This window comes from Pleurodeles waltl, chromosome 10 (genome assembly GCF_031143425.1).
Source record: "Pleurodeles waltl isolate 20211129_DDA chromosome 10, aPleWal1.hap1.20221129, whole genome shotgun sequence".
In the NCBI taxonomy this organism is placed as follows: domain Eukaryota; kingdom Metazoa; phylum Chordata; class Amphibia; order Caudata; family Salamandridae; genus Pleurodeles; species Pleurodeles waltl.
In genome coordinates, this window is record NC_090449.1 from 157,092,274 (window position 1) to 157,380,631 (window position 288,358).

Here is a 288,358-nt window from a genome sequence, read left to right on the forward strand (position 1 = left end):
TGACGTCAGAGTGTGCTGCGCTAGGATATGGTGATTAGTAAGAAGAGTCGCAAGCAGATTGGCAGCTGTCCGTAAGAGGCAATTGGTTGAGTAAGTGGGTGAAAGGAATCTTTTGAGTAAAAGTAATTTCATTGTTGAATCAAAATATTGACAATAGACAAAATTAAGTTTTTCAAAGTGTTTAGAAGTGCCATGAAGGGTGATTCTTACATTAAGGCATCAGTGGTGGAGCCAACCCCACCAGAAAATTCTCTGGCATATATTGTGATGGAGGAGCGAGGTGTCGCACCATGTCTTTGGTTGTAACAGTGGTGCAAGATGACAAAGAAGTTGGGAGCTTTAGCATTTCCAGAGCATGGAACGTTTAATTTGAGAATTTTGGATGAATTGTGAATGACATTATATGAGACAAAGCCATTAGCAAGACCAGCACAGTCTGAGGCTTTAGCGGTTTGGGAGCTAGTAGCCAGACAGCAACAAGAGATGAAATTGAAGAGGAGAATAAAGAAGGTGGAAAAGTCATTGGCAGAAGCCAGGTGGGATTGGGAGCAGAAAAGGTGGAGAACAGAGACACTACAGGGAATTAAATTATTTCCTGCAATCACAGAAGAAGATGAATCGGAGAAAGAAGATACTGCCAAGGTTGATGAGAGTACAGGGAGAAAGAAAAAGGGAAAGCCCAATGTAGACGATGAAGATTCGGATGTTGAGGATCTTATTACACAGCTGTTGAGGGATCGACCTCTGCCATATGCGACCCATCCAGGGGGTCCAAGTACTAGTTCTGCCGATGACGTCAGTCCATTTCAAACTGTGAAAGTCCCAAAAATGAGAGGATTTATTCCAAATGTTCAGAACCGAGTGCAACATTTTCAACCCATGTAGCAGGTGCAAGTCCCGCGGGCACAACTAACACAGTTGCAACCAATAGAGCAGCAGGTTCCTATGGTACGTAGACAGCAAATGCAGATACCTCAAGCCCCGATGGAACAGCAACAGATGATGCTTACTCAGCAGGTCACAGGTCAGAGACAAGACAGAAATAATAACACAGTACACCAATTTCCCTTCCATAGTGAGGATACATTAAACAAAGAATGGATGAGTGACAGTTCGGATGAAGGACTGTGTCTGCTTGCAGCATCCCTAGAAGTAGATCAGAGAGGACCTTTTGTGAAAGGGAAGGTGATGGGTTACAAGGTCTAATTTTTTGTGGATACGGGAGCTACATGCTGTACAGTCAGAAGTGCAAAAGTTCAAAATGTACCTCTTTCAGGCAGGACAGTTCAAGTTGTGGGAGTAGAGAACAGACAGTTAACAAATCCAATCACAGATCCAATGCAGGTTGAGATTGGTAACTTTCAGGGACTACACAGATTTGTAGTCTGTGACTTGAGTCCAGTATCCCTACTGGGCAGGGACTTACTGTGCAAGACAAAATTCTCCATTAGTTGCTCAAACACTGGGATTGAGGTACAAACTAATAGTGATGATGAAGAAGAACAGGTGTCTGAGACAATGGTCAACAATGTTAATGAGGAATACCCATTGATTGAGTTTTCCCCAATGTTTACTGTGAAAGAATTGCATGCAGATCTACAAGGAACAGTGCAGGAGAATGTGTGGGATTTGAAAGGAAAAGAAATGGGTTTGATTAAAGGAGTAGAACCGATTAAGATCACTTTGAAGCCAAACGTAGTATTCCCGCAACTTCCACAGTATAACATGGCACAGGATGTCCTAATGAAAGTGGCACAAATAATTGGAGATTTTCTGAAACAGGGGTTTTTGAAAGAAGTGTTGAGCAGTCCATGTAATTCACCGATAATGGGCCTAAAGAAGCCGTGTGGAGAAGTGTGCATTGTACAGGATTTGCGAAAAATTAACGATTTGGTGATCAAGTGTTGTCCAGTGGTGCCAAATCCAGCAGTGATACTGTTTCAGATTCCTTGCGATGCAGAGTGGTTCACAGTGGTTGACTTGTCATAAGCTTTCTTTTCTGTGCCTCTTCATGGGGATAGTCAGTTTCTTTTTAGTTTCAAATTCCTAGACAGAGTATACAGCTGGTGCATGCTTCCACAAGGGTATACAGAGTCACCATCACTGTTTAATCAGATCCTGAAAGAGAATCTGCAGTCGTTGGAATTACCATACCATTCAACTCTAGTGCAATATATTGATGATGTGCTGATTGCATCCAGGATAATGGATGAGTGTAAGTACTACTCGATTGCCCTGTTAAATCATTTGGGAAAATTTGGACATAAGATGTCACCTATAAAACTGCAGTATTATCAGAAATCAGTGAAATACCTGGGACACCAGATTGAGAAAGGATCAAGGAGAATCTCCAGGGAAAGAATTACCATGATTCCGCAGAGAAGTCCCCCGACTTCACAAAGAGATGTCAGAATGTTTCTGGGAATGGTAGGGTATTGTCGACAATGGATTCCAAATTTTGCTGAGATTGCCAAACTATGACAGCAGTTGACTCATAAGGAAGTTACAGATCCCATTACCCTAGATGAGACTCAGATGAAGGCGTTCACTGAACTGAGAGAGAGTTTGTGCAGAGCTCCAGCGTTGGGAATGCCTGATTACACAAAGCCATTCATATTGATTTGCCATGAATGTGATGCGTGTTCTTTGTCTGTTCTAACACAGGTCCATGGAGGTGCTTATCGCCCAGTAGCCTATTTTTCAGCTACCTTGGACCCAGTCGCAGCAGCTTTACCAGGTTGTCTGCATGCAGTAGCCGCAGTTGGTCAAAGTCTTTCTCAATGTGAGGGGGTAGTCAGGGGATACCCTTTGACGGTAATGGTACCACACTCTGTTGAAATCCTACTGACAAGGACGAAAACGCGGTATTTGACTAATGCAAGAGTGACAAGGTATGAGACAAGCATTTTGGGTACCCCGAATGTAACATTGAAAAGATGTACAGTGTTGAATCCAGCAACATTGCTTCCAAGTGATACTGTTGAAATTTAAAAAGAGGAAGACATCGAGCATGATTGTCTCGAGGTAACTGAACTGTGTACAAAACCAAGGCCTGATATTAGAGACACACGATTGGAGGAAAATGGCCACATTGTCTTTGTTGATGGTTCATGTCTCAAAGATGGTACAGGGACTCTAAGAGCAGGATATGCAGTATGTACAATCACAGGCACATTAGAAGCTTCTTGGCTTCGAGGTGCATATTCTGCACAAGTGGCAGAATTGGTAGCTCTTACTAGAGCATGCCATGTTACTGCAAGACTAAGAGTCACAATCTATACAGACAGCCAATATGGATTTGAAATTGTTCATGATTTTGGTCAATTGTGGTCACAAAGAGGTTTCCCGACCTCTACTGGTACACCAGTGAGAAATGGCGACAAAATAAAAGAGTTGTTATACGCAATACAGTTACCTGAAGAGATTGCAGTGGTAAAACGCAGTGCACATCAAAAGACACAGGATTACATTTAATTGGGAAATGGAAATGCGGATAAAGTCACAAGGTTTTGCGCATTGAACTGTATTTCTTTTAAAGGCAAGTGGGAACTGATGCCTGAAGAAGATAATACCTGCACAAATTTTGCATTAAAAGTGATTGATACATTGGAAGAATCGAAATCATTGCAGGACAATGCAGACAAAGAAGAAAAACAACTTTGGGTTAAATTAAAATGTGTTCAAAGACCTGATAAAATGTGGGTTTCTGAAGAGGGTCAGGTGGCCTTGCCTAATAGTTTATTGTCTCAGATGGCCCGTTATTATCCTGGGCAGGTACATATTGGAATGGATGCCATGGTTAGATTGTTCAAGATTGATTGGTTCAATCCTAATTTCAGGCAAGCAGCATAGGCAGTATGTCATCGATGCATAGTTTGTCAGCAACTGAACATGGGAAAAGGGACAGTGGTGAATTTGAGCCACATTGGAAGAGCAGGAGGTCCATTCAGCAGAATGCAATTGGATTTCATTGAAATGCCTGCATGTGGAGGTCTAGAGTACGTGTTGATGATTGTGTGTGTCTTTAGTCAATGGATTGAAGCATACCCCACAAGATGATATGTCAGTATCACAGTGGTGAAGCTGTTGCTTAGAGAGTTAATACCATGTTTTGAATTTCCAATCTCTTCAGAATCAGATAGGGGAACTCACTTCAATAACAAAGTGATTAAACTATTATGTGCAGCACTAAACATTGAGCAGAAGTTACATTGTAGCTATCACCCTGAAGCATCGGGACTAGTAGAACAAATGAATGGTACTTTGAAATCAAAAATTGCCAATATGTGTGCCGCTACCAATCTGAAATGGCCAGACGCATTACCTTTGGTGTTGATGTCAATAAGAAACACACCTGACAGGAAAATAGGGCTGTCACCTCATGAAATCCTCATGGGCAGAGCAATGAGATTGCCAGCAGTTCCAGCAAATGCACTTGTCAATATTACAGATGATATGGTGTTGGACTACTGCAAGGGTCTGGCTGATGTGGTTTGCTCTTTCTCTCAGCAGGTGCAGGCCACCACCCTGCCACCCATCCATGACCCGGGTCACAATCTGAGAGCCGGAGACTGGGTCATCATCAAAAAGCATGTCCGCAAGACCTGTTTGGAACTGTGCTGGAAGGGTCCTTACCAGGTGGTGCTAACAACAACGACAGCAGTGAAGTGTGCAGGACTCCCAAACTGGATACACGCAAGTCATACAAAGAGAGTGGTGTGTCCACAAGAGCATGAATGTAACTACACTTGAATCAGAACAAGAGCCAACAGAACCTGAAGTTGAACCTGAACTTGTGGAAGATGGGTCTATCACCCCTGTAAGAGACAAGAGTGAAGAATTACAGGAGGGTGTGCAAGAGCCTATATCAACGGATACAACAGGAGACCCTAGCTCAGCGGAGGTTCTCTCAGAAGCAGACAATGCTGAAAAGCAGATAGAGCAAGTGCCGGACCAACAGGGTGAAAGAGTTGAGACGGATCAAAGTCAAGGTGATTCGACTCCTCCTGAGCCTGTTCAAGGTCCATCAAGAAAAACCACCATAGAGAAGGAAAAGGAGAAAAATCCAATCTTGAGAAGAATACTAACAGAAGGAACGAGAAAAGGAGATAATTGGCCTGAATGACAGATTGGGAAGAAGAAGGAATTGTTTAAATAGAAGAAGAAGTGGATACTACGAGAAAGGAAGAACTGAGTGAAGGAGAATTAGGTGGGGAACGAAGGTCGAAAAGAAAGAGAATAGCAAGTCAAAGATATGCAGGTCCTGAGTGGGCATATGCAGCTACCAATGAATGGCAACACAAGTTTATGTCCTTTTGCTTTGATAGAGAAGTTCTGAGTCAGTATTTTGATGTAACCTGAAGGTGGTAGAAGAACTGAATTGTTGTGCTGATCTAAGGAACTAAGAAAGTAATTGTTGAAATAAATCCAAAAGAGACATTAATAACCTGATGTGACAAATGAAAACCCAGTTGTGACAAGCTGCTAATTGATTTTGACAAAAGGAAAAGGGTTCCTTGATGTGAAACTGAACTGTGAGAAATCATTTTTTCTTCATTTTTAGATTTTTTGTGCTGGATTTACCTAAGAGTTACTTCTGCTTTCTGATTCTTTATAGATCATGGCTGAGTTAATTAATCAAGTTAGAAAAGTTAGGTATTGTAGATATTTGAGTGTCGGAGTGGCAGTTATATGTGGAATAGTGTTTGTTATAATGAATGTGGGAATGTCTATTCTTGATATGAAAAGGGCTACTATTGTTTCTGTTCCTGACACTACTACACTAACAGCTTTAGAAAGGTTTAGGTTAGATGAGAAATACTTGCATGATTATACTAATGCTCATGGAGAGTGTTCTTCTAATGTTTTCTATCGCTTGTTGAGTGAGTATGTTGAGACAAAGGATGCGAGGAATTGTCTTGTGTGTACGCAAATTCCTTTCTCAGTAGAAGAAGGAGTTACGTACCATAGTTTACCGTTAACATATGGCATAAGCTGTAGTTTGCTGCTAACAAGATTCTATAACCAAGAGTATATACAATACTTTTACTCTAATTACGCCTAAGTGTTTTCATTCGTTCGTATTATTAGATATTTGAGTAAAGTAGCTAAAGAACATGATATAGTACTAGCTAGAGGTTTCTTTGAGCCAACATTAATGTTTGGGACCACCCACGCGCACAAGAATAACCTAACATGTTTGCTTACACCTTTAGAAAAGAGCTTTATAGGCCATACTGACAACAGGAGAAAGGCATTGAAGGAAAAGATAGAGAAGGGATTAGAGAAAAGAACCTATAAGAATGATTATACTTACACTGCTATTAAAACACAAGGAAAGTTAGCTCTAGATGCATTACATGTAGGGAAGCTTTGTATATATAGGCCAAAATCACGCACTGGCACTTTATTTGTGGGAGCGAGTGAATGTAGGCATGTGTTCTTGTTTCAGAGCAAATTGACTTTTATACTGAATGGTCAGGACCCTGTGATTCTTGGGATCTATTATATTTGTGGACTGAATGCTTATTACCTTCTTCCTAGAGGATGCTATGGGACATGCTATTTGGGGATAGTTTTCCCTGAAATTTATCAGATAGATGATCTAAAGAAGTTTCCGAAAGTGACTGAATTACATCACAAGGGACAGAGAAGGGGAACCTCTTCTGCAATTGTGGGAAATATTTTTGGTGCAGTAATTCCTTCTGTAGGAGTTATTTTGAATGGAATAAATATACGAAAGTTGTCTATTGTTGTGGATAACATGCTGACAAATTTTGGCAATACTCCTGTTAGATACTGAATTAGCTGCAGATAGAGCTATGACGGTTCAAAATAGGCTTGCTTTAGACATACTTTTAGCAAAAGACAGCAGAGTCTGTAGGATGATGAATGCTAGGCATTGTTGATCGTGCATACCTAACAATGATAAAGAGATAAGGGACTTAGGGCCAGATGTAGGAAGCCTTTTGCGCCTCGCAAACGGCGAAAAACGCAGTTTGCGAGGGGCAAAAGGACAAACGCGATGCACAACCGCAAATTGCGAGTCGGTACCGACTCGCAATTTGAGGCTGCGACTCGCAAATAGGAAGGGGTGTTCCCTTCCTATTTGCGACCGAATCGCCATGCTGAGTTGCTTTGGGACCGCGAAAGCGGTCGCAAACCAACTCGCAGTTACCATCCACTTGAAGTGGATGGTAACTCATTCGCAAAAGGGAAGGGGTCCCCATGGGATCCTTTCCCCTTTGTGAATGCCAATAATAAAAAAAAATTCAGAGCAGGCAGTGGTCCTATGGACCATTGTCTACTCTGAAAAAACCGAAACCAAATGGTTTTGGAATTTTTTCTTTTTGCAGCTCGTTTTCCTTTAAAGAAAACGGGCTGCAAAACGAAGAAAAAAAAACTGCTTTATTCAAAAAGCAGTCACGGACATGGTGGTCTGCTGTCTCCAGCAGGCCACCATCACTGTGAGTGCCTGGACTCGCTATGGGGTCGCAAACTGCGACCCACCTCATTAATATTCATGAGGTGGGTCTTTGCGACCCCATAGCGAGTCGCAGAAGGTGTCTGAGACACCTTTCTGCAAGCACGTTTGCGAGTTGCAATTTGCGAGTCGCTAACAAATACTTACCTACATCTGGCCCTTACTCACTAACTTAACTAATTCAAGTAAGGATTTGAAGGAGTTGAAGGAACCAGAGGTTTGGGAGAAGGTTGGAAAATGATTTGCTTCGGTAGGCAATTGGTTTAGTCAAATTTGGAATGGAGTATTATTGAAAATTGTACAGCGAATGTTAATTGTGATTGTTTGTATATTAGGATTATGGGGCAAATGCAAATTATGGCAAAAGATAAAATTAAGGAGATCTAAAAATAATCAGAGGAGGGAAGAACCACCCAGGGGAAGAATCTATAGAGGAAATTTGAGAAGAAGGCAAAATACATCCGAGACGGAACTGTAAAATGTTGGTAAAGAAAGGTGTGATGACATATTTAGTCATCAGAGGAAGGACTGCTGAAGCAGATGTGCTAATTAGAAAATTATTAATGATTTTTTACGTGTTTTGAATAATGAAAAGTTTGTAGAGAAAGTAATCGCAGAGAAAATGATGTGCACGTTTGAAAATGTGCCCCCCGGGCATGTCAGCCATTTATATGATATTGTATTAAAATAACTGAAACTGTGTGAAATTATGAGAATGTATAAGAATAATGTAGTAATATGTCACATCAAAATGTATAACCTATGTTTTGCATTAACTTGTAGTGCTAACTTAACTGAATTTAAGGCCTAGTCTTCCTAGGCCTCACACACGAAGAGCTGAAATAATAAACGCGCTTCAAGAAGCTGAATGTATTACCCGTCCTTGATCCTCCCGATGTTAAACTGGCTTAGCTAGAATTTTCTTCAATGTACCGGCGGACAGGAGATGATGAAGACAATTTGATACAATTATGTGTAGAGTAGGCTAAATGTACTTTCCCAGGACTTGAACAATGGAGGCACTGACTGAAGAGGAACATGCAACATTTTCACTACCTGAAGAGCCGGATGATGAGGACATCATATAGTGGACCAATCTGCGTCTTGTGAAAGGACTGATATTAAAGGTTGTAGGTTTGGTAAACAAATATTATAGGTCAAAGTCATATCTGCTGACTGACTGACCAATTGGGAATTAAGGGGATGGACTGGGAGACCCTAATAAAAAGTCATGACAAGGGGATAAGATTTCAGATGCGAGGGGAGAATTGATGACGTCAGGGGACGCTGTTCGAGATTCTGTCGGGCTTAAACTCTTGAGCGCCTGATGCGTAGCTGATCGATTGGAGACCTGAAGACGAAGACTGACTTTGTTGCTGATTCATTCTGTGGATAAGTAGCTATGAAAATGTGACTGACTAGCTTGTGCCTTTCCTTCTAAGTACCAACTGCACTGTTTTTATAGATCTTTCACTTAGAAAGATGTTTTCCAAATTCATGTCTTCCTAAATTGTTTTGCATGAAGCTCCACATGCTAATGCTAATCTTGGTTTGCTAGGCTTCCTAGGGGTGACGTTGACAGTGACAATTGACTTACAAACTAATTGCTGAACTCTGCTTTTGATGGCTTATGTTAAAGCATTCGAGCATATGATTTATTAAGTTTTGATTAGATCATGTTATTGATGTCCATTAATGAACGAATTTTAAACTGATTGAATAAAGTTTGATCTAAAAGGATGATTTAGTATCGTAACCAATAGGGAAATAAAATTGTTTAACTCTTTACCGAGTTGTGGTTATCCATGAATAGATGAGTTTAGATGTGGTCAATTAAATATTGAAGATTGGTTATGTCAATTACTGATTTTAGTAGTCACTACATGACTAGGATACTCCATGCGATCCAAAAGGTTCATCGACCTATAGGCGTCCCCTTGTAAGTTTACTTACTAACAACCAGGTCCGCTAGCAAGAGTCTTTCCTGTATACAACAAAAGCCACATACATTTGGAATTTTGTACAATGTGGGTTCATTATGCATCACTTCTCTGCTGAATTCCCTAATCATACGCCAAACTCACTTGGGGAATTCTACTTTTTCAAGCAGTGCCCCAAAATACTTATAATACATACATACAATACACAAAGAGGTGTGAATGTTATTCTCTGTAGTTCTTTGTATGTTCTAATATAGGGTATTAGCCCCTGCCGAGGGAGTTACTGGTTGTTAAATGCCTTCTACTCAAATTAGAGACCTGAACTGCCGGCAACGACATTTAGGGCCTGATTTAGATATTTGTGGACAGGTTACTCAGTGACAGATATCCCATCCGCTGAAAACTAAATTCCAAGTAATATAATGAGATTTAGATTTCGGCAGATGGAATATCCGTCACCAATTTGACTGAGGAACCCTTCCACAGATAACTAAATCAGGCCCATAGTGAGATTTAGGACTTTTAATAAAAGGAATAGGACATCGAGAAGGGCTATAATCCTACGCAAACATTCAAAAATACAGAGGGTGAAATACTGCTAAGAAAAGTATACCAGTCCCCGGAGCTAGCATTGTTTCCAAAAGGTTCAGAGATTCAGTGTTCTAATATGCTATTAATTATTCAAGAACAAGCACCCTCTGGCTGAATCTACCTCTCCCCTTTCTTCTGCCAAGCAGAGGAATGCATTCAAGAAAACACATAGGGGGTCATTCTGACCCCGCCCGCCTGGAGGGAACCGCCGAATGACCGCACCGCGGTCAAAAGACCGTGGCGGCCATTCTGGCTTTCCCTCTGGGCCGGCGGGCGACCGCCAGAAGGCCGCCCGCCGGCCCAGCGGGAAACCCCCCTCAACAATGAAGCCGGCTCCGAATGGAGCTGGCTGAGTTGTAGGGGTGCGACGGGTGCAGTGGCACCCGTCACGATTTTCAGTGTCTGCAAAGCAGACACTGAAAATCTTTATGTGGCCCTGTTAGGGGGCCCCACGACACCCGTTCCCGCCATCCTGTTCCTGGCGGTAAAAACCGCCAGGAACAGGATGGCGGGAAGGGGGTCGGACCGCGGCTTTACCGCCGCGGTCAGAATGGCCCAGGAAGCACCGCTAGCCTGTTGGCGGTGCTTCCGCGGTCCCCGGGTCGGAATGACCCCCATAGAGTTGTTAATAGGGCCTCCCTTGAGGCAACGGATCAGAGCCTTCAAACATTTTACCCCAAAGAAAAGTACCCAATGAAAAATGTAAATACGTGACAGCAGTTTGAAGTTATGGTCACACACATATTTTGAAATTAAACAAAAATCTATTTTTCTAATGAAATAATTGGTAAAGGAGTGTATTTGTTGTGTGAAAAGACCTAAGACCTACTTTTCCGGCTTTGCTGACTAACTCACTGAGATAAAACACAAAGATGCAGGGAGCCCAGGTGTACATACAGTTACGGCTGCAGATCGGGACAGAAGAATTATGGTGATTCTGGGGATCAGTGACCCAATGCATCCACTCAAGGAAACTGCGTTTGACCATAGGGTCACAGGTTTCAATCCTGGAGGATCCACTCGGTCTTTCATCTTTCAAAGTTTTCCACTGACATTGGTAAAAATAAATATCTGTCCTTCATTGCCAAAATGTCCCAAGAGTTTTACTTGCAATTTAGAAATGTACATGTTATGCTGGCCAACCTGAAGCACTGGCCTTCCAACACTCCCCAACTCGATTGCTTTCGCATTACAGCTCCCTTCCACCAACTCCTAAACTGCCCCTAGGTTTGCCCCAGTTTTCCAAGTTGGGATATGACCTTCCATACACTGCTCAGAGAGAAGTGCTTATACAACCCTGGGTTTTGTTCTTCGACTCAGTCTCTTATTGTGCGATTGGGGCTGGTGAACTTTCAGACAGGTGGGTACATGGATCCTGCACAAATTACCAAAGATGAACAAGCATAGCTGGTGAGCCCGATGGCCTGGGAGAATCAAGTATGAGGGAAGAACAGCTTTATTAATTTATGTATTTATTTAAGACAAAAGCACACATATTACTATTTTTTGAAGAATGTTTCTTCAAGGTCACAGTTGTTACAAGTCGTTTTAAAGAGGCACTCATAAAATAGTACAATAATTCCTGATCTGCTGAGCAATTTGGTTCCTTCCTCCTAGGTTGTAGATGGGAGCGGCTTCTCCATCTTGACAATGTAAAACATATATTGGGATTAAACAGAGCTTTCACAGCACTATTTTACAAAGAAGTTGGCTTCAAACCACACGTTCAGGATGTGTTATCTGACACAGCTTCCTATCATTTTCATGAAGTATAAAGCATTTACTATCATTTCTACCTTCCACTTCTTTCCATTTAACCATATTGGCTCTAATTATTACTAGTAGCAAACGATTACCGAAAACCTAGTTAGAAAATAAGTGATTAAAACAATATGTTACACAGCTCTCTCAGTCTCAAGCCTTAGACAGCAGGTTTATCCCTCGCATTAGACAATTATTCCACGCTGAAGACTCAAGTGTGAGTGTCTTCGTAATTAACAAACCCTCTACAAACACCTGTTTGTTCAGGGATGGCGATTACATGTTGGTGGGAGTAACCACAGAACGCAATTACAATGTGTGATAAAACCTTAATTCTTCAGGTCAAACTTGCAAAAATGAACTATCAGAATTAGTCCCAGTAAATAAGTGCACATAAACATTTTGATGTGGAAAGCACTAAAATCCAATTCACATGTTGACCGCCAGATTTATTGCTACATTTATGTGATGCTATTAATTGTGTTTGACCAATGACTTTGTGTTTCACCACTGCGCATATTAGTTGCTCAATGTTCACCAGTAGTACATTATATGTTTTGTTCAGTTTAGTCGCCTATTGGCTTTGACATGGCATTAGCCATTACATTTTGTATTCAGTTCAGCCGCCTATTGGCTTTGACTTGGCATTAGCCATTACATCCTGTATTCAGTTTAGCTGCCTATTGGCTTTGACATGATATTAGACATTACATTTGATATTCAGCTTAGCTGCCTATTGGCTTTGACATGACATTAGACATTACATTTGATATTTAGGTTAACTGCCTATTGGCTTTAACGTGGAGTTAGACATTGCAGTTGAGACATTGCAAAGATGTCTGTGTTTTTTCCAAGCTGTGTTTTTCCACAAGATGAACCAAGCTGTTTTCTTCACACCAGACCTTAGCTGATAAGAGCACGTAGATTTTGTGCTTACCTCGTAATCCAGTCTGAGAGTGGAATGGCTCAGAGAACTGGCCATTCTCCAAGGTCGTTCAGATCTCACACTGAGTTTGCTTTTAAGGATGACTCTGGGCTACAGTGAGTTAGATTCGAATCTGCTTGACTTCAGGCTGGAGCTAGACGTCAGTTGCCAGTCTCCCGTTTGGGTAGATAATCTCTTTCTCGCAGTTGACCGGAGTCATCATCTTGCAGACCCCAGAAAGATGAAGCTGAATATAGGCCCTACTTGCCCATACAGTGATGAATTTTGACTTTTATGCTTTGCTATACCATAATCATGCATATATTTGCTGTGTACATTGCAACTGAGAAGTACAGTGATATATTTTGCTTTCATTGCTGTGACTACTCTTTTGAACGTGTGCTTGAAATCTACTAATTTTGTCTCTCAAGAACTTGTGGGTGGGGGAGAATTAACAACAATAAAGGTCTTCTTTGAACTCAGAAGTGCATTCCAGAGAGGTTCAGTAAGCTCCGGTAGGAGATATGTAGGAAAGCAGAACATTATGGCGTAGTCAGCAGTCTTAAGAGTCAAATTGGAGATTTATGTGTGCACAATTTAAAAGTGTAATTGTTTTTTTGTTGTTTAGAGAATTACAGAAGCACGGCAGACCATGTTTGAAAATACATGTGTAGTTAAACTGCCTGATGGTGCTGTGAGAAACATGTTTTCTTGCTGTGATAAAGCATATTTATAAAATGTGCCTTTTGAAAGCAATGATGTTCCTTTTGTTCTTTACAGAAGGGTTTGGATACTTTTATCTGCTTACAGAAAAATGCAGGAGAGATGTAGGTAGTTAGAACATGAAAATAAGAATTAACGTGAGCAAATTAGCCAGAACACATTAATGCAAGATAATGCTGAAATCTATAAAACTGCTGTTTTAGAAGAATCTGTCTTTTGCCATTCCAGTAATGAGGGGGTTAAGACAGCTGTGAGCCAGTCTGAGCCTCGGTGTGTACCGGATTTTTTGGCAGTTGAAGTGCATTCCTTAACTGATAACACAGAGAACAGAGCTCAGGATGTGATTTACGAGGTACCATCGCAAAATGTGCAGTTACTGCCACAAGTAAAACAAAAGATTTTTGAGTTTCTTACTGTTTGCACTAAGCAAGAGACACCGAGTTTCATTAGCTTGTTTGATTTTTGGAAACAGTATAGCCCTCATCTGAGTGAAATCTTAACACTTTGGTATAAAGCCACTAGGAAAAAATATAAGTAGCTGCGCGCTTGTGATTTGGCAAATGAAATAATGCAGATGTAATGGGTTCTTTACCTCCAGGTGGAAGGGATATTGGAATAACTCTATAGACGCAGGTTTGAGTGGACAAGAGATTTATTTATAATTCATTATGGCTGTCTTTTTAGTTCTTATGTCTCAGGTCGGCTTTTAATTATATTCCTCCGGGTTCTTTCCTCTCTCTCTGACAGGGTTTTCAGTTGAGATTCCGGTGTGGCCTGTTCCCGAAACAAAGGAGGTCCAGTCTTTTCCCTCGTGGCAGCAGCCCAGGTTTCCCCAAAACAAAAGAAGAGCGGGGAAACAGCTAAGTGTAGAGGTAAGGCAGGGGGCTGAATAGAGTTAATAGGTTGGTGGGAGGGGAGGGAGGTGTGGGGTAGTGGTGGGATGTCTTTCTTGCACAGTGTGTCACCTTCCTGTGAGTCTCCTAGTTTCTTTTCTCTCTCTTTACTTTTTATCTTTTTTCTTATGACGGGCTTCCCCTTACAGTGAGGTTGTGGGGGGTTCAGTATGTTTCCCCTTCTTTATAAGATCTCCCCTCCTCGCTCCCCGTCTTCCCCTCCCTTGGTTTCTTTCCCCTTAACCAAGCCGGCCAGAAACCCCAGGAGAGGTACGAACGTACCTGTGGGTGCCACGCCCCTCCGGGGACGTGGCTGGCCCCTTCGTGATCTCCCGACTGCTCTCCGGGAATGGCGGGAGGCGCCCCTTGGCCTCCTTTCTTCTCCGGCGTTCCTCCTGCGGCGTCAGGTGTTTCTTTTCCTTCGGTCAGCGTCTCTCTGGTCTCTTCCTGCTCTCCCACGATCTTCACCTCGTCCGTCTTCTCTTTTTCTGTCCGACGAGACGCCTTTTGCGTCTGACGTCACCCCTCTGGGACTCTCTCGAGTGCCCCCGGGGTATATCGATACGGGCTCCGTCAGCGCGCATGTACCGGCGTCGACGGATGCCCGGTTACAGCAGACTTTAGGTTTTCATGCAGTGCAAGAGGGAAACACTGATTTACATGTAAATCAGGGACAGGGGTAGAAAAGAGTGCCCTTAGCTAGGATCATACACTGGATCTGGTACATGCAAGACATGGCTAGAGTCACTACAGCCCTACTTGAACAGGTGCCACAAGCCCCTTTTCAGGATGTGGAGAGGGTGCAGGGAGTACCACAGGTAAAAGAGTCACCAGTGAAATTGAGTGCACCATTTAAATTCGTGTCCCCTGAGGATAAAAAGTGTGTTTGTTTGACTAATGATTCATTGACTGAAATGTTGTTTTCTAGCACAGGAGAAGGAACAGTGTTGTACAATGTGTGTCAGACTTTAAAGCAAGAGCTGCGTGAGATGTGTCATTTTTACACTGATTCTTGGTTCATTGCCAATGCTTTCGCCGTTTGGTTTTCCACATGGCTTGTACATAACTGGTTCAATTCCCTTGCGGATGTTAAAGTGAAAAATTCTGAGTCTGAAGTGTCCACCCAGAATTTTGACTTAGTGTGGATGGCTAAGTGGGTGTACCAGAAATGTGAACAGCTAGGAGAAAAAGCCACTTACAGGTGGGCAGAGATGAGAGGGATGCACATTCCCCTAGATTTGATAAAAACTGTGCAGCATGCACAAGAGAAATCTGTCCCACAAGCAGTCACAGAGCAGTTGGGGAGAGGAAAGTTACCCGGACAGATATGGCAAATTGATCAGGTTTTAGGGGGAGTGACTGCTGCAGATTACCAAGGAGAAATGCAAATTATGCTGATAACTAGAAAATAATCTGATTCATTCATACAAATTGGAGACAGAATGGCCCAACTTGTCAAAAATGCAGTGAATGGAGGTTTGGTAAAGAATGAGTCTGCCCCAGCCCTTCTGACAGTGCAAGAAAAGGGAAGCTGTGGTGCAGCAGATAAAAACCTCAGTGCTGAGGTGTGGGTTGAAGCCCCAGATGACCCTCCAGAACCTGCAGAATCATAAAAAAGGGCCCTAAAAACGTCCTGCTGATTATAATACAGGGAAAGGAAGAGGAAGGGCACATTTCAGATGACAACTGGTATTTGCAAGAAAAGTCATACTTTTTTCTTTTGCAGATCCTACCACGTTTCGCCACTGTCCCTGAGTGTGCTGTGTGGTCTCCCTTCGGGTGTGTGCGTGAAGGGGCGGGGAAGGGACCGAACCCCCAACCTGAACCTGACTGAGTAAAGTGCAAGGACCATGGATCCATTTTGCGCAACTGGCGCCTTCAGTTCAAGTTCAACTTGTTTGATTACATTCTTCCACTGGAACTAAGCAACCTTAACAGTTAACTGTCTGTGTTTTTTTTGTGTGGAACTCTGACTTTCACTTACATTCCTGCAAACCTTTCAGGTGGACCGTGCACCTTTACATGAGTAGAACTCATGCTACATCAAATTGCTATTTTAGAGACACTTTTCTGTGTAGATGTATCTGATGTGAAAGGTTATGAGATCAATATGTTATGCCACTTCCATTGCTTTACAGTGATTGCTTTTATCATTCAAATCTGATTTGCTTATAATGTTTTTTGTTGATATTATTATTATTTTTTTTTTTTTTAAATAAGAGGTATGTGAAACAAAAATTCATTGGTCATAGGGTGGAATGTGATGCTATTAATTGTGTTTGACCAATGACTTTGTGTTTCACCACTGCGCATATTAGTAGCTCAATGTTCACCAGTAGCACATTATGGGGGTTATTACAACTTTGGAGGAGGTGTTAATCCATCCCAAAAGTGACGGTAAAGTGACAGATATACCACCAGCCGTATTACGAGTCCATTATATCCTATGGAACTCGTAATACGGCTCGTGGTATATCCGTCACATTTGGGACGGATTAACACCTCCTCCAAAGTTGTAATAACCCCCTATATGTTTTGTTCAGTTGAGTCGCCTATTGGCTTTGACATGGCATTAGCCATTACATTTTGTATTCAGTTCAGCCGCCTATTGGCTTTGACAGGGCATTAGCCATTACATTCTGTATTCAGTTTAGCTGCCTATTGGCTTTGGCATGATATTAGACATTACATTTGATATTCAGCTTAGCTGCCTATTGGCTTTGGCATGACATTAGACAATACATTTGATATTTAGGTTAGCTGTCTATTGGCTTTAACGTGGAGTTAGACATTGCAGTTGAGACATTGCAGAGATGTCTGTGTTTTTTCCAAGCTATTTTCTTCACACCAGACCTTAGCTGATAAGACCACGTAGATTTTGTGTTTACCTCGCAATCCAGTCTGAGAGCGGAATGGCTCAGAGAACTGGCCATTCTCCAAGGTCGTTCAGATCTCCCACTGAGTTTGCTTTTAAGGATGACTCTGGGCTACAGTGAGTTAGATTCGAATCTGCTTGACTTCAGGCTGGAGCTAGACGTCAGTTGCCAGTCTCCCGTTTGGGTAGATAATCTCTTTCTCGCAGTTGACCGGAGTCATCAACTTGCAGACCCCAGAAAGATAAAGCTGAATATAGGCCCTACTTGCCCATACGGTGATGAATTTTGACTTTTATGCTTTGCTATACTATAATCATACATATATTTGCTGTGTACATTGCAACTGAGAAGTACTGTGATATATTTTGCTTTCATTGCTGCGACTACTCTTTTGAACGTGTGCTTGAAATCTACTAATTTTGTCTCTCAAGAACTTGTGGGTGGGGGTGAATTACAACAATAAAGGTCTTCTTTGAACTCAGAAGTGCATTCCAGAGAGGTTCTGTAAGCTCCGGTAGGAGATTTGTAGGAAAGCAGAACAATTTATTATAGGGCTATTTATCCCGCCTATTCAGTTCAGTTCTAAACCGTGGATTATTGATTTTTAACAGGTGCAATAAATGTTACCTACCCATCCACATCACTCGTAATTCAGCCTTTGGACAGAAGGGCTAGGTTACTCAGATCTAAGAAGCATGTGCTGTAGACAGCAGATGAGATCAGGAAATACTTCCACATGATACATGAAATAACAGCGAGAAAGGGCCCTTTGTGCCCAGAGACAGCACGAGGAATAGGAAATATAAAAAAGGTGGCAGTTATAGAACATTCTGAGGGCATCAAGATACATGATAGATGTTTCATCTGCCAACCTTGTGGTTCCTCTATGCTATTTAAGATTGGGGAACAGCAGGACTTCTGCTGAGAGAGCCTCATCAAGTTCTTCTGGCAGAATCCCTTGGCCCATCGCTCCATCTGCCCCAGGACCACCCAGTCACAGTGGCAGTAGCACCACTCTGTTCAGGGAGCGGTAACCATAACTGGATTTCCTTGCCCACAGTAGGCATGCAAGACATGGTGGTCCTAGAAAGGGAAATCAAACGGTCATGACGCACAGGGAGAAGACTTACTTTGTGTCCACACAATTTATGTTTGTATTTCTTAAACAAGAAATCAGAAAAAGTCCCAGTAAATAAGTGGACATACGGTTTTTGATGTGGAAAGCACTAAAATCCAATTCACATGTTGACCACCACTTTTATTGCTACATTTATTATAGAGCTAGCTATCCCGCCTATTCAGTTCAGTTCTAAACCGTGGATTACTGATTTTTAACAGGTGCAATAAATGTTACCTACCCATCCACAGCACTCGTAATTTAGGCTTTGGACAGAAGAGCTAGGTTACTCAGATCCCAGAAGCACATGCACACAAGTATCACTGATCAAAAGATGAAGAGGGACAGAAAATACACAACAGCAAATGGTGGTTTTAACATCAACTTTGTTTGCTGATACCATAGGTAGACTGAACCAGGAGGAGGAGATAGCTTGGTGAACTTGCAGACAAAAAGCACTTTGTCAGTGCATGAATAAAGAATTCGACAAACCTTGCCACCCTATGCACTATCACAATTATATATGGGAGGACCATGAGTGGAAGGGCCCATGGGATCACCCCTGCCTGCAATAGGTTGTCAAATGGTTGCCTAATGACATCAACTGTTATATCTTGTAGGAGGCTGGCCTGGTTTGTAGTGGGTACCAATGGTACTTACACCTTATACCAGGTCCAGTTATCTCTTATTAGTAGAGTGTAGAAGTGTTCTAGCAGCTTAGGCTGATAGTGGTAGCTATAGCAGAGCAGCCAAGGTTGATCTAGGAGACATGCAAAGCTCCTGCAAATCACCTATTTCATATAGGTACAATATCATAAGAAAGACAATACTCAGAGTTACTAAAAATAAAGGGACTTTATTTTAGTGACAATGTACCAAAAATATCTCAGTGGATATACTCCCTTGGGAGGTAAGTAACATACACAAAATATACACAAATAACCAAATCAGGTAAGTAAAACAGTCAGAAAGTAGTGCAAACACTGTAGAACACAATAGAATGCAATAGGCCTAGGGGCAACACAAACCATATACTAAGTAAGTGGAATGCGAACCACAAATGCACCCCTAGGCAAGTGTAGTGTGTAGAGGGTCGCTGGGAGTGTCAGTAAACACCATGGGTATAGAGGAGACCCCACCCCAGGACCCAGGAAAGCAGGAGTAAAGTACTACTATTTCCCCCAAAACACACTGAAGTCTTGATAAAGGATTTTGCAAGGACCACACAAGACTGCAAAGCACTGAAGATGGATTCCTGGACCTGAAGACCTGTAAAGGAAGGGGACCACGTCCAAGAGTTGCTAAAGTGTCCAGGAGGGGCAGGAGCCCACTAAACCCTGGATGAAGGTGCAAAATGGCTGTCTCTGGTTGGAAGAAGTTGCTGGTTTTGCACCAACAGAGTGAGGTAGCAGGTTCTGCTTTGTGCAGAAGATGTCCCACAATGTGCTGGCAGATGCAGGGTGGCTTCCTTGGCAAAGTACCGCAAACAAGCCTTGCTACATGCAAGAGTCGTGGTTGAAGAAAAAGGGTGCTGCCCGGGATCAGGAAGGACCAGGATCTCGCCACTCAGGAGGGGAGACAGAGGGGGCCATCAGCAATGTAGAGAGCCCACTGGAAGGAGGGAAGCACCCGTAGGAGTCCTTGAACACAGGTTCAAGAAGACTGAACACAATGGTCATCTCAACACTGCACAAAGAGGTCCCACGACGCAAGAGTTCAACTCAGAGAGCTGAGCATCGCAGGATGGAGTGCTGGGGATCTAGGCTCGGCTGTGCATGCAGGATTTCTTGGAAATGTGCATAGAAGCCCTTGTAGCTGCAGATCACACAGTGCACGTTGATACTGTGTGGGGAGGGGAGGCAAGGACTTACCTCCTCCAAATTCGTACAGTTGGACCTCTGGACAGCCTGGGTCACTTGGGTCCACCACCTGTGTTCCAGGAACCACGCTTGTCAGGATGAGAGGTGACCCAGAGTACCTGTGAGGCTGTAGTTTGGTGCCTGCTGGAGCAGGGGGAAGACTCCTTCAACCCACGGGAGATTTCTTCGTGGCTTCCAGTGCAGGGTGAAGGCAGACAGCCCTCAGAGCATGCACCACCAGGAAACAGTTGAGGAAGCCGGCAGGATTAGGCGCTACAATGTCGCTGGTAGTCTTCTGGCTACTTTGTTGCAGTTTTGCAGGCGTCATGGAGCAGTCAGTGGTCGATCCTTGGCAGAAGTCTAAGAGAGAAGTGCAGTGGAGCCCTGGAGGATTCTTGCAAGTTGAAAATCTGAATAGATGCACACAGGAGAGACCCTAAATAGCCCTGAAAGGAGGATAGGCTACCTACCCAGGTATCCATCTATCAGAAGGGGTCTCTGACATCACCTGCTGGCTGTGGCCACTCAGAGGCCTCCAGAGTGTCCCCACACATCTGAAAACAAGGTGGCAGAGGTCTGAGACACACTGGAGGAGCTCTGGGCACCACCCCTGGGGTGGTGATGGACAGGGGAGTGGTCACTCCCCTTTCCTTTGTCCAGTTTCACACCAGAGCAGGGACTGGGATTCCCTAAACCAGTGTAGACTGGCTTGTGCCCTTCAAGGCATTTCCAGAGGCTCTGGGAGACTACCCCTCCCAAGCCTGTAACACCTATTTCCAAAGGGAGAGGGTGCAACACCCTCCTCCCAAAGGAATTACACTGTTCTGCCTTCCTGGGACTGAGCTGCTCAGACCCCAGGAGGGCAGAACCCTGTCTGTGGGATGGCAGCAACTGTAGCTGGAGAGAAAACTCCAGAGAGCTGGCATGGCAGTACTGGGGTCCATAGTGGAGCCCCCAGGATGCATGGAATTGGCTCCCCAATACTAGATTTGGACTGGGGGACAATTCCATGATCTTAGACATGTTACATGGCCATATTCGGAGTTACCATTGTGAAGCTACATATAGGTATTGACCTATATGTAGTGCACGCATGTAATGGTGTCCCCGCACTCACAAAGTCCGGGGAAATGGCCCTGAACTATGTGGGGCACCTTTACTAGTGCAAGGGTGCCCTCACACTTAGTAACTTTGCACCTAACCTTCAGCAAGTGAAGGTTAGACATATAGGTACTTATGAGTTACTTAAGTGCAGTGAAAATGGCTGTGAAATAACATCCTGTGTAAGGGTTTGTCTGAGCTCCCTATGGGTGGCAAAAGTAATGCTGCAGCCCATAAGGATCTCTTGGAACTCCAATGCCCTGGGTACCTAGGTACCATATACTAGGGACTTATAAGGGGGGTCCAGTATGCCAATTAGGATTGGCAATTGCCTATAGTGACAAATGTAAAGGCTGGGAGAGCATGAGTACTGAGGTTCTGATTAGCAGAGCCTCGGTGACACAGTTAGGCACTACACAGGAGTACACATTTAGGCCACAAACTATGAGCACTGGGATCCTGGGCAGCGGATCTCCGTGAGACAGGCAAAAACATACTGCCACACATGTAAAATTGGGGGTAACATGCCAAGAAAGATGGTACTTTCCTACACCCCCCCTCCCCCCAAACAAGGGACAATAAAGCTAACCTTGTCCAGATGAGTCTTCATTGTCTAAGTAGAAATATCTGGAGAGTCCATCTGCATTGGAGTGGGTACTCCCAGGTCTATGTTCCACTGTATAATCCATTCCCTGTAGGGAGATGGACCACCTCAACAATTTAGGGTTTTCAACTTTCATTTGTTTAAGGCATAATAGAGGTTTGTGGTCTGTTTGAAAAATAAAGTGAGTCCCAAAGAGGTATGGTCTCAACTTCTTTAAGGCCCAGACCACAGCAAAGGCCTCCCTCTCTATGGCAGATCAACGGTTTTCTCTAGGGGTCAACAACCTGATGATGAATGCAACATGTTGATCCTGGCCTCTGTGTTTAGCTGTGATAGGGCTGCCGCTACTCCTAATTCAGAAGCATCAGTTTGTAATATGAATGTTTTGGAGTAATAAAGGCTTTTGAGAACAGATGCAGAGCATGTGTCCTGTTTGAACTCATCAAAAGCCTTTTGACAGCTAGCTGTCCATAATACCTTTTTAGGCATTTCCTTTGATGTGAGGTCATTAAGAGGGGCTGCTATGGTGCCATAATTCTTGATGAACCTCCTGTAATACCGAGTGATGCCTAGGAAGGCTCTTACCTGGGTCTGAGTTGTAGGGGGAGTCCATTCCATAATGGTTTGGATCTGCCCCTGCAGTGGTGCAATTTGTTCTCCACCTACGAGGTGGCCCCGATAAACCACTTTCCCCTGCTCTATCTGGCACTTTGAGGCCTTGATAGTGAGGCCTGCCTGTAGCAGGGCCTCTAAACCTTTCCATAGGTGGACCACGTGACCATCCCAGGTGGAGCTAAAGACAGCAATATCATCTAGATATGCTGCACTAAAGGCTTCCTATCCTTGGAGGACTGCATTCACCAACCTCTGAAAAGTGGCAGGTGCATTTTTCAATCAGAAGGGCATAACTGTGAACTGTGACTCCAATGGTTGAAAATGCTGTGATTGGTTTTGCATCTTCTGATAATTTAATCTGCCAATACCCTGCAGTTAAATCAAAAGTGCTTAGATACCTGGCAGAAGCCAGTGTATCTATTAGCTCATCTGCCCATCAGTTTGTGTTACTTGATTGAGACCCCTATAGTCCACAAAAAACTGCATTTCTTTCTTTCCTTCTTTACTATGTGGTTAGGGGACAAGCACCACTGGGCTGACCCAAGGGCTTTTAGAGGGCTCAATCACTCCAAGGTCTAACATTTTCTGTACCTCTTGTTTGATACAGTCTCTGACATGGTGAAACTGAACTGTGAGAAATCATTTTTTCTTCATTTTTAGATTTTTTGTGCTGGATTTACCTAAGAGTTACTTCTGCTTTCTGATCCTTTATAGATCATGGCTGAGTTAATTAATCAAGTTAGAAAAGTTAGGTATTGTAGATATTTGAGTGTCGGAGTGGCAGTTATATGTGGAATAGTGTTTGTTATAATGAATGTGGGAATGTCTATTCTTGATATGAAAAGGGCTACTATTGTTTCGGTTCCTGACACTACTACACTAACAGCTTTAGAAAGGTTTAGGTTAGATGAGAAATACTTGCATGATTATACTAATGCTCAGAGAGAGTGTTCTTCTAATGTTTTCTATCGCTTGTTGAGTGAGTATGTTGAGACAAAGGATGCGAGGAATTGTCTTGTGTGTACGCAAATTCCTTTCTCAGTAGAAGAAGGAGTTACGTACCATAGTTTACCGTTAACATATGGCATAAGCTGTAGTTTGCTGCTAACAAGATTCTATAACCAAGAGTATATACAATACTTTTACTCTAATTACGCCTAAGTGTTTTCATTCGTTCATATTATTAGATATTTGAGTAAAGTAGCTAAAGAACATGATATAGTACTAGCTAGAGGTTTCTTTGAGCCAACATTAATGTTTGGGACCACCCACGCGCACAAGAATAACCTAACATGTTTGCTTACACCTTTAGAAAAGAGCTTTATAGGCCATACTGACAACAGGAGAAAGGCATTGAAGGAAAAGATAGAGAAGGGATTAGAGAAAAGAACCTATAAGAATGATTATACTTACACTGCTATTAAAACACAAGGAAAGTTAGCTCTAGATGCATTACATGTAGGGAAGCTTTGTATATATAGGCCAAAATCACGCACTGACACTTTATTTGTGGGAGCGAGTGAATGTAGGCATGTGTTCTTGTTTCAGAGCAAATTGACTTTTATACTGAATGGTCAGGACCCTGTGATTCTTGGGATCTATTATATTTGTGGACTGAATGCTTATTACCTTCTTCCTAGAGGATGCTATGGGACATGCTATTTGGGGATAGTTTTCCCTGAAATTTATCAGATAGATGATCTAAAGAAGTTTCCGAAAGTGACTGAATTACATCACAAGGGACAGAGAAGGGGAACCTCTTCTGCAATTGTGGGAAATATTTTTGGTGCAGTAATTCCTTCTGTAGGAGTTATTTTGAATGGAATAAATATACGAAAGTTGTCTATTGTTGTGGATAACATGCTGACAAATTTTGGCAATACTCCTGTTAGATACTGAATTAGCTGCAGATAGAGCTATGACGGTTCAAAATAGGCTTGCTTTAGACATACTTTTAGCAAAAGACAGCAGAGTCTGTAGGATGATGAATGCTAGGCATTGTTGTTCGTCCATACCTAACAATGATAAAGAGATAAGGGACTTAGGGCCAGATGTAGGAAGCCTTTTGCGCCTCGCAAACGGCGAAAAACGCAGTTTGCGAGGGGCAAAAGGACAAACGCGATGCACAACCGCAAATTGCGAGTCGGTACCGACTCGCAATTTGAGGCTGCGACTCGCAAATAGGAAGGGGTGTTCCCTTCCTATTTGCGACCGAATCGCCATGCTGAGTTGCTTTGGGACCGCGAAAGCGGTCGCAAACCAACTCGCAGTTACCATCCACTTGAAGTGGATGGTAACTCATTCGCAAAAGGGAAGGGGTCCCCATGGGACCCTTTCCCCTTTGTGAATGCCAATAATAAAAAAAAATTCAGAGCAGGCAGTGGTCCTATGGACCATTGTCTACTCTGAAAAAACCGAAACCAAATGGTTTTGGAATTTTTTCTTTTTGCAGCTCGTTTTCCTTTAAAGAAAACGGGCTGCAAAACGAAGAAAAAAAAACTGCTTTATTCAAAAAGCAGTCACGGACATGGTGGTCTGCTGTCTCCAGCAGGCCACCATCACTGTGAGTGCCTGGACTCGCTATGGGGTCGCAAACTGCGACCCACCTCATTAATATTCATGAGGTGGGTCTTTGCGACCCCATAGCGAGTCGCAGAAGGTGTCTGAGACACCTTTCTGCAAGCACGTTTGCGAGTTGCAATTTGCGAGTCGCTAACAAATACTTACCTACATCTGGCCCTTACTCACTAACTTAACTAATTCAAGTAAGGATTTGAAGGAGTTGAAGGAACCAGAGGTTTGGGAGAAGGTTGGAAAATGATTTGCTTCGGTAGGCAATTGGTTTATTCAAATTTGGAATGGAGTATTATTGAAAATTGTACAGCGAATGTTAATTGTGATTGTTTGTATATTAGGATTATGGGGCAAATGCAAATTATGGCAAAAGATAAAATTAAGGAGATCTAAAAATAATCAGAGGAGGGAAGAACCACCCAGGGGAAGAATCTATAGAGGAAATTTGAGAAGAAGGCAAAATACATCCGAGACGGAACTGTAAAATGTTGGTAAAGAAAGGTGTGATGACATAGTCATCAGAGGAAGGACTGCTGAAGCAGATGTGCTAATTAGAAAATTATTAATGATTTTTTACGTGTTTTGAATAATGAAAAGTTTGTAGAGAAAGTAATCGCAGAGAAAATGATGTGCACGTTTGAAAATGTGCCCCCCGGGCATGTCAGCCATTTATATGATATTGTATTAAAATAACTGAAACTGTGTGAAATTATGAGAATGTATAAGAATAATGTAGTAATATGTCACATCAAAATGTATAACCTATGTTTTGCATTAACTTGTAGTGCTAACTTAACTGAATTTAAGGCCTAGTCTTCCTAGGCCTCACACACGAAGAGCTGAAATAATAAACGCGCTTCAAGAAGCTGAATGTATTACCCGTCCTTGATCCTCCCGATGTTAAACTGGCTTAGCTAGAATTTTCTTCAATGTACCGGCGGACAGGAGATGATGAAGACAATTTGATACAATTATGTGTAGAGTAGGCTAAATGTACTTTCCCAGGACTTGAACAATGGAGGCACTGACTGAAGAGGAACATGCAACATTTTCACTACCTGAAGAGCCGGATGATGAGGACATCATATAGTGGACCAATCTGCGTCTTGTGAAAGGACTGATATTAAAGGTTGTAGGTTTGGTAAACAAATATTATAGGTCAAAGTCATATCTGCTGACTGACTGACCAATTGGGAATTAAGGGGATGGACTGGGAGACCCTAATAAAAAGTCATGACAAGGGGATAAGATTTCAGATGCGAGGGGAGAATTGATGACGTCAGGGGACGCTGTTCAAGATTCTGTCGGGCTTAAACTCTTGAGCGCCTGATGCGTAGCTGATCGATTGGAGACCTGAAGACGAAGACTGACTTTGTTGCTGATTAATTCTGTGGATAAGTAGCTATGAAAATGTGACTGACTAGCTTGTGCCTTTCCTTCTAAGTACCAACTGCGCTGTTTTTATAGATTTTTCACTTAGAAAGATGTTTTCCAAATTCATGTCTTCCTAAATTGTTTTGCATGAAGCTCCACATGCTAATGCTAATCTTGGTTTGCTAGGCTTCCTAGGGGTGACGTTGACAGTGACAATTGACTTACAAACTAATTGCTGAACTCTGCTTTTGATGGCTTATGTTAAAGCATTCGAGCATATGATTTATTAAGTTTTGATTAGATCATGTTATTGATGTCCATTAATGAACGAATTTTGAGCTGATTGAATAAAGTTTGATCTAACAGGATGATTTAGTATCGTAACCAATAGGGAAATAAAATTGTTTAACTCTTTACCGAGTTGTGGTTATCCATGAATAGATGAGTTTAGATGTGGTCAATTAAATATTGAAGATTGGTTATGTCAATTACTGATTTTAGTAGTCACTTCATGACTAGGATACTCCATGCGATCCAAAAGGTTCATCGACCTATAGGCGTCCCCTTGTAAGTTTACTTACTAACAACCAGGTCCGCTAGCAAGAGTCTTTCCTGTATACAACAAAAGCCACATACATTTGGAATTTTGTACAATGTGGGTTCATTATGCATCACTTCTCTGCTGAATTCCCTAATCATACACCAAACTCACTTGGGGAATTCTACTTTTTCAAGCAGTGCCCCAAAATACTTATAATACATACATACAATACACAAAGAGGTGTGAATGTTATTCTCTGTAGTTCTTTGTATGTTCTAATATAGGGTATTAGCCCCTGCCGAGGGATTTACTGGTTGTTAAATGCCTTCTACTCAAATTAGAGACCTGAACTGCCGGCAACGACATTTAGGGCCTGATTTAGATATTTGTGGACAGGTTACTCAGTGACAGATATCCCATCCGCTGAAAACTAAATTCCAAGTAATATAATGAGATTTAGATTTTGGCAGATGGAATATCCGTCACCAATTTGACTGAGTAACCCTTCCACAGATAACTAAATCAGGCCCATAGTGAGATTTAGGACTTTTAATAAAAGGAATAGGACATCGAGAAGGGCTATAATCCTACGCAAACATTAAAAAATACAGAGGGTGAAATACTGCTAAGAAAAGTATACCAGTCCCCGGAGCTAGCATTGTTTCCAAAAGGTTCAGAGATTCAGTGTTCTAATATGCTATTAATTATTCAAGAACAAGCACCCTCTGGCTGAATCTACCTCTCCCCTTTCTTCTGCCAAGCAGAGGAATGCATTCAAGAAAACACATAGGGGGTCATTCTGACCCCGCCCGCCTGGAGGGAACCGCCGAATGACCGCACCGTGGTCAAAAGACCGTGGCGGCCATTCTGGCTTTCCCGCTGGGCGGGCGGGCGACCGCCAGAAGGCCGCTCGCCGGCCCAGCGGGAAACCCCCCTCAACAATGAAGCCGGCTCCGAATGGAGCTGGCGGAGTTGTAGGGGGTGCGACGGGTGCAGTCACGATTTTCAGTGTCTGCAGAGCAGACACTGAAAATCTTTATGTGGCCCTGTTAGGGGGCCCCACGACACCCGTTCCCGCCATCCTGTTCCTGGCGGTAAAAACCGCCAGGAACAGGATGGCGGGAAGGGGGTCGGACCGCGGCTTTACCGCCGCGGTCAGAATGGCCCAGGAAGCACCGCTAGCCTGTTGGCGGTGCTTCCGCGGTCCCCGGGTCGGAATGACCCCCATAGAGTTGTTAATAGGGCCTCCCTTGAGGCAGCGGATCAGAGCCTTCAAACATTTTACCCCAAAGAAAAGTACCCAATGAAAAATGTAAATACGTGACAGCAGTTTGAAGTTATGGTCACACACATATTTTGAAATTAAACAAAAATCTATTTTTCTAATGAAATAATTGGTAAAGGAGTGTATTTGTTGTGTGAAAAGACCTAAGACCTACTTTTCCGGCTTTGCTGACTAACTCACTGAGATAAAACACAAAGATGCAGGGAGCCCAGGTGTACATACAGTTAGGAAGCAACGGCTGCAGATCGGGACAGAAGAATTATGGTGATTCTGGGGATCAGTGACCCAATGTCAGAATGGCCCAGGAAGCACCGCTAGCCTGTTGGCGGTGCTTCCGCGGTCCCTGGGTCGGAATGACCCCCATATAGTTGTTAATAGGGCCTCCCTTGAGGCAGCGGATCACAGCCTTCAAACATTTTACCCCAAAGAAAAGTACCCAATGAAAAATGTAAATACGTGACAGCAGTTTGAAGTTATGGTCACACACATATTTTGAAATTAAACAAAAATCTATTTTTCTAATGAAATAATTGGTAAAGGAGTGTATTTGTTGTGTGAAAAGACCTAAGACCTACTTTTCCGGCTTTGCTGACTAACTCACTGAGATAAAACACAAAGATGCAGGGAGCCCAGGTGTACATACAGTTAGGAAGCAACGGCTGCAGATCGGGACAGAAGAATTATGGTGATTCTGGGGATCAGTGACCCAATGCATCCACTCAAGGAAACTGCGTTTGACCATAGGGTCACAGGTTTCAATCCTGGAGGATCCACTCGGTCTTTCATCTTTCAAAGTTTTCCACTGACATTGGTAAAAATAAATATCTGTCCTTCATTGCCAAAATGTCCCAAGAGTTTTACCTGCAATTTAGAAATGTACATGTTATGCTGGCTAACCTGAAGCACTGGCCTTCCAACACTCCCCAACTCGATTGCTTTCGCATTACAGCTCCCTTCCACCAACTCCTAAACTGCCCCTAGGTTTGCCCCAGTTTTCCAAGTTGGGATATGACCTTCCATACACTGCTCAGAGAGAAGTGCTTATACAACCCTGGGTTTTGTTCTTCGACTCAGTCTCTTATTGTGCGATTGGGGCAGGTGAACTTTCAGACAGGTGGGTACATGGATCCTGCACAAATTACCAAAGATGAACAAGCATAGCTGGTGAGCCCGATGGCCTGGGAAAATCAAGTATGAGGGAAGAACAGCTTTATTAATTTATGTATTTATTTAAGACAAAAGCACACATATTACTATTTTTTTAAGAATGTTTCTTCAAGGTCACAGTTGTTACAAGTCGTTTTAAAGAGGCACTCATAAAATAGTACAATAATTCCTGATCTGCTGAGCAATTTGGTTCCTTCCTCCTAGGTTGTAGATGGGAGCGGCTTCTCCATCTTGACAATGTAAAACATATATTGGGATTAAACAGAGCTTTCACAGCACTATTTTACAAAGAAGTTGGCTTCAAACCACACGTTCAGGATGTGTTATCTGACACAGCTTCCTATCATTTTCATGAAGTATAAAGCATTTACTATCATTTCTACCTTCCACTTCTTTCCATTTAACCATATTGGCTCTAATTATTACTAGTAGCAAACGATTACCGAAAACCTAGTTAGCAAATAAGTGATTAAAACAATATGTTACACAGCTCTCTCAGTCTCAAGCCTTAGACAGCAGGTTTATCCCTCGCATTAGACAATTATTCCACGCTGAAGACTCAAGTGTGAGTGTCTTCGTAATTAACAAACCCTCTACAAACACCTGTTTGTTCAGGAATGGCGATTACATGTTGGTGGGAGTAACCACAGAACGCAATTACAATGTGTGATAAAACCTTAATTCTTCAGGTCAAACTTGCAAAAATGAACTATCAGAATTAGTCCCAGTAAATAAGTGCACATAAACATTTTGATGTGGAAAGCACTAAAATCCAATTCACATGTTGACCGCCAGATTTATTGCTACATTTATGTGATGCTATTAATTGTGTTTGACCAATGACTTTGTGTTTCACCACTGCGCATATTAGTTGCTCAATGTTCACCAGTAGTACATTATATGTTTTGTTCAGTTTAGTCGCCTATTGGCTTTGACATGGCATTAGCCATTACATTTTGTATTCAGTTCAGCCGCCTATTGGCTTTGACTTGGCATTAGCCATTACATCCTGTATTCAGTTTAGCTGCCTATTGGCTTTGACATGATATTAGACATTACATTTGATATTCAGCTTAGCTGCCTATTGGCTTTGACATGACATTAGACATTACATTTGATATTTAGGTTAACTGCCTATTGGCTTTAACGTGGAGTTAGACATTGCAGTTGAGACATTGCAGAGATGTCTGTGTTTTTTCCAAGCTGTGTTTTTCCACAAGCTGAACCAAGCTGTTTTCTTCACACCAGACCTTAGCTGATAAGAGCACGTAGATTTTGTGTTTACCTCGCAATCCAGTCTGAGAGTGGAATGGCTCAGAGAACTGGCCATTCTCCAAGGTCGTTCAGATCTCACACTGAGTTTGCTTTTAAGGATGACTCTGGGCTACAGTGAGTTAGATTCGAATCTGCTTGACTTCAGGCTGGAGCTAGACGTCAGTTGCCAGTCTCCCGTTTGGGTAGATAATCTCTTTCTCGCAGTTGACCGGAGTCATCATCTTGCAGACCCCAGAAAGATGAAGCTGAATATAGGCCCTACTTGCCCATACAGTGATGAATTTTGACTTTTATGCTTTGCTATACCATAATCATGCATATATTTGCTGTGTACATTGTAACTGAGAAGTACAGTGATATATTTTGCTTTCATTGCTGTGACTACTCTTTTGAACGTGTGCTTGAAATCTACTAATTTTGTCTCTCAAGAACTTGTGGGTGGGGGAGAATTAACAACAATAAAGGTCTTCTTTGAACTCAGAAGTGCATTCCAGAGAGGTTCTGTAAGCTCCGGTAGGAGATATGTAGGAAAGCAGAACATTATGGCGTAGTCAGCAGTCTTAAGAGTCAAATTGGAGATTTATGTGTGCACAATTTAAAAGTGTAATTGTTTTTTTGTTGTTTAGAGAATTACAGAAGCACGGCAGACCATGTTTGAAAATACATGTGTACTTAAACTGCCTGATGGTGCTGTGAGAAACATGTTTTCTTGCTGTGATAAAGCATATTTATAAAATGTGCCTTTTGAAAGCAATGATGTTCCTTTTGTTCTTTACAGAAGGGTTTGGATACTTTTATCTGCTTACAGAAAAATGCAGGAGAGATGTAGGTAGTTAGAACATGAAAATAAGAATTAACGTGAGCAAATTAGCCAGAACACATTAATGCAAGATAATGCTGAAATCTATAAAACTGCTGTTTTAGAAGAATCTGTCTTTTGCCATTCCAGTAATGAGGGGGTTAAGACAGCTGTGAGCCAGTCTGAGCCTCCGTGTGTACCGGGTTTTTTGGCAGTTGAAGTGCATTCCTTAACTGATAACACAGAGAACAGAGCTCAGGATGTGATTTACGAGGTACCATCGCAAAATGTGCAGTTACTGCCACAAGTAAAACAAAAGATTTTTGAGTTTCTTACTGTTTGCACTAAGCAAGAGACACCGAGTTTCATTAGCTTGTTTGATTTTTGGAAACAGTATAGCCCTCATCTGAGTGAAATCTTAACACTTTGGTATAAAGTCACTAGGAAAAAATATAAGCAGCTGCGCGCTTGTGATTTGGCAAATGAAATAATGCAGATGTAATGGGTTCTTTACCTCCAGGTGGAAGGGATATTGGAATAACTCTATAGACGCAGGTTTGAGTGGACAAGAGATTTATTTATAATTCATTATGGCTGTCTTTTTAGTTCTTATGTCTCAGGTCGGCTTTTAATTATATTCCTCCGGGTTCTTTCCTCTCTCTCTGAGAGGGTTTTCAGTTGAGATTCCGGTGTGGCCTGTTCCCGAAACGAAGGAGGTCCAGTCTTTTCCCTCGTGGCAGCAGCCCAGGTTTCCCCAAAACAAAAGAAGAGCGGGGAAACAGCTAAGTGTAGAGGTAAGGCAGGGGGCTGAATAGAGTTAATAGGTTGGTGGGAGGGGAGGGAGGTGTGGGGTAGTGGTGGGATGTCTTTCTTGCACAGTGTGTCACCTTCCTGTGAGTCTCCTAGTTTCTTTTCTCTCTCTTTACTTTTTATCTTTTTTCTTATGACGGGCTTCCCCTTACAGTGAGGTTGTGGGGGGTTCAGTATGTTTCCCCTTCTTTATAAGATCTCCCCTCCTCGCTCCCCGTCTTCCCCTCCCTTGGTTTCTTTCCCCTTAACCAAGCCGGCCAGAAACCCCAGGAGAGGTACGAACGTACCTGTGGGTGCCACGCCCCTCCGGGGACGTGGCTGGCCCCTTCGTGATCTCCCGACTGCTCTCCGGGAATGGCGGGAGGCGCCCCTTGGCCTCCTTTCTTCTCCGGCGTTCCTCCTGCGGCGTCGCGCCTTTCTCCGACGTCCTGTAGCTCAGGTGTTTCTTTTCCTTCGGTCAGCGTCTCTCTGGTCTCTTCCTGCTCTCTCCCACGATCTTCACCTCGTCCGTCTTCTCTTTTTCTGTCCGACGAGATGCCTTTTGCGTCTGACGTCACCCCTCCGGGACTCTCTCGAGTGCCCCCGGGGTATATCGATACGGGCTCCCTCAGCGCGCATGTACCGGCGTCGACGGATGCCCGGTTACAGCAGACTTTAGGTTTTCATGCAGTGCAAGAGGGAAACACTGATTTACATGTAAATCAGGGACAGGGGAAGAAAAGAGTGCCCTTAACTAGGATCATACACTGGATCTGGTACATGCAAGACATGGCTAGAGTCACTACAGCCCTACTTGAACAGGTGCCACAAGCCCCTTTTCACGATGTGGAGAGGGTGCAGGGAGTACCACAGGTAAAAGAGTCACCAGTGAAATTGAGTGCACCATTTAAATTCGTGTCCCCTGAGGATAAAAAGTATGTTTGTTTGACTAATGATTCATTGACTGAAATGTTGTTTTCTAGCACAGGAGAAGGAACAGTGTTGTACAATGTGTGTCAGACTTTAAAGCAAGAGCTGCGTGAGATGTGTCATTTTTACACTGATTCTTGGTTCATTAAAGGATTTTGCAAGGACCACACAAGACTGCAAATCACTGAAGACGGATTCCTGGACCTAAAGACCTGTAAAGGAAGGGGACTATGTCCAAGAGTCACTAAGGTGTCCGGGGGGGGGGAAGGAACCCACTAAACCCCGGATGAAGGTGCAAAATGGCTGCCTCCGGTTGGAAGAAGTTGTTGGTTCTGCACCAATGGAGTGAGGTAGGAGGTTCTGAAGATGTCCCAGTACGTGCTGGCAGATGCAGGGTGGTTTCCTTGGCAAAGTACCGCAAACAAGCCTTGCTACACACAAGAGTCGTGGTTGAAGGAAAAGGGTGCTGCCCGGGCCCAGGACCAGGATGTCGCCACTCAGGAGGGGAGACAGAGGTGGCCCTCAGCAACGTAGAGAGCCCACTGGAAGGAGGGAAGCAACCGCAGTAGTCCTTGAACACGGGTGCAAGAAGACTGAACATGGCGGTGGTCCCAACACTGCACAAAGAGGTCCCACAATGCCGGAGGTCAACTCAGGGAGCTGAGCATCGCAGGACAGAGTGCTGGGGACCTAGGCTCGGCTGTGCATGCAGGATTTCTTGGAAATGTGCAGCAAAGCCCTTGTAGCTGCAGATCACACGGTGCACGGTGATACTGTCTGGGGAGGGGAGGCAAGGACTTACATCCTCCAAATTCAGACAGTTGGACATCTGGACAGTCGGGGTCACTTGGGTCCACCACCTGTGTTCCAGGGACCACGCTCGTCAGGATGAGAGGGGACCCAGAGTACCGGTGAGGCTGTAGTTTGGTGCCTGCTGGAGCAGGGGGAACACTCCGTCAACCCACAGAGATTTCTTCGTGGCTTCTAGTGCAGGGTGAAAGCAGACAGCCCTCAGAGCATGATCGAGAAAGCCGGCACGATTAGGCGCTACAATGTCGCTCGTAGTCTTCTGGCTACTTTGTTGCAGTTTTGCAGGCGTCCTGGAGCAGTCAGTGGTCGATCCTTGGCAGAAGTCGAAGAGAGAAGTGCAGAGGAGCCTTGGTGGATTCTTGCAAGTCAAAAATCTGAAGAGAAGCCCACAGGAGAGACCCTAAATAGCCCTCAGAAGAGGCTTGGCTACCTACCCAGGTATGCACCTATCAGGAGAGGTCTCTGACGTCACCTGCTGGCACTGGCCACTCAGAGGCCTCCAGAGTGTCCCACACTGAAGGAGCTCTGGGCACCACCCCTGGGGTGGTGATGGACAGGGCAGTGGTCACTCCCCTTTCCTTTGTCCAGTTTCTTGCCAGAGCAGGGACTGAGGTTCCCTAAACCGGTGTAGACTAGCTTATGCAAGGAGGGCACTATCTGTGCCCTTCAAAGCATTTCCAGATGCTCTGGGAGGCTACCCCTCCGAAGCCTGTAACACCTATTTCCAAAGGGAGAGGGTGTAACACCCTTCTCCCAAAGGAAATACATTGTTCCGCCTTCCTGGGACTGAGCTGCTCAGACCCCAGGAGGGCGGAACCTGGTCTGTGGGGTGGCAGCAACTGTAGCTGCAGAAAAAAAAACAGAGAGCTGGGTTGGCAGTACTGGGGGAACCATAGTGGAGCCCCCAGGATACATGGAATTGGCTCCCCAATTCTAGATTTGGACTGGGGGGACAATTCCATGATCTTAGACATGTTACATGCCCATATTCGGATTTACCATTGTGAAGCTACATATAGGTATCGACCTATATGTACTGCACTCGTGTAATTGCGTCTCTGCACTCACAAAGTCTGGGGAAATGGCCCTGAACTATGTGGGGGCACCTTTGCTAGTGAAAGTGTGCCCTCACACTTAGTTACTTTGCACCTAACCTTCAGCAAGTTAAGGTTAGACATATAGGTGACTTATAAGTAACTTAAGTGCAGTGAAAATGGCTGTGAGATAGCGTATGCTTTATTGCACGCAGGCTGCAATGGCAATCCTGAGTAAGGGTTTGTCTGAGCTCCCTATGGGTGGCAAAGTAATGGTGCAGCCCATAAGGATCTCTTGGAACCCCAATGCCCTGGGTACCTAGGCACCATACACTAGGGACTTATAAGAGGGGTCCAGTATGCCAATTAGAATTGGTAATTGTAGACACTAGCCTATAGTGACAAATTTAAAGGCAGAGGGAGCATGAGCACTGAGGTTCTGATTAGCAGAGCCTCGGTGACACAGTTAGGAACTACACAGGCATACACATTTAGGCCACAAACTATGAGCACTGGGGTCCTGGCTAGACATACTGACATACATGTAAAATTGGGGGTAACATGCCAAGAAAGATGGTACTTTCCTACATATCTTGCTTACAGAAGAAAAGAAGGACCTCTGTGAGTGACTTTACAGTTATACGGATCGAAGTCTTTTTTAAGCAGTGTTTGCATTGTATATGCCATTAGAAAGGACAGAGGGCTACATAAGAAATTGAATTTGGAAATGTGTGTTAATGAACATAAACCAATTTTTTGGGGGGGAAAAAAAACTTTTTATAGGGGATACAGAGCATGCTATTTTATAGGAATGGCTGCCACCGAAGAAAGAAATGTTAAGCACACAGCCTTGACTATGTTAGAACCTGAACTGGAAGTGGCTGCTGGGGCCATGATTGAAAAATACAATGATGGTGTGGGGTACTGTCCTTGCTCAGTAAGGTGAATGTCAGGATTCTCAAATTGGAGCATAAAATAGAAAAGCAAGATCAATCAATGTGTACACTTTGTAAACTTGTTCATTGTTCAAACCCATGACAAATGTGATGAATCCATTTTAGTTTCCCACTGTGACACAGGCGTTTAGCTTAGCCTTTGGCTTGCAGGCCTGTTGCACCCGTCACCTAGTAACCTTTTACCTATTTAGTATGCTCTATTTTATTCTATTTATCTTATTATTTCTTCTAGCTTACTGCCAATACTTACATTTTATGAGAAAGGTTTTGATGTAAATTATCAGTGCCATTCTGAGAAGGTGTCATTATCGGTGTCATGATCAGTGATGTAAGTAGGTATTATCATCACATCCCTTTCTCACTTACATGGAACAGGAACGTAATGTCCACTTGTTTGGGATTGTTTATGAAATTGCTGGCACAAATCTGCCATATTATCATTTGTTTAGGTACATACCTGCGCCAGGGATCCTACATTATCTGTATAAATACAACTCACACAGACAAGGCCATCAGAGGGTTTCCTTCCAGATGCCATCTATGCTGCACTTCACCTTGCTGCAAAACTCAGTCTTTGTGTCACCACAGAGTCCGACCTGGAGGCCTCATTCCAAGGTAACAAGGGTTGGGGGGCACTTCTCGTGGGCATGGTTCTGACAGATTAGGTTTATCACACCTATCTCTCATTCAGGTAGAGATTAGGGTTTCTTGGTTAGAAATTTTATATTTCATATTTATTGCAAGATGTTGGGGGGTTTATATTCAAACTCTCATCTTCACAGTTCTGCTGTTATTATTATTAATTATCCTAATCATTGCAACTCATGGATTTTATCATAGATTGCAGTCTTTTCAATGCATATATTAGAGACTCTCCTGCATCTCCTTCATTGTCTATGTGTGTATGAGACTTATTGCCAGCAAGAGACAAGGGTAACTTCCATTATACCATGACTCCCCTGAGAAGTTGCAATCTAGAGTCCATGCATAAGTCTGCCAGAAATCACCTTTCCTGTCTGAGTTTGGGTGAGGGACTGCTTGTGATCCGGAAGGGTTGGGCAGACAGTTGCGACTTGTTGTAGGAGTGACTCAGTTGCCTACAAACAAAACTGCTGTCTCCCCTAAACCAGCAGTCTAGCTAAGGAACAAGAGTCCAACTATGACAATGTGTCATTAAGTCCAGCACCATAGAGATAGACTTTTATACTTGTCTCAGTCTTCCTAAAGTTATAAAATGATGACCCACTAACTCTGTTTTACATTTCTTTTAGTCGAGTTGATAGTGATGCATAATCCTTTGATTGATCCTGTAGTTGGAGTGGCACCTTCTGTGAAGTTCTGTCTTCTCTGTTAGTGTGCTAACCTGCTACTAATACCACCTACCACCCCTTTATGAGTTGTGATGCCATCTTGGGAAAAGCCCCGCAGTTCGAAGAAGAGGATTCCCTGGCTTCATCTCTTCAGGTAAGAAAAGAACTATGGATTGAAGTAGTTAACTTGTTTAGTTAGTAATTTAACTCCTACTAAAAAAGATGCTGTCTTACCCGTCTATGTGTATCTAGGTTTTTTAGGCAAAATAGCCAATGACAATCATCCACTAGTGATCAATATAGTTCAGTTGCAGAGGGCAACAGAGCAAGGGTAACAGTATAAGTAAATGACATACACTTTTTTTTATCAGATTTAAAAATCATGCTACACTAAAAGACACCTGTGCAAACTAAAAAAACAAAAATAAACATTTGACTAAGGGATAACTAAAGTAAAATGAATGAATTTTTACAAATAGAACAACACCCACCTCTCCACCCACAACAGGCCCATGCCTCCCCCCAAAAAATTGCCCTGTCACCAAAAAGTCCAACTAAACCCCGTCCCAACTCCCTCCCCACTCTCTCCACCCACAAGTCTCCCAAAACAATTTTTTTTTTTTTAAAAGTCAGAAGAGGGTGCATCCCGAGTAGGGTTTAGATATCACTGAGGGCCACCTCAATGCATGCCACCCAGCAGTCCAGTAGCATAATCTGTTGTAGGACTCAGCGTTGGAATATGCAGTCCTGGGCCTGGCGTGAGGAGGGGGGGCAGAAGTGGTGCAACTGGGACGGGTTGGCTGCTGGCTGCAATGGTGTTGACAGCACCGCTGGGAGGCTGGAAGTGGTGGTGGCTGGCTGAAGGAGCTATGGCAGGCGGCCATAAGTGCTGTCTCAGCCTTAACCTCCTCCTCCTGGAGGGATACCGGCCACCGATATTCGTTCCCGATGCCCTGCAGTCTCTGTTGCCAAAGCTGTGCTGCTATCTCCTGGCGAGTTGGATGATGATGTCCACCAGGAGTAGCTCTAGGAGGAAAGAAAAAGGAAAATTACAAATCATAAACTGTGCTGTGTTAAAAAAAAAAAAATTCAAGTGCAGAGGCACAGTAGCAATAAGTTGCTGGTCCCTTAGGGCCATTGATGTGGCAGACTATTAACGATGAGTTACAGGGCCATTTTTTTACCCATAGATGCCCCACTCTAGTTGAGTTGATGTCCGAATGTCAAAAGGGTAACATTTGAACTGGCATGAATAAATTTAGGAAGCCATGACTTATTATTAACTCATACATAAATGTGGCGCATTCCAAAAGGAATTTTGTTTTGGAAAAAAGAAAGGTCTGAGGTACTAGGAGGTGACAGAGGTGCAAGGAAAACAGCTTTTTAAGCGTGAATGCATCAATAACTTTGTAAATGCTGCATTAACTGAAGGAGAGGCACACATAACACTATTGATTCAACTACAGGGAGTTAATAGAGAAAACTGAAAATTAAAATACCCCCACTTTGAACCATAACTTTGATAACATGCAAATCAAGCAAACAAATGAGGTGAACAGCAGGCACGTACGTCTCCCATATTTCTTCTTGATCTAAGCAAATAAACACTCATCTTTTCATTTTACTCATCTATTCACCCTTTGATACCCATCATTTGATTAAAGCTTGCGCTCTCTCATCCAGTCTTTCACTATTCCAATCCAGGCATCAATATTTATCCACTTGTCCATCCATCGACTGACCTATCCAGTATCCATCCTTTCACTACTCTGCTTTCACATATCTGTCTGGCATTCACCCATGTATCGTTCATTACCAATCCATCCACCGATTCCTCATCCGAGCATACTTATTCACCCTTCCTTCACCCCCTGAGGCATCCTTTCACCCTTTTCCCCTTGCATCTATCTTTACCCACCCATGCATCTCCTATCACTCACCTATGCATCTTTCTTTTCCTTTCACCCACACACCTTTTCACTCACATACCATTTCACCCATTCTTTTCTTTTAGCTGTCCATCCTTTGCTTTTCTATCAAGCCATCATTTTTAGCCTTCATTCAATCATTATGATGAGCTTTTGTTTGCTGATGTGCAGAGAGAAGAGGACATTAGGATTAAGGACTCAATCCTCACTGCAGCTGTGCAACCAGGTTCTGCACAAGCAACACCCTTGCAGTGAGTATATTAGTAACTGTCAATGAGCAAGAGCAATATGACTTACCAGCGCCCATCCCTGCTGATGCCGGTTCTCCCCTTCCGACCGCATCCAGCACACTGGTGCTTCCGCTGGCCCCGTCACTGGTGGTCGGTGCGGCTGGAAAAAAAGTTACAGAATTTAGTTCCAACAAAATTAATACAGCAACAATAGATCATTACAGTTCGGTCTTCTTCTATTATTCACTATAGGAATTTTATTGGTTGGTAGAAAAGCAAGATAGACAAATCATCAACTGCAGACATTTCCTAATGGAGGGGCAGAGTTCAGCGAAGCCACTGAAGTGCAATAAAGGGGTGGAATACTCTTGTCAATCCTATGATGAACTCTTGGTTGGCAAATGCAATGGGCATGAGCAAGGCAAAGAAAAGCTTTACAAACATGTAGAAAAGCTGACTTGGGCATGCAATCTTGTCAGTAGGGCCCTTGTCCTAAAAATCTGTCCTCTTAGTATTAAGTACCAGTCCGCCAGATATATAAGGGGAGAAAGGAAAGCTAAGTTTGGTAAATAGAAACAAAGCAGAAGAAAGCTAATACAGACTGCAGACAGGAGGAAGTCAGGTACAGAAGAAACACGGACATAAATAGATAAATGCAGTGATAACAAGAATATAGAAAACTTTGAATAGAACGAAAATAAGTACAAAAAAGTTGACAGAAACAGTAAAACTAAAAGAATAATTATTTGAAATGAGGAGAGATGTAAAATAAATATGAAAGTAGGGAAATAAAAATAATATAATAGGGAGACTTGCTGGGGCAGCTGATCCTCCAGCGTCCTCACTGGTGGTGGTACTGGAAGTACTGGTAACCTCTCCTTCCGGACCCAGTGCACATTGTTTCCTTCTTCTTCTCGTTAATTGCTGAGGTAAGAAATAAAGAAGATAAAAATAAAAGATTAGTGGTGCAGTTAATCTCCCCAAAAATATTTTTTGACAAGCGGGAGCAAATACAGTAACGTGCTTTTCTATATCAGGCTGCCTAGTACGATGGACTAAATTCAAGCTGACCTATTAGTTTTACTTTCCTAATTCCTACACCGAAGCCCTACTCCAAATTTCCTAAACTACAAGCCCACGAACCAGCCAGCACACCCTCTCCAACAGCAATCAACGCTTCTGAAGGGGGTAACCCGAACTAGGCCTGCTGTCAGCATGGAGAGGAGGAGGCGTTGCACAAAATAACTAGTGCCGCCACCTCTTTCTCACTTGAGATGGGTGAGGCTGCACCCCATGGAGGTGCCACTGCCCACAAAGTAGGCATCTGCTACCATCTACCATGGTGCTGGGTGGGTTGGGGTGAACAGATAAGAGAGTGAAGGAAGGCAGAAATAGGAAAAATAAACAAAAAGATAAAATTTCAGACAAAACAGGAAATGTTTGTTTTTTTCAAGTAAAAATGTTCATTCAATATAAGAGAGGCTAATAAAATAAATAAAATTTTGGGGGGAGATAGTTTAGGAGGGTGGAGGAGTAAATGGATAAAAAGGGATGGAAAAACATGGCCAGCACCATAAGCAGAGGGAAAAACAAGATGACAGCATCCTTGCAAACCCTGTGGTGCCATTCATGTGTGATTTTCGAGTGAATACGTGTGTCACGTTGCGTTTGACGTCAAACGCAATGCAAATGGGTGCAACAGAGAACTCCGCCCGCTCGCAGAACTCCTTGTAACGCATTGCAGTATTTTTGAAACTTCATGGAGTTCTGCGTAGCTCAACTCCACACCGACCCCTAATCCACATCTCTGAGGAGGTAGCTCATGATCTGCAGTGGCAGTTGAAAGACTACAGTTTGTCCTGAGCAGGCCACTTGCCTTCCCACTTTCTTGTTCTGTGGAGTGGCCTCTTCGTGACATCTAAGAAGGTCCCAAGTTAGTACTTAGCATCCTAAGGAACCTTTGTTCATGCTCCATGTCTGAGTATGATGAAAGGCGAGAGATAAGTAATGGATGTCATAGCAAAAGTGTGGCTTTGTCTGCAGTGCATGGGAACACTGGTATCAAAAACCTTCAGATCCAGTCTGACGTCTGGAAGATATTCCAAAGTGAGCCATCACTGGGTAGAAAGAGTGTACACCAGAAAGAGCATTACCGAAGATAAGCAACTTGTTGATTGAGCCTGGAGCAAAAATTGAGAGTGAACGGAAACACAACAAGGGGTCAACTAAGCCAAAGCCCATGTCGTTATTACCGAATTATTAATTGGACAGCTCAGGCAATAAAAGTTAATTGCCTCATAAAATATTAATAGGTGGTATTGTTTAATGCAAAATTGCATTGTATTTGTCTTTTGTTGTTTCTGTGTTCTATGACTAATTGGTATAGTTATTTATCCAAGGCTGAACTAGCCCTGTGGGTGTCAGACCTGATGATCACAATCAGATGTCTCTAGCCAGAACTTAAATCATCAAGTAGCCTTATCAAATTAATCAAACTCATTGCATCCACATTGAAATTATGAAAGTCTGCCTTGCCCCTTCTGCGGGCAGTGTCACTCTTTAGCCTACAGATTACACATTGATCTGTGCTTATGGACAGCTACATAGTTGATAATAGAACTATACTCAAGACTTCCCTCAGTTTATCTGTTCACAGAGTCTATAACATTGAAAGTTTAGGGTTAAAATGGTTGCTGCTTCCAGTTTTAGCATTCGTCATATATCAGGTTACAGTGCACAAACCACACAGCACATTCTCAGCAAAAGCAAAAAGAACTTCGATAATGATTTCAGCTTGACCTGCACTGTTCTGCAATGGGATCTAACCCTTGATTCTTGGATGGGCCTCCAGAAAACCGGCAGCTTTGAGAGCATCGGGGAGTACTTGACACATACCACAAACGTGGATATCCATATGTGCAGGTACCACACATGCATGCATCCGCATCAGCCACAAACACAGCATAAACAACATCCACACATACACTGTAGGGCAAACCAGGACTGTTTCTTTTTTTGGTATAGAACATGACTACACAAGACTCCAAAGAGTTTTATCTAAAGCGAATACTGCATAAGGCGTTTTCAGCACATCTGATGATATAATAAGTAACTGCAAATAGAAGCCAGGAGTAGCCCCCTGTGAAAGCCACAACTCCAGCTAGAGATTTAAAATGAAAACTTGTAAACCAGTATGTACCATCTTAAAATGCTGAGATGCACATGCTGGCGCCCAAGATAGCACACTGGCAATCAAGGGTTAGTTATGTAGAATCCAGGAGTAGCATGTTTTTATTTGTGGCTGCAACTGTGACCTCAGCTGGAAGGAGGCCCTATGCCACAGATCTAGAGTAATGTTGTACACTGTTGAACTCAATATTTAGAAACTAAAGAATTATTTCAGAACTTTGAAGTTTATCGGGTCAACATGTTAACAAGTCATCCAGGATTTATCTTTGTATTTTTGGGCTTCTAGTTTCATTGGTTCCATTATGCATTCAGAACTTCCAGGACCAGAATGCAAATTAGATATTGGAGTGGAATAGCTAATGAGCCTTGAAAGCTTGTGAGCACTTTTATCGTTTTAATTTAATAATGTTAACCCACACTTTCAAATGGATTGAAGAGAATATATTTGGGAGCTTGGAGACTAGTCCCATATCCCATGTAGCAGCACAAACCAAACGTAAACAAGGACCCTTAAATCTGCAGCCCAGTAAGTGGGTCCTTGTGTTGGAAACATCACCTTCCCTCAACCATGGCTGACTTTACTTTGGCTATGATTCGAAGGAACCTCCACCCATTACATGCAGCCTTAGCTTCCGCTGCTGCTCTACACCTTTTTCAGTTGCTTCAGGGGTGAACCGGGCGTGTTCTGCCTGCTTTTGTGAATGATGGCAGAACGTGGCACGCTATCAATTAGCAAAACCCCTTCTTAGTCTTGAGTCCTTTCTTCTTCCTGTGAGTCAGGCGGTAAAGGCAGTAAAGCATTACTGCTGACGTGTTGCAATCTACTGGTGAACTTGTCAAATCCTCACACTTTCAACATACTCAGTCATCCTTCTGAAGCCAATACATTCACTGGCATCTAATTAAATAACATGATCTCATACGGAGCTCTCTGAAATGGAAAGATGGCAGATAAACTTTATTTCAAAAACTTTATTAACAGTGGATGTTAAAAAACATGCATTGAGCAAATGGAGTGATGAAGGTCAACTGTGCCTCTGAGGACTCAATCTGTGCTTTCACAGACACTGGCAGAAAGCCCTAAAGTATGCATGTCTCATAAATATTAAGGAAGCTGTTAGAAAAGAGCCTTTGGTTGGCAGTCAGGCTGCCCCTTGTCCAAGCAAGGACCCTCACTCTAGTCAGGGTAAAAGGAGAATCACACTCAGTTAACCCACGCTCACCCCCTTGGTAGTTTGGCACGAGCGGACAGGCTTAACTCAGAGACAATGTGTTAAGTATTTGTACCAACACATACAGTAACACAGTGAACCACTACAGAATAACACAACCCAAGTTTCGAAAAATAGTAATTATTTTATCTAAATAAACAGGACCAAATACGATAAAAATCCACCATACACCATTAAAAATATGATTTTAGCACTTAAGAACACAAAAATAGTGCCTAGAGGCACAAATGCTGCAATTTGATACCAAGCGGCGTTGTGACAGAGTCGTTTCCTACAATGCGACTCCACTGGCGGCGCTTACGGAATCGTACGACCCCAGGTACAGTACCTTGTAAACCAAGTAGAAAACAGGCCGGTGCACGGAGTCAGGGCACAAGGTGTCACTGGATCCGATGCGGCACTGGTTCCGGTGCTACAGGGCAGAGAAGCAAAGGCATTGCACAGTGGTGTTTGGTCCGTACTGAAGAGCGGGGGTGAGGCAGTGTCGGTTCTGAGGTGTCAGTCCCTTGGTTCCGGCAGATATGAAGTCTGGTGAAGTCAGGATGCTGCGGGGTGACCTCACGGGGTCGCGATGACGTCACGGAGCTGCAGGTGCTGCAATGGCATTGGGTGTCACAGACATCGGACTATGACACCCTGATCTCTGCGAATTTGTGCGGGGTCAGTGGCAACTCAAAGCCTGCGGAGTCGTTGGGGTTGTCGTGCTTCTGCATGGTCCACTGCTTCGAGGCAGGCGTCGTTAGACAGGTTTTCTCCAGAAATTCACTTCAAGGGGCCCAGGAACTGGAATGGCACCCTCTGTCAAGATAGACTTCAGAGCATGCAGACCCAGAACTGGATGGTGAAGCCTTTGCTCTCCCTGAGGCTTCAAAACAGGAAGCAAGTTCTACTCAAAAACCTTGGAAATACATCTCAAGCAGGAATGCACAACAAAGCCCCTTGCACAGGGAGAAGCAGCAACTGTCGGATAGCCCAACAAAGCACAGTCACAGGCCAGGGCAGAACTTCTTCTCAGCTCTTCAGCTCTTCTCCAGGCAGAGGTTCCTCTTGAATCCTTAAAGTAATCTAAAGTTTGGGGATTTTGGGTCCAATACGTATACCCCTTTCTGCCTTAGAAGTTGCCCAACTCCAAATAAAAATCTCACAAAATCCTGCCTTGCCCAGGCCAGTCCACAGACACACAACAGGGGGTTGGAGACTGCATTTTGTGAGGGCAGGCATAGCACATTCAGGTATGAGTGACCACTCCTACCTCCACTCTAGCACAGATGGCTCATCGGGATATGCAGGCTACACCCCAGCACCCTTTGTGTCACTGCCCAACTGTCAAGCTGACCCAGACAGGGAATCCACAAACAGGCATAGTTATAGAATGGTTTAAGCGAGAAAATGCCTACTTTCTAAAGGTGGCATTTTCAAACCAACATTCTAAAAACCAACTTCACTGAAAGATGTATTTTCCAATTGTGATTTCAGAGACCCCAAACTCCTTATTTTTTATCTGCTCTGAAAGGGAATCTGCGATTTAATAATATTTAAAGGCAGCCCCCATGTTAACCTATGTGAGAGATAGGCCTCGCACAGTGAAAACCGAATTTGGTAGTATTTCACTGTTCGGACATGCAAAACACATCAGTACATGCCCCACATTTAACATATATTGCACCCTGCCCCTTGGGCTACCTAGGGCCTACCTTAGGGGTGGCACACATGTATAAAAAGGGAAGGTTTGGGCCTGGCAAGTGGGTACACTTGCCAAGTCGAACTGGCAGCTTAAATAAAACTGCAGACACAGACACTGCAGTGGCAGGTCTGAGACATGTTTACAAGGCTACTCAGGTGGGTGGCACACCAATGGCTGCAGGCCCAATAGTAGCATTTGATTTACAGGCCCTGGGCACCTCTAGTGCACTTTACTAGGGACTTATTAGTAAATCAAATATGCCAATCATGGAAAAGCCAAGCGCACATATAATTTCACATAAGAAGCGTTTGCGCTTTAGCACTGGTCAGGAGTGGTAAAGTGCTCAGAGTCCAGCACACAGAAAAAACCTGGGAAGTAGAGGAAAAAAGTTGGGGGAGACCACGCCAATGATGCCAAGTCTAACATAAGCATATTTGTGACCGTCGGAATTGGCGTTTTGCACGGCGACGTAGTGAAAAATGAACTATTGTCGTAAAACAATCTGTGAGCACCAAACACTGACTGCATTGTGACTCTGCTTTGTAAATCATGCTCTTGCTATTTTACTCAGTACGAGAAGTTCCAAGGTACTTATTTTAAAAAACACCCTTCCTGAATGCATTTTAGCAATGTAAGAGGTCATGTGATCAGTTTCCAGCCAAAGCTCTTTAGCGCTGATTTGTTTTTTTGTCTGAAGACATTAAAATACCTGCCTACTCCCCTTGTCCTAAGGAACATCTGGGGCATTTCCCAGAGGTCAAAATGTTGGGTCTGTGATGTGACAGAGGACTGCATTGAAGCTAGCAGGGGGGTTTGGGGGTAAGTTAAGTGTAGGAGAAGCAAAGCATATTCATCTAGTGGCTGAATTGCACAATATGAAACCAGAAAACCTTGAATTAATCCCAGCTTCCCCACTTTAATAAATTGTGTGATCATAGGCGATTGTTTTATTTCACTTTCCCTCCTTTTTCTTCACATATGACAGGACCTCGAAATACATGGCTTCAAGATGTGTGCTTTAGAAATCCTTCACCTGTGTTTGATTTAATAAACTATAATGGTTTTTATGTTTATTAAAAACCCAGGCCACCCATAGAGCACACATAAGAAATAACTTGCCTTTTAGTTCGCTGTTGGCATTGTCATTAGTGATGGGGAAAGAATGTATGTTTCTAAATTCAAGCTTGAAAACGTTCACTTTTAAAAAAAAATCTCAGTAAAAAGGTTCTGTATGTTAATGAAATACACTTGTGGCATTTTGAAGAGACTTTATCATATTTTCAATCGTTTGCTGCAAGCTGGCCTTAAAAATGTAGGTGTTCCTAAAGTTAAATGGTGCAGGACACTGGTTACTTCCTTCCTCTGAGTTCAATTTACCTGACGTTGACCTTTAAATAAATGCTTGCACGTTTAGATAACATATTTTTAATGTTAGTGGTGAGTAGAGCATACAGCAGCCCAGTGCTGTTGTTGACCAGCTAGGGGGCTGCATGTAAAGGTTAGAAGAGTGGCATGAGCCCCAGGGCTGTACTTTGAGTATCACTGATCTGGGGAAATAGGACTGGAGCAGCTTGGAGGTTAATAGAAGGTCGCCATAAGTCAATCAAACTTAGGGGCAGATTTAAGTGAAGTGGTGCCACTTTCCTTGCACCCCTTAGAGCCCCACTACAGCCACCATTTGTGCGCCATATTCAAATTACGGCGCACCATGGCGCAGGGTAGGGGGTAATAGCTTCAGAGTTCCTGACGCTAATGATGTACTGTTCAGGGTTAACGCCAAATTTGTGGTGCTATCCCTGAACAGTACATAGGGCCCATTGAAAACAATGGCATGCCCCCTTTTAACGCCTGTTCTGAGTAGGCGTTAAAAATGCTGAAAAATATATTGCAACAAAATCTTTTAGATTTTTTTGGATCATTTCCCCCCCCCCAACGGGGGAACACCTCCCTTGCACACAATATGCCTGATGCAGGCATAATGTGGTGCATGGGGTTACAAAGTGGCTCAATGTATGTATTGCGCCAATTTGCAAATGTGGCACTGCAATTTTGGCCTCATTTTGCCACATTAGCAAAAAAAATGGCACTAATGTAGCGCAAGGAGGCACTAGGATCTCTTAAATATGCCCTCACTATTTTCCATCTATAATGTAATTAAATAAGCTAAGGTGATCAGGAATTTCCTAAAGGAACCTGAATAATACATATGTCCCAATCTAATGGACACAAGGACAAAGAGTGAAAAGCCAAATTTGAACAAAAATAATTTGGAAAAAAGGCATCAAGGGCAAAAGGAAGATAACTAAAGAATCTAAAAATTGGGAAACAAGGAAGGTGTCAGCATATAAGAAGCTTGGACAAGAGTCTTTTTAGGGAATCCAGTGGTAGCCGAAGCCACATTCAGCAAGCATGGGGAAAGGGAATTAGAGGTCTGTACCTCTCAAAGTCTAAGGGAATCTGTGTTCACAGTTGTCAGAATAGTTCTTCTCCAAGGACAGAATGGGTCTGCCTCAACCATAAGTGAAAGTCCTAATTACAAACAGTTTCTTGGGTTACGCCTCCTTTGACCAGGAAAATTGCAGTTCCATCTTCTCTTCATCTCATGGGTATACTGTAACATCCACATTTTTTCTCGAGACAGTTCTGGGAAAGTAAATGTCCTTGGTTTTCCATATGACTTTGTAACATGATAAAAAATTAGAAAGTCACATTGCTTTTCAGTCTCTGGGCGTACCTTTCAAGGCTACTTTCTCAAGCTCTCTATGAATAAAACAATGGCATATCTGTTTCCAAACCAGCATTTCCCTGTATTAAATATCTAAAAGGAATGACTGATTACTTAAAATGGAAAACAGTTTCTCACATTCAGGTGAGTATTGTTATTGAGGCCTAGTTCATAGAGAAAGAGCTTCATGCATATTTAATTCAAATTATTCACAAAATGTAATCCCAAATTTATCAGTCCAAACTCCATGTTACAGTAAAATGCAAAGCGAAATAAATTGTTAACACATATGTTGGACCTGGCCCTTTTTGCAGCTTTATCCCCAAATGTTTTGCCTTCTTCTTCCTATTTTTTCTGACCCTGTTTTTGTTGGCGATCCACGCATCAGAGCATTGTAGCTGATAATCTGTGCAACGCCTGTCTTACAGCTGAAGAAATCGACACAGCACCTGTTTTGTGGTGGAAGATGACACAGTGCCTGTTCCACCACAGCTCCATCATCGCAGCGTGTGTGGATTTTCCACACATTGTCCCTGGGCATCACTTTCCTATTGACCCTGTACCACAGTAAGGAACTGAGGCAGAGTGACCAGGAACTGACATATTGTCTCTTCTGCGAGGAGCAAACTGACGCATCACCTCCCCTGCCATTAAGGAACCAATGCATCGCCTCTCCTGCGAGGAGAGAATTGAGTCATCATGTTCCCTGCCAGTAAGGAACCAACACATCACATCCCCTGCGCAGTAAGGAACCTACGTATTGCTTTGCTTTTCCAGCAGCTCACCTCTCCTGATTCGCGCATCGTCTTTGTTCTTGACGCATCCCAGGTATTGTGTGTAAAAAAGATACACCCATTGATTCCTATTGCTTAAGACTCATTTAAACCTTCAAAAAGTTATATCTTTACTTGGGGATGTTGGATTTGTTTCGTTTTGGTCTTGTTTTATTCAGATAAATATTAGCTATTTTTCCAAACTGGTCTGGCCTCTTCACTTTGGTACTGTGTGTATGTATGTGTGTGTGTGTGTGTGTGTGTGGGTCGTAGGTGTGTGTGTGTGTACAAATACTTTACATTGCCTCTGCGATCAGCCTGACTGCTATGCCAAGCTATCAAGAGGGTGAACAGGAGGTTATCTTAACTGTGTGGCTCCCTTACACTGACTAGAGTGAGGGTCCCTACATGGGCAGGATGCAAACCACTGCCAACTAGAGACCTAATTTCTAACACTGGGGATCAGCGGTGAAGATTGGACTCGTATTTGTACTTGACATATAGGTAGTCATTATGACCCCTGCAGTGAGCGGTAATGTGGCAGCAGCACCGCCACATTATGAGAATGGCGGGTTTGCTGCAGCCAACCCGCCACTTCACCACTCAGACCACCATGGTGGTAGCAGCCACCAGGCCAGAGATATCAATATCCAGCCCGGCAGCCGCCATAGTACAGCCGGCGGCATTTTGAGTCAGCCTACCACCATAGTTTTCATGGCGTTAGTAACGTCACGGAAACCATGGCGGGAGGCCCTACCAATGACAGGGAATTCCTTCCCTGTCACTAGTAGGCGGATCACCCACCCCCCCAAACACTCCTCAGACACCCCCCTCCATCCTCGCTCCCCCTATACACGCACTCACCCGCAGACATGCACCATGCATACACCCACTCACTCACACTGGCATACACGCATTCACACACGCATACATCCAGTCATGCTCACACACATTCATACACATATTCACACTGACGTGCAGACACGCACTCACATTACCATTCTTACACGCATTCAGACACGCATACACCCATGCAAACAACACTACACACACAGACGCATTCACGCACACACTCACACATTCATGCACCCAACCCCAACCCCACACACACACACAACACCCCTCTCCCCTGTCGGGAACCCAACTTACCTTCTTCCAAGTGGTCTTCTGGCAGGGAACATGATGGGGTGCTGCTACCTACAGCAGAACACCGCCAGGCCGCATCACAGGTCATGATTCAGCTGGCAGCGGTCTACTGGCACGGGGGTGCTGGTGGTAGCAGCGCTACCTTACCACCATCCGCCAGTATGATCACTGCAGGATTTCCACCCTTCTTGTACCATCCGTTTGGTTGTGGTCATAATCTGCCGGAAGGCTGGTAGCTGCGTTGACGTTCTTTTGGCAGCTGTCACCGCGGCAGTAGGCAGTTTTTACCACCAAGGACATAATTAGGGCCATAGTTATTGTTGTGCACTACTTCCATATTGTAGATCATTATGTACCAAAATACTTTTTTTCCTTTTTCTCTCAATTGGTAATTTTTAAGGTCGAGCCTGCGAGTGCATGCTGTAGCATATATGTCTCACTTGCAAGACTGTTCTGTTTAGTACAGGTCTTGGAGCCCCCCTGTCGCTCACCATTTGTTGGTTTGTGTGGCACTCTTCTTTATAGTCTTGTAATTTGTCAAGGCACGCCTGGCATCACTTCCATTTCTCCATGTGGAGCAGGGATCATGCACTAATTGATGCAACTTAATTAGTGCCTGTCTGCTGCTCCCAACGTGATCGAGGGACTATTTGTTGTTTTTAACTTCGAGTGCCCCGCAATCAGAAGGCTTTTGACTGGCAAAAACGTGCCAAGCAGGTACAAAATTGCAAAGTTTTATTTTTTAAAGCCAACTTTATTTTATTTTGTCAAGTTCTCCTTTCTCAGCTTCTTTGTATGTTTTCGTTTGTTTTTGCTCATGGGCTCTGTTGTCAAAAGATGCTAATTAACTTGTTCAAAATATGCGAGACCTATTGCATTGCAAATTACTCTGGGGAAAACTTGGAGGGGGGAGATCCTTCTGGAAGTGTAAAGGATGTAAGGCCTTGGAACTTCCTGGAGGATACCAATCCAGAATTCCAAGAGGGCAGTGGCCCTGAGGAAAGAGCAGAGGAGGGGAAAACAACTTGGCAGCGGCTCCAGAAGAGCAGAGGATAGAGAGGAAGGCCAGCGAGAGGGAATCCCCCTGCTGGATCCACTGCTAGAAGTTGTGTTTCCTCCCCACTCTGTCCCCTGAGGAGTTTAAAGACAGACAGGCTGAGAGCAACCTGCAACTGCAACTGGATGAACCACATGCAGAGGAAAGAGGAGCTGCGGCTGACATAGCCTTAGCAAAGGAGAGGAGGGCCTTAGCCCAGGAAAAGGAAATTATTTTAGCTCATGAGCTGAAGTTAAGAGCTGTACTTGGAAGCCAGAAGGGCTGAGTTCAGCTCAGATGGTGGCAACAAAAGTAACATGTCTAGTAGTGAAGAACAGGTCCACATACCCAGAGACTTGGTTTCGAAAGAGGGAGGGTGACATACACTAGTGGGCCCAGGCATCTGAGGTAGCTTCAGAAGTGCACATGGTCTTTGAGGCGTATTGGGGAACTGGCATGAGGGGTCATATTCCTGGTTGTGGGAGGGACACTCTACTGGCTATAGAAGGGAGTGACAGGAAGAGGTGTACCCCCACTGAGGAAGCTCTAGTTAGGGAGGATTGAGTCACCCCAGAGGAGGGTCGGTTGAGTTTAGGGGCAGTCAGGCACTGTCTCACCAGATCGGGATGATGTACTTTTTCAAGGCACTGGATGGTCAGGTAAAGGGTAGTATGGTTAACACATGTGAGTGGCCATACAATTTGATTGCTGGAGAGCATATGTTCAGTCACAGTTTTCCAGAGCTCCACCTGATGGAGTGTGAGTTCTCTGATCCCATGGAGCTTGCACTTTAGGTAGACCTCTGGGTGAGTGCCAGAGTGTCTGAGATGGCAATGGGGAGTGATCCCAAGGAGGATGGCTCAGGTTTTCCCCTTCAGAATGGTGAGGGGTTGCAGTGACACAGAGAGAACCCAGGGTACTAGCCTTGGAGCAGGGTCCCAAATCATTCCCATGAGTAGGAGAAGTGGGCATAGCACTAGGGTACCCAATGCTTAGCCCCAGTGCTTGGATTGTTCTCAGAGGGGGCACAGGCAGGGAGACCTGGTCTGCAGCAGATGACCATCCACTGATAGGAGTCCCATAGTGTCCGGAGAACTTGGGGGGGAACTGATACAAGCGTTCCACCAGTTCTGGTGTGGGAGCACCACTCCAGAGAGGGGGGTGCAGAAGTCTACATGGCTTGATGCTCTTTCACATGTACAGGGGTGTGGAGAGCAGTGCCAGGCAGACTCTCACACAACACATGAGGAATGTGTTTGCCTTGGGTGTGGTTGTACTTCCCTGGAAGTCCTGTCTTGCCAGGCACATGCTCAGCATAAGGGTAGGTGCCCTTGGTTTGGGGACCAGTTCCAGGTTAGCACCCCTGAGCTGGCGGGAAAATTGTGCAGGACGGATGCCACAAGAACCCTGACAGTTCTGGATTCGCGAGGTACCACACCCAAAAGGTATAGAGTCCTGAGAAGGGGAAAAAGGGGGGAACGGACTCACCCCAACTCTTGTCCAGCCTAGAGGAACAGACCCTGGGCTGGAGGACCAGTCTCAGGATACCACCCCTGATCTGGTGGGAGGGAGAGTGGACAATGGGTGCCAGGCACCGGGGGCTACCACCTCCCATGCTGAGAAACCATAGAGGTTTTTTTTAACACTTTTATTTTTTGGGCATTTCAGAGTAAGTAATCAAATCACATTCCGACTTTTCCAACCAGTGTGTACATATAGCAGTAATAGAAGAATCTCTACTCAGGGTCCCACAGCACTCTGGTCATGGTATATCGTCTATTGCAATCATACAATCCCTTTATAGGAGCACCCCACTAGCAGGGTGTTGGTTGAGAATAATGTTTCCAGGATAAAATGTTAGAAACAATGGTCAGGTTAGGGTTAAGGTAGAGATGAACATGTAATATAGTTTTACAGATTGTTATTACATCTCGTCAGCACATGCCAAGAGTGTGGAACTAATCAACTTTAAAACTAGTAACTGGTAACTTGCCCGTGGTATATATATGTTTTCGACCAAAGTGACAGCACTAAAACTATGTTGCACCGTCCATGTGTCGCCCAAATGCTCCAGGGGGGTAGTCCTATGGGTGGAGGGTGGGTGACTGAATCATGGTGACCATACGCCCACCCCACCAAAACCTTTGGCCTCTATGGAATCGCCCTTCTGCCAGGTCAACCCTATCGGGCTATCTCAACACTCCCTATGTCACTCCCGGAGTCTGACTCTCCTCCTGTAATTGAGATCTCTCAACTATCTATCACCTCTGTCCACAGTGGGGCAATCGGTCTGCGCCTTATCCCCCTACTCTCCTCAGGGCCCTCTCCTCTGCTCTGGCCCATCTTATCACATCCATTATCCATGCAGCAAAGCTGGGCCCCTGTTGTGTTTCCAAGCCATCAACACCCTTCACTTAGCCAGCACTAAGGCCAGGTCTACAAATCTGTTACCAATTTTCTTGGGGTGTGGTCTGTTAAACAATCCTAACAAGCATGTCTCCATTGTGTTCTCAAGTCACCTATTCAGCACAAGATTAACATTTTTGATTGACCCCTTCCCAGAATTCTTGCAGCTTTGGTCATCCCCATGTCATATGGCCAAATCCTACGTCGGGCAGGAGGCAGCGGGGGTAGCCTATCTCCTCATCTCCATATATGAGCCTAAGCCGGTGTGGAGTAAGATTAATCCTGTGAATATAGTTATACTGTATGTACTTTAGTTGTGTGTTTCGGGAGACTGAGGGTGCGTACCCTAGAATCTTGCTCCAGTCTGTGTCTGTGTCCATAAGAGACTTGTTTAGTTCTGTCTCCCACCTGGTCCGGAGGGCGTCCAGTGGTCTATGCACCATTCCCATCAATGCTCTATAGAGCCATGAGACCAAGTGAAAACCCTCTCCAATGTACAACATAATCTGAAGAATCCTGTGTGTAGGTGGTTCACCCTCCGCATCACTCCAAAGGTCCCGTATAGCCCCCACCACTGCCTCAAAAGTCAGAAATTGCCCCCTGAGCCGAAAGATCATCAAACGGGATCAGCATTTCCTGGCAATATATCTGACCTAGAGTATGTATTCCTACAGCCATCCAGTGATAAAGCTGACTTTTTATAAAACAGGAAGACGGATCACTGTGAGGGATCCCCACCAGAGGGGTAGCCGGTGCGTAGGGGACCATAGTTTTTGTTTTTCTAAGTACTCTCTGCCAATTGGTTAGGGCTGTTGCTAGTAATATACCCAGCATGGGGCCCCGCAGGTTTGGTTTAAGCATCCTGGCTAATAGTCTATTACAGTTTGGGTCTCCCTCATCGGCTGCCAGCTCCGAAAGCCCCACCTGAGTGAGCCAAAATGTAGGCAATTGGAGCTCAAAATCAGGTACTCCAACCCCTCCGCCTCAGGGGGTAGGCGGAGAGTGGCCAAGGCTACCCGCTGATGCCCACCATCCCACAGCAATTCCCTAAGGAGTGCATCTAGTGAATGAATCCAGGAGGCTGGGAGTGCAATGGGCAGGTTGGTAAAGAAATAAAGCAACCTGGGGAGCATCACCATCTTAATGAGGGAGATGCGTGCCATAGTAGGCAAGCAGAGGGAGCACCAAAAAGTGACGGTGAATCGCAGTGCTGGATGCGCTTTCCCCATATTGCCCTCCCGGATAACTTGCAGCTCATGGTAGGCCTGAAAACACAAGTAGCGGAATGAGAGGCAAGAGTCCGGGTGGCCCACCCCACGGACCATCAGGAAGATGTAGTTCTTCCTTTGGTTTAGATGGAGGCCTGAGCAGTTGCCAACGTCATCTAATAATCCAAACTCTCGTGGCAACATCGCCGGCCCATTCCTGAGATAAATAAGAAGGTCATCCACATATAGGGAGACTATGTGAAACTGTCCGCGCATGCATATTCCCCATTCTTGGCCCATTTCCCTGAGAGCAAATAACAATGGCGAGAGCGGACACCCCAGTTGGGTACCTCTATATATGTTATAGTTGTGAGAGAACATCTGCCCTGTCTTAACACGTGCGGTAGGGTGCGTATAAAGTAGCCTGACCCAGTTGCCCCAAGCACTCCCAAGCCCCATCCTCGACATGGTTACCCCTAGGAAGTCCCAGCTCACAGTGTCAAAGGCCTTCTTGAGATTCACCAACACAATCATTGCCATCGGATCTGAAGGGTGGAGATCGTTGTGGAGCAGGGAGTATAGTCTACGGATGTTTTTAGATGTGCTACGGTGGGAATAAAACCATTCTGATCTTCATGTATGAGGTTACTCATATGAGGTAGCAATCTAGTGGCGAGGGCTTTGCTGAGGATCTTGTAATCAGTGTTAAGCATAGACAAGGGCAGAATGCCGGTAACCCTCCTGTCACCCTGCTTGAATTTGGGTAATGGGATCACCATGGCTTCCCGGGTCGTGGCCGGTAATGTCATGGTGTCATAGGCTTCAGCATACATCTCTATGACCCGCGGTGGCAGAATTCCACAGCCCAGTTTATAGAACTCTGGTGGCAAACCATCAGTGCTCGGAGTCTTACCTGTCGCTAATGTTTTAATGGCTGACTTGACTTCTTCCACTGACAGACACGCCCCCAGTGGGTCCCTGTCCATGACAGACAGAATACTCCAGGGTAGTATGGCCAAGAAATCCCCCCTTTTGTCAGACTTGTCCACCTGTAAGGAACCATACAGAGATGTGTGGTAGGTCATGAATTCATCGTTTATCTGGGTGGGCGAGAATAATATAGCACCCTCCATGGTAGTCTGTCGGGTGATTAGCGTCCTCAGGCTCCTGGACATACTAGCCAGGCCAGTAACCTTCTCGCCTTCCCAACTTCTTCATGTACTCCAGCTATTTATTTCTTGTAGTCATGACATTGAAGGCGTTCCAGTACAACATTATATTGCTCATGGGTCTCCAGCAACTTCGCCTGTGTTTCTGGGGTATTGTCAAGGTCATTGTCATGCTGGTGCAGGCTGTCCTCTAGTCGTGTGATGTCCCGCTTAAGGTCTTGCCTAATACCCACAGTTTGTCCTAAGCAATGCCCCTGTATGACCACTTTTAGGGCCTCCCACTCGATACACCTACTAGATGCTGACCCAGGATTCATTGCCAAGTATTCAGACAATCTACTGATCAACACCTCCTGATAGGTGTCATCCTCCAACGTAGCGGAGTGCAAATGCCATGTCGGGACAGGCTGCGAGGCTCTGACATTTTTAAAGAGATCAATAGTGGGCTGTGATTAGATATGGTCCGGCCTAAGTATTCCGCTTGCGTCAACATTCCACTAAGGGAGGCAGAGCAGAGGATTCAGTCTATTCTCGTGTGCGCTCGGTAAAGGTGTGAGTAATATGAGTAGTCCCTACCAAGTGGGTTCTGTAGGCACCAGATGCCCACCATATCCCATTGGGATATCCAGGTCGACCTAACCGTTGCCACCCTAACTGTTGCCGTACCTCGCAGCAGTGGGGTCAATCGGTCTAGAAGGGGGTCTAAGACTCCATTAAAGCCCCCTCCAATAAGGAATGGAACGTCAATAAGTTGCAACAGTCGGGCAGACAGGGAGTGCAGAAATTGGATCTGGTTTTGGTTCGGGTCATAAACGCTTCCTAGTACTAGTGGTTTGCCATAGAGATGGCCCTCCACCAATACATAGTAACCATCTATGTCCAAGTCTAGTGTGGAGGCCTCAAAGGGTACCCCCCTTTTAACCCAGATTGCTGCTCCCCTTGCAAAGGCTGAATATGTAGTTGCGAACAGTTGTTCATGCCAAAGCCTGCGGAGGCAGTCTGTCTGTACCTGGGTGGGGTGTGATTCATGCAGCATGACAATATGTATCCCCCTGTGTTTCATGTATGAAATAATTTTATGGTGTTTTGCCATCGAGCCCATGCCCCGAATGTTCCAAGACATTATTTTAAAGGGGAGATGTGTGGCAGCCATTCCATCTAAGGATATCATCAGGTAACATAGTCCTCGCCCCTCCACGGCTCCCCACATGGCACCTTAATAATGTGTTGTGCTCCCCAAAGTGACCACAGGCTAGAACAGGCAGAGCAAACAAACTCCAACTCTCCTTCCCTAGAGCAGCCCAGCAACCGCTATCCACCCAAACCATAGAAACCAATATGTAAATGTGTATTGTCATCATCCTAACTGGATTGTCCAGCGGGTGATCTGGGGGCAGACACCAGGAACATTAGGGCCATCTGTCAGAGCACAAGTCAGCCCACATCCTCAATTCAATAGCCAGTCATGAGAGAAGGTAGGGCCCTGTGCTCTCAAGCAATGTCATCCGATGTCTGGGGTGTTACGGGAGAAGTCCCTCCATTGGGCTAACAACAGAGTCTTCGTCAGTGGATTCTCCCATGTCCAAGGGGTCCGGCCCAGACCCGATTCCTTGTTTGAGATTCTCGCCTCTGCCAGGGAGGCCGATGCCTGAAGTGCTACCTTCTTTCCTCGGTGTGCCTGTTGCTGTGTGGGCTTTGTCACCTGCTTATTGTCCGCAGGATCCAGTGTGTGCCTTCTCTTACCACGTCGCTGTTGCGGCCTGTGTTCCATGAGCTGGGCTCTGTCTGTGACTGCGCAGTACTTCTCGAGCCAGGCCCATGCTCCATCTGTTTCTTGGAAGAAGTGGGTGTTGTCCTCCAACATGATCTTCAGCTTAGAGGGGAACATCAAGGAGTACCTGAGTCCCTCTTTGCGTAAAGCCTGTTTCTCCCCCATGAAGATGGCTTGTTTGGACTGAACCGCCATTGTGAAGTCCAGAAATAGGGTGGCCCAGCCACCCCCAACCTCAAACGGGCCTGCTTCACGCGCTCTTTGCAGTAACAGGTCGCGGTCCTTATAGTGTAGGAGTTTTGCTATTATTGTTCGAGGTGGCCTCCCCGGCTCTGGTCGACAGCCCGGGACTTGATGCGCTTTTTCCAGCTCAAAAAATGGTATGAGGGGTCTCTCGCCCATTATCGATCACAGCCAGGATTCCAGGTAAGTCAATGCGTCATGCCCCTCCACCCATTCTGGTATGTCCACAATACGCACCTTATTGCGCCGGCGGCCGGCCTTCTGCATCTTCAGTGAGATGCTTGAGTTTTTGGATCTGTTTGGTGAGGTGGGCAACTTGGGACCTGATTGCTTGGTGTGCAGGCTGTAATTCCTCCAAGGCCACCTCTGTGTCTTTCACCCTGTCAGACAGCTTGTAATGGCCCGTACGTAGATGGCTCAGTTCAGCGGACACCTAGCCCATCTCTTGGCTCAGAGTCAATTTAGTAGCCTCAATCGCTCTGAGGATTCTGTTCCGGGTGTCTTGCATAGTAGAAGACACCAAGTTCTCCCAGGCTTCTGCGGGCGATCGGGGTCTGGGGCTGGTAAGTGCGACCCCTGCGACTTGGTTCTTGGTTTCCCTATATTCAGCATGTGTCAGTTAGCAGGTGGAACCCAGAGCTATTGAATCCATGTCTAGAATTCAGATGATTGGGCCAACACCTTTGCGCAGGCCTTCAACTCCTGTCAGTCCTGCATGCCCCCACTACCTCCGCCACAGGAAAAGAGCCCCCAAGTTAGGTCCGGCAGGAGGGGCTAGTCTTGTGAGCACATCAGCCCCCAAGCACATGCAGCCCTAGTGCCACCACGTCTCCCCAAAGGGGGCCTGGTAGGTCTCCAGGGGTGCTCCACTCCGTGTGCTGCGAGTGTAGCATGCAGATCAGCAACTCAGTGGGTGTCGGTGGTCCGGTACTCTGCAGATATAGCTCAGACGCAAGAGGGAGCCAAGGGTGCACCAGCCCCCAAAGCAGCACCAGCCGCTGGGTCCTCTCACAGGGCCATCCTCCTGTTCTCGACCGCTGTCTCCGCTCACCGGACCAGGGGTACCCCAATCATCGTTCTCATGCCAGGCCATACATGTGTTGGAGTCCCAGCTCAAGCGCACCCACAGTAGCACTTGCCCCTATGCGCTCTCCTTCTACGCAGGGGGGGTTTATTTGTCCAGCGGTTCCCCTGTTCATGCCGTCTTAAATGGGTCGCTCCCCGCGGCATTCCCAGCCGGGACCTCAGCGGCAGCCTCCACCAAGTCAGGGTCCCCTGTGCCAACTCAGGAGGGCATGTCAATTCGCCTCACACTCCTTCCTGCGCTCCTCAACTCCAGGTTGCGGGCCACTCTGCCGGCCCCCTCAGTAGAACCCCGGCTGCCCTTCCCGGACAGAGAAGGTCACTCCTCATCCCGGCCTCATCCAGCACCCGATGTCCGGAGCAGCAGGCAGAGCCAGGCCTCAGCTCTTCTCCCGTTCGTCTCCAGGCCAGACCGCACTTCTTCACCTGATGAGGAGAGTCATCGTCAATCATCCAGGGCCCATCGCCCCCAGCCTCCTCCACTCGCCAGTCTGTGCCCAGGTGGACCTCCTACCCCACGATCATGTGCCAGGGGGTCACCCCACACCTCAATAGCGTCTAGCTCTGACAACTCGAGCAGCGGGCAGGGTTAGGCTGCAGTTCTCCTCCCTCTCGTAGCCATGTTAGGCCACACATCCTCGGCCGGTCAGGACAGTATTCGGCCGAGCCGGTCATCTAGATGCATCCAGTGCCTTTAGGCTCCTCCGCCGACAGGTCTATGCCCAGACGGGATACCAACCTCAGTTTTATGTAATAGGAGTCTCCTTCGTCAGGTTTAAAACAGGATACCTGGAGCTCTGGAATTAGGCGGCCATCATCTCGGCCAGGCAGACTGTGCCCACCATAGTAACCACAGAGGCTAGAGAGCCCTGGAAGGGCTGAGGCCTGGCTCTCATAACTGAAAGCTGTCAGTGGCCACTGTAAGTTGCCTCCCTTGTTGAGAGAGTTGCCTTTGGGTTGGGGACAGGAGTCAAACCTTGAGGGTTGAATGGGCAACACCACTACGTTGGCCATGGTGGTACTGTCTGCTTACTGGGATATCTCTGTGGGCAAAATAAGGTTAGGTGCTGCACACATGGGCTTCGCAACTTAGTAGAAGGCTTCCCCATGGGTTAGCTTAGTGAGCCCTGAGATTATGGACAGAGGAATCTAACCAGTTCAGAAAGGTGTAGAACTGGAACGGACCCCTGCTGTTGTAGGCCAGGGTGCATGTTCTTTTGCTCTAAGAAGGAAAGCCCATCAACATATTGCTTGGTCTACCCTGGCTTTAGGCTGGAAGAGGGTTGTGTTGGACCTGGCCTTATTTGCAGGGTTGTCCCAAACCTTTAACCTTCTTTCTCCTATTTTGTCTGGCCTGTTTTTGTTGGCTGTAGGACTCTGTGCACTTTACCACTGCTTACCAGTGCTAAATGCAAGTGCTCTGTTTAAATTGAATTGTGAATGGTTTCTCCATGACTGGCATATTTGATTTGCTAGTAAGTCCCTAGTATAGTGCGCCCTTTGTTCCCAGCGCCTGTAAATCAAATGCTACTATTGGACCTGCAGCAGTGATTGTGCCGCCCACAGCAGTAGTCCTGGAAACATGTCTCAGACCTGCCACTGCAGTGTCTGAGTGTGCAGTTTTATCTGCCATTTCGACCTGGCAAGAGCACCCACTTGCCAGGCCCAAACCTTCACTTTTACTAAATTGAATTCACCCCTAAGGTAGGCCCAAGGCAGTCCTATTGGCAGGGTGCAGGGTATTTAAAAAATAGGACATGTACTGGTGTGTTTTACATATCCTGATAGTGAAATACTGTTAAATTCGTTTTTCACTATTACAAGGGATACTTCTCCCATAGGTTAACATGGGGAGTACCTTGAAACATCTTTTAAGTGTAATTTCCCATTAAGAGCAGATGAGGATTTAGAGTTTGGGGTCTCTGAACTCACAATTTAAAAATACATCTTTTGTTGAAGGTGTTTTTTAGATTGTAGGTTTGAAAATGCCACTTTTAGAAAGTGGGCATTTCCTTGCTTAACCATTCTGTGCCTCTTCCTGCCTGTGGAATACACCTCTGGGTCGGATTGACAGTTTGGCTATTTACAAATTCACTCTTGACAGTCACACAAAAGGGAGCTGAGGTGTACCCTGCATATCCTGTTGGATCTTCCTGAGCTAGAGTGGTGGGAGGGGCTGACACTTACACCTGAATAGGGCTGTGCCTGTCCTCACATAAAGCAGTATCCAACCCCGTGGAGTGTGTTTGGGGCCAGGGCAAGGAAAACCAGGGTCTTGTGCACTACAAAGACTTTCCTTTGAAGTTTGCCTACTTCAATGGCAGAAATGAGTAAAAGTATTGGACCTCCGAAACCACAACTTCAGAACACTCCTGGACTGAGGACATTCTGCCAGGAAGGAGAGCTGGATGCTGTAGGAGGGACTGCCACTGTGCCTGTTGCTTAGCTGTGCTTGTCTGCGGCTTGCTGCTTGTGTCCTGGGAGCTAAAGGTCTGGACTTTGCTTTCTACATCCTGCTTTCCAAGGTTGTCCAAGGGCTTGAACTGAGCTTGACTCCTGTTAAGAAGTCTTGGGGCGTGAAAGACTTCATCTACCAGTGCCTGGGCCGTACTGCTGAGAGTCCTGACTTGCCAAGTGGTGTCTAAATCCAGTCCCTGGGCTGTTGGAAGTGAAAACTGGTGTCCTGCGGAAGAAAATCCAAGCATTGATGCAACATCTGTCTTGCAGCTGAAGAAATCAGCGCATCGCCTGTCTTGCAGTGGAAGAATCAGTGCTGCTTCTGTGGGATCCGTGCAGCGCGACTTCCACCGCAGCTTCATCATTGCAGCACGTCTGGATTTTCCACGCATCTTCCCTGGGAGTCACTTTCTCATCAACCCTGCCTCGCAGTAAGGAATCAAGGCTGCATTACCAGAAACTGGTGCTTCGTCTCTTCTGCGAAGAGAGTACTGACGCATCCCCTCCCCTGCCATTAAGGAACCAACGCATTGCCTCTCATGCAAGGAGAGAATCGAGGCATCATTGCTCCTGGCAGTAAGGAACCAAAGCACCACCTCCCCTGCACAATTAGGAACTGACGTATCGCTTTGCTTTTCCGGCACCTCACCTCCCCTGCAGCCCACATTGTCTTTGTTTTTTATGCATTCCCAGGTACTGGGTGTCGAAAGAATACAACCATTGATTCCCATGGTTTAACGCTCATTTAAACCTTTAAAAAGTGATATCTTTATTTGTGTATGTTGGATTTTTGTTGTTTTGGTCTTCTTTTATTCAGATAGATATTACTATTTTCCTAAACTGTGGAGTACTTTTGTGGTGTTTTCACTATGTTACTGTGTGTATACAAATACTTTACACATTGCCTCTGAGATAAGCCTGACTGCTTGTGCCAAGCTACCAAGGGGCATGCAGGAGTTATCTTAGCTGTGTGGCTCCCTTACCCTGACTAGAAAGAGGGTCCCTTCTTGGACAGGGTGCAAACCACGGCCAACTAGAGACCCCATTTCTAACAACATGTAAATGAATATGATAGGGAACTACATTTCTTCAATGTTAATCAAGGTGTTCAACATACATGTTAAGAAATCTGTTATCGTTTCATGATAAGTCACTTCTTAACAAGTAGAGGCTGGTTTCAGAACCACCATAAGTTATTACAATTTGATTCATTGTGTTATGCCGTAGGGCTTTCATCTCCTCACTGCAGTCAATGCACCTCATAATGTGTGTCAAGTGCAATCAGCATACAATTGCAAAATGCAAAAGCAGGAAGCGGAAGAAGTTGCAGTGTTTCTCCCGGCACCACGATGGCTCAACAGGGCGCTGGGGAAGACTGGCCACAACGGCCCCCGGAGGAAACTGGAGCAGAGGGTGGAGGACCAGGGGGCGATGGTTCCGCGAGAAGACGGGGCAGCAACGCAGGTGAGTGGGCCGGAATTGACGTCATACCCAGCTCGCCTTGACTTGGTACTACGAGATTTTTGGGCAGATAAAAAGTGGGACCGACTGTTAAATCTAGAATTTGTCCTGGGTGGGTTTCAGAAAGCCAGTGTTATTGGGTTCTGGAACAGGAAAGATACAATTTTGGTCATGGGAAAATGTGATTACTGCCTAAAGAAAGTGAGCTTTTGAATTGATATTATCACGAGGGTCTGTAAAGGAACTAGCCTATCGTGGGTTGGACACCCATTCATGGTATGTGGATCGGGAGTGGAAAGGATTGTATGCGGGGGAGGGTAGAGTCTGCTGTAAGAAAGTGGTGTTGTGTGGTTGTCTGGGGACAGGAAGTGATTGCACTAAGGTCGGGCAAAACTTTAAGCTGTGGGGTCTGTTTTGCAAGCTTTGTCACCACGGGGGTTTGTGGCAGTTAGGGATGTTATTGGATTCAGGGCAGTAGGTGTGATATTTCTGTAAAGAAAATAGTGCAGTGAGGTTGAGCGTTTCAAGGAATGCAGTGGGGGGTCTGGGAAGAATAGCCACGAAAAATGGTCTGCACCAGGAAGACATGTCTTTCTGTGCGCTTAAGTAATTGATCTACCGTCTCTGTGCTAGAAAGTAATGGCATGGGTGATTTAGACTGATTTCAAAGTGCAGTAAGTATTGTTGTAAGTTCCCAAAGTAAAGAAATTACGCATGGTCTCTCTCCAGGTTGTCGTAGTGTGAGTCGTCCGGAGCAAAGACGTGGGAGGAAAGAGATATGATCCTATGGTCTGGGTCAGGAAAAGATGTCATAGGATTAGGAAGACATAATGTAATTAAGACGTTCACCTAGGTTGCAGGAAGTTTATATGTGGCTTGGTCGGGGTGTTACGGGTGGCGTGTGTGATAAGTATTGATGTGGGGAGTTTAGGGCAAGAAGGGATGGATTTGTAAAGGTTACTGGTCCCTAAAACGATTTTCTCGTAGTCGCAGGTGCAGGGAATGATATCCGTGAAGTTTGGGAAGAAAGCAGTGTTGCTTATGTGCTGAGACAGGAAGTGATTCATTGATTACTATTGGTTGGGGAATTGTCTTGCGGCTGAGGGACCTGTGGCGCGAGAAATGTCGTGGATGGGATTCTGTGTCTTGTTGTAATGTGGTAAGTAGGGGGACTCGTGGGCGATGTGGCTGCTAGGGTTCTGGGGCCTGGCGTGATGTTATAGGTAGTGGTTCACAGTGATGATGTAGGTTAGTAACAGGTCGCACCATTCTGCCATAGCTAATGTTTTCTAAATCAACCTTCTGAAGCGTTCAAGAACAAGAGAGTTAAACCTTCAGACCGAACCTGTGTTGGACACCATTATAGTTTATAAACCATATTTAAATCCTGTACTTAAAAATGTTGGCAAGTAACTGTCACACGGTGTGTGTACATATTCGGATGACAATGACTTTCAAACACATATATAGAGACAGTGTGTGACTTCCCCAAAATAAATCTCTATATATATATGTATATATATCTCCTGCATTCATCTCACCCTGCTACTATGCTCTCCCTAACCCTTCCACATCCTCTTCCCCTCCGCCCCCCTTTTATTCATCCCAAGCCTTTGGATTGAGTAAATGAAGGATAAACTCCCAATTAACACTTCTGGATTTCTTTCCTCCTCCACCCCTCCATTACTCCAGTCAATCTAACTAACAAACTCTCATATCCGCAACTCAAATTAACTCATAATAATACAAAAACTGTACTCATTATTAAATTATACTAATCCATCACTAATTCTTGTTGGGTACCAGAGTAGCGTGCTTCTCATCGAAAAGCGCTTCAACGCCTCGTCAGGGGTAGTAAGCGCTATATAAATACGATTACAATACAATACAATACAATTTGTTCAATAATATATTTGAATATAAATCATGATTGTGACGTCAGGGATGATAGCAACCTATGCTATTCCAATCCCCTTCTGATAGAGAATCAAGCCATCACAGAAATCTAGAATTTGATGGTATCAATGAGACAGATCGAAATCTCAAAGGTCAGCCCAGGAAAGGTTTTCTGGATATTTCCAACTGCTCAATTTCACTGTAATGGATTCTCAAGGTCTATCTCCCCCTTCTTTTATCATTTTTTTCCTCTATTTACCAGGATCTCTTCTACCCCTTGTAAAGTCCTAATGTGATCAGTACATAAAGAGCAATTATCAGCAGAGGTCTCAAGATGCTTCCAGCAATTCCACTTCCTATTTTCCAATCCATTTTCCAATGGCAGAAACTCCACTTCCAGTTGCTTACCAGACACCTGTCGCTTTTAGCTCTTTTAAGTCTCCTTTCAAGTCAGTAATGCTTTTAATATACTTTCGCAGCTCCTTACTGTTACCAGGGATGATAGTACAACATTGTTGAACCCTTAACATCCAGCAGACTTCACCCTCCTTCTCGAGAAGGATGCCTAGCACTAGCCTGTTCTGCAAAACCATTGATCTGATTCCAAGCAAACGTCTTGGTATCCCTTAGCAGGAAGCATCCTCCAGTGTCAGTAGACAGCTTATTTACCACTGTTGACAAGTTTCCCATCTTCAAATCATTCAGAATTACTCTTACAGATAGAATCAATGCTCCAAAGATGTCTCTTACAACCTCTGAAGTATTAGTTCTTCTCTTTGATCTGGTATGTGTCTTCATTTCTCACACACAATCATCTAAATCTACATGATAAATCTTCGGGAAACTATTGCTAAATATCATGTTCCATACCACTCTTTGGGCAACCAAAATAAGCATGATTTCCACAAATGAAATACACTCCTGTATCTTGTCCAGCTAACATTAAGAGCCAACTACTCTTGAATTCAAGCACTTCTGCACTCACTTGTTCGTACAAATATTGTGTCAGTCTGTGATTTGGGTCTATGTACATAAAATCTTTCGGACATGTTGCCAATCCAGGGTCAAAGCAGCTTGATCTACTGCAGCCAATTTGTCAATTTCAATTCCTCTTGTTCCCATCCACATACTCCTATACCCTTCTGTATCTTTATCATCATTCCTCTGTTCCGGTCCTCAACTTGATCCAAAAACTCTTTCTCTACATTGGTCAAAATACAGAATAAATTGTTTGTATGGGCACAAACTGTACCAATGGCACAAATGGGCTCAAATAATCCTCCTACTGTGTCTACGTTCTTTGGTTTAGCAATGCTGCTCAAATGTTTCATGATGGGTAGAAATCAGAAACCCAAACCATAATTGTAATAATACTATTGGAAATATTCCTGTCCATATAAAAGAGTCAACAGTAAACTACATGAAATACCATATGTCAGGGGCAAACTGTGATAGATAATTCACTCACTAGGTGAGGCAGGCAATTGCATGCAGATGTTGCAAATCTGTGCGCCCATGGTATCAATATATTCATAAAGCCATTTATTATACACATTTGATGAAAAATCTCTTCTAGAAATATCTATATGTAACTCATTCTCATCTATTGGCTGTTTTCTATCAATAACGGGTGATGTAACTTATGATGCACTAGTTGATCTAATGTTCCCTACCTTGGAATATGTAGGCAACTTCAAACCTATAGGTAACATGATCATTACTATAGCTGAAATAACTAAAACTTCAGCACACATGTATTTGCATCTACTATGTCTGTTTCTAGGCTCCATGGCTTTTCTTGTTTCAGACTGGTTTAACAAAATTCAGCAGCCACAACAGCAATTGTCTCTTTCAATCTGTTCCATTTAATTAAAGCTAAAGCAAACACAATTCTTTCAGTGAAAAAGTTCAAATGTTTATGGCAATGTCCTCTTAACCCTATTCCGTGTTCTGATAAATCTACAAAATGTCTTTAATAAATGTGCAGTTCAAAATTCGCTAATAACTACTTCCAAAATATGTCTCAGTCCATCAAATGGCAGCACAATTTCAAAGTTCAGTTGAGCCCCAAGAATCAGTTAAAAAATGTTTAGCTGGACTCGAATTTTTAAGACAAAAGATTTTCTCTCCTCGTCATTTGCTGCAAAATATGTCTATTCAAGGTGCAGCGTTTCTCCGATAAGGTACTTTTGCTCTCTTTGTTCTCTGGACTACCAGCCCTCCATCATTACTGCCAATTTTGCCAGACTCCTCAGTCTCCTCGTGAAATGGTTGTGGAGTTTGCACTTCTGGCACAGTCTGTTCTTTCAACCACTGGTCTTCAGGCACATCTCTTCTCCCTACAGAACGAGGCGCTTCATCAGCATCTGAGCTTTGCGGAATCAACCTTTCTTGTCTCAACCCTTCTGTATCACCATTTCCTGTTGACTCAATCAGAAGACCCCCTCAAACTGTAAATGTGCTGTTTCAGTCACTTGCACATCCCTAACAGCTTGACTAACCTGCTCCCTTCATCTCACCGTAACAACCCTTCAGGGACAGCTGCTGTATCATCATGAGGAATTTTGCAAGTGTACACGAGGGTGCTCAGCATGAATAAGTTGGGGAGACTGCCACACTTCACACTTCAGAGCTGTTGTGGTTACAAGAATTATTTAGAAAGGCCTCGTCCACTGAGGCTCAAAGCATGACTTTCGAATGGGCTTCTTGACCATCACCAGTCATCTGGGTACAAGTCGTGACACTGGTCCTGCTGCAGCTGTATTGTGGCTTCTCCAACCTGATGGGACACAGAACGAACCACACTAACCGGTCTTTTGCAGTATTCAAGTACCATGTCATCTGTAATGTTGACAAGCACATTTGCAAGCACAGCTGGTAATCTCATGGCATAGCCCATGAGAATTTCATGTGGAGAGAGTCCTGTCTTTCTGTCTGGAGTACTGCATAGACTCATCAACACAAGAAGTAGGGCATCTGGCCATTTCAACAAGGTGGAAGCACAAGCTGTAGCCAGTGGAGAATACTGTTGACTTGCTCTACAATGCCTGAATACTCAGGTCTATAACTGCAATGGAGTCTCTGCTCAACTTGTAATGCTGCACACAATAACTTCAGGACCTCACTGTTAAAGTGAGTCCCTTGTTCTAACTCAAGAGAAGTCAGAAACGAGGTATCAACTTTCTTAACAACAGTTTTGCCACTGTTAGACTGTCATTTCTCCTGGTTGGGTAAGCTTTAACCCAACGGGAACAAATGCATCCATTGACAAAGACATATCTCAAACCATTGCACACTGAAGGTTCTATAATATCTAGCTGTATCCTATTGAAAGGAATTCCTGATCTCCCTATGTGACTCAGTGTTATCACAGTTTGTTTTCCTACATTCATCTGTTGACATGTAACTCATCTGTGACATAAAGCCTCTGCCATCAATCTGAACCAAGGGTTACACCAAGTCTGATGAAACAAACATACCATAGCATCACATCCCACATGAGCTGGGCCGTGGTAATGCCTCGTCATAGGGGTTGACAAACTATTTGGCATCACAGCTCTCCCATCATTTGAGACCCAAGCATCATTGTCATGTCTTTTGACACATCCTGCTCTAATCCAACCCTGCTGTTCCTCTTCTGACATTTCTTACAGTCACTTCACTTCCTCCCATGTATCTGCAGCAGTCAACAGGAAACTGTAATTTGTCTCATCAGAACCTTCATTTATACACTCACCATTGAATGCACAGGAGTTCATGACACAGCATCTTGCCACTTCAAGAGCATAATTATTGCCAACGGTAACATAGTAATTATCCTTGCGGTGCGCAGGGCACTTGAGGACAGCAATCTGAGCTGGCATTTGAAACACGTTCAATAGATCATAAACTGGAGATCCAGAAGAGGTCATGAAATATCTGTGGTACCACAGCTTTCCAAGTTGTGAACAACACCAAATCCATACTGACTTTCGGTGAAAATTGTCACCTTCAGCTGATCTGAAACACAGCATGCTCATGTAAGGACAATTATTTCAGCAACTTGGGCAGAAAAAACTCCTTGAAGCCAGGAATCTTCGATGATTTCCGAGTCAGCATATACTGTATAGGCAGCACTCAGATCTCCTTTATGGTCTCTTAAACAGGAGCCATCAACAAACATAACATAATCAGATTCATCAAGTGGGGTATCTTTCAAATCGGTTCTTGGCTTGATGCACAGTTCAGTGACATCTGACCAGTCATGCTCAATTTCATCATTAACATTGTAATTTTCAGATAATGGCAACAGTGTGGCAGGGTTCAGTGTAGTACACCTTCGGGGATTAACATTAGGAGCAGCCAAGATGGTCTGCTCATACCTAGTTAGCCTTATGTTAGTCAGGTGTTGGGTCTTTGTATGGGTCAACAATTTCTCAACAGAAAGGGAGACAAAAATGTTTAGGGGATGACCCATAACAATACTTTTGCTCTGATCAATGCTGACACCTATGGCTACAACTGCCTTGAGACAGCCAGGTAATGCCCAAGCTACTGGACCAAGTATGGCAGACAAATAAGCCATAGGTCTTTGTGTGTTTCTGTGTAACTGAGTTAGCACTCAGAGAGGGCATCCCTCCCTCTCACTGCAATTCAAAGTAAAACAGTTGTAATCAGGCATTCCCAGAGCAGGGGCACAACAGAGATTTTCTCTCAGATCTGTGAAGACACACATGTAGTTGTCATCTAATGGTACTTGATCAGACACTTCCTTGTGTGTCAGCCTCTGTAAACGCTTGGCCAAAAGGGAAAAGTTTAGAATCCACTGACGATAGTAGCCAACCATTCCCAAGAACTCCCTGACCTCTTTCTGAGTTGTTAGGGGATACATTTTCAGAATTGCTGAAATTCTCTTTTGTGACACCATCCTTGCACCTTTCTCAATATGACATCCTAGGTACAAGACTTCTTTTTTACAGTACTGCAATTTAGTTGGGGCGACTTTATGTCCATTCTAAGCTAAGTGGTCTAATGGAGAAATTGTATCATAATTGCAATCTTCTTTGGTGTTTGATGCCACCAGTAGGTCATCAATGTATTACACCAAAACTGAATGGAAGGGAATCTCCAGCTACTCCAAAATCTTCTTCAGATTCTGCTTGAAAATGGAAGGGCTCTCCATATACCCTTGTAGTACTCGTCACTATGCCAAACACAACTGCCAAGCTGAAATGCAAAGAGAAACTGGCTCTCCTCATGCAACTGTATGGAGAAAAATGCTTGGCATAAATCAGTCACAATAAACCATTCAGCTTCACATGGAATCTAAAACAAAATCACTGCTGGACTCTGTACCATAGGACAACAAGGAACTGCAATCTCAGTTACCTTTCTAACGTCCTGGAAAATGCAGTACTTTCTGTTTGGCTTCTGCAGTCCCATAATGGGAGAGTTACATGGATTCCCCACTATCTCCTTTAAAATCCCTTGCTGAACCATGAATTTAATCAATGGGGTAATTCCCACAATTGTCTCAGGAGTCAAATGGTACTGCAGGGTTCTCAGATGCACAGCATATGGTTTCACTGATATCTGTCCAGGCTCAGCACCTTTGATGAGACCTATATCTTTCCCAGAGAAATCATAGACACCAGATTACACTGTGTCTTTCAGATCTGTGGACACATATTCTAAAGTCAACATAGGATAGAATGTGACATCAGTTGTTGAAGGTATCATTTTGAAAACCCATTTGTCTTCGTGAGTCTGAATCTCTATGTCACCTGGGATGCAACAGTTGAGTTTATATATTAAGTCACATCCAGCAGACTCACAGGATTTGAATCACACTCAAAAAATTGGTGCTTGTCTTCAAAGGATCCTATTTTTACAGATACAACTTCAGTAACTGTTAACTGTTTGTTTGCAACACCTATAACTTGGGTTCGTCTTCCTGAGAGGGACAGGTTGGGAACCTCTGTTGTTTTCACAGTAGAGCCGGTAGTACCCGTGTGAACCAAAAATGACAGATGCAATCCATTAACATTATCTTTAACGTATCGACCACTCTGGTCTACCTGTAAGGATGCACCAAGCATGCAATCCTCCTCTAACCGGGCACTGTCATTGTGATAGACCTAAAAAGTACTCATCATCCATCTGGATCAGGGGTACTCATCCACAAAGGTATTGGTATTCTCATTTGGAACCTGATTCAGTTTGGGTCTGGCGACATTTGTTCTTTGCTGTGGAATCATTGCTTGTGGAACCTGCATTATGTGTCTCTGGGGAACATTTGAATTTTGCATTCTCAGTTTCCAGACTTGGTAGGTCTGTTTCTGATTACTTCCCTGTGTTTGTAGAAAGCACCATTCTGCATCTGATTATTATTCAGATTAACAGGACACTCGCTCTTCCAATGGCTTAACTTGCTGCATAGGTGACATGGAGTAGTTCTTCTCAAAGTCATCACATCCATATCTGTACTCGGGTCAGTTTGAACAACACGTCCTCTATGTTGCTGCTGGAAACCATTACCTTAAAAACCATTACTTCTCTGCATCATCAGAACTCCCTGCTGATATACTCCCTGCATACCACCAATATTCCCTGCAAACTGGGTATTCTGACCCTTTGTGCAGCATTCATCTGAATTATCATCAGCTTTTCTTTTAACATTTTGTGCTTCTATTCCAATTTGTTGGTGCGCTATTTTGCATACTGCAGGATCGCATCAATCTGTTTGTTCTGCCAAAAAATAAAATGCTGCTGAATCATGTTATTTTTTATCTGGTTTCAATCGCTGTAAAAATCTGAACACAAAATGACCCCTATCCTTTGCCTCAATAGTTTCTGTCCCACTGAAATCTTTGAAAGCCTGCAACAATCTTTCCTAATAGATATGAACTGATTCTTTAGTTTCTTGAGTCGATCTATCAATCTTCAGCCAATCGACATCCTTAGGGCAGACTTTTTCCTTCAAATATGCAAACACTTTGTGATACTTTGTCATCACCTTGGGAGACTGTCCCGTTGTCCCTGGATCTCTCCTGGGTTCTTTGTCAGGCAAATCGACAGTGAGTTACACTCAACCCATTAGCCACTTGGAACAACAGTTAAAAACAATACATTCAAACCTTCCCACAATACTTTTGAAAGTTTCACACATCTCGCAACCTGTCCATACAATTCTGAAGGTTTCTCTCTCAATTTTGGGAAATCATTTGTGAAAGACAGAATGTCACCTCAACTCCAAGGGACATGAACAAGCCCTCCATCAGGAACTTTTATCATTGAAAGCATGCGTACATCTTCCTTACTCTCCTCTGCACCACCAGGAGTCATTTCCATTCTCACTTTCTTTTGATCCTTGTTCTTTGACCATTGACCTTCCCATCTGTCTAATTCACTTCACTTTTTAATGCAACCAAATATTTCTTTAATCTGTATTTTCATTCCTGGAGCTCTCATGTTTACAATAAGTTGATCTGTGAAGCGCAAATGATATTTCCTCTGTAAAACTTTAGGCTTGCTCAAGTCAACCACATATGTTTGAGCCAAATTAGCTAATTTCTCATGAACCTGTCCTGCATATTTAGTAATGTCCCTGCAAATGAACCGTTCTTCATCCTGCCTATAAGTGTCTAACTGGAATGAATCAAGCATTCCTAATATCATCTTGTCCAATTCTATTGACAATTTGGATGCATTTAAGGGTTTCTCTCTCTCTCTGGGACTCGAAATGTTCTTCCACTAAGTCCTGCTTCATGTCAGTCTTCTAAAACTTTCATCTAAATCTGAACTGAAACCTCACCCCTTTTCTGGTGTGTTAAGTATTATCTCTCTTCCTAAATCATTTGAATTTGAATGATCTGTAGTGTTTGCAACTGACAGCTCTGATTCTGAGAAATCTACTAGTAATCTTCAATTAGAGGTACTACAGCTATCATATGAGGTAGTATCATCTCGGAGCAGGGAAAATGTAGGTGATTCTTCAGGAAGCTTTGCATTGGGAAAAAATCCTATTCGAATAGTGGTCAGGTTTGCATTTTGTGTGTGTAGGGGTTATATGTCTCAGGACTGAGGAAAGTCTTCTGATTTGTGAAGTTACTTGAATAATTTAGAATAAATGGGGTATTGCTTGTCATAGGAAAGCTGAAAATGTTAGTCAATGTGTATTATTTCCTCTTTATCCTGGGGCCATATAATGGAACAATGGGACCTATTGTCACGGAAACTTTCAGTGCATCTGGAGTGGATAAGGAATTCTGAGGAATTGTCATTCCTAAGGCCTGTCGTGTCTGACTTGTGTTTGGCTGTACTGATGCAGTAGGTATGTCAGATGTCTCATCTCTAACTGTCATAGATTCTGCTTCTGTCTGTACTGCATTATGTGGTGGTGGACAACTCAACGACAATCCATTTATAAATTCATGGTCCGAATTACTCTCACAATTGTCATTCTTGTTCTCACTATCACCTGTTGTTTCCTTCTCTTTCTTTTCCTTTGGTTTGGGTTTTCCCTCATTTTCCTTTAATAGTACAGAATATAATCTAGTTCCTTCAAATATGTCAGATCTCCAAGCTTTTTATTTATCATCTCATTTAGCCCCTGCACAAGTCCATACTGCTTTCTTCATTATCACCTCATACTTCTCTCTCTGTCTCTGGTGTGCCATGTGTTCCCAAGTATTAAGTGTCTCAAACTGTGCAGGGCTTGCATCTGGTTTCATCTCCAATACAATTAGTCTCACCGCTCAATAATTCTAAAATTAAAGGTTTCCATGGGTAAATGCTAATGCAACCTCTTTCTCAGTAATTTGATGCCATTGTTCAAGCCACAAACATGCACGGAGACCTACATGATGACCTGGCGTACCCTCTGGGGGAATCTCCACACCCTCTCTAACCAGAAAACTGCATCACCCTTCATCAAACTTTTCAATGAATTACAGAATTTTAATTTTGCAATCCAATTTACCACAGTTGCTTTTCATTTGCAAAGCAGGAAGTAATTCTGCACCCACAATCCTCTGCTCGATGTTCACAGCCAATGCCAGTGCGGTTTTACACCAACCGACCTAAACGAGCGTAACACAGTGTGACATCAGTCTCACTACTTCTAGCAGCTCACCCTACTTTAAAATTTTGCTTGTAATCACTCTCTCACTCAAACCTAAATGCAAAATATGAAAAGCCAAGCGTTTTCAACAGCAACCTTCGTCTGCTTCACTAAAGGTTCAGGATAGAGAATATATAGAGCTCACTTTCTGACTTATTATCTCTCGCACTCACTTTTGTTTGAGACTCAACCAGCAGATCTCACTTATATTGATCCAGATCCTCCATGTGCACCCAGGATTCATTAATACCAACCTCTCAAAATCATACTCAGCAACTACTGTTACTGTTGACGACATCTCAAGACCAATACCACATACACAGCAGACAACAATAAATTAGCCAAGTGTCTTCTCCACTAGTGCATTATCCCGGGATCTTAGGCCATGTTGGACCCGTTTATCAATTTCTTAGCAGCAAGCAACACATTCACACAAAACCTTTGAAAACTCTGCAAAACACTTCACAGCAATCTTAAGCATGAGCACAACCGCATTAAAACTCACATATCCGCTGCATAGGAATAACGCTGGAACACCATTAAGCCTCTGAACTAACCATGGACTCAGAATTTGGTGTGGGACTGGACGAAATCTTAATGGGATAACCTAAATTCCCTATCTTTATCTCCCTGAGGACTGAACTGTCCTCAGCTACCAGCTGTTATGCTGTTATGCTCTAAACTAGGTTGACAATCTTGAAATCCTGCAAAGGGCTAAAACTAGAAATAGGAAACAAATCCATTCAACATTAATCAAATATTAAGGAATGCTACCAACTTCGCCACACATTGAAAACCCCAGTCAGAAATCAAGTTAAAGTTGTTTGTTACAATTTAACACTCAGGTTAATGTAAACGATTCTCAAAAACATCCTGTAGAGGTACACAATGACAATAGGACATCCACAAAACCGGAAGAACTGTAAGTGTGCTCACATAAGGCAGACAAATAGTTCAGAGACAGAAACGTGGAATATCAACATCAACACATGGTAGTTGGAAAACTAATGCGGATGCAATCTGTCACACATTAGGGCAAACATCTGATCAAATAAGCTAAGGTAATCAGGAATTTCCTAAAGGAACCCAAGAATACATATATCCCGTTCTAATGGACACAAGTATAAAGAATGAAAAGCCAAATTAGAACAAAAATAATTTAGAAAAATGTCATCAAGAACAAAAGGAAGATAACTAAAGAAGGCAAAAATTGGTAAACAATGAAGGTGTCAGCATATCAGAAGCTCTGTCAAGAGTTTTCTTTGGCAATCCAGTGTTAGCCTAAGCCACACTCAGCAAGCATGGGGTCAATACCTCTCAAAGTCCAAGAAAATCTGTGTTTTGGGTTGAGAGCATAGTTCTTCTCCGGGGTCAGGATGTGTCTGCCCCATCTATAAGTGAAAGTCGTAATTAAAACCAACAGTTTCTTGGGTTATGCATCCTCTGATCAGGAAAATTACAATTCCAGCTCCTCATCATCTTACGAGTGCTCTGTAACATCCACATTCTTTCCCAAGATCATCCTGGGAAGGTAAACGTCCTTGGGTTTCAGTATGACTTTGTAACATGATTGAATCAGGACAGTCACATTTCTTTTCAGTCTCTGGGTGTACCTTTTAAGGCTATTTTCTAGAGCTCTCTATGAATAAGACAATAGCAGATTTATTTCCAAGCCAACATTTCTCTGTATGAAATATACTAAAAGAAATGTCATGTTAGCAAAAACGGAAAACAATTTCTTACATTCAGGGGACTATAGTTATTGAGGCCTAGTTCAGCTAAATTAAAGAAATACATTCATGGCACATTTAATTTCAATTATACTAGTACCTGGCAAGATAAAGTTTTCAACATAAAATGTTAATCCAACCTTCATCAGTCCAAACTCCATGTTACAGGAAAATGCAAAATTAAATAAATTGTTAACACATGTAAATGAATATCATGAGGAACTACATTTCTTCAATGTTAATCAACGGTTTCAACATACATGTTAAGAAATCTGTTATTGTTTCAGGGTAAATCATTTTTGAACAAGTAGAGAATAGTTGCAGAATTGCCATAAATTATTACAATTTGATTAATTGTGTTATGCTATAAAGCTTTTGTTTCCTACACTACAGTGAATGCACTGCATAAAGCATGTCAAATAGAACACTTTACAATCAGCAAACTATTAGTTCAAAAATGTGATTTAATAATATGATAATATCAATAAATAAAGTCATTGTGGGCATTCGTGATTCTCCTTTAAACCCCACATGCAGGGTCAGAACTAAAATGTTTAGGAACACCTAAGTCTCTTCTGAGAATGTATATATGAAGCGTAACAGGACAGGGGCTTATTGTGCAGAAATATCACAACCATTGTTTTTTTTAAACAGAAGCTGTTTTTTGTGTGCCATTAAACAAGTAGTGAGAAATGTTCTCCTGATCACCGTTCGTGGTAGGAGTGAATATACATCAGGGTAGTACGGTTTTTCAGGTTTAAATGGTATGGACTGTTTACATGGGGTTCCCCTGTAGAACTACTACATGACAACGTGATAATCAAGATTTGTTTTTTTTTTATCAAAAAATAGATTTGCTGTTGTGATATACAGAAAAAGTGATACAGTGAATAAAATGTTTTGTAAACATCTTTGAAGGATAGGCCATATTGTGAATACAATATTAAATGAAAACCAAAGAAAATTGTAATGTAATTCTATTTTATTTGCATTTGGTGTGTCAAAAATAAATAAAATCAAGACGATATTAATGTAAATAACATGCACTGCCTCATCTGATAACACACTATGGGGGTTATTCTAACTTTGGAGGAGTGTTAATCCGTCCCAAAAGTGACGGTAAAGTGACGGATATACCACCAGCCGTATTACGAGTTCCATAGGATATAATGGACTCGTAATACGGCTGGTGGTAAATCCGTCACTTTTCCGTCACTATTGGGACGGATTAACACCTCCTCCAAAGTTAGAATAACCCCCTATGTTTATAAATGGGTCAGGAATAAATAGAGGAATCTGTAAGAAAATATTGTCAACGGACAACCTTTCCAGTCCTGAAAAGAAGCTGACACTCTGATTGATGCTGCTTTTTCACCGGTTTCTCCTTCGAGGAGCCTCCTGATAACTCTGCTGATCAGAATTACACAGTGGACAGACGCTCTCCTGGTGACATTCTTTCTTAAGATCTGTGGACAAGCCCTGGTCCCTGGAGCAACTTTGCCTTCTGCCAGTTGAAGGAGTAATCTGTGCTGCCTGGAGCAGAGCAGGCCTCCTAGCCAACATGAAAACCAGCCAAGGCCCAGGTGGCTGTGCCTGTGTGTGGAGGGCATCTCAGTAGAGGGAGCTAGCCAGGAGTCACAAAACCATTGCTGTCCATTTGACAAAAGAGCCCAGGAATTACCAGATCAGCAGAGATTGAGGAGCTGCAGAGACATTCTCTAGGAAGACATCTGTATTGAGCCTACATTGCCCAACCTCACAAGTATCATAAGGTGACCCATGTTTTTCTGTCCAGCAGAATACAGACAGTAAAACTCTTCTATTAATCATTTTTGGGGTTATGTTCTGTGGACTCCATCTAGTTGTTTTTAAAACCAGGAATCTGTTGTAACCTGTGTCTGATTGGCTCTGATCACTGACCCACCTTAACCATGACATCTGTCTATGGGTACCATGGTGACCATGGAATGGAATGGGCATTGCTGACTGATGAGGAAATTGCTGTGGTGTCTGTCTGAGGAAGGCTAAGCTTAATCTGTGGTGGGATAAAGATGCTTGAAGAACCACATTTGTCTTGACTTCATTGAACTCAACATTGGGGGCGAGCTGCATGTTGTTGGACAGGTCATCTACCAACATCCCTCAAGGACCCTGTGTGACTTTAAAGACTCAATAGACATTTTTGAAAGAAATTGAATGCACATGCTGTTGGTTTATATTCAAAATGTGCACCATCCTCTGCGGGTGAAGGCTTCTGCCTCATGGCTGCAGAGTTCTAAAGTATTTCTGAAGTATGGCATGTATAGGATTCAGCCACTGAGACTGTTGCATGCTGGTAACATGGAAGTTATGATGGTGGCTTTTGAGGTTACGATCCACGTCATATGGCTATGTGACCCACGGTGTTCTTCAGCAACTAGACCGCAACTGCTCTGTGGGATCTGTGGATGTCGCATTGCTCTGTCTCTCATAATTAAGAAGCCTCCCGGAATGGAGTCTGTCTTTGCGTTTATAAAGATTGTCTGTGTGTGCCCCTTTTCAAGGTTTCTGCATATGCTGTTATTACCACTGGTATGAATTTCAGAATTTCGCTGGCAGAGGATGTTTCAACAACTTGAGCCAATTTAATTAAAGACACTGATTCATGTTTGAGCACTGACTTTTAGGTAGTTTGATATTATTTCAAGACAACCAAAATTGTAAGCCAATATTTCAGATTTGTTGTTCCTTCAATTTGTTATATTGGTTTATTTATATAGTTTCTTTTTTTTAGCTAATTTTATCAGTCAGTTTCTTTAGTCTGTTGTTTTTGATTTATTATTGTAGGTACACAGAACATGATGTTAATTTTCTGAAGTGGTGACACCAGAGAGATTTATGGATTACCCTCAATCCCAATTTTCCCGACCAAGTCCTTTTGTTTGCAAACAATAGTGAAGATGTTTAAAATAGTCAGATAATTTAGTGATGTGTTTAAAGATGAGCTTGGTCTTTCGAACGATTTCAAACAGAATTATCTTAAAGAAGAAAGTGAAGCCTATAGTACATAAGATGAGGAGAGTACTCAATCTTAAATGGAAAACTTTGCAGGAAGAATTATATAATTTGCAATGGATGGGAGTTATTGAGGAGATAGAAACCTTAGAGTAGTTGGCTCCTGAGGTTTGGCTCCTAAAGACAGTGGTACTAAGCTGAAAATGTGTGTCGATCTCAGAGACGTGAATCAGTGAATTTGGGTTGATCACCAGCCTTTACCCAATATCACTGAGGCTTTGGCTATGCTTAAAGATGCTTGGGTTCAGTGTGATAGACTTTTCAGCTTCTTACAACCAAGTGCTGTTCCATGAAGATTTGAGAACTCTCACATCCTTTGTCACATCCCATGGGTGCATTTAGATTTATGAGGTTCCCATTTGCTTTGGCTTTGGTGGCTGCTTGTTCTAGAGACTAATAAAGGATGTGTTGAAGGGGATTGATTCAGTGATGTTTTTTCAGGATGATATCTTAATGTATGGGAAGGACGGGCAGAGTCATGATGCTACACTGAGGCAAGTTTTGACCAGACTTGGGGACAGAGGACTTTCACTCAAAAAGGAAAAGGTTCATATGTAGGGCATACAGTATCAGGTGATGCAATACATCCCAAGCTAGATTTGCCAACCTCCAACATTGCAGCACCCTCTCCAACTGACATATATTAGGCTAGGACATTCTTATGTCTTGCAGAGTATTACTCAAAAGTTGTTCCAGATTATGCCTGTGTGGTACAATCTATCAGAATCCATCTCAAGAAAGGTGGTAGTTTCGATTGGTCCAAAGATGTGAAGAAGCTTTTAGGATCATTAAAGAGGAACTTGCTAATATGCCATTTCTTGGGCATTTTGATCCAAGAAAACGATTCTCACGTCCAACAGATGCCAGCTTGAAAGGTCTAGGAAAAGTCTTGTCCCAGGTTATGGATGGTGAAGAAAGGGTGGTGGCCTTTGGTTCACGCTCACTTAAGGGAGCAGAGGAAAGATATTCCTTTCTTGAATGGGAAGCCTTGCTGTGCATATGGCCGACACAGCATTTTAAGTTTTTCTAATGGAGTTTTTCTGCTTATACTATGAACGGATCATAGGCCTTTATTCTAGTTACTAGGCTGTAGTAATATTGAAAATACCACTCCACTTATGTGAACGCTGAATTTGTACTAATAAATATTCATGTATTTTGAATTATGAATCTGCATAGAATTTGATTAACATAGAAAATAATGTGCAATTTGGAAAATGTGCCCACCTCAGTGGCTGCCATTAATCATGAAGCGTCCTTATTAAATAGTTATTAATATCAATTGAAGTGCCCATGTTTAGGTTATTGTAGTAATGTGGTATATTAATGATTTTACATTATGTACTTGCTTATTAATTATAGGCCTTAGGTTAGCGAGGTTTGGTCCTAAGTTTACTCAACCTCATGTTAAGCTGCACTGTTCAAATAAATACGTGGGAATGTAAAACTAGAGAAATTAATTCATGTATTGTTTTCCACTGAGTTGATCAAACGTTAGTAGGTGTCTTTTACTTTCTCATGAGATCTGCTTGCCAGAATGTCTTGTATTAGTGGATGATACATTGTATAGTTTGATGCGTAAGGCAGCGATATTCCCAGGAGCTAACAACGGATGCACTGAATGGAGTACGGATGGATACAAAAATGTTACCTGACGAGTCTGACCGTGGGAACAGGAGAAGAGGGGCAAATCATCGACATTTGAAAGACAGTTTAGTTATATCTTAGGTTTGTACTTTTATTTCTATTGGACTAATTGCAAACCTACGAATCTTTGACTAATGGTAACGTGAGAAGTTCTTTAGATGATTTTAACTTAGCCCTACTGCACAGAGAAAGGGGTGCTCATTCCTACTTCGATTTCCTACAGAGAGGATTCTACTTTAACTTTATTGCTTAAACTTCTGATGCTGAATGCCGATCCTTAGATATTGCTTTTCTAATGGTTCGGATAGCTTAAAGTACCCATTTCTTAACCATTCCCTTTCACGATCTGTTTCTGATGCTGACTGACATGATGTCCAACTGACTAAGATAATTGCATCTTGCTGATCCCTATGAGGAGAGGTATAACAAAATGCTTTTGTTTTTGATGAACGTTAACTCTCTTGTTTCTAGGTACCAACGGCTATTTTGATAGAGCCATAGTTGTTTTCTAAATTTATGCTGACTAAAGTGTTTTGATTGAAGCCCAAACATGCCATTCTAATCATAAGTTTAGTAAGGGAAATGCTGACAAGTTAACAGGTTGCTATTAACAAATAATAGATGTTGCTAAGTTGCTGAACCTAGATGTAGGCTATCTCTATTGCGCAGTTATTCTTACTGTTAATTTGTACTGTGACTCTCGAATGTTTAGTAATTAATGCTCTAATTAAATTGAGATTCTTTAGAAGGTTTGGTCAACCAGTGTTGTTTTTATATGTGTATCAGATGGTTTCGAGATTAATTTACATGATATTAGCATTGTTGATATAGAGAAATAAACATTCTAACTTTTTATACAAAGGTGTAGTTATTCATGGCCAAATGTGTCATGGTACATGAAGATTACTGATTCCAAAGGTGCTTACTGTTGTTTATAGATGATTTTGTGTTGCATTTGGGATTTATGGTGGGAATTACTCTAAGCGCAGTCAAAAGGTCCATCGAACCTCTAACGCGTCCCCTTATAAATTAAAGATAAGAAGCCAAATACAGTCTGACGCGCTCACACTTATCGAAAGGTAGAATTAAAGTTTGATACATCAATTTTTGTGTCAGGTATCTTCCTGGTGCTAAGACCGTTTCTGCAGATTGTTTATCTAGGTTACCCTTGGATGATTGGTTTGGACTGATGCAGATCTTCCTGTTATGTAGGTCAACGAGTTGGCCATATGCAGAACAATATGGGAGTCAGAGGTGGCTAAGCATGATGAAAGAAACCTAGTGATGGGCATCAAGTTATACCAGTTATGTATTTGATTTATGCTGTTGTTATTCCATTTTATGAAACCTATGTTAGTTCTTCTCTTTATGTTTTTCATTCTTTGGTTCTTTCTTTCCTTTTTGATTTTGAAGTGGTGTGTATTTTCCTAATTTCTTAAGGAAGGAGATGTGTTGTACCCTGCTTTAGATCAGAGCTGCATCTTAAGCTGATCCACCTGTGTATGGGTACTATGGTGACCATGGAATGGAATGCACTTTGTTGAATGGTGAGGAGGCTGCTGTGGTGGCTGTTTGAGGAAAACTTTGCTTAATGAGGTGGTGGAATAAATATACTTGAAGAACCACATCTGTCTCAATGTTATTAGCCTCTAGAGAATCACTTCAAGTGTTTCTGCAGCTATTAAGATTTTAGAGAGGCCACTGCTTAAGCAGCAGTCGGATCTTAACCCACATATTACAGTTCCAATTGCCATTGGCTGAGCAGTGAATTCAGTGGGTAACCCTAGAGGCTTAAACGTTCCTGGTAACTGAAAATCTAGACTGTGGTAGCCTGTTTCAATGTACATGACCCAAGTGTTTGGTAAGCCTCAGGAGACACATTTGTGGGTGCTAATCCACTCCAGGAGTTTTCGGCTTTTTCTTAATGCAAAGTCAGCAGCAGTGTCTGACACCCACTGAGTTATACTGTTTGGCACCCATAGGCATTGAAACCAGCTCCTGCCTGATTGAAAACAGTGTATGTCTCTGTCTGGCATCTGTGCGTCAATGGATGGCATGTATTTGAAAACACTAGAGTAAAATCATTCAAGCTAGTTCTCGAGTTTTGAATCCTAAAACTACCCCGAGCATAGCATTTTCAAAGGGCACTGAAAATAGAGGACACACATGATTAATATATTCAAGGTGATATCTAGGTCCCAGAGATGCCTACAATGTTCTTCTGGTTTTTGGGTCTATCCTACATTTAAGTATCATGTTTTATCTACCACTTCAAAATCCGGTTACAGTCCTTTGTCTGCCTCATGGTTTAAAAAAAAGTAAGTGGTGCCATTGAGCTGTTTAGGGGCATAACAAAACTTGAGGGCCCTCCTGCAAAGTACCTGGAGGGGGCCCCCTACGCCTGGACTCAGTCACGGGTGTGCCCTGAGCCCAGTGTACCGTGCTGAGGGGCCCCTTGGAGCTCGCCCCCTTCACCGCCAATGCCAATACATGCATCGCGCCACTTTGTAACCCATTGCGCCACATTGTGCCTGTGCGAGGCATAATGTATGCAAGGGGGGTGTTCCCCCATTAGGGGGGGCCAACAAATGTCACAAAGTAGGCGTTAAAAGGGGACACACCATTATTTATAATGGGTCCCTATCTACTGTTCGGGGTTAACGCCAAAATATTGGCGCTAACCCAGAACAGTACATCAATACTGTCAAATATTTTGATGCTATTGCCCCCTACCCTGAGCCAGGGTGCGCTGTATTTTAAATACTGCACACACATGGTGACGGTAGGGGTGTGCAAAGGGGTGCAAGAAAAGTGGAACTGCACTTGGTGCAGTGCCACTTTTCTTAAATCTGCCCCTATGTTTTTTTTTTACTTAAAAAAAAGGTGATTTAGAAAGAAAGATTGTGCTAAACTCCATGTTCCTTAACATACTATAGATGTAATGGATATATGCGTGGCACAATTTGGGTTTATGAATCATTGAAAAGTTATTCCGCTGAAGGTAAAAAAAAAATTGGGTATGTTTAAAAAAAGGACATCTTGTAGTGCACTGTAAACATCCTAAAGTACCTTATTTTATTTAATAAATCATGGTGAGATTTCCTCATTCCATTATTCCACAAATTAATTCTGAGCTGCAGTGAATACTCTCCTTTTACTCGACCTCCTACATGGCAGTACTTTTTTTTTTTAACTGCACACTTTTTCTGTTCCATGTGAAAGTAAATACACTTCACTGCCTGTTCCACCACCGTCCCAGTCGTTCGGTTATTCTTCGCTTTCTCTCTCCACCCTGATTTGGCTGCCACATCAAGGACAAAGCAGGGAAACACGTTTGCTTTTGTTCTGACATTAGTTGGATCCTGTGTGAGTTCGTCCTTGAAACTGCAGAGCTCAAACGGAAGAGAGAGGGCGGTCACTGAAACACGGTTTATGGTCTCATCTCAGGTGTGTCTCTAAGGGTAAATCTGAGACAGGTCCTGGGTAGTGCTCTGCTTAAGAGCTGCCCAGCTCCACCTGTAAAGGGGCATTTTCAGGGTCATTATCAAAATAAACACAGCTCCTGACCTCCACTCCTTCTCTCTCCAGCTCTTAGCTCCCCGCTGACAAAGCGTTCTCCCTTAGTTCTGCACAGCTCCACATTCCATATGGCAGGAGCTTCAGCTCTGCTGCCGGCAGAACAGAACAGAAACCTCTCCCACATGTCATGCAGATAAAACAAGCATACAGACCTGTGAAATGTGCTCCCGCTCAGAAACCGTAGAGTGGCGTCATTCTGTCAGGCTAGTAGACTCTAGTATCAGATCTGCTAAAGGACTCCAAGTCAAGGGTGTTTATTATTAACTTTATATAAGCACTGCACCTTCCTGAAGCAAAGTGATTAATGTCAGATCACGTAAGGTCAGTTAGGACGTGGAAGATGAGGAGCTCTGTGTGTGCATGTTACTGCGTTTCATTGAAGTGTAAGTAAAAAAAAAAGAGAATGCAAGTTCATTGGGGCACATACCCAATGAAGCTACATTTCATGGGCAGTTAGGATGTTAGGGGAATTAATGAACATAGTTTTCATTTTTTGGAGTTAGATTTTATTTATGAGACACTGTTAAAATTTATTTTCTATGGAAGAAGATGCTAATTGCCTTATAGGGTAAGAATCAATAGTTAAGCTATATTTTAATGAGTGAAAAACTGTTCACTTTTTGCCAACAAGAAACTCTTTTGTGTTGCGATCCGGTCTTAGTAAAATAATGTAGCACTTGGGAATGAATATACAACCCAGGAGTCCCGCAGTGGAGGCCAGGATTGCGAAAATCTCCACGGCCACCATGTATTTTCCCTTGGTGCTCAGGTAGGCTGGGATGAAGGCCACCCACACACTGCAGAAGACCATCATACTAAATGTAATGAGCTGAGCCTCGTTAAAAGAGTCCGGCAACCTTCTGGCAAAGAACGCCAAAAGAAAGCTCAAGAGAGCCAAAACTCCAATGTAGCCAATAACAAGGTATAGAGCAACAGCAGAGCCATCATTGCACTGCAGAATCATCTTCCCCATTTCAGAGGTGTCGACATCTGGGAAAGGTGGAGCAAGGATGATCCACACAATACATATTATACCTTCCCCCAAAGATAAGAAGATGACTAAAGAGTTTCCAAGTCTTGGTCCAACCCACTTCCTCAGCTGGCTGCCTGGCTTTGTGGCATTGAAGGCCAACACTACTGTGACAGTTTTTGCCAGAACAGAAGAAACAGCAATGGTAAAAATAATGGAAAAGCTTGTTTGCCGTAGAAGGCATGTTAGTTTTACAGGACGGCCGATGAATATTAAGCAACAGAGGAAGGAAAGTATTAGAGAAATAAGGAGGATGTAGCTCAGGTCTCGGTTGTTGGCTTTTACAAGAGCTGTGTGATGGTGTTTTATAAAGTTTGCTAGAACAACAACTCCTACTACAGAAAACAAAACTGAGGTGGATGCTAATGTGACACCCAGTGGATCCTCATAAGACAAAATCTCCAGGGTCCTTGGAATGCAGGTATCCTTCTTCTCATTCGGCCATTGATCTCTGGGGCACATCAAGCAATTCTCCATGTCTAGTAGGAAAAGAAAAATAAATTAAAAAGAAAGAATGTCATGCCAAGCTGTCAGAAAATATAAGTAGGTGAAAAACACCAGTGGACTTAATATTGCTATGATTCTCATATAGTTTTTAGTAAAGTCACATTCAAAGCATAGGTATTATGATTTCTCTCAGGAGACCCCCAAGAATAACTGCAGTATTCATAATATCCATTTGCCTCCCTCCACCCCACTCTCCTCACCTATCCATTAATATGCCCACCATTTACCGCATATTGTGGAGTATTTCCTGGGGCACCCACCTGCCACATATATGGGCGTCTCTAATTTTGCACAACTGTCCATACCTGCCTTCCATTCCCTCAACTGGGAGGTGGGGGAGTGGACGTCTGGCACCTTTCAGTATTTACCAACGTCTCTTTGTGCAAGTTTTGTCCCATGTACACCTGTTTGGTCATCCCTTGGGTCCCCCCAGTTTATTTAGAATGTCCATTGTGAGAAATTGTGTTGGTTGACTGGGGTGTGAACCCTGGTCAAGCAACAGCCAAAATCCAGTCCCTTGCAGACTGAACCACGAAAAGTCACTAAAGTAACCTATGCTTAACCCTGGGTAGTCTGGCACAAAAAGCAGTCAGGCTTAACTTAGAGGCAATGTGTAAAGTATTCATCCAGCATGCAAACAGTAATACAGTGAAAACACAACAGAAGAAAGAACCCAAACCAATTTAGAAAAGTAAAGTAAATTATAATGAATTATTTGACACCAAAACAACAAACATCCAATCAGTAGAACCGGAGTAATGATTTGTTTTGAAGTTTTAAGTGAAGTCTACCGCCTAAAAGAGCAAAGCGGCAACTGCAAACTTTTAGTTGCGTGAGACCAGGTCAAAGTCAAAAGTTGAGGCAGACTGTGATGGGGCACAGTTCAGATACAAGAAGTGGATAGGGTCCAGTCAGTGCTTAACTTCGGACATAGAAAAATTCTTGAAGAAAACTGTCTGAAAAGGTAAAGTTTAATGGGTCAAGGCTTCAGGAGGTGTCAGAGGAGGGAGCATCATTGTCAGATGTGCTTGTGTCAAAGCTGCGGTGAAGTTTTCTATGTTCAGACTTAGTATTTCCAAAATGGGAGTCGAAAAACTCCAGCGGGACAAAGCAGAGGCCTGTAGCCGAAGACAGTTGTACGCTTTATCAGACATCCCCTTGGCAAAGGACAGCTAAAATGATTTTGCTGCTGCAGAGAAGGGCATAGTGGGAGAAGCCACAAAGTCAATCTGACTGGCGATGCACCTCGGGCAGATAAGTGAGCAGGTTGGTCCCAGTCTCTTCCTGGTTCTGATGGCACTTTTTTGGCCAAATTTTGTTGAAGTCCTCAGTTTTGGAAATTAGCCATCTGAGCACCTTTAGCACCAGAGCCAAGGGTCCAAGACTAGTGGGACACCTCAGAAGGGGGTTCAGGATTCACTTGGGCTAAGTGGTAGAATGGTCCATCTATCTAAGTCCTCTGGGGTTTCAGGGGGGAGTGGCCAAAGGTTCAAGCTCCAGGATTGCCCGGGCTCCCAGGCCATGTGGATCCCCAGGTAGCAGGTGCTCAAGCGATGTTTAGGGAGAGTAGGATGCCAGGTTTTGTCCCATTGGTCTCTGACAGGCCAGGATATGAATTAAGCACAGCCCTGTTGCATCTGAAAGGGTGATGAAAAAAAAGAAAGACATTGTCGGCATAGAGGGCTATCCTGTCCTCTAGTGCCATTCCCTATTCAAATCCCCAGAACTAGGTGTTGTAATGCACCCAGGTTACTAAGGGTTCTATTGCCAGAGAAAAAGGGGGGAAGACAAGGATCACACCTGCCTCATTTTCCACTGGAATTTAAGTTGAGGAGCTATTCCCCCATTTACCCACACTTTTCTTGTGATCAAGTATATATTATGCGTACATAGGACATAAATTGTGCACCAAGTCCCATTGTATCTAGTACCACGTGTTGGAAAACGCAGTTCAAAGGATCAAAGGCTTTCTCGAAGTCAAGGAACATGAGCGCTGTGGAGCAATGCAGTGTTTGGAATCAGGGCTGGGACAAGTGTACTCTTTGGATGCAATGGAGTGTGCCGCGATTGTGGCTGAATCCCCGTTGTTCTGAGTAGAGTAGACAGCACAACATGCAGGTGAGGACTCTCGTCAGGACCTTAGCAAACAGCTTGACCTCAGTACTGGTAATAGAGATAGGCTGATACAAGGGGCATTGGTCGGATGGCTTGTCAAGTTTCGGCTGCACCACTATGGTGGCTAGGTTTATCTCTGCAGGAAAGTGGATACATATTTAGAATGGGGGAAGTCTACAATAGTATTCCCTTGGGAATTCATCTGGTCTGAGGGTTTTTCCAGGGTTCAGATCCAAGAGCGCCACATTGATCTTCTGAATGATCAGTGGCTGATCAAGTTCCTCTCATTCAGTGGGGGTCAGTCTGGGCAGTAAGATGTCCGCAACTAGTGATGGCTGGTTTTCAGCTGCTGGGTGTTCATATTCAGCATAAAGAAAGCCATAGTACTGCTCAAAGGTTATCTTGGAGATGGTCAAGGCTTGCCCTCTGTTTGTTTTAGTGATGCTGGGCACCACTTTAGACTCCATTCTCTTTAGTAGCAAGCCAATGTAGAAGCTTGCTGGATTTGTCACCTCATTCACATACTCTCCTAGTTGAGACCTCCCACCACCACTGAGCCTCATTCAGGCACAGCTGGCGCGAGGAGGCCTTCTCTCCTACCAGGTGACAGCTCACCATTTCTGGTAAGTTGCCCAGATTCCTGTTCTCTAATATTACAAGATGTGTCTAATTCTGAGATTTGGGCATGTGTCTTGCGGGATTTACCTCTATTGTAGGACGAAGCCACCCCATACATGGTGGCTTTAAAGGCTTCCCACTGTGTCCCACGTGAATCCACTGCCCTCTTGTTGGTACATAGGAAAGCCTTTAGCTGAGCATCTAGAATCAGGATGAATTGATTGTCCAAAAGAAATCAATCGTTGAGTCACCATATCTGTCTCCCTCCCTTCTCAAGGCCCGACATGAACCGTGACAGGGTCCGCAATACTCTTTGTGAGAATATGCAAACCTCTTATGTGTAGGAGGTCGGGGCTGAGAGCAACAAATAGTCAATACGAATAATGAGCCATGGGCTGCAGAGAAATGCATGTTTTCTCTAACCTTAGGTTTCCATACACTCCAGACATTGCATAGACCCAAGCCTTGGGCCCAGTTGGTGAGTCCCTTCCTTGCCCTGAAGGTACCCTATGGGGCTTGAAGGGGGCCCAAGATATCATAGAAGTCTCCAACCATGAATGTCTTACCTGGGGTAGGGACAGTATAAGATCACTAAGGCCCTCATTTTGACATCGGCTGTAAAAACCGCCTACCGCCACGGCGACGGCTGCCAAAAGACCATCACCTTGGCTACCACTCATCTGCCATATTATGACCACAGCCGGATTTCCGCCACAAGAATGGTGGAAATACGGCTGTGGCCATGCCGGCGGATGGCAGTAAGGTGGCCAGTAGACCACAGCCAGCCATATTATGACCCATAATACTGCCTGGCGGTGTTCTGCTGGCGGTGGCCCGTCCCGTTCCCTACTAGAGGACCAGGGGAGGGGGGTATTGTGTGTATGTGTGGGAGTATGTGAATGTTTGTGTGTGCGTGGATGTGAGTGTCTTGCGTGTTGAATGCGTGTGTGCATGTATGGAGGTGTGAGTGCATGTATGTTGTGTTATGTGAATGCGTGTCTGTGTGTATGTTTGAAAGTGTGTGCGGATGTGTGTGTGAATGGATGTATGCATCCGTGTAAGCATGTGGGAATGGGTGTGTATATGCGTGTGTGTGTGAAGGGGGGCGTGACTGTAGGGAGGGTGAGGGGGTCTGGAGCGGTAGGGAGGGTTGGGGGATAACTGGAGTGGAAGGGGGGAGACCCCTATCAGTGACAGGGAATTCTTTGTCACTGATGTGGCCTACCGCCATGGTTTTCATGATGTTACGAACGCCACGAAAACCATGGCGGTAGGCGGGATCATAATCCCGCAGGCGGAACAATGGCGGCCGCTGGGCTGGAGATGGATATCTCCAGCCCGGCAGCTGTTACCGCAGTGGCGGTCAGAGTGGTACAAAGCCAACCTGCCAATGTCATAATATGGGGGTAAGTACTGCCAGCCTGTTGGCGGTACTTACCGGCACATTAACGCCAACCGCCAGGGTCGTAATGACCCCCTAAGTGTCAGTTGTGTAACTCCCCATGAAGCCACTGGAGATCTGGGAGTCCTCAATTGGCAGGGACTTACTGAACAGAATGGCTACTCCTCTGCTGACATGCATTAATCGCACATGATACACTTTATTATAGCCATACCTGGCCAAGAATGTGGAGTTGGCTTGTAGAAGGAGGTCCCCTTGTAGTATCACGATTAGTGGAGTATGCAGTGTAGGAATTACATGAAGGCCCAATGTTTAATGGGGTCTAAGAGACCTTTCGCATTCCATGTCATTACTGTAAAATTAGTCATGGCGGTCTGCATGGGGAGCAATGAGGAGGGGTAAGAAACGTAGTGTGGCCTGTCCAGGTCCCTCGGAAAACCCTATGGACTCCTATGTACCAGCTCCCACCAAATTAGGGCTATGGTCCCTCTGGTAATGTGGAGCATTTGGGCTGCAGAATGTGCCTAGTGACCTAAAAACAAAAAATACAACATAACAGTTTAACCAAACCCCCTTCCACCCAACTTCTCCCACTTTATACCCCCCCAGCAGAAGCATCTAAATCCCCAACTTTTAACTAGGCAATAACATTAGCCATCCCTGTCCCCCTCTCCCAGTCTCCCCAGCCTTCAAGGGCTCTGTAAATGCTATATTGGTGCTAGTGTGCAGTAAATTGTTCATTCAAACAGATTATACCCTCTTTATATACCTAGAGTTCCATCTTTGTGGGGAGCGGGCCCCCTACAGTCCCAGTCTTCAGTTGGTCTTGGATGCCTACCCCTTCGCTCTCCAAATCCAATATAGCCGGGGCCTCCTGGTGACCCCAGTGCCCTTTTCGGGACCTCTTCCAACACCTGAGGCAGCTTTGTCTATCTCCTGCTGTTCCCCAGCCTCCAGGCCCTGGGCGCCTGTGCCATGGGGATAGATGGTTTGTCTATAGTGGCTTCCTCTGTGGTCTTGAAAAAGTGTGATTTGCCCTTGTGGATCACTCATAGTTGTGCCAGAAATAGGGGCATATACTGTAGTTCCACGGCTTTCAGTTTTTGTTTGGCACGATCATATGTCATTTGGACTTGACAAGCATAGTCCGGGAATATCAGCACGCATCCAGATGGGTATATGAGTTGGCACTTCTCTCTCATTCCACGTACGATGATATCCCAATCTCAATAGTTCCGCATTTTGGCAATCATGGGGCGAGGTAAGGCCCTGAGGGCAGTAGAGTAGTTGTGCAAAAACCACCCTATGTGCCTATTTGATGTTAAAGCATGGTGAGAGTAGGATATAACCTATTCATGATTTAACCTACTGCTTCAGGAACTATACTGGTGATGATCCCTCCACACTCTCTGGGAATCAGATGAAACAGGGGTTACTTCTGTGGACTCTGTTTTTCGTGTCCTCAGCCTGGTTGGTAAGGGACTTAGAACTAGAGGCCTCATGGGGCAACTCTGTCTCAAGGATCTCCCTTTGTATCATCCAGTTTAGAGATGCATCCCTCTGCTTTGGTGTTTCTAGCTGTGGTATTGCAGAGATCTTGCTGTAGAAGGCCCACAGACACCCATTTTTCTCTGATCTCGGTTTAGAGGGCGGATAAAGAATCTTGTATTGCTTGCAGGATTACTGAAGTATCTCATACTCCAGGTATGCTGTCAACTTGGGGCTCTCCACCAGTTGCCTCTCTCTGGCCTCTGGTCTTCTCAATCTTAGTTTGGACTGGGTTTGCAGGGGTTTTGTTGCACCCTACTCCACCCTGGGGCACCTGACCGGCCACTGGCTCCGATGATTCCCTGTGTGTCGTAGGCAGCGCAAAGCTTTGCTTGCCTGCCTGCATCTCAGAACTCCAGCCATAGGCAGCTTGTGGGATCCAAGGTCTGTTTTGGAAAAAGGTGCGGTCCTCAGCTACTCCTGAGGTGGTCAGGCTCTGGTGCGATTGTGGGGGAGGGGCAGGAGGTGGGGATGCAGCTGCAGGACTAACCACCAGCCCCCTGCCATGTACAGTATGTTGTCTTTTGTTTGGAGTTACATGTGCACCTGGGCCTTACCAAAAAGTAGTTGTATGTTCCTGGGCCCCTTCTGGCTCATCCAGGCCCCAGAAGTCGATCTGCTTCCCCATGACCTCAATCAGCAGGATGCTAAGAACCACTGGATTGGGGGAGGGTGTGGCCAAAAGAAACAATGCCCATCTCTGGGTTGCGGAACAGGTGCCGCAACTATTAGAATGGAAGAGGGATAAGGACTGATGTATACTAGCGAAGAAAGGAGTGTACAAGGGCCGGGGATGCCCCCAGAAATGGGCTAGAATTTTGGGCCACTGGAATAAATATCAAGGTTTTATCTGTGACTCTTTTGGTCCAGGCTCTGGGGAAAGATTTGTGTCTGAAAATTGAATTCAACTATTGTCCATGCAGAGGATAAGGGAAGAGATCACGTTCTTATTGATGTAGGCTGAGATATTATTATCATTTTTAAATATGTTGATGCACAACCAGGTTTTCTTTGTTTTACCTACAGTAATATTAATAGGGTCATCCTGCTACGGGCACGTGGTCGAGAGCTGGTTCCCACTGTGGGGCCCTTGACTGATATTCTGCAGGTCTTTCAGTCACTTATTTAATGGTCCCGGGTGTTCGGGTTCCATCCAAATGCATCAGGATGATTTATGTGCCCCCCCTCTCAGGGTCACCGGTGGCAGCAATGGTTAGGGGTCCACTCGGGCAGTAGCATAGTGTGTGTTTGCTGGTCCCTGTGGATCAGAAGGCTTTCACTGCCTGTTCAGCCAGGAGTCAATGCACAGCCACACCCGCGCTCCTCTCACTGGCACCGCACTCCTGCCCTACCAGATTGTGCTAGGGTCTAACCACTCCACGGCCAACTCTGCCATTCAAGGCGTCTTCCAAGAATTATTTGTCCCCACTCCCTGTGGGTCAGACCAGAGGCTGCCCTGGGCAGCAAGTCAGGGGAGTTTTCCCTGGCTTCCCCAGTCTCAGTATCCTCAGAGAGAGGAAATAATTTGTACTGTAGCTCGTGCAGCCGGGAGTCAACACCTGCTATTGCTGCCATTTTGAAGCAAGCGCCAATCTCCTGGTCCGCATGGTGTGTGTTTGGGTCAACTGCACAGTGTTCTTGTGACCTGCCACCCTTCTCTCCGTGATGCTGACGGGTTTGGAGTGTCGAGCTAGGGATGCATGCCTGTCAGCACCACCTTTGGCCTTAATGTCCTGGAAGCCGGGGAAGGCCCTCAGAAATGAGCATTCGCCATCTTGGCTATCCTAGCTCTGCCCCAAGGTTCTCTCAAATTTATATTTTAGAAATGCATATGTTTTATGCTGAAACACAAATGTATTAAAAAGAATCTTGTTTGGTCTGTAGTGTTGTTTACTCTCTTCCCACTACTGATGGTTCTTATCCTGGTCACTGCAAGTGACTCCTTTAACAACACTCTTCAGTCAGCCTTTGACTCCCACTTTCCTATTCACACCATCACTCCTGCTGCATCACATTCCCACAATCAACTCTTTGAGAAGCCGATGTTCATCCATCTGTATAGCTCCAGGAAATGCCAGACCACATCGCACCTCAACAATTAAAGCCCTGAGTCCCACCACAAAAGCTCCTTAAACAGCTTAGTTTCCCTCTTACTTTGACCTTACTTTCTGCACGATTAACTTTCTTTTTTCCTTCTCTGCTGTAACCTAACCTGTCCACTAACTGTACCTACTACTTCTTTAAAATATACCTTATCAGGGGCACACACAACACATTCCTCAATGCCTCCTGTACACTTACACACTTACACACACCACCACAACCCCATTCCAATTAGCCCGAATCACTCATGTACCCTCTTCAAAGGAGCTTCTCTTCTCTCAATTTATATGAATGCAACAAAAATGTTCCCCCTATATTTCAAACCCTTTAATTTTAAAAAGTGTCTTGAAGAAAGGTTTCACAAAAACGGGGTTGGTGGCAAAATATCCCCCAACAAGAGAAAATTGGGAAGAGAAGTGAAAATCAGCACAACCTCAAATCTCTCCTCAGGCATCAGAGGGGAAGGTGATTTATTATTAGCCAGAGTAGCAAGCATGTCCATGAGCCAAGTGTGTATTGTATTGTGTTTATGTTTAATTTCCTGTTATTTGGAGATTTTTTGTTTAGTGGCCACATCTCTTTACAGTCATCTCAGAGACCTTCAAGGAACTATGTAAGGGGACTAGCAGTTGGGTGTTCAGGCAGTCAATGATTCATTGGTCATATGCCCATGGTGGACCAATAGGTCACTGCGAGGAAGCAAGGCATTAAATCAACCAGAGCAGGGGGTTTCAGTCCAAATATAAATGTAGACGTCACATAAATTACTTGTGGTAAGGAGGCTCTAGAAATAAACCTCGTGAGCCGAGGAGTCTACTCCCATTTTGTGCACATAAATCCGCTATACCTTAAACAAATCATTTGCAGTGGTGGTAAGGGCCAGCTTTAGGAGGGTGTGACCGGTGAGGTAGCAATGGGCGCTGATCTGGGGTGGAAGGTGGTGTTTTGCAATAACATAAGGTTTTAAAGCACCTGGTGCAGAGTTCCGTGTGCCCTACAGCCTTCAGGCAGCAATAAAAATGTCACAATAACTCTTGTAATTATTGTTCCTGCTAGCGAGAGAGACAGATCAAAGTTTTGTCTACTGGCAGTTTTGACTCCCCATGAGGTAGCGCAGAGGATTAATATGCCTGCTGTGAAGAACAGATTGGAATTTTATGTTGCTAGTTGAGTGGAACAATAAAGCCAGCCTTTACAAGCCCTTTAATTCAAACGAAATGTATGTGAGGGGGGCTATGGAGTGATAAGGGGCATTTTTGCAAGGAAGAGTTCGGGGGCGATGGGTGGGGCCAAAAAGATTGTTGCACCTGGTATCTCCAGCTCTAAATCCGGAGGTGGCCCAACAACTGTGGAACTCTTTCCCAGATGACATAAGACGTGAAAAAGAGTTGAGCCCTTCAAAAAACTTTTTTAAACTATTTTTTCAACCAGCGCATCATTTACAAAGCCATCATGACCAGCACTTCACTTATGTGGTTCTTGGCAGACCCACTGCCAGAACACATGCAGACTTAGAACTGTAAAAATGCAAAAAATCAAGGCAGCAGGCTAATATCATCTAGGCATACTGAATCTGGAACAGCATCACCATATTCATCAGTACTGCATAAAATTTCCAGCAACACTGAAAGAGCTCTTACATCCAATACGGGTAGAGCAGCGCTATATAAGTACCATAAATAAATAAAATCACTGAGCTAAAATCAAGTCAGTTGTGGGTCACCAAACCTGGGTGCCTAGGGAGTATGAAGAGTATACACCTATTCCTAATATAGTGAAGGCCACAGCCATGCAGTGATTTTGATGACGCACTGCCTTGAACTGTACCTTGCCTTTCATCAGACATCAGTTTCTGGTTTCCAAGGTTTGTGTGTTGTGGTCTGTTTGGTATAATTCGAGGATGGAATTGGCTGCATTGTTCTGGGTTCTTGTAATTTCTGGATTCTTTGTAGACTCAGCACCTGATACCAGTCACATTGGTGTTAGAGAGCAAACATTATTAATAAAATATGAGTATCTAAAATGTAACATATAATGTGTACTAAAATAACTTAATTAGATAAATGTGTATTAGAAAAATAAAATATGCATGTTTAAAATGTAGATGACATGGTGTCTGCCACTTTGAATTCTATGTGCACTATTAAATTACAGCCAGATGTAGCAAGATATGCTTTTGCGATTCTGAAATTGCGAGTCGGTGCGACTCGCAATTTCAGAATCGCAAAAGCATATGCAGAATGGTGTCTCAGACACCTTCAGCGACTCGCTATGGGGTCGCAAAGACCCACCTCATCAATATTCATGAGGTGGGTCGCATTTTGCGACCCCATAGCGAGTCCCTGCACTCACAGGGATAGTGGCCCACTGAAGTCAGCAGACCTCCATGTCTTTGACTGCTGTTTAAATAAAGCAGTTTTTCTTTCATTTGCAGCCCTTTTTCCTTGAAGGAAAACGAGTTGCAAAATGAAAAAAATACCGAAACCATTTGGTTTAGTTTTTTTCAGAGTAGGCAGTGCCATAGGACCACTGCCTGCTCTGAAAAAATATTTTTGTAGACATTCACAAAGGGGAAGGGGTCCCATGGGGACCCCTTCCCTTTTGCGAGTGTGAGTTGCTTTGCGACCGCATTCGCGGTCACAAAGCAATTCTGAATTGCGATGCGAGTCGCAAATGGGAATGGAACACCCCTTCCTATTTGCGAGTCGCATTCACAAATTGCGAGTCGGTACCGACTCGCAATTTGTGAATGTGCATCACAGGAGGCCGTTTGCATGGCGCAAACTGCGATTTTCGCAGTTTGCGACATGCAAACGGCTTGCTACATCTGGCCCTACATGCACTGACAAAAGATGAATAATATTAATGAGCAAAACTAATGATGTGAAATTAATGTTAAAGTTGTTTTATTTTTCATGTATTTACATGAGTAAAAAGGCTTACATTTTAGTATTTTTCCAGAAGCACAATGTGGAAATGTTATGCTGACTTTCCTGAAATGCTTTTGCAAACATTGTTTATTAGACATCCCATTGGAAGCTCACAGTGGAAATCTACAGTCTTCTCACTCTGTACTTCCTTGTGATAAATATGATAAATATTGAAAGTTTTAACAATGGGCTTTAGTTTCTGGTAGGAAGTAATGTCAGCTAAATGTCATGTTCTGTGCTGTTTTTTTTACAGCGCTAATATTAATTTGAGGAAACTACAGACCAGAGAGGGGTGTCAACATGAGCCTCTCTTGAAGAATCAATGAAGAAAGGTACAACTGAAGCTCATGCGATATTCACTTGGTTGCTCACTGTTAGAAATGGTTTTTTTTTGGCTGGCAGTCAGGTTACCCCCTGCCAAGCAAGAACCCTCACTCTAGTCAGGGTAAGTCACACACAATCCAAATTATCCTGTGCCCACCCTCTGGTAGCTTGGCACTGAGCAGTCAGGCTTAACTTAGAAGGCAATGTGTAAAGTATTTGTGCAATAAATCATACAATAACACAATATAGCACCACAAAAATACACCACACAGTGTTTAGAAAAATATATAATATTTATCTGGATATTTGTGGGTCAAAACAATAAAAGATGCAATATGAATTTGTGAAGATATCACTGAAAGTGTCTAAGGGGGTCATTCCGACCCTGGCGGTCATAGACCGCCAGGGCCGGGGACCGCGTATGCACCGCCAACAGCTGGCGGTGCATCCAGGCCAATTCTGCCAGCGCCGCCATGGGGATTCCGACCCCCTTCCCGCCATCCTGGTCCTGGCGGTAAAAACCGCCAGGAACAGGATGGCGGGAACGGGTGTCGTGGGGCCCCTGGGGGCCCCTGCAGTGCCCATGCCACTGGCATGGGCACTGCAGGGGCCCCATTGAAATTTTCAGTGTCTGCACCCGTCGCACCCTTTCCACTCCGCCGGCTCCATTCGGAGCCGGCATCCTCGTGGAAGGGGGTTTCCCGCTGGGCGGGCGGGCGGCCTTCTGGCGGTCGCCCGCCAGCCCAGCGGGAAACTCAGAATGTGCACTGCGGTCATTTGACCGCGGTGCGGACATTCGGTGGCTGCCGCCGGCCATTCGGTTACCGCGGCCGGCGGGAGTCGGAATGACCCCCTAAGTCTTTAAAAAGCAAACAAAGTCTCTTTCAAGCACAAAGTACCTGGTTTGGAGTGGAAAATCTCCGCAGAGGGCCGCAGAGGAGGAGATGCGTGGAAAAATGGTGTGTGCATCCGTTTCGCCCCTTCACACACAGACTTGCATTGTTATTTTTCACGCGGGGAGACGTGCGTCGTTCTATGGGAAGAAAAATGGTGTGTGCGTCGGTTTCGCCCCTTCACACATGGACTTGCGTCGTTTTCAGTTTTTTTCACTCAGGGAAGATGTGCGTCGTTTTCCGGCCCGCGGACCGTCTCCTTCTATGGATCGCGGGATTACCAGATGTCCCAGGGTCTGTGCGGCTGCACGTCGTTCCTGGAGGCTATGCGTGGAATTTGCTTTCTCACGGCAGGCGGCGCGTAGATTTCCTCTCTGGAAGTCGGGCGACGTTGTCCATGCGAGGCCGTGCGTCGATGTTCCGGTCGCACCGCAGGCGTCGCGTCAAGCGGCGTCTTTCTAAATTGGCGTGCAGTGAATTTCTCACCGCGGAGCAAGCTGTGCGTCAAATTTTTGGACGCATGAGGATTCCAAATGAAAAAGAGAAGTCTTTTTGGTCCTGAGACTTCAGGGAACAGAAGGAAAGCTCTATCCAAGTCCTTGGAGAACACTTTTGCAGCCAGGCAAGAGTTCAGCAAGGCAGCAGGCCAACAGCAAGGCAGCAGTCCTTTGTAGAAAGCTGACAGGTGAGTCCTTTGAGCAGCCAGGCAGTTCTTCTTGGCAGGATGCAGGTTCTGGTTCTGGTTCAGGTTTCTTCTCCAGCAAGTGTCTGAGGTGGTAGGGCAGAGGCCCTGTTTTATACCAAACTGTGCCTTTGAAGTGGGGGTGACTTCAAAGAGTGGCTAAGAAGTGCACCAGGCCCCCTTTCAGTTCAATCCTGTCTGCCAGGGTCCCAGTAGGGGGTGTGGCAGTCCTTTGTGTGAGGGTAGGCCCTCCACCCTCCCAGCCCAGGAAGACCCATTCAAAATGCAGATGTATGCAAGTGAGGCTGAGTACCCTGTGTTTGGGGTGTGTCTGAGTGAATGCACAAGGATCTGTCAACTAAACCTAGCCAGACGTGGATTGTAAGGCACAGAAGGATGTATGTGCAAAGAAATGCTCACTTTCTAAAAGTGGCATTTCTAGAATAGTAATATTAAATCCGACTTCACCATTCTGGCCATACTAAATATGATCTTCCTGCTCCTTTCAGATCAGCAGCTGCCACTTCAACAATGTATGAGGGCAGCCCCAATGTTAGCCTATGAAGGGAGCAGGCCTCACAGTAGTGTAAAAATGAATTTAGGGGTTTTACATTACCAGGACATATAAACTACATAGGTACATGTCCTGCCTTTTACCCACACAGCACCATGCTCTAGGGGTTACCTAGGGCACACATTAGGGGTGACTTATATGTAGAAAAAGGGGAGTTTTAGGCTTGGCAAGTACTTTTAAATGCCAAGTCGAAGTGGCAGTGAAACTGCACACACAGGCCTTGCAATGGCAGGCCAGAGACAAGGTGAAGGGGCTACTTAAGTGGGTGGCACAAACAGTGCTGCAGGCCTACTAGTAGCATTTAATTTACAGGCCCTAGGCACATATAGTGCACTCTTCTAGGGTCTTACAAGTAAATCAAATAGCCAATCCTGGATAAACAAATCAACAGTACAATTTACACAGAGAGCATATGCACTTTAGCACTGGTTAGCAGTGGAAAAGTGCCCAGAGTTCAAAAGCCAACAACCACAGGTCAGAAAACTTAGGAGGAAGGAGGCAAAAAGTTTGGGGATGACCCTGTCAAAAAGCCAGGTCCAACACTCACTATCACACCTCATAGTCTTGTCCAATAGAAGCTTAGTTAGTGATTTTTGGGACCTTAATTTAGCAACGTTTTAGGTGCTGTAAGTCAATTCCAGTTCTGTTTCTTTCCAGTTCAGTTCTTTGCAGTTTCAATTCTGTGCAGATCTTATGTCCAGTTGTTTATGCTTTTAAAAGTTCAGTTACTTCAGGGCCAACATGACTCCACTGGTGCCCCTTTAAATGCTCCAGATGCTGACTGCTGAAGACCTACTGTTCCTGTGTTCAGCTGATGAAGATTCTGCTAGCTGCTGTCTCATTTAAGAGGGATATAAGCAATGTGCATGTGTTTTTCTTTTGCAGGTTTTCCCTTAGAAATCCAACTGCATATTTTTGTGAGCGTCATAGCTAGATGTTTTCCAAATTAATTTTTATCTTATTTTACATTTTTGCATGTGCAAAGCCCCGCTCCACACATGTTTTTGAATTTAGAGTTTGGCAGTTAGGATGTCTGACCCAATAACTGTATTAACTGTTTATTAATGATTGTGATGGATTCAACTGCACAACTAATGAAGATTATTGCTATTTCTCAAATAATTCTGTTGTTATTCTGTTATTTTAGAGTATTTAATTGTAATTGCTCTTATAAGATTGAGATTCTCCAGACAATTTGGACAGCATGTGTTGTTTCTGTATTGCTATCATTTGGATTTACACAACATTTAAGTGACCTTAGCACTGTTAATATAAGTGCAATAAATGTTAAAACGTTACGAAATTGGTGTGGTGATTCATGGCCACATAGGTCATGGTGTGTATAAATTGCTGACTCCTTATTGCATATTGTTGTTGGTTATGGCTATTGGGTCTCATTGTTTGATTTGGTGATCTTATTACTCCTGTCTGAGTCAAAAGATTTGAGTTGACCTCTGAGAGTAGTAGATGCCACTGCCCTACTACGTGTCACTTTAGCATAATTTAGGAGGTCACACGCCCACAGAATTTGGTAGCAGAGGATGGTTTAGTCTCAATAGGAGAGGGATCATCTATGGATTTTGGTTGTGCCAGTGCTTGTTTAGATATGGTTTTATCTCAACAGGAGAGAGATCATCCTGGTTTAGAGAGATTTGGTTTTGCCAATGCTTGTTTAGATGCGATTTCGTATGTTCCCAGTGTTTCCACTGTTGTTTGAGTTCTAAGTAGGGTTTGCACTTGCAATGCTTTGGTAAATCGCAGGTGAATTGTTATTTATGAGCAAAAAAGAGAGTTTGCATACTCCAAAGTAGCTGAGTAGGGAGTTTCCATCCTCCAAGGGGTGAGAGTTGGGAAATCATCAAACTTCAAATGAGTGTGGCGCTTTGTGCTAAAAAATTGTCAATGTGGTTGTTGTTGTAACGGACCCTGCGAGGTCTAAGACTCCGGAGTATTGTACAAGTGTATAAGACACTTGTTTTGTTGTTGTTGTTTACTTGTCTACAGTGTTGGTGTAGTTGTATTCCCAGTGTGTGTGTTAAGTGAGTGCTTGTTTGGTTGGTATTAGGTGAATCCTGGGTGCACATGGAGGATCCGTACTAACCGGAGTGAGGTTTGCGGGTCAAATCTTACTTGCATTTGTGAGCAAGCCAGAGAGTATGAATAGCTGTTTGTGCAAAAGGCCACAGTCAAAATTTCTGTAAGGCCTCTGAAGTGTTTGAATCCTCCCTGTAGAAAGAAAACAAGTTGTTTTTGTTGATTTTCTGGTGCTCGCGATATTTAGCATTTAGTTTTCTGTGTGACTAGAGTTTGAAGGACAAGCCGCAGGTCTTTGTCAGTGGCTGTGTAGAGTGAAAGTGATGTCACTGGGTCCACCCTGGGTGTTGGTAGGTTGGTGAAAGGAGTCATGCACAGATTGGTGGTCAACCGTGAACAGCTATTGGTTAAGAATAGCAAGTGAAAGGGATTTTTGGAGTGAAATACTTCCTGTTTTGAATTTAATTTGTAGTTTAAGTCCTATTTAAGGTAAAAATGAAAATGTTCAAAGCATTAAAAAGTGGGATAAGAGAAGATGCTTTCATTCCAGTTAGAATAGGAGAAATTGTCCCACCAGAAGGTACACCTGCATACATAGTAATAGAAGAAAAAGGTCCACCAGCATGTATTTGGTTAAAACAGTGGTGCAAATAACAGAGAAGGAAGGATGCTCAGCTTTCCCTACTCATGGAAGTTTTAATATGAACATTTTATAAAATCTGAGAAGAGTTCTTTATGAGTTAAAGCCAGTAGCCAGACAATAAGAAAAATTAAGATTTGAGAGACGAATGCGAAAAGCTGAGAAAACATTGTTAAAAGCTATATGGCATAATGAGCAGACTTTTTGGAGAACAGAAACCTTACAAGGTATTATGATGTTCCCTGCAATTTCACAAACAAAAGGAGACAGTGTCAGACTAAAGACAAAGGAAAATAAATGGGTTGAGGTCCGATGAAGCTAAAAGGTCACTGATTGATGATAGTGATTTGGATGATGATGAATTTATAACACAATTATTGAGAAATTGTCCTCCTCCTTATGCAGCAGAAGAGGCACGTCAAGGTGTTAGTGCTAGTTCAAGTGTGCCTCCAGTTGTAGTAACACAGAGTCAAGAACAGTTTGCAATTAATGTTCTTACTATTACAGTAACTCAGACTCCTGTAATTCAGACTGTAGCTCAGCCTGTAATATATTCTACGCTTCCTGTTGTTAGTTCTGCACAGAGTATTACAGTCCTGGTGGTACCACAGATATTTCAGAAACCAATGATGGTTCAGGTGGAGTCTATACCTAATTCAATAACTCCTGTACACATTGTTAGTCAAGCTCAGACAATGCCATTGTCTAATCAGTATTTACAGGTCAGAGTTCTGGAATGATCTACTTGGGAAATCAGAATACTTCACCAGATCCAGAAGCATTAACAGTTCCTGCCACAATTGGTCCAGATTTTCCATTGTATGCTATTGGCAATATAGAGAGCAATGTGCAGAACCCTAATTTAGCTAATGCTGCAATGTTTTCACCTTTTACTTCAAATGCAGAAATGAATAGACTCAATGCTACTGTGGGAGTTATGTCTCCAATAAATCAGACTTTTGACAAAACAGGTCCGCTTATAGAGGTAACTTGTCCTGGGATCTCACAAACTCTGGTGAATCCAAATTCAGTTCTAATGTCACCTGACAAAGTGATGGGTCTGTCATAATACTACACAATGTTTGCCTAATGTGACTAATAATTTTTATTTACACGGCTTGACAACTCAGCAGTTAACAGAATGGTTGGAGAAAATGAGTGGAGCATCAGCAATGAAATTAGTTGCTGAAGGGGAGAGGACATTGAATCTGGCAAGATTAAAATTGGAATTAAATTAAATGATTGAGAGAACACTTGAATTAAATAGTATTGACTCATATAATGAAGATGAGTTATGTTTCATATGTAAAGATGTCACAAACAGAGCAGGGCTGGCACATCAGAAATTATCTGAAAAATATGAAGAGGCTATTGAGAAATGTAAACCATTAAAGAGGAGTTACAGATTAGAATTTGTTTAAAAAACATTGCAAACATGAGCTCACCTGGAATGAAAATTCATATTAGAGAATTAATCCAAAGTAAACAGACATGGGGAGCATTAGATAAAAGGGAAGGCAGATGGGTAAAGAAAAGAGAGCAGAAGAAAAAAGAGTCTGTGACTTCGAACTCTGCTGACATTCATGAGACTGATAGTCCAGTGAAAATATTACCAATGAGAGAAATTCCTGGAGGGAATTATATTCATGTTCTTTGAAGCAGAAGTGATATTTTGTCCTTCACAAATGATTACCTGAGATTGAGAGAGAAGCCAGGTGAATGGTACAAACAGACAGACTGGCTTGTGAAACTTGCAAAATGTTTGTGGAAGGATTTAAATATTCTTTTAGAAATAGTGGTTTCAGCTGATTTATGGATTGAATGCGAACTGAGTGTTGATTGGCCGACAAGAGAGCCTCACAAGATCTTGTTACAGGTGCACTGTCTCCTGAAGTGATGAAGCTATTATAAAGTGTTTGAATTTTTGAAACTGAGAATTTCCCGTAAGGATATTGATTGTCAGAGAATTGATAGGACAGCTCAGGAAGCAAAGGAGTCAATACATGCGTATTATGAAATGCTATTGCATGCATTCAAGCACTATAGTGGTACAGAACCAATTGAGCCCAAAGGCATGATTCTTCTTGTGTTCAGGTTTGTGCAGGGGTTGAGATCTGAAATTGGTAACATTACTATGAGTCACTTCATTTGCTGGCAAGCAAAACCTGTTGATAAAGTATTGCATATTGGTAAATATTGCAGTGACAAAATTGACATGAAGCAGAAAAGATTGAAAGAAAAAGCAATGGTGGTGCAGACTAGAGCAGCACAATCAGGGATCCAGGGAATTACGCAACAGGGAAACATGCAGGTGTCTCCGGTTCAGGGACAAGCTAGAGGAAGAGGACATGGTGGTGTTGGAAATGGAAATCATGTTGATTTGAATGCTAATGTTAATTCAGGAGATATGTAGACATGAAGAAAATGTTACCTTATCATGTGAGCGGGGGTCTTGGACACTGGAATCTGGAATGTCCTTTGATGATGCCAGAAGGTGTTGTGCAGATGAATGAACATAATCTTTTTCCAAATTTGAGAGGACAGAGAAATTGAAATTCTAATGTAAATATTCAGAATATGAATATTCAAATGCAGATTCCTCAAAAGCAAATTCCCCACAGCAAGTGGCACGTTTTCAAGTGCCAATACAGCAAATTCAATAGCAGATGCAAATGATGCAAAAGCAGCAGCAAATGCAAATACCTCAAGCTCCAATGGAACAGCAGCGGGTAGCAGTTCCTCAGCAGAACATGGGTCAAAGGTTAAATCAAAATGCTCAGCACTTGATAATACAGTACCCATTGCACAGTGAGGATGAATTGAGTGATGAAACAGTGAGTGAGAGTTTGAATGAAGAAGAATGCCTGCCAGCAGCTTCATTGGAGGTGGATCAGAGTGGTCTCTAGGTAAATGGAACAGTTATGGGTCATGAAGTTTCATTCATGGTTTACACAGGAGCTACACGCTCTATTGTCAGAACTGCAGAAGTGCCACTTTCTGGAGAACAGTACAGGTTGTCGGAGTAACGAATCAATCCCTGACAAATACGATTACTGCTTTGATTCCTGTTAAAATTGGTAATTTTGAAGGCATGCACAAATTTGTAGTTTGCGACTCAAGTCCACTATGTCTGCTGGGAAGAGATTTGTTATGCAAATTAAGATGTTCAATTACTTGCACAAATGATGGAATTGCCATCCAAACACATAGTGATGATGAAGAGTCATGCATATCAATTGGCAGTAATCTAATTAATGAAACATTCTCATTGATTACTCTTTTTCCTTTTATTTACAGTAAGAGACCTGCCAAGTGATCTACAAGATACAGTCATTTTAAAAGTTTGGGATCATTCTGGAAAATATATTGGTCTAATTAAAGAAGAGGAACCAGTCAAAGTCACAGGATTTGAGAAAAATGAATGATATAGTGGTCAAATGTTGTTGAGTGGTACCCAATCCAGTAGTGCTTTTGTTCCGAATTCTGGGTGACTTAGAATGGTTCACAGTAGTGGACTTGTCACATGCATTTTTCTCAGTGCCTCTACATGAGGATAGCCAGTTTCTCTTTAGTTTTAAATTCGGAAATGGTGTGTATTTCTGGTGTAGAATTCCACACAGGTTTTTAGAATCCCCGTAAATTTTTAATCAAGTTTTGAAGAAGAATTTGGAAGCATTGTAAATGCCTTTCCAACCTACATTTGTTCAGTACATTGATGACTTAATGATTGTTTCAAAGACTTGAGAAGCATGCAGGCAAGATACTATCATCTGGGTGAAAATGGACATAAATTGACTCCAGCAAAATTACAGTATTGTCAGAAAGAGGTGAAGTAATTGGGACATCAAATAGAGAAAGGTGCAAGGAATGTGTCCAGAGAAAGGGTTACAGCTATATTGCAAGTTAACCCTCCTGTTACTCAAAGAGATATCAGGGTGTTTTGGGAATGGTAAGTTGCTGTCACCAATGGATTTCTAATTTTTCAGTTATTTCTAAGCCTTTGCAAAGATTGACCATCAAATAAATTACTGATCTAGTGCCCCTGGATGAACCTTGTGTGAAAGCTTTTACAGAGTTGAGAGAGAGTCTGTGCAGATCTCCAACTCTGGGAATGCCTCACTACACAAAACCATTTTCACTGTTTTGTCATGAACGTGATTGTTGTTCTCCTTCTGTCCTAACACAGGTACATGGTGGTGTAAATCATCCTGTCGCATATTTTTCAGCTACATTGGATCCAGTTGCTGACACTTTACCAGGCTGCTTGATCAGGTTCCTGTGGTTGGTACTAGTCTTGCCCAAAGTGAGAGCATTGTGATGGAACATCCTTTAACTGTTCTGGTCCCTCACTCAGTTGAGGTCTTGCTTACCAGTTCCAAAACTCTATGTCTGACAAATGCTTGGTTGACTCTTTCTGAGTTACTGATTTTGGGAATCCTGGAAGGCACTCTGAGAAGGTGCAGGGTACTTAGTCCTGCTACCTTGTTACCTATAGACACTTCTGAATCTGAAAATGTAAATGAAGTGGAACATGACTGCTTGGATGTTACTGAACTGTGCACCAAACCCAGACCTGATATTCAGGATACTCTGTTAGAGAAAAATGACCAAATAGTTTATGTTGATGGTTCCTGTTTAAGAGACAATGCAGGAACATTGAGATTTGGTTCTGCTGTGTGCACCATCTCTGGTGTACACAAAGCTTCTTGGCTTCAAGTAGTATTTCATGCACAAGTGGCTAATTTCCATTTCTATTTCTTCCATCCTCTATTTATTTTTTATCCTTTGTAATTGTATAAATCTATATAATTTGTAAAATCCGATTATACAAATGAGACATACAACCAGATTGACAACATAACTGATACTCATGAGAACTTAAGACCAAGATCAAAAAGGGGCAAGTTTTTCAGAAATAATTGGAGATATATTTGGAGCAATTTTTCCTTCTGTAGGAGTTGTTCTGAATGGCATGTAGATAAGAAAACTGTAGATAAGAAAACTGTAAACCTTTGTGGACAACATTTTAACAGATTTTTCTAGAGCAATACTTCTCTTTGATACAGAAATGGCTGCGGTACATGTAATGGTTCTTCAGAACCATGTTGCGTAAGACATTCTTTTAGCAAAAGAGGGCGGAGTCTGTTGGATGCTTAGGGTGCAACATTGTTGCACATTTATCCCAAACAGTAAAGAAATTAAAAACTGCATTACAAATTTGACAAATTTGAATTCCGACTTAAAGGACTTTAATTCAAATGGGAAATTGGCTGGAAAATCGTGATCAGGGTGCTTTGGGAATGATACTGAAACCATTATTAAAAGTGGTTGTATGTCTCATTTGTATATGATTTTAACAGTTCAGTTACTTTAGGCCCAACTTTAGTGAGTTGTTGCCCTTTTCCATGCTCCTGGTGCTGACTGCTGAAGACCTGCTGTTCTTGTGCTCAGCTTATGAAGACTCTGCTAGCTACTGTCTCATTTAGAAGTGCAACCAATGTGCATTTGTTTTTCTTTTGCAAATTTTCCCTTAGAGATTCAAGCACATATTTTTGTTAGTGCCATAGTTAGATGTTTTCCAAATTATTTTTTGTCTTATTTTGTGTTTGTGCAGTTGCAAAGCCAAACCTCAAACATGTTTTTTGAATTAGAGTTTGGTGGTTAGGATGTCTGACCCAATAACTAGATCACATGTTTATTAATTGATTGTGATTGATTCAACTACACAAATAATGACGTTTATTGCTATTTCTCAAATAATTGCTCTTATAAGATTGAGATTCTTCAGAATTGGACAGTCTGTGTTGTTTCTGTATTGCTATCATTTGGTTTTAGGCTTCATTTATGTGACCTTAGCATTGTTAATATAAGTGCTATAAATGTTAAAACTTTACTAAATTGGTGAGTATACATTTTTGACTCCTCATTGAATATTGTTGTTGTATATGGCTATTGGTTCTCATTGTTTGATTTGATGATCTTATTGATGATCTTATTACTCCTGTCTGAGTCAAAAGATTTGAGTTGAACTCTGAGGGTGGTAGATGCCACTGCCCTATTATGTGTCACATTAGCCTAATTTAGGAGGTCACACGTCCACACTGGTCAGCTTTGGGTGCTGTGTCACACTTGTATGCATGTGCTTCTGCTATTGAAGGAAGTGATTTGACAGAAACTCACTTTGCAAGTTTTTATGGATCTTGTTCTTTTACACAATACTCTACCCCTCGTTTAGAGGGCAGTGGTAGTGTGAGAAATATGCTATAACTACCCCACTTACTGATTTTGTTTTAATTGTTTAATACTGCATAAGAAATGTTGTAATACCACAAGGTAATTCAGGCAGTATACCTCCGATGCACTGCCCAGACTTCAATGCAGGACCGGCTTTTGGACGGTATGTGCGGTGCGACCACACCGGGTGCTGGCCTCAGGGGGGTGCTGTGGTTACAATAACTTCCGAACTTGCGATTTAAAAGCACCCGCTGAAAAGTTCCTTGTGCATTTAGCCTTCACAAAAAAAAAAAAAATGTCAAGGTACCTCTTGTGATTAATGTTCCTGCTAGAGAGAGAGATGGGAGTTTTGCCTAGTGGCAGCTTTGACTCCACATAAAGTAGCAAGGAGGATTAATATGCCTGCTGCAAAAAACAGAACTATGGGGCATATTTACGAAAAGTGGTGCTGCACACAGTGCAGCACCACTTTTCTTGCACCCCTTAGCACCTCCCCTAACACCACCATATGTGCATCATTTTTAAAATTCGGTGCACTATGGTGGTAGTTAGGGGACTAGAGTCAGAATTGTTTGCACTGGTCTGGCACTTTGCAGAATTTGCGTCAAAAATGTTGATGCTAATCTTGCAAAGCACCCAGAGGCCCATTGTAACCAATGGAAGCCTCCTTTTAATGCCTGCCCTGAGCACGTGTTAAAAGTGCCTGAAAAAATGACGCAAAGAATGCCCCTTTTGCATACATTGGCCCTCATTCCAACCCTGGCGGTCATAGACCGCCAGGGTGGCTGTCCACGGAAGCACCGCCAACAGGCTGGCGGTGCTTCATGTGGTATTCCAACAGCCGCGGTCGCCCAGCCGGGTCCGGCGGTTTCCCGCCGGATTAGCCCCGGCTGGGAGAATCCTCCATGGCGGTGCTGCAAGCAGCGCTGCCATGGTGATTCCGACCCCCTCCCGCCAGCCTGTTTCTGGCGGTTTTCACCGCCAGAAACAGGATGGCGGGAACGGGTGTCGTGGGGCCCCCTAACAGGGCCCCAGCATGAAATTGCGACGGGTGCAACTGCACCCGTCGCACCCCTGCAACACCGTCGGCTCCATTCGGAGCCGGCTTCTGTGTTGCAGGGCCTTTCCCGCTGGGCCGGCGGGCGCTCCCTTGGCGGGCGCCCGCCGGCCCAGCGGGAAAGTCTGAATGGCCCCCGCGGTCTTTTGACCGCGGAGCGGTCATTTGGTGGCGTAAGTTTGTCAGGCGCCGACCGCCGCCCGCCAAACTTAGAATGACCCCCATAGATCGGTCTCTTAGTTTGTGTGAAATGTACATACCTGTTTGATTTGAAATTTCCCCTTCTCCACACGGGCTGCACGAGTAACAACATACTTGTTTCTCTGGTTCAGGGATTTTTCTGAATCCGGGAAAGCAGCTTGGATTGCAAATTGAGATAGGAGTCTGCGAAGTGAAATGTAAGACATTTCAAGAAAAGTAAAACATTAAGGTGGTTTCATGATACTTCCAGAGTCTCACCAATACGTTGAGCAAAAAGCATGCTCATTTATTTATTAATTGATTTCCTTTGTTGTTATATCGCAAACATAAATGATAATTGTGGTCAAATAAAACATGAACACAGCAAGTCAGGTGAAATACATTCATCATGAAAAACTAAAACTATCAACGTCAAGCAGAGGAATAACCACGTTTATCGATCTGCGACAGCCAATAAAATGGAACGTGTATAGAAAAACATGAAACAAACGATACTGAAAAATAGCAAAAAACACATATTGTACCTAATATTACAATTACTTTTGAGAACATAGCCAAAAAAGTCCTCCTAAACATTGTTTCACGATCCTTTCACTTATGTAACACTCCTCCAAAGACATAAGATGTCGATCTCCTGGGTCGAACAGACCATATCCAATTTAGTCTTTCTACTATTGCACTTATTTGATGCTCTTCCAAACTATGAAATTGTGCACGGCTCAAAGCTTCCAATCTAGCAGTAGATCCATAACGAGTGATATCATTAAAAACAACTGCCAATTACTTTGTTACAGTATTAAAGAACACTACAACAAACAATGTTAATCTTAACAAAAATACTACCCCCCCCACTCCTGAAGGTCTCACCACTGCAAAAGTACTAACAAGTGAAGAAAGATTGTCTGATCATCTTCATACCTATTGAATCTATATGCAGAAAAGTGTTCAGGGTTTATTTTTTTTGACTGTGAAGACCAGTGTTTCAAAAGCTGGCAAGTTAGGGCCTGATATGCAAAAAACTGCTATATTTTACACTTTGATTAGTCAGTTATACATTGTACAAAGGACACATTTTGGGACTAAGCCTTCAGGAAAATTTCCCCCACTTACACCTGAATCAGAACTGCATCATAGGCATTCAAATGACCATTGGGCAGCCCAAGTTAAGCCTACATGATAAAGAGAAAAGGCAAGTTCACTTTGCAATCAAACGGCTAGATTGAACTCTTCTGTAAATCAACTGTAAGTGTGCATTAAAATGTTAAGCACAGTCTCTTTTTGTTTGTATCTGGAACTGAGACATTTTTCAGGACTGGAATGAGGTCCACAAATGACATAGGCGACATTTCCAATTCACCCAGTTTCAACCAAAGTAAGGGATGATAATAACTCTGTTAGGAATAGATGAAAATTGGAAAGGGGATGAGATAATGGAGACACTGGTTTGGAAATTATGCCAACAACAGCCAGTGATGGTTTCAAACTACAATTCTGTAATCTAGATAGGACAATGGGACAAAAAATATTTATCAGCATCTTGCAAACACACCTATATTAACAAGCAGAACAAGAATGAGTATGCCATCAGATTACCTCTCGCCTGGCTGGGAATTGACGTGCCTAGCCCTGATTCTACCAGATAACAGACTCAAAGCGAGAACACCGAGGAGAGGAAGCCGTCACCTGTGAGCTACCACTTAGTGCCTCTATCCTACCGCACAGTGCCATTCATTTCATTTAGCAGTGTTCATTAAAAGACAACATTCTAACTGTGGAGGCCTCTCTGGAATGCTGTGGACAAGATGAGAACGCTTACTATGAGTTCTCGCCAGCTTTTCGAAATTTGTCTTCAGTGTCCTCGTATGTTCAAAATCACTTACAATGGTAGCGTTTTGTCATGGGACCCCCTTATGCCAAGAGTGATATACAACATGCCAAAACCAGAATCTTGCCACTGACGCTGCCCATACCACGGGTGACCCTATATGTGAAAAAATTACATCCAGTATGTTGAAACCAGAATTACCGATGGGTTGTTTCACCAACCCTACACCTATCCAATATGCATGGCTGCCCTCTCTGAGACAAGGAATTAACCTCCAACATGTCCGAAATCAGAATTTACTTTCAATGTGTCAGGGTCTTCATTTTGCTATGGGTGTCCTCCCTTATGGCTAGAATTATCCCAATATTATCCCCAATATGCCAGTGACACAGCATGTTACATCGGGCGTTCCCATAGACCAAGAATCATCTAAAGTATGATAAGGCCAGCAGCAGACACCCAAGCACAAAACCTGCGAACAAACACACTGTTCCTCTCACTCATTCTCACTCCCTTTTTCATTCACTAGTTCTACCCTCACTCTAAGTCACGCTCTCTAACTCACTCACTCTGACTCATACTCAGTCCCACTCACACACGTGTACTCACACACTCACTGAATTTCACTCACATTCACAAACACCGTTCCACACGCTCTTTAACATTCACTGCCTCTCACCCACCGCTGCTGGTATACAGGGGGCTATGCTTTGTATTCCTGGTGTACAGGTGCTCTGCTTTAATAATTATGGGTCAGTAGTCCTCTCCATCCTTTGAGACCTGATGCAAATACACCTGCCACACAATTGATAGTTAAGCATGACTTGCTCCAGCTCCCTCTCATGCTCTCCCTTCTCTTGTTCATCTTAACTCAAACTCTTTTACTCACTTTCTCATTTTATCATGCACCAACTCACTCTCACTAGTCCTCACTCACGTTCACGCTCATTGACACTCTTACTCATAAATACACTCAGAAACATATAACTCCTGTATGCACAGAAAAACAACAGAGAGGTTTATTTTTATTTACCTTACTTCCTTTGCTGGAACCTCTTCTGTGAAAGCAGGGCAGTAACCCAGCACTGGACACTGGAACCAGCAAGACATGATTCTCAATGAGAAGCCAGAGAGAGCAGCAGGATCAGGATTGAGGGGCAGTCCCACCTGAAGCTCCCTATCAGCTTCTTGATAGGCCTGTAAATACAGCCCTATCTAAAGCTGGGACAGTGCTAAGGATCCTGCCCTGCTGTGCTCCTTCAATCTTTATTTGCCTCCGGGATGCTCTTATATCTCCTGTGGCACTCTAACAGATGTACTATGCTACCTAAGGCATGTCTGCTAAATGAAATGGATTGTGCTTGAGTGAAGGAATCATAGTTCATTTACACCCCTCAGACATGTGTATTCCAGGCATCAAACTACCATGCGCCATGGTTTAAACAGCATTCTGTAGATAGATCATGGCTCAGCCCTACTTTGTTTCTCTTCCTCCACCTCCTGTCATCAGGAGTCTAGGGAGCTGTCCTTTGCACTGGCAGTGTTTATGCATGCACATAAGCTGTTTTTCATGAGCACTACTACATTAAAACAATTAGCAGTGGGGCAAGAGGCAAGGGGCATTAAGTTGCGGCACAACGGTGGTAGGTCTCCATCTTGATGTTCCTGTTTATTAGCTGCCTCTGGTATTGAGGAGGGAGGCAGCAGAACCAAGGAAAGAATGAACAAGTGTGCCAGAGGGGACTGTGAAGCTTGTATGAACCAAAGAGAGCACAAGGTCAAATGATGAACTAGCTGTACGCGAAGTAAGATGAAAGAACTGGGATAAATTGCCAACCATCCCAGTTCCTATGTGAGTCTTATGAAGGAGTTCTATCCCTATCACCACAGAAGTCCTTCACGTAACCCCGAAGTGAGGAATCACATAGTTCTCATAGTAGTTTCTATGTCCCCTCTGTTCCAAGTCAGAACCCTGGATATTGGACTGTACATACTATAGTCTGCCGCTCTTCCTTCCTAATCCCGCTACACATTTTCTTATTTGCATGTAAAATGGGTTTAGCAGCTACATTTAAAGTTATTCTTAAAGTAATAGTGTTGATTAAAACATCGATTCGCTAACATCTGTCAGGAAACAAAAACAGAAAAATAGTTTTTTACAGTATAAACTTATGACTTAATCCTTTCCACCTGCTGAACATCTGTTAGAAATTGGGTTTCTGGTTGTCAGAGTATTCACCCTATACAAGCAGGCACCACAATCCTAGTCGAGGTAAGTCAGAAACACACTAAAAGATAACCTGTGCTCACCCTCTCATAGCTTGGCGAAGAGCAGTCAGGCTAATCTAAAGAGGCAAAGTGTAAAGAATTTGTGTCACAACACACAGTAACATAGTGAAAACACCACAAAAAGACTCCGCACTAGGATAGACAAATAGACGACAATGTTATAAATAAAACAAAACCAATATGACAAACATCCAATAAGTAGAAGTCGAGTTATGAATTTTGAAATAATAAGAGTTCTAGTCCTTAGAAGCAATAAGCACCAATGGGGCTGTTAGAAATGGGGTCTTTGGTTGGCAGTCAGGTTACCCCATGTCCAAGCAAGGATCCTCACTCTAGTCAGGTTAAGTCACACGCAATCCAAATTATCCTGTGCCCACCCTCTGGTAGCTTGGCACTGAGCAGTCAGGCTTAACTTAGAAGGCAATATGTAAATTATTTGTGCAATAATTCATACAATAACATCATAAAGCACCAAAAAAATACACCACACAGTGTTTCGAAAAATATATAATACTTATCTGATAAGATGCAGGTTAAAACGATTAAAATGCAATAAGTAAATGTTGAGATATCACTGAAAAGTGATATCAAGGCCCTTATTATGACATTGGTGGTAAGTCCTGCTTACCGCCATGCCGACCACTGCCAACATGCCGCCGGCGCGGCGGATTACCGCTTCCCATATTATGACACACACATAGCAATCCATCACTATACAGACACACACAAAAGTCCGCCAGACCAAAGGTCAGTGATAAACTGGCGGTATCAAAACCCACACCGTTACACAAACAGAACTACGCCCACAGCATTATGACCCACGAATCACCACGGTAGACATTCAACTGCGGTAAACCATTGGCAGTGCATACAGCCATGGTGGAGGAAATCATCAGGGTAGAGACACAGCTATTTGGATCACAGGTGCAGCAGACATCCATCGCTAGGAAGAGTGAGCTATGGAGGAGAATCGTGGACAGGGTCAACACCATGGGACAGCACCGCAGAACAAGGGATGACATCAGGAAGAGGTGGAATGACCTACGGGGGAAGTGCGTACTGTGGTAGAAAGACACCAGGTAGCAGTACAGAGGACTGGCGGTGGACCCCCACAACTAACAACATGGGAGGAGCAAGTCTTGGCAATCATGCATCCTGCGGGCCTGACAGGAGTAGCAGGAGGACTGGTAATACTTTAGTATTTACTTTAATACTTTCATCTGTGGTTCTAAAAATTCTGGACCCATGTAATTTACTTTGCCACAGCAGTACGATTTTAGTATCAAAAGACCGATAATGACTAGTACACTAAGCATGAGCATTTTCGTTCAATTCCAGCAGCGTTTTCACCTCGAAATCGCCATTTTCGTCCTGCACTCGTGGCTCCCATTTTATACACGGCAGCCATTTTTAAAAAGTTGCCCTCACATAGGCTTATAATACAGTCAGATTTGATTCCAAGGACACGTACACCTTGATTGACTTTTCTCTGACCTGGGCAAGCTGGAACCATTGCCTCAGGCCAAACCTGTTTGGTCAGTCCCTCTCCCAGTGGCCGAATCAGATAGCATCAAGGCACACCAGGCCATAAAACCCTTATTATCGCTCACACACCCTGCCTAACTTGCTCACACCTGCACCTGCTCTTTTCTTCTTCTTACTTTACGAGGGGTAGGTGCCCGTTTTTATTAGGGGTCCACACTTATCTGATGTAAAATACTAGGCCTTGCCGGGTAATTTATTATGGGTTGGATGACATGAAATATGAGGTTTCATCATGACACTATTTTTTCCTTTGTAGTGAAAACATGTGACTGACCAACCAAAATGTCAAGAATGTTTGCCTGAAGCTTAAAAAACTGTATATAAGGAAACCTGACTTTGCATTGAAACACAGTCTCCTGAGAACATACAAACCGTGCTGTTGTACTTCTAGGACGCTTGTTACTTGGCTGCAGCCAATAAATTCGATCTTTGACTTCACCTAGAAGACTCTGAGTTTCTGTGGTCTGAATCAGGAAAGTACCCGAGGTCTTTGGGTGTACCCTGGCACCGCTGGGTTACCGGATCAGTACCGGTTCTGAAAAACCCAGTACCTCAGTTGGCGCTACCAGTGGTACCGGTCCAAGCCTGAGGTCCGTGGGGAGCTACCTGCATGCCATCACATAACCCCACCTTCACTCCCATCAATCAACCACCTCCCACACACCCCACCATCACAACCCACCCCTCCCAAAACCAAGCCTTGCATGCAACACAATGCATTGACACCCATCACAGACCTACATGGACAACTATCACTAAAGCATGCACACTAGAGACCATCACCTAGCCCACCAAATAATTACTCACACAAGGCAAAGCTGCCAGGGCAATAACAACCATACAGGGCAACACACCCATGCACAAGATGTCACATGCAGAAACTATAACACTGCTATTACATCCCCACAGGTCCCCCATCCAACGTCACCGGAGAGGAGGTGCCAGCAACATCCAGTCCCCCCACAGAACAGGCCCACGGTGATGACAGCAGCTCTTGACGCCTGGATCTGGATGACCAACCTGGCCCATCAGGGACCTCCGGACAGTCGGTTACCCAGGCACAGTACCATACCACCACAGAGCCTCCCCCCTCAGGAAATACCACCACAGCACCCACCCATCGGGCCCATACCTCTGTCCCCAGGACACGTCAATCAGCAGTGTGTCCACCACTACAGGGACCCCAGGACACCCCACAAACACAGGACAATCAGGGACCTGGGGTCAGTGGCAGTGGGCACATGGTTCAGGGGACAGAGGCACAGGACAACAGGGAAGCTAGGAGGACTGCTGTGTGACAGGGGGAGGACAGGCCCAGGGAACCGACTCTCCAGGAGGCACTCACCAACATCCTGGGACCTTACCACCATTCCCAGGAGACGATGGGCCAGATACTGGCCAATTTGCAGGAAACCCAGCAGCTGCAGGAGGGACAGTACCTGGAGATCAGGGAGGACCTGAGGGACATCCACACCACCCTGGTCACCATTGCAGGGGTGCTGGCAGACATGGCCAACACCATGAGGGAGGCAGTGGCACACCAATGGGCCCCTGACATTTGCCACACCGATGAACAGCCCTCTACCTCTGCTACTGCTAGTGGACAGGAAGTCCCGCCACAGGAACAACAGGCCACCAGCACCCCTCCCCCTGCAGAAGGAGAACCACCCCGCAAACTGCCCCTGCAATCCAGGCACAAGCCAGAGAACATTGCCAAGACCCCACCAGGAAATAAGACTCTCTTGAATGTCACCCTTGTGTCCCACTTTTTCACCCTGTCCACCATGAACTGCCATTGCTCCACATTCATATGCCCCCTTTGACAATACACCTGTGAAACAAATAGACTGGACTCTAGCCCGGACTATCCTCCATCAGCAACCCAGCCCATTGCACATCCCCGTCACTTATTATCACCTAAATAAACACCCTTTGAAAAAATACAAGTATGGGGTCTGTCAATTGATTGAACTATGTAGTCGTTTAACAAGCTGTGAACATTGCAATTCAACTGTACAGTAATGTATACATAGGAATGAACTGTAGTTGGCTTCAGTCAACACACCAGGAGCCAGAGTGGGGCACAGATATCTGAAAATAGAGATGCCAAAGGGTTCAGTAAGTGGCCATAGCAGTGTGAAAAACAGCCTGCCATGTACAATGTCCAACACAAAACTGTCAATGGAAGGTGAAGTTACAGTGTCCTACCTGTGTGTCTGTTGAATGCTGTTCTGTTGTCCTCATCCTCTGCCTCCTCTTCGTCACTGTCCACATAGTCCACTGCTGCCACACACTCATCTCCAGCCTCATCCTCCTGCAGAAAAGGTACCTGACGTCCCAAGGCAAGGTTGTGCAACATACAGCATGCCACGATGATCTGGCAGACCTTCTTGGGTGAGTAGCACAGGGAACCACCTCTTGGATCGAGGCACAGAAACCTGGCCTTCAGGAGGCCGAAGGTCCTCTTGATTATTCTTCTTGTTTGCCCATGGGCCTCTTTGTAATGTTCCTCTGCCCTTGTCCTGGAATTCTTCACAGGGGTCAGTAGCCATGAGAGGTTAGGGTAACTAGAGTCACCTGCAAATATCGAGGATACCTGTTAGCCAAACACTAACCCCCAGGGCCCACACCATACCCATACACCAACATATACAGGGTGGGAACCATGGACTCACCTATTAGCCATACCCTGTGCCTCTGTAGTTGGGTCATCACATTTGGGATGCTTCTATTCCTCAGGATAAAGGCATCATGCACAGACCCAGGATACTTTGCATTGACATGGGAGATGTACTGGTCCCCCAGGCATACTAGCTGCACTTTCATAGAGTGAAAGTTCTTTCGATTTCTGAACACCTGTTCATTTCTCCGGGGGGGGGGGGGCAAATGCAATATGTGCACCGTCAATAGCCCCCGTGGCCAAATCCTCAACCTGGGGGAAAACAATGTAGCTGCACATGTGTTTAATCAGGGCAGATCACACTTTGGTCAGCACTTTTGAAATCATTGGCTGTGACATTTCTGGTGCCAGGCCCACTGTCACTTGGAAGGAGCCAGTTGCCAAGAAATGGAGCACAGATAGGACTTGCACAAGAGGTGGTATCCCAGTGGGGTGACGGATAGCATATATCAGGTCTGGCTCCAATTGGGCACACGGGTCCATGAGTGCGGCCCTGTCAAGTCTGTAGGTGAGGATAATGTGCCTGTCCTCCATTGTTGCCAAGTCCACCAGGGGTCTGTACACAGGAGGATGTCTCCATCTCCTCTTCATCTGCAGCGGTTGTAATCTAGGGGACAAAACAGTGAGCGGCTGGTCAGTATTCTACATTTCCAAACTGTACACTCCATTGCATGATGTGACTGAAACAGTATGTTGTTGGATACGCCCAAATGGTGCCTATGTGTACTGTGACACAGTTAGGTGCCATGGCCTGCCCCCCCCCTTGAAATGGCGACCACCTGTCCTGTGTGGATGGACAGGTAGAAATGATGTAATGCTGCTGATGTTGTGCTCCATTGCGGGAGGCGGTCGAGTACCGCAGTGCAACTCCACATTGGGTGTCATTGGGCCTTGTGGGTTACAGTGGCCAATGATGATGTACGCCGACGGTGACAGTACGCACCGCTGCGGACGTGACCGCCATTTTCTATCTGTTCTCTCACTTGCTACTTGACCTTCAACAGGAGACGACCTACACTGCAAGTGCTGCTGTGACCTATGTCTGGAACCGACCATGGCTCGAGTCACTGGGGAAAGGGCCCCTGCCTTCACTGCTGCGGAGTTGGAGAGACTGGTGGATGGGGTCCTACCCCAGTACCGAATGCTGTATGGGCCTCCAGACCAGCAGGTGAGTACACTGTGAGCACGATGCATGGGGCATGAATGCATGGTGTGCTGTGTGTGAGGGTCTCGTGTAAGGGGAGTGGTGGTGGAAGGGTCCTGGGCAGTGAGCTGCATGTATGGTGGGCAATGTCTGTGCGTAAGGGGATGTGAAGGATATGGTGGGCCATGAGTGTAACAGGCCGGACGGTATGGCTGATACCTTTTTCTATGTTTATTTGTCTGCAGGTCAGCGCCCATCAGAAAAAGGGTACATGGCATGCCATCGCCAAGGATGTGCGGACCCTGGGGGTCTACGGCAGGCGGAGCACCCACTGTCGTAAACGGTGGGAGGACCTGAGACGCTGGGCACAGAAGACGGCGGAGGCCCAGCTGGGGATAGCCTCCCAGCGAGGAAGGGGTGCCTGTTAAACCCTGACCCCCCTGATATTCTGCATACTGGCGGTGGCCTATCTGGAGCTGGATGGGCGCTTCAGGGCATCTCAGCAGCCACAAGGGTGTGAGTGCAGTTTCCCATTATACTACTTGCGCTTGGTGGGGTGGTCTCCGGGTGGGGGATGTGGGCCTTTGGGTGCCCCAAGGCCAGGCCTTACATTGCAGGGTAGGTCCCATGTTGGGCAGGGGCTGATTAACCCCACCTCCTACAAAGCTAGTAGGGATCCACTACTGGGCAGGGGTCTGTGGGTGTGAGATATGCTTCTATTGGAGTTAGGTATTCCTGTCCTTGGGCTGGTGACTAGCATTGTGATTGGTAGTGCATTGCATAGTGCGTAGGCCTGTTCCCTGTGTGAGGGTGCTGTGTATGCCAATGGTGGTGTTGGTGCAGCCATTGACCAAGTATATCCTTTGTCCACCCCCTTTTTGTTTTGTCATCCTGTCCTTCTATGCATTAGCATAATCTGGTGGAGGAGCAGAGGCACCAGCGACAGAGGGAGCTGCATCCCACATGGTCCAGGAAGCCTAATCCACCAACGGTGAGGGCACCAGTGGGACGGAGCGTGAGAGGAGCACCACGTCGGAGACAGGAAGGGACAGTTCTGACAGCGATTCCTCCTCAGATGGAAGCTCCCTGGTGGTGGTGGGAACCTCTGTGGCCACCCCAACGACAGGTACAGCCGCCGCCCGTACCAGCACCGCCCTCCCAGCAGCCCATCAGCGTGTTTCCCGTGCCCGCTCACCCAGGAGGGTGGTCATCTCCTTCGCCACAGGCACCTCAGGCCCTGCCACAGTTAGCCCTGCTGCCCTGAGTGAGGAGGCTATTGACCTCCTGCGATCCATATCTGTTGGGCAGTCAACCATTGTGAATGCCATCCAGGGGTTGGTAGCCCAAATGTAACAGACAAATGCATTCCTGGAGGGCATTCACACTGGCATGGCGGCCCAACCGAAATCAATCAAGGCTCTGGCCTCCTCTCTGATGGCAGCCATTGTCCCTATCTCCAGCCTCCCCCGCCAACATCCTCTACCCAGACCCATTCCCCTGAACCCCAACCTATCCCAAGCACACATTCAGACCAGCATGCACCCAAGACAACACACAGGAGTGGCTCAGGCAAACACAAGCACCACCCATCATCCCATCGGCACTCACACATACACCATCCAGATGCAGACACACCAACATCAACTGCCTCCACTGTCTCCCTCCTCCTCCTCGTCCACACCCTCCCAGTAGCGCTCCACTCACACCTACATGCACTACATCCTCATCCACTACCGCCTTCACCATTACGCCTATCACTGCGCACCACTCACTGGCAGTCACCACCCCCACATCCGTGCACACGTACCCTGTGTCCTCTCCCACTGTGTCTGTGCCCCATCCTCCCAAGGTACCCAAACGCAGACATTCAGACACCCAACAGCCACCCACCTCACAACAGCATTCAGCCCATGCACCTGCACCCAAACACAGCAGACTGACACCTCCTACAACTACTCCCTCTTTCTCCATTCCCAGACCTTCACCCTCCTCCCGCCCCAGTGTCCCTAAGAAGCTTTTCCTCTCCGCGGTTGACCTCTTCCCTACCCCTGCCCCGTCCTTCATGTTGGACCAGGGTGGTCAGAACCCAGGTGAGCACCTCAGCCACCCAGTCCATGGCCACAGTAGTGTCGGCAGCTACTGCAGGTGGGAGAGGCTCCAGGGAATCAGCCATCAGCACTGACAGTGTGCCTGCACCAGCTGCCAAGGTGAAGGGCAAGGAGGCACCACCAGCTGCCAAGGGCAAGGGCAAGGAGACACCACCAGCTGCCAAGGGCAAGGAGGCACCACCAACTGGGAAGGACAAAGGGCTTGCCCCTGCAGGCAGGACAGACAGGAGGCCTGGTGCTGGGACTGACTCTGAGCCCCCACCACCAACCATGGCAGTTCAGCCATCCAAGACTGCAGGGGAAGGGCTGGAGCCTCTGCCCACCACTGGCATTCCCAACAACAGCACCGCCACCGGCAGCCCCAGTGAGCAGCCATCCGAACTGTAGGGGACGGGCAGGAGCCTCCCACCACCATTGCCAGCACCACCAGCAGCCCCAGTGGGCAGCCATCCGAGGCTGCAGGGGACGAGCAGGAGCCTCCCCCACCACTGATAGCTCCGCCAGCAGCTCCAGTGGACAGCCATCCGAGGCTCCAGGGGGCGGGCAGGGGCATCCCCCCACCAGTGCCTGCACAGCCAGCAGCCTCGCTACTGCCACCACTGAGCAGCCGTCACTGCTGGCAGGCAGTGTGTAGTCCTGCCTCCATGGACTGTAGTGCATCCTGGACCATGCAAATCCTGTGGGTGTGACACACAGGTGAGAGACTGTGACCTTGCACTCCCCAAGATTAGCATCACTGGGCACAAAGGTCCCTCCAGAACCAGTGGAAGAAGCCATCCACTCACTCCCTCCTTGCCGAAATGACGCACACTGGGCACAAGGCCCACTCCAGAACCAGTGGAAGAAGCCATCCACTCACCCCCTCCTTGCCAAAATGAAGCACACTGGGCACAAGGCCCCCTCCAAAACCAGTGGAAGAAGCCATCCACTAGAGAGACTGTGGCTTTGCACTCCCCAGGACCAGGCAGTGGGAAGACCACCCACTTGGGAGACTGTGGCTTTGCACTCCCCAGGGCCAAGCAGTGCGCAGACCACCCATGTGAGAGACTGTGGCTTTGCACTCCCCAGGACCAAGCAGTGGGCAGACCACCCCCTTGAGAGACTGTGGCTTTGCACTCCACAGGACATAGTGATGGGCATGTAGCCCCTTCCAGGACCAGTGGTGTTGTACCATCTTCCAACTGAGGTGCCCCCCATTCCCCGGTGTATTTTCGACCTGATGCCCCTGCGGTGTTCTCTCCATGTTGTTGCAGGAGTCAAGTGGGGCCTTGACCTATGTGATGTGGCCCTGTGGCCCATGGACATCCTGGACTCGGCTGTGTCCCTACATTTGTATATATGTATATACTATTTTGATTTTGATGCGCGAATTTCTAGATTTCTATCTTATTACACTCACTTTAATCATTTCCTTTTGTCCTTGCATTATTCCTGAGAGGTACGGGGTACATCTGTTTTCTTACTGCTTCTGCTTGTATGTCTGGGGTTGGGGGTGGGGGTGTTGCGTGAGTGTGTCACTCTCTTTTTCCTCCCTCCCTCCCTTGTGTGATAGGTGGCTGTACTCACCGTTGTTGTCTTTGCCGGCGTTGATGTTCATAGTGTAGAAGAAGATAGACAAGTATGGGGAACACTTGCAACTCGGGCTCCATGGTGGCGTGGTTCTTCCCTGTGTCTCCAGAGGCGAGTCCTTTGCCTTCTGTGTACTGTTTCCGCCGTGCCTTTTAATGTCGTTGGTACCCCCCTGAAAAGGAGGGGGATAGGATTGTTGTAATAGTGTGGGCGGTGCATTGTCTTCAGCCTGGCTGTTGGCGGTTACCGCCACAGTGCTTGTTGCTACCGCCGTGGCGGTCGGTGTGTTAAAGTGGCTGTCTGTGTTGGCGGATTCCGCCGTGGTCATATTTCCATTTTTGTTACCTCCGGCCTGTTGGCGGTATTACCACCGCTTTATCACCGACCACCAGGGTTGTAATGAGGGCCTAAGTGTCTTCAGTCTTTTAAAAGCAAACAAAGTCTCTTTCAAGCACAAAGTACCTGGTTCGCATGAACAATCCCTGCAAAGAACCCTAGAGGAGGAGAAACAAAGGGGTGTGTGTTGATTTCTCGGGCCGCACACGGCGATGCGTTGTTTAGTTTTCACGCCGGGTGGCTGTGCGTCGATTTCGGTGCTCAGTCGTGGATCCTCTTCGTCTTGCTGGGTTTTCAGACACCCCGGTGACAGTGAGTGTATTCCTGCGCTGGCAGGACAAAGTCAAAGGAGCTGCGAGATCTGGTGGGGGTTGCGTCACATTTTCTACTGCACGGCAGGTGCTGCGTCGATTCCTCTCTGGAAGTCGGGCTGCGTCGTTCTTACTCAACTGTGCGTCGATTTGGTGGGCCCTGCATCGAAGTTCCGGTCGCTACGCTGGCTCTGCGACGATCTTCTTGTTGCGAAGTCGGGCTGCCTTGTTCGGTTCGGCATGCAGTGAAAATTTCACTTCGGTGCAGGCTGTGCGTCATTTGTGGCAGGCTGTGTGTCAAATTTCACCGCACAAGGAGTCCTTCTTGAAGAAATGAAGTCTTTTTGGTCCTGAAACTTCAGGGAATGGGAGGCAAGCTCTATCCAAGCCTTTGGAGACCACTTCTTCACCACAGACAGAGTGCAGCAAGGCAGCAGAGCAACAGCAAGGCAGCAGTCCTTCACAGAAAGCAGACAGGTGAGTCCTTTGGGCAGCCAGGCAGTTCTTCTTGGTAGGATGCAGGTTCTGTTTATATACCCAAATGTGCCTTTGAAGTGGAGGAGACTTCAAAGAGTGGCTTAGAAGTGCACTAGGTCCCCTTTCAGTTCATTCCTGTCTGCCAGGGTCCCAGCAGGGGGTGTGGCAGTCCTTTGTGTGAGGGCAGGCCCTGCACCTTCCCAGCCCAGGAAGACCCATTCAAAATACAGATGTATGCAAGTGAGGCTGAGTATCCTGTGTTTGGGGTGTGTCTGAGTGAATGCACAAGGAGCTGTCAATTAAACACAGCCAGGCATGGATTGTAAGGCACAGAAAGATTTAAGTGCAGAGAAATGCTCACTTTCTAAAAGTGGCATTCCTAAAATATTAATATTAAATCCAACTTCACCAGTCAGCAGGATTTTGTATCACCATTCTGGCCATACTAAATATGACCTTCCTACTCCTTTCAGATCAGCAGCGACCACTCAAACAATGTATGAGGGCAGCCCCCATGTTAGCCTATGAAGGGAGCAGGCCTCACAGTAGTGTAAAAACAAATTTAGGAGTTTTACACTACCAGGACATGTAAACTACACAAGTACATGTCCTGCCTTTTGCCCACACAGCACCCTGCCCTGTGGGTTACCTAGGGCATACCTTAGGGGTGACTTATATGTAGACAACGGTGAGTTTTAGGCTTGGCAAGTACTTTTAAATATCAAGTCGCATTGGCAGTGAGACTGCACACACAGGCCTTGCAATGGCAGGCCTGAGACAAGGTTAAGGGGCTACTTAAGTGGGTGGCAGGATCAGTGCTGCAGGCCCACTAGTAGCATTTAATCTACTGGCCCTGGGCCGATATAGTGCACTGTACTAGGGACTTATAAGTACATTAAATAGTCCAACTGGGTATGATCCAATGTTACCATGTTAAAAGGGAGAGAGCAGATGCACTTTAGCACCGGTGGTTAGCAGTGGTAAAGTGCACAGAGTCTTAAAACCAGCAAAAACAGTATCTAAAAAGTGGAGGGAGGCAGGCAAAAAGTTAGGGGTGACCACCCTAAGGCTGTTGGGTCTAACAGGGGCTTCTCCAGTCGCACTGGACCAGCGCAGCCTAGGGACAAGAGCCATGCAGGCCTGGTAAACATATCCTGGTCAGATCAGCGAGATGTGGGATGCAGGTGAACGATGCATTGATCAATGCGTCAAGGCTGGATCCACAGTTGAGGTGATGCATTGATTTTCTTCATGCAGTGGTGAGGATGTGTCCGTTCATATTGCCGGGGGGGTCGAGCTGAGATGTTTCTTGTGCAGTCGAGGGTATACTTTGTTCTCTCCAAGCTGCTGCAACATCGATGCTCTGCTCTGAATGTTGGGCTCCCGACAGGGAGCGTTGGTTGTGAGAGTGATGCACCGGTCCTACTACCACAACAAGGTTGATGCACCCGTTCTGCTCCAAGTAGACTGGAGATGTGTTGATTTCTCTGGTGCAAGTACCTGGGTCCACTTCCAGTGAACCAGACACAGGGGAAGTGGTAGAGAATTTGATATCCCTGGGTCTCTAGCCACAGGAAGCAAGCCAGCAATCCCTTGAGACCACTTCAGTTGCTAGGCAGAGTCCAGCTCTCCCTCAGCAGGGTCAGAGAGCAGCGGGCAGCAGGACAGCACAGCAGAAAAACAGTCCTTCTAGGTCCGCAGTCCAACAGAGTAACAGTCCTTGATGCAGCACAGCAGTTCTTCTGACAGAGTCCAGTTGTAGGTCATGAAGTGTCTGATTTGGTGAGGTCAGAGACCCAGTACTTATACCCAGTTGTCCTTTTAAAGTGGGGGTAACTTCAAAGAAGGGTCTTTGAAGTGCACAGAAGCCCTTTCTTCCCAGCCCAGACTGTCAGTATGGGGTAATCAGCCCTCTGTGTGGGGACACTCACTGCCTATTCAGGTTTGTCAGCCCCACCCTTCCTTTCTGCCCAGGAAGAGCCATCATAATGCAGATGAGTGTTCAGACAAATCTAACCTTCCTGTGTTAGTGACTGTCTGGACGGAATGCACAAAGTTTAGCTGTCACCCATCTCGGATGTATATTGGAGGCAGGATGCATGCACACAGAGCTACGAGCAAAGGAATGTCCACTTTCTAACAGTGTCATTTCTAAAATAGTAATGTTAAACCCAACTTTACCAGTAGGGTGGATTTATCATTAATAGTCCAATGATATGAAACATGACATAACTACTCCTTCTACCTCAGGAATTACAGCTTAAAAGTGTAATAAGGAATTTCAAGTGTTAACCTATGAGAGGAATAAGCCTCACAGTAGTGAACAATAAATGTAGGTGTTTTTCACTACTAGGATATGCAAAGCTTAAAAGTACATGCCCTACCTTTTAGGTACAATGCGCTGTGCCCTACAGGGTACCTACATCCTACCTTAGGGAAGACCTGAGTGTAATAAAAAGGGGAGTTTAAGGCTTGGCAGAGGGTTTTAAATGTCAAGTCGAATTGCCGGTTAACTATACACACTGGTTCTGCAGTGGCAGGCATGAGACATGTTTAAAGGGCTACTTGTGTGGGTGGCACAAGCAGTGCTGCAGGCCCATTAGTAGCATTTAATTTACATGCCCTAAGCAAATGGCACACCACTTTCTTAGGGATTTACAAGTAAATTAAATATGTCAATTGTGTATTCTGCAATATTGCCATGATAAGGGTGAAGCACATGCACTTTAGCACTGGTCAGGAGTGGCAATGTGCTCAGAGTCCTAAGACCAACTAAAACAATATCAGAAGAAGAGGAAGGCAAAAGATTTGGAGTGCCTCAAAGGCAACTGCAAGCATTTACACCTCTTCCTTCATGGAGCAATGCAACCAAGTATCGGTTCCACTCCCACCTGACTCCAATAAATTCATCATGTAGGAAGAGAGGTTTCTCCTGGGGAGTTCCTGCTGGCTCACAATGCCAATGATGGTCTTGGTCATGGATCTTGTTGGAACAAATTCAGGTGTTGTGGAAACTGCTGTCAATGTGAGACCACCAGATATCTTGGGTAGAGTAATTTATATAAGCTATGTCTAGTTCCTTAAACCTGCTTACCATCATATATCCTTCAGAGTCAGGTCAACTGTCTGGGCACTCATCTGTAGCTCCCTGAAGACCTTGCTTGCTTGCTCCAGTGCCTGGTTTCCATTTTGCCCATTTACAAGCGCCTCTTGGACTGGACTCCAAAAAAAGAATGACATTAAGGGCCTGATTCACAAAAGGTAAAGTTAGACCTAAAATCTAACATAGACCAAAGTCTAACTTTACTACTTTTTGAGATTCATAAAGGGACGTTCAAGTAGAATCTGCACTCCTGTGGAGGTTGCGCACTTGGAGTAGAGTTTCCTCAATCAGTATGGAATCTCTGCCAGAGTGTGGAATCTCCACACTCAGGGCAGATTCTCCACACTCTGGGTGGAACGTCCGCACACGGGGCAGACCATAACACTGTGAAATAGCAGCACAAACTTTGATGTATGCCACAACACATGCTTAGATTCACACATCATGAGATATACATCTAGTTGTACAACCAACATAGTACAAAATGCCTCACTTAAAATTGAAAACAGCTATCTGTAAACAATGGACTGTTACATATGCAAATGTGTAGGACATGTAGGTAACATTACAGTATAACAACATGTTACTAAACATTGGATTACACAATGAGTGAGGGCCACTCGTTACTTGGAGGTGAAAAAACAAAAGCTGGGAGCAAATGTGATGGAAGTAGGCCCAGTTAACTGTAAAGGGAGTGCATTGGATGGGTAATTGTGATGGCCAAAACACACCTCCATAACAGTGTAATATAGCAAGTAACATACAATACCATAAACGTATTCATATGACTCATTGAGTGGCAACAAAAATGCCACAGGTATATTTGTTACGTCTCTTCTACAGTTCCACGTTTAACAATCCTGTAATGTCTTCCACAATCAGTTCAAATGTGAATGTTATGCACAAGTCAAAACTGCTAATCAATCCTCAGATTTCCAAGTCTTTCCCAAATGCCACACACACACACACCTGTATCTGTGCTTGCCATCCCCTCACACAGCTGCACCACAATGTTGTTAGCCAAACAGCCAATCATAGACTGTCTGCATGCATAAAATATGAGCAGCCACAAAAAAAACCCTGTTAGACCTCACAACATGTGCTGAATGTGTTTGTTAGTTTTCTCCTTGTAATGAGACAGAATGATTTGAAGAGGAAGAGGAGAGCTGAGAGGATCTTCAGACAAAGTATCAGCCCCTATGGGGTGTCCAACCAAGATGTTACCTGCAACTGTTTGCAGATTCTGTTTCCCCCTGATGTTATCTTGGGCATGGTTTCTGAGCGGGAGCAGGATATTGACTCTAAAAAATGTAATTCCCACACCATCCCAGCCTATGTCAAGAACCAAGCAGCTCTACATTTCTTTGCTACTGAGTCATTCCAGAGGGTGCACAGTGACATAGTAGGCATTTCTCAGACAAGCCAGTTTTGTTGCTTAGGTCAGTTCAGAGCTGTACAAATATGAAAGTGCATCTCTACATAGGTATGCCACATACACTGGCAGAAGGCAAAAGGGTTGCTAGGGATTCCTACCTCTTTTCCTGCTTCCCACTTGTGGTAGGTGCAATTCATTGCACTCAATATGGCACTTCAGCCACCTCACCACAATGCACATATCTTTAGCAACAGACACCACTAGAACTCCTGCAACGTGCAGGGTGTATGTGATGTCAATGGCTACTTTACTGATGTGTGTGCAGTGTTCCCAGGCAGAATGCATTACAGCTACATATTCCACAGGTCACTTTTTGCCAGACAGCCGAAGAATTTGGCACCATGTGGCTTCTGGGAAAGTAGTCAAGTGGCATACAAGTCGGATATGTATAAATGTTTGAATATCCACAACCAATACAAATGACTAATTCTCATGGCACATTCTTGACCCCAACAGACACTGCATGTACCATTTCATACATGATGAACTCTACAGATGCAAAAGGGACATGTACAAATATTTTCTTCTCATTTTGCTCCTCAGGTGATGCTGCATATACACTCTCTCCTCATCTCCTCACTCCATAGAGAAGATCAATCACAATGCCTCAGTGTAGGTACAGTAGGACACAAATTTGTACACAAGCCAATAAAAAAGTCAGGTTTTGGTCTCCTAAAGTCACAATTCAGATGTCTTGATGTTACAGGGAGTTGCTGCTTTACTCTCCTGAAGTTTGTGCAAGATAATAGTGGCCTGTTGTGTTTTGCACAATATTGCAGTCCATCAAGGCTTACACATACCTCTGAACCCTCGCCAAGGTCTGAATCCAGGGAACCGAGGCATTGTCCCAAACAGAGGGCGGAGCATGCAGGTGCATGACCAGCTAGTTGACACTTTTTTCTCTCGAGGCACCAGTTGTGTTATGGCGGTAATGTGGTTTCACAATCTGTTGTCATTTATGATTTGTGGACATTTAACACTCTGGCCCTCATTCTGACCTTGGCGGTCTTTTCGCAAGACCGCCGAGTTACCGCCGCGGTAAAGACCGCCGACCGCGGCGGTATGCCGCTGCGCGTATTCCGACCGCTGGGAGCGTTCCGCCGGAATACCGCCAGCAGCCACACTGGCGGTCGGCGGGAAAGTGGAGACTGGTCAACCTCCACCGCCACGCCAGCAGAACACCGCCCCCAGAATTACGACCCACATTTCTGTGTGGCGGTCTTCTGTTGGCGGTCTTCTGTTGGCGGTCACGTCCCTATGGCTCCCGTCGCCTCCCGGAGGACCAATGCACAAGGTAAGTTGATCGTCCGTGAGGGGAGGGGGTGGGGGGGTGTTGTGTGATGTGTGCGTGCATGGGGGTGTGCGTGTGAGTGTGTAGAGGGGGTGTGTGAGTGCGTGCATGCGGGCGGGGATTGCTGCTGTGCCTATGGGCAATGTGTGTAGTTCGGCGGGTGCGCATGTCGGCATGTATGTGTGCGGGTATGTGTCCCCGTTGTGTATGTGTGTGTGTAGGGGGTGTGTATATGTGCATGTTGGGGGTGTGTGCATGTCGGGGTGCATGTATGTGCATGTCGGGGTGGGGGTGGGGAGGGGGTTCGTACCACCTCTGGGGGGTGGCAGGGGGGTGGAGGGTGTGGGGGGAGGACTCGGGGGGGCAGTGGGGGGTGGGGGAGACCCCTATCAGTGCCAGGGAAGGAATTCCCTGGCCCCGATAGTGCCTACCGCCATGGTTCGCATGGCGGTTCCCGAACGCAAGAAACCGCGGCGGTAAGCAGGGTCATGATAGTGTTGGCGGTCTTGGGTCGACCGCCGGACCGGAGTGCGCAGACTCCAGCCCGTCGGTCATGACCGCCGTGGCTGTCGGAGTGGGAAAGTGGCGGTCGGTCGCGGCGGTGACCGCCGCGGTCAGAATGCCATTTTTAATACCGCCGGTCTGTTCGCGGTCCGACCGCCGCCTCTCCGCCGACCGCCAAGGTCAGAATGAGGGCCTCTGTCCATAAATTCCATCCTGATACTACTCTGTGAGCCATACATGATGTATATAAACAACAGGTGTTGTCAAGAGTCAACAAATAGGCCATGCAGCACATTTCTTGTATATGATAGTAATTAGCATGGGCAGAGTCTCAAAGTATTCCATTGCCCTAGTGGCGTAAATGTCACTGCATCTGCAAGATCGGCCAAACAGTAGGCATCTGAAAATAGGTCTGCACAAGTGTCACAATGAGTCATGTCTATGCATAGAGTCAGGAGGACTGTCATTGTGTATAAGATGGAAACCTACAGTTATATGTGAAACCAATAAGATTAAACATAGGGGTCATCTTTTGAATTTTGGGTTACACATACTACAAGCAAGCATGTCTTACCCATAGTAATATGTGGCTTGCTGTGTGGCACACTGTACTTTGTACAATGCCCTTTTCTGATATTTGCTACATGGGGGTGACAGACAGTGATGAAAACCTATTAGTCCACTCATTGTAAATTTTAGGGACAACTAGTAGTTAAAATTAGTAGTGATAAATTTTGCTCCGCCGGTGGATTTAGAGGAGTTTCGGCCACTCCGCGTTACGCTTGTAAGGTGTAGTTCCGACCAAATTTCACCGTGTGGCAGAGATTTTACTCACGAGCAGCTTGCCAACTGTCAGTTGGTAAGTGTGAGAGAGCATTGGTGTCTCCTTGCGTGCTTTTCAGGCACTGGGGGGTCCTCTGCAAGATCTTCTCACTGCGAACAGTCATGGGCAGTTGTGACCATTTTCAGTGAGAAAGCTGCCAATCACATACAAAATCTACTCAAGCCGCAGCAGAATCAACTTAGGCAGCAGCGCCCTCTGGCAGGCTGCATGGTGCTGAGCTCCCCGCACTAAAAATCAGCGTGATGTGATGATTTCCACCCATTCGTGGAATTCCGCAGAATCTTGCAGAGTTTTCATGTAACTATGGAATTCCACACAGTGAAAGTTACTTAAGTTCTGCCCACCTCTAATCAAAATGTAACAAATTACATACTGTTAATTATATTTTGAACTGAATGTCAGTGTTGGAGGTACAGTACTTGTAGCGCTGACCTAGTGAGGCTAGGAATGTTTAAAAATTTCTTAGACATGACCTATTGTTTTCCAATGTTGTATAATGATGTGTGGCATGACACAATAGTAACATAGTGGTAAGTATCTGTGTGGTGTTGTGTTTAGGAATCAAAACATTAAACACATGTTGGTAGGGAAATATATATTTTATCTGTGCACTTCCTGTGTTATTGTCATTGAGTTCTGGCCTGACTGCGGAGCCTTCACTCTGTGTGTGTAGATTGCACGGTGGAGGTCCTGCACTCAAGGTGAAGACTCTGCGATTGGGCCAGAAACCAATAATAATACACAGGAAGTGACAAACAGGAAATTATGTACAGGAAGTTGAAGGCAGCTATTTTGTGTTCATTCTGTGCCATCCATACCTCATAACAACATCCTCTGCCATCCTGCTACTCTGTATATGTATCTTACTTCCAACATGGCTGAGGGACTTGGTGACAAGGCACCCTCCCCTTCAATGAGTCTTAATTGAATGTTCTTCCTAACAGGGTGTTTGATGAGTACCCTCAACATTGGGGTGGCCAAGATACCCAGTTGAATAATGCAATGCATACTCAAATCTGGTGTGATATTGCTGCAAGCTGGAGTGCAATGGATGTGTACCAGATGTGCAGTAAGCAATAGGAGGACCTGAGACACTTGGCCCACATCACACCCTCATTCACAAGAGCCAGGCATGAGCCCACTATACAGGGGGGTCCTGAAGACAGCCTGGTTGACCCTGCATGCACAACTGGAGGACTATGAGTAGCAGAGTGCTGATAAGTGCATGATCTGCATTATGTGTCTTGAAGTGTGATGTGAGTGGTGTGAGAGAGTACCATCAGGTATTGTTTTTCACCTTTTACTTTATCTGAGAGATGGATTGAAAAATTGTAAAGTCTATGCAACATTGGAGCTATTGGGATGCTGTTTTCTGAAGGAATTCTGGTTCTTGTAGTTTTCAGAACACAAATGGTTTGATTTTCATTACAACTGCTTTTTTTTAGAGAAATGCACTTACATAGTCATGACGAGTGAACTAAGGTCCTTATAACTGTTGTATGCTATGTGGAATGAATAGGTTTAATGCCCATTTTTGGTATATTAGAATATGTGTGCTGTAGGTTGTATCATACATGCTTTTTTGTGTGTTGTTTGTCATTACTACTAATATTTGTTGTAAAATAAATTAAAGGCTGACATTGTGTGACTAGTCTCACTCAAAATGATACATATGTGTACTAATTGAACACACATCCTCAACAGTGGCATGTATGTAATTTCCAATTTATATGTAGCTGTACTGAATAAGCAGATATGATTAACAGTGTACAGCACAAACAACGCAGTCGTTTACTGCAAAATGTGGCTCTTGGCATCTACACTGGCTGATGTTTCCAAGGAATATACAAAACAATTGAATCACATCTTTAGAAAGGGTATCTCTAAGTCCTTGTTTGCAAAGGTACAACAAACTTAGCATGTTTGGTGTGTTTCGCTATGCTACAGATGACAGTTGATAGTCAGAGTAAATCTGGTGAGACTGCGCTTTAGGGGCTGAGAACTTCACACATAAAAGAACACACCTGTGTACACTTTTAGGTGTGTAGATCTCTATTCCAACTGTGTACCATCACCACTTGTAAAATAACATTGCAGGATTACTATGTGAAAATGCCAGGAACCTCACATTGCACTGAAGTTGAAGGTTATACTGATCTTAATTGGGAATTTGTTTTTCCTTAAATTAATTTCTTGATGTTACAGTGGCATTACATCTACTTTTGGATTCTAACCACATATGATTGGTCAGTTGTATCTAGGAACAAGAATGTCAGCACTTGCTTTATGGTGTCTCTATCTTTATTATACATTGAACACAAGCCACTTGATTGTTTGTTTTAATTTTCAGTGGACTGGGCTGGTCAAGTACCTTATGGACAGGACAAACGACAGACCAGGACATCTTTGGCTCATCGGCGTGCACGTTCTCGAGCTACCACCAGTGAGGAGGAGTAAGACCTAGCGTGAAGCAGCGGTAGTGGGCAGAGACATTGCCATCAACATCAACAGCCCAGGTGAAGGCTTAGCAGACTGGTTGGGGGGAAGATTGAGAGGGACACCACCAGTCAGGGGGGTTATGAATGTGGGTCTCCGCTGGCCCACAAGAACTAGAAATGGAGAGGGTTCCCCTGAGCAGGCCTCAATACCATGTGTGCCTGCCACCGACCCCTCCCTAACATTTGAGGACCCAATTCCATCCGGACCAACAGCTGCACCCCCTGCTACTACTCCTCAATCCAAGTGCCTACCAAGAAAAGCTGAGGGAGACATCTGCCTCCAACACCCCACACCCCTTCAACCCAAAGCCCTCCATGTGTGGAAGCTTCTGTGGCTGCATACCAGGGAGTGATTATGGCAGATGATGATGTCCAGACTGTTTTCTCTTGGAGCCTACAGGAGGTTAGAGATGAGCTCCGTTTGTTCCTAGAGTTACAATCCAGACTTTTGGTCCAGACCTTTGGAGAACATCAGTGCCTCCATTACTTCCTTGGGTGCAGCCACACGGTCTGCGTTCTCCCAAAGACCCACCTAAATGACTGTTGTTATGTTTCTGAGTGTGTGTCATCTCTCTCTGTTTCCTCTGGTACCCCTCGTGTGTTGAACTCCTTTGTGGTGTGTGGTGCTTCATCGGCCAGTCACTTTGAGTCCACAGCTTTGGAGAATATCAATTTGGTCATCAAAATGGACAGTGAGGATTGCCAGTGATTCTGTCCTCCCAAGTCTGGACACTTGTAGAGAAATTACATGTGGCTTTGGGGGCAGGCATTATTTTTTATGTTGACCATGGACTTTTTTATTAGGACAATGTTTGACAATGGGCTTCATTTTATTTAAACTTGTACATAGACTGGTTGCTCTGATGCTTCTTGACATATTTCTATTCTGTTGCCCAACCTCCTCCGAGATCCCTTGTCCACTTTGTTAGAAGAATTTATGTTTTTTTCCTTTTTCTTTTTCCATTGGACAGTATTCATTTCTTTTTTAAGGAATCATTTTACAACTAAGATTTTGATCAAAATATAAAGTATTGTTCCAAACCATCTCTTTGTCTGTAGTTTTCCATTATATATGTTGGATTCAAAGCAGTGAAGACTACATATGTAGGTGTTTTGCTATGCTTTAATTATATTATGACTAGCAAACTAGATTGTCCTACAAATCAACATATAGCACTCAGACACATGTATAGTCACATAAATGTCCTACAACCCTAAATAACCATAGTAACCATTTCACCATAATTAAATTTTAATAAGTTCAAAATAGAAGCATTTATTTGTACAAAATATTATGTTTATTTACATAACTTTTGAGTATTTACATATTTACAGTGGTCATGGGGGATGTCTCTTGAGCTTTCCAAACGTGGTGGTGAAGATCTCTGTGAGTTAGCCTGCATTCTGGGTTGGTGCCGATGGGTGGGTTGGTGTGTGGCTTCTGCCTGTGCAGGTGGAATAGTTTGCTCAGGAGGGTACAGCCTATAGAGTTGGGGGTGGCTGTGCAGATGGGAGGTGTGCCTGTTGCGGAGGAGAAGTGCCTGTATAGAGAGCATGCCTGTAAGGGTGGTGGGGGTGCCTGTACTATGTGGATGCCTGTACAGGTGAGAGAACCTATGGAGGGTGGGTCGTGAGTGTGCAGTGGGAGGACATGCTTGTGCAGGTAGGGGTTGCCTGTGCACATAGGGGGATGCCTGTGCAGGTTGTGGCACAGGTGGCATGGTGGGGTGCAAATTGGTGTGTTGGATCCACTCTATGTGTTGACCATAAAGGAAGACTTTCAAACATTCTCAACATGCCAGGGCATGGTGCCTTCCCTATAGACTGATATTTGGTTATGGTGCATCCTTGACATGTCTTGGCAACATTTCACAATACTGTCCAAGATACAGGTTTGCTTGTCAATCATCTGAGGGATTTACTGTAGTGAGTCTGAATAGTGAGACAGAGTAGCCCCTATTACACAAATGTGCTGCCTCCAGAACTGCAGACAAAGTTGGCAGTTTGCTAAAGCAGCTCCCGCTGTTCACCTGCCCAGTCTCCTAAAATCCGTCCTAGAATCCATCTTTAGCAACCTCAGTGTGGCTGATTTAATCACTGGGGAATCCAGAGATACAGAAGTGTGTTTTCCATGAAGCCAGCAATAAAGGGAGCATGAGTGAGCAGACTGGGGCCCGCTGAACCCAAATACTGAAACTTCCCTGGTAGAGGCGCAAAGTGGCGGATGGAGTGATGTGTGACTGAGCCTGCATCAGAAATTCTGGTCTGCGACTGTAGTGCAGACTGGACAGAGATCCGACATCGAAGTGAATGGTGAGAAGCCCTGCCAGTGTTGCAGTGCCGTACACCCTGGGCGAGGCCTGAAACAAGGGTTGAGGGAGAGGACTAGAGTGAGATTTGCCTCCCTCCTCCCCCACCAGTCCACCTTACTACTGAGGCTCTGAAGCACCACGACGAATGGCGGTGGGACAAGTGCGGAGAGGAGCTGCCCCCGATTGCCTTGCAGGAGAGATAGCCTTAGCGGGGCGTGAGGACAAGTGATTGAGGCCATGGAGGCAGGCCTCGGGCAGTGAAGAGCAACAAGGCCTGCGCTGAGAAGGCGCCCGATGGAAAGATTGTGCTGAGGGGACAGGACATTCATGGACACCTTTCATTCTTTAATGCAATATCTCAAGTGACAGGCCCCTGATGTGGCACTCCTTCAGGAGACTCACCTGAAGGGTAAAACGTAGAGAGCTCTTGATAGATGGGGTTAAAAAATAGTGGCCAGTGCAGCATACACCACTGTTCCAGCTTGGTTGGGATTCTGATGAGAAGTGGCTCCATTTATTGTGCATGGGATTTGGCCGGATACCCATGGGAGGTATGTGGCCCTCCCTGGAGGCTGGGAGGGTTAGATGATTAACAAATGCTCGGTGTATGTCCCGCAGCACCTCCGTGAAGTGGCGCTCTGAGGGGTGACTTTAGCCTGTCAATATGTGAGGAAAACATAAGATGACCCCCCAGACAGGCAAATTCCTCCCACTACCAGCTATTTGGTTTCCTTACAGCTGTGAATTGAGCGACATTTGGTGTTCACATTATCCCTGGAAACAACAGTTCACATTCCACTCCTGGGCACATGGCAGTCTTTCCTGCATAAACTACTTTTTCATGTTGATGGGAGATCTCTAGTGTTTCTCATAGGACCGCCACATGGCAAGAGCCATTATGGACCATTCCCCCATGTGGGTGGTATTTGGCCTGTGTGGAAACCCTACAAGGTGAGCTGTATCAATTAACCCCTGGTATCTTAAACTACAAAAAGATCATAGAGAGGCTGATAAGCACCACTAAACACTAATTTGCAGAAAACAAGTCATCCGTTGACTCCTCTCAGACCCTCTAGGAGAGGTGTAAGGTGATGATTATGGGACAGGCACTCTCCTTCATAGCAGGACATAAGAAGGAACAGAGGGCCCAGCTTGAATTGTTGAAACACAAAATGTGCATGCTAGACATAGACCTGGTTGCACAGCACTGTAGTGACACCAAACACACACTCCTTATGAAGCAAAGGGAATACAAAGACATGACTGCTGATGCCACCTGAATGAGTGATAGGACCTTCCAATAGTGCTAATACGAGGTTAGTAACAAGGCGGGTAAGCTAATGGTTTTGTTATATAGAAGGGGCCGCTGGGTATCGAAGTTGAGGACACCGGAGGGTAACTTAGTAAAAGATAGATAAAGTGTGGTGGATGTGTTTTGCCACCTATTACACCCAGTTATACCCCACTGCGGTCACAATCACAGCGGAGGAATCCTGAGAGCTTCTGTCTGTCTTCCATCTCCCAAGTCTCCCCACTTCAGATCATGCTCTCCTGGAAGAGGAGATAGCAGAAAGCAAAATAGCAACATCCATATGAGATTTGTCTTCTGGCAAAGCGGAGGGCCCCAGTGGGATACAGATCGAGCTGTATAAACAGTCGGGTCAGGACCTAGCCCCTCATTTGCTGCACATGTTCAAGGAGAGTCGCAAATCGGGCTCGCTGCCCTGAGACCATAGGTTGGCTACGATAATGGTCATCCCAAAAGAAGGGAAACCCTGCGACAACTCTGCCTCCTATAGGCCAATCTCCCTCCTTAATGTTCAAGCTAAGATCCTGACTAAGGTCCTGGCCTCCTGATTCATCAAAGTGATCACGGATCTTGTCCACCCAAACTAGTTGGGTTTTATGCCGAATTGTAGCACCACCCTTAAGCTGACGTGCCGTTATGCCATACTGAGCCAAACCCCCCCATTCGGGGGAACGAGCGCTCGTGCTCTTCTTGGATGTCAGTATGGCTTTCGACTCAGTAGAATGGGCCTATATGTTCGAGGTACTGGCTAGGATGAGCTTCGGCCCACGCTTCAACTGTTGGGTCGAACTCCTATATGCTGACCCACTGACAAAGATGAAAGTAAAGGAGGGGATGCCACAAAACCTTTGGCTTCAACCTTGCACATGACAGGCTTGCCACTTATGGCCCATAATCTTTGCTTTAGCACTGGAGCCCATGGATGCCTGGATCAGACAGGATCCACTGGTCCGCGGAATACAATGGACTGACCACTGGGAAGATAAGATCTCCTTGTACTCAGATGATTCCTACTTTATGTGACAGATTCCAAGAACACCTTGGACAGAATAATGCAGATCCTTACCATCTTTGGCCACTATTTGGGTACGCTATAAACTTGTGTAAATCTCAAATATGTATTCTGCAGGGTCCATGGCCAAAATTGCCCTGCAGCTGTGCAGAAGAAATAGTCACTGAGGGCTTCTGCTACCTGAATCTTTATGTGACCACTGACCATGACTCATTCTTACACAACAAGCTGTCATCACTCCTAGAGAGGCTGAAGTGGAATGTCCAACACTGGAGGGGTCTCCCACTATCACTCCTAGGCAAAGTGGCACTTTTTAAAAAGCTGTCCCTACCTTGTTTTCTTTATTTCCTGTAAAACTCACTATACGCTGTCCCCACTTTGTATTTTCAGATATTCAAGAGCAAAGTCAGGGCTCTGCTCTGGGACCAAAGCCCGGTGCAGATGGCTCAACACAAATTAACAAGAAGATGGTCTGACAGGGAAGTGGAAATACCAGACATCCAGAAATATTATTAGGCAGCACAGCTGACCACTATCAATGGGTGGGTTTTTTGCGCTGCAGAGGAACCGCCCTATCGGACGGATGCATCCAGGGGGGACATCTTCGAGCTCTCGATGGTACTCCTCAACACCTTTATCTTCAGGGCCAGACTGCAACAATGGTAAATATTTGGTATGCGGCCACATGGCCCTTGGGCTGGACAGGAAAGATCACCCATGGGACACTGCAGCACTAGGTACGCTAGGGCATTTGCCAGGCTTTGACAAATGGGACCTGATTGGTCTCTCCCGGGTGGGTGACTTGTGGACCTAAGGAAATGTTACTCCCTTACAGACTTACAGTGTGGCTATCACCTGGCAACCATCGAAACATACCGCTACCTACAGGTCCATCACGCCCTGAGTGTGGCGTTACCACGTGGCACGATGCTTCGGGGGTCTTCACCTCTAGAGGACAGGTTATTTGATTAGTACATGCCACCCAAAGTCACATCTATAACATACCAGAAGTTGCCTAACAATTCACTGGAAGCACTGAAACAACTGAAAGAGCACTGGGTTGAGGACTTGGGAGACCGAGAAGGCAAAGACTGGGCAGAGACGCTAGCATCCTCCAGGGAGGTGGCCATAAGGTCCAGTTTTCACTTAGCTCAATTGAAGATACTCCACCTCTCCTATTTCGCACAGACCACATTGGTTAAAATGGGCAGGGCGCTGACTGATATTTACCGAAGGGGCTATGGTTGTACCAGCACCTTTTATCATGATTTGGGCCTGCCCAGCACTACAGGGCATCTGGGTGGTGGTGATAACCTGTCTGAGCGAGGTATGTGAGGCTCCCCTCTCCACCTCAATGAAATTGTGTCTCTTAAATATCTGAGAGGAAACAGAATTTCTATGTGTGGAATGGATATGGATCACCCTGGGGTTGGTGGAGGCAAAAAGGAATGTGTCTCAGCTGTGGGGTGTGGATCGGGTGCCACAGTTGGAAGACTGCAAGTGTTATAAGTACTGGTGTATGCTATCTGACATGGTGGTGTATGAAGGCCGAGGTTGCCCTCAAAACTGGACAAAACTTTGAGGACACTGGAATTAACATAGAGGTAACACATGTGGAGACCAGCGCCCCCCATCCTGGTAGATCTGAAGCCAGAGACATCTTCAATGGAACAGGTGGCGGGAGGGCTTGGGAATGGGGAGTGGTGGGACGTGAAGTGGTCTGATGTGACTATGATAATATTGTCGGGGAATTTCATAGTGCAGAGTTATGTTCTGCATTTAACTTAATTGCAAATAAAAAAAATATTTAAAAAAATGTGCTGCCTCAGACCAGACCGTTGGAAAAAAGTCTTCCTCTCACTTGCCAACATGAGTATCTGCCAACCCCCTCCACTTGAGACTCCCTCTGATATGACCTTCAGGACCACAAGCACAGGTAGGGGTGGCACTTGGCAGGCTGTGGGGAGGAGATTCATGACTAATGGCTACCTGTTCCTCACCAGAGGTGTTATGTCCTTCAGATATTTGAGAAAAGGCCTGGGATGCACTGCCATAGGAGGAGTAAGTAGATGAATCAACATAACAACCCCGGACGTGATGGCTGTGATGAGGTGATGGTTAGGTGGGAGAGGTGAACTCTGTGTCTACTTGGCTGAATGCTGGGAAGTACTATCCTGAGAAGGGAGGTGGGAGGTACAATGCTGGCTGGACCTAATTTTGTCTGCACTGTTCTGGCCAGTGGGTCATCAATGCACTCCCCCTCATCCATGTCCTCATCCGCACCGAGCACCTGCTCATCTTCTTTCTTATCCATGTTTTGTTGAGCACTGCTTGCTGATGATATTGTGCTTGGAGGAGAATCAAGTTCTCTCCTCCACTTGTTGGTGGATGGTACAACTTCCTCAAGAGACTTAGGGGGTTATTCTAACTTTGGAGGAGTGTTAATCCGTCCCAAAAGTGACGGTAAAGTGACGGATGTACCACCAGCCGTATTACGAGTTCCATAGGATATAATGGACTCGTAATACGGCTGGTGGTAAATCCGTCACTTTTCCGTCACTTTTGGGACGGATTAACACCTCCTCCAAAGTTAGAATAACCCCCTTATTGTCCCCAGCACCTAAAAGACAGAGGTTGCAACATATAACATATTTGCGATAGAATATCATGTGTATGGCAGAAGACATGATCTTCGATCCAGCAGTTGTGAAAGAAGTTACACCTTTAATTAATGTTCAGCATGAATAATAAGTGAATATGCAGACATCACTGATGATATTGGGAACATATCACACACCAACATTAGATGCTTAGAAAAAGTGGCTATATCTGCAAAATTACTTTCACAATGAATTGGTAATTGTGAACTCTTTGGGAAATAATAGTTTGCAACACTATATGGCACACTTGACTGACAGACGGCAGCTAGTTGGTCTGACTGCTGCAGCCAGAAGGTCTCCCAAATCCGTGGATGAGGTACTTTGGATGATAGAGGTATTTCTGACAGCAGCTGTAATGTAACAAACATATCCATATTACAACACAAATGATAATGTGTATTATTTTAGATGCATGTGACCTTAACTGGGTTTACCAACAGCCCTGTGTGTGGTGCCTGATTATTTGTCACATCTGCACATGCGGCAGAGATCACTTTAGCATGTGTTGTCCTGGCTAGCGTGAAATGATCTAAAATGGTGAGTTTCATTATCATACTAGTTGACACATGTTTAAACCAACATATGCTATCTAGGATCCACAAGGAAGCATGCGTTTTTCAGTCCCTCCCTACCTTTTGTCCCCATTTGGACTACTACCTGCTGGTGTTTACGTCAATGCCAGTTTTCGAACCCCTCACAAAGTGTATGATGGATTGGCTATTGCAAATTGGCAAGTACTGATTTACTTGTAAGTCCATGGAATGTGGTAACCAGAATACCAAAGGCATGTAAGGCAGAGTGTCCATCCAGGGCTGCAGCACTGATTGTGCCACCCAGTGTGTGACAAAGTACAAAATGGCTCCCAGCCTCCCACAGTAGACTGGAAGAGCAGTGGTCACACTGCTAGTTCGACTTTGCCATTCAAACTAATGGGAAAGCCACCACTTCCCTTAACCCTATACATAAATCTCCCCTAACGAAGGCCCGTGGAACCCTAGGGAAAGGAGCTGTATATTGTTACGTAGAACATGCATGTATATATTTTAGCAGCAACACCACTAAATTGTCGTGTTGTGTGAAATAGCTAACAACCCCATTCGCTAACACAGAGTTACCGGCTGACCCCCTCAGCCCAGCTAACCTCTGAATGGGGCTGCCTAGCTGGGTACTGCAAGGTATCAAATTAATTGTGACATTAAACCCGACTTGGTGCCCAAGTCGGTTTAATGTCACTATTAGAGAAATGCAACTTTTAGAAAGTTGCCACCCTGTGGCCCAGTAGGTCCAGTAGCCTCACACAGGCAGTGACCCACAGACAGCTTTCTGCCCATCTGGAGAATAGTGTGAATGACTCCCAAGTTTAGAAACCACAGCAGCAAACATTTAGGCAGAGGTGTCACTTCCACGTTGCTAAAAGCCACTCAGGGTGTTAGGCCAAACGTCGAGCTTCAAAAAAATGATGGAGTTTAAGAAAAAGGTCTATAGGTTGTATTTTAATAATGTAGTACATGGGACCCACTTCTAGGCATGTTTATTTATCTGTTTCTGCCGATGGTAGTAGCTGATCTACCCCATTATGTTGCCTTCCTGCAAGTGCAGGAACATCTGTTCATGTGGGTGGATCCACTCTGGCTGCATGTGGAAATTAAATGAAAAAGTCAGGAGACAAATACAACAAATGATGATTGTGTCCAGCTTTTAACAGTTAGTTAATTGCATTTACAATGCAACTATAATGTTTACTAATTCATGCACAATTCCATGTCCCAGTTATAAAACTTAATTGATACCACCAGCATAGATGGTCAACTGTTTCTGAAGAAGAAAGTGGAACTATAAGTTTGCAGTACTTAGGATTCTGGGACTTGGAGTGTGATAGACAAAATGAATCACATGAGAGTAGGAATACCATGAATATTTGCACAAGATTTAAGTTATTTCCATAGCCACATTTCCACTGTATATTGAAAGTTTTTCTAATATAGTCATTGGGCCTGATTCACAAAGAGCTTCTGCAGTCATGGCAGAATCGGCAGTGCAAAGATTCTGCCATGACTGCAGAAGCTCTTTGTGAATTGGGATCATTGTTTAACCATCACATCCTACCTGACACCAAAATTAGGTTGTCAGTCACCGGCAGCCCATGCAGCAGGTGGGGTTTCATGGTGGAGGGAATGCATTCTCAAGTGTTGTGAGATGGAGACTGGTTCCAGATTCTCCAGCAGGGACAGCTCTGGCCACCTCTATCCTGGTGAACTTCTCTTTCCCCCAACTCCTTTCATCCAGCCACTTCTTTTTGATGTCAGTGATGGTTTGGACATCCTTCTCCAATGCACTGACTGCATTAGTGAACTGCTGCCACAGGGCTGCCTTCTGTGTTGCACTGGTGAGGTAAGGATATAAACAATGGAGCTTTTTGTAGTTCTCCTCTACAAATTTGTCTATCATTTGGGTCTCCTCCTCTGTGAGTTTTTTCTTCCTTCTCACATTCAACATACTAACACTTGACAGATTAGCATGACAAGACAAGGCACAGAGCAGCCAGGTCAAGAATATGCCTGGAAAAAACAGAGCCTTGGATGTGTGTTGCTTTTATGTGGATTGCAGTGCATGAGGTATAGGTGGCATGAATTGTCTGCAAGTGTATGTAATTAAACTTTCCCTGCCCCAAGTACGGACCTTCTGTCCCAAGTGTGCAGGTTCCACCCCAAGTGACTAACCTCTGCCTGAGTGCAGAACCTCCTCAGGCGTAAAAATACCACTTATAAGACCCTTTGTGAATACGGAAAAGTAGTAAAGTTATAGCTTTGGTCTAAGTTAGACTTTAGGTCTAACTTTACCTTTGTGACTCGGGCACCCAGTAAGTAAGGTAGCAATTACTCTTTAAGTGCAGTCACCAGCCACCCGTGCCATCTCTGCTTCTCAGCACCAGTTGTCTGCAAAATCTGCTTCTGCCTTGAACCAAATCTGCGACACAATCCTTTCAGTGACTCTGTACAATCAGGGAAACATCCGTAAATGTATCCAATTCTTTGCATTACCGTACAAGGTAACTAATGTAATTGGAATAAATGTATGCACATGTGTAACCCTCAAATGTGAACATTATTTTTTGGTACAACACCCTGTATACTATTGTTAGTAGATACAGGTTTGCATCAAACTCATGAGTGGTTGCATAGGAACAACCATGTATCATCCATAGAACACCCGCTTGATACAGAGCAACACAAAGTAGTGTGTTGCTTTTCTTTGAGGGACATTCCTTTTGTAAAAAAAATATTTAATTGCATATTTTATCCATATTGCACAAAAGGAGAAAATAAAACAAAAGTATTCCATTACAATGTCAGAAAACATTACTTGATATTCATAACCAAGAAATATAAGAATTAAAACCACAGTCAACAGAGATAAAGTGCCTATTGTGCTGTATCCACTGATCTCCCATAGTACCATCATATTACACAAATGCATTCTGTTGTCACATATGCCTGAGTCTGCTGACATGAATAATACCATTCTCTCAAACCCACTAGTGAGAGTCAGTCCGTTCCCACAGTGGCGACTATATCTGTATCCCCTTTTCACTAGCATTCCTGCCCTAACCCGAATATCTCGCCTTTCCAGGCTGGATAATGCATGTAGTCACGCCACCCATTGCTGAACAGTTCGGGGATGTGGATCAAGCCAGGCCCTAGACAATACATAAATGCATCACTGCCACAGCAATAAACAAGTAAAACTGGTAAGGCCTTGAAACAGCATCATAATGTACTCCTAAAAGAACTAACTGAGGAGTGAGCGTTATCTGGATTTTTAAGTATATCTCTAAAATCCTAGATATCTCCCTTTTAAGTGGCTCAAGCAAAGGGCAAGTACAAAAAGAGATGAGTCAGATCTGCATCTGGATGCTGACAATGTGGGCAGCATGTTCCAGCCATAACCCCCCATTTGGAAATTTTGACTGGGTTATAGTACAGATCAAAAACAGTTTTATAGTGCTGTGCTTGCATGCCAGCAGAATGTATTATTGTTTGGGAAAGTTCCAGAGACTCATGGAAAGAGGGATCAGGAGTACCCAGTTTTGAGCGCCATTTCTTTTGCTGCTTCTCTAGATCATCGGTAGACAGATAATTTTGAAAGCTATAAATTTTACTAATTGAACATTCCTCCCTCCACTCTAAATAATCCAGCAGCTCCGCTTTAGAAGAGCCCCTAGAGCCTCCCCTTCCTATGAAGAAAATCCCAGATCTGCAAATATTTAAGGAATTATCGTTGTTTAACTTCATACTTACCCCACAGCTCCTCAAATTAAATTATGCTGTTACCCAAATGAAAATCTCCCAGGCTCTTAAATCCCAATCTTTCCCAAGCTGACTCACACCCCTCCCTAAGAATTTTGGGAAGTGTAGGATTCCTTTGTAAAAGGGTGTAGTAGTTTAGCTGCCCCTAACCAGCTGGCTGTGCAGTGCTGTCCAGATCATATAAGTGGTGTTAAGAGTCCTATATCTGACCTTTTTATAATAGCTTGGCTCAATTTGTTTTAGAAAAAAGCACCAAAGCCTCTTCTTCAATCAGAGCTGAAAGATGGACGGTACAACATAACCTTTCTCCCAGTCGAGTCTAACCACCCCCCACTACTAATAAACATATATACTGAAGTGCTGCTGACCAATGAAAAAGTTTGAAGTTCGGAACAAACCAACCCTCTCTTTCTCTCTTGAGTGTTAAATATTCAGGGATCTTCTAGAGTTTGCATATGCCTATATAAATCTACTAACCAATTTCTCCAAGATCTTGAACCAGCGATATTCAAATGCAAGTAGGATGGCCCTAAAAAAATACAAAACTTTCAGGAGAAACAACATTTTAATAACATTGCTATGGCCAACAATAGACAAGTGAAAATTAGCCATGCTCTGAAAATCAGCATTGGCCTTCTGAATAACTGGTACAAGATTGGCCTTTACCAACTAATCTAAGTCCACAGTATTTAAACCCCCCGATATGTAGCCTTTTCTACCACCCGTGCATCATTAGATCATACATGTTTATTAAGCACAACTTGGGTTTTGTTCTGCTTCAATAAAAATCCTAGGATTTTTTCAAATGTTACTGTCTCCTGTTCAATCTCTTTCAGAGCCATAGCAAGGTAAGATATGAGGATGGCTACATTGTCTGCGTATGCCAAAACCTTAGTGTCCCAACCCTGCGACCACACAGGTGCTATCATTTGATTACACACTAGCCTGCTCAATAGGGGATTGATATATAGGGCAAAGAGCAGAGGAGAACAGGTGTATGCCTGCATAGTACCTCTCAGGATCTGGGTTGGTCCAGATTGCCCCCCCATTATCAACACTCTTGCAGAGGGTTTATAGTACACAGCTCTTACTGCACTAATAAAGCCATTTCTGATCCTGAACCACCGCTTAGCCGCCCATTAAAAAATCCCGGGAGACCCTATCGAATTATTTTGCTGCATCTAATAAAATTAATGCATCAGGGCGCCCTGCATAGGCTGCTGCCTCAAAAGGACTAATGACCAATCGAATATGATCAGTGGTCCCACATCCTGGGATAAAGCTGTGTTGCCATGGTTATAATACCACCCCCCCCCCACCCCAATGACTCAGCTTAACCTTGAGGCCAAAACTTTCTAATATTATTTAGTATCACTATCAATTAGCATAATTGGCCTATAAGACCCAGGTTCTTGCAGTGGTTTGCCCTTCTTTAAGAAGACAAAAATTCACCATGATTGTGGAACCAATTGCCCTTCCCAGACCTGTAAAAACAATTCAGCCATAACTGACCTGAGCGAGGGGAAAAAGACTTTATAAAACTCCAGAGGAATTTTATCTGTACTGACTGCTTTCCCTGTGGCCAAAGCTTTGAGGGCAGCTTTGATTTCTTCTGTTGTAATAGAATAATCCAAAGCCTCTCGATCTTCAATTATTCTAGTCAAAGACGATGAGTCTCGCTGTTCATTTTGATATAGCTTCTCATAGAACTCTCGGAAAACTTCCCTGATTGCACCTCAACCCTTTACCAAAAGACCCTGGTTATCCCTCACTTCTACAGTTTCCCCTCAGACCTCCCTCTGCCTAGATCTAATAGCCAATAGATGCCCCAGCTGTTCGCTAAACTCATGGCAGTCACATTTCCAAACTAAAAACATCTCTGCAGCTTGCCTCAAAGAAATATCATTAATTGCTGCTTAACTATGGCCACTGCACGCTGTGCTTTCTCCAGATCAGTTCTCTCAATGGCATCAAGAACTAATGGAGTCTCCGCCCTTTCGAATTCCCTATGTAATTCCACAACCTGCTGACATTGTCTTTTCTGCCTTGTTACGCTATAGCTAAGTGTCTTCCCCCTTACACCAGCCTTGAACATATCCCCAACCACTCCTGGAGCAGCACTCCCTACATTGAAACTAAAAAATTCTGATATCCACCTGTTCATATATTGGATATACTCTTTATCCAAAAGAAACGCCCTTTCAAATGTGCAGTTATATTACCTCCCATCTGGATCCTCCAGAGGGATTTCCAGTACTAGGGAATTATGATCGGACGTAACCCTATGGAATTTCTCAATCTTACTTCCCTGCAACAAACTGCAGGAAGTAAACAAATGGTCAAGTTGGACATGCTTTGGATGTGGTGTGGAAAAAATTTGAAGCCAGGATCAGGAGATTTCATTCAAGTCCATGCGTCAGTCAATCCATGATCCTTTCCCAGCTGAACCAATGATCTGAACACTTTAGGCTTTCTGCCAGAGTAAGAATTGATCCCTGCCTCTAGGAGCCACCCCATGTTGATATTGAGGTCCACCAAAATTATAATCAGGGATTGCCAGAGTGCTAACTCACTTGTTAGCCAATCAAAATCTACAGACTCATCCAGAGTCATTCCATATATTGAACACAGAGTAAAAGCGCCTTTTGAACTGTGATATTCAGCAATAATCCATCATCCAAATCTGTCGGCGTAACAATGTCTAAAACAACAAACCTGTCCCCTGGCTAGCATTGCCACTCCCTGTGTCCTGACTGCTTGCATAGACACAACTACAACTGAGAAGCCCAAAGATTCAAGTAAATGCCTTCTGGTTCTCTCAAAGTGCATTTCCTTGAAACACAGTATGTCTGCCTGTGAAGCTTTAGTTTGGGGGTAACCTTTTGCCTTTTGGTGCTATCGTTCAGTCCCCAAATGATTATAGTTGCTATGCGTAACTGTGCCACTGATATTGGTATGAGTAAGGATGAAGCCACTCCCATACAATCTAACACCCAATACACCTGAATCCCATAAATCCTGGTGTACTTTAAAGTACACAAATTCAACTCCTCTTGTGCAAAAGCCCTACTTCTCTCCTTCCCCACTCAGATCACCTCCCCATCCTTTTCTCCCACCCTATTTGCTACCCACCCTCAACTCTCTACCCCCATCCTGCCCCCCCACCCCTGTCAATCTTCCGAAGCAGTCAGACCCTCCAAGGCCTGAGCGATGACTCCCAAGGTGAACCCCTCCAATGCCCCACCCTACCTCAGCAGTCATTACAGTACCGTACAATGGCTGACAAGAGGGACAACCTTATATGAAAAAACATAGCAGTAAATCTCAACATTATTCTCAATTCCTATACCGCCTTGATCAGCCAATTGCCAATTTCCCTCATTCCAATATACAACATACTTCATGTATACATCATGTTTTCCCCAAAAGTAATTCTAATATCAAAATACCAAATCCCTGTTTCCGAGAGCCCAGAACCATCATCACCTCTATTACAATCTATTAATGCATCCCATGAGCAAAGAAATAAACGAAGAAGAAATAAAATGATCAATGAGTATAATCAAGCGTTTAACAATGCTTAGCTCCCTGCAAATAGTTCTTTCAGTTGTGAAAGAGCGTGTCTTCCCATTACAATTGACCTTCAAACGAGCCAGACGAATAAGGAAAGCCTCCACCATGCATCTTGAAATGGCTTTATAAGCTGCCTTAAGCGCCAGCTCCTTCAAAAACGTTGCGTAGCAGAAGTCAAGTTTTACAAAGAAATATTGACCAATAAAACTATGGATGATGTAGAATCTTGCTTCCTAAGCATTAGAGGGAATTGATGTACCCTTTGTATTTCCAAATCCCAGTTCCAGGAGGTCAGCTCGGGGAAGGCGTTCCTAAGAATAGACAGCATGAGCCCTCAGCTCCTTCGGTAATTCCAAGAAATCTCAAGTTATTCCATTGTTGCCTATTTTTAAAGTCTTCTAGCTTCTAAATTTCATCCACCAGCAGAGATTCATGGGCCTCTTTCTGACCTTTGACAGCCCCACCATCCCTTTCAAGGACCATTGCACTGTCTTCAATAGCCAAAATCCTTTCCCCAGATTCTGTACACATCTTGTTCATCTTTCTGACTGCTCGCTGCAATTGTTTCATGGCAACTGGTGCCCTGCAGCTGTCATTATCATATTCTTCTTCCAGCTGTATTATCAAATTATATATAAGGGTCAATGACGGCTAATTAGAATCCATGACCTGGGTACTGAGCTCGGTTTGTACAGAAGGGGCCATTACCTGTTGCTTCTGACGCTCCTGAAACTCCCCATACGCACATTGCATCGCAGAATAGTCCCACTTAAGCCTTTACCTTCACCCTTAGCATTAGCTTGATGTTAGACCTGACAGCCTTAGGGTGATCACCCCTAACCTTTTGCCTGCCTCCCTCCACTTTTTGTACACTGTTTTTGCTGGCTTTAAGACTCTGCGCACTTTATCACTGCTAACCAGTGCTAAAGTGCATATGCTCTCTCCCTTTAAACATGGTAACCTTGGATCATACCTGATTGGACTATTTAATCTACTTATAAGTCCCTAGTAATATGCACTATACGTGCCTAGGGCCTGTAGATTAAATGCTACTAGTGGGCCTGCAGCACTGGTTGTGCTACCCACTTAAGTAGCCCCTTTACCTTGTCTCAGGCTTGCCATTGCAAGGCCTGTGTGTGCAGTTTCACTGTCACCTCGACTTGGCATTTAAAATTACTTGCCAGGCCTAAACCTCCCCTTTCTCCACATATAAGTCACCTCTAATGTGTGCCCTAGGTAACCCCTAGAGCAGGGTGCTGTGGAGGTGAAAGGCAGGACATGTACCTGTGTAGTTTACATGTCCTGGTAGTGTAAAACTACTAACTTTGTTTTTGCCCTACTGTGAGGCCTGCTCCCTTCATAGGCTAACATTGGGGCTGCCCTCATACAGTATTGAAGTGGTAGCTGCTGATCTGAAAGGAGTAGGAAGGTCATATTTAGTATGGCCAGAATGGTAATACCAAATCCTGCTGACTGGTGAAGTTGGATTTAATATTACTATTCTAGAAATGCCACTTATAGAAAGTGAGCATTTCTTTGCACTTAAATCTTTCTGTGCCTTACAATCCACGTCTGGCTGGGCTTGGTTGACAGCTCCTTGTGCATTCACTCAGACACACCCCAAACACAGGGTACTCAGTCTCACTTGCATACATCTGCATTTTGAATGGGTCTTCCTGGGCTGGGAGGGGGGAGGTCCTGCTCTCACACAAAGGACTGCCACACCCCCTACTGGGACCCTGGCAGACAGGATTGAACTGAAAGGAGACCTGGTACACTTCTTAGCCACTCTTTGAAGTCTCCCCCACTTCAAAGGCACATTTGGGTATAAAACAAGGCCTCTGCCCTACCTCATCAGACACTTGATGGAGAAGAAATCTGAACCAGAACCCGCATCCTGCCAAGAAGGACTGCCTGGCTGCCTTCTACAAAGGACTGCTGCCTCCAAGGGCTTGGATAGAGCTTGCCTCCTGTTCCCTGAAGTCTCAGGACCAAAAAGACTTCTCTTTTTCATTTGGACTCTTCGTGCGCTGAAAATTTCGATGCACAGCTTGCTCCGCGGCGAGAAAATCGCCGCACACCGACGCTGACCGACGCGACACCTTCGGGCGACTGGAACTTCGACGCACGGCCTCGCAAGGAAAACGCTGCCCGACTTCTAGAGGGGAAGTCGAAGCGACGCCTGCCGTGAGACCGAGAATTCCACACACAGCCTCCTGGAACGACGCGCAGCCAGAAAACAAGCCGAAGAATCCACGCACAGACCCGGGACATCTGGTAATCCCGTGACCCACAGAAAGAGACTGTCCGCACGCCGGAAAACGACGCACGACTTCCCCGCGTGAAAAATAACGATGCAAGTCCGTGTGTGCAGGGGAGAAATCAATGCACACACCATTTTTCCACGTATCTCTTCTGCGGCCCTTTGCAGAGATTTTCAACTTTAAACCAGGTACTTTGTGCTTGAAAGAGACTTTGTTTGCTTTTCAAAGACTTTTGACACTTTATATCACTTTTCAGTGATATCTCTACAATTTTACATTGCATCTTTATTCATTTTGATCTACAATTATCCTGATAAATATTATATATTTTTCTAAACACTCTGTGGTGTATTTTTGTGGTGCTATATTGTGTTATTGTATGATTTATTGCACAAATACTTTACACATTGCCTTCTAAGTTAAGCCTGACTTCTCGTGCCAAGCTACCAGAGGGTGGGCACAGGATAATTTTGGAATTGTGTGTGACTTACCCTGACTAGAGTGAGGGTTCTTGCTTGGACAGAGGGTAACCTGACTGCCAACCAAGAACCCCATTTCTAACATTGGTGATCAGCAGTGAGGATAGGACTTGTATTTGTGCAGTGATATACAGTAGCTAAGTATTTCACTACCTACCCACAGTTGAAGGTCAACTTGATTTTTATCTCTTTTTGCAAATTTGTCTTTCCTGACAATTAAAAAAAACTAAGGGGGTCATTTTGACCTCAGCGGTCTTTTTTGAAGACCGCCGAGGGACCGCCGTGCGGAAGACCACCAGTGGTGGCGGTTTGCCGCTCGGCCTATTATGACCGTTGGTAGATCTCCATCCCTTTACGGATGGAGAGCCGCCAACAGCCATACTGGCGGGAGGCGGGGAAGTGGAGGTTGCTCCACCTCCACCGCCACGCCAACAGAACACCGCCCAGCGAATCACGACCTGTGATTCGCCATGGCGTTGTTCTGTTGGAGGTGTGGTGTCGGCGGAGCTGCCCCCATGGCTCCCATCCCCTCCCGGAGGATCGTCGGACCAGGTAAGTCGATCGTCCTTGAGGGGAGGGGGTGTTGTGTGTTGTGTGGGTGCATGGGGGTGTGCGTGTGTGTATGTAGAGGGGGTGTGTGAGTGCGTGTATGCTTGCGGGGTGTTGTGTGTATGGGAATGAGTGTGTGTATGTCTGTGGGTATGTCTGTATGGATGTGTGCATGTATGTTTGAATGTGGGTGTGCGTGTCTGACTGTGTGTGTAGATGTAGGCATGTATGTCGGAGTGTGTGCGTGTAAGTGTGTAGGTGGTGCCTGCGTGCGTGTCGTGTGGGTGATGTGATGTTGGGGGTCGGGGTGGGGAGGTGGGGCCTGCCATCTTTGGGGGTGGCATGGGTGGTGGGGGGTGTAGGGGAGGGAGTCGGGGTGGGGGTGGGGGAGACCCCTATCAGTGCCAGGTAAGGAATTCCCTGGCACTGATACTGCTTACCGCCATGGATTTCATGGCGGTTCAAACTGCTGGAAATCCACGGCGGTAAGCCGGGTCCAAATACCGCCAGCGGTCTAGCGACGGCTGCCGGGCTGGAGACCCAGGTCTCCAGCCCAGCGGGAGGAACGGAGAACCGGCGGATGACAATGGCGGTAACCGCCATGGTCATAATTCCACAAAGTAAGACCGCCAGCCTGTTGGCGGTCTTACCGCCGGTTCTCCGCCTTCCGCCAGGGTCATAATGACCCCCTACATCCTCACTCAACATGTCTCTGGCTGGGTCTCAAGTAGGAGATTTGGACCTAGCCCTGTTGGAGACATATAGGGGGTCATTACAACATTGGCGATAAAAGCCGCTTACCGCCGTGCAGAAGAACGCCAACACACCGCCGCGGAATTCCGCCACAGCTATTATGACCCACATCTCGAAATCCGACAAAATTCAGACACCCACACAAGTCCGCCACACCAAAGGTCAGTGATAAACTGGCAAAAAAAAAAACTCCACCGTGACGCCAACAGAAATACGCCCACACTATCACGACACACGAATCCACGCGGCGGTCTTTTAACCGCGGTATTCCATTGCCGGTACACACCGCTGCGCTCAAAATACACACACTTCTACAAAACACCACCACATTGGACAATTCGAAATACACACACCTGATAGACATATACACACCACTCCCACACACCCATTGCAATATAAAACACACACCCACATCACCCACAAACCCCTACGACCAAAAATACAGAGAGAAGGCCAGAGAGAGACACCCCCATCCACAAACTAGCAGCCAAAGGCACACAACACCATCACCCACACAACTTCCACGCACAAAACACCACAGACCACTACATATCACCACACTAATCACCACACACACCACCGCACACATCACCTACACCACCCCATGGCATGGCAAAGACACCCCAGGTTCTCGGAGGAGGAGCTTACGGTCATGGTGGAGGAAATCGTCCGGGTAGAGCCACAGCTATTTGGAGCACAGGTGCAGCACACCTCAATTGCAATGAAGATGGAGCTATGGCGAAGAATAGTCCACAGGGTCAACGCAGTGGGACAACACCCAAGAAATCGGGCCGACATCAGGAAGAGGTGGAACGCCCTACGAGGGAAGGTGCATTCCGTGGTCTCAAGACACCACCACGCGGTTCAGCGGACTGGCGGCGGACCCCCACCTCCTCACCCACAACTAACAACATGGGAGGAGCAAGTCTTGGCGATTCTGCATCCTGAGGGCCTTGCAGGAGTCAGTGGAGGAATGGACTCCGGTAAGTCAAACCTTTAACTACCATATCCCCCACCCTACCTGCATGCTATCACATACCCCCACCCCTATCACTCCAACTCCTCACAAATGTACCAATATCACAAACCACACATCGCAACACCAAGCCCTGCATGCAACAACAACGCATGGACACCCATCACTAAAACATGTCCACTGCACGTACCCATACACCCCCCTAAACCATTATCACACAAGCCCCTACACAGGAATGCCAGCACTGGGGTACACGGTCACCCACCCATTGCACACCATGACACACACAGATGCAATAATCATGCTTTTCCACCCCTGCAGGATCACTACCCAACGTCACCAGACAGGAGGGTCCAGACAACCCCACCCCACCCACAGAAGAGGCCCACAGTGATGCCAGCAGCTCTGTCCAACTGGATCTAGATGACCAGCCTGGACCATCGTGGGCCTCGGGACAGTCGGTTCCCCTCACACAGGCACAGGCCACCACAGACCTTCCCCCCTCTGGTAACACCAGCACAGCACCAACCCAGCGGGCCCATACCTCCGTCCCCAGGACACGTCAATCAGCTCTGTGTCCACCACTACCAGGAACCCAGGATAACCCACCACCCCAACAACAACAGGGACCTGGGGGCAGTGGTAGTGGGCACACGGTCCAGGGGACGGAGGCCCAGGAACACCGGGGAACTGGGAGGTCTGCTGTGTGACAGGGGGCGGACAGGCAAAGGGAACCCACTCTCCACGAGGCCCTCTCCTCCATCATGGGAGCATACCACCACTCCCAGGAGACGATGGCAACGCTCCTGGCAAGTTTCAGGAGACCCAGCGCATGCAGGAGGAACAGTATTTGGGGTTCAGGGAGGAACTCAGAACCATCAGCTCCGCCCTGGGCACCATCGTAGGGGTGCGGAAGGAAATACTCAACACCAGGAGGGACACTGTGGCACTACAAGGGGCCCCTGACACTAGCATGGACGATGAAATGCCCACCACCTCCGCTGGCGCTAGTGGACAGGAGGCACCGCCACAGGACCACCACACCAGCACCCCACCCCCTGCAGATGGAGAAACACCCCGCAAACGGTCCCTGAGATCCAGGAACAAGACAGAGCACGATGCCAAGACCCCACCAAGAAATGAGACCACCCTGATTGTCAACCCACTGTCCCACTTTGTCACCCTGTCCATATTGAAACTGCCCCAGCTCCACTTCCTATGCCCATATGGCAATGCACCTATGAGACAAATAGACTGGACTCTGCCATGGACACTCCTCCGCCATCACCCCTCACCATTTAACTTCCCCGCCAATATTTTGTATGTAAATAAACACACCTAAAGCACCAAAAGATCTGGAGTCTGTCTGTGATTTTGAAATAGTGTATTTGCAATTACAGTGACAAAATGTTCAGGAAATAGTAATGTCAACATACCTATGTCACACAGCTCTAGTCCCTGAGGAATCTAAGCAGATGACACACGTTGGGACCCACACCTGTGAAACCTTAAGGGAAAGTGACAACTCAGTGACCATATGTAGGAAGTTGGCTATGTATGCACTACTTCAAAGTAAGGAATAGTATGCACAGAGTCCAAGGGTGCCCCTTAGAGGTAAGATAGTGGCAAAAAGAGTTAATTCTAATGTTCTATTTTGTGGTAGTGTGGTCGAGCAGTAGGCTTATCAGAGGGTAGTGTTAAGCATTTGTTGTACATACACAAGCAATAAATGAGGAACACACACTCAGAGACAAATCCAGGCCAATAGGTTTTTGTATAGAAAAATATATTTTCTTAGTTTATTTTAAGAACCACAGGTTCAAGATTTACAAGTAATGCTTTAAATGAAAGGTACTTCACTTAGGAACTCTAGGAACTTGGAATTAGCAAAATAGCATAAACAGTTTTCACATAAATAACATATAGCTATTTTAAAATTAGACACACTGCAATTTTCAACAGTTCCTGGGGGAGTTAAGTGTTTTTAGTTTTTGTAGGTAAGTAAACCACCTACAGGTTTCAAGTTTGGGTCCAAGGTAACCCACCGTTGGAGGTTCAGAGCAACCCCAAAGTTACCACACCAGCAGCTCAGGGCCGGTCAGGTGCAGAGGTCAAAGTGGTGCCCAAAACGCATAGGCTTCAATGGAGAAGGGGGTGCCCCGGTTCCAGTCTGCCAGCAGGTGAGTACCCGCGTCTTCAGAGGGCAGACCAGGGGGGTTTTGTAGGGCACCGGGGGGGACAAAAGGCAACACAAAAAGTACACCCTCAGCGGCATGGGGGCGGCTGGGTGCAGTGTGCAAACAGGCATCGGGTTCGCAATAGGATTCAATGGGAGACCAAGGGGTCTCTTCAGCGATGCAGGCAGGCAAGGAGGGGGGCTTCTCGGGGTAGCCACCACCTGGGCAAGGGAGAGGGCCACATGGGGGTCGCTCCTGCACTGGAGGTCGGATCCTTCAGGTCCTGGGGGCTGCGGATGCAGAGTCTTTACCAGGCGTCGGGTCTTTGAAGCAGGCAGTCGTGGTCAGGGGCAGCCTCGGGATTCCCTCTGCAGGCGTCGCTGTGGGGGCTCAGGGGGGTCAACTCTGGCTACTCACGGTCTCGTAGTCACCTGGGAGTCCTCCCTGTGGTGTTTGTTCTCCACAAGTCGAGCCGGGGGCGTTGGGTGCAGAGTGCAAAGTCTCACGCTTCCGGCGGGAAACGTGTGGTGTTTCAAAGTTGCTTCTTTGTTGCAAAGTTGCAGTCTTTGGGGAACAAAGCCGCTGTCCTTGGGAGTTCTTGGTCCTTCTAGATGCAGGGTAGTCCTCTGAGGCTTCAGAGGTTGCTGGACCCTGGGAACGCGTCGCTGGAGCAGTGTCTTTAGAAGGGGGGAAACAGGCCGGTAGAGCTGGGGCCAAAGCAGTTGGTGTCTCCGTCTTCTCTGCAGCTTTTTCAGTTCAGCAGTTCTCTTCTTCTTAGGTTGCAGGAATCTAGTTTCCTAGGTTCTGGGGAGCCCCTAAATACTGAGTTTTTCCTAGGTTCTGGGGAGCCCCTAAATACTGAGTTTAGGGGTGTGTTTAGGTCTGGGGGGTTAGTAGCCAATGGCTACTAGCCCTGAGGGTGGCTACACCCTCTTTGTGCCTCCTCCCTGAGGGGAGGGGGGGCACATTCCTATCCCTATTGGGGGAATCCTCCATCTGCAAGATGGAGGATTTCCAAAAGTCATAGTCACCTCAGCTCAGGACACCTTAGGGGCTGTCCTGACTGGCCAGTGACTCCTCCTTGTTTTTCTCATTATCTCCTCCGGCCTTGCCGCCAAAAGTGGGGCCGTGGCCAGAGGGGGCGGGCAACTCCACTAGCTGGAGTGCCCTGGGGTGCTGTAACAAAGGGGGTGAGCCTTTGAGGCTCACCACCAGGTGTTACAGTTCCTGCAGGGGGAGGTGAGAAGCACCTCCACCCAGTACACGCTTTGTTACTAGCCACAGAGTGACAAAGGCACTCTCCCCATGTGGCCAGCAACATGTCTGGTGTGTGGCAGGCTGCTAAATCTAGTCAGCCTACACGGGTAGTCGGTTAAGGTTTCAGGGGGCACCTCTAAGGTGCCCTCTGGGGTGTATGTTACAATAAAATGTACACTGGCATCAGTGTGCATTTATTGTGCTGAGAAGTTTGATACCAAACTTCACAGTTTTCAGTGTAGCCATTATGGTGCTGTGGAGTTCGTGCATGACAAACTCCCAGACCATATACTCTTATGGCTACCCTGCACTTACAATGTCTAAGGTTTTGCTTAGACACTGTAGGGGCATAGTGCTCATGCACTTATGCCCTCACCTATGGTATAGTGCACCCTGCCTTAGGGCTGTGAGGCCTGCTAGAGGGGTAACTTATCTATACCTATAGGCAGTGTGAGGTTGGAATGGCACCCTGAGGGGAGTGCCATGTCGACTTAGTCTTTTTATCCCCACTAGCACACACAAGCTGGCAAGCAGTGTGTCTGTGCTGTGTGAGGGGTCCCCAGGGTGGCATAAGACATGCTGCAGCCCTTAGAGACCTTCCCTGGCATCAGGGCCCTTGGTACCAGGGGTACCAGTTACAAGGGACTTACCTGGATGCCAGGGTGTGCCAATTGTGGAGACAAAGGTACAGGTTAGGGAAATAACACTGGTGCTGGGGCCTGATTAGCAGGCCTCAGCACACTTTAAAATCATAACTTGGCATCAGCAAAGGCAAAAGGTCAGGGGGTAACCATGCCAAGGAGGCATTTCCTTAAACCATACACTGGGTGAAATCGACAGACAGGATAGAGGTAGAAGTGTAAAAGTACTTGTAGTAGACAGGAATGTATTCTTACCTGTTTTTCACTGGAAATATTGCTGGATGACTGAGTCCCTGTTGTCAATGTCTTCTTCCTCTGCTTCCTCCTCATCACTGTCCACAGGCTCCACAGCTGCCACAACACTGCCATCTGGACCATCCTCCTGCAGAAAAGGCACCTGTCGTCGCAAAGCCAAGTTATGAAGCATACAGCAGGCCACGATGATCTGGCACACCTTCTTTGGTGAGTAGAATAGGGATCCATCTGTCATATGGAGGCACCGGAACCTGGCCTTCAGGAGGCCGAAGGTCCGCTCGATCACTCTCCTAGTACGCCCATGGGCATCATTGTAGCGTTCCTCTGCCCTGGTCCTGGGATTCCTCACTGGGGTCAGTAGCCATGACAGGTTGGGGTAACCAGAGTCACCTAATAGCCACACACGGTGCCTCTGGAGTTGACCTATCACATAAGGGATGCTGCTATTCCGCATGATGTAGGCGTCATGCACTGAGCCAGGGAACATGGCATTCACATCGGAGATGTACTAGTCGGCCAAACATACCATCTGTACATTCATGGAATGATAATTCTTCCGGTTCCTGTACACCTGTTCACTCCTGTGGGGGGGACCAAAGCCACATGGGTCCCATCAATGGCACCTATGATGTTGGGGATATGTCCAAGGGCATAGAAGTCACCTTTCACTGTAGGCAAGTCCTCCACCTGAGCGAAAACGATGTAGCTCCGCGTGTGTTTCAGCAGGGCATACAACACTCTGGACAATACGTTGGAAAACATAGGCTGGGACATCCCTGATGCCATGGCCACAGTTGTTTGAAAAGACCCACTTGCAAGGACATGGAGCACTGATAGCACCTGCACTTGAGGGGGGATTCCTGTGGGATGGTGGATTGCTGACATCAGGTCTGGCTCCAACTGGGTACACAGTTCATGGATTGTGGCACGGTCAAACCTGTAGATGATTATCAGAATTCTTTCCTCCATTGTCGACAGGTCCACCAGCGGTTGGTACACCGGAGGATTCCGCCATCTCCTCACATGTCCCAGCGGACGGTGCCTATGAAGGACAACAGCGACCAGAGAGTCAAACAAGTCAGAGGTATGTACCCACAGTCTACACAGAACACGAATCATACACAAAATCTGGCCTGTATGTGTGTTGAGAGTAGGCCTAGGTATGTGTGACGCAGTTAGTAATTAGGCCATGTGGGCCCCTGAAATGGCGGCTGCCTGACCTCTAAAGTGGGACAAAGGGATGTGAGGTAACTGCGCTGGCGTTGTACACCGTCGCGGTAGGTGGTCGAAGACCACGGCGCAATGCTGCATTGGTTAACATTGGACCCTATGGGTCCCAGGAGCCAATGACGATGTACGCCGGCGGTGATGGTACGCACCGGCGCGGACGTGACCGCCATTTTCTAGCTGTTGAATCACTCGATACCTGATCTTCGACAGGAGAGGACCTACACTGCAAGTGCTGCTGTGACCTCAGTCTGGAAGAGACAATGGCTCGTGCGCCTGGGGAAAGGGCCCCTGCCTTCACATCGGAGGAGTTGGAGAAGCTCGTCGACGGGGTCCTCCCCCAGTACACGCTACTCTACGGTCCTCCAGACCAACAGGTAAGTACACAGGGGGCATGTTGTATGGGCTATGCCTGTGTGGAGAGGGCTGGTTGTAAGAAGGAAGGGGGCAGAGTTCTGAGTGCACGAAAGACGGTGGGTACATGTGCCACATTGCAAGGGTAGGGATGGGGGCCACTCATTTTGACGTCGCAGTTGGTAATGACTTCTCTTCTTCCACTGTACATTTCATGTAGGTCAGCGCCCACCAGAAGAAGGATATTTGGCGTGCCATCGCCAAGGATGTCCGGACCCTGGGGGTCCACCACAGACGGAGCACCCACTGCCGGAAGAGATGGGAGGACATTCGCCGCTGGAGCAAGAAGACGGCGGAGGCTCAGCTGGGGATGGCCTCCCAACGTGGGAGGGGTGCCCCTTGAACCATGACCTCCCTGATGTTCCGGATCTTGGCGGTGGCCTACCCGGAGTTGGATGGGCGCTTGAGGGCATCACAGCAGCCACAAGGGGGTGAGTACACTCTCATTCAGCTGACTTTGCGCGCAGTGGAGGGGTCTGGGTGGGGGAGGAGGGCTCTGGGTTTCCCTAGGCCAGGGTGAGTTCCGTAGGCTAGGCCCCTTCGTAAGGCATGGCCCTGTGGCCCCCCACCCCACCTCTGTAGAGTAGCAAGTACAGGTATTCATGCACCTGTGTCATCTATGTGTGCATATGTTGTCCATAGCCTTGTAGGCCATTTCCCAGGAATTGCACTGTAGAGCCCAACAGCGCGGCATAGTGTAGGGGGCTGCTGTGTCTGTCCTGTCCGCCAACGGTAGCGGTAAGGCATGCACTCAACCTGTCTTTCTTCTGTTCCCCCACCCTTTTTTGCGGTCTCCCTGTTCTTGTGTGCATTACCATCATCAGGCAGAGGAGCAGTGGCACCGGAGCACGAGGGAGCTGCGTCCCACATGGCCATGGAGGGCCACACTACGTACTCTGAATACACCAGTGGGACGGAGGGCAAGGGGAGCACCACGGCAGTGACAGGTGCTGAAACCAGCGACACGGACTCGTCCTCCGATGGGAGCTCCCTTGTGGTGGCGGCAACATCTGTGCCCCCCACTACTACAGGTACAGCCGCCACCCCTACCAGCACCGCCCTCCCAGCAGCCCCTCAGCGTGTGCCCGGTGCCCGCTCACCCAGGAGGGTGGGCATCACCTTTGTCCCAGGCACATCAGCCCCTGTCCCTGTCACCTCTGCTGCCCTCAGTGAGGAGGCCATTGACCTCCTCAGGTCACTCACTGTTGGGCAGTCTACCATTTTGAGTGCCATCCAGGGTGTAGAAAGGGAGTTGTAACAAACAAATGCATTCCTGGAGGGCATTCATTCTGGTCAGGCTGCCCTTCATCGAACCTTTTAAACTCTAACCTCAGCACTGATGGCAGCCATTGTTCCTGTGTCTAGCCTCCGCCCTCCGAATTCCTCCACCCAGACCCAATCCCCTGTACTTCTGCCTATCCCAAGCACACCATCAGACCAGCCTGCACACACCTCACCACACAAGGGAAGCTCAGGCAAACATAAGCACCACACATCCCACAGGCACTCACGCAAGCATCACACACATGCAGACACACCAACATCCACTGCCTCCACTGTGTCCCCCTCCTCCTCGTCTCCCTCCTCCCTCCCAGTCTCGTCTACACTCACACCTGCATGCACACCCACTACAGCCACTACGTCCCACACCAGCACACCCACCATCACACCCCGCTCACGTGCAGTCACCATCCCCACTACCATTCACACGTCCCCTGTGTCCTCTCCCAGTGTGTCTGTGACGCCCCCTCCCAAGATACACAACGCAGGCACACACCCACCCAACATACATCCACCTCACGACACCCTCCAGCACATGCACCTGCACCCAAAGCCACAAAAGTTACACCTCCTACAATCACCACCTCTTCCTCCACTCCCAAACCCCCTCCAGCTACCCGTCTCAGTGTCTCCAAAACAACTTTTCCTGTCCACCCTTAACCTATTTCCCACCACCCCGTCCAACTCATAGGTCCCGTACTAGCACCTCAGCCACAAAATCTCCGGGCCCGGTGGTGCCTGTTGTCACAGGTATGTGGAGTGCACCGGCCACCAGGACAGCCAGTGTATCACGGAGCCAGAGCACAGCCAGTCCCCCCGTGAAGCACCAGAAGTTGGCCAGTGCCCGGAGGGAGAGGGGGAAGACTCCAGCCACCCAAGCCGCTCACAGGGGTCCCGGGGGGAGTGTGGACTCAGCTGTGACTCCTCCCAAAGTGGGGAAGGGGCAGAAGAATCCCGCAAAGTCTGGAAGGAGCAGCACGGCGGAGAAGACCTCCATCATCCCCGCTGGCCAGGAGGCCACCGCCAGCCCCATCGTCGCTGCCCAGGACGCCACCACCAGCCCCATCGTCGCTGTCCAGGAGGACCCCGCCAGCCACAGCCCAGCTGCCCAGGAGGTCCCCGCCACCACAGCCCAGCTGCCCAGGAGGGCCCGCCAGCCACAGCCCAGCTGCCCAGGAGGGCCCCGCCAGCCACAGCCCATCTGACCAATGAAGGACCGCCAGCCCCAGCCCAGCTGGGCAATGAAGGACTGCCAAGTCAAGCACCGCTGAACAGGGCAAGGACCGCCAAGTCAAGCACCGCTGAACAGGGCAAGCACCGCTGAACAGGGCAAGGACCGCCAAGTCAAGCAGCGCTGAATAGGGCAAGCACCGCTGAACAGGGCAAGGACCGCCAAGTCAAGCACCGCTGAACAGGGCAAGGACCGCCAAGTCAGGCACTGCTGAACAGGGCAAGCACCGCTGAACAGGGCAAGGACCGCCAAGTCAAGCACCGCTGAACAGGGCAAGCACCTCTGAACAGGACAAGGACCGCCAAGTCAAGCACCGCTCAACAGGGCAAGCACCGCTGAACAGGGCAAGGACGCCAAGTCAAGCACCGCTGAACAGGGCAAGGACCGCCAAATCAAGCACCGCTGAACAGGGCAAGCACCGCTGAACAGGGCAAGGACCGCCAAGTTAAGCACCGCTGAACAGGGCAAGGACTGCCAAGTCAAGCACCGCTGAACAGGGCAAGGACCGCCAAGTCAAGCACCGCTGAACAAGGCAAGGACCGCCAAGTCAAGCACCGCCGAACAGGGCAAGGACCGCCAACTCAAGCACCGCTAGCCCATGAGCGGTGGGGCAGTGACGCAACTGGGACCGTCACGGGGTGAGTAATGCACTTTGGGCACCAGTCCCCCTCCAGAACCAGTGGAGACATGCATCCACTCCGTCTGTCCTGCACAGGATGAAGCACTCTGGGCACCAGTCCCCCTCCAGAACCAGTGGAGACATGCATCCACTCTGTCTGTCCTGCACAGGATGAAGCACTCTGGGCACCAGTCCCCCTACAGAACCAGTGGAGACTGTTATCCACTTGAGAGACTGTGGCTTTGCACTCCCCAGGATAAAGCAGTGGGCAAACCACCCACTGGAGAGACTTGAGAGACTGTCTGGAAGGAGCAGCACGGCGGAGAAGACAGCCATCATCCCCGCTGGCCAGGAGGCCACAGCCAGCCCCATCGTCGCTGCCCAGGACACCACCACCAGCCCCATCGTCGCTGTCCAGGAGGACCCCGCCAGCCACAGCCCAGCTGCCCAGGAGGACCCCACCAGCCACAGCCAAGCTGCCCAGGAGGGCTCCGCCAGCCACAGCCCGGCTGCCCAGGAGGGCCCCGCCAGCTATAGCCCAGCTGCCCAGAGGGCCCCGCCAGCCACAGCCCATCTGACCAATGAAGGACCGCCAGCCCCAGCCCAGCTGGGCAATGAAGGACCGCCAAGTCAAGCACCGCTGAACAGGGCAAGGACCGCCAAGCCATGCCACCCGTTACCCAGAGACAATCCCTCTGAGGACCGTAACTGCACTGGTGGTGACCAGAACTCTGATGGGGATATTTACCCGTGTGGGATTCCCAAAGGAGATAGTGTCTGACAGAGGCACTAACTTCATGTCTGCATACATGAAGTCTATGTGGGATGCGTGTGGTGTAACCTACAAGTTCACCACACCCTATCACCCCCAGTCTAATGGTCTTGTGGAGAGATTCAACAAGACCTTGAAAGGCATGATTGGTGGCCTCCCTGAGGCCCTGAGGCATAAGTGGGACGTCCTCTTAACATGCCTTCTCTTTGCTTACAGAGAGGTACCCCAGAAGGGGGTAGGGTTCAGTCCCTTTGAGCTTCTCTACGGGTACCCTGTCAGGGGACCCGTAAGCATTGTCAAGGAGGGGTTGGAGAAAGCTCCAAAGGCACTCCCTCATGATGTGGTCAGCTACATGTTGGCCCTCCGCAACCAGATGACCCGCTTCTGGAAAAAGGCCAAAAATAACCTTGAGGCCAGTCAAGAGGTAATGAAACGCTGGTATGACCAGAAGGCCACCCTGGTAGAGTTTCAACCTGGAGACAAAGGGGGTCATTCTGACCTCGGCGGTAAAAGGCGCTTACCGCCGGTCAGAAGACCGCCATAACACCGCCGCGGTCGCGGTAAACCGCCACGGTCATTCTGACCCGCTACCTGAAAACCTCCAAAAACCCGACAACCACAAAAGTCCGCCACAGCAAAGGTCAGCGAAACAATGGCGATGACCAAACCTCCACCGCCACGCCAACAGAAATACGCCCATGCCATTACGACCCACGAATCCACGCGGCGGTCTTACAACCGCGGTATTCCATTGGCGGTACACACCGCTGCGCTCAAAATACACACACCCTTACAAAACACAACCACATTGGACAATTTGAAATACACACACCTGAGACACATATACACACCACTCCCACACACCCAATACAATATAAAACACACACCCACATCACCCACAAACCCCTACGACCACAATTGCGAATCAAGGACAGAGAGAGACAGCACTGCTTAGAGTACACCATCACACAGAGGCAAATCACAACATCACCCACACAATTACCACGCACAAAACACCATACACCACCACACACATCACACTCCACAACACATACAACATCCCTCACCTCATCCACACCACCCCATGGCACCCCAAAGACACCCCAGGTTCTCTGACGCAGAACTCAGGGTCATGGTGGAGGAAATAGTACGTGTAGAGCCCCAGCTATTCGGGGCACAGGTGCAGCACACCACAATTGCTAGGAAGATGGAGCTATGGCAAAGGATAGTCGACAGGGTCAACGCGGTGGGACAGCATCCACGCAATCGGGAGGACATCAGGAAGCGATGGAACGACCTACAGGGGAAGGTGCGTTCCATGGTATCAAGGCACAACATTGCGGTGCTGAAGACTGGCGGCATACCCCCGCCTACTCCCCCAGAATTTACAGCATGGGAGGAGGAAGTCTTGCACACCCTGCATCCAGAGGGCCTCGCAGGAGTATCTGGAGGAATGGACTCTGGTAAGTCAAATCTAACTACTACTTCCCACCCCACCTGCATGCCAGCACATACCCCCACCCTCACCCCCACCCCCATCACACCAACTCCTTGCAAATGTCCCACCATCACAACCCACCAATCCCAACATCAAGCCCTGCATGTGACCACAAAGCATGGACACCCATCACCAAAGCATGGCCACTGCACACACACATCACCCCCACAAGCCACCCTCACAAAAGCCCCCACAAGGGAATGCCTGCACTTGGGTACACGGACACCCACCCATCACACGAAATGCCATACACATAAGCAATAACCATACCCTTATACCCATGCAGGACCCGAACGCCACCACACCGCCACGGAGGGTACAGAGATGTCCATCCCACCCCCAGAAGAGGCCCCCGGCGATGACAGCAGCTCTGTCTCCCTGGACCCAGATGACCAGCCCGGCCCATCGGGGACCTCTGGACAGTCGGTTCCCCACACACAGCCACAGGCTACAGCAGACCTAACCCCCTCTGGGAACACCAGCACAGCTCCCACCCAGCGGGCCCATGCCTCTGTCTCCAGGACACGTCAATCAGCGGTGTGTCCGCCACTACAGGGCACCCATGTTGACCCACCACCCCAACAACAACAGGGACCTGGGGGCAGTGGTAGTGGGCACACCGTCCAGGGGACAGAGGCCCAGGAACACAGGGGAACTGGGAGGGCTGCTGTGCGACAGGGGGGGGACAGGCCCAGGGAACCCACTCTCCAAGAGGCCCTCACCACCATCATGGGAGCATACCACCACTCCCAGGAGACGATGGCGACGGTACCGGCCAGGTTCCAGGAGATCCAGGCACAGCAGGAGGAACGGTACATGGGGTTCAGAGAGGAACTGAGGAACATTGGTTCCGCAATGGGGACCATAGTCCTGGCCCTTAACCAGATAGTCACCACATTGCGGGACCATGTGGCACCCCAAAGGGCCCCTGTCACTAGCCTGGACCAGGAACAGCCTACCACCTCCGCCGGCGCTAGTGGACAGGAGGCCCCCACACAACGACAGGCCACCAGAACCCCACCTCCTGCTGAAGAACAACCACCCCACAAGCGGAACCTGAGATCTCACAAGAAGACAGATTAGGATTGCAAGACCCCCGCCAGCATAAGATACCCCCTGATGTCATCCCACTGTCCCACATTGTCACCCTGTCCAAACTTAAACTGCCCCTGCTCCATCCTTCCACAGGCATATGGACAATGCACCTGTGAAACTGAAAACTGGACTCTGCCATGGACATTACTCCACCCCCACCCATCACTGTTTTACTATCATTTACCTATATGTAGCACTTGAAATAAATCACTTATTGCACTTACAATAACAGGAGTCTGCTTGTATTTTTCACAAATGTATTACACATAACGGTACAATAATGTCCAGTTACATTGTGATGACAACATACCAATGTCAATAAGCTTTAGTCCATGGGCAAACAAAGCAGAAGTCACGCAGTGGGTCATACAGCTCTGAAAAGGGAAGGGAAAGTCACAACTCAGTTAAAAGGAACTGGGGGGAAACACAGACAGTAGAGACGCAGGAGGCCTCAAGTAAATGTGAAATGGCGTGGGTGATTCAGACCTGTGTGCTACTGAAAATATTGTTGTATGACTGTATCCCTGTTGTCCGTGTCGTCCCCGTCGTCTTCCTCCTCTTCACTCTCCACAGGCTCCACAGCTGCTACAACACCACCATCTGGAGCATCCTCCTGCAGGAAAGGCACCTGGCGTCGCAAAGCAAGATTGTGAAGCATACAGCAGGCCACGATGATATGGCACACCTTCTTTGGTGAGTACATTAGGGATCCACCTGTCATATGCAGGCACCTAAACCTGGCCTTCAAGAGGCCGAAGGTCCGCTCAGTCACCCTCCTAGTACGCCCATGGGCCTCATTGTACCGTTCCTCTGCCCTGGTCCTGGGATTCCTCACTGGGGTCAGTAGTCACGACAGGTTGGGGTAACCAGAGTCACCTAATAACCACACACGGTGTCTCTGCAGCTGTTCCATCACATAAGGGATGCTGCTATTTCGCATAACATACGCATCATGCACTGACCCAGGGAACTTGGCATTTACATGGGAGATGTACTGGTCAGCCAAACAGACCACCTGGACATTCATCGAATGAAAACTTTTTCTGTTTCTGTACACCTGCTCACTTCCTTTTGGGGGAACCAAAGGCACATGGGTCCCATCAATGGCACCAATGACGTTGGGGATATGTCCAAGGGCATAGAAATCACCCTTCACTGTAGCCAATTCATCCACCTCAGGGAAAACAATGTAGCTCGGCATGTATTTCATCAGGGCAGACAACACTCTGGCCAAAACCTTAGAAAACATAGGCTGAGACATCCCTGATGACATGGCCACTGTTGTCTGAAAAGACCCCCTTGCCAAAAAATGGAGTACTGACAGAAACTGCACCAGAGGGGGAATCCCTGTGGGTTGGCGGATGGGGGACATCAGGTCTGGCTCCAGCTGGGCACATAGTTCGTGTATAGTGGCTCGGTCAAGCCTGTATCTAAGTATAATATGTCGTTCTTCCATTGTCGACAGGTCCACCAGCGGTCGGTACACGGGAGGATTAATCCTTCTCCTCGCAAGTCCCAGCGGACGGTGCCTAGGAAGGACAACATGGAGCACAGAGTCAAGCAAACCACAGGTTCGTTCACACAGCTTGCACAGTATAAGATTCGCAATGCATAGAAAGGCTTGTATGAGTGGCAATGCACGGCCTAGGCCTGTGTGACGCAGTTGAAATTATGCCATGTGGGCCCTTGAAATGGTGGCTGCCTGACCTGTGAAGTGTGACAGTGGGATGTGAGGTCAATGCGCTGGCGTGGCACACCGTGGCGGTAGGCGGTCGAAGACCGCGGTGCTAAGCCGCATTGGTTAACATTGAAGCCTATGGGTTTCAGGAGCCAATGACGATGTGCGCCGGCGGTCGCGGTACGCACCGCCGCGGGCGTGACTGCCATTTTCTATCAGCTTAATCACTCAAGACCTGATCATCCACAGGAGAGGACCTATACTGCAAGTGCTGCTGTGACCTCGGTCTGGAAGATACAATGGCTGCTGCGACTGGGGAAAGGGCCCCTGCCTTCACATCTGAGGAATTGGAGGAACTTGTTGATGGGGTCCTCCCCCAGTATGCGCTACTCTACGGTCCTCCAGACCAACAGGTAAGTACACTGGGAGCACGTAGTATGGGCTATGCCTGTGTTGAGTGGGGTGGATGTAAGATGGTGGGGAGGGGAGCGAATGAGGAGTGCAACGCACGACAGATGAGAGCATGTGCCACATGGCAAGGTTGGGGAGGGGGGGCCACTCACATCGACCATGCAGAAAAGTGATGATATTTCCTTTCCCTCCATGTACATGTCACACAGGTCAGCGCCCATCAGAAGATCGACATTTGGCGTGCCATCGCCAAGGACGTCCGGGCCCTGGGGGTCCACAACAGACGGGGCACCCACTGCCGAAAGAGGTGGGAGGACATCCGCCGCGGGACCAGAAAGACCGCTGAGTCTCTGCTGGGGATGGCCTCCCAACGTAGGAGGGGTACCAGCCGCCAATTGACCCACCTGATGTCCCGGATCCTGGCGGTGGCCTACCCCGATTTGGATGAGCACGTGAGGACATCACAGCAGACACAAGGGGGTGAGTACCAGCACATTCTGCTATCTTTGCGCGCAGTGGAGGTGTCTGGGTTGGGAAGGAGGGCTGTGGGTAACTCTAGGCCAGGGCGCTTTCTGTAGGCTAGTCCCCTCCGTTAGGCATGGCCCTGTGCCCCCACCCCCCACCTCTGTAGGGTGCCAAGAACAGCTGTCCATGGTCCTGCATCACCCATGTGTGCATTTGTCGTCCATAGACCTGTAGGCCTAGTCACAACAACTGAGTAGTGTACCCCGATTGCGCAGCGTAGTGCTGGGGGCTTCTGTGTCTGTCCTCTCCGACAACGGTGTTGCCAATGCATGCACTCAAACTGTCTTTATTTCTCCACCCCCCCATTTTCTTTGTCTTCCTGTGCATGTGTGCATTAGCATCATCAGGCGGAGGAGAAGTGGCATCGGCGCACGAGGGAGCTGCATCTCACATGGCACCGGAGGGCCATGCAACCGACTCCGAGTTCACCAGTGAGACGGAGGGCGAGGGGAGCTCCACAATGGGGACCCGTGGAGACGTCAGCGACACCGACACGTCCTCGGAAGGGAGCTCCCTTGCGGTGGCGGCAACATCCGTGCCCACCGCCACAACAGGTACAGCCGCCACCCAGCGCACCAGCCCCGCCCTCCCAGCAGCCCCTCAGCCTTCGCTCCGTGCCCGCTCGCCCAGGAAGGCGGGCATCTCCTTCGCCCCAGGCACCTCAGGCCCTGCCCCAGTTACCCCTGCTGCCCTCAGTGAGGAGGTCATTGACCTCCTGAGGACCATCATTGTTGGGCAGTCTACCCTTTTGAATGCCATCCAGGGTGTAGAAAGGGAGGTGCATCGGAGCAATGCATACCTGGAGGGCATTCATTCGGGTCAGGCTGCCCATCAGCGATCGTTCAACGCTCTGGCCTCAGCACTGACGGCAGCCATTGTCCCTGTCTCCAGCCTCCCTCTTCTAACTCCCTCCACCCAGTCCCAGTCTCCTGTTCCTCTGCCTATCCCATCCACACCATCAGACCAGCCTGCACACACCTCAACACCCAAGGGAAGCTCATCCAGACATAAGCACCACAGATCCCACAAGCATTCACAAAAGCAACATCCACATGCAGACATGGCAACAGTCACTACCACCTCTGTGTCCCCCTCCTCGTCTCCCTCCTCCCTCCCTGTGACGTCTCCACTCACACCGGCATGCACACCACCATCAGCCAGTAATTCCATCACCAGCACACCCTCCAGTACAGTCCGCACACGTGCAGTCACCACCCCACTGCCATTTACACGTCCCCTGTGTCCTCTCCCAGTGTGTCTGTCACCCCCTCTTCCAAAACACACAAACGCAGGCAGCCACCCACCCAACAGCCATCCACCTCACGACAGCCTCCGTCACAAGCACCTGCACCCAAAGACAGCACACTTGACTCTCCTACAACCACATCCTCTTCCTCCACTCCCATAACCACTACACCTACCCGTCCCTGTCTTTCCAAATAGCTTTTCCTTTCCAACCTTGACCTCTTTCCAACCACTGACCCACCCCCTCCATCTGGTAAGAGTCCAAAGAGCACCTCAGCCACCACCAGCCCTGCATCTAGTATGACCATAGTGCAGGGCTATTGGAGTCCACCAGCTCCTAGGGCAGGGACATCGCCCAGCAGCAAGGGGACAGCCAGCCCACCCCCTGGGAAGAGGACCAAAAAAAATAAGGGCCGGTGCGAGAAGCCTGAGACGGCTGCCACCAAGGAGAGTGGCCTTGCCCCGTCACCTGCCACATCATCTAAGGGAGGCAAGGGCCAGAGAGCTGCAGCGAAGGAGGGCAAGGGCAGCAGGGCAGAGAAGACATGCAGCAGGCGAGCGCACCAGGAGGGCCCCACCAGCCCCATACCGGGTGTGACGGACGACACCCACGGGCCCAAGACTCCATCACAGGAGGGCCCTGCAACCGCAAGGTCGGAGGGCGACTAAGCGGGGAGTCTTGGCCAGGTCTGGCTCCCTTGAAAGACAGGACAAGCACCGCTGAACAGGGCCCCGCCGTGAAGAGCACCGCTGAACAGGGCCCCGCCGTGAAGAGCACCGCTGAACAGGGCCCCGCCAAGACAGGCACCGCTGAACAGGGCCCGCCGTGAAGAGCACCGCTGAACAGGGCCCTGCCGTGAAGAGCACCGCTGAACAGGGCCCCGCCAAGACAGGCACCGCTGAAGAGGGCCCGCCGTGAAGAGCACCGCTGAACAGGGCCCCGCCGTGAAGAGCACCGCTGAACAGGGCCCCGCCAAGACAGCCACCGCTGAACAGGGCCCTGCCGTGAAGAGCACCGCTGAACAGGGCCCCGCCAAGACAGGCACCGCTGAACAGGGCCCCGCCGTGAAGAGCACTGCTGAACAGGGCCCCGCCGTAAAGAGCACCGCTGAACAGGGCCCCGCCGTGAAGAGCACCGCTGAACAGGGCCCCGCCAAGACAGGCTGCGCTGAACAGGGCCCCGCCGTGAAGAGCACCGCTGAACAGGGCCCCGCCGTGAAGAGCACCGCTGAACAGGGCCCCGCCAAGACAGGCACCGCTGAACAGGGCCCCGCCGTGAAGAGCACCGCTGAACAGGGCCCTGCCATGAAGAGCACCGCTGAACAGGGCCCCGCCGTGAAGAGCACCGCTGAACAGGGCCCCGCCAAGACAGGCACTGCTGAACAGGGCCCTGCCGTGAAGAGCACCACTGAACAGGGCCCCGCCATGAAGAGCACCGCTGAACAGGGCCCGCCGTGAAGAGCACCGCTCCGCTGGGCCCTTCCTGTCAAGCACCGCTCCGCTGGGCCCTTCCTGTCAAGCACCGCTCCGCTGGGCACCGCCGTCTCAAGCACCGCTCCGCTGGGCACCGCCGTCTCAAGCACCGCTCCGCTGGGCCCTTCATCTCAAGCACCGCTCCGTTGGGCCCTTCATCTCAAGCACCGCTCCACTGGGCCCTTCATCTCAAGCACCGCTCCGCTGGGCCCTTCCTGTCAAGCACCGCTCCGCTGGGCCCTTCATCTCAAGCATCGCTCCGCTGGGCCCTTCATCTCAAGCACCGCTCCGCTGGGCCCTTCATCTCAAGCACCGCTCCGCTGGGCCCTTCATCTCAAGCACCGCTCCGCTGGGCCCTTCCTGTCAAGCACCGCTCCGCTGGGCCCTTCCTGTCAAGCACCGCTCCGCTGGGCACCGCCGTCTCAAGCACCGCTCCGCTGGGCCCTTCATCTCAAGCACCGCTCCGCTGGGCCCTTCATCTCAAGCACCGCTCCGCTGGGCCCTTCCTGTCAAGCACCGCTCCGCTGGGCCCTTCATCTCAAGCACCGCTCCGCTGGGCCCTTCATCTCAAGCACCGCTCCGCTGGGCCCTTCATCTCAAGCACCGCTCCGCTGGGCCCTTCATCTCAAGCACCGCTCCGCTGGGCCCTTCCTGTCAAGCACCGCTCCGCTGGGCACCGCCGTCTCAAGCACCCCTCCACTGCGCCCTTCATCTCAAGCACCGCTTCGCTGGGCACCGCCGTCTCAAGCACCGCTTCGCTGGGCACCGCCGTCTCAAGCACCGCTCCGCTGGGCACCGCCGTCTCAAGCACCGCTGGTCCATTGACAGTGCCGGTTCTGTGTCGAGCAGGTGTTCACGAAGCACTCTGGGCACCATGCCTCCTCCAATACCAGTGGAGTCGGTTATCCATCTGATGGACTGTGGCTTTGCACTCCCCAGGATTGGACAGTGGGCAACCCTCTCACTGTAGAGACTTGAGAGACTGTGGCTTTGCACTCCGCAGCATTGAACAGTGGGCAACCCTCCCACTGTAGAGACTTGTGAGACTGTGGCTTTGCACTCCCCAGGATGGTACAGTGGGCATGGAGGCCCCTCGTGGATCTGGCGTCGTGGACTCATGTGGCTGAGGTGCCCCCCTTTCCCTTCCCCCTGAGGTGCCTGTAGTTTTATCATCTGATGCCCCTGCAGTGTTCTCTCCAATGGTATCCGGTCTCCTGTGTGGGCTTTGCCCATGTGTTTGTACACATTGGCCCACGGACTATGGATATTTAACGGACTGTGCAGGACTTATTGACTATGTTTATACTTTGCACTATGTTCATTATTTCTTTTGTATATTTCATATAGCATATTTACCATGACTTCAATGAACCTATTTTATACATAAATTTTATAGTTCTTTTTAATTATGTCTTTGCATTCTTCCAGGGGGTTTGGGGGGTGTCACTCTGACTTGTTGCTCTGCATTGGTGTGTAGATAGTTGGGGGGGGGGTGTCGCGTATGTGTGTGGCCGTAAACTTTTCTCGTCCCCCCTCCCCTGTGTCGTAGGTGCAGGTGGCGGATTGGTGAGTTGTGATAGGGTGGGCGGTACATTGTCTGCCGCCTGCCTGTTGGCGGTGACCGCCGCGCTGTTTGTCTGTCCCGCCGTGGCGGTCGGAGTGTTAAAGTGGCGGTCTGTGTTGGCGGTTTCCGCCAGGGTCAGAATTCACTTTTTTTGACCGCCTGCCTGTTGGCGGGTTGGCCGCCGCTTTATCACCGACCGCCAGGGTTGGAATGACCCCCAAAGTGTGGGTAATGGAGCCAGTAGAGCCTAGAGCTCTCCAGGACCACTGGTCTGGCCCATTTGAAGTAAAGGAGCAGAAAGGGGAGGCCACTTACCTAGTGGACCTCCAAACCCCTAGGAACCCCCTAAGGGTGCTCTATGTCAACCGACTGAAGCCTCATTTTGAGAGGTCTGAAATCAACATGCTTCTGGTCACAGATGAAGGAATGGAAGAGGAGAGTGAACCTCTCCCCGACCTCCTCTCTGCCCAAGAAGGTGATGGGTCAGTGAAAGGTGTCATTCTCTCTAATTCTCTGACTCTAAACCAGAGAGGAGACTGCTATGAGCTGTTGGAGCAGTTCTCCCCCCTGTTCTCCCTTACTCCTGGACTGACCCACCTCTGTGTTCATAACATTGACAGTCTCCCTGTGAAGAACAAAATTTACAGGTTATCGGATAAGGTGAAGGCCAGCATCAAGGAGGAGGTCTCTAAGATGTTAGCTTTAAGAGTTATCGAGAAATCCAGTAGTCCCTGGGCCAGTCCGGTGGTGTTGGTCCCTAAGGCTACTGCCCCAGGTGCGAAGCCAGAACTCCGGTTCTGTGTGAACCGGGGTCTCAACTCAGTCACACGGACTGATGCTCACCCCATCCCCCGAGCTGATGAGCTAGTTGACAGACTGGGCGCTGCCAAGTTCCTGAGTACGTTTGATCTCACTTCAGGGTACTGGCAGATCGCCCTGACAAAGGGGGCTAAAGAGAGATCCGCATTTTCCACACCTGATGGCCATTACCAGTTCCGGGTGATGCCATTTGGGTTGAAAAATGCCCTGCTACCTTCCAAAGGTTGGTTAACGGGGTCCTAGCTGGCAAGGATGCCTTCTGTGCAGCCTACCTGGACGACATAGCTGTCTACAATTCCAGTTGGGAGGAACTCCTGCTCCACCTAAAGGAGGTGCTTCAGGCCCTGCAACAGGCAGGCCTGACCATCAAGGCTAGTAAGTGCCAGATTGGGCAGGGTTCTGTGGTGTACTTGGGACACCTAGTGGGTGGTGGCAAGGTGTAGCCACTCCAGGCCAAGATTGAAACTATCAAGGCCTGGCAACCACCTAGAACACAGACTGAGGTGAGAGCCTTTTTAGGCCTCACTGGATACTACCGCAGATTTGTCAAGGGCTATGGTACCATTGTGTCACCCTTGACAGAACTCACTTCCAAGAAACAATCTAGGTTCGTGAATTGGACAGAGGCTTGTCAGAAAGCCTCTGACTCTCTGAAGGAAACCATGTGCACGGCCCCCGTGCTCAAGGCCCCTGACTACTCCCAGGAATTTATTGTGTAGACAGACGCTTCAGAGCATGGCATAGGGGCAGCCCTAGCACAGCTAAATGAGGAGGACTTAGACCAACCAGTAGTCTATATTAGCAGAAGGCTATTACCACGGGAACAGAGGTGGAGTGCTATTGAGAGAGAAGCTTTTGCTGTGGTCTGGGCACTGAAGAAGCTGAGGCCATACCTGTTTGGGACTCACTTCCGGGTTCAGACAGACCACAGGCCCGTCAGATGGCTCATGCAGAAGAGGGGTGAAAATCCTAAACTCTTGAGGTGGTCCTTTTCCCTACAAGGGATGGACTTTACGGTGCAGCATCGCCCAGGGGTTGATTACGCCAATGCTGATGGCCTCTCCAGATACTTCCGCCTTAGCGATGAGAGCTCCCAGGAGGTCGGGTAGCTCTCCCCACTTTCAGCTGGGGGGGGCACATGTTAGACCTGACAGCCTTAGGGTGGTCACCCCTAACTTTTTGCCTGCCTTCCTCCACTTTTTGGACACTGTTTTTGCTGGCTTTTAGACTCTGCGCACTTTATCACTGCTAACCAGTGCTAAAGTGCATATGCTCTCTCCCTTTAAACATGGTTACCTTGGAACATACCTGATTGGACTATTTAATCTACTTATAAATCCCTAGTAATGTGCACTATATGTGCCTAGGGTCTGTAGATTAAATGCTACTGGTGGGCCTGAAGCACTGGTTGTGCCACCCACTTAAGTAGCCCCTTTACCTTGTCTCAGGCCTGCCATTGCAAGGCCTGTGTGTGCAGTTTCACTGTCACCTCGACTTGGCATTTAAAAGTACTTGCCAAGCCTAAACCTCCCCTTGCTCCACATATAAGTCACCTCTAATGTGTGCCCTAGGTAACCCCTAGAGCAGGGTGCTGTGGGGGTGAAAACCAGGAAATGTACCTGTGTAGTTTACATGTCCTGGTAGTGTAAAACTCCTAAATTCGTTTTTGCACTACTGTGAGGCCTGCTCCCTTCATTGGGGCTGCCATCATACAGTACTGAAGTGGTAGCTGCTGATCTGAAATGAGTAGGAAGGTCATATTTAGTATGGCCAGAATGGTAATACCAAATCCTGCTGACTGGTGAAGTTGGATTTAATATTACTATTCTAGAAATGCCACTTTTAGAAAGTGAGCATTTCTTTGCACTTAAATATTTCTGTGCCTTACAATCCACGTCTGGCTGGGCTTGGTTGACAGCCCTTTTTGCATTCACTCAGACACACCCTAAACACAGGGTACTCAGCCTCACTTGCATACATCTGCATTTTGAATGGGTCTTCCTGGGCTGGGAGGGTGGAGAGCCTGCTCTCACACAAAGGACTGCCACACCCCCTACTGGGACCCTGGCAGACAGGATTGAACTGAAAGGGGACCTGGTGCACTTCTTAGCCACTCTTTGAAGTCTCCCCCACTTCAAAGGCACATTTGGGTATAAAACAGGGCCTCTGCCCTACCTCATCAGACACTTGCTGGAGAAGAAACCTGAACCAGAACCTGCATCCTGCCAAGAAGAACTGCTTGGCTGCCTAAAGGACTCACCTGACTGCTTTCTACAAAGGACTGCTGCCTTGCTCTTGCCCTGCTACCTTGCTGAACTCTTGTCTCGCTGTAAAAGTACTCTCCAAGGGCTTGGACAGAGCTTGCCTCCTGTTCCCTGAAGTCTCAGGACCTAAAAGACTTATCTTTTTCATTTGGACTCTTCGTGCGTAGAAAATGTCGACGCACAGCTTGCTCCGCGGCAAGAAAATCGGCGCACACCGACGCTGACCGATGCAACACTTTCGGGGCAACCAGAACTTCGACGCACTGCCTCGCAAGGACAACGCCGCCCGACTTCCAAAGGGGAAATCGACGCGACGCCTGCCGTGAGACCGAGAATTCCACGCACAGCCTCCTGGAACAACGCGCAGCCGGAAAACAAGCCGAAGAATCCACGCACAGACCCCGGGACATCTGGTAATCCCGCGACCCACAGAAAGAGACTGTCTGCGTGCCGGAAAATGACGCACGACTTCCCCACTTGAAAAATAACGATGCAAGTCTGTGTGTGCAGGGGAGAAATTGACGCACACACCATTTTTCCACGTATCTCTTCTTCTGCGGCCCTTTGCAGAGATTTTCCACTTTAAACCAGGTACTTTGTGCTTGAAAGAGACTTTGGGGGTCATTCCAACCCTGGCGGTCGGTGTTAAAGCGGCGGCCAACCCGCCAACAGGCAGGCGGTCAAAAAAAAGGAATTCTGACCCTGGCGGGAACCGCCAACACAGCCCGCCACTTTAACACTCCGACCGCCACGGCGGGACAAACAAACAGCGCGGCGGTCACCGCCAACAGGCAGACGGCAGACAATGTACCGCCCACCCTATCACAACTCACCAATCCGCCACCTTTTCCGGGGCGGGAGCCCCGCCAATAAAAACAGGGCGGAAACAGACTACGAACAGGAAAACACTCATCTCTACACACTCCACGAGGAATCAGGACAGCATGGAACCCGAATTAAACATCCTACCAGCTATTGTCTACCTGCTCCTCTACCAGGAGCACGAACGCCGGCGCAGACGACAACGGTGAGTACTGCACCTACGACACAGGGGAGGGGGGAGGAGGAAAGGTTACGGGCACACACATACGCGATACACCCACCCCCCCACACCCCCCCAAATACCCACACACCAATGCAGAGTAACAAGTCAGAGTGACCCCCCACCAAACCCCACGGAATAATGCAAAGACCAAATCAAATGATCATTAAAATTGAAGTATATTATAGCAAATTTTAAGTAATGTGAATTATGAAATATATAAAAATAAAATAAATCACATCATTTACAATATATACATCGGGCAAAAGTCCGGCACATTTTGGCAACGTTCCATTGTTCGTGGGCCAATGTGCATAAACACATGGGCAAAGCCCACACACGAGACCAGATTCCATTGGAGAGAACACTGCTGGGGCATCAGATAAAAAAACTACAGGCACCTCGGGGGGAAGGGAAGGGGGGGCACCTCAGCCACATGAGTCCACGACGCCAGATCCACGAGGGGCCTCCATGCCCACTGTACCATCCTGGGGAGTGCAAAGCCACAGTCTCACAAGTCTCTACAGTGGGTGGGTTGCCCACTGTGCCATCCTGGGGAGTGCAAAGCCACAGTCTCTCAAGTCTCTCCAGTGGGTGGTTTGCCCACTGTTACATCCTGGGAAGTGCAAAGCCACAGTCCATCAGGTGGATAACAGACTCCACTGGTCATGGAGGAGGCATGGTGGCCAGAGTGCTTCGTGAAGCCCTGCCTGACACAGAGTCCTGCCAATGGGCCAGCGGTGCTTGAGATGAAGGTCCCAGCGGAGCGGTGCTTGAGATGAAGGGCCCAGCAGAGCAGTTCAGAGACGGCGGTGCCCAGCGGAGCGGTGCTTGAGATGAAGGGCCCAGCAGAGCAGTTCAGAGACGGCGGTGCCCAGCGGAGCGGTGCTTGAGCTGAAGGGCCCAGCGGAGCGGTGCTTGAGACGAAGGGCCCAGCAGAGCAGTTCAGAGACGGCGGTGCCCAGCGGAGCGGTGCTTGAGATGAAGGGCCCAGCGGAGCGGTGCTTGAGATGAAGGGCCCAGCGGAGCGGTGCTTGAGATGAAGGGCCCAGCGGAGCGGTGCTTGTCTTGGCGGGGCACTGTTCAGCGGTGCTTCTCACGGCGGGCCCTGTTCAGCGGTGCTTGTCTTGGCGGGGCCCTGTTCAGCGGTGGTTGTCTTGGCGGGCCCTGTTCAGCGGTGCTTGTCTTGGCGGGGCCCTGTTCAGCGGAGCTTCTCACGGCGGGCCCTGTTCAGCGGTGCTTGTCTTGGTGGGGCCCTGTTCAGCGGTGCTTCTCACGGCGGGCCCTGTTCAGCGGTGCTTCTCACGGCGGGCCCTGTTCAGCGGTGCTTGTCTTGGCGGGGCCCTGTTCAGCGGTGCTTGTCTTGGCGGGGCCCTGTTCAGCGGTGCTTCTCACGGCGGGCCCTGTTCAGCGGTGCTTGTCTTGGCGGGGCCCTGTTCAGCGGTGCTTCTCACGGCGGGCCCTGTTCAGCGGTGCTTGTCTTGTGTTCCTAGGGAACCAGATCTGGGCAATATTTCCCGCTCAGTCGCCATCCGACCTTTCGCTTGCGGGGCCCTCCTGTGCTGGAGTCCTGGGCCCGTGGGTGTCCTCTGTCACACCCGCAATGGGGCTGGTGGGGCCCTCCTGGGCAGCTCGCCTGCTTCCGGACTTGTCCGCCCTGCTGCCCTTGCCCTCCTTCGCAGAATCTCTGGGGCCCTTGCCTCCCTTTGTGGATGTGCCAGGTGACGGGGCAAGGCTAGTGTCCTTGGGGGCAGCTGTCTCAGGCCTGTCGCGCCGGGCCTTCACTTTTTTGGTCCTCTTCCCAGGGGGTGGGCTGGCTGTCCCCTTGCTGCTGGCCGATGTTCCTGCCCTAGGAGCTGGTGGACTCCAATAGCTTGAACTATGGTCCTAGTAGATGCAGGGCTGGTGGTGGCTGAGGTGCTCTTTGGACTCTGACGAGATGGAGGGGGTGGGTCAGTTGTTGGAAAGAGGTCAAGGTTGGAAAGGAAAAGCAATTTAGAAAGAGAGGGACGGGTAGGTGTAGTGGGTATGGGAGAGGAGGAAGAGGATGTGGTTGTAGGAGAATCAAGTGTGCTGTCTTTGGGTGCAGGTGCTTGTGACGGAGGCTGTCATGAGGTGGATGGCTGTTGGGTGGGTGGCTGCCTGTGTTTGTGTGGTTTGGAAGAGGGGGTGACAGACACACTGGGAGAGGACACAGGGGACGTGTAAATGGCAGTGGGGGTGGTGACTGCACGTGTGCGGACTGTTCTGGAGGGTGTGCTGGTGATGGACGTACTGGCTGATGGTGGTGTGCATGCAGGTGTGAGTGGAGACGTCACAGGGAGGGAGGAGGGAGACGAGGAGGAGGGGGACACAGAGGAGGCAGTGGCTGTTGGCATGCCTGCATGTGGATGTTGCTTGGGTGATCTGTGGTGCTTATGTCTGGATGAGCTGCCCTTGGGTGTTGAGGTGTGTGCAGGCTGGTCTGTAGGTGTAGATGGGATAGGCAGAGGAACAGGGGAGTGGGACTGGGTGGAGGGAGTTGGAGGAGGGAGGCTGGAGACAGGGACAATGGCTGCCATCAGTGCTGAGGCCAGAGCGTTGAACGATCCCTGATGGGCAGCCTGACCCGAATGAATGCCCTCCAGGTATGCATTGCTCCGATGCACCTCCCTTTCTACCCCCTGGATGGCATTCAAAAGGGTAGACTGCCCAACAATGATGGTCCTCAGGAGGTCAATGACCTCCTCACTGAGGGCAGCAGGGGTAACTGGGGCAGGGCCTGAGGTGCCTGGGGTGAAGGAGATGGCCGGCTTCCTGGCCGAGCGGGGCACGGGGCGAACGCTGAGGGGCTGCTGGGAGGGCGGTGCTGGTAGGGGAGGTGGCGGCTGTACCTGTTGTAGCGGTGGGCACGGATGTTGCCACCACCCCAAGGGAGCTTCCTTCCGAGGACGTGTCGGTGTCGCTGATGTCTCCACGGGTCCCCGTTGTGGAGCTCCTCTCGCCCTCCCTCTCACTGGTGACTTCGGAGTCGGTTGCATGGCCCTCCGGGGCCATGTGAGATGCAGCTCCCTCGTGCGCCGATGCCACTTCTCCTCCGCCTGATGATGCTAATGCACACATGAACAGGAAGACCAAAAAAAAGGGGGGGGGAGAAGAAAGAAAGACATGTTGAGTGCATGCATTGGCGACACCGTTGGCGGAGAGGACAGACACAGAAGCCCACTGCACTACGCCGCGCACTTGGGGTACACTACTCAATCACTGGGACATGGCCTACAAGCCTATGGACGACAACTGCCCACATAGATGACCCAGGGCCATGGATAGCTGTACTTAGCACCCTACAGAGGTGGGGGCCGGGGGCACAGGGCCATGCCTCACGGAGGGGCCTAGGCTACAGAAATAGCCCTGGCCTAGGGATACCCACAGCCCTCCTCCCCCACCCAGGCACCTCCACTGCGCGCGAAGATAGCAGAATGTGCTGGTTCTCACCCCCTTGTGTCTGCTGTGATGTCCTCACGCACCCATCCAAATCGGGGTAGGCCACCACCAGGATCCGGGACATCAGGGGGGTCAAGGTACGACTGGCACCCCTCCTACGTTGGGAGGCCATCCCCAGCAGAGCCTCGGCGGTCTTTCTGCTCCCGCGGCGGATGTCCTCCCACCTCTTGCGGCAGTGGGTGCCCCGTCTGTTGTGGACCCCCAGGGCCCGGACGTCCTTGGCGATGGCACGCCAAATCTCGATCTTCTGATGGGCGCTGACCTATGTGACATGTACAGGGTGGGAAAAGAAACATCATCACTTTTCTGCATGGTCGATGTGAGTGGCCCACCCTCCCCAACCTTGCCATGTGGCACATGCTCTCATCTGTCGTGCGATGCATTCCTCATTCGCTCCCCTCCCCACCATCGTTCATTCACCCCACTCAACCCAGGCATTGCCCACTAAGCATGGTCCCAGTGTACTCACCTGTTGGTCTGGAGGACCGTAGAGTAGCGCATACTGGGGGAGGACCCCATCCACGAGTGTCTCCAACTCTTCTGACGTGAAGGCAGGGGCCCTTTCCCCAGTTGCAGCAGCCATTGTCACTTCCAGACCGAGGTCACAGCAGCACTTGCAGTATAGGTCCTCTCCTGTGGATGATCAGGAGTGATTAAGCTGATAGAAAATGGCGGTTACGCCCGCGGAGGTGCGTACCGCGGCGGTGCGTACCGCGACCGCCGGCGCACATAGTCATTGGCTCCTGAAACCCATAGGGTTCAATGTTAACCAATGCGGCTTTGCACTGCGGTCTTCGACCGCCACGGTGTGCCACGCCAGCGCAATGACCTCACATCACATTGTCACACTTCACAGGTCAGGCAGCCGCCATTTCAAAGGCCCACATGGCTTAATTTCTACTGCGTCACACAGGCCTAGGCCTTGCATTGCCACTCATACAAGCCATTCAATGCATAGAGAATCGTGTACAGTGCAAGCTGTGTGAACGTACCTGTGGGTTGATTGACTCTGTGCTCCATGTTGTCCTTCCTAGGCACCGTCCACAGGGACTTGTGAGGAGATGGAGGGCTGTTCCCGTGTACAGACCGCTGGTGGACCTGTCGACAATGGTAGACCGACATGTCATACTGACATACAGACTTGAACGTGCCACTATACAGGAACTGTGTGCCCAGCTGGAGCCAGACCTGATGTCACCCATCCGCCAACCCACAGGGATTCCCCCTCTAGTGCAGGTTTTGTCAGTACTCCATTTTATGGCTAGTGGATCATTCCAAACAACAGTGGCCATTTCATCTGGGATGTCTCAGCCTATGTTTTCTAAGGTTTTATCCAGAGTGTTGTCTGCCCTGATGAAATACATGCGGAGCTACATTATTTTCCCTGAGGTGGAGGATTTGGCTACAGTGAAGGGTGATTTCTATACCCTTGGACATATTCCCAACGTCATTGGTGCCATTGATGGGACCCATGTGGCTTTGGTACCCCCCAGAGGAAGTGAACAGGTGTACAGGAACAGAAAAAGTTATAATTCGATGAATGTCCAGGTGGTCTGTTTGGCAGACCAGTACATCTCCCATGTAAATGCCAAGTACCCGGGGTCAGTGCATGACGCGTACATCATGCGAAATAGCAGCATCACTTACATGATGGTACTACTTCAGAGACACCGTGTGTGGCTAATAGGTGACTCTGGTTACCCCAACCTGTCGTGGCTACTGACCCCAGTGAGAAATCCCAGGACCAGGGCAGAGGAACGGTACAATGAGGCCCATGGGCGTACTAGGAGGGTGATTGAGCGGACCTTCGGCCTCCTGAAGGCCAGGTTTAGGTGCCTGCATATGACAGGTGGATCCCTAATGTACTCACCAAAGAAGGTGTGTCATATCATTGTGGCCTGCTGTATGTTTCACAACCTGGCTTTGCGACGCCAGGTGCCTTTCCTGCAGGAGGATGGTCCAGATGGTGGTGTTGTGGCAGCGGTGGAACCTGTGGAGAGTGAAGAGGAGGAAGACGACGGGGACGACACAGACAACAGGGACAGAGTGATACTACAGTATTTTCAATAACACACAGGTAAGATTCAACACCGGCATTTTACAATTACTTACAATCTCCTGCCTCTCTACTGTCTGGCCTATTCCCCCAATGTATGTTAACTGAGTTGTGACTTTCCCTTCCAATTTCAGCGATGTGGCCCCCACTGCGTGACCTCTGCTTTGTTTCCCCATGGACTACAGCTGTATGACATTGGTATGTTTTCATCACTGTGTAACTGGACATTTGGGCAGCATTATGTTCAATACATTTGTTCACAATACAGGCAGACTCCAGTTTGTTTTTGTGCAATAAGTGTTTTTATAAAAAATCTGAATTTAGGGACATGGTGGGAAATCGGTGATGGGTGATGGTGGAGGAATGTCCATGGCAGAGTCCAGCTTTTCAGTCTCACAGGTGCATTGTCCATATGCCTGTGGAAGGTGGAGCAGGGGCAGTTTCAGGTTGGACAGGGTGACAATGTGGGACAGTGGGATGACATCAGGGGGTATACTTTGCTGGCGGGGGTCTTGACATCCTACTCTGTCTTCTTACGAGATCTCAGGCCCGGCTTGCAGGGTGGTTCTTCTTCTGCAGGAGGTGGGGTTCTGGTGGCCTGTTGTTGTGTGGGGGTCTCCTGTCCACTAGTGCCGGCGGAGGTGGTTGCCTGTTCTTGGTCCATGCTAGTGTCAGGGGCCCTTTGTGGTGCCACATGGTCCCTCAATGTGGTGACAATCAGGTTGAGTGCCCCTATGATGGTGCCCATTGCGGTACTGATGGTTCTAAGTTCTTCCCTGAACCCCATGTACTGTTGCTCCTGCATGACCTGGATCTCCTGGAACCTGGCCAGTACCGTCGCCATCGTCTCCTGGGAGTGGTGGTATGCTCCCATGATGGAGGATAGGGCCTCGTGGAGAGTGGGTTCCCTGGGCCTGTCCCCCCCCCTCTTGCACAGCAGCCCTCCCAGTTCCCCTGTTTCCAGGTGCCTCCGTCCTCTGGACCGTGTGCCCACTACCACTGCCCCCAGGTCCCTGTTGTTGTTGGGGTGGTGGGTTAACCTGGGTGCCCTGTAGTGGTGGACACACCGCTGATTGACGTGTCCTGGAGACAGAGGCATGGGTCCGCTGGGTGGGAGCTGTGCTGGTGTTCCCAGAGGGGGTTAGGTCTGCTGTGGCCTGTGCCTGTGTGAGGGGAACCGACTGTCCAGAGGTCCCCGATGGTCCGGGCTGGTCATCCGGGTCCAGGGAGACAGAGCTGCTGTCATCACTGGGGGCCTCTTCTGGGGGTGGGATGGACATTTCTGGACCCTCCTGGGCGGTGTGGTGGTGTTTGGGTCCTGCAGGGGTATAGAAGTATGGTTATTGCTTCAGTATGTTCCATATCGGTCAATGGGTGGGTGCCCGTGTACCCCAGTGCTGGCATTCCAGTGTGGGGGCTTTTGTGAGGGTGGCTTGTGGGGGGGATGGGTATGTGCAGTGGGCATGCTTTGGTGATGGGTGTCCATGCTTTGTGGACGCATGCAGGTCTTGGTGTTGGGATGGGTGGGTTGTGATGGTGTGCCATTTGCAGGGAGTAGGTGTGATGGGGTGGGGGTGAGGGTGAGGGTGGGGGTATGATTTGGGATGCAGGTGGGGTGGGGGTGGGAAGAAGTAGCTAAGATTTGACTTACCAGAGTCCATTCCTCCAGATACTCCTGCGAGGCCCTCAGGATGCAGGATGTGCAAGACTTGCTCCTCCCATGCTGTAAATTCTGGGGGAGTAGGTGGGGGTCCGCCGCCAGTCTTCTGCACCGCAATGTTGTGTCGGGATACCATGGAACGCACCTTCCCCCGTAGGTCGTTCCAGCGCTTCCTGATGTCATCCCGATTTCGTGGATGCTGTCCCACAGCGTTGACCCTGTCGACTATCCTTTGCCATAGCTCCATCTTCCTGGCAATGGTGGTGTGCTGCACCTGTGTCCCGAAGAGCTGGGGCTCTACCCGAACTATTTCCTCCACCATGACCCGGAGTTCGGCGTCTGAGAACCGGGGGTGTCTTTGGGGTGTCATAGGGTGATGTGGATGGGGTGTGGGTTGGTGTATGTGTTGATGAGTGTGGTGTGTGTGGTGAAGTATGGTGTTTTGTGCGTGGATATTGTGTGGGTGATGGTGTGGTTTGCCTCTGTGTGATGGTGTTGTCTAAGCAGTGCTGTCTATCTCTGGCTTTCTGTCGAATTTTTTTTTCGAAGGGGTTTATGGGTGATGTGGGTGTGTGTTTTATATTGTATTGGGTGTGTGGGAGTGTTGTTTGTATGTGTATCAGGTGTGTGTGTTTCAAATTGTCCAATGTGGTTGTGTTTTGTAAGGGTGTGTGTATTTTGACCGCGGCGGTGTGTACCGCCAATGGAATACCGCGGGTGAAAGACCCCCGCGTGGATTCGTGGGTCGTAATGGCATGGGCGTATTTCTGTTGGCGTGACGGTGGAGGTTTGGTCATCGCCAGTTTTTCGCTGACCTTTGGTGTGGCGGACTTTTGTGGATGTCGGGTTTTTGGCGGTTTGCCAGTTGCGGGTCAGAATGACCGTGGCGGTTTACCGCGGCCGCGGCGGTGGTATGGCGGTCTTCTGACCGGCGGTAAGCGCCTTTTACCGCCAAGGTCAGAATGACCCCCTTTGTTTGCTTTTTAAAGACTTAAGACACTTTATATCACTTTTCAGTGATATCCCTACAATTTTACATTGCATCTTTATTCGTTTTGACCTACAATTATCCTGATAAATATTATATATTTTTCTAAACACTGTGTGGTGTATTTTTGTGGTGCTATATTGTGTTATTGTGTGATTTATTGCACAAATACTTTACACATTGCCTTCTAAGTTAAGCCTGACTGCTCGTGCCAAGCTACCAAAGGGTGGCCACAGGATAATTTTGGATTGTGTGTGACTTACCCTGACTAGAGTGAGGGTTCTTGCTTGGACAGAGGGTAACCTGACTGCCAACCAAGAACCCCATTTCTAACACTTTATATTCAGGTCTCTTCTTTTATCTGACCCACCTGACTGTGGTAAATGAACCCTTGAGAGGTCCCATAAATGGGTCTTCAGATGAGTTGTAGTACTGGCCACAGAGATTAATGACTGTAGATCACCAGAGTCACTTAGTGTAAGATTAGAGGCATCTGCCTCATCCGTGAGAGAAAATAATTTATCACCTTGATTCAGAAGATCTAATCCCACCATAGTCGCACTGATCTCTTTAATGCGGCCTTTACCACCCTGAGAGATCTGGGGACAGTTTTTGAATAGCCAACTCTTTCACTTTCCACTTCCACCAAGGTTACCTCTACAGTTGGCTGGGGAACTCTGTCCTTCCACCAAATGCCACTCTGTCTCCCCCACACTTGGGCAGCCACTTTTAATAGTGTCATGCCTGTTCCATAGAGTTGTGCCAATCTCCCCCTCTTGACACTGAACACATCAATCCTTGCATCCAGCAATGCTGTGCATTGACCTTTAGGATATCCTGTGAGTTGTCACCTGAGCCTGTTTTGTGTTTGGTATGAGGGTTGCGGTAAGTGACGGGTAAAGCACCCTTACACATCAAGCATGTCTGAATTGCTATCTTAGAGGCGGTAATGCTGCCCTTGGGCACAAATCCATAGACCACGTCCGCCACCATACCTTCCAAACTGTTGCTTTCTGCCAACACTCCTTCTTTCATAGGGGGTTCCAGGGGCTCAGGTTGTACCTCAGGAACAGCTTCTACCCTAGGGACAGAGACTGGGTTGGGCATGGGTGTTGTTGCAAAGTAGCCAGTTATTATTGAGAGATACCTAACACTCTTTGTAACTCACGGTTGACTTTCCTGAGTGAAAACCTTTCTCTGGGTCATGCTGGGAAGTTCAGGTTGTCTCACTTCTTTTTTAAGTCCTGAGCTGCCCCAGTCACCTTTCAGGTGGGTGTGGCCCGCCTTATGTGGCTGGAGGGTCATCTCATCAGCCTGCTCCCGAACTGCACTTACTTTTAGCTGCATGGCTCACAGGTGCGACAGGTATGGCACCCAGTAGATGGGCCCTGAGGTTTTCTGAGTCCTCCAAATCATCAAAATGTTTGATGGTAATCCTGCAAAGCTCACTGAGGCCAACTGTAATCAATGGTGTGCCACCTTTTGATGCCTGCTCTGAGTAGGCTTTAACAGTGCCAAAAAATGATGCATAGAAATCTGTTAGATTTCCTTGCACCATTTTTTCAGCCAACCTAACAGGCGCAGGCATAATGTACCACAAAGGGTTACAAAGTGGCGCAATGCACGTATTGCACCACTTTGTAAATATGGCGTGGGGATTTTGGCCTCATTTGATCACATTAGCGTAAAAAAAAAAAAAACGCTATTGTGGCTCCTAAATATGCCCCTTAGTTTTACTTGGAATTGAAAATAAAACACTCCATCCACAGTGCACATTCTTCCAGACAAACCCAGCTGATGTCTAAGGCCCTCTTACAAAAGATCAAGCAGAGCAAACTGGATAACTTGGCAGAAATTTCCTTCCTGGATAGGAGTGCCTGGCCCAGACAAAAAGAGGCTGAGCACTAACTTCATGTCCCAAAGGACTGAATATTTGAAACCTGGCAGCTTAGATAACCTGATATCTCTAAGCAGCTTGTACACCAGTGGGTGTTCCTTTGCTGGTACTCCATCCAAGGAGAAATGCCACGCTGAAACAGCTGAACAAAAGGAATTAAATTAACTTTATGCCAGATCAGCCAATATGTCAGAAGATTTATAATATGGACTGGTCTATCTCCCACATGATCCAGACTTCATCCCACACACCAAGTGGACCACCTTTCCCAGGCAGAGCTGTACCTTTTGTATGTGCTGCCTGACCAAGTCCTCCTAATAAGTGTCTCAACTTGTTCCAAAAGGCATTAAATCAACCAACGGTCCCTGAAACCATCCACATCATGAGACAAAGAGATCCTTTCAAAATCAATTGGTTTGGATTGCCCCTGACAGCCTCTCAGTATGTTCTAAGTGAGGTGATTAAGGGTTGGAAAAACTGGGGAAAGTTGAACTGAAGACCAACTTGGGCTCTCCACTAGGGTGTCACCAAGACCATTTCCGTCTCTTTCCTCCTCATTTGGGACACTGTCCTTGTTACCATCCTGAATAGAGTAAATGCATTAATGCAGTGTAGTCCCCAATGCTGCAGGAAGGTATACACCATCAGCGCCACTGGGTGCGGGTGCCCACTGATATATTGCTGGAGATGATGACTGAGGTGGTCGGCAAACAGATTGTCAGTCCATGAGCACTCAAAAGACCTTCAGGTCTATCTTCCACTCGCTGGCATCCCCCAGGTGTCTGGAATTTTTGTCTGCCACCACAATTCGAGGTCCCCAGGAGGTATACCACCACCACAAGTAACTGTCCAGGCAGAAGTGGCAAAAGTCTTTGTCTAAATCCACTAGCATTGAGTACTTGGTACCTCCAAAACGTTTGATACACTTGCGTTTTGACAGGTTGTCTATGCAAAAAAGGACATAGGAAGAAATTGGACGTGGTCAGGAGTGCTAGTCAGACAAAATTCTGAGCTCATCTACTTCCCACAGACATCTGCAGAAATGTCTTCAGAGTGTGACCCCAGCCAGCTGGTGTTGGATGTGGTATTGATGGTGGTAAGGTATTGCTTATGCCATTGGTGGTGTTAGTGTGGTAATGGAATGGTATTATATTGGTGTTGGGTCTACTGCTATGGTGATGGTATTGACAAATTTGATATCAGCAGCGTGTAGGACTGGTAGGGATGGTATTGGTAGTGTGGGAATTGGTGCATGCATTAGTGATTATGGGAGGTTGTATTCTTGGAAGTATTCTTTGTGTATGATGGTTTTGATTGTGGTTGTGGCGTTGGTAGTGAAATTAATGTTATTGTTAGTGGTACTTATTTGGTGGTGTTCCTGGTTTGTGGTATGGGTGGGGTTGGTGATTGTGGTCGGTTCTGCAGTAGTTGTCCATTTTGGTGTCCAGTGGTGGTGATCTCAGTACTAGTGATGATATAGATAATGATATTGATGGTGGAATTTAAGTTATTGTTCTTGAGTTGATGGCACTGATAATGTGTGGCACTGGTGGTGCTGTGCTATTCCATAATGGCATTGGTGGTGGTACTGATAGTCGTGGTATAAGTAGGGGTGCTGGTTGTGGTACCACTGCCAACACTAGCACCAAAACTACTTTTACCTCAACCAAAACCATTCAGATTGCCATCAATAACATCAACAATACCAATACCACCACCACTAATACAACACCACCACTACCAGTTTCACCACAATACCACAGTTTCAACACCATTATCACCACCACTAACATCAAAATCACTATTAAAAATACTACCACTAATACAATCAACACCAGGCCCCGTCAATGGAACCACCATCAATACCACTACCACCATTACCTCCATCACTGCCAATACCACCACCATTACTGCACCATCACTACCAGACATCACAAAACCATCATTAATAGTACCTCCACTAACACCACCACAAATATCAAACATTAAACCATTCCCACTGTCAGACCCCACTGATGTCAGCGCCAACAATATCACAGCACTGTAACTAATACCACTTCCACTACCACCAATAATACCAGATCTCTTGAATTTTCAAATGCTTGTTTTTAACATATACTTCTGATGTGGTCTAGAGGCAGAATGGTGGCAAATTTATTCAGAAATTAGATAAATGTGAAGAATATAACTTGTGGAATCATTAGGTCGAGCCTAGGCAGCGCGCATGCTCTGTCCGCAAGACCTGGTGTATTCACTAAAGGTTCCTTGATCCCACCTGTTGTTCTTTTTTGCTGCCTTCTAACAGGTTGCACAGCCGATATATCACTTCCTGTTCTTTGGTGAGGCGCACCTACCAAGTACAGTTTCCTTACACTTTGAATTGTTTATCGGTTGTTTGTGTTTTTATTGTTTCCTGCCTTAGCAGCAGGGCACACGCTTCAGATTTAATATGCATACAAAGTGTTGTTTAATTTTATATAATAACATTTTAATTTTGTGTAACGATTGCATTGTATTTTGTAGAACCAACGCCAAGACTCAAACCCAGTTCTCCAGGCCCAAAGTCGGCAGCTCTGTAAGTCACACCACATCACTCCCTTGTTTGTTCTTGTTACTTCAGCAATCAGAGTGCTCTAATCAGCAGAAGGCGCTCAGGGAAACAGCCAACCGCTCCGTGGCACAGGAGCTGGCCACAGCCACAATACAATGAAAACCTTTCGCGCATATGCAACAATAATTTTCAATTCTATTAAGGACACGGAGTTGAGGATTATGCTTCTCCTTCTTCGCTGTTTATAATTCACAAAAAACACATCAGCCAATAAAATAAAACTTTCACAAAAAACAACAAATCCCCTAAGCATGACATCAAGCATCATCACCAACCAACGTCCATACTGTCACATATCTTCTATAACTGCCATACTCGTTTCTCTTTCTTTGCAGTGAGGAATAAAGACTTGAATGCAATGGACAAAACAGTCTTAACAAGAAGCTGAGAACTGGATCCAACTTCGAATCGGCAGGTTCCTCAAAACAGCAGACCAACATAGTCGAAGGAAGACGTCTTCCATGCTAGGTACATCACAAAATCTTCTGATAGTATACTGGAATAAAATAAAAAATGTCTACGTAATATTCAGTTGGATATTGTGTGATTAAATGCATTACACCCATGCAATCTTAGAGAAATATGCATTGCAATGTATAGAGCAATAATTAAAACACAACATGATCAAAATGGCATCAAATTAAGTGAGCAATTGAATGAACACACTATTCTGAGACAAGAATTCTGGGTGGGTAAAAACTAGATCTATTGAGCAGGATAATCTTCGCCTCCGTGTCCTTAATAGAATTGAAAATTCTTGTTGCATATGCTCGAAAATGTTTCATTCTATATCATGACCGGAGGTTTGGATTATGCTTGTTTAAAGCTTTTGTAAGACAACCGAGGCTACATTCGAAACTGGTTTATAATAAAACGTCTTCAATGAAGAGTCGGATGACCAGTCTGCTGCCCTCATTATCTTTTGTAGCTGAGAGCCGAGAGAAAAAGACTTTGATGCCATAGCACTTCCCACAGAGTGGGCTCCAAAGACAGAAGTATCTATCCCTGCTTCAGTCAGAATCCATCTCACCCAGCGAGCTAAATTCGCAGAAGCTACTGGATGAAGAGGTTTCTGAAGTGCAATTAACAATTAGCCCCCAGGAGATTGAGGAAATGTCCTGGTACAGTCCTCCTACTCCTTTAAACAATGCACCACACACAGTTTGGTATTGTCTGGATAACTAGAATAGGTTAATTGCCTTGAACAAGTCTTCGTTCTCCTGGAGATCGAAAAAGTAACTCCATTTGGGGAAAACACGCGACCAGAAATGTGTAAAGCTCTTACTTCAGACACACGTCTACAGGATATTAAACAAAACAAGATCGTCAGTTTAGCTGACAATTGTTTTCTGGATAAGTTTGCATTACAAGGCCATTGTCACAAAAGGTTTAAGATGATATTCAAATCCCAAAGATGAGTGTACTTCGGTTGAGGAGGATTAGCCAATCGGATACCCCTCATCACCCTAGACACAATAGGGTGTTCCCCTATTGGTTACCCATCTAGGAAGACATGACCTGCTGAGATAGCGGATCTATAATTATTTACAGTGCAGAAACTTAGCCCCTTTGATGCTAGCTCTGCAAAGAAATTGACTATTGCAGCAACTGGGGCTCCCAAGGGATCCAAATCCTGAGGGTTGCACCAACCCACCCATCTTCGCCATGCAGAGGCATAACGTTTATGGGTGGAGTCTGACCAAGATGCTTATATGAAGGAAGCAGATTGCTCCGAAAGGTCTGGCAGGTGCCAACGTTGCCCGAAATGCGCCAAGCCATGAGTTGTAATTTGTCTTGGATCAAAAGATGGTGTGTCTACCCAGCTGGGTCCAGTAATAGTTCTGAGACTGAGGGAATCTGCACTGGGAAATCCCTGAACATTTCCAGGAGAACTGGAAACCAAGGCTGAGCTCTCCAGAGGGGAGTGATCAGAAACAGGTCCGCTTTCTGCTTGAAAGATGCAATCCTGGCTATCATTATAAAAGGGGAAAGGTGTACAGAAGTGGCCCTGTCCACTGTTGGAGAAAGGCATCCGTGGCGATTGCCAGGGGGTCTGGTCTCCAAGAGCAAAACTGTTGAAGCTGATGGGAGAGACGGGATGCAAAGAGGTCTATGTGACACTGTCCCCAACTCCTTTGAAGGGCGTGAAAAACCGAGAGATGGAGTTTCCACTCGCTGGGATCTCTGATTAATCTGGAATTCCAGTCCGCTAACATAATGAATTGACCCGGAAGGTATTCTGCTGTTACTGAGATCTGATTCTGAAGGCAATAGTGCCAAAATGCCTTCTGTCTCTGTTAGGACCCGAGACCTTGTCCCGGCTAGCTTGTTGACGTAACCCACTGCAGAGACGCTTTCCATGCGCAGAAGAACTTAACAGTTGGAACGAGGGGCCAGAGTTTTTATGGCAAATGAGCCTGCTAACAGCTCCAAGCAATTTATGTAAAGTCGAGACTTCTCGCAAGACCAAAGCCCTCCTGTGGAGACGGAATCGCATCTGGCTCCCCAGCCCCACTTGCTGGCGTTCGATTCCAGAATGACATCCGGGCGAGGTCCGAAGATGGTATATATAAACAAATATGCACACGTCCTCTGGTATATCAATTGATTAAAGAAATCAGGTCCCAATATATTGCTCAGACATTCTTCTTTATTCCATTTTTTATGAGCATCATTTCAGCCAAAGCCAACTCGTGTTTCAACTGAGGTACGTTGCTGCTCAACTTCCTCAGGGCTTTTATAGGCTCTCCACTATTTCATTTAAATATTGATTTATCTTCTGATCTGTATCTCGTTCTGCTTTATGGTATATTGTGTAGTTTGTGAAAAGCTGTTATTTAGTTTGTAATGGCTTCCAGCTTCACCTCTCTATTAATCCAATTGTTCAGTATACAGAACATACGTTTCATTCCATTTATAATATTAACCTGTGTGACAGAATAGATTGTCCTCCGGATCGAGAGTAAGGTCCAATCTGCCATGTGGTCGAGCCACCATTGAAGTTCGCACCGCGTCTCCTGAGTGAGAGCGATAAGTTCTGTGTAAGAAAGACCCTGTTGAAGATGATGGATTTTAAGATATTGTAGCGCCCTGTAATGTAGGGGCGCTGGAAATATGGCTTGTATAGAAGACGCTAGAAGCCCCACTATCCTGGCGGGAACCCTTAGTGATATCTTGTCCTTCTGAAGAGTGGAATTGATCTCCTTCCAGATTGATTGTAAATTCTGGGCCAGAAGAGAGAGGAGAGAGGAGAGAGGAGAGAGGAGAGAGGAAATGGAGTTGATCTGAACCCCAGAAATTCCATCTGATGAGATGACGTAAGAGCAGATTTCTTTGCATTGATCAAGATTTCCAGGTCCTGGAGGAACCGTATGGTCCAATCTAAGGGCCTCATTACCACCCTGGTGGCCGGCGGTACACCGGCGGTAACACCACCAACAGGCTGGCGGTGTACCACCAGTGGATTATGACCGTGGTGCATTAGCCAGGTCCATACTGCCGGCTCCTCCAACATACCGCCAGGTTTCCGCCTAGCGGTCATAATCCCCAGGGCATCGGTGCAAGCACCGCTGCCATGGGGATTATGAGTCCCCAACTGCCAGCCGAAAGGCTGGCGGTAAGGGGGGCTCAGGGTGCCCCTTCACTGCTCATGCACTTGGCATGGGCAGTGCAGGGGACCCCAGGCACAGCCCCATAGCGCGTTTCACTGCCTAAATTTCGGGCAGTGAAATTTGTGATGGGTGCTGCTGCTCTTTCTGTACTCTGGCCCAGCAGAAAAGTCATAATAGGGAGCCACATAGACTGCCAGCACTGGCGGTATAGTGGCGCCTGTGGCTTCGGCAGTCTTCTAGAAAGACCGCCGAAGTCGTAATGAGGGTCTACATGTTGCATGAGGAGATGAGCATCATGTGCCATCAGCAGCATATCGTCCAAATAGACAATCATCCGGACTCCTTTGGCACGAAGGCTTTCTACTATGGGGCGCATAACCTTGGTGAAGCACCAGGGTGCGGAGGAAAGGCCGAACGGGAGAACCTTGAAATAGAACCATTAATGTCCCAGTGAAATTGTAGATATTTCCTATGAGGAGGAACATCGGAATTGTGAGATAGGCATCTTTCAGGTCGAAGCGTACCATCCAGTCGCCTTCCCTGAGAATGTCCCTGAGCAGATGGATCCCTTCCATCTTGAAGTGCCGGTATAGAATCCAGGTATTCAACTCCTTCCGATTGATCACGAGGGGTGACCCTCCACCTCTCTTGTTTACTGTAAAAATATTGCTGCAGGAGCCTGAAGGGTGTGGCTGACACTGAGCAATTGTGTCTTTGAGTAACAATTGTTGGACTGCTTGCCGAATAAAAACTAGATCTAGTTGTGAAAAATGGATAGGAGGCGGTAAGGCCATCTGTTTTTAGATTCACAAAGAATTCTAGATGGAAACCTGCAACTGTCTCTAGAAACTGTTGGTCTGATGTTAGTGATGACCAGTTGTCTAGGAATAACCTGGTCCTTCCCCCTAGGGCTACCCGAGAAGGTGAAATCAAGCTTACCTTGAGAGCTGGAGCCGGAGTTGTAATTGGCCTTGAAACCACCTCGGTTGAAGTGGGCACGACCTGCTCGGGCTCTGGCCAGGTAAAAGGTGTCTTGTGGGAGACGAGAATCCTCTGCCTGCAGCGGTATAGAATGAATGAGGGCTGTTGGAGGTGGCACTGCAGGACAGGCACATTCGAAGTCTGCTGGCCCTGGCAAAAATCTGATTTCAAAAGACCTTCTTCATCAAGGTCTGGGCTTTGTCCAGCGCAGTGAATGTATGGACCAATTTGCCCAAATCCTTTACAAACTTGTTGCCAAACAAGAGTCCATTGGCAAGTGGCCCCGGTTCAGCATTTGCAAGATCTGCCAGTTATCTGAAGTAGGATAGATTTCCTCCTCTCCATGGAGACAGCGCAATTAGCGTTCTCCAATAGGCAGAGTGCGCGCTGCGCCCATCCGGCCAGTGGGTCAGGGTCCACCTGCAAGATGGACTCTTTTGCTGCCACTGCCAAGTCCAACATCTTACATAACAGAGAGGTCCAGGACTTTGTCCTTGCAGGAGTTCCCGGACCTATCTATGCCTTTCTTGGAGTCCTGTATGGAGCATTTTATGAAGGTTGCCAAATTCGGGTACAGCTCAGGGGTCATAGCAACTTTGTCTGGTATGCCTGGATGTGGACACTCGGACCGGAGACGACTCCGGATGTCCTTGTCTAGGGCTTTTCTTATGTGTGCATGGGCATAGTCCATCACAGCGGGGAGGGGAACCCAGTCTGAGGACCTGGGGTGGATAATTTCGTCAGGGTTAAAACTGAGAGCAGACGTAGGGCCTGGACCTTCAGATGAGGGAGGGGGGCCGTGCTGTCCATCAGATGAGGGTCTGCGATGTTTGTGAGAGATTGATTTGTTGTCTGAATCTGATTGGGACGATTGGGAGGCGTCAGAGGCATTGTCTGGGGAGGGGTAGGAAAAGGTCTGGGAGCTGGTGGACGGTTGCGCAGAATACTGGTGTTCGAAGGGAGACTGAGACTGGGAGAGACGGGCCTTGGGCACTGCGTGGGGCCATTCAGGGCGTGTGTGGGGCTTCTCCTGACTATTGGAGGAAAGGGGTACGGGGTTGCCGTAGGGAGTCAAGGCATTGTGCTTAAGACAGAAGCCCGCGGTACGAGGAGTGCAAGTGCTTGTTCCCCTTTGCCTCCTGGCACCCCACCGGGTGCGATTACCTCAGAAACAGACAATCTCGTGCCGCTTGTTAGCCCTGAGCAGTGCGTACACTGCACTGTGATGACTTCGGCAGCGGTAATATCGCTGTAAATACAAAAATGTAAATGTAATCGTAGTAAGGAAATCATAGTACTTATCTTGTTCCGAAGCAGCATAGAAAGAGGAACAAGTATGGCGGTTATCGAAGATACGTGACAGTATGGACTTCGATTGGTGGTGATGCTTGATGTCATGTTTATCGGATTTGTAGTTTTTTGTAAAAGTTTTATTCTATTAGCTGCTGTGTTTTTTGTGAATAATAAACAGCAAAGAAGGAGAAGCATAATCCGAGCCTCCGTTCCTGATATAGAATCCAATGGTGCTGTGGAACTGGGATTGGTACAGTCCGCCATTCCCCGGAGTTACTGTGCAAGTGGTTCAGCCCGGGTGTATACTGCATTTCAGCGAGTCATGTAGGGTAAGTGCTCTGCTCTCTGAGTGAGTTGGTATGAGTGCCCGGTCTCCGATTGTAAATCTCGTGCTGCTGCAGCTATTTACAGCCACTTAGCGACTCTCCCGTTTCTGTAGGAAAAAGTAAAAGGAACATCTGTGAACGTATCCAGCACAAAAACAGAATAACTAATTAAAAAGAGCTCAACATCAGCAGCAACATCTGTGTGGGAATCAACTTTACCGACCTTCCGATTGCTAACAGCATGTGCAAATAGGGGCACCTGCTGCCATTTTCCCACAGACCTGTAAGAAAGGCACCTCATCGGGGTAAGCTGGTATAACTATGGAATCTTCCATGATTGCAATACTTTTCCTGTTTCCCTTCTCTTCCTTTTGTTTGCAGGCTATTGTTGGTGCAGTCGTATTCTGGTCGCAAATGAATTCAAAGGGATGAATAGGATCATTGTATGGGATGAGAGGGGCGGGAGCAATATAAACTTCTTTAGAACCACATTGTGTAGGGGCAGTACTCTGCGACAGATCAAGTGCTGTGGGTTGAGCTTGCGCTGTGGGCAAGCTTCAGAAAGTTTTTCAGTGGACAGAAAGTTCCAGTTGCTAGTGAATCAATTCATGGGAGTTCTGGGCTGGAGGATGCAGTATGAATTCCTCCGGAGCTCACGCACAGGACTCAATGTGTGAGCTGGGCGTCGCGCGCGCATGAACGGGAGGTAAAGTGGTGTAATGAACCTGGATGCCCCCCCCGCACAGAACAAGGAGGAGGCCCCCCACCAAACTCACTCAGTCCATCTGCTGTGCTGAGGGCCCCCCTGGAGCTCGCCCCTGCACTATGGGGGATGCAGGGGCCTTTGTTACACTACTTGGGAGGTGCCAGTCCCAGTGCTGTCATCCTGCAGGCACTGACCACCTACAGACTTAAATGAGTAAAGCGTACACCCTACCATATGCCTGTTATTAGTTTTAATGCCATCCGTCTGCTGCCGCCCAGTACAGTGAACAGCCTGTTCCTTTTCATTTTTAAAACACTCACAGTACCCTACCAACACACACCAGTATATTACTTAAGTGACTCTTACTTGTTAGGAACGATCCTCAATTTTTAGTGGAAACAGCAATGTTCCTTGTGTGATGTATCCCCCTCTGTTGTATGTATGCAGCCTAAGGCGTCTGAATGGAAGGTTCATGTAGGAGCAGCATGTGCGCGTCGGAGCACTTTGAGTGCAGTATGACAGACTCATTTTGTGTACAGTTCACAGTTCCGTTCCCGTTTTTCACTGCATTTGTCAGTTGAACTTTCCTACACTAACTAGTACCTTCTAAGAGTTGTGGTCCAGCTGCCAGCGCTACCGACTTTATAACTGGTGGACCAGGTTCAAGTCCCGCCGACTGATCAACATGCTGTGAGTCAGGGCAAAACCAGTGCCTAAAAATAAATCTGACCTCACGTAGTGTAACCCGGTGCTATTTTAAGGCCATACAATGCAATTCAGCCAAGTTTGACTTTTTAAAATTGCAAAAGTAAATTTTGCATTTATGTTTACACAGCCTTACAACCCACTGTGTGCCGAACAGGCTGCAGGAAGCTGCCCAGAAGGAGCCCACACTGGAATGCAGACAATGGGGAAAGGATGACTGGTCAAGTTTCTCCGTTTTAAGGCTAGCCAGCCAGCAACCCTGATGGTGGGGTGGTGAAAGTGGCATTCTATTGAAATTAGCATGGCAGATTTAAATCAGGATGCTAAATGGCAACATTTTCATTTATTGCTGCAGGTAGAGGAAAAAGGTATATGGAAGTGCGTTAGTTATATGTAGGGCCACTGGGATTATGTGGCAGGAAAAGACGAAATTATGAGGCCGGGTTGACCAATTTATGTTGCAAGAAAAGTCCAATTATACATTTACAATGCCAATAGCTCGAACTCAAGCAAATGTGAGACCTACTGGATTGCAAATGATTGTTTTTAGTGTTGCAATTACACCAGACAGACAAAATTACTTTATATTCCTGTTCGTGAACTATCTAAAGGTACCTGTGTGAAGTTAGAGCTCCAGGAGATGTTGCTTTCTTCCAGGAAGATATCTTGAATACCATTGGCTGAGAAAGAATGCCCAACTTTATTATAACTGACTGTTGTTTCTGAAGACACAACAAGGTTTAAAATATCGAAGTGACCTGAAAGGCTGCCAGTTTCATCAAAGTACATGTCATCTCCACCAGTAGAGTTGAAACGAACAGTTTTCATATACTTGTTCAGCTAAAGAAAAATGCAGACACAACAAAAACAGTGGCATTTTTTAGTATGGAATATTTTAGTTTAACCAAGAAAATAATACACTTAATCATGAAAATCATCACTTTATTTGTTTCAACGCAGTCATCAAAATGAATAAAGTGTGAACGCGGACTCACTGGACATGGAAACTGGCATCACAAGCACTTACCATGAAACACGAACAATATTCGATTTTATTTTAACACTAGGGCCTTGATTACGAGTTGTGAGTAAATTCACTGCTAAATATCTCACCAGTTAAATAACGATACTGTGGAATAAATATCGTGTGATTGTGAATGTTTTCCCTACCTTGCTCTATCGTTATTTATTTAACGGGTACGGGAATCTGTGCATGTGCTAAATTATGCATCATAGTAATTGTTATTTACCACGTGTGATATTGAGGTCATGTGTAAAATATTGCACGAAGAAAGCTATGTGCACGTGCTAAATTAAAGAAAGTAGCCCTTTCACGAGCCACGGAGCGTTAAGTATTACCAATTACTTATTTATTTGAAAAATTTCAAGATGACGACAAAGCAGTTTCCTTACATTCCTAGCGTTATGAACGCACATATTACCTACACAGGATTTAACTAATCTTCCTGCTAGAAAGGGGTTAAAGTTCAAGCCATCTTCCTTTCATCTCTTCCACTGTTGTATTCTCAGTTAATGAGCTATAGTGACCCCCTCACCCAATGTAAAACATTCGGGGCCAGATGTATGACCATTTAATTTTGCGAGTTGCAATTAGAGACTCGCAAATTAAATGACTGAGGGCCACATGTATGAATGTTAGGTTTTACGACTCGCAAATGGCGATTTGTGAGTCGCAAAACCTGATGTACAACAGGGTCAATGACACTGCGATTCCCAATGGGGTCGCAAATGACCTACCTCATACATTTTCATGAGGTAGGTCGCAATTTGCGGCCCCATTGGGAATGGCTGCCCTCACAGGGATGGTGGCCTGCTGGGGACAGCAGACCACCATGTCTGTGATTGCTTTTAAATAAAGCAATCTATTAAAGGAAAACAGGCTGCATTTAAAAAGTAAAAAAGGAAACGTTTCAGTTTAGAGTAGCCTACTCTTAAAAAACGTTTTTGCATGCATTCACAAAGGGCATGGGGTCCCATAGGGACCCCTTCCCGTAGCGAATGGATTAGCACCAATTTAAAATTGGTGCTAACTGCGATTGTTTTGCGACCGCATTTACGATCATAAAACAATCATACATATCATTTAGATTCGGTATTAGGAAGGGACGCCCTGAACATGCCCCTTCCTAATACCGAATCACAAGACCAAAATTCCGATTCGGTAACAAGTTACTGAATCGCAGTTTAGGCTTTGTACATCCCAAAAGCATTTTTCGAGTCGCAAAGGGTCCGATTCTGCGAATCGGCCTGTTTGTGACTAGAAAAATGGTTTGAACATGTGGCCCCAAATGTGTCTCAGACACATTCAGCAATTCCCAATGAGGTCGCAAAGACCTACCTCATCAATATTCATGGAGTAGGTTGCAATTTGCGACCCCATTTGGAATGGCCACACTCACAGGGATGTTGGCCTGCTGGGGACAGCAGACCATTATGTCTGTGACTGCTTTTTAAATAAAGCATTTTTTAAAAAATCCATCCTGTTTTCCTTAAAGGTCGCGAACGACCCGGATCGGGAAAAGGCTTTCATACATCTGACCCTTGGTGTCCTGTGAATGTGCTATTCACACACTACTGTTAGCAATTTAAATCCATACCTACTCTACAGAACGCCATTCCCATGAGCAATGTCTTTGTCTAATTGTTTCCTGCTTCCCAAGTAGTGCAGCACCTTCCCTCTCTGGCACTGTCTGTGGCACAAAGGGCGGTTTTGTCAGGGAGCTGCTGCAGGGTAATCACAGGCATCCCTCAGCCCATCGGTCATGCCTATATCCCTCCCCTTCACCAAATGTTATAAATACAGCCACCAGCGTATTCCTCTCATCTCCTCAGTACTTAGCGTAGTGCCCTCTGCCAGCGCCCAGGTGAAGCATTGTGTCCATTAAAAAAGAAGGAGGTCGTATTAGGTTGACGAAAGAAGTTTATTCCATTACAGAGGCCCCATCCAACGCATCCAACTGCCAGCTTCTCACAGCTCCTCTCCTTACTTCACGTTCCATTCTTTCCTTGGATTCTCCTCTTACTATTCTAAGTTCCACAAGCTATGACATACTACACACCTCCCCCCTTTACAAACCAAGAGAAAGAAAAAAAAACAAGGAAAAGAAAAAAACACAGTGTACATATAAAAGTTAATCCCACACATTTTTACATTTGAGTACCACCACACAATTTAGATTCCACATCTTGGAATCCACCGTCCTTATTTCGTTGTTGAACAGTTTCACTACCCTTATAGGTTTGGCTTTATCCGTATTTCTCCCTTTACCCACAGGCTTGCGAATCAACACCCAATCTCCAACTTTAACTTTGGTTACTCGAGATGACTTTCTGCGATCAAAATATTCCTTACGAGCTTTTATTTTTTCCTGTTCATCTTGTCTCCAACACTTATCTGACACCACCACACCAGTCCTTGCTTCCATATCATTCACACATCTAGGCGACACAAAAGTATTGGGATGTCTACCTCTGAGTAATTCAAAAGGTGTTTTACCAGTAAAGGCGTGAGGTGAGACTCTGTACGCTTCAGCCGTCTTAATTACTTCTTTCTTCCAGTTCAATCCACTAACTTTAGCCAAAGCTATGGTCTCCTTCAACACCCTATTAAATCGTTCCACCATGCCGTTGGTTTCGGGGTGGTACAGTGCACATTTCTTATGAATTATAGAACAGTCTGCCAAATATTGCTCCATTTCCCTCAATACCAACTGTACCCCATTATGAGTGAGAATGCTCTTAGGCATCCCTTCTCTCCCAAAGACTTCCTTAAGAAAACCAATTACCTGTTTAGTCTCAATGTTTCTGGTAAACCTAATCTCCGGCCACCTGGAAAACAGATCAACTAGTACCAACAGATACGTTTCACAACCTTCCCCACGGACCGGCCCCAGAATGTCCAAGGCAACCTCCTCCAACGGCTGAGTGGGGCGTTCCCTTATCTCCATAGGTTGATCCCTGGGTTTCACAGTCTTCCCACTCATAATACATTGCATACAGTCTCTGATTAGCCTTTCCACCTGAGAGTCCATGCCTGGCCACCAATAAGTCAAACGCAATCTCCCTTTGGTCTTGGACATTCCTTGATGACCCGAGTGAGCAAGAGAAATAAGTTCCTGCCTCAATGTGGCGGGGGGAACCAATTTTGTACCTCTGAATAGAAACCCATCATTATTAGACAACTCACCTCTCACATGCCGAAACTTTTGTGTTTCGCAACTCCCTTCATTCCTGTTTTTCCAACCTTCCTTTATTAAAGACAACACTTCCACCATAGTGCTATCCCACTCACATTCTCTCCGCCATCTTTCCTTTGTGACAACACTTTCATCAAATCCATTCTCCTCAATCTCACACACCATTTCGGCATCCCAATCCACTTATCTCTCTCCTTCTAATTCACCTGCCAGCACTAATCTTGATAGTGTGTCCGCTACCTTATTTTGTGCACCTGGAATATACTTAATATAGAAATCAAAATCTTGGTTTCGCCTTCCAAAGTGATATCGCTCAAGTATTGTGCTAACTTTAGGAATATAGGGCCTGATTACAACTTTGGAGGAGGTGTAAATCCGTCCCAAAAGTGACGGTAAAGTGACGGATATACCACCAGCCGTATTATGAGTCCATTATATCATATGGAACTTGTAATACGGCTGGTGGTATATCCGTCACATTTGGGACGGATTAACACCTCCTCCAAAGTTGTAATCAGGCCCATAATGTCTGTCCAATTTCTCTACGCAAGTTTCATATTCATTTAGATCTTCATTAGTTATGTCTGGAAGATTATCGAATACCTCCTGCCCTTCAAACCTAGGCAATGTAAGAGTAAAGCAGTTTTTCTTTCCACACTAAGTGATGCACCACAGACCTTGGAATATCTTTCAAAGACCTTTTTCTACTTTTGCCATTTGATAGGTGGGTCTCCTGGTAAAGCTAGAAAAAAGGGGGGCGCAGTGACATTCTTCATTGTAATTATAATAGGAGTCCACGCACAAAGTTATTATAAGTGTCTCTTCCTTATAGGTTGATGTAATTTAAATCCATTTATTTTCCACTCATCTTCATGTTTAATTCTTAAAAGTTTAAGTTATAGAAAGATGTTGCACATGAGAGAGGAATTTAGAAATGAGTGAACGCTGTACAAATCTTCGCGTCTTCCACTGCTTCAATCCTTCGCGTCTTCAGGAGGACGCTGTCAGCGTTGCTATGGCAACTCGCACGCGTGCGAGCATGCGAGTCAAGCACATGTTTTATATGAATAAACACAGCTGAGCGGGTGAGCGGTACGAGTTGTCAAGGAAATGCAGTTGGAGCAGCTGTAACGCGGCTCTAGTCAGTTTCCATGGAAACGGTCGTCAAGGGAAAACACCATCTCAGAGATAATAATTGTTCCTTTTGAGACAACAGCACCAAATAAAAATACGTTGCACGCTTGGGTTCAGGTCCCATCCTCGTCGCCAGTGAAGCATGGTGTCCATTAAAAAAGAAGGAGGTCGTATTAGGTTGACGAAATAAGTTTATGCCATTACAGAGGCACCATCCAACGCATCCAACTGCCAACTTCTCACAGCTCCTCTCCTTACTTCACGTTCCATTCTTTCCTTGGATTCTCCTCTTACTATTCTAAGTTCCACAAGCTATGACATACTACACAAGCTCTCTACCATTATTCGCAACCTGCAGTGCGATGGTACATCTCTCGACCACAAACGCAGCGAACTATGGGCCAGATGTAGGAAACTTTTGCGAATCGCAAATGGCCCGAATCGCAATTTGCGACCCTGCAAAATCGGAAATGGGATGCAAAAATCCCATTTCCGACTCGCAAAATGCGACGCGAGCCATTACCGACTCGCAAATATAGCGACCCCATTTTGCGACCCGCAAATAGGAAGTCGCAATTTGCGAGTCGCAACCCAAATGCAATAGCCACTCGCAAATTGCGACTAGTCGCAAAAAGCCCATTTTGCACTTCCAATTTACCACTAACTCAGAGCAGGTGGTAACCATTACCAAAGTATAAAAGGAGACCCAGAAGGCACCTGGGTTACTCAAGATGGCGGAGATATATGTGATAGGAATGAGGAGGAGAGCCCACGCCGCCCAGCAGACGAGGAGGAGGAGCCAGAGACAGGAGAAGATATACAGAACCAGGCAGACACTTTTCCAACAAACTGAGGAGGAGATTTATGATAAATATAGGCTCAGCAGTGCAGCAATACTAGATTTAATAGAATTACTCAAACCACAGCTAAAATGCCAGACTGTGCGCGGCTGCGCCATCCCTACGCATGTGCAAGTGCTTTGCTCACTGCACCTCTTGGCCTCGGGAAGCTATCAGGGGGTCATTGCCGTGGCAGGTGGGGTATCCAAAGTTCACTCTCACGGTTCTTCGGGGCATTCCTAGATGCCTTACTCACACACATGTCCAGATACATATACCTACCCAGGAATGAGGCAGAAATCAACAGCACCAAGTTGGAATTCTACAGGATTGCCAACTTCCCCCATGTCATAGGGTGTGTAGACGGGACACATATACAAATATGCCCTCCTGCAAACCTGGAATATCTGTTCCACAATAGGAAGTGTACCCACTCACTGAACATCCAGGTGGTATGTGACGCCCATTATGTTATCACTGACATGGTTGCCAAATTTCCAGGGAGTACACATGACTCCTACATTTTCAGGCACAGTGGGATACACCAACGCCTAGAACGTGGGGAGTTTGGAGACGGATACCTCCTAGGTATAGCTGAATACACCTTGCAGACATACACACAGGTCAATGTGGAACCCATCTATGCCCAGCTAACATTGTACATTTTGTGCCACACAGGTGACAGTGCATATGCACTTCGACCATGGATACTTACCCCGTACTTAACACCCAGCAATGAGACAGAGAGGCGATACAACAGTGCACATAAGAGGACCAGAAATATCATGGAACGGACCTTTGGACTGCTGAAAGCAAGATTCAGATGCCTCCACAGAAGTGGAGGTGCCCTCCAGTATACCCCAATAACAGCTTTCAAGATCGTTGTCGCATGCGCTATACTGCACAACATTGCCACCAGACGTGGGCTACCTCTCACCCCTGAAGACCCTGATTCGGAGGATGAAGAGCAAGAGCTACTACATCGCCATCATGGGGATAGAAGCACCGCAAATCAAGGCAGACTGAGACGGGAACACATTGCAAACCAATACTTTGGAAGGTACGTGCTAACTGTCACCACACTCACTAATGTCACACACAAAGAGTCCAGGTGTGAAGTGGAACTAACAAGTGATTTAATTTGTGCAACCAAAAAAACTATATACATTGACAACAGTTCAGGGGCTGTAACAGTCCTCCTGGCATGAGGACACATTGACCTCATGTGCCCCAACCCCAGGACAGTGTGGAGCTAATATCCTACGCTGGCCTCGGCCAGCATGGCTGGTACCAGGGGTGTCAGCAGTGCCCTGCCTTGCGCTTCCACTGCGCAACACCCTGGTGTCACTGGCAGAGACACTGCTGATGGTGGAGCCCTCCTCGCTGTCTTGCGGCGTGTCAGCCGCGCCCCTGGCCACCTGCCGTGTCTCCATTATATCAACAGCGTGGCTGAGATGGCCCAGTCCACGTGCCACATCACTGGCAAAGTGGCCCATGTCAACTTGGAGGCTGACCGTGCGCCTAGAAAGGCCAGTAGTGTTCACAGCCAGCCTGACTATGGAGGCAGACATGCGGTCCAGCCGGTTAAGTAGCTGCCTGTCACGACGCCTTGCACCCTCTGTCTCAGTCATGAGTCCGGCCACAAGTTGTCTCATGGAGAGTGCAAGGTCACCCCAAAGTGTGTTCATTTGTTGCAACTCCGAGTGTACAAGCTGCATGCTACTGCTTTGGTTGCGCTCCATGTGCCGCAATGCCCCTGAAATTCTCCTAATCTCCTGTGTTTGCAGGCGCTGACCCCGTAGGAGTGCGGCCTCAGCACGCGACATGGAGGCGTCCCCTGACTCTGCCTGCGGCTCTGGTGGTACATTTACACGTCGCCTGCAACGCAGTGGATGCTCTGTGTCTTCTACAGTGGCACTGTGGCTGGGACCAGGTGCTGGATCACACACCAGTATGGCAACTGGTGTATCATGAGGGTACTGAGTATTGGTGGTGCAGGTCTCAGTGGTGGCTGGTCCTGATTCATCTGTTGGCTGGTGGCTGACCAGTGGCCCCTGGATGCTTTGGCTGGTTGGGGTGTCTTGTGGGAGACCTGTGGGACATAGGGAACACACTGTCAGTATCTAGTATCTGTTATCAACTTCCTAATAAACTGTTGCCTATCAACTGCCTACCTGACTACATTGCCCTTAATGCACCATTCTGGTGGTTGCTACTCTGAAATGGAGCTATTTTGGTTGTGCATGCTACTGTGTACAAGGTGGGTGGGGGGGCATTATTGAGGGTACATGCATGTCTCATGGTACTCACCGGTTGATGGTCCTGGCTCTGATGTATCCAGCTCTCCCATCCCGCACACTGCCTCTGGCTCAAGGGTCTCCTCAACTCTTTCCTCCAGGGGTGTGGGTGCTGGTATTGTGGACGGTCCCCCTCCAGTGCCCCTCATCTTCCGGAGCCGCTCTGCCACCCTCTCCTTGGTCCGGGAGCGCAGGTCATACCACCGTTTTTTTCACTCATCGATGCTCCGGTGGCTGACACCCAGGGAGTTCACTTTGTCTTGGATATCCGTCCAGATTCTTCTCTTCTCCACCTCTGGCACGGTGAGGGCTGCCCTCCCAAAAAGCTGGTCATGATGCTGGCAGCACTCCTCTGTCAGCACCTCCAGCTCTTTCTCTGCAAATTTAAGTTTGTGCTTCCTTGGTGTCTCAGCCATGGTAGCTGTTGTTCTCTCTGTTTGCAGTTCTGCTGTTAAAATGGGTGTGGTCCTCCCTCCTCCCAGGTGTAGTTGTAAACTTACTGGCTGTGATGTCATCATCATGAGCCAGGAAGTGTTTTCCAGAGTGTTCTGCGGCACCTGCATTCAATTTGCGGCACAGTCGCAATTTGCGACACCCACTCGCAAATTGCGTGTTCGTTTTTAGCGCGGTCGCAAAAAGCGACCTCGCAAACAGCGGACTCGCAATCTGTGGTGCGACTTCATTTGCGAGTCGCAAATTGAATTTGCGTTTTCTTCTTGGATACCACTTAGCGAGTCGGAAATTGCGAGTCGCAACGACTCGCAATTTCCGACTCGCTAAATTTTTCCTACCTACATCTGGCCCTATATCTCTGAGGGTCACTGCGAGTGCTAGATCTAGAAATCAATTCCCCACTTTCTTCTTCAGCCTGCAGGAGTATAAGGCGAGCAGGCATGTTTCCATCTTCAATAAGTCATGCCAAGCAAGTGTGCATTCCATGTGTTGGGCCACCTTGGTCCAGAACTGTCCCACTTTGGGACAACTCCATACTATATGGATAGAATCAGCATCCGGGAGCAGGTGGCCCTGGCATCTCATAGTGTAAATTTGCATCATTACATTGAGCATGTGTGGGGTGAGATACATTACACGGAGACAAATAAATTAGGTAAACTTAAGTCTGGTGTATCCCAGATACCCTGCATATCTGTCCTGTGATGAGTTCCTATATCTTACCCCTGAACTCCCTACCTACTAGTGAGCCCTCCCACTGAAGTTGGTAAGAGTCATTATTAAAAATGTCTTATAGGTCTGGGTGATCAGTGGGCACCCTCCGCCGAAGTTGAGGAGAGTCTGGAAGAGATTATACCTTAACAGCCCTACAGTATTTGGTCCCCACAGTTGGGTTAGCACTATATGTAGTGCACCGTATGTCAGGATCTATGGCCCAGGCAAATCATCATTCTCCCTAATCACCTCAAATGTGCTAAGATGTCCTTCTTCATAGCAATCTCCCTCTATCTCTATCGCCCGCTTTGCTCCACTCTCACAGCCCTACCTCCTTGAAGTATCCCCCTCTAGTTGGCAGCACCACTAAAGGATTTCTGGTGTGTATAGTTAATGTTATTTCATTTTAGTGACTGCTGGCCTCCAGGTGCGAAGTACCACTGTCAGTGGAGCAGGTCTGCTAGCCAGAGTCAACTTGATATCCATTAATAGTTCCGTAATGGCCCTTTTTTGGGACAGGTGTCCAACACCTCTCACTTCTTTCACTTGGAGTTCCACCAGCCATCGGACCAGACTCTGCAGTTGTGCTGATAAGAAATATATTTCCTAGGCCCCCTTAAGTCATCAGTTGCCTCAATGTGTCCAATGAGGTCCGGTGCCTACTGCTGTCCCATGTCAGGTCACACGACAATGCATTCAGCTCCTGAAACCAAGCCTGCAGAAACCACATTAGTAGGTTTTGTGAAATAATAAAGAACTTTCTGCAGCATCACTATCTTTGATAGTACGATTCTCACCATTATGGGGAGATTCAATGACTCTCAGAAGTGCAAACCACCCCTCAGGGCTCTCAGGTCTCTTCACAGGCTTCCCTCCCTTGTGTCAGCCTCAGTGTGATATACTTTAATTCCCAGGTATTGCAGCACTCTGCGCTCCCATCTGATGTCCGTTTCTGTCACCACTCACGGCATGTCTTGCATGTCAGCGGTCATCGGGAAGGCACGGGGTTTGCCCCAGTTAGTGTAAAGACCCACAACTTGTCCCAGTTCCTCCATCAGCTCAATGCTTCATGGTATCCTGAGCTCAGTATCACTGAGGCACAAGAGTATGTCATCAGCATTAAGCAACACTACATGCTCCCCACTCTGTCTATCCTAGCCAAGCAGACTCAAGGCTCAATCTCCAAAGCAAAGAGCATCGGGTACAGGGGCAACCCTGCCGTGTGCTGCGGTGCACTCCAGACACCTCAGATATGCACTGTCCCATGGAGATCATGGCTGTGTCCCCTAAGTAGAATAGAGCTACCCATTTGTCCCATCCCTGTCTTAGGTTCACACGCTCCATCACAGCTCTGAGATTGTCTCTGCAGATGGTGTCAAACACTTTCCTTATATCAGCCAAAATAAACAGGGCCATGCCATGGAGGTGCATGTGAATTTCGTTCAGCACCTTAAACAGTTGTCTTATGTTTTCTCAGGTGTTACACTGGGGAATGAAACTGCACTGATCTTTATGGATGAGTGTTGGTAAGTGTGGTCTTGAGCGGCTAGGCAGTATTTTGCAAGGGATCTTATAGTCCAAATTAAGCATGGGCTGGGGTCTGTATGCAAGATTATTAGGGCCTCCCTGGTGGAATTTGACAGCATCCCTGTCTTCATGGCTACCCTGTACATCTCGCCCCATTGGGATGGCAGGATGTTTTTTTTGGTAGGCAAGGTAGAACTCCACTGGCAGCCCATCTGTCCCTGGTGCCTTGCCTCTCACTAGTTCCAATAGCTCCCTTGATTTAAGCCTCTGTATTGGGTTCTCCCAGGCGCTACAGAGTCTGATAGTCCATTTGGGGCAGCGGAGCCGTCCCAGGAAAAGTTATATTTATTCCACCGTGATTGGCACTTGATAATGTTGTACAAACACTTCATGTATGTTAGTTTGCAACAGCAAAAAATCACCCTGGCATTCCTGACACGGGTAATAGGGCATTTTTCTCCTGACTGAACCAACCAGGCCAAGAGGAAGCCCACTCTCCCTCCAGCAACATAGTTAGTCTTTAGATATTCTCAGTATATCTGAGCTCTTGAGGTCTCCTGCACCATGGCGTGTTTTTATTTGGCTGCCATCCACCTGTGGCACATCAAGGGATCCCTAGGAAGGGCTTTTTCTAACTCCCGGATGGAGCCCGTCTGCTTCTCTAACTCAGACTCAAGAGTTTTTCAGATTTTAACCCACTGTCCCCCCAAAAAGCCCCACACCACGACCTCAAATGCCTCCCATTCGGTGGAAGTATGTTGTGCCATGCCCGGATTCATTTGGAAGTATTCTAAAAAGGCAGATCCCAGTCGGTGTGGAATAGCTCTTCGTCCAGATGCAGGGGACGAAACCTTCATATTGGGATAGCGGTCCTGAGACTTCCCCATGTGAATTTTCATTAGTAGCGGGTTGTGGTATGAGAACGTAAGGTGGAGGTATTCCGTTTGGACAATGTGAATTTAGAGACCTTCTGTACAAACTGTATTGTCTAGGTGGATGTGCAAATCATTCACTGTGGAGTAAAATGAGGATTCCCATTTGTTTGTGTTTCTGGATCTCCAAGCATCTGTCAGCCTTCACCTCACAATCCAGTCGCTAATGTCCCTTGCCACCTTGGTCACAGGGGCACCTGCTAATGGGGGAAGTGATCTATCAATGTCACCATTGTAGTCTCCCTCTACAATCATACGGTTCTCGCCCATTAGGGTTACCACTGGGGGTAAATGCTCCCTACTAGGACCGTAAGCCTGTTGAGGTGGGCCCACACCAAATTATTGTGTCCCTCCTTGTCTATGTGGGTCGAAATGGGTTCAACGGGGCCCCTCGGTTGAATCCATATCAGAGAGCCTCTTGAGAAGGAGGAGTATTCAGTTGCGTAAAGCTGACCTCTCTAGCACCTACATATGGTTGAGGGCTCCTGATGCTATGTGTGTCTCTTGGAGAAATGTAATATCCACAGCCCTGCACCTCAAATATGTCAATATTTTTTGCCTCTCACTCATGGCTTCCATGCTTCTCACGTTCCATGTGAGCATTCCTAGGCACACTGTGGTTTCTGGGCCCTCATCCGGCTTCCATGTCACCATTGCCCTCACGTCGCTACTCCTTAGCCCTGGACCAGTCGTCAGAGCCACGTCCTTGCCAATTCTTCTCCAGCCAGTTCCATGCCGATTCAGGTGTTTCAAAGAATTCTGCCCAGTCATCCAATATGACCTTAAGTCTGGCTGGAAATGTAAGGGCGCAGCATTCCTCTGTTGCCCCCAATGCTTGTTTGACCAGAAAAAAAGCGTACTGGCACTGTACCTCCATCATTTAGTCAGGGAAGATGGACAGATCAGCATTTTATACCTTAATGTGGCCCAATGTGTATGCTCTTTGTAGGATATGATCTCTGTGCTTGTATAATAGACATACCACTACTGGCCACAGCTGCGCCCCGGAGATGCAGCTCACGCTGGGACCCTATGAATCCTCTCCAGTGCATAAAAGGGGGTCCCTCCCTCTGGGGCTACCTCTGTGTTGAGTCACTTCTCCAAGTAAGCCGCTATGTCAGGTCCTTCTACTTTTTCTCGGAGTCCTACAATTATAATAATATTGTGGCAGCTGTGCCCCTCAGTGTCCTCTGCTCACTTGTCCAGTAGCTTCATCCGATGCTCTAGCTGCTCAACTTGTCCTTGTAATGGCGGCATAGCCAGGTGTAGTCCCACCAGTGTCCCCTCGAAGCCTGCCACTCTCACGGTGTGCTTACAATGCTCATCTTGTAGAACCCCCAGGCCAATGGCGACTTACTCAATTTTGTGCTCAAGGACCTCTCTGGTTTTATTAACAGCTTCCAGTATCTGCCTCTTTTTCCTGAGGGGCATATCTCAAATGGCTTTGTACTGTTGATTTTGTGCAGTGGGGTTTCATCCATACCTGACCGAGTACCGCACCAGGTACTATTAGTGGTTCTCAGGCAACCCATACGATTTTCGGATATAAATGTCATTCAGGTGCTGGAGGTGTCTTGCAATGGACAACTCCACCATCTGGGGCCAGGACTCTTGTGATTGTGCATCCAAGGTATTCCGTGGCCTACTGCGCTCACTCAGCTGCACTGCAGGCCCTGAATATTGATTATTGGTCACTTTGCTCCTCAGTCATGTGTTTCGTGCTCCCACAGTGTCTCAGCCATATTGTTGTTCCCCTGGAAAGCAGCCCTTCATTGCTCAGCTTAACAAAAGCAGGGGTCCTGCTCCCACTTCTCCTGCCATACAATGCTGCACCCCCGCAGCATGTCACTGTCTCTGCCTGCCTGCTCTAAATGCCCTTTCGCTGCTTCTCTGCTCATGCCAGGATCAGCAATGCAGTCCCATCTGCTTGAATAGAGAATCTTTTGCACACAGTACATAGGTTATATAGCCCCCTCACCATACCTGAGAGTCCCCATGCAGTCAGTTTATTAGGAGATTCATTTTTCCTCCGGCACCAGCACTGTTCGTAGTACCAGGTCAAGGAGGGGGCCCCATTCAGGTCTTGGAGCATAGGCCATCCACAGGCTCTCATCTACTCCTCACATGTCACAATCACACTGCCAGCCCCGTAGATGGCCCCTGATCTCGGCCCTGCCACAGGGGATCAGCTTCTCTGTGGGGATCAGTATCAGTCACTCCTGGTCCCAGGCATGGGAGTTTCGGACGTGCTACAGGCTTCCGCGCATGTCCCACACACTCCTCCTCACTCCATCAACAGCCTCAGCTCACAACCCCTTACTCTAAGGTACAGTCGCCATGTAGTACTGCAGTCAGGGCTCAGGATGAAGCAGTTTTTTGTAGGGGAAGAAGGAGCTGTCTCTATTCAGACCCTGTCAGCCATCTTGGATGTCCCCCCCCCGAGAATTTCCCATTATAAAGATGTTTCTAGAACAATATAAGCCATACAGGCGTACCTTATTTTATCTTCTGGTGCCTGCACAAATATCCCAAAATGAATGGAGAGACCATAGTGAAAGGAGGCAGTGATTTGGTTTACTCATTGATAATAAAATAAGTGGATTTGAAATCTACATCATAATTCACGAGGATTCTTCCCTTCTTTGAATGAAAGACATATGTCAAAAGGATGGATGGCAACAGGCATCGTAAAAATACATTTTCAGAGCCAGTGCTTGAAGCACTTGCTGATGGGGTAGTGAAGCACCACAATAACATTTTGGGGCACCTTATGCTAAAACACCTCCCAAAGTCCCTATCCATCTTGGGAAAGAACTCACGGACCAAGTCATGCAGTGTCATCATTTCCATGTGAGGCGGAGGATATGAAGAAATGTTATCAGAACCTGAAGAGGCGTGTATGTGAAATTGTGGTGCAGAAGGACGCCATGACAACTTGCGGGTGGGCCCCCTAATATAATACTCTTCAAAACCCCCGGAGGAGAAAGTACTTTTTACATCGAGATGTCAGATCTCCACGGTATCAATGGTGGATTAGAGGTTGGAGGCTACAAAGAAAATACAAGTATGATAATGTCTTAACGGTAAAAAACATAATATATGGATGCTTTTATGTATTGATGTTCAACTTTATACCAACTATTATGCATTCAATTTACTTTCAAGGTTGTCGAGGGTACTCTATTTACACTTAGTAATTTTGAGTTATTTTAGACTTGCATAAAGTAGGCATTTTTTGTTGTTATATTTTCAGTATAAGATATAAAAATGCATTTAGGATATAATATACATTTGCACATAATTACAAGCTGCCTAATCAAGTGCAACATTGCACCATGTGTATTATTTCCTCGGTTCACAAGTGCAATGGGCATGACTTGTTATTTGACATATTCCATTTCATCCAAAACATTTCATGGTATTTAAAACGTTACTTCACCATTTAATGCAATAAATATCAGATTAATTCAAATATACATATTTATATTTTACTCGATAACAAGTGTGTTTTGGAAGCAGGGGCCACAGTTGGAGTAGCATTGTGTGAGGAGTTTGCTTCACCAAACTCAATAAAAATTGTTCTAATTGTTTATATTTAAGTTACTTTCAATGGCAGTAGTTCTTTTGCATTTGAAAGTTGCCTGAAAGAAAGCAAATCCTCTATTTGCTCTGTGTTGTATAACGTCTGTGTGGGCATAGTATATGTTAGTGGTGAAGTAAGCTTCCAAGTCCCTACATGATGCACACTCCTTTAGTGTATGGAACAAAGATGAGTGTGTGATGCTGAGGGTTGTGGCTTAATCACTGAGATTTGGGGGTGTCAAATTTCTCAACTAAAGAAGCTGTGGGTTATAGGATGGAGGGGTGAGATGACCAAGGTCCAGGAGGTACTGTTTCCATGACGAACAGGCTCAGTACTGATTAGCATTCACACTTCAAAATGATTTAAAACTGCTTAGTGAATGAGAATAATGAAAAAAAAAACATAGACACAGGTGAACGAACTCAGGGACACAAACTAAACTACCAAACCAACAATGCACTTGAGGAGTATCACACTTCAAACACCCCTTGCCCCCTTGGGAACTCATGATTATGGTCAGGTACAACACAATAGCCTGGAGTCTCTGACCCGGGATCATCTGTCTTAAGTACATATTGACTTAATGCTCTCTTCTTCATTCCTGCTGTAAGATTCCTTGATGGTAGGGTTGTCAAATTGGTGCATGTGGGGAAGGCTCCTTCGTTTCTAGTCCCACCTTTTACAAATCATTTTGTGATGTGACTGATGCAGCCATGTGCTCAGCCTGAATCTCAAATAGAGGATGGCGCACAAGCAAATTAATAAGTTCTAATAGTCCGAGACACGAAAACGTTTAGCATGCATGTTGTACAACAAACATAATATATAAACATTTTATACAGTCTTTTCAGAATTCCAAAAAGTGTATTTCTTTAAAACGAGAATGTTTTTCTCCTTAGTACATCAGATTGTATCACTGCACAGACATTTAATATTATTGATCATTTTTAGAAACCCTCATGACTCGCCCCTCGCCCAAGGGAATGCCATTAGTGAACTAAAAGGCAAGTCAGTAGTCATGTAACCTCTAAATGTGGACTAGATTCTTTTTAGAGATGCAGCAACATTACAGTTTAGTAAATGAAAGGTGCTTGTGAAGTGCACACCCTGACCTCATATGTCATATTAAAGAAAATGGAAGCTCTGTGAAGTAAAATATTTGCCTAGGACCACACAGTTTGGACAAGCAGGGAAGCCGGAATTTGTTCAGGTTGTCGGTTTTCACGTTTTGAAACTCAGACACCAGACCAAGTAGGTATCTCTGACTCTTTCTCTCTCCTGTTCACATCAAAGGTCATTGTGTTGTCTTTGACTCTTAGCTCACAGCGAGAAAAGAAACACAGAGATAGAAGACCTGAATGAGGGCCCACAGACCGAACTACCAAGCCAAGAATCCTTTTATTTGGAAGGTGTTGAGCCCCAAACACTGACCAAAAGACGGTCCAATATTTATAGTACCAACTAATTATACAGATCAAATTTTGTTTTGAAGGTACCTCCAAAACACAGATATTGAAATCTTTGTGGATTGCTTCCCTATTCTACTCTCATTCCTAAGACGTGGTTAGTGGTATATCAACATTTTTATATTGGAATTGGGTTTTATTGCCAGCATGCGGAATTTGGACATACGTATTTAGCACGTGTGTTAAACAACTAATTCAGTAAATAAAACATGCAATAAAATTTATAGCAGCATTTTCTGCATGTTAAATTACACATCTGATAAACAACTTGCATCTATGTAAACAGTTTAACGTATACATATTTTAACAAAACAAGTGCAAATATTTACACAACAGAACTTGTAATCAGGCAGTAGGTGTGCTAGCCATTGGTCAAATGCATTATGCCAATTGAAAACCAGATCCATCATGCAGAATCTAGTGGTTTATAAATAGGACTCTCGGTTTTATGGTATTTTTTTTTTTCTGTCTGTATTTACCCATATTTATTTTTTTCAAAAAAGTTCTGTATTTATTCATTTTAATTTGTATTTCCTGTATAAATGAGGCTACAACTGGTATTATTCCTTATTTATTTAACTAATAAATGTATACTCACACTTGAATTTCTAAAAGGTTTCAGCGGTATACAGTGCAACAGCATTATCTGAAAACACTTGCATTGTAGAATAGCATAAATAACAGTAGATCTGCACTTAGTTAAGCTTAATTATGAAATCTATTGGCTTTTTTCATCTCCCAACCTCTTAATCTGTACCCCTTCTGATCTGGCATTCATGATGACAGTAGAGAAAATCAGCCAAGGAAGGATTATTTTTTGTATGTTTCAGTATTTAAAAATAAAACAGGAAGGAAAATAAATAGTTTTCTGTCTGTATTTAACTGTAAATATTAGTAAAAATGGAAAACCAGGAGTTCTATTTATAAATGTATTGTACATATCCAACATTACATAAAATTGATCAGTACAAACACTTTCATCATAAAGGTAGCACAGAAATATAAAATAGCTCAACAAACTAACATACACAATCTGAGCAAGTCACTTGTCAGACAATTACAGAAGCATGATATATATGGTTAATCTGCACTAGCAAAATTGGTATCTGGTGGAACAAGCATTGGCACAGTTAATAGGTCTATGACTATTTTACTTTCAGCCATACAGAACAACAGCTGCGCTGTTGTGGAACATAGCTAAAAAACATTGACAATACCATTAGATCTTGCATAGGTGAGACTTATTGGCTTTGCCAATGCTTATTTTTTTCTGGCAGAAGGATGCAGGGGTGGGTACTGGGGAAGCAGCAATCGGGGAGATGATCGGAGATGGGGCAAGAAATGATGGTGGGTAGGGTGCGTTGGTATTGGGCAAGCAATGACGGAGGTTGGTGTGGGGATGAAGGCAAGCAAATCAGGGAAATGATGAAGGGAGGGAAGGGACGGGGCAAGGGGGCAAGAAATGACAGAATGGAGGAGGGGGCAAGCAACAACGGAATGCGGGAGGGACGGGTGTGGGTGCAAGAACTTCCAAAAGTACATGAGCAGTGGAAGGACTCTGGACACTGAAAGCAAGCAGTACTCGGTCTACACTCCATGGAAGGGACAAAGAGGAAGTGATGCCAGCACCTGCTGGCCAATGAGAAGTAGGGAAATGAGAGTGATTAAGAATCCAACCAGTGATAAGTAATGGGTGGGATCTGACCCCATTTAGTCTAGCAAAGTGTCTCTCAAGAGACAATGTATGCTTTGTCTAAAGCAAGATATAAAAAGAGAGTCTTCAATAATCTTAATAGATTTAAAAAGCAAGGTCCTGTTTGATTATTGCATGCCATGGAAACTGGATATCATTACAATACATTATTCATGGATTTCTGTTGTTCATAAAATGTTTTGGGAGCAAAACGTTGGGCATCCAAAACAACAAAGGAAATAGTGGAAAGGCTCACTGACAACACATTGGACACTGTTGATCCAATCAAGATTCAATACGTGTTACTGACCTAATGTGGCGTATTATGTACCATTTTGATAGGCAAGTCTTTTCATTAATTCATGAAGGGGCGAGGGAAAAGAAACTGCTAGAAGAAGAAGAGGAGGAGGAAGGAAATGTACATAGGCAAGATGCATAGACAGGAGTCTGCCCGTCATACTGGCCTCTGTCCTTTTAGGCAACAAAGGGCTTATGTGGGGACAAGCTGTTTCTTTATTATGACTTCTGCTGTTGGACATTTATATATGTGCTCCGTGTCCTATGTCATGGAATCACAACAATTACAGTTTGGGAAGTAGGCATGTGACTGACAAACCCACTTGTTGCAAGCTCTACAATTAAAGAAAACTAAAAAAAAACTTGAAAAGCCAGTTGAAGTTTATCTTTATTGCAATACAGGACTCACAACCGCACACCAGTCAAACCAACTCCACTATGCCAGCGTTTTAAAAGCTACACCTTTATGTATTAACAATGACATAGAAGAATTCCACAATGGATGGTTTGACAGGTATATGCACAACATTTCCCATACAAATATCTACAGTTCCTTATTACAAATAAATAAAACTCCCATACACTACCACCTCAGAGAGAGGTGATAGAATTGGAAGTCCTAAGGGCTCGCAATGATTGGTACACTTCAAAAGGGATTGTTTCCTATCCCTTATTGGTGCAAAAACAGATTTGCTAGTTAAGTGTAAAAGAAAGAGAAAAGCCTCAATTTACCTGCCAAGTAGACTCTGAAGCACCCCCACCTCACTTGTAAAGGTAAGGAACTTGGGTATTTTGTTTCAAATAAAACCTTTCTTCACACAACAGGTAAAATCAATTTAAAAAAGGATAAACCAAAAACTAAACATGTGAGTTGTAAGATTACCTTTGTGAATCAGGTCTAAAATCTCCCTATTTCTAAAAATGTTTAAAAAGAAATTTGACCTTGTGTAATGTAACGGATACTCATGTATAGTGCTCTGATTCCCTTGGGCTGAGTTTGCGCAATATAAAACTTTTTCTTAAAAAATCCTAGGCAGTGCGTTTATTGCAATGTATGTGATGCACTGTTTTCAGGAGCAGCATGTTTTGTTTTGCAAAGGCATACATTTAACAGTGATTTTTGTGCTCATGCTCAGACGGCCTCGTGCATCACCTACTACCCAAGGGGCGTGCACTGTCTGGACTGTGCAAGGATATGTGCCGTCTCTTCGTGGCATACCAAACATTAATGTGATCCCTCTTCTGAATCTCAGTGGTGCATGTCCAGGCGAAAGGTGGCTGGTTTCTGTAGTCACTGTATTGTGTCCCCATCTCTCAGTTCCCTTATCTTTAGTCCCGGGCTCCTACCCTCACCTCACCCTTCCTCGGTGCTCATCAGGGGTGTTGGACTTTTGGCCATACACAGGGTCATCCCCAGTCTTTTTGCCTCCTTCCTCCTGGTTTTTCTGACCTGTCGCTGTTGGCTCTAGGACTCTGAGCACTTTATCACTGCTGACCAGTGCTATAGTGCAGGTGCTCTCCCATCTAAAGTTGGTATGATTGGCTTATACCTAATTGGCATATTTAATTTACCTATAAATCCCTTGTACAGTGGTATCTCTATACCCAGGGCCTGTAAATGAAATACTACTAGTGGGCCTGAAGTGCTGCTTGCGCCACCCACTGGAAGTAGACTTTCAAACCTGTCTCAGGCCTGTGTGCGCAGTTTTCTGCCACAGGGACCTGGCATCTAAACTTACTTGCCAGGCCCAGAACTCCCCTTTTACTACATGTAAGTCACCTATAAGGTACGCCCTAGCTAGCCCTATTGGCAGGGTGCCATGTATGTAGAAAGGCAGGACATGTGCCAAGTTGCGTGGCCTGTCCTGGTAGTGACAAACAGCCTAACTGGTGTCTCACTGCTGTAAGTGCTGCCTTCTCATAGGATTGCAGTAGAAATGCCCTGCCTTATGTGTAAGGGGTATTGTCTGATTTATGAGGGTTAGCGTAGGCGTGTTTGGTATGGTTGTGATGGTGATAATAAATACTGCTTACTGGTGTGGGTGTATTTTTTATTACTATCACAGAAATGCCACTTCGAGAAAGTGCACATTTATCTGTACTTATGACTCTGGTGTTTTGCAGCTTGACTCCAAACCACGTCTGGGCAGAGTAACGGTTGGGTTTTTGTGCATACTTTTTAGACAGCCTGTACACAGGGAGGGTGGAGGTGCCACAGTGGTGCATCTGCAGACTGAATAGTCTTCTTGGGCTGAGAGAAGGGAGAGGCAGGGCACACCTGCATTTGTAAAGACTGTCCCCTGGCCTCACACAATAGGGTCGTTAACCCCCCACTGATGTTTGGAGCCTGTGCTGAAAGGGGAGAGGGGGCACTCCCAGAACCAGTTGTAACTGGCTGGAACCTCCTCTCCCTACCATTGTAAAACACTGTAAGAACTGACTATAAGTACAGGGGAATTTTCCCCACAATTTGGAGACTCTTGGAATCATCTTGGAACTGGTCACCAAAGGCTGAAAGGACTCACCAGGGACCGCTATGGACTGCTGCTGCTGTGCTGACCTGTGACCTGCCTGGTCACTGTGAAGGACTTGCTGCCTTTCCCTTGTGCTGGCCTGTAGCTGGGCCCTCCACCTGAAGACCTTGTCTTAAGATTCTGCTCCCCAGGGGCAGGGTGCTGTGGCCCCTGACCCCTGCATCCATTTCTTCACGAGGGGTGCTTCTCCGTGGTTGCGGCTGCCATAGCACTGATTGCAGCGTGCTTATGGAGCCTTGGGAGCTCGTAAGCTCCTGACTGCATTGTGCCTGTTTAAAGGACCAATACAGTTGCAATCCAAAGTTCTTTCTACAGACTTTTGTTTGATTCAAATATATTACCTACCTGCGTTTGATGTTTTTACATATGTGTATGCAAATGTTCCTTTTATGGACATGCTTGCTAATATGTTTTTCTAACTTGCCATATGTTTTCTAATGTTCCTACTATGGGCATTTTATGATATTCTTATGACAAGTGCTGTGATGTAATAACGTGTTTTCCTGACTACTGCTTATGTTGCAGAATACTGAGTAACCTGTGTGTTATGTGTGACTACTGCTAGGTTGCAGAGTAACTAATGTGTAACGTTCTGACAACTGCTAAGGTAGCAGGATAGTACTGATATGTGATGTTTGGTCTGATAATTGCCTTGTGTACAATACAGTATATTTTCATATAATCTGGTGTTGTGTTTCCTTTGTGGTGGGGATATTGCGTCACATGTGTTGTGTGTGTTGTGCAAACGCTTTACACATTGCCTCCAGGTTAAGCCTGACTGCTCGTGCCAAGCTACGAAGGGAGTGAGCAGGGGATATCTTGGACGTATAACTCCCTTGCCCTGACCAGAGTGGGTAAGTTCTGCCTGGCTGAGTTGCATACCCTAGCCAACCAGAAACCCCATTTCTAACAAGGGGTTTGCAGCTCATGTGGTCCAACTGTACAAATGAATGTACAAGGACTGAATTATAGCATCAAGACTTCTGTTGACCACAGCAAGCCACATGATTAGGCCTATGGTCTTGTGAAGTCTTGTGCAAAGGGAGAATGTAGTTGTTGTAGAGCAGGGGTTGCCAACTTTTATTGTAATGAAAGCTACGTCTGCAGTCATATGACACAATATCTAATATAAAAAGATCGAACTACACTAATATCGGCAACAATTTTTTTTAATAAAACTATTGTCACCCTTGACTTAAACAAGAACAACACTAATATTGTCATCGAAAATATTGCCCTCCTAAAAACATTACAAAACATATAATTGAAAAAAGAAATATAGTAACACAAAATAGCATGATGCAATTAATTATCTTCAACACAACCAAAATATTGAGAACAATAATACTGACTACAACAGTGTCATCTAAAACAATTTTAAAATGGGTATATTTTAAAAGCAATAAATAACTACTTTTAAGAATCCAGAAATTAACAAAACACAATTTAAAATATATCAATTAATTTATTCAATACTCAACATATATAGTAATTATCTCCAAATAAATATCTACTCACAATAAAATCCAAATATATACAATAGTATAAACACATTTAATATAAAAATTTATATTTAAATCAATACATACAACTGAGTACATTATTTTGTAATAAATCATTGCATTTTATTTCATCAAATTTAAAAAATATATTTTATAACTATACGTACACTTAACAATAAACCATTGACCATAACTAGGATCCACCACATAAGAAATAAATTGACAAAAAAAAAAAACACCACACAAACCAGCAAATAAAATGAAACTTTAATCAAAGTAATCAATCCAAATACCTAACTAATTGGATTGACACTAATTGGATTGACACTATAAAAAGAGCACAAAAACGGCTTTACATTACAATACAAATGGCAAACCTACCCGAAAATCTACATAAAAACAACACTCACTGGATTTCAGACATAAAACACAGATCCAACCCCCAAAAAGCCACATTCCTCTTCAACCAGTAAGTTATATGGACACAATAATTTTATATAAATTATATTAAATGTAAAATATTTCACTTAAAAGCAGCCACCAAAAAAATAATTTTTTAAAATATCTCTGAACTATAGTTAATATGATAACATCCATCACAAAAATGTGAACCTGCAAAACAGAAATAATACCTTTCCAAACAACAAGCTCGACAAATAAAGTTTAAAAGTAAGTTAATGCAATTATATACTTAACAACTTAAACAAAAAAATTAATACACACAAGTCTAAACCTGAATCTAAATAACATCTTTTTTAAAAATATTTAATTAAAACGAATGTTATATATCCAATAGGCATGAAGTCAACATCTGTCCCTCTTCTCGACACAATTGAAGAAAATCTGAAAAAAATTCTAAACATTAAAAAAACATAATGTAAGTAAATAATGTAACCAAACTGCAATACACGTTAAAATACTAACAATAATTAAATTAATGTGTTAAAACCACTTACTAAATACATACAGATATAATGGGACAAAAGACTCACTTACATGACCCCTCAAAAACTAAAACAGTTACTGTCACACACGGGATAAACTTACAATAAATAGAGCACAAGCAGAGAAATATATACTGGAAATGCATAAAATACAATGCAACTGCTTGTTAACAGAGGGCTACTACTAAAAATGATTTAGTGATCAATGTCAGATATCATATTTTCTACCCAAATATGATTGAAAGAGAATTGAGAAATATTTTGTAAGACCTTAGAAAAGCAAGCATTAGTTCCCAAGAACCTACAGGAACCCCTTAAAAATGTACTAACAAAAAGTCCTGACTACACTTCAGAGATCCAAAATTTAAAATGACTAACAGCACAGATATGCTACAATAGAAACCCCAAATGCTGCTACACTGACATAAACATACCATACAATCTAACTACTGCAAATAATGAAGTATCCTTCATCATATACAATTTTTTAACCCCTTTAGTGCATAGGACGACTTCCTCCATGCTACCTCTGCAATGCAAAGGATGTCAATAGATCATATTCCTAGGAAGTTGCAGGGGAAGCCTCAGTGCTCCCACCAGGGGATTCCCTTCATGCTGGCTTCTGTGGAGGTTGGGGCAGAGTAATTTCCTCGTCAGCCTCTTCCCCCTACCCATTGGGACACATGACCACTAGACACCAAAGAGTATCATTTTTAAAGTGTAGCGATCTGCACTTTTCTTTTTTTTAAATGTGCCCAAGCTTTTTCTGGTGCTCCCAGGCATCCAAATCAATACATTAAATGTAGTTGTTTTTCTTTCCATGTAGGGCTGATTGGGCCCTTGAGGGGGGCACAATCAACCTACCAAGGAAGGGAAAATATGATTGTTTTTTATATGTGTATGTGCCTGGTGTTTGTGGCAGCCATTTCTTTAGCACTGTTGCCTTGGGGGTTTTAGGTGTCCCCTCCACAGACAGCAGTTCAGTGACTGATTAGTGCTACATTCACATTTTATTTCCACCAGCCTAGACCATGGGGCGGTGGTGAGCACACTTCAGTTAGTGGTCAGTTACTCAGCCATTCATTTTAGTACAGTCACGGTATTCAAAAAGCAATGGTGGGTGGGCTTGAGGCATTAACCTATGCTGTGGAGGCCAGAAGCAAAATGTGTATGGCTGAATAACTGAGCAGCGGCTGCAAGTAAATTCTGCCACACTGGGTAAACTTTCCATGTAAGCGGCACAATAACTGATAAATGGCTGAAGTGTGCTCACCCATTTCTGCAATAATATATGCTGTGTTGCGTGAAATTAAAATGTGAATGACACAAGGACTGATCAGCTTCTGATGTGGGTTGTGGTGGGTGGAAGCAGAAGGTACAAGGTGCAAATAGCTAATTTCATTATGAGTCACCTTCATTTTGCTCTTTCCCAGAGAGTACGTCTTGTAAATAATTTTCTCTTAGATTTGGGAGCAAAGGTAGCATAATGTGCTTTTGTCTTATTATGTGTGTTGCATATTTTTTCTCCTAGCTTTGTTGGAGATGTTTTTGGCCGCACTGGATCTTTTGAAAAGTTTTGACAGTGCTAGATCCTTGTTGCAGAGAAGTGCAAGTTTGAGACTGTTGTGATCACACTTTACTACATTCTAAAAGCAATACATTACATTCTTTCAGTTCATAGCACACCTTTTCACCCCAAACACAGTAGTCATTTCTACATGTATCTTTGCATTCAACAGAGGCCACAACATTTAAATTAGAAAACATAGATGGCATCTTGATGGAGGACTGCTTCTGAGTCTCTTACTTAAACAGTGGAGGAGAACCCTGAGGCAGGGTCCGATACTTAGACAGCATCAGAGGGAAAGGGTCATGGACCAGAGTCTCAGAGTGATATTTTAGACAGAGTTCTACAAATGATGACTCATCTTCCAGCGATTGAGGGAAACATGGCCCTGGTAATCGTGGTGCCCCTTTGCAAGCACTAACTGTGCAGCAAAGAGCTACTGACAGTGTAGACCAGTGTAGAGTGTAGGCAGATACAGTGTCAAGCATAGACGGAGTGCTTACTTGGCAGACTCCTAATTTAGTTCAGCCAGTAATTCCCTCATTCACTGGAGATGCTGGACGTAAGGTCAATGGAGAACTTTTTTGTCGATTGACTACTTCCATCTTTATTTGGGGAAATTGTGTTGCAAATATTTGTTTGCAGGGGCGGTTCTTGCCTTAGAACGCTGGGGCATTGCCCCACAGATATGTTTCCCCCCTGTACACACATTACGTGTGAATAATGTAAACTTTCCAAATTTATATTTTATTCTCGCACTTGCAGAAGCCACACCCTTCAGCCGCGGGTGGTTTCTGTTCAGTTCTGAAGGGGTGGGGCTTCAATTTGATAGACTAACACATACTACATAATGGTGGCAAACAGTGTGTCACCTTGTGCGCAGTTGAGTAGGACTGTTGCCTTTCTCTGGCCAGCCTGACATGTGCACTAGAGCCTTCTCTCAACATGCACATTAGTGAGTGGGGGTTTAAGGCGGCAACCCCTGGTCTCCTAATGAGCAGCGAATTTGCCTGCTCATGCCAATCCTGGTGTTGCTCTCATGCTGTGTAACAGCAAAAGAGCAACATCTGGATTGGCTGGGACATGATTTCTAGGCCTAGCCTAGGCCTCTGGTGCAGTTTGTGCATATGGCACTGCAGGGGTGGGGCTTTGCCTGCCAACAGAGCATAACCAATCACTGTAATGGCTTCTTGTGAAGCTGTGCAGTGATTGCCCATTTGTAGCTTTGTTGGGCAAGGCTCCTCAGCCAGCCTGTCTCCCGCCTCTTCACGGTGAGCGTGAGGGGGAAACCACACCTGTGACTTGACCTTGTGCTGTGGGCTGTGGGCAGGCTTGAGTCACGTCGCAATTGTCATCCTTACTCAGAGCCTTGTTGTGTGATCATTCATCATGATGAAGATCTCATTTGGAGTGGAGTCGAGTGGGCAGTGGGCCCATCTACTATTTGTCATGATGACTCTAACAGCCAGCCACTTTTACTCTGAGAAGCAAAAGTAGGTGGCACACGTTTCAGGGTATTTTAATGATTTTGTTTTGTCTTCTTCTCTGGTTCTTATATTACTGACTAGTTTTGGTGTACTTTATTCCACAGTAGCTTGTTGCTCTTGCCATCTTGTTTTTATTCCCATAACACACTCGGGGGTGGCTCGTCTGCTATGGCGGAGAAGCTTTGCCATACTAACGAAAAGCAGAAAAATAAAGGGACAATAAACATATTTTATTATCCCTGTATTTTTCTGGCTTCATAGGGCAGGGCGGAGCCAGCCTCCTCCACGTCAAGTGGAGTAGGAGTGGTATGTTCGCTGTCAGTTTGGCTGGCCATCCGGGGCCGGCCAAATTGACATGAGCACTTAGAAACTCTCCAACTGGCTGTATTTTACAGCCAGGTGGAGACCAAGTGCAATGCTCCACTCACTCGCTGAGCATTTCAACCTGTTCAGGCCAATTGTGCCACTTCTTTCATGCTGTGTAACAGCATGAGAAAAGTGTCATGATTTGTTGGGGAGGGAACAACACGAGATGAGGCGGCTGGCTGGAGCGGCAGGTTGCAGAGGGGTAGGTAAGTCTATTTATTTATTTTTATAACTGCCCATCCACGCCACTCTTCCGTGCAATGCCTTCCACCATCCGCCCTGCCCTTCCTGGAAGTAGCTGCGACTGAACAGATTTCTATCCTTAAACTTGTTGTTTTTTCCTTATGTTATCTTTAATCTTAGTCACTAGCTGCCTGTATATATTTATCCCAAGTCTCCTCAAACCATAATTATTTCCTTTTGTGGTTTTGGCTGGTTGCACGCTATTATAACATTTAACAGGTGACGTGACATTACATTAAATAAATGTGTGCATGGCCAGGGTGTGAACACCAAGGAGGAGAATTGCAGACTTTCTCCCCTGGTCTGTTTCCTGCTGTGAGTTGATTCCATTTTGTGTGGGGCTTCCGCTTTTAGAGAATCCCGCGGACGATTGCCTTCTCTGGGTTCTTAGGACTTCACAAGCTGGAAAGGGAGCAGGCTTATGCCTGGCCCTTAAGGACATTTTAAGTCGAGAGTATGGCCACTGCAACGTCTATAGGACACATAACAAAGTTACTGAAAAATATCAGTTAATGAGCGTAAATAAATAAATTATCGTAGAACAAAAAAATAACTCAGCGCTTCCGAAAGAATGCATGGAATCATGGGCCTGTTGTATCAAGCCTTTTTGCTTTTGCAAACGGTGTGAATACCCGTTTGCAAATGCAAAAATGCCTTTCAGTATTTATGAAAGACATTCGCAACGCAAATTTAAGGAATCGATAAAATAGCGATTCCTTAAATGTGCGAGCCCGTTTAGAGAATCGCAAATTGTGATTCTCTAAATAGGAAATCGCAAATAAGGAGTTCTTATTTGCGATTTCTAAACCATATGCATCAAGAAATTCCTTAATGGCAATTTGGCATGAAGGAATCGCAATTACCACCAAGTAAAACTTGGTGGTAACCATGTGAAAATTTTAAAAATACATAAAAAATGCATTTTTAAAATCGACATGTAAAGCACACATGCCCCTTTGGCATGTGTGCGCCTTACATGTCCAAAAAAACGTTTTGGTGCGCAGCAGAGGGGGCCTTTGGCCCCCAGCACCCTGGGGTTTTGCATTTCCAAAATTGCAAATTCCAGTGAGGAATTTGCTATTTGGGAAATGCAAACAAATCGCAAATATGGGCCGACAGGCCCATAGGTGCGAATGGGGGCTGTATCGCTATTTGTGATTCAGTAATAGCATTTGCAATTTTTAAGAAATCGCTATTACCGAATCGCAAATATGATACATAGCATTTTGCGAATCAGAAATAGCGTTTTCTTAAAATTTGCTATTACCGATTCACAAAAGGCTTTTTTTATACAACTGGCCCCATGTTATGTGTTCTGGAGTATTAATGTTCTTTCCGAATCAGTTATGAGATTCGATAAAAAAAGACATAGTTCATGAATTTCAATTTTTTGTTATATAATGTTATAGCCTGCTCCCAGAGCTAACCCATTCATATGATTTCCCATGTTACAAAATCACTACAGACAACAGAAATAGTGGAAGTGCGCAACACAAATGCTCATATAATAATACAACATTTGGGGGAAAGATGGTGTCCTAAATTTGAATCTTTTAGGACTGTCATCGAGAAATCCTGGCAGAGTATGGCAGTTTCCAGAATACATGACATGAGCAAGGTGCTTTCTACAGTAAGTTGCCCCTATTCATGACAAGTGTACCAAGATAGCAAACTCCCTTTACCAGCAGACACTAAGGCTCATATTTATACTCAGTTTGCGCTGAAATAGCATAATTTTTTTTGACGCTAATTCAACGTGAAGTTAACTCCATATTTATATTTTGATGCTCGACCCGCCTAGCGTCAAAATATTGGAGTTAATGTAATTTGTTGGATCCGTGAAACTACCTTGCGTCAATGAGATGCAAGGGAGGTGTCCAAAAAAAGACTCTAAGCCCCTAGCGCCAAATTTATCCACCCATGCCAAAGTGACACACTGGTGGGAGGCGGACACAAAAAAATGACATTAACCCCAATTTGCGTCAAATTTGAACGCCTGGGTCAGAACAGGCATTAAAATGAGGCCCACACACCACTACTTAAGGAAAACACACAGAAGCACCATTGGCAACCCACAGGACAAGATGGAAGTGATACTGCTCTAGCTCGGGAGACGACGCAGAGGACAACAACCACAACAGCATCCACCACCACTACTGCAGCAACCACAACCACCTCTACGCCACCCACAAAGGCAATGCAGAAGGCAAGAGAGGATGTTCAGAAACAGGACAATCCTCCTTGGACTCAGGGAACAAGACCTCATTAGGACATACCGACTCAACCATACGACAAACATGTCTGAGTCACAACTAACTCCAACTGAAAACTACCATGCTACATATGAAACCTGTTGCAAGCTTTAACAACCACTGACATCTTTCATCCTTTGCAGCGGATCAGGGTTACGGCATACAGCCGTCGGTGATTATCCGATTTGCAAATCCAAACACAGCAGCAGAGCATACCTACAATGAGGGACACCGTCAGACATGCAATGCGGTAGAAAGGAAATTTGGCATCCTGAAATCTAGGTTCAGATGCCTGGACCTGACAGGAGGCAGCCTCCTTTACGCCCCACCCATTGTTTGTCAAAATTATCCTCACAAGGGCCATCCTGCACAGCATATGTGCGTGAATGAACGTGCCAATGTACGGCCAGGTTGCTGACCTGCCTGAGGAGGAGAAGGATTGTGCTAATGATATGGAGGGGGAACAGCACAAAACAACTGCTGGGCCACGCAAGAGACAGCAAATTGTTGACAACTTTTACACATAAGAATCACTGAAATCACCATGTTAAATATGTAAATAAACACTTCACATATACAACCAATCCTGCTTTGGTCTATTAAATCTACACTACATATACCATAGGAATGTGAGTCTTACCTCAGGCAGTATGTAACAGTTACTAATCTGACAAGTGATGTTGTGACATCATATGTGATGTGTAACATTGTACTGCCACCATCACACACATCACTTACAGCCTGATCACTGGTATGTGACAACAGAAGGACACTATCCATGGACCACAACATATATTGTACATTCACATTGCCAAATTCCTAATCGATAGCTCATCACACCCAACTACATCATGCCCCAATAGGATGTATGTAAGGGGCCCACACCTGAGGTTGGTGTTGTTAAAAAATAGAAATGAAGTCATGTTGGAACTGAACACTGTCACAACTCAGTGTGAGAGTGGAAATGGCTGCATGGAACATGTGTGATGAGGGGGGGACATCATTGGTAACAATGGTCATTTAGACTTGCCCAATGGAAGATGTTGAGCCTGCGCAGTCTATCCATGGTAATCTGCCCTGCCACTGCCATGGGGTACAACCTTGACACAGCATTGCCCGATCTCACAACCTCAACATCGTCTCAAACGCCGACGACACCCAGCTGATCCTCTCCCTCACCAAGGACCCCGTCACCGCCAAAACCAACCTCCACGAAGGAATGAAGGCCGTCGCCAACTGGATGGAGAACAGTCGCCTAAAACTGAACTCTGACAAGACTCATCCTCGGCTCCACACCCTCCACCTGGGACGACTCCTGGTGGCCGACCACACTGGGAGCTGCACCGATGCCCACCAACCACGCACGCAACCTGGGGTTTATCATAGACTCATCGCTCTCCATGAACCAACAAGTTACAGCCGTCTCATCCTTCTGCTTCAACACCCTCCGCATGCTCCACAAGATCTACAGGTGGATCCACACCGAAACCAGAATGACGGTCACCCAGGCCCTCATCAGCAGCAGACTGGACTACGGCAACGCTCTCTATGCAGGAACCACGGCCAATCGCCAGAAAAGACTCCAACGCATACAGAATGCCTCCGCACTCCTCATCCTCGACATCCCCCGTCGCAGCCACATCACAGCCCACCTGAGAGACCTTCACTGGCTCCCCGTCAACAAGAGGGTCACCTTCAAGCTCCTCACCCACACCCACAAAGCAGTCCACAACGCTGGACCAGCATACCTCAATGAACGACTCACCTTCTACACCCCCAACCGACAGCTCCGCTCCACCGACCTCGCCCTCGCTGCCATTCCACGCAACCACAGGACAACAACCGGTGGCAGATCATTCTCCTACCTCGCCGCCAAGATCTGGAACACCCTTCCCATCCACTTACGGTAGACCAAGGACCTGATGACCTTCAGGAGACATCTCAAGACCTGGCTGTTCGAGCAGTAGCAGCTCTCCCCCACTCAAAGCACTTTGAGACCCTCACGGGTGAGCAGCGTGCTCTACAAATGTACTGAGGTAAACATGACCTCACTCATTGCACGGACACGTCTGTGGTATGCACATTAGTATGGATGAGAACATATGCAGATAGGGCCGCAGGTCCACCATACAAAAAGCAACAACCATTGGTAAATGCAATGAGTGCAATCCAAAATAAGTGATCCTACCATATTCTTGGTGGAATATAGGCTGAGTGTGTGACACACACTATGTAACAAAAATGTACACATGTCAGGAAAATATGCTGTTTTCACACAGCTCTCTGTAAACTCTAAATCCAGATACGGAGACAGATGTCGGGTCACATTTCCTAGGTAGTAATAGTTTTCCCATCATCAACAATGCCTGACCTGCGAATAGAGCTTCAAATAGTATGCTCTGTATGACAACATCACACATCACATACCAATACACAATACGCAATTGTCTTTCTGTTATTCAAGCCGATATCTTAGAGGTGGGTAGACATTGTCAGCCTGGCTCTAAATTTGATTATATTTCTATTTGTTTTGCGGACATGCTCTTAGTGGATAATCTCATTAACTTTGAACTGTGCACCTGCTATCTTAGAAACATAGTGGGGTTGGTATTGGACATAAGTCCTCTCCGCCTTCCGCTAGTTTGTCTATAAACTGCGGAGATTTAACTGGTGGGAAGTCTGATACTAGTCACAAGGGTGGCTTGGCCTTTTCAGCAAACAATTCGCATTTAATATCAGATATTGATTGACTAATGATCCCAATTCAACAACTCCCACTCTGGGATCTGCGGGTAGGACTGGGGCGTTTGTTGAGTTTGTTGATTGTGGGGAAACCCAGTGCCCTGAGCCTAGATACCTGGGAAACAGTGCCAAACTTTTTATTATGTCCTGGAATTTGGCTTGGATGGGCAGGAAACTACTGGATCCCGAATGGGTTAATTATATAAACAGACAATATGCAATCAGAAGTATTGCATTGTACTGAATGCCAAACATATGTGGATACAGTGTTGTCACACGTGCATATATATGCACAACGTGCCGAAATTTGCATGCTGTTGACTCCGTAACACACACATTGGTGGAACAGACCAATCACACCCTTACCACATTGTTGCTTGGACTACCACATGTGGCCATACCCAATATGCCACACTGCAGCACAGCCCATGTCATATGTATCCATCTAAGGAAAATGCAAAAAATCCACGCAATCAGGAAATGAGTAACTATGACACAAATGCATCTAAAACATCCGCAAAGGCAAAGAAAATGACACATGGGCCATTAGCGTGAATTCTACCTTCACACTCCTTTTAATGAAGCCTTCTGTGAAATCGACACATAGCCATCATGCATCAATGCACGTGCGTTATACGTCTAAAAAAACCTAGGCAAATGTCAAATGTGTCAAATTGAAACACGCATAACTGAAAAAAGTAGCGCATGGGGACAGGAAGTGCTGTAATAGGAAATGCTGTCTACAAGCATGGTACAGTGGGTGTAGTTTCACTTTCTCTTTAAAGTCTGTGCCTTTTTGACTGTGTGGTTGTGTTTTGGAGCTGGTGGTTGAGACTTCGTTGTGTTTTGAAGTTTGTGGTGTCCCTTCTGTCGTGTTCTGTTGTATTTTGTGTGCGTTTTGTCCCAGAAGTTGTGGTTTTGTGTAGTTTTTGTCTAGATTAGTTAGTCATTTGGGATAGTTGGGATAAATTAGTGGGGTTAAGTTTCCGTTCATTTTTCATTCTTAGTATTTGGGGTCAACTCTGACCATAATTCAACATGTCTGGAAGGGGGGTGATGACCAGAATGTCAGAGGATGAGCTTGGTGGGTTTGTGTGGCTAGTATCCCACTACCTGCCAATGATCCTTGAGATGGGATGCTGGGTGATCCCCTGATACGGGACCGAGGCCAGGCGGCTGCGGTGTGGCAAGGTGCTCCACCACCTGAAGCGCCTTTACAGGACCAGCAGGAATGAGCACCAGCTAAATCATCACCGGGCCAGGTGGCCAGGGAGCAGGATCTGCTCGATCACCTTGGTATCAAGATCGGCAGACCTGTTGGCGAGTCTCCCATTGGCATACTATTGACTGTTCACTGCTCTTGAATGACAGTAGCTGATGAGTTGGAGGGCTGCATGCAATGCTTGTGGACAGGTTGTATGCAACCAATGAAGAGTATTTGTACCAGTCTAATCCTGGAGTTCACATGTCCAACAATTATACCAGTGAAGGTCAGATATCTGATGAGTCCTGCACAACCATCACAAAGGCACACATTTCAGAGCACATAGCTTCACCTGTGTCCCAGCATTGTGTCACTTATGAAATGCCAAGGCACGCAGCCTACCATATTTCCCTAGATTGTGTCAACAAAGTGGCGCAACGCATGCATAGCGCAACTTTGTCAACATGTTACGCACATGACCACTGCCCCAGCCATTATGTTACCAAAGGGGGTTTATCCGCATTAGAGGGCAATGAATATGGGGCATTTGGTACCATTAGACAACTCTGTAACATCAGTCATTAATTAATCAACGCATGATAATTGCAGACTTACAATTGAGCTGCATTTCCATCACAGAGTGCCTCTGGGTGCCTTGCAGCATGAGCTTGAGTACCTGAGTTATTAGTCTTGCAAAGCACCAGGGTAGCGTCATGTTTTTTTTACACAAATCCTTCTTATACCATTTTGTGCCGTCTTCTATGGATGGCCCACACATGGTGTTGTCAGGGGTGGTGTGGTAAGGGGCACACATCATGTGGGGCAGCAGTAGGGGCCACAATAATGAGAGGATAGAGCCGCCCATACATCATTGTTTGACGCATTATCAGCACAAAACCCTCAAACACATAATTTGTAAATTAGCGTTGCATATGCGTTGGTAAATAAGGCAAAGGCGGCGCACAACTTTTCATTATTCAAGTCCCAGGTGCTGCCCCACTGTTGTCCTATTGGACCCTTTGTGTCATTGAGTAAGGCCATGAAAGGGTGATTGAACATGATTTGGAAAGAGACTACTGGCAGTTCCATGTTCCAGTTCATGTTATGTCCTGCCTCTACCGCCCCATACCACACACATGTGCAGAGTCTGTACCACTAGCCTACAGCTCCTCACTGACAGTATGAGGCTGCACTGCATCAGCTCCATCTCTGCCACATCACTCACTAACCTGCAACTCCAGATGCATCCTCTGACCACAGAGCAAGTGTGTCTATGTTGAACGCTTTGTCTGTGCCCATGTACTTCTCCCTCACTGGATTGCCAATAGGGTAAAATGTGCAACAGTGGCAGGCCGACCAGTATTTGCAATACATACATGTCACCATGCAGTCAACGTGCAGGTCGACAAAGTAACTGCACATGAGTTCACAGCCATGGCAATTCCATAAGTGTGTCTGCCTTGTGATGGCACACACATTTAACTCTGCTCATTGCAGGGCGTGTAATGCAAATCCCCAACACCTTGCAATAACCACACAATCCCAGGGTAGTAGCGTGTCTGGGAGCTATGATGATGACATAGTTGTTACCTACATCTGTGTTAGGAAGAAATGCCATGGGCGTTACAATGGTCCTGCCACTGCTACAACCATAGCATGGCCCTCAGATGGAATATACATGATCAAACAGTCCCATTAGCAATGGAGGTGTCAGGCCCACAGACAGCTCCATGACAATGCCACATATGGATGTTGCAGGGTGTAGCACTACATGAGTCTCTGACCCAGTGCTAGTGTTCAGATGTGTGGCTCTAACTCACCTGATCGTCTGTCGCATTGTGTGTTCAAAGTGGTGTGTCTGTTGCACTGTTTTACACTAGGATAACTAGCTCAGTCTTCTCAACTATTTCACACTGAAATTTGTTGTTCACTCACAGTGACTATGATTTGACATTAAGCATGGTTTACGATTCATGTCTTACAGGTGGACCTGCCCTCTACACGATTGCAAAGTGTTACAATTTGAAGACCCCGATGTATCCAGTAAGTATGATAATGTGTGCCCTGTGAAGTAATCCAGGGTTTGGTGTGAGTGAGTCATGGGTGTTGAATTCAATGCCAGATGCGATAAGTTGTCCAATGATCAGATATCAAAGTAGGCTGGATGGTGACATTATGGCCCATCCCCAAGCACTACCAGAGGGTCACATCTTGAACGGCTCGTGGTGCACAATGGCCAGCATCGTGTGCACAAGGTGGTGACAAGCCACACGTAGGACTATATGTGACTAAGGAAGAGAGAGTGGAACGCTGTGAGAAAATTGGCAGTGGCGCACTCCATCATTCTCACAACACAGGGATGCACCATATTGAACCCAATTTGTTGCATCCCTGCATTGTAATGAAGATGGGTGATTGGGCTGGATATTGTCCCCCAGCATGGCGCTCCGTCTTTTGCACTCCATGTATGTTACACTTATGTGGAATGTAATTGACTTGCATGCAGGTCAAGGCCAAACCTGTGCTGGCATGGAAATGGGTGTGAAAGGAATAGTAGTGGTTGATCTGGTATTGAGGAGTGTCTACACCTGGACACATAAATGTAGATGTGAGAGACCCATGGAAACCAGCTTCCTATTTGTCATCCCTCCTAACATATGGTGCACTCCTTGACTCCATGTATGAGTGAGCAGGCCTTGGTGGATGACCAGGACAGTTGAGATGATGGATTGCATGGCCATCCCCCCTTAGGCTCAGGGGGAGAGGAATACCAAATTTGTAGGTAGATGTGATGCTCACAATGAAGGTGACAGTCATATTGATCAGGCTTGCATGTGTACCTATCAGCTCTGACCACATATGGTTACCAACAGCATTCCATCCTCCCAATGCCATGTCCAAGTTACTGGTGATGTATGGTTGGAAAAAGACACAGATGATGAGGAAGTTTGGGCCTGATCCATGTAAATTTAGCGCTGCCTTTGCATTATTCTTTTTTATGCAAAAGCAGTGCACACTTCCAAAAGTTTGGTTCATTTTCTAGGTTTGTGTCGCTTTAGCATCAAAACTATTATGCTAAGGCAGCTTTGGAGTTACATTTAACAGGGCCATTGTCTTTTCTGGAATGTGAGTTGGAGTGCATGTGTAATTAGATGTAGCAGTGTAAGCTACTAATCTGTACAGACTCCACACAATTCTGACACCGATGGTTGCCTGTCTCCCATTTAACAGCTGCCAACCTGACCAATGATGAGCTGCATGCGTTTCAGAAGAGGGCAGTGAGGTGCTGCCATATCCTGGCAGTGGAGTCTGGGTTAAGACAAATGGTTCACTGCTACCGTGCAAAGTAGGCAACAAGGGAATGGCAGGCATTTCCACAAGGGGTCCCCACACTGCTTAAGAAGGCTCAGCAGACACCGAGCCCCTCAGCAGTGCAGGGGGGCACAGCTGGTACCACACCCACAACATGGGCTGCAACTGTATCAACATCAGTGCAACAGCCCACACCACCTGCTGCCGTGGACACACAATTGCTGCAGGATCTGCAGATAGATGTGTCCCTCATACTAAAACATTTGGACAGCTTGGAGGGAGATGTGGACTCCAACACCAAGATGTTGAAATACATTTAAAAAAAAACTAAAGAAGGCCAAACTTTGACTGAGCTCTGATCTGCCACCTCCAAGTTCTGTCCCCTCCCTTCGGATTTTCTAATATATTTTACTGTGGGTGTTAGGGGGTTAGTGTTAGGTTAGTGTAGGTATGTAGATTAGATAAAATACGTGGATTTGGGGGTGGGTTTTTACTTATTATGTGTAAACTTTGGGGGAACATGTTGGGGTGTTTTCTATAATGAAAAATTAAAACAATATATATATATTTTCAAAAATACAAAAATATATCTATTTGTTTAGAATTAGTTAGCATATGTGTAGTATTAGTATATGTTGTCCTATATGTGTCTTGTAGCTTAAGGGGGGAGAGTGGCCAATGTTTAGAATGTGGTGTTAAATGTGTTAGTTAATTTTAGCATAAGGTAGATAGCTTTAGTTGTTGGATAAGTATAGTTAGAATAGGTTAGTTTAGAATAGGGTAGGTTTTATTTTTTTTTTAGGTTAGTTGAAATTTTTGTGAACATTTTGCATACTCATATACATTTTGTGTTATATGCTTGTGTCTCAGGGTCTTCCCATGAGTGCACAGTGCAAATTGTGTGTTGGCCTAGGGATTCTATCCTGCCTCCAAATACCTCTCTTGACATGTGCATCACCTATTGACAACTCAGCTGTCACATTGGCAGCACACAACACATACATCTACTTGTCCATGCATCTGCCATCCAGTGTACCCACTCAAGGTGACTATGTTTACTTTGTATTGGACAGGTAGGTGTGGTACTTCATCTGTCACTGCTGGGGTCCTGTGTAGGAATGTCAGGAACTGTAGCACCTCTGACAACAGCGTAACTTGGAACTCTCTCCTGCAAAACTGACCAGTGGCAATCACTAATGAGGTTAGGTACCTAAGTATCACACCAATGTGTCCTACTGGTACTCCCATCTGACGATATTGCTCTAGAACTGTGTTACAGCCATTGCTGCCGTATGTAGTGAATCTACCATACATGTGTTCTTCATTTGTGACATACTCAGTGAATTGCTTGTAGGGGATGAGACCAGCATTAACATTTGTCATGTTAGGGACTTAGGGCCATATGTACGAACACATTTTCCCATAGACACAGAATGGGCAAAACTGCTTGCTACATCTGGCCCCTTGTGTGTAGGTATGTGCCCCCACAGTCCTGCACTCTTGTACAGATATTCTGTGACTAATGACAGGGTTACACATGTCACAATTACTAAGCATAGTAAATGGATCACAATACACAAAGATACGCTGTTTGTGTAGAAGGTGTTTATTTACAAGTGTCATAGTGCGATTTTTACAATGTCCAGGTCAGTGACCCCATTTGTGAAATCCATACATTTGTGACACAACACAAGTCCAAGGTTGAGGGAAATATCATGGGACATGCTTGGGTCAAGTGTTGTTATGTGCAAAGGAACAAGAATTGCCAGTTGGTAAGTGAGAGACAATGACAGTCCATAGCAGACAGGTCAACAGTGTGCGGGTGAAGAGTGCACATATGCAACTGTGCTAACACTGGCATGATCTCAAGCACAGGACAAAGGAGAACACTGCTGTTGTGGAATGGGCTAGTGCTACCGGGAACTCTTACAAGTGAAGCTGATCTGTCCCACATCTTCATCCTCCGATTTGTGTGGTGTCTCCTCTGTCCATGATGGTAGTAGTGGGGAGGTAGAGGGAGCAACACACACTTCAGTGGTTGAAGATGTGGAATCCCAATTCCCGGCAGCTGCCATTTGTGGAATAACATATGGCATCACTGCAGCAAGGAGGAGCTGCTGATTTTTCAGGATAGCAGCAACATCCCGGTGGTAGGCAGCCATGTCTGCCCTGAGGGAGGCTTCTTCCCAGTGCATGGAGTCCAACTTGTTCTCAATCACACTGCTGCCAGTTTGGGAGGGCGGTTGTTATGGCCTCTCCCTCATGGCAGCAGATATGTCCCTCAGACACGGCTGGACTTCATGCAGTGGGGAGTGTGTGCCTTGTTTGGCTGCAGTATGTTCAATGGCCGTAACAAGGCACCTGCGCATTCCCTCTAGGCTGGCTGCCACAGTCTCCATCCCCACCCACACCTGCTCAACCAGCTCCCGCTGGACTCCTACCACTGTCCTCTCAAAGCTGGTCCCTGGGTCCTCAGAGTCCTCAGCTGTGTTGGTGCTGGCAGGTTGTACTATTGGGGTATTGGGTGGAGCATCTGGGATGGTTGCTACATTATTTGTCCTCGTTGCATCTGGAGGTGGTGTCTAGAGGGCTACCAGGACTACTTGGAGGGTGTCTTGGCTGATGGTTGTCAGCTGGTCATCTAGGTCATTGGGGTACTCCAGGACAGGCAGATCAACAGGAGACCCATCATCCTCTGCATTGAGATGGTGTAAAATCAATCTTTCTATGTTGTAGCAGTTGACATGTCACATCACTGACTTGCTATTGGAGGCTCGTTGTCATCTTACTTCTCAAACATTGTTCCTGTACATCATGATCACAGTCTATCAACCCTTTGCCCCATCTGTGTCACATGAGGGGAAGCTCAGGTGTCGCAATTGGCTGCATCATATCTACTAGGTGTTCTGTAAATCCTTTTGGTGGCTTGACACCATCTTGTTATTATCGACCCTCCCTATGCATCCATTTGCATGTTAGGGCCTTGCAATGGATGGTGCAGTGGTCAAGCCACAGCAACACACATTGCAATATGTTCCGTCCCAGTCTTATATGTTACACATACACCAGGGTGGTACTGAAACGTTACACCACCCCAGGGATGGCATTGCCAAGACACTATGCTGTTTCCTTTGATACTTTGATAGCATGTGTATGTGTGCTACATTGCACAGCACACATGGACCTAACAGATTTCCATTTCATCTGTCTGTGCTGGAAGGTGCTCCTTCCTACACAACTGTGATCTCCCCCTCAATGCAGCCATCCCTGCACTATGATGCAAGAGATACACCATTGTGGCAGTGCAGTTAAACAGGCACAGGAGTGGACCCAGGGATAGCCAGCATTGGTATCATTTGTTGATGTGTACATCATTTTTGGGTACTGTTGGAAAAGGTTTCAGTGAATTGTGTGCTGTAAGGTGGGGCACACATGTGTTTTGGCAATGATACAAGGCAGTTGCAAGGTGTTACTGCAAGGGACACCACCATGACTAGCCCCAGAAATGGTATTAACTGACTTTCTGGTCTCTGATGTCTTGGTCGTGTTGTTAGGGTTTGTTTGACTATATGCAAGGGATGTTGTGATGACACAATCAGAGGCACAGTCATTACACATGCCTTCCATCCTATGTGCTGCATAAGTACATGCAGGTATTTAGACATTGTGATTGACATATGTATAGGTTGTGTAGGTGTTGTGGTGCATGGCACTACCCAGGTGTATGTACATGTGTTGCTTACGCTTGAATGCTGCAACTTGTTTCATGTGCAATGTGTCCCTCAGCGCTCCTTTGACATGCATTGAGTGTGTCCTATGTGCCTCCCCCTTCTTCACTTGACAACTTAGCATTTTTCCCCCATGCAACTTACCCTGCATTTGTGGTGTTTCCTGGTAGTCTGTGCTGTCCTGCGATTTCAGTGACCAGTTCCTCTGGGATGAACGCTGCAACCATATCCTCCATCTCGTCCATGTCCTCTTGTGGTGCTGGACTACCACCTCCAGTTTGCAGTGCTGCCTTCCTGTTCTTTGCCAGTTTCTCCTCTGTCCCTTGCTTGCAATCATGCCAGCATTTCTTGCACTCAGTTACGGTTCTCCTCACTTCTGCCACACTGTTGAACTTGTCAACTATCTGCTGCCAGATTGCCTCTCTCCTACCAATTGGCAGTATGGAGGTGATGAAGAGTTGATGTTGGTGCTCCGTCACCTCTCTCACAAGTATTTCATGCTCCTCTGCACTAAAATGACACTTTCCTTTTTTCTTCTCCTTCCCCTGGGACTTGTGTGTGTTCTCCTGGCTGGTTCCTAGTTGAATGGGGTCACCCTGGTGTCTCTCCTGGCTTTCTGGGTCCATTTTGCCTTTCCTTTGCAATGTTTTCTCCATTAGCGTCTGAGGTTGACACTAATGTGGTGAAAAATGGTGCATATCTGTTTTGCGACTTATTTACATGCCGTAAAACAGGTTAGAGTCATTTTTGCAGCAATAGCATAATTTTGCCTTATGACAAGGCGCAATGGTAAAAAAAGTTGACTCTAGCCTGTTTTCAGTGCCATCTTGCGTCATGGTATAAATTTGATGCACAGGCGGCTTTAAAAAATGGCTTTTTGACGCAAAACTGCATTTGCTCAGTTTTGCATCAAATAGTATAAATCTGGACCTAAATACGCATCACAGAGCACTACCAAGAAGAAGTTCAATAAAACAGTTGGTTTTTGTGAGGTTACGATTTATTCACACTAATCACACATTAATTGTACTTAGAGCTATGCACATGTTTGTTTTAAGTAATTTGAATTATAAATGCTGCTTGCTTTCCTGGGTGGAAGAAAGTGGTTTAACCGTCCGACAGAGTCTGGCCTAGGTGAGGCCTGTAGTCGGAGAGTGATTAGTGTTTGGTGCAGGAGGATGCCCTGAAGCCTGAAGGTTACTGATGAAGCCAGGCTGGTGCTGATGTCTGGGCCCTTTAGTGCTCTGGCTTCTTGACCCTTTTGTGCAACTGGGTGCACGCCACTGCTGCATGCACATCACAATTATAACATCCGCCTGGCGCCAAGTCTTCGTGCTCCATTAATTGAGCCTCTCATTGTGTTCAGTGTGATAAATCACAATACCTTTTATTTCTTTAGTAGATTTAATTTCTAAAGATATACCAATAAAGAAATCTGTGAGGTACTCTGCATTATTATCTCAAGTCTGTTAGGAGGTTCTGTGGTTACATTGAATAAGCAGCTTCCTACATCATTATCATTTGAAGGGCCAGATGTAGTAAAGTTTTGCGAGTCGCAAATGGCCCGAATCGCAATTTGCGACCCCGCAAAATCGGAAATAGGATGCAAAAACCCAATTTCCGAATCGAAATTGCGACGTGAGCCATTACTGACTCGCAAAATTTGCGACCCCATTGTGTGACCCGCAAATAGGAAGTCGCAATTTGCGAGTCGCAAACCATATGCAAAAGCCACTCGCAAATTGTGACTAGTCGCAAAAAGCCCATTTTGCACACCCAAATTACCACTAACTCAGAGCAGGTGGTAACCAGAACCAAAGTATAAAAGGAGACCCAGAAGGCACCTGGGTTACTCAAGATGGCGGAGATATATGTGATAGCAAGGAGGAGGAGAGCCCACGCCGCACAGCAGAGGAGGAGGAGGAGCCAGAGACAGGAGAGGATATATAGAACCAGGCAGACACTTTTCCAACAAACAGAGGAGGAGATATATGATAAATACAGACTCAGCAGTGCAGCAATATTAGAATTAATAGATCTACTCAATCCGCAGCTGCAACGCCAGACTGTACGCGGAAGCGCCATCCCCACACATGTGCAAGTGCTATGCTTACTGCACCTCTTGGCCTCGGGTAGCTATCAGGGGGTCATTGCTGTGGCAGGTGGGGTATCCCAAAGTGCACTCTCACGGTTTTTAAGATGTTTCCTAGATGCCATACTCACACACATGTCCAGATACATATACCTACCCAGGAATGAGGCAGAAATCAACAGCACCAAGTTGGAATTCTACAGGATTGCCAACTTCCCCCATGTCATAGGGTGTGTAGACGGGACACATATACAAATATGCCCTCCTGCAAACCTGGAATATCTGTTCCACAATAGGAAGTGTACCCACTCACTGAACATCCAGGTGGTATGTGACGCCCATTATGTTATCACTGACATGGTTGCCAAATTTCCAGGGAGTACACATGACTCCTACATTTTCAGGCACAGTGGGATACACCAACGCCTAGAACGTGGGGAGTTTGGAGACAGATATCTCTTAGGTATTGCTGAATACACCCTGAAGCCATACACACAGATCACTGTAGAAACCATCCATGTCCTGATAACATTGTCCATTTATGCCAAACAGGTGACAGTGCATATGCGCTACGACCATGGATACTTACCCCGTACTTAACACCCAGCAATGAGAAAGAGAGGCGATACAACAGTGCACATAGGAGGAGCCGTAATGTCATAGAGAGGACCTTTGGACTGTTAAAGGCAAGATTCCGATGCCTCCACAGAAGTGGAGGTGCGCTCCAGTATGCTCCAATTACAGCATTCAAGATAGTTGGCGCATGCGCTCTACTGCACAACATTGCCACCAGACGTAGGCTACATCTCACCCCTGAAGACCCAGATTCGGAGGATGACGAGCAAGAGCTACCACATCGCCATCCTGGGGATAGAAGCATTGCAAATCAAGGCAGACAGAGACGGGACCACATTGCAAACCAATATTTTGGAAGGTACATGCTAACTGTCACCACACACAGTAATGTCACACACGAAGAGGCCAGTTGTGAAGTGGAACAAACACCTAACTAATTGAGAACTGAACTTTTGGGAAGGGGCTGTAAATGTCCACCTGTAATGATGACACATTCACCTCATGTGCCTCAAGTGTCTGCAAGTGCTCGACTCCTCCGCCTGGGACGCCCAGCATGGCTAGTGAATTTGACGTGAACTGCCACTTCTCAAGACACTTGAGTCCGTGGCAGATGCACTGCTGACGGTGGAGCCCTCCTCACTATCTTGAGGTGTGTCTGCCGTGCCCCTAGCCACCTGTCTTGCCTCCATCATGTCCACAGCGTGGCTAATCCGACCCAGTCCCCGAGCCACATCCCCTGCAAAGTGGCCCAAGTCAACCTGCAAACTGACTGTACGGCTTGACAGCCCTGTGGTGTTGACTGCCAGGCGGACGATTGATGCAGCCATGCGGTCCAACCGGTGTATGAGTTGCTACTCACGGCGCCTTGCACTCTCTCTCTCTGACACTAGTTCAGTTACGAGTTGACGGATGGAGAGTGCAAGGTCACCAACATTATTGTTCAGGCGTTGGAACTCTGTGTGCACCTGTGCCAGCCCTGTGGTGAAATTCCGCTCCATGCGTTGCATGGCCCCTGATATAACTCTCATCTGCCTTCTTTGCAGGCGCTGACCACTTATGAGGTGGACATGGAAGAGTCACCTACATCCTCCTGGGACACTGCAGGGACATGGACTCGGCGTCTGCGACGCGGTGGAGCATCAGGGTCCTGCTGTATGGCACTGTGGCTGGGACCGGGTGCTGTGTCGACATCCACAATGTCCATTGGTGCAGCTGGATGGGACTGTGGTTGGGTGGTGCTGGGCCCTGAAGTGGCTGCCTCTGACTCCTGTGCTGCCTGTTGGCTGCTCTCTGCACCCTGGATGGACTGGATGGTGCGGATGTCTTGTGGGAGACCTGTGGGACATAGGGAACACACTGTCAGTATCTAACATCTGTTGTATGCCTCCTAATAAACTGTTGCCTATCAGCTGACTACTGAACTACATTGCCCATAATGCACCATGGTGGTTGCAAGTCTGGAATGCAGCTAATTTGCTTGTGCATGCTGCTGTGTACTGGGTGGGTGGGGTTATGGCAGATATGGGTGTACATGCATGTTTCATGGTACTCACTTGTTGGTGTTCCTGGCGCTGACGTGTCCAGCTCTCCCATTCCAGCCACTGCCACAGGCTCAAGGGTCTGTTCCACAAGTTCCTCAAGGGGTGTGGGTGGTGGGACGGTGGATGGGCCTCCTCCTGTGCCCCTCATCTCCCAGAAGTGCTCTGCCACCCTCTCCTTGGTCCTGGAGCGCAGGTCATACCATCTCTTTTTGAGTTCCTCAATACTCCTGTGGCTCATCTCTATGGCGTTGACCTTCTCCTGGATGTCATTCCAGATCCCCCTTTTTTCAGTCTCTGGCACACTCAGGGCAGCCCTTCCGAATAGCTGGTCATGGTGCTGGCAGCATTCGTCTGTCAGCACCTCAAGTTCCTTTTCTGAAAACTTCAGTTTTCTCTCCCTGCCAGAGTCTTCCATTCTTGCTGCTGTTCCTCCAGGTGGTTGCTCAGCAGTTAGAAAAGGGTGTGGTCCACCCTCCTCCCAGGTGTATTTGTTAACTTCCTGGCTGTGATGTCATCAGCAAGAGCCAGGAAGTGTTTTCCAGACTGTTCTGCTGCACCTGCATGCAATTTGCGGCACAGTCGCAATTTGCGACACCCACTCGCAATTTGCGTGTCCGTTTTTAGCGAGGTCGCAAAAAGCGACCTCGCAAACAGCGGACTCGCAATCTGCGGTGCGACTTAATTTGCGAGTCGCAAAATGAAGTTGCTTTTTCTTGTTGGATACCAGTTTGCGAGTCGGAAATAGCGAGTCGCAACGACTCGCAATTTCCGACTCGCTATTTTTTAGCTACCTACATCTGGCCCGAAATCTCTTTATTCATGTCATAACTACACTTTCACAATAGCTTTAGTAGCCTTCTTGGTTTTTCAAATATGCTTGAAAATGCACCTTTTGCTAACTCTGTTTTCAAAATTTTCCCTTTAGATTGTCTGGTTCGCCTGCTAAATTTGGTCGCCACCGGGAACTTTTACGCCCCACCACATTCAAATGTCATCAGCCGCCAACAGTTTCTGAGGGAGCATGGAGGTAAGCTAGGGCACACCTATGGACTCCCACTTCACTTGGGGAGCTGATAAGATTTTGGGCATAAAGCTGCAGATTAGAACAGTCTACAAAGTAACCATACTGATCTACTCTTGAGGTTTAGGCAACACCTGGTTTTTTCAGCAGTCAGGAGCAGAGACAGGTTTTTGATTTTGCAGAGTATACTGCATTTCAATGACAATTTTGCTGTACTGCCCCAGGACCACCCAGATGATGACTGGTTATTCAAGATTCAGCATGTCGTTGAACATTTGTCTACCATGATTCCAGAGATTTTACTCCTGGAAAGAATATATAAATTGGTGCTTGATATTGTACAAAGGGGGTCTGCTGTTTGTCAGTCTATACCTAGTAAAATAGCTTATTATGGCATCAAGATGTACATGCTGTGAGAGAGCTCTACTAGTTATTTGTACAGCCTGACAATATGCTCAGAGAAGGACTCTGCAATAAATCCTGCAGGTTGTCCTTCTACGTAAGAAGCTAGTGAGAAGATTGCATGGTAGCATGCCACATCGCACCTTTATAAAGGTCATAACCGTACGTAAATAACTTTTATACAGGAGTCCAACTGTTTAGTGACCTGTACAAAGCTGGCACTGTGGCGTGCAGTACCATTATAAAGCACTTCAAAGTATACCCTCAGGAGCTTGCTTGCACAAAGCTCCAAAAAGGGCAGAGCAGTGTGTTGCAATGTAACAAACTGCTGACTGTTAAGTTCTCAGACAGGTGGGGAGTATATGTGCCCACTACACTTCAGGATGAGAGCACTCCTCTTGTCACACCGTGGGGACCGCTGGTAGAAATCCACAAGCCCACCTGTACACTTGATTATCAGAGTTTGTGATAGGCAAAGAAAGAGGCAGGAGAGTAGATACTACTGTCCTCAGTGCTCATCGCAGCCTAGCCTATGTTTGCCAACTTGCTTCACTTTGTACCACACAAAAGTGAAGTTCTGGGAGGCTGACTGAAGTGGAGCACATACATTAGAGTTACTATCCACACCAAATAACTGTTCATGAATACATAACTTTCCATGGGCCATTACTTGAGCAGCTGTGTAGCCTTGGGAATTATCCCATATTATTTTGAAAGAACTCTAATCCAAGGTTTTTTTCTTTCTGAATTACAGTTGAGCCACAATTTGTTTACTTACTCTAAGGTGGCACATATCGGTCTTGTTTTCCTTGCTTGCCACCTTCATTTCCAATTGGAAATTTGGCAGAAGTTCTGTCCCCTGTATTACAAGTGCATTTCAGTGAGTGTACTGCACATAATGGTAAACAGGACATATGCCATGTTTTCACTGAGTACACTGCCCACTAAACCCTAAGGCCCATTTTCTTTGTAAAAGTGCTCCTTAGGAAATTTAGTTTAGTCTGCCCCAGAATGCGTACCCCATTTTCAAACTGAGCAGAGGAATGGGCCAAATATGCATCCTCAGACACCCCCATCTTACTTCCACATACAGGAAGGAGTTGGATTTAGTGCACTGAGTGCACTGAAGGTGCACAAAATAAAAGTTGTGCTGAGCCTAATCAAACTTCCTCAGTGAGGCTTTAAAAAAGATGTACCTTGCACCCTCCCAGTTTTGGGACTGTGGGTGAAATGGACATGGACAAGTAGTCAAATCATAACCTCAATTTGTTTTAATAGAGATCTTGTGTAGGTAGAGCAGATGTTCATAGCTGAAGTGAAACTGTACAAGGCATTAACCCAACCACAGCTGGCAGTATGTATGCAGTGGCAATTGTATGGCTGTTGGCTGACAGAATCTGTGGTTGTTGGCTGGTGGAAAGTGTGGCTGTTGGCTGGCAGAATGTGTGGCTTTTGGCAAGTGGAAAGTGTGGCTGCTGGCTAGTGGAATATGTGACTCTTGGCTGGTGTAATGTGTGGCTGTTTCGGCTGGTGACATGTGTGGCTATTGGCTGGTGGAATGTGTTTATTGGTTTGAAAGAGAATAAGTTGGCTGATGAGTAGTTGACTGACCGTGTAATTGGTATTTCAGTCTTATTGGCATAGGAATGGGATGGGCAGTTGAATGGTGGCAGTTTGTAGATGTGAATGCTGTGTGTGTTAGGTCCATAGTAAGTGGTATGAATGGCTTTGTGTGGCATGCAATGGGAAGTGTATGAATGGATATTAGATGGCTGATGCCTTGACACAGCTTTACGGCTCACTAACACTATAGGTTTGGTTCAATATTCTGTTGCTTTTATTAGTATTGACGCTTTGACCCTATTGCTACTGGTACTGCCAAAACCAACTGGTATGAAATTTGTACTTGAGTTGTAGATATAGGCAAAAGGAACATTTACAACCCCACACAAGTCTGAAAACTAGAACCTGGAGGAGTCCAGGGGTGTGCCTTAAATGGATCCCACTAAGTTTTCTTACCCAGAGCACCCTGCCAAACCTCAAACTTTGGCAAAAAACACATAGGCCCTCATTACAACATTGGCAGTAAATGCCGCCTACTGCTATGCTGACGGTCGCCAACATACCGTGACCGTGGCGGTATACCGCTACAGGTATTATGACCCACACATAGAAATCCGCCACTATACAGACACCCATACAAGTCCGCCAGCCCAAAGGTCAGTGATAAACTGGAGGTACCAAAACCCACACCGTTACAGCAACAGAAATATGCCCACATTATCAGGACACACGAATCACCGCAGCGGTCTTTCAATCGCAGTAAACCGCGGCGGTGTGTGTACCACACCGCCACGCTCAAAATACACACACGCTAACAAAACTACACCACATTGGACAATTCAAAATACACACACCTGATACACATACACACACACCACACCCACACACCCAATCCAATAAAAAACACACACCCACATTACCCACAACCTTTTCAACAAACAAAAATTGCAAACTGTGAGAGAGACAAGCCAGGAGCACCCACTCAATCTGAGCCACAGAACACCATCACCCATACACCATTCACGCACCTCACAGCACACACCCCAACACATCACCCCACACACCCTCACACATACCACTCACACCACATCCATGGCACCTCAAAGACACCCCAGGTTTTCAGTGGAGGAGCTAAGGGTCATGGTGGAGGAAATCATCCGGGTAGAGCCACAGCTGTTCAGATCACAGGTGCAGCAGACGTCCATTGCAAGGAAGATGGCGCTATGGCGGAGAGTCGTGGACAGGGTCAACGCCATGTGACAGCACCCCAAAACAAGGGATCACATCAGAAAGAGGTGGAACGACCTACGGGGGAAGGTGAATTCCGTGGTTGCAAGGCACCAGGTAGCGGTACAGAGGACTGGCGGTGGACCCTCACTTCCTCCCCCACAACTAACAACATGGGAGGAGCAAGTCTTGGCAATAATGCATCCTGAGGCCCTTGCAGGAGTAGCAGGAGGACTGGACTCTTGTAAGTCAAATCTTTACTATTATATCCCCCACCCTACCTGCATGCCATCACAAACTCCTACCCCTACCCTCACCCCCATCACTCCACCACCTCACTTATACCCCACTAGCACAACCTACCCATCCTAAAACCAAGCCCTGCATGCCACACCAATGCATGGACACCCATCACAGACCTGCATGGACACCCATCACTAAAGCATGCACAGTAGAGATAATCACCTAGCCCACAAAATCACCATTCACACAAGGCAAAGTTGACAGGGCAATCACAACCATACAGGGAAACACACCCATGCAAAAGATGGCTCACATAGATACAATAACACTGCATTTACATCCCCACAGAACCCCAACTCAACGCCACCAGAGAGGAGGTGCCAGCCACATCCAGTCCCCCCCTGAAGAGGCCCACAGTGATGACAGCAGCTCTGCACGCTTGGATCACGATGAACAACCTGGCCCATCAGGGACCTCGGGACAGTCAGCTACCCTGCCACAGTCCCATACCACCACAGAGCCTCTCCCCTCAAGAAACACCAGCACCCCCAGTGGGCCCATACCATTGTCCGCAGGACACGTCAATCAGCAGTGTGTCCACCACTACAGGGACCCCAGGCAACCCCACAAACAAAGGACGATCAGGGACCTGGGGTCAGTGGCAGTGGGCACACGGTTCAGGGGACAGAGGCACGGGACATCAGGGACAGTGGGAAGACTGCTGTGCGACAGGGGGAGGACAGGCCCAGGGAACCCACTCTCCACGAGGCACTAGCAGGGATCCTGGGAGCTTATCAACATTCCCAGGAGACCTTGGGGCAGATACTGTACAAGTTGCAGGAGACCCAGCGGATGCAGGAGGGACAGTACCTGGGGATCGGGGAGGACCTCAAACACATCCACACCATCCTGGACACCATTGCAGGGGTGCTGGCAGACATGGCCAACACCATGAGGGAGGCATTGGCACACCAACGGGCCACTGACACTAGCCACAACGATGAACAGCCCTCCACCTCCGCCGGTGCTGGTGGACAGGAGGCCCCACCACTGGACCAACAGGTCACCAGCACCCCACCCCCTGAGAAGGAGAACCACCCTGCAAACGGTCCCTGCGATCCAGTCAGAAGCCAGAGAACATTGCCAAGACCCCTGGAAATAAGACTCTCCTGATTGTCACCCTTCTGTCCCACTCTGCCACCCTGTCCACAGTGAATTGCTATTGCTCCCCTTCCTATGCCCCATTGGACAATGCATCTGTAATACCAATAGACTGGACTCTACCTTGGACTTTCCTCCATCATCAACCCTTCCCATTGTAATAACCCCCTCCACTTATTAGCACCTAAATAAACACCTTTTGAACAAATTCAAGTATGGAGTCTGTGGATTATATGACAAATGTATAAGTTTCACAAACTGTAAACAATGCATTTCTAATCAACTGTAATATTAACACAGGTATAACCTGTAGTGGTCAGCAGTAAACACACCAGGAGCCAGAGTGGGGCACAGAGATCTGAAAATAGAGATGCCAAAGGGTACAGTAAGTGGCCATAGAAATAGGGAAATCAGGCTGCCATGTTCAATGTCAAACACAAAACTGCAATGGAAGGTGAAGTTACAGTGTCTTACCTGTGTGTCACTGGAAGTACTGTTGTATGAGTGATCTTCTGTTGTCCACATCTTCTTCCTCTGCCTCCTCTTCCTCACTGTCCACTGGCTCCATCGCTGCCACAAGACCATCTCCAGGCTCATCTTCTGCAGAAAAGGCACCTGGTGTCTCAAGGTGTCAACATCAGGACAGTGCGCACTCTACGGGCGACGTAAATTAAAAAACCCAGTCCTTATGCAGAGGCATATTTCATGCATTGTGTTTCTATGCAGTATGATAACCTTTTGCATTGCAGAACATTCACCTTGAAATGTCATTAATGTTGTTTGTAATTCATTGTTCATTTGCAAGGCTTGTTTGCAGGACTACAGGTTGTGGTCCTTTATTCTAAGACTTTCTAGAAGCCTTTCTTGCAGCATAGTTGCGCGTGGCTCGTGTGCGGGCTTGCCTCTATATAAGGGAGCCAGCCCAGATCCACGTGCTCACTATTCAGAGGTCCCGGTGCAGAGCAGCAGCATTTTCCAGAGCTCCTGTTCCGGAGGCCTAACCAGCCATTTCCAGGCCCGCTCTTGCTTATTTGGTGATCTTCAGGCAGGGCGGTAAGACAGAGGTGGGTTTAGATCAGACTCTGTTTTCTAGTAAATTTCGAGTTTTTGGGCCTAAACTTGAAATTGCGTGTGTGCGATCATTTCATGCCATTTATCTTGTGAATTCCGAATCAGTAACAGTGTGCGCGACTCCTTCCAGGCATTTACTTCGTGACATTCACATCGGCAGTGTGCGCGATAATTTAATGGCATTTACATTGTGAATTCTGAATCGGAAAAAAATGTACGCAATTCCTTCCAGGTATTTACTTTGTGACATTCAGATCAGCAGTGCGTGCAATCATTTCATGGCATTTACATTGTGCATTCTGAAACGGCAACAGTGTGCGAGATTCCTTCCAGGTATTTACTTCGTGACATTCAGATCAGCAGTGCGCGTGATCATTTCATGGCATTTACATTGTGAATTCTGAATCGGCAGAGTGCATGATTCTTTTTCCTGCATTTAAATCTTGAAAGCATAGATCGGCATTGTGCGCGATCATTTAATTGCATGATAATCTAGATGTTCGAATCGACAACAGAGTGCGCAATTCCTTCCTGATGCTCAAATTTTTTAAATACAGATCGACGAAGTGTGCAATCAGTTTTTTGACACTGAAACTTAGATGAGTGGTTTGATTAAAGAGCATAACATTCCCTGAACGTTTTAAGTCTTGAAAACTCTTAATCAGAAAGTGACGTAGGAGTGTATTTCATGGTATTTGTACAGTTTATTCATGTAGAGATGAAACCATGTTTTCCTTGATTCTTGCTACAATGCAGAGAGTGTTCTAAACAGCATTTTGGAGAGAGTTTATTGTTCAAAATATAATAAGCTAATTCTGAAATGTTCATGTGAAAATCTTGCATAACCTTTTCTTGATTTCCAGGTACCTAGATTCTTGAGGCCTAGTTCTAGTGAAGTCTTAGGCCATTCATGTTTTACTGCATAAGTGTTTTATTTAAAACAAAACTTATTGAAAGTCATTGTGATTAATCTTGCAATTGTGTTGTTTAACCTTTGCTTCCACAGGTCTCCTTCCCCGCTGTTCCCAACCCAAAACCCATTCCCCCACTTGGCCATTCTTTAACTCTGTGCTTGGAGCTGCCAAGAGGTAGGCATGTTGGGAACATGCGCAAGCCCTGAGGATCTGGTCTCCTTGACAGAATAGTGAGCCCACAAATTTTTAATCCTCCTGGTTTGCGTTAGGTTCTCAATATGGCACATTGGATGAGTTAGTTAAAGTTATCATGCAGACCCAATCAGATGTGGTAGCATCCACAGGTATAGCAACCAGTTTAGCTGAAAGAGTGAGTCAGTTACAAGAACAAGTAGAAAAGAAAGAACAAGGTCCTCTGGGTGCGGGTTGGTTTGGCACTCCTCCTCAAGGTTCAGGAGGTAATCCTCCAACAAACATTTCCCTTAACGTTCCCTCAGCCATTCCTCTGGCTCCTCCAGAACGTTTTTCAGGTAATCCTCTGAAAGCGCAATCTTTTTTGACTCAAGTAGAATTACATTTTACCTGTCGACCACACACTTTGCCTGACGCCCATTCCAGGGTGGCCTTCCTGTTAACTTACCTGACTGGAGGTGCAGCCACTTAGGCAATTCCTCTTGTGCGCAAAGACAGTCCCCTGCTTTACAATTGGAGAAACTTTGTCCGTGAATTTGAAAGAGTATTTGATCGAAGAACAGTGACTATCAGCAGACCAAGAACTGTTAGAATTGCGAAAAGGCAATAAAGATTTTGGGCCAGATGTAGCAAAGTCCGAATTTGCGATTCGTAAATTGAGAGTCGGTGCGACTCGCAATTTCCGAATCGCAAATTCGGATGCAGAACGGTGTCTCAGACACCGTCTGCGACTCGCTATGGGGTCGCAAAGACCCACCTCATTAATATTAATGAGGTGGGTCGCAAATTGCGGCCCCATAGCGAGTATAGGCACTCGCTAACATGGAGGCCTGCTGTAGTCAGCAGGCCTCCATGTTAGCGACCTGCTTTTAAATAAAGCAGTTTTTTTTTTTTTTAAATGTAGCCCGTTTTCCCTAAGGGAAAACTAGCTGCATTTCAAAAAAATCCGAAACCTTTTGTTTCGTTTTTTTCAGGGCAGGGAGTGGTCCCTTGGACCACTCCCTGCCCTGAAAAAATATTTTTGGGTGCAATCACAAACTGGAAGGAGTCCCATGCATACCATTGCGAGTCGCAAATAGGAAGGGAACACCCCTTCCTATTTGCGAGTCGCACATGCATATTGCGAGTCGGTAACGACTCGCAATATGCATTTGTGCATTGCAAACCCACGTTTGCGAGTCGCAAACGGCGATTTTCGCCGTTTGCGACTCGCAAAAGGGTTGCTACATCTGGCCCTTAGTTACCTGCTAGGCTAGTTTTAATCGGCTGATAGCAGAGACATCCTGGCCTGAAGAAAAGCAGGCAGTCCTGTTCTATCAAGGACTCAGAGATGAGCTAAAATACATTCTTGCCCAGATCGATCCTCAACCTACAAATTGTCAAGATCTAATAAACCTTGTTTTGAGAATAGACCATCGTCTTGCAGAACGACAAGGAACACGCAAAAAGAATGAGAAATATTCCTGGCGTGTTCATGAACGTAGAGAATCAAGAACTCTGAAAGAGAGTAGTCACGAACCAATGGAAATTGGGACTATCAGGCGACCTTTGATAAAAGACGAAAAAGACCTACGTAGAAAGAACGGACAATGTCTTTACTGTGGGTGCAAGGGTCACTTCGCCAAAGAGTGTCCAATCAAACAGAAGAGCAAACAAGGTCCAATCAAGAAAATAGCAACAAATGCACAACCCAAGCAGGTAAAACTAGATCATTCAAGATGTAAAGAAGGGTTGCTCTTGGGTGTCACCATGGACCATTCACATTCAAGGCATCTCAAGTTAGACATCAAAGTACAAGTTAAGAAGAAGAAATATCTGAAGAAAGCCTTATTGGATTCTGGGGCTACTGGTAACTTTGTGGATGCACAACTGGTCCAAACATGGGGGATCCCATACACCAAAAAGAAAACCCCTGAAATCATACAAGCCGGAGATGTAAAACTTTTAACTGGAGGTCTAGTAACTCTATAGACTGTCCCCTCATTGATGAACTGTAATGGGGGAGATTAGAATATCAAACATGAAGAGAAAATCATCTTTGATGTCATCCATGCTCCTCAGTATGGATTCATTCTTGGACTGCCATGGTTAAGCTATCATAACCCTGCAATCAACTGGTCAGAACAAAAAATCGTATTCTCCTCCATCTCATGTAATGAAAAATGTCTCCAGACATCAAGAGTCTCAAAACCTTGCAAAGCTCACGTAGCAACAGCTGACGAACGTTGCCCTGGCAGTATGCGTCCTATCTAGATGTTTTTGATGAAAGAGAAACAGAAACCTTGCCACCTCACAGACTATATGACTGTCAAATTGATCTAACTCCTGGTGCTATACTCCCAAGTTGTCGTGTGTATGCCTTGTCAGAAAACAAAAATCAACACCTAAGAAAATACTTGGATCAATTGCTAGCTAATGGCTTTATTCGTCCTTCCAAATCTCCTGCAGCGTCGCCTCTTTTTTTTGTCCCAAAGGCTAATGGGGATCTTCGAACTTGCATAGACTATAGAGGTTTGAACAAGATCACAGTCAAGAACAATTACCCATTACCGCTGATTCCTGTCTTGTTGGATCAAGTTAAAAAAGCAAAAATCTACACTAAGTTAGACTTGAGAGGCGCTTACCATTTGGTCAGAATGAGAGAAGGCGATGAATGGAAAACTGCCTTTAAAACCCGATATGATCTGTTTGAAAATACACAGTCATGCCCTTTGGGCTTTGTAACGCTCCAGCAGCATTTCAATTCTTTCTGAATGACGTCCTTAGAGAGTATCTAGATCTGTTTGCAATAGTCTACATTGACGATATCTTAATTTATTCAGACAATGAAGTCGAACATGTACAACATGTCAAGAAGATTCTCACAGCCCTTAGAAAGCATAATCTGTATTGCAAATTACCCAAATGTGAATTCCTTGTTACCACCATCAAGTTCTTGGAAGTCATCCTTACTCCTCAGGGTATGGTCATGGCAGAAAGAAAAGTACAAGCCGTAACTGATTGGCCCACTCCAAAGAATGTTCAAGATGTTGAGAGCTTCCTAGGTTTTGCAAACTTCTATTGCAGGTTCATAAATCATTTCTCTCAGACAGTGGCACCAATCACCAAGTTGTTGAGAACGAAAGAACCATTTGTGTGGCCCCCTGAAGCAGACAGAGCCTTTTCAACCTTAAAATAAGCTTTCTCCACGTCTTGACTCATCCGGACGTTGAGCACCCTTTCATAGTAGAAGCAGATGCTTCAGATGTAGCAATTGGTGCAGTGTTATCACAACGCAGTAAAGATACTGGTCAATTACACCCTGTAGCCTACATGTCTCGAAAGCTGAATGAAGCAGAATGAAGTTATGTTATCACTGAGAAAGAGCTTCTGGCAATCCGTGATGCCTTCAAAGAATGGAGACACCATTTGCTAGGCGCCAAATACACTATCACAGTATATACAGATCACTGTAATCTCCAGTTCATGAGCTCAGCTAGATTTTTGACTCCTCAGCAACTCCGATGGATGCTGCTTTTTGCCGAGTTTGATTTTGTGGTAACATTCCATCCTGGAAAAGGATAATCTCAAAGCGGATGCTTTGTCCCGTCAAGATTCCACTATGTTACCCGCGATTCTGTCTCCTAGCTCTATCATTGCTCCAGATAAAGTTCTTTGCATCATAAAAACTGAAGACTTTTTTGAAGAAATCCGTAATTCCTTCACCATTGAGAAATGGCAAAAATGGGCTCAAGAAGACCCCAAAAGATCAATCAAACAAGGACTACCTTTCCATGATGCCCATTTATTTGTTCCAACTATCAAGTTGGTAAGTTGGTATTTCATTGGTTGCATTTTATACCTACGGCAGGTCATCCATGTATTCCTAAAGTTCTTGAACTTGTTCAGAATTACTTTTGGTAGCCTACTTCGATAAAAGACATCAAACAGATGGTAGCTAACTGTGAAGTTTGTGCTCGCATCAAGTCAAGTCAGTCAAAGCCAAGAGGTTTGTTACATCCACTCCCAACTTCACTTCGACCTTAGGAGCACATCTCATTAGACTTTATTACTGGTCTACCTATGGTTCAACATCACTCAGTAATCTTTGTGGTGGTAGATAATCTCACGAAATATGCACATTCCATTGCTTGCAAGAAATTGCCCACCTCCAGTGAACTGGCACCAATCCTTTTAAATCGAGTGGTCCGATATCATGGATTATCAAAAAATGATTCCCTCCGATCGAGGATCACAGTTTGCGTCTAACTTCTGGAAGACGTGGTGCAAAACCCTTCAAATCACTTCTACACTGGCCAAACGGAGCGATTAAATCAGACTTTGAAACAATACCTACGTGCTTATGCGGAAAAAGCATTACATTCTTGGACATCAGTGCTTTGGTTAGCTGAACTGGTCTATAATAACTCATATCATGCTTCCATTGGCGTCACCCCCTTTTTTGGTCTGTTTGGCTATCATCCTGCTACCCTGCCAATGACAATTCCGCAAGAAAGTACAGTTACACAAGCTGTATCGGAAGCGATTAAACACCTCCATCAAACTCAGAAACAAATCCAGCAACACCTAGATAAAGCTAAACGAACGTATAAAAGACACTATGACAAGAAACATTGTCAAGGACCCCAATATAAGCCAGGTGATAGAGTGTGGCTTTCCACACGTCATATTGACTTCAAGAAGAAGCATATGTTTAATCCCAAGTTCTTAGGTCCTTACACAATTCTTCAACAAATTAATCCAGTGACCTACAAACTGCAGCTACCAAGGTCACTCTGTATTCATCCAGTATATCATACTTCACTCCTGAAAAGAGCTGTTCAAAAAGTTTGCTCCCAACCAGCTCCAGTTCTAGTACAGGGAGAATTGGAATACGAAGTTAAACAGGTGCTGTATTCACAATTTAGAGGTCGTAACCTCTGGTACCTAATATCCTGGAAAAGTTACGGTCCCAAGAGCAATTCATGGGTCTCTGCATCTGACATTCATGCTCCTAGACTAGTGAGGCGCTTTCATCGCCTACATCCAGGCAAACCAGACCCTAGAGCGCGTACTGTCAACATCAGGATAGTGCGCGCTCTACGAGCGACGTAAATGCAAAAACCCAGTACTTATGCAGAAGCATATTTCATGCATTGTGTTTCTATTCAGTATGATAACCTTTTGCATTGCAGAACTTTCACCTTGAAAAGTCATTAATGCTGTTTGTAATTCTTTATTCATTTGCAAGGCTTGTTTGCAGGACTACAGTGTGTGGTCCTTTATTCTAAGACTTTCTAGAAGTCTTCCTTGCAGCATGGTTGGGTGTGGCTCATGGGCGGGGCTTGGCTCTATATAAGGGAGCCAGCCCAGCCCCACATGCTCACTATTCAGCGGTCCCGGTGCAGAGCAGCAGCATTTTCCAGATCTCCTGTCCCAGAGGCCTAACCAGCCATTTCCAGGCCTGCTCTTTCTTATTTGGTGATCTTCAGGCAGGGCGGTAAGACGGAGGTCGGGTTAGGCCCCGACTCTGTTTTCTAGTAACCTTCAAGTTTTTGGGCCTAAACTTGAAACCGCGTGTGTCCAATCATTTCATGGCATTTACATTGTAAATTCCGAATCGGCAACAGTGTGCGCGACTCCTTCCAGGCATTTACTTCGTGACATTCAGATCAGCAGTGCGCGTGATCATTTCATGGCATTCACATTGTGAATTCTGAATCAGCAACAGTGTGCGCGATTCCTTCCAGGTATTTACTTTGTGACATTCAGGTCAGCAGTGCGCGCAATCATTTCATGGCATTTACATTGTGAATTCTGAATCGGTAACAGTGTGCGCGATTCCTTCCAGGTATTTACTTCGTGACATTCAGATCAGCAGTGCAAACGGTCATTTCATGGCATTTACATTGTGAATTCTGAATCAGCAACAGTGTGCGTGATTCCTTCCAGGTATTTACTTCATGACATTCAGATCAGCAGTGTGCGCAATCATTTCATGGCATTTACATTGTGAATCTGAATGTCACAAAGTAAATGCCTGGAAGGAATCACGCACACTGTTGCCTATTCGGAATTCACAATGTAAATGCCATGAAATGATCGCGCACATTGCCGATCTGAATGTCACGAAATTACTGCCTGGAAGGAATCGCGCACACTGTTGCCGATTCGGGATTCACAAGATAAATGCCATGAAATGATCGCGCACACTGCCGATCTGAATATCACGAAATAAATGCCTGGAAGGAATCGCGCACACTGTTGCCGATTCGGAGTTCACCAGATGAATGCCATGGAATGATCGCACACACTGCCGATCTGAATATCACGAAATAAATGCCTGGAAGGAATCGCACACACTGTTGCCGATACAGAGTTCACAAGATAAATGCCATGAAATGATCGCGAACACGCTATTTCAAGTTTAGGCCCAAAAACTCAAAAGTTACTAGAAAACGGAGTCGGGAGCCTAACCCGACCTACGTCTTACCGCCCAGCCTGAAGATCACCAAATAAGCAAGAGCAGGCCTGAAAATGGCTGGTTTGGCCTCTGGGTCAGGAGCTCTGGAAAATGCTGCTGCTCTGCACCGGGACCTCTGAGTAGTGAGCACGTGGAGCTGGGCTGGCTCCCTTATATAGAGCCAAGCCCCGTCCACGAGCCACACCCAACCATGCAGCAAGTAAGGCTTCTAGAAAGTCTTAGAATAAAGGACCACACCCTGTAGTCCTGAAAACAAGCCTTGCAAATGAACAATGACTTACAAACAGCATTAATGACTTTTCAAGGTGAATGTTCTGCAATGCAAAAGGTTATCATACTGTATAGAAACACAATGCATGAAATATGCCTCTGCATAAGGACTGGGTTTTTGCATTTACGTTGTCCGTAGAGCGTGCACTGTCCTGATGTTGACAGTAGCCATGAGAGGTTGGGGTTACCAGAGTCACCTGCAAAGATTCGAGGGATACCTGTTAGACATACACTCACCCTAAGGGACAGCCCCACACCAATATACCTACATCAACTGGGTAGGGACCATGGGCTCACCTATTAGCCACACCCTGTGCCTCTGGAGTTGAGACATCACATATGGAATGCTGAAATTCCTTAAGATGAAGGCATAATGCACAGAGCCAGGATACTTGGCATTCACATGGGATATGTACTGGTCCGCCAAACACACCATCTGCACATTCAGAGAGTGATTGCTTTTCTTATTCCTGAACACTTGTTCATTCCTCCGGGGGGGGACAAATGCTACATGTGTACCATCAATGGACCCAATGATGTTGGGGATATGTCCCAGGGCATAGAAGTCAGCTTTCACTGTTGCCAAATCCTTCACCTGTGGGGATACGATGTAGCTGCGCATGTGTTTCAGCAGGGCAGACAACACTCTGGTCAACAAGTTGGAACATAGGCTGTGACATCCCTGATGCCATGGCCACTGTCGCATGGAAGGAACCACTTGCCAGAAAATGGAGCACTGACAGGACCTGCACTAGAGGAGGGATACCTGTGGGATGGTGGATAGCTGAAATCAGGTCTGGCTCCAATTGGGCACACAGTTCTCGGATTGTTGCCCTATCAAGTCTGTAGGTTAGGATAATGTGTCTGTCCTCCATTGTCACCAGGTCCACCAGGGTCTGTACACTGAAGGATGTCTCCATCTGATATTCATCCTCAGTGGTTGAAGTCTAGGGAGAAAAATGGTGTGCAGAGGGTCATATTCACACATCTGTTGAAATAATGATGTATCTTTTCCTTTACAGAACCAGTATGTGAATCAGAGAGTCAGTTGATGTGCCAATGTCTGCTGTGACGCAGTTAGGGGCCATAGCCTGTGCCCCCCTGAAATGGCAGTTGCCTGACCTGCGAGGAGGGGCAAGTGGAAATGAGGTAATTCCGCTGGCGTTGTGTGCCATAGCGGTCGGCGGTCTATGACCGCCGCGCAACTTCGCATTGGTTAACATAAGGCCCTATGGGTTCCAGCAGCCAATAGCGATGTACACGGCATTCACGGTACGCACCGCCATGGACGTGACCGCCATTTTCTATCTATTCACTCACTTGCTACCTGACCTTCAACAGAAGAGGACCTATACTGCAAGCGCTGCTGTGACCTGGTTCTGGAAGCGACAATGGCTCATGTGTCTGGGGAAAGGGCCCCTGCCTTCACTTCGGAAGAGTTGGAGAGACTGGTGGATGGGGTCCTACCCCAGTATATTTTACTTTATGATCCTCCAGACAAACAGGTGAGTACACTGTGAGCATGATGCGCGGGCCATGAATGTATGGAGTGCTGTGTGTGTAAGCCACATGTAGGGGGGGCTGAGGTGTCCTGGGCAGAGTGCTACATGTACGGTGGTCAATGAATGTGCGTAAGGGGATGGGAGGGATATGGTGGGCCATGAGTATGACAGTCCGGACGGTATGACTAATCCCTTTTCTGCTGTATTTTTCCTGTAGGTCAGCGCCCATCAGAAAAAGGGTATTTGGCGTGCCATCGCCAAGGAGGTGCAGACCTTGGGGGTCTTTGACAGGCGGAGCACCCACTGCCACAAACGGTGGGAGGACCTGCGCTGCTGGACAAGGAAGATGGTGGAGGCCCAGCTGGGGCTGGCCTCCCAACGAAGAAGGGGTGCCCATCATACCCCGACCCCCCTGATGTTCCTCATCCTGGCGGTGGCCTATCCAAGGTTGGATGGGCGCTTGAGGGCATCACAGCAGCCACAAGGGGGTGAGTACAGATTCAGAATCAAGACTTTGCACGCGTAAAGGTTTTACCTGGGTGGGAATGTGGACTGTGGGTGCCCCTAGGCCAGGGCGAACATGACAAGGTAGGTCTCTTGTTGGACAGGCTCTGAAGCAATCCAACCCCAACGGTGTTAGTGGGCATCTACTACTGGTCAGGGCCCTGTTTGTCTTAGGCATGCAGCTGATGGCGTTATGCTATGTACCCCATTGGCTGATAACTATCTTTGTAACTGGTAGTGCATGGCCTAGTGCACTGCTCCCTGTGTGTTGTGTACACCAATGGTAGTGTTGTTGCTGGAACTGACCAAGTGTATCCTCTGTCTCTCCCCCCCTTTTTGTTTTGTCACCCTGTCCTTGTGTGCATTAGCATTATCTGGCGGAGGAGCAGAGGCACCGGCAACGGAGGGAGCTGCACCCCACATGGGCCTGGAGGCCGAATCCACCGACGGTGAGGGCACCACTGGGATGGAGGGTGAGGGGAGCACCACGACGGAGACAGGACACGACTCCTTCTCCGATGAAATCTCCCTCGCGGTGGCGGACACCTCTATGCTCACCCCAACAACAGGTACAGCGGCCACCTTCCCTACTGCACCGCCCTCCAGCAGCCCCTCAGCGTGTTTCCCGTGCCCACTCACCCAGAAGGGTTGGCATCTCCTTCACCCCAGGCACCTCAGGCCCTGCCCCAGTTACCCCTGCTGCCCTCAGTGAGGAGGCTATTGACCTCCTGAGATCCCTCACTGTTGGGCAGTCAACCATTCTGAATGCCATCCAGGGTGTCGAGAGGCATTTGCAACAGACAAATACATACCTGAAGGACATTCACTCTGGCGTGGCGGCCCAACAGAGAACATTTCATGCTGCGGCCTCCGCACTGATGGCAGTCATTGTCCCTGTCTCCAGCCCCCCCTCCAACTCCCTCTACCCAGCCTATCTCAAGCACACCTTCAGACCATCATTCACCCAAATCAACACCCAGAAGTGGCTCAGGCAAACACAAGCACCACACTTCATCTCACAGGCACTCACACAAGCACCATCCTCATTCAGACACACCAACATCCACTGCCTCCACTGTGTCCCCCCCTCCTCGTAGTCCACCTCCCTCCCAGTAGCCACTCACAACTGCATGCACTATATCCTCATCCACTACCTCCATCACCAGCACCCCCATCACTACACACCCCTCACTGGCAATCACCACCCCCACATCCATGCACACGTCCCTTGTGTCCTCTCCCACTGTGTCTGTGACCCCTCCTCCCAAAGTACACAAATGCAAGCACACACCCACCCAACAGCCATCCACCTCACAACAGCATCCACCTCATGCACCTGCACCCAAACACACCTCCTACAAGCACTCCCTCTTCCTCCACTCCCAAACCTTCACCCTCTTCCCACCCCAATGTCCCTAAGAAGCTTTTCCTAGCCAACATTGACCTCTTTCTCACCCCCCCGTCCTTCACCTCGGGCCAGGGTGGCCAGAACCCAGCCCAGCAACTCAACCACCAAGTCCACATCCACTGTGGTTTCTGCAGCTGTCAGAGGCTCTAAGGGGGCACCCGTCAGCCCAGCCAGTGTGCCACCAACCCCTGCCAAGGCCAAGAAGATTCCGCCACCTGGCAAGGTCAAGAAGGGGATAGCATCTAGCAAAGAGAAGGAGCCACAACCACCCAGCAAGGCCTCGTCAAAGACTCCAGCTGCCAGACCCAAGGTGACACCACCATCTGCCAAGGGTAGGAAAGGGCACAAAACACCAGCCAAGGCACTTCAGCCGTCTGAACCTGCAGGTGAAGGCCTGGTGGCTACTAGCACAACCACCAGCACTGCCACCTGCACCACGGCCAGCACCGCCACCTGCACTGCCACAAGCCCACCGCAAGCACCACCAACTGCACCACTGATAGTAGCACCACTGACAGCAGCAGCAGCACCAGTGGGCAGCTGTTCGAGGCTGCAGGAGTAGGGCTAGAGCCTCCCCCCACCACTGGCAGCACCCCCACCAGCACTGTGTAGGAAAGTACCATCTTGCCTGGCATGTTACCCCCATTTTTACTTGTATGTCAGTTTGTGTTTGCCTATCTCATTGAGATCCTGCTAGCCAGCACCCCAGTGCTCATAGTTTGTGGCCTGAATGTGTGTCCCTGTGTAGTGACTAACTGTGTCACTGAGGCTCTGTTAATCAGAACCTCAGTGCTTATGCTCTCTCTGCCTTTAAATTTGTCACTATAGGCTATTGACTATTTTCACCAATTCTAATTGGCACACTGGAACACCCTTATAATTCCCCAGTATATGGTATCTAGGTACCTAGGGTATTGGGGTTCCAGGGGATCCCTATGGGCTGCAGCATTTCTTTTGCCACCTATAGGGAGCTCAGACAAATCTTACACAGGACTGCCACTGCAGCCTGAGGGAAATAACGTCCATGTTATTTTACAGCCGTTTTACACTGCACTTAAGCAACTGATAAGTCACCTATATGTCTAACCCTCACTTGGTGAAGGTGAGGTGCAAAGTTACTAAGTGTGAGGGCACCCTGGCATTAGCCAAGGTGCCCTTACATAGTTCAGGGCAATTTTCCCGGACTTTGTGAGTGCGGGGACACCATTACACGCGTGCACAACATATAGGTTAATACCTATATGTAGCTTCACAATGGTAACTCCGAATATGGCCATGTAACATGTCTAAGATCATGGAGTTGTCCCCCCCCCATGCCAAATCTGGTATTGGGGTGCCAATCCAATCTCTCCCCAGGGCTCCAGCATGGACCCCGTGTACTGCTAAACCAGCTCTCTGGGGTTTTCACTGCAGCTACCGCTGCTGCCAACTCACAGACAGGCTTCTGCCCTCATGGGTTCTGGGCAGCCCAGTCCCAGGAACGCAGAACAAAGGATTTCCTGAGAGAGGGTGTTACACCCTCTCCCTTTGGAAATAGGTGTTAAGGGCGTGCAAGGAGTAGCCTCTCCATGCCCCTGGAAATGCTTTGAAGGGCACAGATGGTGCCCTCCTTGCATAAACCAGTCTGCACCGGTTCAGGGAACCCCCAGCCCCTGCTCTGGCACAAAACTGGACAAAGGAAAAGGGAGTGACCACTCCCATCTCGATCACCACCCCTGGGGTGGTGCCCGGAGCTCCTCTAGTGTGTCCCAGACCTCGGCCATCTTGAATCCAGAGGTGTGAGGGCACAATGGAGGCCTCTGAGTGGCCAGTGTCAGCAGGTGACGTCAGAGACCCCTCCTGATAGGTGCTTCCCTGACTAGTTGGCTAATCCTCCTCTGAGAGCTAATTAGGGTCTCTCCTGTGAGCTTTTCCGAAGATAACGATTTGCAAGAATTCACCAGAGTTCCTCTGCATCTCCCTCTTTGACTTCTGCCAAGGATCGCCTGCTGACTGCTCCAGGATGCCTGCAAAACAGCAACAAAGTAGCAAGAAGACTGCCACCGACATTGTAGCTCCTAATCCTGTCGTCTTTCTCGACTGTTTCCTGGTGGTTCATGCTCTGGGGGCTGTCTGCCTTCACCCTGCACTGGAAGCCAAGAAGAAATCTCCTGTGGGTCGACAAAATCTTCCCCCTGTTCCAGCAGGCACCAAACCTCAGCATCACCGGTACTCTGGGACCCCTCTCTTCCTGACGAGCATGGCCCCTGGAACACAGGTCATGGACCCAAGTGACCCGGACTGTCCAGTGGTCCAACTGTCCAAAGTTGGAGGAGGTAAGTCCTTGCCTCCTCTCTCCAGACAGTAATCCTATGTACTGCGTGAACTGCAGCTGCTAGGGCTTCTGTGGACTTTTGCAAGAAATCCTTTGTGCACAGCCTAGCCCAGGTCCCCAGCACTCCGTCCTGCATTGCTCAACTCGCTGAGTTGACCACCGGCTTCGTGGGACCCTCCTTTCTAGTGTTGAGACAACCGCTGTGCTCAGTTTTCTTGAACCCATGTTCAAGTACTTCTGCGGGTGCTGCCTTCTTGTGTGTGGGATCTCTGTGTTGCGGAGGGCCCCCACTGTCTCCTCTTCTAAGTGGCGACCTCCTGGTCCTTCCTGGGCCCGGGCAGCACCCTTTTGTTTTAACTGTGACCTTTGCAGCTAGCAAAGCTTGTTTGTGGTGTTTCTCCAAAGAAACAACTCTGCATCCTCTATAATTCCATGGGACATCTTCTGTGCAAAGGAGAAGTTCCTGGCACCTTCTGTTGTTACAGAATCTTCAGCTTCTTCAACCCAGAGGCAGCCATTTTGCACCTTCATCCGGGGTTTAGTGGGCTTCTGCCCCCCCGGACACTTTCGTGACTCTTGGACTTGGTCCCCTTCCTTTACAGGTACTCAGGTCCAGGAATCCGTCTTCAGTGCTTTGCAGTCTGTTGTGTTCTTTGCAGAATCTCCTATCACGACTTTAGTGTGTTTCTGGGGAAGTGGGGTCACTTTACTCCTACTTTTCAGGGTATTAGGGTGGGGTATTGTGGACACCCTTAGTGTTTTCTTACACTCCCAGCCACCCTCTACCCCCTACACTAGGCCAGGGGTCCCAAAGTGGTTCGCATTCCACTTTCTTAGTATATGGTGTGTGTTGCCCCAAGGCCTATTGCATCCTATTGTATTCTACAGTGTTTGCACTACTTTTCTAACTGTTTACTTTCCTGATTTTGGTTTGTGTGTATATTTGGTGTATTTTACTTACCTCCTAAGGGAGTATATCCTCTGAGATATTTTTGGCATATTGTCACTAAAATAAAGTACCTTTATTTTTAGTAACTCTGAGTATTGTGATTCTTGTGGTATAGTTCTACATGATATAAGTGGTATAGTAGGAGCTTTGCATGTCTCCTAGTTCAGCCTAAGCTGCTCTGCTATAGCTACCTCTATCAGCCTAACCTGCTAGAACACTACTCAATCTACTAATAAGGGATAACTAGACCTGGCACAAGGTGTAAGTACCATCAGGTACACACTATAAGCCAGGCCAGCCTCCTACACACCGGCACTACCACCACGGTGCACCCATAGCCGCCGCCGGATGAACTGTAGCCCTGCCACCATGGACTATCATGCATCCTGGCCACTGCAAATCTCATGGCCCTGACACCCAGGTGAGGGACTGTGACCTGGCACCCCCCAAGTGCTGCATCACTAGGCACAAAGGCCCTCCAGAACCAGTGGAAGAAGGCATCCACTCACCCTATCCTTGGCAGGATGAAGCACACTGGGCACAAAGCCCCCTCCAGAACCAGTGGAAGAAGTCACCCACTTGAGACACTGTGGCCTTGCACTCCCCTGAAACAAGCAGTGGGCAAACCACCCACTTGAGAGACTGCGGCTTTGCACTCCCAAGGACCAAGCAGTAGGCAAAACACCCAGTTGAAAGACTTTGGCCTTGCACTCCCCAGGACCAAGCAGTGGGAAAACCACCCACTTGAGAGACTGTGGCTTTGCACTCCCCAGGACTAAACAGTGGGCAAACCACCCACTTGAGAGACTGTGGCTTTGAACTCCCCAGGACGAAGCAGTGGGCAAACCACCCACTTGAGAGACTGTGGCTTTGCACTCCCCAGGAGCAAGCAGTGGGCAAACCACCCACTTGAGAGACTGTAGCTTTGCACTCCCCAGGACCAAGCAGTGGTGGTAGTACCATGTTCCGGCTGAGGTGCCCCCCCTTCTCCATCCCCCTGAGGTGCCTGTGTGTTTTCGACCTGATGCCCCTGTAGTGTTCTCTTCATTTTGAGGCAGGAGTTAAGTGTGGGCTTGGCCTATGTGTTATGGCCCAGTGGGCTACGGACTATTTTTGTGTGGACATTGTCCCTCATTTTGTATATATTGTATATATTGTACATACTGTTTATTTATTTATGAACGTATTTCACTAAATTTATAATATTACACTAATTTGACTCCATTCCTTTTGTCCTGGGGTGTATATGTAATGTTGTTGCATGTGTTTGTGTGTATGGTGTTGGGGGTGAGGGTGGGGGTGTTGCGTGTTGCAGTAATCACCGTGGTCGTCGTCGCCGGCGTTTGTACTCCTAGTATATGAGCAGATACACCAGCATGGGAAGGATGTGCAGCTCGGGCTCCATGGTGTCCTGGTTCTTCCTTGAGTGTCGAGAGGTGAGTCGTTTCCCTTCAGAACACTGTTTGCAGCATGCTTTTGATGGCGTTGGTACCACCCCGGAAAAGGTGGCGGATAGGCCTCTTGTAATACAGTGGGCAGAACCTTGTCTTCCGCCTGACTGTTGGCGGTTACTGCTGCGGTGTTTGTTGCTACCGCAATGGTGGTCAGAGTATTAAAGTGGCTGTCTGTGCTGGTGGTTTCCGCCGTGGTCATGATTCCATTTTTTTTACCGCCGGCCTATTGGAGGTATTACCACTGCTTTACCACCGACTGCCATGGTTGTAATGAGGGCCATATTTTCCTGACATTTCTGAGACAGAAAGATCTGGAATCGGCAAGGAGCAACACATTTCTGGTCTCCCACCATATTTACAAGTTTCCCAATAAAACTAGTACCTCACTTGAGTGGGTGGGTGTTAGGAATTGGGTTTCTGGTTGGCAGAGGTAGGCACACTGTCCAAGCAGGAACAACAATCCTAGACCGGGTAAGTCACCAAAGCACCCTGCATTGACCTGTGTTCACCCCCTTGTAGTTTGCCACAGAACAGTTAGGGTTAATTTGAGAGGCAATGTGCAACACTTCAAACCCACAAACAGTGAAAAGAACACACAAAAAAAGGTACCACACCAGGTTTTTAAAACTAGAGTTTGATTTACAAAACAAGGCTGAAATGACAAAAAAACAATTCGTAGAAGTCGAGATATGAATTAATAAAGAATAAACTTAGTTTTAGTGCTTAGAAGCATAAAGCGCCAACTGGGGCTATCTGGTTACGCTAGACCAGGTTAAATCTGAAATGACAGGCTGACCGTGATGAAGCACATGTCAGATACAGGGTCTCGCTTTGGCCCCTGAAACAGTACCTTGCTTCAGAGTTACGGCGACGTTGAAAACAAGATGCAGGGAGCAAAGTAGGCAATGTGTTGGCAACGATCCCAAAGATGTAGGCAATGCATCAGATTCGAGCTGCACAAAGTTGGGGATGTGTCAGGAATGGAGGTGATGCAGTATTCCCAATCCTCACAGCTGCGGCGATGCACCAACATCGATGGCGATGTAGTGTACTCAATCCTTGTAGTAGCAGCGATGCATCACCTTTGATAGATATTCACCAGTTCCAAGTGGCGCAACAGAGTTGATGTGTGGAATGTGGTCTGGAGCAGCACTTTATACCCATTTCCAAGAGCCCAGGACTGAATTGGCACTACTTGGCAGGGCACGACTCACAGCTGGCAGAGTCCAAGTGCTGTAGGTGATGAGTTGGAAGACTTTTGTGTCCCTGCGAATTCACAAGACTAGGAGGCAAGCCAGCGAGCTCTTGGAGTCACTCTGATTCTGAGTTCAAGGGTTGTGGGTTCAATCCTTTTCACACAAGCGAGGAGGGCAGCAGGTCAGTACAGCAGTAGTTCTTCCAGAGCAGCAGTCTAGCAGATTAGCTTTCCTAGAGCAGCACGGCAGTCCTTCTTCCTGGCGGAGAATCACTGGTCCAGAAGTATACTGAGTTGGCAGGGTCAGGCGTCCAGTTCTTATACCCTTTGAAGTGGGGGAGACTTCAAAGAAGGGCTTTGAAATGCACAGGGGTCCCCCATTCCTGCCGTGGCTGCAGACTCACTACAGGGGGGTAGGCAGCCCTTTGTGTGGTGAGAAGAAATAGCCTATTCAGGTGTAAGTGTGAGGCTGTGGTCAGCTCCTCCCTCCAATCCTGCCCAGGATGGCCCATCAGGATGTTGATGTCCCATCAATCGCACCTAAGCTCCCTTCATGTGTGGCTGTCTAGAGGGAATGCACAAACCCAGTTGTCACCCCACCCCGGATGCGTGTTGGAGACAGGCTGCAGGCACACAGGGCTAAGAGAAGACAAAATGGCAACATTCTAAAAGTGTCATTTTCATAATTGTAATAATAAATCCGACTTCACCAGTAAAGACGAGTTCCCAATCAGGAATTACAGCTTATTAAATGTAATAAGGAATCCTCAATGCTATCCTATAAGAGGGATAGGCCTTCCAGTAGTGAAAAACAAATATGAGAGTTTTTCAGTACCAGAACATGTAAAACTTAAAAGTATATGTCCTGCCTTTCAATTACATAGCACCCTGCCCTATGGGCTGCCTAGGGCCTACCTTAGGGTTGACATATGTCATAAAATGGGAGTTTAAACCTTGGAAAGGGGTTTTAAATGCCAAGTTGACCTGGCAGTCTAACACTGCAATCAGGCTGCAATGGTAGGCCTGGGACATGTTTTAAAGTTCTACTTAAGTGGGTGACACAAGCAGTGCTACATGCCCACTAGTAGAATTTAATTAACAGGCACTAGGCACATGTAGTGCACTTTACTAGGGACTTATAAAAAAGTGGAAAATTAAATATGTCAAATTAGTATACACAAATCAAACGTTTTAGGGAGAGAACACATGCACTTTAGCACTGGTCATCTGAGTCCTAAGGCCAACAAAACAAAATCAGCAAAGATGTGAGGCAAGCAGGCAAAATGTTCGGGGGAAGACCACCCTAAGGCTGTCAGGTCTAACAGCAGGCCTAACCCTAGCAAAAAAAAGGTTTGAAAACCAGTGGCATTGTCATCCTCGCTCTACCAGTTTCAGCGGGGGTACAGGCTGATATTAGACCCTCAAAGCATCAACAAAGGCAACCAAGTGGAGCTTGTCAATGTGACAGACAGCCCCAGCTCGGTACACTCACTGCGCTGACTAATCTTTATGGAGTTTGTAGTATACAGGCCACTTACTGGCTGCCTGCCTGGTTAGAAATACAGTCCACAGCAGGCTCCAAACGGCTGCTTCATCTCCTCCGAGAGACAGAAATAGTGACATGGAGTCCCGCCCAGTCGGATCTCTTCCCAGTACGGCACCTTTATTCTCTTTGGACAGAAGCTGCGTCTAACAGGAGAGCAGGCATACAGCTGCTGTTCTCTCCATACCGTCCTTAAATGAGATGAAGCACTGAAGTGTTTTGCCTCTGCTTCTAAACATCTCCATCAGACCAAATTTCCCAGGGCCATGTGTGATGTGTCGCCCCAATCCAGGGTTTTACTCTGAATTATGGGACTTGTTGTTCTGGTTATTTTATTATAAAACAGGTATGGGAAAATGGCTCTCTGTTACAGTTACCCCCCACTTTTTGCCTGATATTGATGGTGACTTGACTGAGAAGTGTGCTGGGACCCTGCTAACCAGGCCCCAGCACCAGTGTTCTTTCACAAAAAATGTACCATTGTTTCCACAATTGGCACACCCCTGGCACACAGATAAGTCCCTTGTAAAAGGTACCAGTGGTACCAAGGGCTCTGTGACCAGGGAAGGTCTCTAAGGACTGCAGCATGTGTTGTGCCACCCGTAGGGACCCCTCACCTAACACATGCACACTGCCATTGCAGATTGTGTGTGTTGGTGGGGAGAAAAAAGCAAAGTCGACATGGCACCCCCCCTTAGGGTGCCATGTACACACAATACTGCCTGTGGCATAGATAAGTCACTCCTCTAGCAGGCCTCACAGCCCTAAGGCAGGGTGCACTATACCACAGGTGAGGGCATAGCTGCATGAGCAATATGCCACAGTGTCTAAGTCCATTCTTAGACATTGTAAGTACAGTGTGGCCATATTAAGTATATGGTCTGGGGGTTTGTCAAAAACAAACTCCACTGCTCCATAATGACTACACTGAATACTGGGAAGTTTGGTATCAAACTTCTCAGAATAATAAACCCACACTGATGCCAGTGTTGGATTTATTAAAAAACGCACACAGAGGGCATCTTAGAGATGCCCCCTGTATTTTACACAATCCTTCAGTGCATGACTGACTGGTCTGTGCCAGCCTGCTGCTGAGAGACTAGTTTCTGACCCCATGGGGTGAGGGCCTTTGTGCCCGCTTGGGCCAGAAACAAAGCCTGCTCTGGGTGGACGTGTATCACACCTCCCCCCTGCAGGAACTGTAACACCTAGCAGTGAGGCTCAAAGGCTCAGGCTGCGTGGTACAATGCACCAGGGCATCCCAGCTAGTCGAGATGCCTATCCCTCTGGACACAGCCCCCACTTTTGGTGGCAAGTCCAGAGGAGACAATGAGAAAAACAAGGAGGAGTCACCCACCAGTCAGGACAGCCCCTATGGTGCCCTGAGCTGAGGTGATCCCTGCCTTTAGAAATCCTCCATCTTGGTTTTGGAGGATTCCCCCTATAGGATTAGGGATGTGCCCCCCTCCCCTCTGGGAGGAAGCACAAAGAAGGTGCAGCCACCCTCCAGGACAGTAGCCATTGGCTACTGCCCTCCTGACCTAAACACACCCCTAAATCTAGTATTTAGGGGCACCCAAGAACCCAGGAAATCAGATTCCTGCAACCTGAACTACAAAGAAGGACTGCTGACCTACAAGCCTCCAGAGACGACGGATGACGACAACTGCTTTGGCCCCAGCCCTACCGGCCTGTCCCCTGAGTCGAAAACCTGCAACCAGCGACGCATCCAACAGGGACCAGCGACCTCTGAAGTCTCAGAGGACTGCCCTGACCCCCAGGACCAAGAAACTCCCGTGAGCAGCGGCTCTGCTCAACAACCTGCAACAAATTTGCTACTTTTCTTCAACTTTCAAGACCTCACTCTTCCCGCCGGAAGCGTGAGACTTCACATTCTTCACCCAACGCCCCCAGCTCGAGATCCAGAGAACTAACACCACAGGGAGGACTCCTCAGCGACTGTGACCCTGTGAGTAGCCCGAGACGACACCCCAGGATCCCCACAGCGACGCCTGCAGAGATAATCCAGAGGCTCCCCCTGACCGCAACTGACTGTAACAAGGGACCCGACGCCTGGACCAAGCACTGCACCCTCAGCCCCCAGGACCTGAAGGAACCAAATCTCAGGGCAGGAGTGACCCCCAGGCGACCCTCTGCCTAGCCCAGGTGGTGGCTAGCCCTAGAAGCCCCCCTGTGCCCTGCCTGCACCCCTAGAGTGACCCCCGGGTCCCTTTATTGAAACCAATACAAAACCCGATGCCTGCTTTGCACACTGCACCTGGCCGCCCCTGTGCCGCTGAGGGTGTGTTTTGTGTGCCTACTTGTGTCCCCCCAGTGCTCTACAAACCCCCCCTGGTCTGCCCCCCGAGGTCACGGGTACTTACCTGCTGGCAGACTGGAACCGGAGCACCCCTGTTCTCCATAGGCGCCTATGTGTTTTGGGCACCTCTTTGACCTCTGCACCTGACCGAACCTGAGCTGCTGGTGTGGTAACTTTGGGATTGCCTTGAATCCCCAACGGTGGGCTGCCTATGCCCAGGAACTGAGACTTGTAAGTGTCTTACTTACCTCACAATCTAACCAATACTTACCTCCCCTAGGATGTTGATTTTTGCACTGTGTCTACTTTTAAAATAGCTTATTGCCATTTTAACAAAAACTGTATATGTTATTGCTCTAATTCAAAGTTCCTAACTTACCTGTGTGGAGTACCTTGCATTTCATGTGTTTACTTCAAATCTTGAACTTGTGGTTCTAAAAATAAGTTAAGAAAATGTATTTTTCTATATAAAAACTATTGGCTTGGAGTTAAGTCTTTGAGTGTGTGTTCCTCATTTATTCCCTGTGTGTGCACAACAAATGCTTAACACTACCCTCTGATAAGCCTACTGCTCGACCGCACTACTACAAAAAAGAGCATTAGAATTATCTAATTTTGCCACTATCTTACCTCTAAGGGGAACCCTTGGACTTTGTGCACACTATCTCTCACTTTGAGATAGTATTTACAGAGCCAACTTCCTACAACAGGACTACAAGTCCCAGAATGTAAAGATAAAAAACTGGACTGAAGCAGCACATCACGCATGGCCCAGGGAAACTTGCCAGGTATGCTCCATTCTAAATAAAAATAAGAATTGACAATAAGAACGAAATGTGTAATTCTATAACAGACTTTGAATATTACCGGAATCAAGTCTATAATTTATTTGTAAACCAGAATACATTTTGTTTGGTGCAGAAAGCTTCCGAACACCATTTCTTTTTCTTTTTTCCGTTTTATGACACATCTTATTATTTCTTTAAAATAAAAAAATACAGCAGAGTACAGCATGGAGAAATAGCCCATTTCTAACTACATTATGCATACAAATTAACCTATATTATGCATGTTGCAAGGCAATGATCTTTGAAGAGAGTAATGACAAGTGTAGGGAGGCAGGTGTATAGGAAAAGAGCGAGAAAGTGGGGAGGGGAATATAGAGAAACCACTCACATGTGCATGAGCCAGTGGGCATGTCCACAATGAGAAGGATGCAAAGGTCTGTAAAGCAAAGTTACAAAGCATCATCTTCATGAAACCGTAAAGGGCAAAATCTGTCACTATCACCATTAATTTAGTCAAGGGCGCAGCATTTACTCCATCTCACTCAGTATCTGCTGTGCTGGGTTGAGCATGCCAGTATCACTCAAGGGTAAGCCAGATATCTTTCGGATGAGATTTTAGAGGCATAAGATCCCAATAGGCTGTAAATTGCTCCTGACAGTGTGCAGCATCAGCAAGTCAATCTGCTACAAGCGGCACAGCATGTGTGCCCCATCGCATCGCCACCCTACGCTTAGCAAGCAGTAAAAGAATCTCTAATAATTGATGGTCCTCGGAGGGAACATCTTTAACATATCCCAACATCGCTACCATAGGAGTGTGTTCAAGTTGTTGCCCCATAATATCTTCAATTCCAGCAAATATTTCTATGCACAATAGTCAAAGATGCTGGGGCAATTCCAGACAAGATGTAAGAAATCAGCAGAGGGATGGGAGCACCATGGGCAGCGCGCATCTGCAACCAGGCCCATAGGGAGTAGGCGCACAGGGATGTAGTATAATCGGTCTATATATATGAAATGGATGAGGTTGAACTGGTAGTTGGGATAAAGCATGCATGTCTGCATGCAGCAATCTCGCCATTGTTCATGTGTAAGAGCTGGCGTTACATCTGAGTCCCATGCCATGTTACTCTTGGGGTTGCAAACTGGTGCTGTGGCCTGCATTTCTGCAAAGCCGCGTTATCAGTTTGTGAGGAAATGGATTGGTCAGTGTCATCTGAAGTGCCTGGAACATAGGCGGGGCCTCGGGGAACGTACTATATAACGCTCGATGTGCTTGCTGCCCAAAGTTGATAGTATGTGAACACATCAAGGAGATTTGTACCATGTTCTGGAAGAGCCTGCTGTAACGCAATAAAGGTGCCACTGGGATAAGTGACACCCATACATATCATGTTCATTTTGCCCAGCCTGGTGTGTGTCCCTAGGTCAGCAGTGACAGGAAATGCAGGATTATCAAGAAGTGGCATAGCGGGAGCAAAAAGATGCTCGAGGTGTGCTCTGCGTCTGAGTGCAATCCATGCTCATCTTGTACATGCCACTGGATCCACAAGCATGTGCTGCCACTGTGGAGCTATGAACATCGCCATTTCGAGAGGGCAGGGAGAAACTAGGTAAACCTCAGGAGCCGTGTGGGCTAGGAACTGTATAGGATATCACCAGCAACGTGCAAAATGAGCTTGGGCACAGAAGCATTACAAATCCATGTCCGGAGCAGCCAGTCTTTCCTGCTCAAACGTACCATCAAAACTTCCCAGGCAATGCACAGCTGTTTTCCGGCCCAGGCCAAAGAGATAAAATACAACAGAAGCTGGAGCTGAAAATACAGTGGCAGCAAGAGTGGCAGGTTCAGAAAGAGGTATAGAAATTTGGAAAGGACCACCATCTTTGCAATGGGCAGGCGACCCGTCAGTGACAGACAACCGCCTCCATCTCTCAAGCGTATCTTCCAGCTACGTGATCAATTGGCTATAGTTGTTTTTTCACAGCTCATACAAGTTTCTGCTAAGCCATACCCCAAGATACTTGACAAGACTGTCCACCCATGTGAATGGGAAGTGTGAGGTAAATGGAGCACTGTTTCAGTTAATGGAAAAATAACTGACATAAAGGCATAAAGACCGCCCAGTTGATCTTTATGCTGGAGAGCTCACCAAAGCCATAAGTTCTCTAATGAGAGGCTCTAAATGTAATTGTGGGTCTCAGACATATAGCGTAACATCATCTGCATAGAGTGAAACAAGGACCCTGCATGGGGTGAAGGCAAGACCGCGGTGAGCATGGTGCTGGCGAAGTCGAGCAACGAGTGGCTCCATAGCTATCGCGAAAAGAATGGGTGACAAAGGACAGCCACGTTGGGTACCCCTCATCACTTCAAAGGGTTCAGTGACATGGCCATTCACATGCAATCGAGCCCTCGGGTGTGTATGCAGCAAATGAATTAACTTATGAAAGTTGGACTCAGAACTATATGCCCAAGCAGAGCAAAGAGGTATGGCCACTCAAGGGAACTGAACGTCTTGGTGGCATCTAGGCAAACCGCTGCAGCAGAAAGATTGGGATTAATGGTGTGTAGAACAGCAAAGAAGGTATGTAGGTTTTGCATTCTGAATCAACCCATCACAAAACCAGCTTTCCCAGGGCACACTATACTCAGCAGTAACAGCAAGAGACATGAAGCAAGAGGCTTGGCTAGGGTCTTGTTGTCTATATTTATCATAGACAATGGGTGATACAAGTCGCACCTATGGGCATCCTTGCCCGGTTTAAGGATAGTCACAATGAGGGCTTCCCACAGAGGCGCCAGTAGAATACTGATAAACAGAGATTCCACATACATGGTCAGCAAGTGAGTAGAAATCCAGGGGGCATATTGTAAAGCCATCGAGGCCAGGCTCCTTCCAGGCCGCATGGCATTGGTGATCCCGATCACTTCCTCTGCTGTGAAGGGTTCATCCAGATATCTCTGGTGTTCCTCATCAAGCCACAGGAGCTAAATGGAGTCAAAGTATCCCAGGAAGTCCAAGGATTCCGCTCCTTGATGAGTACAGTAGAGAGTTGAGTTGAAGTCAGTCATGAGTGTCTGCACTGCCTCGGTGCCCATTTGCACATTAACCTGATCATCATGAAGCTATGTGACATACTCGCTCACTCAAGGCTTGCGGAGCAATTGGGCCAGCGACTTGCTCAGTCTATCCTCTTCTCCAAACTGCCTAGCATGTGCCTCTCTTCCAATATATTTCGACTCCTGCAGCACCGCCTCTTTATTATCTGATATTCTATTATGTATGGATGTGAGTGTAGCGCTATGGTGTTCGTCAAAGACTCGAAGTTCGAATTCTCTGATCCCTGCCTCTAAGCGTTCAAGGTTGGCTCGTAGAGAGCAGAGCACGTCCGCCTGCTTCTCCATGCGCGCTCCTCTAATCACAGCCTTGAAGGATTGCCATAAGGTCGATCTCGAAGTCTCTCCATTATCATTGTGCTCAAAGACTTCCATTATGGCTTTCTTAATATTCTCCCAAAAGATCGGATCCCACAGGACTCCTGCCAGGAGCATCAATGAGAATGCTCGGGTGGGGTCATTGAATCACAGAATCGGAAACACTCAAGCCGGACATTCCTGTTCACTTGGTGTTTACAGCCCAGTTAGTCTGTAACGCATCACCGTCCACATCGACTTCGATGTGCTCTCAGATTTCAGCGGGAGAGTCTTGGTGAATTTGGTGCCTTTTTTGGGATCTGTGAAGATGGAGGCTTTGCCGAGTATAGCAGTGAGTACTTTGCATCCATACATTGAAGATCCCTTTTTGCCAGGAGAAATTCTCTGTGTGCCGTCTGCACCAACACAGTGTAATCCAGAAATATTGAGCTCTCAAACCCACTGTATTGTAGGAGCCTCTTCTTCTTGCAAGGCGCAGTGCTGTGTCTTGACCTCGATAATTAAAGACCCGAGCAATAATGGGGTGAGGTGTGCCCGGGGGGGAGCTGGGGTCAAGTGACCAGTGTGCCCGCTCGTCTGAAAATAAGGGGGGGAAATCCTCACTAAATTGTGTTCGAAGCATGAAGTATGAAGTCCTCCATTTGCTGTTGATTTTGGAATACCTATTATGCGCAAATTATTCCAGCAGGACAGTATTTCCAGGTCTTCGTTCTTATTTTGTATTACTTCTAGAACCTTCTCCATGTGCAAAAGCTTTTCCCTGTTTGCAGACTGGGCATCCTCTGCGTCGGATATTCGGCTCTCTAATTGGTCTAAGCAGTCACCATGTTTGTCAACCTTTTCTTTTAGCCGGTCAAAGCGTCACCGAGAAGGTCTATTTTGTTATCAATTGTTGTCAGGCTCTGTTTTAGATCCAAAAGCATGAGATGGATATCAGAGGGGGTGGGTTTATCTGCAACCACGGGGTGCGACTCTTGCACCTCCTGTTGTGGCAATTCCATAGTGCACTTGACATCGATTTATCGAAGGAGAGTTTTGTTTGACTTCACTCGTCACTGTTCCTCATCTTCGTAGGCTAAGTGCATGCTGTCTCGTGTATCTAGATTGTCACCAACTATCCTGCTCGCAACTCCAGCGAAGCAGGCACCCGAGAGCCTAGTATACATGTATCAGGAGCCCCTCCAAAATGGAACCTGACCCCCACTCTCTGGTGAGCCCCCTGGGCATCCCATACCACATCAGCCGCGCCACTCCCTGCACATTCACAAGGGGTATGAGCAGGCTAAGGGGGGCTTCTGATGATGAGCTTCCAGCGAGGTCGGGAGGATGAAGTGTCACAGTCAGAAAGTGTTGCCTCGTGTGGGGTTAGGTGCACCGTGTGAGGTCCATAGTTGTCTCAGACTCCCCAGGCACTGTCCAGGCCACGCCACTCCCCACTCATCGGGGGGCATGAGCAGGCCCCATCATGCCCTCAGTACCCAGGCAAATAGTTAATTATATGGTAGAGTGGTCTGTCACACGTTCGGAGGGCACTTCATGTCCATTCGTAGCCAGTCACAATAAGGCAGCTCTCACCAGCAGTTTTTCCCAACATGGGACCTATGGACTAAGTGGTTTAGTCGCACCCAATGATGATTCAAAACAGGAGCCCTTCCGAAGTAAGCAAATGCAAGTGTCCACTTGTTCCAACTCACTTTTGTCCAACCATGCGGCCTACAGATAACCAGTCCGACCCAAGCACCACGCCTGCCAATGAGTGTACAGGCCTTCACGTCTCCACTCGCAGCTGCAATCATGCGCGATATCCAGCCGCGGAGGCCTGCCCAGTGCAGGACAAGCATGTGCCATTTGTCTCTGAGGCGGGTGCTAGTATCAGCGGCAGGGGAGGCCGCACTGTAATCCTGAGAGCTTCCCCTGGGACAGTGCGCAAATCACCCAGCCAGGCCCGGCACCCCTACCCAGTCACCCGCCACTAGCACAGTAGGACCACGTCCCGCCCCGGTCTGCACCAATCGCAGGGCAACGGGCACGCACAGCAAGGCAGGGCCTAGTCCCGGCCCCATCATGGCACCGCTCCCTCAATGGAGAAGGCTAGGGAGCCAAGGCCGCACTCCTCACTGGTGCAGCAGGGTCCAGATCCAAACAGCCACTGCATCTGTGCCCCTCCTAAGGTCCCTGTTTCTCTCGGTGCAGCACAGAAGAGGGCCCCAGGCACTCATTCCATGCAGGTCCTCCATGCAGCCTCTTTCGGTGGCTCCGCCCGGTGGTACAGCCGCCACCTTTTAGTTCAGGCCACACCACGCCGCCAGCAACATGTCTGCACTGTATCAGCAGCTGCACAAGTGTTAGAAATGGGGTCTTTGGTTGACAGTCAGGTTACCCCCTGTTCAAGCAAGGACCCTCACTCTAGTCAGGGTAAAAGAGAATCACCCTCAGCTAACCCCTGCTTGCCCCATTGGTAGCTTGGCAGAGCAGTGGGCTTAACTTCAGAGTGCTAGGTGTAAAGTATTTGTACCAACACACACAGTAACTTAATGAAAACACTATAAAATGACACAACACAGGTTTAGAAAAATAGGAAATATTTATCTAAACAAAACAAGACCAAAACGAAAAAAATCCACCATACACAAGTTAAGTTATGAATTTTTAAAGATTAAATCCAAAAATAGTGCTTAGAAACAGAAAATGTTTCGATGAGGTGTTAACACGGCGTCGTGACGGAGTGGTTCCCAACCATCCGACACCAGCGGCGCCGGCCATGGAGTCCCGTAGACCCCCAAGTACAGTACCTTGGTGAAGAATGGAAACAAGCCGGTGCGCGAAGTCGGGGATCGCAGCGAAACATTGAATCCGCGTACTTCGAGTGGTGTCGGTCACGGTGTGGTGCGGCGACTTCCACGGAGTCGCAGACTTTGGTGGGGCTGCAGTGGTGTCGGGCCTGCGAAGGCCGTGCGTTCCAGCGAAGATCACGGAGTTGGGTGCAGGCGACGTCACCGTATTTAGCAGCGCCGTCCGTCCGGAGTCGTCCGAAGTCGACTTCCTTGAGTTTTCACCAGCTTTTCCTTTCAAGGGCCCAGGGACTGGATAGGGCACCACTTGTCAGGGCAGGAGTCTCAGCAGAGAGTCCAGGTGTTGGTAAGGGAAGTCTTTGATGGCCCTGAGACTTGAGAACAGGGGGCAAGCTCAGTCCAAGCCCTTGGAGAGTCCTTCTCAAGTAGGAATATACCACAAAGCCCAGTCTTTGTCCCCTTGCACAGGCAGAAGCTGCAACTGCAGGTTAGCTCCACAAAGCACAGTCACAGGCAGGGCAGCACTTCTCCTCAGCTCTTCAGCTCTTCAACAGGCAGAGGTTCTGCTTGTTTCCACAAGTGTTCTAAAGTCTGTGGATTTGGGTGCCCTTCTTATACCCAATTTCTCCTTTGAAGTAGGCCTACTTCAAAGTAAAGTCTCTTTTGAATGTGAAATCCTGCCTTGCCCAGGCAAGGCCCCAGACGCTCACCAGGGGGTTGGAGACTGCATTGTGTGAGGGCAGGCACAGCCCTTTCAGGTGTGAGTGTCCCCTCCCTCCTAGCACAGATGGCGCATCAGAAAATGCAGACTACACCCCAGCTCCCTTTGTGTCACTGTCTAGTGTGAGGTGCAACCAGCCCAACTGTCAAACTGACCCAGACAGGGAATCCACAAACAGTCAGAGTCACAGAAATGGTATAAGCAAGAAAATGCTCACTTTCGAAAAGTCACATTTTCAAACACACAATCTTAAAATCAACTTCACTAAAAGATGTATTTTTAAATTGTGAGCTCAGAGACCCCAAACTCCACATGTCCATCCGCTCCCAAAGGGAATCTACACTTTAATCATATTTAAAGGTAGCCCCCATGTTAACCTATGAGGGGGACAGGCCTTGCAACAGTGAAAAACAAATTTAGCAATATTTCACTGTCAGGACATATAAAACACATTACTATATGTCCTACCTTAACCATACACTGCACCCTGCCCTTAGGGGCTACCTAGGGCCTACCTCAGGGGTGTCTTACATGTAAGATAAGGGAAGGTTTAGGACTAGCAAGTGGGTACACTTGCCAAGTCAAATTTACAGTTAAAACTGCATACACAGACACTGCAGTGGCAGGTCTGAGACATGATTACAGAGCTACTTATGTGGGTGGCACAACTAGTGCTGCAGGCCCAATAGTAGCATTTGATTTACAGGCCCTGACACCCCCAGTGCACTTTACTAGGGACTTACTAGTGAATCAAATATGCCAATCATGGATAAACCAATCGACAATACAATTTACACAGAGAGCATATGCACTTTAGCACTGGTTAGCAGTGGTAAAAAGCACAGAGTTCAAAAGCCAACAGCAACAGGTCAGAAAAAATAGGAGGCAGGACGAAAATAAATTGGGGATGACCCTGCATAAGAAAAAAGGCCAACAATGAGGCAGACTGATTCCACCACAGCCCGCAGTCTGCTTACATTCACATATTTCAGAGAGCTGGATGGCCCCAAAGTCTAGGATTAATGAAGGATTTTCATCTCCAGCCAGCAGAACCTCAGCAGGGTGGGGCCATCCTTCTGTTAGGCTCTCTGGCAACCCATCGTTGGAGCACCATTTTTATTATAAAAACTAATATTCAAACCATGTCAGTTTATAATAATATTGGCATTTATAAATGAAAAACACCAAACATGCAATTGTTGACTGATAGTTTTATTTTTTTAAAAATATTTTTATTGTAGTTCATTTTTGTAATATTATTGTCACATGTCTGGGTAATTTTGATTCAAATTACTCATCTTTGTCCAAACTAATTCTAACTAAAACATGTTTAACCAGTTTACTCTTGTTATGACAACTGTTCAGGAGCGAGAAAGGAAACAACGGAGGGAGAAAAACAGAGGGAGAAAAAAAAGGAAAGGAGTGTGAGAGAAGGACAGGGACAGTAGCAAAGGTAAGACATAGAGTAAGAACAAATGGGAAAGAGAGTTAGAAGGGAAAAAGTGAGGGAGAGATAAATGGAAAAGGGAGAAGGATGAGGAGTTCAGTGATAGAAACAGAGAATGTGTGTAATTGGAGGAGAAAGAAAAGACAAGGATCAGGGGAGGGAAAGGGAGAAAAGAAGTATGGATAGAAGAGAAGTGAGGACAGAAGAAGAGAAAAGCAATAAAAGGAGGGCAATGGGAGGAGAAAGAGACAAAAGGAGAGGCGAGACACATCAAAGATGAAAGGAGAGAAAAAAGGCTCAGTTCAGATCAAGGGAGAGGTGAAAGATGGGAAAGAATAGAGGAATGTTAGAGTTGGGTGAAAAGATAGTCCTCATAGAGAAAAATGGACTTGCTCAGTTACAACCACTATCGATATAGGTCTAAACTTGGGGTATTTATTTTTTCTGGCTACTCCTCTGCCCAAAACACAACACGGACACATAGGCCCTCATTACAACCCTGGCGGTCGGTGATAAAGCAGCGGTAACACCGCCAAAAGGCAGATGGTAAAAAAAAATGGAATCATGACCACGGCGGAAACTGACAACACATACAGCCACTTTAACACTCCGACCGCCATGGCGGTAGTAACAAACATCGCGGTGGTAATCGTCAACAGCCAAGCAGAAGACAATGTACCACCCACTGCATTACAACCCGCCCATCTGTCAGCTTTTTCCGGGGCAGTACCAACACCATCAAAAGAACGGAGGAAAACAGAACACTGAAGGGAAACAACTCGACACTCAAGGAAGAACCAGGATGCCATGGAGCCCAAGCTACAGGTGTTCCCCATGTCGCTGTATCTTCTCATACATCAGGAACATAAACGCCGGCAACGACTACCACTGTGAGTACTGCACCTAGCATACAGGGGGGGGGGAAGAGAGTGACACACACACACAACATGCAACACCCCCACCCTCACCCGAAACACCATACACACAAACACATGCAACAACATCACATATACACCCCATAACCCTCTGGAATAACGCAAGAACAAAAGGAATGGAGTAAAATTAGTGTAATATTAGTAATACTCAGAAATATGTTCATAAAGAAAAAACTTTATCTACAATATATACAATATATACAAAAAGAGGGACAATGCCCACTCAAAAATTGGCTGTGGCCCACTGGGCCAAACCACATAGGCTAAGACCACACTTGACTCCTGCCTCAATACGGAGAGAACACTGCAGGGGCATCAGGTCGAAAACACACAGGCACCTCAGGGGGACAGGGAATGGGGGACACCTCAGCCGGAAGATGGTACAATGCCACTGCTCCTGGAGGGGGCTCCATGCCCATTGCTTGCTCCTGGGGAGTGCAAAGCCACAGTCTCTCTAGTGGGTGGTTTGCCCCCTACTGGGTCCTGGGGAGTGCAAAGCCACAGTCTCTCAAGTGGGTGGTTTGCCCACTGCTTCGTCCTGGGGATTGCAAAGCCACAGTCTCTCAAGTGGGTGGTTTGCCTACTGCTGGGTCCTGGGGAGTGCAAAGCCCCAGTCTCTCAAGTGGGTGGTTTGCCCACTGCTGGGTCCTGGGGAGTGCAAAGCCACAGTCTCTCAAGTGGGTGGTTTTCCCCCTGCTTGCTCCTGGGGAGTGCAAGGCCACAGTCTCTCGAGTGGATGGCTTCTCCACTGGTTCTGGAGGGGGCCTTGTGCCCAGTGTGCTTAATCCTGGCAAGGAGGGGCTGAGTGGATGGCTTCTTCCACTGGTTCTGGAGAGGGCCTTGTGCCCAGTGTGCTTCATCCTGGCAAGGAGGGGCTGAGTGGATAGCTTCTTCCACTGGTTCTGGAGAGGGCCTTGTGCCCAGTGTGCTTCATCCTGGCAAGGAGGGGCTGAATGGATGGCTTCTTCCACTAGTTCTCGAGGGGGCATTGCGCCATGTGATGCAGATCTTTTGGAGTGCAAGGTCACAGTCTCTCACCTGGGTGTCAAAACAACAGCTTTTGCAGGGGTCAGGACGCACTGCAGCCCATGTAGTCACCACTACACACTGCTCCACGGCGGTGATGGCTGCTCAGTGTATTCCAGTTGCGCTGCAGGTGGCGTGGCGGGGCTGGCAGTTGTGGTGGTAGCCTCCAGGCCTTCACCTGCAGCCTCGGACAGCTGCCCACTGGGGCTGCTGCTGCTGGCAGTGGTGCTGCTTGTGGCAGTGCAGGTGGCAGTGCTGGCCGCGGTGCAGGTGGCGGTACTGGCAATTGTGGTGGTAGCCTCCAGGACTTCACCTGCAGCCTCGGACAGCTGCCCACTGGGGCTGCTGCTGCTGGCAGTGGTGCTGCTTGCGGTGGTGCAGGTGGCAGTGCTGGCTGCGGTGCAGGTGGCGGTGCTGGCCACGGTGCAGGTGGCAGTGCTGGCCGTGGTGCAGGTGGCGATACTGGCAGTTGTGGTGGTAGCCTCCAGGCCTTCACCTGCAGCCTCGGATGGCTGAAGTGCCATGGCTGGTGTTCTGTGCCCCTTCCTGCCCTTGGCAGATGGTGGTGCCGCCTTGCTTCTTTGACTTGGCCTTGATGGCTGGTTGTGCCTCCCTCCCCTTGCAGGATGCTGTCCCCTTCTTGCCTTTGCCAGGTGGCGGACCCTTCCTGGCCTTGGTGGTGTTGGTGGCACACTGGCTGGGCTGACGGTTGCCTCCTTGGAGCCTCTCACAGCTGCAGAAACCACAGTGGCCGTGGACTGGGTGGAGTAGGTGGTGGGCTGGGTTCTGGCCACCCTGGCCCGAGGTGAAGAACTGGGGGGAAGGGTAGGGAATAGGTCAATGGTGGCGAGGAAAAGCTTCTTAGGGACACTGGGGCAGGAAGAGAGTGAAGGTTTGGGAGTGGAAGAAGAAGGAGTGGTTGTAGGAGGTGTCAGTCTGCTGTGTTTGGGTGCAGGTACATGGGCTGGATGCTGTTGTGAGGTGGATGCCTGTTGGGTGGGTGTGTGCTTGCATTTGTGTACGTTGGGGGTAGGAGTCACAGACACGGTGGGAAAGGACACAGGGGACGTGTGCATGGATGTTGGGGTGGTGACTGTCAGTGAGGGGCGTGTAGTGATAGGCGTGCTGGTGATGGAGGTAGTGGATGAGGATGTAGTGCATGCAGGTGTGAGTGGAGACACTACTGGGAGGGAGGTGGACGAGGAGGAGGAGGGGGACACAGTGGAGGCAGTGGATGTTGGTGTGTCTGCATGGGGATGGTGCTTGTGTGAGTGCCTGTGAGATGAAGTGTGGTGCTTGGCTTTGCCTGAGCCACTTCTGTGTGTTGATTTGGGTGATTGCTGGTCTGAAGGTGTGCTTGGGATAGGCTGGGGTTGAGGGGATTGGGGCCCGGTAGAGAAAGTTGGAGGGGGGAATCTGGAGACAGGGACAATGGCTGCCATCAGTGCGGAGGCCAGAGCCTGGAATGCGCTCTGTTGGGCCGCCACACCAGAGTGAATGCCCTCCAGGTATGCATTTGTGTGTTGCAAATGCCCTGTTAGACCCTGGACGGCATTCAGTATGGTTGACTGCCCGACAGTGAGGGATCTCAAGAGATCAGTAGCCTCCTCACTGAGGGCAGCAGGGCTGACTGGGGCAGGGCCTGAGGTGCCTGGGGCGAAGGAGATGCCTACTCTCCTGGGTGAGCGGACACGAGAAACATGCTGAGGGGATGCTGGGAGGGCGGTGCTGCTATGAGGGGTGGCGGCTGTACCTCTGGGGTGGGCACAGAGGTGTCTGCCACTGCCAGGGAGCTTCCATAGGAAGAGGAGGTGCTGTCGGTTGTGTCCTCTCCAGTCTGCGTCGTGGTGCTCCCCTTGCCCTCCGTCCCACTGGTTCTGTCACCGTCGGTGGATTTGGCCTCCAGGCCCATGTGGGATGCAGTTCCCTCCGTCGCCGGTGCCTCTGCTCCTCCGCCAGATGATGCTAATGCACACAAGGACAGGGTGACAAAACAAGAAGGGGGGAGAGACAGAGGATACACTTGGTCAATGCCAGCAACACCACTTCGTTTGGCATACACAACACACAGCGATCAGCCCTATGCACTAGGCCATGCACTACCAGTTACAATGGTAGTCACCGCCCATGTAGTACAATGCCTAACGCCATTAGCTTCACACCTGAAACCCACAGGACCCTGCCCAGTAGTAGATGCCCACTATTACTATTGGGGTTGAAGTGCTTCAGAGCCTGTCCAACATAGGACCTACCCTGCCATGTTCGCCCTGGCCTAGGGGCACCAACAGCCCACATCTCCCACCCAGGTAAAACCTTAACGCGTGCAAAGTCATGATTCTGAATCTGTACTCACCCCCTTGTGGCTGCTGTGATGCCTTCAAGCGCCCATCCAACTCTGGATAGGCCACCGCCAGGATGCGGATCATCAGGGGGGTCAGGGTACGACAGGCACCCCTTCCTCGTTGGGAGGCCAGCCCCAGCTAGGCCTCCTCCATCTTCCTTGCCCATCGGCGCAGGTCCTCCCACCGTTTGCGACAGTGGGTGCTCTGCCTGTCAAAGACCCTGCACCTCCTTGGCTATGGCACGCCAAATATCCTTTTTCTGATGGGCGCTGACCTGCAGAAAAATATGCATAGAAAAAGGTATGAGTCATACCGTCCGTCCTGTTACACTCCTGGCCCACCATATACCTCCCATCCACTTACGCACAGACATTGACCACCAGACATGCAGCACTCTGCCTAGGACGCCTCAGACCACCCCCCCCCCCTACACAAGGCTTACACTCACAGCAATCCATACATTCATGGCCCACGCATCATGCTCACAGTGTACTCACTTGTTTGTCTGGAGAACAATAGAGTAAAGTGCACTGGGGTAGGACCCCATCCACCAGTCTCTCCAACTCCTCGAAGTGAAGGCGGGGGCCATTTCCACAAACACTTGAGCCATTGTCGCTTCCAGACACAGGTCACAGCAGCACTTGCAGTGTAGGTCCTATCCTGTTGAAGGTCAGGTACCAAGTGAGTGAACAAATAGAAAATGGTGGTCACATCCGCAGCGGTGCGTACCGTCACCGCCGGCGTACATCGCCATTGGCTCCTGAAACCCATAGGGCCCAATGATAATGAATGCAAAGTTGCGCGGCGGTCATCGACCGCCGACCGCAACGGCGCACGATGCCAGCGCAATTACCTAATTTCCACTTGTCTTTCCTCACAGGTCAGGCAGCCGCCATTTCAGGGAGGCCCAGGCCATGGCATCTAACTGCATCACAGCAGACATTTGCACAACAACTGACTCTGGCGTTCACATACTGTTTCAGTAAAGGAAGAAATGCATATTTATTTTAACATATGTGTGAATATTTCCCTCTGCTCACCGTTTTTCACCCTAGAGTTCAACCGCTGAGGATGAATAGGAGATGGAGACATCCCCCCGTGTACAGACCCCTGGTGGACCTGGCGACAATTGAGGACAGGCACATTATCCTGACCTACAGACTTGATAGGGCCACAATCCAAGAACTGTGTGCCTCATTGGAGCCAGACCTGATTTCAGCTATCCGCCAGCCCACAGGTATCCCCACTCTAGTGCAGGTCCTGTCAGTGCTCCATTTCCTGGCAAGTGGCTCCTTCCAAGCGACAGTGGCCATGGCATCAGGGATGTCTCAGCCAATGTTCTCCAACGTGCTGACCAGAGTGTTGTCTGCCCTGCTGAAACACATGCACAGCTACATCGTATTCCCCCAGGTGGAGGATTTGGCCACAGTGAAGGCTGACGTTTATGCACTGGGACATATCCCCAACATCATTGGTGCCATTGACGGAACACATATTGCATTTGTTCCCCCCCCCCCACCCCTGGAGAAATGAACAAGTGTTCAGGAACAGAAACAGCTTTCACTCTCTTAATGTGCAGATGGTGTGTTTGGCAGACCAGTACATCTCTCATGTCAATGCCAAGTACGCTGGCTATGTGCATGATGCCTTTATCTTGAGGAATAGCAGCATTCCATATGTGATGTCTCAACTCCAGAGGCACCGGGTGTGGCCCATGGTCCCCACCCAGTTGATGTAGGAATATGGGTTTGGGTTTGGCCCTAAGGGTGAGTGTCTGGCTAACAGGTATCCCTCGATATTTACAGGTGAATCTGGTTACCCCCAACCTCTCATGGCTACTGACCCCAGTGAGGAATGCCAGGATAAGGGCAGAGGAAAGTTACAATGAGGCACATGGGCGAACAAGGAGGATCATTGAGAGAACCTTTGGCCTCCTGAAGGCCAGATTCCGGTGCCTCCATCTGACAGGTGGATCCCTGTACTACTCAACCAAAGAAGGTGTGCCAGATCATCATTGCATGTTGCAGAACCTGGCCTTGAGAAGCCAGGTGCCTTTTCTGCAGGAGGATGAGGCTGGAGATGGTCGTGTGGCAGCGGGGACCCTGTGGACAGTGATGAAGAGGAGGCAGAGGAACGAGATGTGGACAACAGAAGTACACTCATTCAACAGTACTTCTAGTGACACACAGGTAAGACACTGTAACTTCACCTTCCATTGTAGTTTTGTGTTTGACATTGAACATGGCAGCCTGATTTCCCTATTTCTATAGCCACTTACCGTTTCCTTTGGCATCTCTATTTTCAGATCTCTGTGCCCCACTCTGGCTCCTGGTGTGTTTACTGCTGACCACTACAGGTTATACCTATGTTAATATTACAGTAGATTAGAAATGCAATGTTTACAGTTTGCGAAACTAATACATTTTTCATACAATCCACAGACTCCATACTTGAATTTGTTCAAAGGGTGTTTACTTAGGTGCTAATAAGTGGAGGGGGTATTGGAATGGGCTGGGTTGCTGACGGAGGAAAGTCCAGGGTACAGTCCAGTCTATTTGTATCACAGGTGCATTGTCCAAGGGGGCATAGGAAGGGGAGCAATGGCAGTTCAAGGTGGACAGGGTGACAGAGTTGGACACAAGGGTGACAATCAAGAGAGTCTTATTTCCTGGCGGGGTATTGACAATGTTCTCTGGCTTCTGCCTGGATAGCAGGGACTGTTTGCGGGGTGGTTCTCCTTCTGCAGGGGGTGGGGTGCTGGTGGCCTGTGGGTCCTGTGGCGGTCCTCCTGTCCACTAGCGTCAGCAGAGGTGGAGGGCTGTTCATCAGTGTGGCTAGTGTCAGGGGGCCCGTTGGTGTGTCACTGCCTCCCTCATGGTGTTGGCCATTTCTGCCAGCACCCCTGCAATGGTGACCAGGGTGGTGTGGATGTCTTTCAGGTCCTCCCTGATCCCTAGGTACTGTACTTCCTGCAGCCAATGGGTCTCCTGCAACTTGTACAGTATCTGGCCCATGGTCTCCTGGGAATGGTGGTATGCTTTGTGCCTTGTGGAGAGTGGGTTCCCTGGGCCTGTCCTCCCTCTGTCGCACAGCAGTCCTCCCACTGTCCCTGTTGTCCTGTGCCTCTGTCCCCTGAACCGTGTGCCCACTGCCACTGACTCTAGGTCCCTGATCGTCCTGTGTTTGTGGGGTTGCCTGGGGTCCCTGTAGTGGTGGACACACTGCTGATTGACGTGTCCTGGGGGCAGAAGGCGGGGCCCGCTGGGTGGGTGCTGTGCTGGTGTTACCTGAGGGGGAGGCTCTGTGGTGGTTTGGGACTGTGGCTGGGTAACCGACTGTCCAGAGGTCCCTGATGGGCCAGGTTGGTCATCGTGATCCAGCCGTGCAGAGCTGCTGTCATCACTGTGGGCCTCTTCTGTGGGGGGACTGGATGTGGCTGGCACCTCCTCTCCAGTGACGATGAGTGGGGGTCCTGTGAAGATGTAAATTCAGTGTTATTGTATCTGCATGTGCCATCTTGTGCATGGATATGTTTCCCTCTATGGTTGTTATTAGCAAGGCAGCTTTGGCTTGTGTGAGTTGTGCTTGGTTTGGCTAAGCAATTGTCACTAGTGTGCATGCTGTGGTGATTGGTGTCCATGCAGGTCTGTGATGGGGGTCCATGCATTGGTGTTGCATGCAGGGCTTGGTATTGGGATTGGTGGGTTGTGATGGTGGGGTGTATGTGAAGTGGTGGAGTGATGAGGGTGAGGGTAGGTGTAGGAGTTTGTGATGGCATGCAGGGAGGGGGAGTGGAAGTTATAAAGATTTGACTTACCAGAGTCCAGTCCTCCTGCTACTCCTGCAAGGCCCTCCTGATGCATGATCACCAAGACTTGATCCTCCAATGTTGTTAGTTGTTGGTGAGGAGGTAAGGGTCCACCACCAGTCCTGTACAGCTACCTGGTGTCTTGCAACCACGGAACACACCTTCCCCCATAGGTCGTTCCACCTCTTCCTGTTGGCATCCATTGTTCTTGGATGCTGTCCCACGGCGTTGACCCTGTCCACGATCCTCTGTCATAGCTCCATCTTCCTAGCAATGGACTTCTGCTGCACCTGTGATCCGAATAGCTGTTGCTCTACCCAGATGATTTCCTCCACCATGACCCTTAGCTCCTCCTCTGAGAACCTGGCGTGTCTTTGTGGTGCCATGGATGTAGTGTGAGTGGTATGTGTGAGGGTGGGTGGGGTGATGTGTTGGGGTGTGTGCTGTGAGGTGCGTGTATGGTGTATGGGTGATGGTGTTATGTGGCTCAGATTCAGTGGGTGCTCCTGGCTTGTCTCTCTCTCAGTTGGCAATATGTTTTTTCGTTGTAAGGGGTTGTGGATAATGTGTGTGTGTGTTTTATATTGGATTGGGTGTGTGGTGTGGTGTGTGCATGTGTGGCAGGTGTGTGTAGTTTGAGTTGTCCAATATGGGGTAGTTTTGTTAGTGTGTGTGTATTTTGAGCGCAGCGGTGTGTATCGCCTATGGTTTACCGCGGTTGAATGACCGCCGTGGTAATTCGTGGGTCATGATGCTGTGGGCGTATTTCTGTTGGCATAACGGTGTGGGTTTTGGTACCGCCAGTTTATCACTGACCTCTGGTCTGGCGGACTTGTGTGGGTGTCTGTATAGTGGCAGGTTTCTCTGTGTGGGTCATAATACCCGTGGCGGTATACCGCCGCTGTCATGGTATGTTGGCGGGCGTCAGCACAGCTGTAAGTGGCATTTACCACCAATGTTGTAATGAGGGCCATAATTCTTTTCCACTGAAAACCAACACTTTTTTAAATGTGAGTAGATTTCAGTCAAGTTTCAGCCCTAGATCAGCCTGTACCTAGGGAAACCTTGCAAACCTGCAAATTTTTTTAAACTAGACGCTTGGGAGAGTACAGATTGGTGTTACGTGCGTGGCTTTCACTAGATAGTTTTACCCAGAAACCCTTGTAAACCTCA

At 46.7% G+C, this 288,358-nt stretch overlaps 1 protein-coding gene across 1 annotated transcript; it reads right to left on the reverse strand.

Moving 5' to 3' along the window:
* Positions 1–84,692: 84,692 nt before the first annotated feature.
* LOC138262396 (vomeronasal type-2 receptor 26-like) lies at positions 84,693–204,945 on the reverse strand. The gene is made up of 6 exons (XM_069212298.1): positions 204,676–204,945; positions 197,545–197,769; positions 146,043–146,209; positions 145,008–145,059; positions 109,031–109,154; positions 84,693–85,588 (listed from the first exon to the last, which is right to left on the reverse strand). The coding sequence occupies exons 1-6, from the start codon at positions 204,943–204,945 to the stop codon at positions 84,693–84,695; spliced, it is 1,734 nt and encodes a 577-aa protein (XP_069068399.1).
* Positions 204,946–288,358: the final 83,413 nt, after the last annotated feature.

Excerpts from the sequence above, each read along its gene's own strand:
- LOC138262396 (XM_069212298.1), bottom strand. The coding sequence starts at position 204,945 with ATGTCGCGTGCTGAGGCCGCACTCCTACGGGGTCAGCGCCTGCAAACA. Across the intron at positions 146,210-197,544 it reads GGAGCTCTAACTTCACACAG|CGAGACTCATCGTCTTTGAC; the intron begins GTACCTTTAGAT and ends CAAAATGAACAG. Across the intron at positions 85,589-109,030 it reads GGAAATTTCAAATCAAACAG|ACATGGAGAATTGCTTGATG; the intron begins GTATGTACATTT and ends TTTTCCTACTAG.